Source organism: Apus apus, chromosome 7, assembly GCF_020740795.1.
Source record: "Apus apus isolate bApuApu2 chromosome 7, bApuApu2.pri.cur, whole genome shotgun sequence".
Taxonomy (NCBI): domain Eukaryota; kingdom Metazoa; phylum Chordata; class Aves; order Apodiformes; family Apodidae; genus Apus; species Apus apus.
Window position 1 is genome coordinate 4,739,659 of NC_067288.1, and position 278,139 is coordinate 5,017,797.

The 278,139-nt window shown below is 50.6% G+C and overlaps 11 protein-coding genes and 3 long non-coding RNA genes across 37 annotated transcripts; 6 read left to right on the plus strand and 8 right to left on the minus strand.

Annotated features, from left to right (window-relative positions):
* Positions 1–31,268: 31,268 nt before the first annotated feature.
* On the plus strand, positions 31,269–34,300 carry ZNF648 (zinc finger protein 648). The gene is made up of 2 exons (XM_051624715.1): positions 31,269–32,050; positions 32,311–34,300. Exon 2 carries the CDS (start codon positions 32,351–32,353, stop codon positions 33,563–33,565), a length of 1,215 nt encoding a protein of 404 aa, XP_051480675.1. The 5' UTR covers positions 31,269–32,050; positions 32,311–32,350; the 3' UTR covers positions 33,566–34,300.
* Positions 34,301–61,590: 27,290 nt separating this feature from the next.
* On the plus strand, positions 61,591–75,328 carry LOC127386956 (uncharacterized). The gene is made up of 3 exons (XR_007890020.1): positions 61,591–62,058; positions 62,600–62,855; positions 75,103–75,328. It is a non-coding gene; the product is annotated as an uncharacterized LOC127386956 (long non-coding RNA).
* On the minus strand, positions 67,443–69,327 carry LOC127386958 (uncharacterized). Its single transcript, XR_007890022.1, has 2 exons — positions 69,134–69,327; positions 67,443–68,617 (listed from the first exon to the last, which is right to left on the minus strand). It is a non-coding gene; the product is annotated as an uncharacterized LOC127386958 (long non-coding RNA).
* An 11,456-nt stretch (positions 75,329–86,784) lies between the features above and the next one.
* LOC127386957 (uncharacterized) lies at positions 86,785–88,470 on the plus strand. The gene is made up of 3 exons (XR_007890021.1): positions 86,785–87,139; positions 87,983–88,044; positions 88,241–88,470. It is a non-coding gene; the product is annotated as an uncharacterized LOC127386957 (long non-coding RNA).
* Positions 88,471–96,797: 8,327 nt separating this feature from the next.
* GLUL (glutamate-ammonia ligase) lies at positions 96,798–108,143 on the minus strand. Of its 2 annotated transcripts, XM_051624713.1 has the most exons (8): positions 108,054–108,143; positions 107,415–107,625; positions 102,166–102,356; positions 100,740–100,901; positions 100,319–100,465; positions 99,703–99,830; positions 99,325–99,524; positions 96,798–98,554 (listed from the first exon to the last, which is right to left on the minus strand). In XM_051624713.1, exons 2-8 carry the CDS (start codon positions 107,537–107,539, stop codon positions 98,236–98,238), a joined length of 1,272 nt encoding a protein of 423 aa, XP_051480673.1. In that variant the 5' UTR covers positions 107,540–107,625; positions 108,054–108,143; the 3' UTR covers positions 96,798–98,235. The 2 variants fall into 2 exon arrangements, with proteins under 2 accessions (XP_051480673.1, XP_051480674.1); XM_051624714.1 differs by lacking the exons at positions 107,415–107,625; positions 108,054–108,143 and adding an exon at positions 103,381–103,466.
* Positions 108,144–109,199: 1,056 nt separating this feature from the next.
* Positions 109,200–139,890, plus strand: RGSL1 (regulator of G protein signaling like 1). Its single transcript, XM_051625147.1, has 22 exons — positions 109,200–109,227; positions 111,989–112,071; positions 112,332–112,406; positions 113,117–113,246; positions 114,206–114,310; positions 114,537–114,698; positions 114,889–115,832; positions 116,352–116,414; positions 118,116–118,347; positions 118,997–119,083; positions 120,435–120,573; positions 120,884–121,077; positions 121,535–121,652; positions 122,160–122,256; positions 122,962–123,091; positions 124,203–124,356; positions 124,994–125,132; positions 125,683–125,807; positions 125,978–126,087; positions 128,060–128,159; positions 138,111–138,166; positions 139,640–139,890. The coding sequence occupies exons 1-22, from the start codon at positions 109,200–109,202 to the stop codon at positions 139,888–139,890; spliced, it is 3,522 nt and encodes a 1,173-aa protein (XP_051481107.1).
* Positions 131,711–138,781, minus strand: RNASEL (ribonuclease L). 6 transcript variants are annotated; one of them, XM_051624699.1, is made up of 8 exons: positions 138,736–138,781; positions 138,399–138,531; positions 135,623–137,250; positions 135,077–135,165; positions 134,340–134,530; positions 134,115–134,235; positions 133,683–133,804; positions 131,711–132,944 (listed from the first exon to the last, which is right to left on the minus strand). In XM_051624699.1, the coding sequence occupies exons 3-8, from the start codon at positions 137,073–137,075 to the stop codon at positions 132,809–132,811; spliced, it is 2,112 nt and encodes a 703-aa protein (XP_051480659.1). In that variant the 5' UTR covers positions 137,076–137,250; positions 138,399–138,531; positions 138,736–138,781; the 3' UTR covers positions 131,711–132,808. The 6 variants fall into 6 exon arrangements, 5 of the variants coding, with proteins under 5 accessions (XP_051480659.1, XP_051480660.1, XP_051480661.1 ...); XR_007890019.1 differs by lacking the exons at positions 138,399–138,531; positions 138,736–138,781 and having other exon boundaries at positions 131,711–131,780; positions 132,716–132,944; positions 135,623–138,317; XM_051624700.1 differs by lacking the exon at positions 138,736–138,781 and having other exon boundaries at positions 138,399–138,543.
* Positions 139,891–143,672: 3,782 nt separating the features above from the next.
* RGS16 (regulator of G protein signaling 16) lies at positions 143,673–149,592 on the minus strand. 2 transcript variants are annotated; one of them, XM_051624726.1, is made up of 5 exons: positions 149,472–149,592; positions 148,158–148,259; positions 147,451–147,512; positions 145,993–146,159; positions 143,673–145,751 (listed from the first exon to the last, which is right to left on the minus strand). In XM_051624726.1, the coding sequence occupies exons 1-5, from the start codon at positions 149,549–149,551 to the stop codon at positions 145,551–145,553; spliced, it is 612 nt and encodes a 203-aa protein (XP_051480686.1). In that variant the 5' UTR covers positions 149,552–149,592; the 3' UTR covers positions 143,673–145,550. The 2 variants fall into 2 exon arrangements, with proteins under 2 accessions (XP_051480686.1, XP_051480687.1); XM_051624727.1 differs by lacking the exons at positions 148,158–148,259; positions 149,472–149,592 and adding an exon at positions 147,669–147,947.
* A 7,102-nt stretch (positions 149,593–156,694) lies between these two features.
* Positions 156,695–184,643, minus strand: RGS8 (regulator of G protein signaling 8). Of its 8 annotated transcripts, none has more exons than XM_051624719.1 (7): positions 184,578–184,643; positions 183,102–183,309; positions 176,425–176,504; positions 172,364–172,465; positions 171,368–171,432; positions 163,591–163,757; positions 156,695–161,914 (listed from the first exon to the last, which is right to left on the minus strand). In XM_051624719.1, the coding sequence occupies exons 2-7, from the start codon at positions 183,204–183,206 to the stop codon at positions 161,732–161,734; spliced, it is 702 nt and encodes a 233-aa protein (XP_051480679.1). In that variant the 5' UTR covers positions 183,207–183,309; positions 184,578–184,643; the 3' UTR covers positions 156,695–161,731. The 8 variants fall into 8 exon arrangements, with proteins under 8 accessions (XP_051480679.1, XP_051480680.1, XP_051480684.1 ...); XM_051624720.1 differs by having other exon boundaries at positions 183,102–183,284; positions 184,578–184,641; XM_051624724.1 differs by lacking the exon at positions 183,102–183,309 and adding an exon at positions 174,379–174,934 and having other exon boundaries at positions 176,425–176,483; positions 184,578–184,596.
* Positions 184,644–198,624: 13,981 nt separating this feature from the next.
* Positions 198,625–212,150, minus strand: DARS2 (aspartyl-tRNA synthetase 2, mitochondrial). 3 transcript variants are annotated; one of them, XM_051624710.1, is made up of 18 exons: positions 211,936–212,139; positions 210,833–210,932; positions 209,395–209,461; positions 209,051–209,152; positions 207,703–207,798; positions 207,459–207,582; positions 206,662–206,708; positions 205,661–205,767; positions 204,822–204,891; positions 204,089–204,268; positions 203,326–203,433; positions 202,360–202,422; positions 202,028–202,180; positions 200,991–201,209; positions 200,406–200,516; positions 200,136–200,211; positions 199,276–199,502; positions 198,625–198,980 (listed from the first exon to the last, which is right to left on the minus strand). In XM_051624710.1, the coding sequence occupies exons 1-17, from the start codon at positions 212,015–212,017 to the stop codon at positions 199,291–199,293; spliced, it is 1,917 nt and encodes a 638-aa protein (XP_051480670.1). In that variant the 5' UTR covers positions 212,018–212,139; the 3' UTR covers positions 198,625–198,980; positions 199,276–199,290. The 3 variants fall into 3 exon arrangements, with proteins under 3 accessions (XP_051480670.1, XP_051480671.1, XP_051480672.1); XM_051624711.1 differs by having other exon boundaries at positions 198,625–199,502; positions 211,936–212,150; XM_051624712.1 differs by lacking the exons at positions 198,625–198,980; positions 199,276–199,502; positions 200,136–200,211; positions 200,406–200,516 and having other exon boundaries at positions 201,095–201,209; positions 202,002–202,180.
* Positions 212,151–212,606: 456 nt separating this feature from the next.
* Positions 212,607–216,696, plus strand: CENPL (centromere protein L). The gene is made up of 4 exons (XM_051624717.1): positions 212,607–212,771; positions 212,878–213,129; positions 213,833–214,375; positions 215,715–216,696. The coding sequence occupies exons 1-4, from the start codon at positions 212,619–212,621 to the stop codon at positions 215,784–215,786; spliced, it is 1,020 nt and encodes a 339-aa protein (XP_051480677.1). The 5' UTR covers positions 212,607–212,618; the 3' UTR covers positions 215,787–216,696.
* KLHL20 (kelch like family member 20) lies at positions 215,339–243,527 on the minus strand. Of its 6 annotated transcripts, XM_051624705.1 has the most exons (13): positions 243,448–243,527; positions 241,438–241,498; positions 233,522–234,095; positions 229,159–229,317; positions 227,890–227,984; positions 226,466–226,581; positions 225,948–226,131; positions 224,637–224,780; positions 224,376–224,509; positions 223,536–223,744; positions 221,806–221,912; positions 219,683–219,763; positions 215,339–215,453 (listed from the first exon to the last, which is right to left on the minus strand). In XM_051624705.1, the coding sequence occupies exons 2-13, from the start codon at positions 241,458–241,460 to the stop codon at positions 215,345–215,347; spliced, it is 1,935 nt and encodes a 644-aa protein (XP_051480665.1). In that variant the 5' UTR covers positions 241,461–241,498; positions 243,448–243,527; the 3' UTR covers positions 215,339–215,344. The 6 variants fall into 6 exon arrangements, with proteins under 6 accessions (XP_051480665.1, XP_051480664.1, XP_051480668.1 ...); XM_051624708.1 differs by lacking the exon at positions 215,339–215,453 and having other exon boundaries at positions 217,820–219,763; XM_051624704.1 differs by lacking the exons at positions 241,438–241,498; positions 243,448–243,527 and having other exon boundaries at positions 233,522–234,127.
* Positions 243,528–243,575: 48 nt separating this feature from the next.
* On the plus strand, positions 243,576–251,130 carry LOC127387383 (uncharacterized). Of its 3 annotated transcripts, XM_051625647.1 has the most exons (3): positions 243,576–244,281; positions 244,408–244,742; positions 245,105–246,026. In XM_051625647.1, the coding sequence occupies exons 1-3, from the start codon at positions 243,717–243,719 to the stop codon at positions 245,285–245,287; spliced, it is 1,083 nt and encodes a 360-aa protein (XP_051481607.1). In that variant the 5' UTR covers positions 243,576–243,716; the 3' UTR covers positions 245,288–246,026. The 3 variants fall into 3 exon arrangements, with proteins under 3 accessions (XP_051481607.1, XP_051481604.1, XP_051481603.1); XM_051625644.1 differs by lacking the exon at positions 245,105–246,026 and adding an exon at positions 250,159–251,130 and having other exon boundaries at positions 243,576–244,742; XM_051625643.1 differs by having other exon boundaries at positions 243,576–244,742.
* A 3,976-nt stretch (positions 251,131–255,106) lies between these two features.
* UCK2 (uridine-cytidine kinase 2) lies at positions 255,107–274,187 on the minus strand. The gene is made up of 7 exons (XM_051625388.1): positions 274,044–274,187; positions 263,810–263,969; positions 262,789–262,885; positions 261,840–261,982; positions 257,816–257,913; positions 256,081–256,129; positions 255,107–255,526 (listed from the first exon to the last, which is right to left on the minus strand). Exons 1-7 carry the CDS (start codon positions 274,140–274,142, stop codon positions 255,387–255,389), a joined length of 786 nt encoding a protein of 261 aa, XP_051481348.1. The 5' UTR covers positions 274,143–274,187; the 3' UTR covers positions 255,107–255,386.
* Positions 274,188–278,139: the final 3,952 nt, after the last annotated feature.

The following is a 278,139-nucleotide window of genomic DNA, read 5'->3' on the forward strand; positions in this document are numbered from 1 at the left end:
GATTCACCAGTGGTACCTGTGCTCCTTGGGGTGCAAGAGAGAGGGAATAGGGATAAGGGTTGAGGATGTGGTGTTGTTTGATAAAGCCAGGCCTAAGCTAGGCTTTCTCTCCTTCCCACACACCTTCCCCTAGGACTCACTCGGTCAATTTATGGAGCAATCTGCCATAGATGATGTGGTTTTTCAGACTGAATTTCACAGATCTGCATCATGAAAGATGGGAGGATTTTTTTCCTTTCCAAGAGGGGAGGAGCAGAGGAACGAGAGAAATCTGAGAGCTCTATTTCCCAGTGGAGTCGAATCCTATGGTATCCAGGTAAATATGGGGGCTTGGGGCCATGACATTACACTTCTGAGTCCTCTGACTGAAGCATGGAGTGTGCAGGACCATCAGCCACTGCCTCAGCTTCCAGCTGTCTCTTCTTTTGGCCTCCAAAGTACTGACAGGGGCTTGCAAATGGCCTCATCACTTCATTGTTAATTTACTTGCGGGGGGGAGCACAGTCAAGCTTTTCTTTGCCCCCTTTTTTTTAAGGCCCTGCCCCAGCTTGAGCCTGTGCTCCTCCAGCATGTGATACTGTGCTGTATCAGCAAGTCTCACCCCCCTTAGCAGCTAGGAGTGCAGGAGGAAGGCAGCGGGAGCTGTGTGAAGGAGCTGTGAATTAGCAAAGCCTCGTCTTACACCTCCCAGCCCGAGTTGCTACAGCTGCTTTCTGCAGCAGGAGTGAGAGCAGAGGGGGTGTAATGGGGGGGGAATGGGGACAGGCCATGAGTCTTTGAATCCTTGAAAGGACACAGCCTTGGACACAGCCACAGACCAGGCTACCCATCCTGGGAGCAGAGGCTTTGCTGTGGTTCCCATGTCCCCTAATGCCCAGCTGTGCCTGTCTCTTGGTGATGGGCCACCCTGCTGCAAGGACAAACGTCCTCGTTGCCAGGTCTCAGCAAACACTTAGAGGCAGGAGATGCCCCCATGGGTCAGGCAGCAGGGAAGGGAAGCAAAGAGGGTGCAAGCCAGGCTGAGAAAACCACCCATGCCCACCCGCTCCTCTTGGCTGCTTGGGGACGTTCTGAGACAACTTCACAGCTTTGCCTGATGCTGGCTGGGGAAAAGGGACCTCTGTCCCATCCTGCTCTGAGTGGATGGGTGCTGTGGAAGAACCAGCTTGTTCTTCCATGCCTGTGACACCTCGGCAGCAGGGGTGAGGATGGAGGCTGACAGCAAACCAGGCAGGTGGGACTACCTGTCACATGTGCCATCACTCTCTTCTTGTTTTAGCCGCTGGTTTCCCTGCCTTAGCCCCTCCAGGGGGGTTTTAGCCAGGGCCAGCAACAGGGCTTTGATGCTTGCCACAATCAGCTTCTCCCTGCTGTCTGCCAGAGGCTGGGGGGGTGTTTAAACACGCCCGACGGGACGTGTCTGAGCGAGGCTGGAGCATCCCGGCAGGAAAGCCTCCCTGTGTGCAGGAGAGCCCACAGCTCGAAGGGGAAAGGCCTTTGCAGCTTCCTTTGCCTGCTCACCCCCAGGTTTCTGCTGCCCTAGGTGCAGCCCACCACCACCTGCACGACAGAAGGAGGCTGACCTGCTAATTGCCTTTGCTAATTTTTCTCCTTCCCTGCGTGGCTCTCTTGGCTCCAGCGTTCAGTGATCCTCACCCCGGGAAGAGATCAGAAAATTCCCCCCGGTGATGGCAGCTAATGGCTGGGGTGTCATCTGAGCCACCCCAGGCAGTTTTGGATAGACCTCCTTCTCCTTGGTGGGTGCTCCCGAGCACGCCTGTCCCGGGAAACGGTGCTGCTGGCTCAGCCGCCAGCTCGGGGTGCTGCACCCCGATTCACACCAGCACTGGGGTGGGTCTAGGGTTTCTCATCACCTCACCCTGCTGCCCTCTGAACCTCCAGCACACCCCCAGGCCAGAGGGACCCCTCCGAAATCCTCAGCCAAAGCAAGGATGGAGGCAGGCTGGAGGCAACCGCAGCGGGAGGAGGTTTTGCAAACGCAACCCGCAGCCCCCGCTGCGATGGGCTGTTCCCAGCCCCTGCTGGTGGCAGCTGCTGAGAGCACAGACTTTCTGGACAACAGTCACACCACAGAAAGGCTGGTGGAGTCTGGAGACAGAGGCCCAGGGTTTCCCGTGAGGGCTTGGTGCCAGCTCCGAGCTTGGAGGCCTGTTCCCAGCTGGGCAGGGGGAAGATGCTGCAGACCCCAGGTGTGTCCTATGAGTGGCCTCTTAAATAGTGGTGCTCGGGGTGAGGGCCTCTCCCTGCCCTTTTTCTGGGGGAGTTGCAGCTGGTCACTGTAGTGATGGGTCTTTCTTGTGTCCAGTCCTCCTCACAGGTGGGGAAACTGAGGCAGGAGATCACAGGGCTGAGAGCAGCACTTCCTAGTGCTGCCTTGGCAGGAGCTGGTGCTCACAGCTCGGATGCTTTAGTCATATTTCTTCATGTTTCCCCCTTGTAGAAACCCCTTTTTACTCTTCTCTCTAGGGTTACCTGGTGGAGGATCAAGAGGCTTTCAGCCAGGGCTGTGCTTGTTGGGACTGACCTGATGTTGCTACCAGGGCTCTAACTTTGGACCAGCCTCTGCACCCAGGGAAAAAGGTTAAGCCATATTTTTGGACACAAATGACTACAGCTCCAGTGAATTAACTCAGAGATGTTATTACAGGCTGTGAGAACGGGTCAGGTTTCAGTTCAGGAAGGAAGCGGGTAAGTGATGGTCTACAATTGTCTGCTGGCTGAAAACACTAGGAAAAAAGGCTTTTATTCCCTACTCTGCCCTTTCCCTTGGCTCATGGTGTAGGGGGATAGCTCTGCCACCCCTGTGGGGGATGGGCTGGGAGGACACTGTCCCATAAACAGGCTGGGGCAGGGGAGAAGCTCCAGCAGGGCAGGGAGGGAGTCTGGCTCTTCTCCCAGCAGCAAAAACTTATTTTAGCTGAGAAAAACTGGAGGTCGGGAAGGCTAGGCAGACCTCCCAGGCTGAATTTCACAGCCATGAGTGGAACAAGTTGTTGATTTTGCCAGCACTGCCATAAGGAGACATGTTGCAGACAGAGAACGTTGTATCCTCTGTTCCTGACAAACGCCTGTCATGATAGCTTGAATATAAAGCAGGGGCTTAGGCAGAGGGAGCTTAATGAAGTGTTGGTATTTTTCCACAGATTCACGTTTCTTTGTAGGTCATGAGAACCTGCAGAAGCCCCAAGGAAAGCCAGGGCTCCCCCGTGCACAACAGCAATGCCAGAGCCAGCCCCGTGACCCTCAGGCTGGGTCCTGCAGAGGAGGAAGCCGAGCGATGGTTGCCAGCACCCTTGGCATGCAGAGGCAGGTAGGATGGCAGCAGTATTCCCAGGAGGTACCTGGACTGGGTGGGCCTGGTGTTGCCCTGTCCTGCAGCACAGAGGCTTGTCTTGATGGCATAAAGCCTAGAGGCCACGTAGTGGCCAAGTCACTTGCTGGTGGCCAAGTCACCAACCTCCCCACCCTGGTGTCAATGCCAAGGGCCCCTGCCAGGATGTGCTGTGGGGAGCAGGATGGGCTTTTTTTTCTTTTTGCCAGGCTCACCCAGGGTGGCCCTCCTTGGCATCCTCCTCCTGCTCAGCCCCCTTGGTCCTCACCATTTGTTCCAGCAGCTCCCCTACGCTCCCAGAGAAAGTACTTACTCTGAACAGGGTTGTTCCCTGACAGCATCCACCACCCCACCTCAGTCCTGGCAGTCAGAGGAGACAGATGACAGTAGAAGCAAGGGGACAGCTGAGAGGTGAGTGGTAAAACTGCAGATAGATTTATTTCAGGATGCAGCTGGAATTCTACCTTATGTCTGTCCCTGTGCTTTGTGTCTGACACTGCAGCGTGTGGGGACAGATGTAAAATGTGGCTCTGTTTAGAGCCTGGGAATAGCAGGATCTCCCTTGAACAGCCATGTTTTAATTTGCATTTCTAGGGCTCTCCAGAAGTCTGGGTCCTGTGGTGTACTCAGCAGCAGATGCCATGAGTTTCTACACTGTTGACCTGCTGGGGCAATCTGGGCAGCTGGCAGACCTGGTAGCTCTCCTGGGGTTAATGCAGTAGGGCTGGTCACAAGCAGTGGCTTGGGAACTGGGCAGTGGACCAGCTGGTAGGATTTTTTAATGAAGTTTTGGTCTATTAATCCATACCTCAGCTTGGCTTGACTTCTTCAGTGCTGCTGGTGGAACAGGCTGCCAGACAGGATTAAATGTCACTGTGCAATCAAAGGGGCAACGGCTGGAGAAAGGAAGGGAGAGCAAAAGCAGGATGGAGGGGGCAGGGAGCAGCAGGGCTGGAGGAGTCCCATGCAGACCCTGTCCTAAGAAACACGATCCCCAGTAACCTGAAGATGAATTGCTCCTAGAGAAGATAAAAGGAAGGAGCTGCAACCTCCTTCACACTCCTCAATAGAGCTGTGATGCTCGTGTGTAAGGCTCGTGTGGCCGCGGTGGCAGATGCCTGCTAGGTGCTGTCACCTTTGCACCAAAAGGTGTCTCAGTGCTCCTGCAGTGCTGTGGAGAAGCCACAGCCTCACTGCTGCCCTGTGCTGCAGTAACAGCCTGCCTCTCAGCAGAGATGGGGCTCCTGGGGTTGGTGCCATCTGGACAAGCAGGAGGACGCAGGCCTTGCTCCCTGAAACGCGTCCGCTCAGGGTGGGAGAAGCAAATCCTATTTTATGGAGACACAAATGCCTTCGTTAATGGAAGGAGACATTGTTAGATGTGGTTATCAAGTCCTGGTTTCAAGCATACCTGATGATATGAGGTCTTGGTGGTGGAGAGAGCAGAGTGTGCCTTTGGAGAGAGCAGCTGCTCGCGGGCAGCTTGCCTGCTCGCTGCACAGGCAGTGGTTGCCTGCCCGTTGCAGACTGAGCTGGTCTGGCACGAGGCTGGTTCCCTGGTTGTTTGCATGCCTGCTTGGCTGCCTGGGCCTCATGTTGGCTGGTGTGATGCTCCCCAGGGCAAGATAATTGTGATGAAACATTAAAAATCTTTCCACAGCTCATCAAAGTGCACCCAAGCAATCTGCCCACGCTCTGTGACTTGGTCGTATCTAGGGCATCAGAGGGTTCTGCATCTCAGGAGATGCAGGCACCATGTCCCAGTCAGAAAAGCCCAGTGTGGCTCTTTTGTCACATGGAAGCTTGAGTGCCTTCCCCAGGCAACAAAAGAGGCTGCATGGCAATGGCTTTGCAGCTGCAGCTGAACAAGAGGACTCAGGGATGCTCCATGAGGCTCCAGCAGCCCTGTGAGCTCACCTGGTGGGGGCTTCGTGGAGCAGCAGGGCAAGGTTCCTCTGCAAAAGGGGATTCTGGCTTTTTTTTTTTTTAAGCTCTCCAGCAGCAGCCACGGGCAGGAGCGTCTCCTAACAGCTTCTCCAGCACTGATCTTCCAGCTCTGAGTCAGAGAGAGGAGCTCTGCGGGCTGAATCACAGCAGCCATCGCAGCGTGTGCCTGACAACCTGCTCACCCAGGTGTGGGTCCCACTGGGCTTTGGTCACTTCAACCAAACCATTCAAGTGAACCCAGTGTCTGTGTTTTCTAAATGAAACCTGCTGCTTCTTCCCTTCAGTCCACAGCACTTCCAGCTGTCCCCACCTGTCTGCTGAGTGCAAGGACTGTCACGGGCGGGAGCTCCTGACTCGTGGCTCTCATCCCCTGGGAGTACCAGCTGCTGTTTGGATGACCAAGTGGCCTGAGTTCCTGGTCGGCTCCCTGTGATGCCACCTCTGTCTTGTGTGGGGATGAGCAGAGCAGCTTGTCCTCACCCTTTCTGCAGTGATGCTCTATCACTCTGCAGGTATCACTTGCTGTGTCTACTCGGGTGCTGATCTTGCAGACCCAGCCAAGGATGGATTCACTTCTTTCTTTTCAAACAGAGACTCTGCAGAGGCAGCTGCGTGGCCCTGCCAGTGGAGACCATCTCTTGTTTTGCAGGAATTCAAAAGCCAGATGATTTCTCAATGTGCCCAGCCAAGATAATACCAAATAATCTTGTTTGCATGTTAATTTCCTAGGCCTGTTGGGAAAAGCTGATACACCAGTGTTCTCCCCCTCTGTGGGCGGTGTGTGCCTGCAAACATGCTCATTGGAGGGTAGCACTAGCAGCAGTTGGGCTTACCCTGCCTGCCACTCTGTCTGCCAGAAGCAGTGGGATCAAAGGCACATCAAGGGTTCCAGGGACAACTCCAGGGTGGCTGGGACAGTGTTGGTGCTGTGACTGTGAAGGTTGACCCACCAGCTGGAAGGCGCAGCAGGACACTTGGCTTGTCATCTTGGTGTCCCTCGCAGAGGCTGGGTAAGAGTGTGGCTGCTTCCTGCCCTCTCCCTGGAGAGGCTTTCCTGTGTTGAGAAAGTGCCCAGCTCTTGTCTGGTTGTTTTTCCCAGCTGGTGGAGCTGAGTCATTGCTGTTCTTCAAGGAGAAGGTTCGTTTGCCCCTGAACGGTCTCTCTTCCGGTGTGGTGAAGCCTGTGTCCCTCTCGAGACTGCTGTAATTTTCTTCCTGTGAATCTGTGGGTTTCTTTAGCTGAGGAATTCATTTGCCATTCATGGATCCCTGTTCCATAAAAACGGCCATTTCTCTCCATGGATATGCTGTTGGGAGGCTGTTATACCTTTGCTTATGGATCAGTCTGGAACATGTGTGAGAGACTCCATGCAGCTGAGTGTGGCAATAAACCCCACCTTGGCTTCCCTGCCAGAGAAACAGACACTCCTCGAGGCCTCAAGTCACCCCATGGGCTCCCCAAAGTTCAGGCTACGTGCAGAGGAAGCATCTCTGCTTTTAGAGGAGCAGGGCAACAGGTAAAAGCAGTGTAGAGTGTGACCCCATCCCAGCACGAGCACACCAGCCACATTCCTCAGCAATCCTGCTTTGCTAGCTGGGTGCAAGCATCCCTGTGCCTGACCTGGCAATGCTCTGGGATTTTATTTGTCTTTCATGCCACGGTCTGAGAAAGCCTCTCATCTATTGAATTCCTTGCTTGCATCCCCATATGTACTTTACCAAATGTCTGGGGCCAGCATGTCTCTCCACCCCTCTACCTGGTGAGGGGAACAGCTACTTCGTACCAGCTTGAGCCAGTGTCACCCACTGGTGGCTGGCTCTGGTGCAGGATCCTACAAGTGTGCCCCTGCCAGCTTCTCTTTTCTCCACCCTGCCTGCCTTTCTTGGATCTCCTTCCTTACTCTGGAAAGCTGTGGAAATAATCAAGTGTTTACAACAATTTTCTGCAGAGCCTGTTTCCTCCGAGAGCTGATTAAAGAGGGATAGGAAAGAATCTAATTGCATCCATGCTTTTATCTCCTACCCAGGCATCATGTTTTGCCTGGAGAACAAGAAAATCCTGAAGTCTGTGAGGGTTAAAGAAACTCCTCTAATCTCCTGGGTTAAACAGCAGCTCTCACTGTGTTGATAGCACCATTGGTGTCAGGAGAGTTGTACCAGGGGTGAATGTGGCCTGGCTTGTGTCAAGCAGGTGAGGAGTGATGGGCAAGGCTCTGGTCAGCAGCCACCAGTGAAGGCACTGAGAGAGATGGGGGTGTCACCATGCACCCACAATCAGCCCCACCCAGGAGATTGGAGGCTGCTGAACGCCCCAGGTGGGTGAGATGTCTCCTGTGATGCACAAGGACAAGCCCTTGTGTTTTCCTCACTAACTTCTGTCTTTGTCTCCTCTATTTTCTAAGCAAGTCTCTATGGAAACGGGTACTGTTTGTGCTAAAGCCTCTGTTTTGCACTTTGCTGCTATCGAGGAAGAAGGGGGGGAAGAGATCTGCAAAGGGCAGATCAGGTTTAGGCAAGGAGAGACATTTCAGCTGTCTTGGCCCTTGGCACAGACAGGAGCTGCCTCAGTGTCCCTTGGTCCTGCCTTAGCTGATGAGAGATGGAGCCTGAGACCAACCAGACTCCTTGGCAGGCTGAATTTTGATAAGGACTCCACACCTGGCTTACACAGCCCTCCCTCCTGTCTCAGCTGGGTGGAGGGGAGCACTCTGGTGTTGAATGGGAGGGAAATAACTCTTGTCCAGAGGTAATACCCTGGATTTCATGTCTCCCCATTGAGCTACCAGCCCTTCAGCACCCTGGCTCTTCTTGACGGTCACCCAGAGCTCGTCCTGACAGCACCCGCCGTGCCACTGCTGTGGGCTCCACGTGAGCCACCTCCACGCTAGCTGAGGTGTGTGGGGGGGGTGGGGGGAGCAGGAAATGTGGGGGGTGATGTTGAAGGGGCTGGAAACCACCATGAGACAGAAGGATGCACAAGCCCCTGCCTTCGTGGGACGCGGCAGCCTCGTCATCCCGCAGAGCTTCCTGCCCGCGCGCCCCTTCCTTCCCAGGCTCCTGAGCTTTCTGACTTGTTTGTTTATTTTGGGGAGGGAGGGGGATGTTTTAAGAGCTGAGATAAGAATGTTTTAAAGGAAGGAATTCAGTGCCAGATTGGCATCCTCGGCATCAGACCGGAGTGGCTCAGAGCTGAGGGAGGGAGCTGGGTTTGTCAGCTCCTTCTGCTGCAAGTCACCCTTGATATTCAGCAACCCTGGGCCTTTCGAGGGGCTGTGCTGGCTCCTCACTCAATCCAAAGCAACCTGCAGTTGGTTAATACTCAGATCCTGGGTTTTTTTAGGACACTCTAAGGCGTGTCTGTTTTCCAGCTGGCCAGAGTGAACTGATTCCTGAATCAGATGCCCTTTCACACAAGGATGAGTGGCATCTGGCCCTCTGGGTCTAGAAGGAGGGTCTTCCACCCTGACCAGGAGTTGGTGTCTTCTCTCTACAGGTCTTGCTGCCCATCACATTGTGCAGAGGCTCCTTGGCCCACAGAGGATTGAAGGATGTGCTGTAAGAGCTCTCTCTCCCCACCCATGCTTTTCTTTGTGTTCCACCAAAACCAGCCATGTGTACCCACCCTGCAGGTAGGGCTTGCACTGGGTAAAATCCACCTTGCCTGTTCCCCCACCTGCTCTGTCAGGAGGCACAGCCCAGGGGCTGCTCTGCTGAAGCTGTCAGGACTGATGATTGGAAATGGCAAGCTCCAGTTCTCCAAGGGCAGGAAGCATGGAAAAACACCCCTTCCCACTGCTGTTTCTGGGAGAATATCTGGGAGAATTGCTTTAAGAACAGGGACTCAGACTGTAATGCTAATGGTGCTTCTTTCCAAAAGGAGTCAATATTACAGAGTCTTTGTGGTTCTGCTAGAATTACAATGCATGATTACTGGGGTTGAAACACTGGTTAATTACCTAGTCATTTGTTGTAATGCTCCCAATTAGCTTGTGAAAGCCTAGCAAATGCATTCCTTCACACCTGTTTTTAATGTCTTATACAAGGCTATTCATAGATAGTAGAAGATAAACAGTGGTGCATGTGATATTAGGGTGGCACAGCACTTTCCCTGCTTCCTTGGGTGTCCTTTCTTGGCCTGGGGAAGACAAGAATTCACACAGTGAGGTGAGGTAAGCAGCTTGAGGTGATTCATTTCATATCCTAGCTGATCACCTCAGATGCAATTCAGTCAAGGATAACTTCTGTGGGAGGCACAGGAGCAGGTCAAACCCCCTGGCAATGCCAGCGAGGCGGGATGCTTCATCCCGCTGGGTAACTGCTGGAAAGGAGGTCCTGTAGCACCACCCACTTTTCCAAGCCTTGTTGAGCTAAGTTATGCTGGCCTCTTGGTGTCAGGGAGTAGAGGAAGGGTTTTCATGCCTTCAACCCAGCCCTGCTTCTCCTGGTGCTCTGCCTGCTTCCGTGCCCACAAGAAGGCGCGCGGCGAGGCAGTGTTTGCCCATACGAGTGCCTGTTTGCCCACACAACACATTTGTACATCTGGCTTGGCAGATTGGTGCACATGCAAAAATGGGCAAGAAACCACCAAGGCCCGGATGGCAAATTGGGTCTGCTTTTCTTTCCTTTCTTTTTTTTTTTTTTTTCTTTTTTATTGTGAAGGTGCTGCTCACAGTAAACCTGGTTACAGCTCTGTTGAAATGTGCCCTTCAGGAGAGCTTTGGCTCCCAGGTCTTGCACCCCAAGAGCCTTAATTTTTGTCTCTGCATTTGGTGTGCTAAAATATTTGTCAGCTTTTTACCCATAAGCCTTCCTAATGACCCTTTTTCTGAATCTGGTGTCACAAAGCATACCCCTCCTGCAAGGCCTTTAGTCCCCTCCCCATGCTGCCCCAAAGCAAGTTGCTCTGCCAGCACAAGACATAATGTTCACGTGATGATGCTCTAAGGGACAGTGATTTAAAGCAAGCTGCCCAGCCCAGGCTGGTTCAACTTGCCCTTACAGATGCCAGGAGGTAGCTTTTCAGCTGCCAGGAACTTGCTTGTGTGTCTGGACCCAAGATTATGTGTAAGAATTCAGTCAACAACAGAGCATCTTCTCACTGAGTGCCAATGGCTGCTGCTGTGTCCAGGGACAAAGCCCCAGCAGGGCCAGCCCTGGCTGAAAGATGTTTCCATACCTGGCTTTCTTGACTTACTCCATCTCACATTTCACCCTCCCTTAAGCAGAGGTTTGTGCTCAACTGTCTGCAATGGCTGAAACAACACATGGTTCTTTTGGTGCAGCTCCCTGTCCAATCTCCCTGCTTTAGCAAAGACACACGCCAGAAAGATTATCCCAGCACGGGTGATGGTTTTTTAACTACAATGGCCATGAAAGTCTCCATTATTTAACTCCAAGCTGCTTAGTGATAAAGTGGGTGGAGAAGGAAGCCACGTTTCCTGCTCCAAGAATGTGTGGGAAAACCTTTTCAAATGTTAATGTCTCATGTTTTACAAGAAGCTACCCAAAGGCACTGGTCCGAGAAGATGCTCAGGAGTCTGTGCATATTCAAACCAAGTAGGTTTTTAAAAGTTTGAGGATATTTGGAAGTGGGGGGGGAGGGAGGGAGGATAAGAAGGAGCTCCAGGAAATAAACCGCCACCGTTTCCCTCACTTCAAAGTTAAAATTAGATGTGCACATTTCCCTCTTCTCTGATGTACCTCTCTCCAGGGAAACAGGTGATGAGTGCAAAAGCCTGGAGGGAGCAGGATGAGCCAAGGGGTTCCCCTCCAGCAATGCTAATTAGCATCCCTGTCCCAAATCCTTCACCCCCTGGGCACCCACCAACAAACCAACTGGTACCCAGTAAAATCACCAGGCAGGGCTGGTTTCAGACAAGTGCCCAAGAGATGCATCCAGCTACACACCAGCCCTGCTGTTTTGCATCCAAGGAAATCTGGTTCCCCACTATTAAATAGTCCCACTGTCAAATTCATTGGCCTCAGGACTCTATTATGGATAAAAAAAAACCTTTCCACAGGAGTTGGCCAGGCAATATGCAGCTAATTGGCTGCTGTTAATACACATTCTTGGGTTTTCTGTTTGTAGCTTTTGCTTTAAAGGCAGGGGAGGAAAAAAAATATAAAAAATGGTGTGATTTTTAATGCAGATTTGAGAGAGAAGGGGAAAAAAACCACAACAATCTCTTGGGTCTGTATCCACCACAAGTTTTCAAGTGCAGAATCTGTGTCTGTTATTGAATAAGAAATGCATGCTGACTGCCAAATTTCAGCTTGCAAGCAGCCAGAAGCTAACTGGGGGGGGGGGCTGAAAAAAATGTTTTGCAAATACCTTTTGTAATTGTAAAAATGAAAAGCAAGCGAGGAAAAAAAAAAGGAGGAAAATAAATATATGAGGTCTTGTATAACTGGGAGCCCAGAAGTCACATCTAAGCTGAACGATCTCTTGCAAACATAAATTTTACAGTTTGCATCTTATTCCTCGTAGCCAGGCAGTTTTATAACCAGTATCTCTTCATCCCAAGTGCTCAAGCAAGAACAGAAAGTGCCTCAAGCCTGGCAGAAAATGTGGTGAGGAGATACGGATCCTGCTGTCACTGAGTACAAATTCCCCCACTTGTAAGGGCTTAGTTAACTCTCATTTGGGCCAGCCCTGGAACGTGAATGGCTTTTCTTGGTCCAAAAGTTGTCACCATTGAAAGGAGACATGCAGTTCCCAACAGGATCATCTGATGGTCTTTGCTTCCTTCTGGCTTTTCCCTTGGCCAAGCAACCTTGGGAAGAGATGAGGATGTTCAGTGAAACCCCTCTTTGTTCATTTCTCCACAGTAAAGAGGCTCAAGAAGAGGTTTTTCCCCTGAAGAAGAAGGAGCCTGCAGTAAATTGAAAGAAGATGGTGTTGCCTCAGCTGGACTGTGACCCTGATCTCTGCTGACAACCAGGTGAGCATCCTTTTGCAGCTCAGCGAGCCGACCTCCGTGGCAGGCAAGGTGGTTCAGGAGCTGCACAGCTCCCTCGTGGTCAACTGATGGTGTCCATGTGTGACAGCTCCTGAATTCAGAGTCAATAAAGGTAAGGACTCTGGGGTTCAGCAGGTGCACCTCCTCCCTGCCACAGCACCCTGGTGCTGATACCAGGGTGTACTCTCCTTGGGAGCCCCTCCTGGCTTTGTCATCCCCACCCTGCTCCTGAGCCACTTGGTGCACTCACACACAAAAAGTCTTCATGATGCACAAAGCAAAGGAAACCGTGGGGAAAAGCCCTTCAGAACACACTGTTTGTTTGGGTATTTTTACAGATCAAGAATGTACTGATCTAGTAGAACCAATCCTAGGACCAGGTGTTCATAATATTTGGTGCCTGGTTTGTATGACTGCTGCTAAGACCCCCAAAGAAATGCTTCCAGGACTAAACCCTGGGAAAGGAAAACACAAAGAAAGAGGGTGTCACGTGAAACGAGATGATTTGAGTGTTTGTTTTGTATTTCTAAACGCAAATTCTGCCTCTTGGGCTGTGTGATACGCTTCATCTAAAACCCTTTCAGTCTCTCACTAGGTACATATGAGTTTGCTTTCTGTCCTCATCCCATCCTTTCATCCTTCTTCAATAGCCAACCAAGAGGTACTTCTCCTCCTCCCTGGACAACCTCTGCATATTTTGCTGAGGATCTAGAGGTACAAAGTCTTACATTCCAGAAATAATTGCGATTTCATTCGATGTGATTAAACCCTGGAAATGTTCTCCTTGGGATATTTTTGCATAACAGCAACAATAAAACCCCATCAAGAAAAAACCAAACCAAACAACAAAACCTGTTGGCGTCATCAGAACCTAAAAATAGCAGGAAGATGACTGTTGGTGCCAGAATGCTACCAAAAAATCATCTATTACTGTATTAGCTTCTTTCCAATTGTTGTTCTTAGGAATATATTTCACTTTTCCCCTCAGGAGTTGTTTGGAGCCAAGGTATTCTGCCTGCCAGTGCCATCCCAGCACTCAAATTAACAAGAAGTGATGTCTCTTACAGTAAAAACCAATATCTATTAAAATATTGATGAAGGCAGAGAAACCAAGGAGTTTGTGGTGTCTGCTTTCCAGCTGGCAGTGGGGGGATAACTGTGAATGGAGGGGAGAGCTGCACAGCCTCACCCTGCTGCCACAGCCAGGATGAGTCTCCCATTCCCAAGGATGGACCTGATGCCCCAGGAGCAAGCAGGAGAATCCTGACTCCAGGTACTGATGTAGCCCATGGTTTGTCTGGAGCAGTGAGCCCTCTTTCCTCTCTGCTTTTCTTCCACTGCCAGATCAGCAGTAGCTGTTTTCCTTCTGGTGTGAGTTTAGAGGCCCTGCTTGCTGGGGTTTGCTGTCCATTCATTTAAAGGGTTTCATCTTTTATTTATTTCTCTATTTATTTCCCCCAGCTTATGCTCTAATTAAGCTCCTATCAAGCTCATTTCATTGTAGCTCAACATCCTGGCAACCATGGGAGCTGTGATGGAGAAGAGACTTCATCCAACAGGTCAGCTTTTAGAGCTTAATCTACACTTCTTTCCTGCTCTGGTATCTTAGCATCATTTTAAGGGTCTCCTGAAATCATCTGTTGCCACTCCCAGAGTATTTCTTGCTCACGGGTGTTGCTGCCCTGTCATTACAATTATCTTGACCAAGCAAAAATGAGCAGGTTGCTGATGTTGCAGTGAGGCCCTCTAGAAATGCAAGGCTGTGCTTTCATTAGCTTAGTGGCATGCACTGCATCTGCAGTGCTCCCCTTCATTTATCTAACCATGTCATCTCCTCCCGTGAGGGTTCCCTGACCATTATATCCATGCTTCTGGCATCCTCCTCCTCCCTGCCCTGGCTGCTGATTTTCTTACAGCCCAACATTTCAGGCCCTCCATCAGATTGGAGCTCACCCTTTCTACCTCTGCTGTCAGGAGTGGTCTTGGTCCTGCAGACATGGTGATGCTGAATGAGACCCACCACCAGGACCCTTAATGAGTCCTGATTTTGACCCAGGATCAGAAAAAACCCCACATATTACACAGACACATACTACATATTACACAGACTCATTTCTTGAGCTTTCCTGCATGGATGAGAGGCACATGAGATGACCAAAAGCTGGTAGAGTGCAGCCAGGGTGATCCCACCATTGGCATTAGCACCACTGACCTGCTTTACCCCAAGTACTTTTTCAACAGCTGGTGATCACATTGCTTGTGATGCCTTCAGCTCCCCCATCCAGACACACACCAGCACCAACCAGGCTGGAAGGAGCCATGTGTTTTCTTCTGTGTGCAGCTACTGCTGTGCTTCCAAACATGTCTCCCCTCTTCCCTTTTTTTTTGGAGGGGCAGTAATTTTGCACACACAAACACCAAACAGCAGCTGTTTGGCCAGAATTTTGAAAAGCAACTGGTCATTTCAGCTGCCTCAAGGTTGAAGCTAGAGTTTCCACTCCACACAGCAAATAAGGCTTCTTTTTCTTCTCCAGTAGCTGTAGATACTTCTACTCATTTCCTCTGTAAATGCAAACTGTGGAAACAGTCAGACCTTATCAGGCATGAGCATCTTCGAGGCTTCCCCTTGTGGAAAGAAAAATGTCACAATGCCTGTCAGAGCCAAGTTACTCAGGGCTTCTCCCACTTCAATTAAGCATGAGCAAACCTATAATGTGTCAAAGCCTACAATAGATAAGGACATGCTGGATCATTTTGGAGGTCACTTCAATGCTGGGCTTGAAAACTTCAGCAGGAAGCTGTGCTGAGAAGGTTTCTTGAAAAGTCTTTGGTTCCTACCTGAGCCTTTTCTGGTGGTTTGGCCTCTTTTGTCTCTGGCTGGCACCTGAATTGAGAAAGGACATATGCATTGTTTGGAAAAAAGGACTCAAGCCACAAGTCAGATCAATGGCTTTGAATCCTCCATAGTGGCCAAAGGAAGCCTGAAAAGTGCAGCTGAAGGGATTGGTTTTTAGGGCACAGATTTCATCCACGGTAGCTGAAAGGTCGCTTGTTAATAGTTTGGTTTTTCACCACGGGCCCAGAACGAACCTTTGAGCTCACAGGGCAGGGCTGCTGCTTTTCCAAGAAGAGGTGAAGAGCAGAAGGGAATCAAATTCAGCAGGTGTCCCCTGGGGATTGAACTAGGAGCATTTGGTGAACGAGGAGCTATTCACTGTGGGAAAAGCTACAGGATGTGCCCTCATTTAACCTGTTCATGGCACAAGAATAACACTGAGCTTCTTCACCTGGGATAGAAAGCATTAAAGTCCTATCTGCAGGACTGGAATTACTGCACCAAGTTAGCTGTGGGCAACCACAGCTCCCATAAAGAAGGTGTGGAAGAGGAGATAAGCCTGTGTACTTCCCAAGGTCAGGATAAAACCAAATATCCCACCCCAGAGCACCTTCCAAGGGTTTTGCTGATGCTCCAAAGCACCAAGGAGCGCTGTACTTGTCACCTTCCCACGCAGGGAGGCAGGAACAGTGGCTGTGATTTGTCTATAAATCCTGTTCACCACACACCAAGTCTTTTCTGTCTAATCCCCTCCTCTTCCACACGTGGCTGAATTATTTCACTGCAGCCAGGCAGCTGTCCCTGATAACAGGACAGGAGGCGATCACCCGAGCGGCTGATGTCAAACCTCAGGAAAATGCAGCTTTAAAGAGGTGTCACTGTTAATTTAGCCACTTCTACTCAAATTCGCCTTGCTAATCCTTGCTTCTCAAATACTGTCTTTTTCAGTGGGCTTGACTTCAGCAGTTGCCTGCCCTCTGTCACTGCTCTACAGGGACCAGCCGGGGCCAGCACCTGAAGGAGGGAATGTGAGTGAGGAGATGGGGTAACAGGCTGCACATTTGTAAAAGTCAGGCTCACCACACACAGGCTGGGTGGGAGAAGAAGCAGTGGGCTTCAACAATAGCAAAGCAGATGCAGTTTGAACAGGCCAGAGGAAGGAAAGCAGAGATGGTCGTGACAGGTATGGGATAAATGCTAGAGCAGATTGTGAGACAGATTGCACAGTCTGCACCTGAAAAGTTTGTGTGTGCAGCCTGTTAAAAACCTCTTGGAGTGGTTTTAGGTGCGGATAACCACGCCCTTGTGATAGAGACGTGAGCTGTTGGATCTCTGTGTTCACCTCTGCCCAATTTTTTAATGACTTTTGTTGTGTTGCTGTCGGAGGTCAGAAAGAAAACAGGGAAAGTCTGTCTTCTCTTATAAAACTGGAAGTAAATGCGTAACTCAGCTTAATTGAAATTACTGACTTCCCCAGATAAGCTGGGTGTAACGACATCAACAGTGATCTGGTTAATACAGAAAAATCACTTGAGATACCCAGTGCTCACAGATGAGAGCACTGAGGATGGAGTGGTGAGACTCTGACAGCAGATCTCTGGAGGGGAAGAAGACCATGTAGATTTGCTGCTGCTGCCACAGTAAGGATAACCTGAGCAAAAGCAAACCCCAGTAGTTCTACCCTACAGCAGGAAAAGGGAGGGATGAGGAACTGGTCTTAATAGCCCCATCCCTTGGGTTTTGTTTCTTTGTGGAGTTTCTTGAGCAGCTCCCTGCTGTTCTGAACCTCAGTTGAAGGTGTGGGCTCAGTATAATCTCTAGAGTTGCAGAAGAAATGAAGTCATTTCAGAATCGAATTGAAAACACAATCCATTAAGCTGACTGCTTTGTCCTTGAGTTCAGCTGGAAACTCTTAACATTTGAGGGCCATGCTAGAGGAAAAGAGGACTATTGAAGGAGCATCTGGTGAGATGGGCTTCAGATGCCCTTTTCCCTATTTATGCTTATTAGAGAAGAAATTGAAGTGCAGCATGATTAAATTATGCATATAAAGAAGAGCTTCCACAAACAAGAAAACATAAGCAATGTGGGAAGGAACAGAACTGCAAAGAGAACGAGAGAAGCAAAACCAAACAGGATGCCAAACTGCAAAAGACATTTCAACAGCACCTAATTAAAACCGTTCACATTTGCAACAGACAGAAGGTAAAGACATTGACTAGAACACAGAAGGGGGGGGGGGAACCAGTAAAAGGAGTGATTTCGTCAATCACAGGGGATTCTGGAAAGACAGCAAGTTTGAGGAAAGGCCAGTTGCAGAGCACAGGATCCATGTAGAGCTGGAGGTGTTATTTCCTTTGGTCTTACAGCAGAACTCAGAGGCTTCAGCTGGTGATAACGGAAAATCTCATGTGCAGCAGCCCCTGCCCACAGTGCCTGCAGCCCGTGGGGAGCTGGCACCACCAAGGCTTGTATTCATCTCCACGCAGGGATTTGAATAAGATCACATAGCAACCAGTCCAGGACTGAGAAATCAACCTAGTTTTTCCAGGTCCCACTCCAATATCTTAATCATAAGCTTATCTCCCAGCTTCTTCGGTTAATTAATGGATCTTCATCTTTTGGCTTCAGAAACCAGAGAGACAGCAGTAAAGGTGAGGCTGAAAATCCAGCATGATACTTTTGTTAGGAGGATGAACTAATAACACTTTTTCTCCCACGACACCTTTCAGAACCTGACATGTTCACCACTGGGTTCATCTGGTTTCGGATGTGTAGCAGAGCAGCACCAGCTTATTAGTGGAATAATCATGACAAATGAGTCCTTAGCCATCTTTCAAAGAGACCAAATCGCATCTTCACTTGTGTGACAAGAACACGGAAGATGAAAAAACAAGAAGAAACCACACTGTACTTTGCCTGTCTCTGTCTGAGTAAAATAATGTTAATAATTGGTGAACGTGGAATGAAATTTAGTGAATAATGTTTGAGAGGAAAAAGACTGTCATGTAGCACGTCTGAGAATGAAAAGGGGAAGGTATTTTGCCTTCTCATGGCAGAGCTGGTGAGGTAAAAACTGAGCTTTCTTGCTAGAGAGAGGCTGATTTATGTGTACACAAGAAATCTCAGTGTTCAGAGATAAGACACCTAAGTGCTCTGTTAATGATGAATGATGAAGTGGCAGCCAGACCTGTAGGAAGGAGCTCTTCATTAAGTAAATCAGGAGCTGTCAGAGGCCTTTGTTAACCCCCTCGTCTAGATGCTGCCTAGATCCAGCCACTGTCTCCTTGTCCACCCATGATGCTACAGAACAATGCCATAAATCACTTGCACGCTCCATGAAGAGCTACCATCAGATCAAAGGTGGTTGCTAAACAATCCCATGCTGGGGGGGGGGGGGAGCAGAGGGATGTTTGGTTTTCCCTTCTGCCTGGGCAGGTCTGAAATAATTAGCCCTGTATCAGTGGATGGCAGCCAGCAGGGACCTCTTATCCCACCTAACCCCCAGAGCAGGGGGTGCCCCAGGGGCTGGAAGGCTGGCTCTGGCCAGGCCAGGTTACTCTCTTGCTTTTGGTGTGGTTGTGGTTTGGCTGCCAGGACCAAGTGTTCCCAGCTCTGACATGGAGAAGCCAGAGAATGCCAGGTTGGAAGGGACCTCAAAGGTCATCTGGTCCAACCTTTCTAGGTATAGTTGATATGAGATGGCTCAGCACCCTGTCAGGCTGAGACTTAAAACTGTCCAATCTGGGGGAATCTACCCCTTCTCTTGGGAGACTGTTCCAATGTTTAACTGATTAAAATTGCTCCCCAGGAGCAACTCCTGCCAATTACCCCTTGTCTTTTCCACGTGACTCCTTGCAATTAGGGAATCTCCATCTTCTTGGTAGCTACCCTTTAGGTATTGGAACATGCTAATGAGGTCTCCTCAAAGCCTTCTTTTTTCAAGGCTGAACAAACCCAGTTTTCTCAGTCTCTCCTCATATGACAAGTCCTTCAGTCCTCTGATCATCCTTGTGGCCCTTCTCTGGACCCTCTCCAGCCTGTCTGCATCCTTTTTTTTTTTATTTTGGGGACAAAAAAAACAAAAGAGCAGTGCCAGAGAGAGACAAGTGGCCCAGACGTGCCTGTAGTCACTGTCCCCTCAATAACAGTGTTTTTGCAGGGGCAATGGGATGGGGAAGCACAGAATCCAACCCCCCTAGACTGCCTCCTTCTCAGGGAAGTGACTGATGAGCCTGGCAGCCTCTGAACAAATATTTCTGATGCAGAGAATTCACTTGTCAACTTGGAGGAGCCCCGGGAGGAAATTTCCAAAGCAGATCTGTTGGAGATCACTGCATGAGGAAGCCCTCCTTAGGAGGAACGTCTTCAGAAGATGTCATGTGTTTGAAAATATGATGCTTCTGTGTGTTCCTGTTGGGGAGTTAAAATTCAAGCAGCCGTGGTTGAATTTTTAATCTCTGAGCTGTAACAGATGAAGCACAAGGAGGCAATGATTCATTTTTTCCACATTCCCTGATGCTTCCTTGGTCAGTTAGACCTTGGTTGTTGGATTTGTTGGGTTTTCTTTCCAGATCAGAAACATCTCTTTAGCCTGAGATAAGTCACTGTTTCCTGCCTTGTCTGGATTACAAACCAGGGAATTTTCATGCATCTGGATGTTTGTGTAACTGCCTAACACTGTGAAACCCCATCTTGGCTAAAACCTGTTAGCTCCACTGTTAGCTAAAAAGCAATTAACAGTAACCATAACCAGAAACACTTTTAGTGTGAGGACAGGCAGAAAATGGCAAATAGATACATCAACACATCTGTTTTTTGCCTTGTACTCCTGTTTGCAGTCAATGGCTCATTCATTTTTGTACAGATATCACAAACTTAGAAGGAGTTTGGAAATCTTGAAGTTATTACCTTTGATTACATTGGCTGCTCTGAGTTGCCCGTGACCCTTTGGTTTCAAAGTCACCCAAAAAGGAGGCAGCAGCCAGAATCACACCCTGAGGCAGCCCTGGGGAGCCCAAGGCACCCAGGCTGCACCCTGGTCGCTCCTCACACTTGGAGGATCTCTCAGAGGTGTTTGTCCTGAAAACAGGGCTGGGTTTGTAAAGCCATTTCCCCTCTGATGGCTCATCAGCCTGCACACCTCACAGGTGGTGCTCAGCCAGCTCTGCTAAGTAGTGGTATTTTATCCTGTCAAATATGAAATTGGCTCAGGTCAGAAATCCTGTGCTGAGCCAGCCAGTCTTTGTTGTTTTCACTAATTAAATCTAGGACAGATGACCAAGAGATCCTTCAGCTGAACAAGAATAACTATTTTAACCTCTCTTTCCAGGTGTTTTCCAGGTGTTACATTTTTTGATTTATCAGCTCGAGTTTCAGTTCTCTGAGGGAAAAAACCATGCAGGACAACTCGTATTTTCCTTGGCAAGTTGATAGTTTTGGATAAAATCAGGTCTACTTTCTGTGCAAAGTTACAGAGGCACTTGTAGAGTATCTATGTGCAAAACGATGTGAGTAACATTAGCTGGATTCATGGAAGTGATGGTTTGGTTTTTTTTAATTTGAGTAACTGCAGCGTTTCCAAAAAAGCAAGATAGTCATGTCAAGAATGAGATTGCCTGAAATCACACTCTGCCCTGGAGCAGTGCTTCTGTTATCAGTTATTTTTAAGCTCTCTCTCCTGGTTTGTTTGGCATTAGCCTGTCTCCAGATAATCTATCAGCGATTACCTGGTTAGTTCTGTTACATTCTGTTCCCTTCTGCACTCGTTCAGGACTTCATTTGCTCCCATCTTGCAGGCAGTTTTAAATGTTAAGCTTGTTTTCCTACCAGATGGAGAACAGGAGCCTCTATTTCAGGTAAGTGTTTTGTGATACCTCCCTGGTGTAAAAAGCTGACACTGTGTTTGTCAGACTTTCAGGTCGGGAAGGCTGCTAAGTGCAAAGCAAGGCAGACCTTCTGTGCCTCGCAGGTTAGAGGGGTTTTGCTGGGATTTTTGTGTGTGTTGAATAGAAGTTGGGTGGCCTTCTCGTGCACTCAGTAGCTGTGGGCAGTGCGAGGGGGTTTTGCTGGAGCAGTTCAGCCTGGGAAGCTGGGATGTTGGCACCAACTTGCCACGGCCACCTTGTACACGTGGGACTGCACAGATTCAGCTCCTTGCCAGAGAAAGGCTCTCAGAGTGTTTGCAGGGCTGAAGGCAAAGCTTCTCTGCTGCCCTCAGCATGTCTAGTCCTGCGTGACCGTCTTCCCTCAAAGTTTCTCCTTCGTGGCAGATGACAAGACTGCAGTGGCTAAAAAATGGTCAGTCTGGGCAAGCGATGTTTATTTCTTGGCTCTTCCAGGGGATTACCACAAAGGAAACTAAAAAAGGAGGCAGGTGAAAATGCATTCATACAACTGAGCAGAGATGGACACCTTGGTCATCATCAGTCGTGACCAAAACTATTCAGGGCAGAGGGATTTTCTCCCACGAATGACACTGTCCCCAGCACAGTCCTGCTAGTGAGCTGAGCCCAGCAGAGACGTGAATCCTCTGGTGGGGAGGGACTGTCTCTACTAATCAAGCTGTGGCCCAATAATTCACCTAATGAGTTTGCACACACAGGGAGAGAAGGGAAAGCAGGTGTTTCTGCAGGTTTTCTATTGTGTTTTTTCTCCCTTGCTTCTCTTACAAAGGGTAAGTCTCTGCTGCAGGAGTTTCCCAGCAGCTGAGTGGAAGCAGACTGCCTGTCTTAGCTCCATTTGCCCCCTTCTGTGCAAACGTTTCAGTGACTTCCCTGCAAATGTATTCGTTTTTTTTCAGCCACTGATGGGCTCCTCTTCCCCTCTCTGCCGTTATCAGCTGATGTGCTGAGGTTTTAAGCACAATGTTTTGTCTTAAAGTCTGCAACATCCACATTTAAAAAAAAAAAAAAAGACAAAAAAAGACAGCTTCCTCCCCAAATTCTAATTATAGACACCTCTCTGGCAGAACTGTCAGTCAACAGAGGGTTTGGCTCTTTCCAGAGGCTGAAGCTTCAGAAAGATCTACTCAGGGTGGTGCATCCAGCTGGGAGATGTACCAGGTAGATGCTGGAGGTAAATGCTGAGAGGTTGGAAATGCAAACAGATTTGGGGGTCTGCCAGTCCCTTTCCTCCCCCAACACCTAGAACACTGCGTTGTTGGTTGGTCTTCAACTTCAAATCATCTACCTGTCAAGACACACGTGTTGTTTTCATAGAGTTGGCACCAGAAGTTTAGTTGGTTGTGGTTGGTTTGTTTGTTTTCCCAGCTCAGTTTCCAGAAGGGTAATAAATATTCTGGATTTGCTCTGAAGTTGTTACAGGGGACTTCTTGGAAGATGTATCAGGGTTACTCCTGCATTGAAGGTGAAGCTCTTCTGGCAGCATTTCAGCCTGATGATGTTTGTGGCTGCTAGGATGAGACCCCAGACTCAGTCCCCAGCACAACAGCAGGTTAAAATACATTTGTGAAGCCATTCCAGCACTGATTTTTATGAGGGAATCTTATTTATATGCTTCTTGCACAGGAAAGCTAGAGGCTTTTTTTTTTTTTTCCCTTCTTCTAATGCATTTTAGAGGCAATTTGACATTTTCTAATGGCTCTCAGGTATGTATAATTCAGCCTGTTCCATGTCTGCCTTTTCCAAAATAACACTGGAAAAATTATCTGGGTTCCTGCTTTTTTTTTTTTTTTTTTTCTTTTGGACCATCATTACTCTCACATTTTTTCCAGGTTGACCTATAAATGTCCATATGCTGCAGGATTTTCACAGTAGGTGTAGGTTCCTCTGGAGACAGTCTTGTGTGGGAGACAATATGACAGCTCATCTGCATAGCACAGGCATCATCTCCCTGACTTGATTTAGCAGAGAGTCCTGGATCTGGAGGCTTCTCCCAGATAGCCTGTATCTTTAGGGGGTTGCTCACATGCACCGTGCACTCAGGCTGGCTCGTGCAGTCATTTCTGCATGAGCTGTGGGTATCTCAGCTGCTTTGGGAGGAAATGACAGCGTGCAGCAGGCATGACAGACCCCAGCTTGGGGTCCACGCTGTGTCCAGCCATCCCAGCTTGTTCAAAACTGTGGGTCAGCTGGAAGATTCTATGTGAAAAACGTCGTGTGTGGCAGCAGTGATGGAGGTTGTGCTGTGGAATGGGTGGAACTGATGCCCCCAGGAGAGTGTTCAGTCTTCCAAGGGCTGTGACTTTCGATGAGGAACAAGTTGTCCCTAGAACTGTTGTACCTCTGTAAGGCTCTTGGGAGGGGGAAAAAAAACAAACAAACATCTTCAGAAGGCAGGGTGCAGGTTATCAGCATGAAATTGGGATGAGGTGCAGGAAAAGGAGTTGTCTTACACCCCCCCTCAGCAGCCCCAACCTCCTTACAGTCGCACATCAATTATTTTCCCCCAGAAGCTACAGAATCTGTAGGCATGGAAGTGTTTATTTTAAAGACCTCCAGCAGACAAATATCCTTCCTGCCTGATGGGTGTGTTTTGGAAAAGGATTGAGCAGGTGGGTTTGAACACGTAACAGAGATCGGGCACTGCTATTTGTTTTGGGGTCCTTTATGCTCTGACAAGGTGTTTTCCATGGTGCCACCCTACAGAACCGCCTGTTCCTCCTTTGAGCATGGTGGCAAGGTCTCCTGTTGTGTTCTTGGCAAGACCCCTGCGAGCAGAGGCTGTTCCCTGGCTTCTTCCACAGATGGATGTGGGCTGGGCTTGGCTGTGCGAGGAGAGGGGACATCATGACCATGAGGGGCTGTGCCAGGTGACTGATTCCCATCAGGGATACTAGGGGGACTGGAAGCCCTGCTGATACCGTTTGCCATCAAGTGTTCTGGGCCTGAGCACAGGGTGGCAATGGGGTGGCTGTCCTGGGTGTCAGTCAGACTGCACCTGTGGAAAGGTGCACCAGTCTCCAGGTGTGCCAGACACACCGCGGGGCTGTGGCAGGGGCTGGACTCTGGCTGTGTCAGGTGTACTGGGGGGGTAGCAAGGGCTGATCTCTGAGGGACAATCTCATCAAGGGTGTTTATGTCAGCATCGTGGGGCGTGTGTCGTGTCTGGGGACAGGGGTGGTCTCAGAGTGTCAGTCACGTTGGAGGTTGGAGCAGGGGTGGGTCTCTGGCTGTGTCAGTCACACAGGTGGGTGTGTGTGTGGCAGTGGGACGGTCTCAGAGTCTCAGTCACACTGGGAGACTGATGATGCTGGTTCTTGCCGAGTGTGTGATAGGGTGGTCCCTACCAGTGTCAGTCACACTGGGAGTGTGACAGCAGCTGGTCTCCAGAAGGCAATCATACTGGGGGTGTGGTGAGGGGTGGATCTGGCTGTACCAGTCACACTGGGGGAACGCCAGGGGCTGGTCTGACTGTGTCCATCCCACTGGAGGTGTGACAGAGGAGGTCCCTGGTGTTGTCAGTCATACTGGAGGTGTGACAGAGGAGGTCCCTGGTGATGTCAGTCACACTGGAGGTGTGACAGAGGAGGTCCCTGGTGATGTCAGTCATACTGAGGTGTTACAGGGGAGGACCCTCGTGGTGTCAGTCACATTGAAGGTGTGACAGGGGAGGTTCCTGGCCGTGTTAGTCACACTGCACGTGTGACAGAGGCAGTCCCTGGCTGTGTCATTCCCATGGGAGGTGTGACAGAGGAGGTCCCTGGGGGTGTCAGTCACAGTGGGGAGGTCTTACAGAGGAGGTCCTTGGCAGTGTGACTCTCCCTGGGGATGTGACAGGAGAATGTCACTCACACAAAGCCTTGTGAGGGGAGCTCACAAAATAATAAAAAAAAAGGAACTCCTGAGGAGTGTATCTTTTCCTGGGGCAGCACTACTTTATGTCTCACACCTAACCAGGTGCTCCAGCGAAAAGCCTTGATGCTGAGTGTGTATTTGAATAGATGATCACCTGCTTTTCTGAGTCAACCTGTTAATCCGAAGAGTTACACTAAAAAACGGTGAGTGCAGAGTAAGGGTATTGAGAGAACTGTTCAGGAGGTGGAGATTTCTTCTTTAACAACCTGGCGTGTGCTTTCTGGGGGGTTTCAAAGCTAAGTGTGTGTGATGTACACGTGCAGATAAGGGATACATCTCTCCCACGGCAGCCGGTCACTGCAGGAAGCCGCAGGGCGTGGATGTTCTTGTGTGTGTGCACCTTCTCTCCTGCTCTAGAAGGGACAGGTTATTGCTCTGCAGACTCCTTGAAACAGTCTTGCACGTCCAGCACTGGGATTGAGCTGCCAGAGTTGGGCTTGGGGATCTTAGAACAAGTCACACAAGAGTTCTGCACAGAGATTTGTTGGCAGTCTAGACCGATTTGCACAAGGGGAAATGCAAGTCTGAGAAGCAAAAGCACGCCAGGAAGTCATGACTTGGCTGACGTGCTTTTTGCATTCCTTACCTAGTTCTTCCTTCTATTAGTTGTACCATGATCTCTACAGCATGACTCCAGATTTTGTAACTGTATCTGACTTTCCCTGTAGTTAGGCCTTGTCTTCTTAACGGGTTAGTTTCTTCCCAAGGCCTTGTTGATGAGCTGCCAGTTGACTGGGACCCAAAGACCTAGAAGATCCTGGCAAGCTTCACAGGGAAAACAACACATTATGATAAAAGGCTGGAGCTGGCTAGAGATAGTGGAACAATTCCTTGAGAGAGGACAGCATCAGAGACCCTGAACCTTCTTTTCATCACACTCTTAGGCTGCTGCTGGAGTGTTGGCTCTTCCTCTCTGGCCCTAGCACGTGGCACATGGTGCAATCAGCTTTAGTAGGAGAGCACTTGCTACTGGGTGCTGTGATGGTGCTCTTGCAAAATCCAGTATCTCTGACACTAACCAGCTGTTGCTAGTCTTTCACCAGCTTTGGGTGTGCTAAAAGGAGCCCATCTTTCCCCTGGGGAGTTAAAAAGTTAAACTTTCAGCTGAGTATCAGTTAAGCCTCTCTGAATTCAGTTTCTAGTTAGAAGAAAACTTGGCTAGTTTTTTGTTTTTAATGTTGGAAGACTCTGAAGCTCCCAGATTTTTACTGTGTCTGTGGCAGTCCTAAAACAAAATAGTCAGGGGATAAATCTATATGGTCAATAAAAGCTCAAACTTAATGGGATGTGATTTAAAACCATTGGTAAAATACATTAAGCTCCCATTGTGAGAGCAAGCAAGTTTGTACTTTTTAGCAAGTTCAACACAAACATGGGAGTGGAGAGTCTAATCTTTAAAACAAAATTGAAAACTGACTCCCAAGCAGATGAAACCAACAGGTTACAGATAGATACTCATCTGTCCTGACAGAATCTTCAGATTTAAAATACATAAATGTGAGGTAGCATAAATAAAAAGGACTTGGCATCCATATATGTGTGTTGGGAATATAAATATAGGATGGGAACAAAGCACCAATATTGTAATTTTAATAGGAATTACATATTTTAAAGAGAGAGGTGTTTCACTTGTTTTTTCTGCCTTCTCCTCGAGGCTTACAGCAAAGTTTTTGTGTGTGCTGGAATAACTCATCAAGGCTGATGGGAAAGGTTTCGAATCCAGAACTGAATGAACTCGTGTGCTTGTAAATGCAACACAGGAATAGGTATGTTTTTATGTTTGAAATCCCTCAGTATTAGGAGGACAAATTAAAATACCTAGAACTTGATAGAGCAAAGTGTGTTTGTCTAAAGACCAATGTGCATGAGGTAAGATCTCTGAATTTTGTTTTTCTTTTATGTTGAAAGGAAAGCATTAGTAGAGCGACCTGTTCTTAATTGCTGAAAGCAAGAGGCTCATTTTGGGACTGTGCTCATGAATTTTATGAGTGTGTTGACGCTTTTGTCAGCCTAATTGTTGGGATGTGTGCATGCTGGTTTTATTACCTTGCCATAGAAGCCCATTTGGACCAACAACAGAAGACACAGTGCACTGAACAGAGTTGTCCTGGGTCCTTGGTCTAACCCACGAGACACCATTTGGAGTGTTCTGCATTATTTATTCCCAGTAAAGTGTTTTCAATTAAACTGACATCTGAAATGCTAACTTTGCCTGGCAGATGATGAAATTCTTGTTTCTTTTTCAAGGAAGCTGACGTGAAAGAAGCCAACTGTGCCAGGTCACAGGAATTTGTACTGCCTGTCTGCACAGTTACTAACAAGCACTATGTGATACCATAAGGTGGAGGTGGACTTGGGTTTCTGTTAATGACAGTTGTCACACAGGTGAGGAACACTCGGGTAATTCCAGACTAGCCTCAGGCAGGGTGGGCTGCAGAGCCAGCCTGTAGCTGGAGGTGGAGGAAGATTACTCACCACCTTCTAGTCCTGGATGCATCAAGCTAGACATTCAGTCCAACAAGAAATGCACACAGAACTGTAGCATGAAGAGGAGGAGACCCTTGAAACTTACTACCAGAAGTGTCATTCCACCAACCCACCAACTGTGACCTGCAGTGTGAAAATGAAGGTTTAAAATGCTTTTCCTCTGAATACCCTGAGGAACCTCAAGCAAGGCTAAGGGAGGATAATCAAAGCATCATTCTTATTGATGCTTTTGAGGAGGAGGACCTGGAGCCCATCTCCAGAGATGCTGTGATCATTTCCTCCATCATCCCTATGAGGAGGACCATTATTTGCTGGCATTAGGCCATTCCTTGGCAGCTGCAAGAGGAAATGCTGCCATTGGATCAGGTTGTAGTCTACAGAGATGTGCAGTTTGGGGTATGATCAGGACTAGCTGGACTCAACTGGGCACCTATGAGTGTAAGTCTGATGTGTTAAATTAGGGCTCTTGTGCTGATATATTCCTGGAGTTTTCCCTACAAGAACTGATGAATGAGGGGAGGGTTGTGTGCTTGTCTTCCATAAGGGACGTGGGAGGGGTACATGATTCCATGTATCTTGGGTCTAGGGAAAACCCAGTAAGAAACATCTAAGAATTTTCCATCCAGAAGAAAATATGATAAAAATAATGAAATTCTTCAGAGGGTTTTTTTTCCCTCATTTGTAAGACTTGTACTGATGGTTCTTTCTCTGCAAGGTTCACCATGCTAAGCAGAATGTGGGCTTCTCATGGATTCAAGGACTGTCATTAAAGGAGTGTTGCTAATTTATTTTTTAACGGCCTCATCTGAACTGCTACTTACTGTGCTCTCAACAGGAGCTGTCCTTCCTGTGTGAAGGGAGCAGGTCCATTGCTCTTCCTCACCCTCAACTTCCAGCAGCAGCAGTTTCTCGTTTCATGTTTATTTTCAGAGAGATGGGTGAGATCACAAAAAAGCAGAACTCTGAGCACTGTCATATACCACGTTTGCCTGCTAGTAATGGGCACTCCTGTGCCTTTTTAATTTCAATTCTGTATTTGCTGTTCATTGTAGAAGCCTGTTACCAAAAGTGAAGAGTTTTGTTTAGCTGTCCAGCGTGGAAAGGAGGAGGCATCTCTGAGAGATGATGCTGGAGAAGAATTTTGACTGCACATAAGTGGTCAGTATGGCAACAGGGGGACACATGTAGAGTGCTGAGGGGACTGGCTTGGGGACCACTGGTTGCAGGTGAACACAAGCTCTTGGGAGGTTCCCACCAATGCTCCTGGGGCTTTGGACCTTGGCTGGCTCCTGCTGAACAGTTATGGGAATGTAAAAATGGACACGTGAGAGTAAAATGTGCTGAGGGGGAGTATCAACAGGAGGGAGGGCTGCATGGAAGAATGAGAAGAGCCATGGAAGAATGAGAAGTCTTCCAAAAATGGGGGTAGAGAAATGGTGAAAAATTCTGCTTCAGATTGGTGAGTTACCAGCACTAAGAGATGGAGGGAAGGAGGCTGAGGATGCCTGTGGGTGGGAGTGTCCCGTGGCTATGAAAAAGGCAAACAGGATCCTAGGACGTGTTGGAGAGAGGGCTTCCTCTGGGAATTCATGCTGCTGTGGAAGGCCCTGGTGGGATTTTGCTGAAGATACCGAGTGCTGTTCTGGGCACTTGGGGTGAAGGAATACTCATTCGTGGTGGAAGTGAGCCACTGCAGCTGGTGATGTGGACAGAGCTGTCCTTAAGAGGGGGAGTCTGTTTCTTCCAACAGAGCAGAGCTTGAAATCGTTTGGGTTGGGAAAGACTCTTAGGATCACCAAGTCCAGCCATTAACCCAGCACTGCCAAGTCCACCACTACGTCATGTCCCCCAGCACCATGGCTTATAAATCTCTCCAGGGATGGTGGCTCCAACAGTGTCCTGGGCAACCTGTTTCAGGGCCAGACAACCCTTTGGGTGAAGAAACTCTTCCCAATACCCAATCTAAACCTCCCCTGGCACAACTTGAGGCCATTTCCTCTGGCTCTGTCGCTTGTTATTAGGGAGAAGAGACCAATCCCCACCTGGCTACACCCTCCTGTCAGGTAGCTGTAGAGAGCAAGAAGATCATAGAATCATTAAGGTTGGAAGGGATCTTAAAGATCATCAAGTTCCAACCCCCCTACCATAAGCAGGGAACCCAGTCACTAGATCAGGTTGCACAAAACCTTGTCCAACCTGCTCTTAAAAACCTCCAGGGATGGGGCATCAACAGCTTCCTTGGGCAGCCCATTCCAGTTCCTCACCACCCTGAGAGTGAAGAATTTCCTCCTAATATCTCACCTCAATCTCCCCTCTCTCAGTTTAAAGCCATCACCCCTTGTCCTATCACTGTCTTCTCTGATGCAAAGCCCCTCCCCAGCTTTCCTGGAGCCCCTTTCAAGCACTGGAAGGTGCTCTAAGGTCTCCTTGGAGCCTTCTCTTCTCCAGGCTGAACAGCCCCAATTCTTTCAGGCTTGCTTTCAGGAGCAGAGCTGCTCCAGGACTTTGATCCTCTTGGTGGCCCTTCTCTGGACCCTCCCCAACAGGTCTGTATCTTTCTCGTGCTGAGGGCACCAGCGCTGTGCACAGTAGGTCTCCCCTCAGCCTCCCACCAAACTTCTGCGGGAAGACTCATTGCCAGGGGGGAGGAAGAAGGAAAAAAACCACACAAACCCAAACCAAACCACAACCGTGAATCCCCGGAGAAGACGCGGGGGGTTGGGGGGGTCCAGGTCAGCGCTGGGAAGGTCCTCATCCCCAGGGATGTGTTCCCTTGGCTCCGGGGGGGTGGGGAGGGTGGGTGGGAAAGGGGGGAGCATCCCGGCCAGCGCGGAGGGGCTGCGCGGGTCCCGCCTCGCTGCGATTGCGCCGCCGCCGCCACCGGGAGCTGCGCGGGGGCTGCGCGGGGGCTGCGCGGGGGCTGCGCGGCCGGGGGAGCCGCAGGTAGGGCGGGGGGATGGCGGGGTCCTGCGGAGGGGCCGTGGGGAAAGGCTGGGGGTTCCGGGATGGAGAACGTCAGGGTTTTCTATGTAGGTATGTATGTGTGTGTGGCGCGGGGGGGGGGGGGGGGGGGGTGTGTGGGGTGTGTTTATTAGTATTTTTTTAATTATTATGATTTTTAAAATGAGCTGATTGTTAATGATTACTGTCATTATGCAGCCTCCCGTCGTGATTTAAAGATTCCCGCCCTGTGGAAATCCGGACGGTCCCGCCTCGGGGAGTTTTCCTAAAGCCAAGAAGCGCCCTGAAAAGTTCGGGTTGTTTTTTTGGGTTTGTGTCGGGTTTTAATTTTTTGTTCGGTTTGTTGGTTTGTTGTTGTTGTTTTTTTTTTCCTTTTCTCTGGTTCTTTTTGTTTTGTTTGCTTGTTTGTCGTTTTGTATTGTGTGTGTGGGGGGGGGGGGTTTGGATTATTTTTTTGTTGTTGTTTGTGGGGTTTCTTTGTTTGTTTGGGGGTGTTTGTGTTTGTTTCTTGCCGGGGTGGTGCTGCAGGGGCTCAGCCCCTGGCAGGAGGTGTGAGGGGTATCTCCCCTGCCTGTGTATTAATGGTGAAATGGATGGGAATGGTGGAAGCTGGGGGGGGGGGGGGGGGGCTTGAACCATTCTGTCCCAGGCAGTGACTAATGAAGACTAATCGAGGCTTGTTTTCTGGATCGCCGCAGAAGAAAGCACAGCTTGTGTCTCCACTGAAGCCAGCCTGTCTAGAGATCTGAATAAGACCTTTCACTTAATGCACGTTGCTATAGTGCCTTTATAACTACTTAAACTTGCTGGAACTCAGCACACAAGCTTCACGTGCAGAGGGAAATGCAGAAACGTGTGCTTCTTCACCTACGTGTGGCTTTACGCGTCTGTGTCCTTGCACTTGGTGAAGTCTTTTAAGAGAGAAGTTAAGGGGGTGTGAAGGAGGAGGTGGAGGTTGGAGGAGCAGCCAAGGTACCCAGCAAGATGGGAGAAATGCCATTCTGTGTGACTGCAGGTTTAAAGCAGGTGAGTGAAAGCTTCTTGTCCACAGAGGCTGCTGGGAACAATCTAGAAAACCTCTCGTCAACCCCTTCTTTGGCGTGGCTTGAATGAAAGCACCTTCTTCGTGAGGAAGTTTGTTACTTGGAGGGATATTTCTGACCCACTACCATTGCTCGTATTTTCTGCAGGCAAGGGTGGTCTGCAGAGGGAGTTTAACCCAGAGAATTTGCAGCTGTTTCAGTGGGCCAGCTCTGCAGGATTACTAGCAGTGCTTTGAAGGGTGATTAGGAAGCTTTCCGGGCAGCTCTTTCGTGCCTTTCCTTGTATATTTCTCCTTTGCATGGTACTAGCTGGCAGTGGCTCAGGGGATTGTAAATAGCCTCAAGACAGTTACAATAATGCTGGTCAGGGTGGGAGGCCAAAGGTGCTCCCGGGCTCTCCAGACCCCACTTCCATACGTTAATTCTGGGTTTGGCTGTTTGACACGGTTTCTGGGTCTCGTTGCATTCTCTTAAGTAGCTCCTGAAGGACAACACCTTGTGACTGGTGCTCCTACTTCAAAATCAGCAAGGTAAATACAAGGGTCAAGCGTGAATCCTAGGAAGAAGACCTGTGGTGGGGGCAGCTATGGTGTAGGACTTTGCCTGAAGTGTTTGCACCCCAGATTTCTGAAGACTTCTCATCTTTAGGTGAATTTAAACTGGAAATTATTTCTCAGTTTATATTTGTAGTGAAGGCTGGATTATGACAGAGGATTGAACTCCCTTAAATGTTGTCTATCTATATTTTGTATGATCAATTCTACATGTGTGATAGTAGATGATTCTGGTTCTCCTACTGCATAACTAATATTCGTCCCACTCTCTTAATCAGAAAAAAAATCTTCACTGGGAAAACTTTATGTTAATATCAGAAAAATCACTGATGAAGCAGGTGTTTTATTTTCTAGGGAGAACTGGGAAGAGAGCTGAGAATGAGATGGACTCACCATGAAAGACCTGAAGCTGTTGGTATGCACATCATCAGTGAGCTGCAGATGGATGCAGCGTCCACCTCAGAGGACAGATGTCAGTGTGGCCTGGGACTCTGAGAATAACATTTGCGACACAGGTGAGGAGCATTCCAATTATTGCAGAAAGACCCCTCAGCAGGTGGGCCACACATCCAGCCTCCAGGAGGTAGCCATGAATTACTCGCAGAGGTGCAATCCTCCTTGTAACTCTGCTGGACCTTCGGGTAAGCAGGAGCTTCCTGCAGGGTTGCAGCGTGAAGACAAAGAAACCTGTGAGACAAAGAACCGAGGTGAGAGTGCAGCTGTCCCGTCCAGTACCAACTTCCACCTGCAGTGTGAAGGTGAAGGTTTAGAGCACTGTTCCTCTGAGGGCTCCAGGAAGCCACGGAGAAGACTACGTGATGGTAACGAAAACACCGTTCATGTGTTTGATGAGGACCTGGAGCCCATCTCTAGGGAGCCTTTGCCACATCAGTGCAAGAAGTGTGGTTCCTCCTTCCAGGAGGTGAGCGAGCTGCAGAAACACGAGCGAACGCACCTGGTGGAGAACTCGTACCGGTGTCCCACCTGCTCCAAAGAGTTCTTCCGGGCGGCGAATCTGCGAATGCACAAGCTCATCCATTCTAGTGACAGGCCACACAAGTGTCCCGAGTGTGACAAGGGTTTCATCCGCACGGCCGATGTCTGGAGGCACCTGCGCAACGTGCACAAGATCGAGCGCTCCATGGTGATCCTGGGGAACGGGGTGGCCAGGAACCCGTGGTCGGTAGTGCGCCGTGCCCAGCGCCCTGTGGAGCACCCTGACCAGCCTTGCGTGGAAGACCAGAAGCCTGAGGAGGATGACTGCAAGCCTCACGCCTGTCCCACCTGCGGCAAAAGCTTCGAGAAGCCCAACCTGCTTTCCAAACACAAGGTGGTCCACCGGCGAGGCAAGCCCTACAAGTGTGAGGAGTGTGGCCTGGCCTTCGTCCAGCTGCTCAGGCTGAGAAGGCACCAGCAGACTCACTCTGGGGAGCGGCCTTTCTATTGCGAGGAGTGCGGCGGGACCTTCACCCGGCTGGCGTCGCTCCAGCGCCATCACCGCATCCACACCGGAGAGAAGCCCTACTCCTGCAAACACTGCGGTCACTCCTTCGCGGAGTCGGGCACCCTGCGGCGCCACGAGCGCACGCACGAGCTGGGCAGATCTTAATTCCTGAGCTCCCTTGCGGTCGTGGTCTCCTCACTTGCTTCTTACCTGCAGGAGGCCTGCAGAGCTGGGCTGGAGAAAGCACTTTGCTGCGTATTCTCTGGGCCTGTTTCCCAGCAGGAGCTGATAGGGAGCAATAAGTCGTGGGGATCTCGGGCACTTGTACTGGTAGAGGTTGCACTCGCTCGCTTTAAACTGGCCTCGTAGGACAAAAATAACCTGATTACCACTGAGGAACAAAATGTGAGACTTTGGAAGACTTGAAATCGCTCACCGTTGCTTCAGGTCGCTGAACTGAGGATGCATCAGCTTGAGCTTGAGGGTGCACGAGTTGTGAGACCTCTCTGCAGTCTTGGTCACTGCATGAATTGGCCTGGTCACCTTCTGGAGTGTGGTGGCTCTTTGGCGCTGGGTTTGGATATCTGTTCTTGCAGGTCTTTGCTTGTGTCCCTCTCCCTTCTGTCCTTGCATTTTGCCCGGTTTTTCTTTCTGTTAACGTTTGGTTTTTTTAATCGGGAGGGGAAGTACCAAGTTGGTTATTTAAAAAAAAAACAAACCACCCCAAACCACAAAACGGTTCCTTAATAAACTCAACAGTTTCATGAATGTTTCTATCGAAGGGAGTATCAGTCCTGTTGTGTGTTGAGTTGAATATCTGTTAAGAATGGAAAGAGAGTTTTATTTTCACTATGACAGGGCATGTTGTTGGGATAAGGGATCTGAATGCATTTGTGTCTGATGGAGCTGTGCTCTCTAAATCTGTCCAGCTGACTATTACAGTACCCAGTGTTTGAGAACATGAAATTCAAAGAGCAGGAAAAACACCACATTGAAGCCCCCTTTGCTACTCACTGCAGAGGAGTCTTCTTCATCTAAACATTTTCACACGTAAGGAAACTTCTCATATCAAGACTGTTTTCTGTGACATGTCTGAGGCCCACCCAGAGTGTCTGCTGGACTCTTCGCTGTGATTTGCATTCAAATGGTTCATGAAGAAGTATTTCTTTAAAAAGTGCAGATGCAGGCAAGTGCTACCAAACTTCCAAAGAGGTGTGTGCTGCTTCAGTGGGGTTTTTAAACTCTGAAACTGAATCATGACACTTCATCTGCTGTGGTAGAAGCATCCAGCTTGTCCTGAAGTTGCAGCCCTAATTTCCTTTCCGTGTCACAAAGCTTTGCTTCCTTTCCCCTGCCAGCTGCCATCATCTCCTTAATTTTTCTGATGCATTCTGCCTTTTCAGTGGGAAGTTGGGCAGCAGAGGGAAAGTAGAGCTTCAGGGTAATGTACTTTTGCATTTCCTACCAGGCTATTTCATGTAAAGCATGGATTGAGCCTCCTTATGGTTTTTTTTTGCTTATTTCACAGAGTAAGAGATGCCTGTTGTGTTCCCTTGGATTTCTGTACAGTTATGAAGCCCAAGCTTCACATCTCACAGCTTGGGATCAATGTGATGCTGTTTGTGGGTGATGGCAACAGCTGTTTTCCAGTTGTGGGTATGGTAGAGTTTGATGTGAGGGCCTGGGATCAGCTCAAGCTGAACCACTGCTCTTCAGGCAACACTTCAGCTGGGTTGGGATTGGGAGATGAATTCTCCCGGCCTCACTAACGGGTCATTTTATTTTCATTCCTCAAAGAAGTCTCCAGATTAAGGAATTGATCAGCAGCCCACTTCTTAGGGATGTGTTATGTTGTCTCTGCTGGGATGGCTCTGGACCCTGCACTACTGCTGTGAGTGAGACTTCTCCAAGCCCCCCTCTGCAGGTAGTTCCAGTACAGTTTTAGGTTTCTGAAGGGCTTTTGATGGGCCCCTTAGCAGAGGGTCAGTCTTACCCGAGGGCTTCTTAGCCTCTGTAAGAGGAAAGATCTTTGCATGGAAAAAACCCTGTCTGAAAGGAGACTGTGTGTAAATGATCTGCAGAGAGAGGTCGCCAGTGCTGTTCTGTGGGGACTGTGCTCTTCAACACCATCTGAAATGACCTGAAGAGAGGGCAGATAGCAAGGTGACAAAGCCATTCCAGAAGCTATCATGCATTAAGCTTCCATCTTCACCTTCTAAACCCATTTTGAAGTTGTCAGCTACTGTCTCCCCTTTTCAGCATCTTGCTTCTCCCCTGGGTATATATTGTGCTCTTGCTATAGAGGGTCTTAATATCCAATTAAACTGCACCACTACGTGCACCTTTATGTTGTGTGACTGTTCTGCTTAGACAGTTGCAGTAATTGGGAACCTCTAGTTACTCTGCTTTTTGGTGTTAGTAGTTCCTGGAATTTGTACCTGTAGGAGCATAATGGTGAAAGTGTTTTGAAGAAAGGTCTGTTTAATGGGAGGAGTAAATGGTTGATGAAATTAAAACTACTAGGCTTAACTAAAAGGTTATTAAAAATATACTTTCCTGGAAGGCTGACTTGCATATGAAGTGCTTGGATGTGTGAAAGGAGTAATTAAAATGTGTGATGGTTTCTCAGAGAAGTGTGTTGAACCCCCTTCAAAGAAACTTGGGCTCACTCCTGTGCAAGCTACAGGAAAACCCTTGGAGCTTAATTTAACCCAGAGATCGTCACTTCTGCTTTTTACATTTTTAATATAAAGGTTTGGAAATCTCTCCCAAGCCCTGACACTCTCACAATATCAACCTGAGTTGCTGGTAGCCTACAGCAGACATAGCCAGTCGTGATATCTAGCTGAAACAGAGTGAGCAAATACACCTGCTCTACAGCATTGTTTCATTGGAGAGATTTTGAAGTGTGTGGTTTCAGCAGAAGTAATTTTTCTTTGTTCAGAGTGGCCAGTTTATCTGTTAGCTCATTTGCATCTGCAAAGGCCATGGAAGGACCTGTTCTTGTTGATGCTGTCCTGTGCAGGGGACTCACACCATTGGGATTGGCAGCCCAGCTCAGATCTCCAACCCTGTGCCCAAGTGATGCCCTGGGCTCAGGGCCATGCACAGGTCACAGGAAGGGAACCTCCCCACCTGCTTGCCATTTAACAGCAGTTCCCTGTTAACTCCCCGGCATGTCTGAGAAAGAAACATCTTCCTTGAGGCAAGGATGTTCTTTGTTGAGTGTGCTAAGTTTTACTTCAGAAGAGTCAGCATGTTTTGCTTCTTGCCCAGCCTCTGTTGTCCTGCTTTGACAGAGGTTGTGCTCATTTTCTTTTTCCTCAATACTTTGACCATTGTTTCTGCTAGAAATCCTGCTGGTGTGGTTGGCAGGGCTGGTTTAGTGACCTCAGGGGCTTCTTCTGGATGGCCTGGTGGACTGACAGCAATTTAGAAAGGGGAGTTACTGAAATCTGAAGCGTCAGCAGTTGTGGAAGAATTTGGTCTGAAGGCTTTTGCTTGGTTAAGTGGTATGTGATGGATGACTTGTTTTCATTGTTTGGGACAGGGAACTGGGAGAAGGTACAGTACAGCCATTCAGTCTTCCAAACCCCAAGACTATAGTGGGATCTAACTGACCTTCCTTGTGTGACCTCTTGGAAAACTTGCTTGCATGGATGTCTGAATACTTGCATTTCAGAAGCTCTGGGAGCAGCTGTTAGCTACATTTCATATTTATACCTTACTTGCTTAGAAGAAAATTAAGTCCTTTGTAAAAGTCTGCTGGCTGTGCAAAATGGTTTGCCCCAAGAGCCTGAAAGAAAAAAAATGACTTTTGCATTAAAAAGAGTCCATACTCTCAGTGGAAGTGTTTCTGCTGGTACAGTTATATCTGCTGGATGAAAGCTGACCTTGCCAGAGAACGTGGCTGTGTTGGAGTACTGTGGGAAACTGGACACTTCAAGCCCACTGCCTTGAGTACTGGCACCAAATCCGGCAGACTGGGGATGCTTTTCACCTGGTGCAGTGTGCTTTGGGAGGGGATTCCTTCCCAGAGGGGCTGTGTTTCCTGGGTACAAGGAGTGGCACACACCCGCTACAGTCCTGGGCTTCATCCCTCACCTGCTCACCTTGTGGTGGAAGGGGATGCTCCTCCTAAAATGATGCAGAAAGCCCTCTGCTCCCTTCCACAAGGTGGGTGCTAAACACTAGGGTTTACTCAGCCTCCCTCTGTGTGAGAGAGGCTAAAATCCAGGGATATTCCACCTGGGGAAACATCAGAATCTTGGCCATGCTGGTGTTGTCTCCTGTGAATGAACCTGGCGTTGGGCTGGTATAGCAGGAGGGGTGGAAGGGAGGGCCAGAGTCAGGGCTGCCCTTGGGTGATGGGCTGAAGTGTCAGCCAGGCATGGCTGCTGGAGGTAATGATGAGGGCAAGGATGACTTGGGGTTGTGTCAAGGAGCATGAGGTTCACGTCAAGAGCCCTCTGGGACTCGGATCCTGACCAGACTGGCATCTGGTGAGCAGGCTGTTATTAAATATCACTCTTTTCTCTTAGCTAATGAGAAAGGTGGAAGGAGCTTTTTGTTTTCTTACCCATGCCAGGGCACTTGCTGCAATGATGAGGTCAGCAGGGCACATCTGCTGTGTCCCCTGGCCATTCCTTGTCTTCCATGCTCTCCTCTAGTCCCATGGGACACTCAAGTGAAGGGTGAACCTTCCTTCCCAAGCACTGCATTCATGGAGTTGCGACAAACTGCTGAGAAGTCCCTTTCCAGGGGTGGCCAGCAGAGATCTTGGGAGGAGCTGGTGAGCACTATGTGCATGAGGATGCTCCAAGGTGGGCTCCCCTCCAGAGAACCACTTTCCCTGCTTGAGAGGCTCAGATGCAGCTGGTACACCAGTGTAACACATGTGGAAGCAAATTATGCTGGACAGTCAAAGACAGCAAAGGATGAGGCTTCATCATGGAGCCTTTCCCAGGCAGTTGCTGGAAGGACCTTTCAGGCAAGTGCTATGAACCAGAAAATGAAGCTCTGAGCCCTTTGAATAAATTAAGCAGAAGATCTGGCTGGCAAAATGTTGTCACCAGGTGAGGCTGGGTAAACCAGGTACTGACCACCAAATCTGTTGTTGTTTTTTGGAAAACCCTTGGGTTCTAGCATTTAGGGACAGCTAACAATTAATTATCAAGACAGAAAGAAAGAAAAGAAGCAAAAAATGCTTCTTGCCCTTTTGTTCTTCACAACAGACGGGTGAAAACAGGATGTTCCCAGCAGTAACTCTTAATTATTTCACCACTGCACATCTCTTATACTGCAAGTGAGGAATGTCAGTTTAATTTTCTTTTAATTGCCTCAGCTATCAGGTACCTGAGAAAAGCCATTATTGCCAACTGTCTAGTCCCTGTTCTTGGTCTCAGAAAGTAGCTCATTGCTGTAGAAACACTCGGTGCACTTGTGCTTTGGGAAGAGGAGGGTGAGGGTGCAAATATTTTCCCTGCAATTACTGTACCTGGTGTACTCCACGTGGAAGAGCTGTGGTTTGCAGTGCTCATCTCATCGGCAGCACAGGAGGGCTCGGGCTTGGTTTTCCTTGCCCATTTCCATGTGGAGTTTAAACCTGGTGTGTATTTGCTTAACCCTGGGGAGTGCTGGGGTTCTCACCATCCCACTCACCTGTGTGCAGCGTCTGGTGCTTGAAGAGGCAGGAGGATGAAGGCTTCACCATCAGCCTCAGCTTCCTGGCCACGCCTTTAGTGTTGATGAGGAGGAAGGTTTTGTAGAAGACCTCGCCTCCCTGGCACAGTGGGTTCCCAGGCACGTCCTCCCTTGGGTCATTTCCTAAACCACTGTGGTTGCTCCCCTTCTCTTCCTCCATAGCAGCGTTGCTGTCACCCTCCTCGTCTCCAGGCAGTGCACAATGGACCCCTTCCCTTCCTCCAGGCTGCCACAGGGGTACTTCCAAAGCACTTTGGGCTGGCTGTGCTCCTGCTCTGTGTCAGGCATGGATGCCTCTAATTCTCCTCCACCCCTGGGGCTGTTCCTGTAGGGAATCTGGATTCTGGAGCTGGAGGGGACGACAGGCACGAGGAGCAAAAAGCAACCAGCCAGCTGTTTCTTAGCATACCTGCTTTTGTCTTTGCTTACATGGATTTATGCTTAGATCCAATGCCCTTTTTTCCTTCTAGTGGCTACAGTGTTGATTTGAAAGAACAGATTTTTATTTTCTGCACTTGATTAACTGTTTTCCCGCTTTTTAAAATACAGAACCACCAGGAAACAAAATGCAGATGTTATTCATTAGAGAGGCCCTGATGCTCTGCCAGGTTTCAGATCCAGTAGCTGTTGTCTTGATGGTGAAGGAGCTCCCATGTTACAGAGCCAGGCAAGCAGGAGCTGCTGCTTCCATTCGTGGAGGGCACAGCAGAGAGAAGAGCTCCATGCTCGTGCAGAGTCATGCAGTGTAGGAAAAAAGATGGTCTTCAGAAAGGTCACCTGGCTACACAGAGCATTGCCAGGGAAATAAAAATAGCAAGAGGGTGAAAAAACCGAGGATGACATCTTGGAGCTGGGATGGTGGGGGTGGGAAAGCTGCCTGACAGTCCACTAGGTTGGCTCAGTGGAGCAGATGTCCTGCGTGCTGCTGGCAGCAGCCATGGGCAAGCCAAGCTGCCTCCTGCCCCTTGGCATGGAAGCAGCAGTGCAGCCACGTTTCTTTTCCCCTCTTTTAGGCAGAGCATTGCAAGAGAATTAAAATCAGACCCTGACCAGGGGCCAGATGCAGCCAGCAACCAGTGGGTTTGGTGGTGGTGGGACAGGCAGTGCTGAGGAGGGGAGGTTTGGCCCGTGACAGTTTGATTTTCACCAGTGCTCTTTGCAGGTTTGCAGGCGGGTCAGAGGTCTCAGCCCTGCTCTTGGAGGCATGTGTAAAATGGCCCGAGGAGCTCATGCTGCGTGGGGAGTCTGAAGCATCCAGCTGCTCCTAGTGCTGCTGCAAGGCTGGGGATGTGTCGAGAGGAGGGCATGGGAGCAACCACTTCTTCAGGAAGGCAAAACAGGTTGCAAACCCCAGCAGAGAAAGGGAGAAGCCCCCATTCCTACTGACAAGAGGGGCTGTGAATTCCTCTTTGGATGCTAATGTACTAGTATCCCCTCAGCCCTCTTGTTCAGGGGCTGCTAGGCAGTTTGAAGGCAGTTGGCTGAGCCTGGGCAAGCCTGTTGCTGCCAGAGAACACGCTGGGGAGCACTGGGAAATGCTGTATCGAATTCCTTGCTTCCCAAGGGGAAAGCTATGGATAGTGGTGTACGGCTGGTCCAGCCTGCTTCAGCCCACTGCTGCAGGGAGGTGGGAGAGCACCTACAGGACAGCCACCTGCATGTACCTCAGAGGGCAAACCTGTTTCCCCAAAGCAGCTTTCACATAATCCACCCTCAGTCTGCAAAGGGATGCCCGGGGTGATTGGAGGTCTCATTGCAGAAGAGGACTGAGCCCAGTGGCCTTTTGCCTCTGCCCTCTCTGGGCTCCCAGAGCGTGCTTCCCATCACCCCGTGTTGCTTCCCATCACCTGCAGCCCTGCCTGTCCCCAGCTCCGGCTGGCACAGCCTTCCCTCGGTGGGTGAGCACGGGTGGGCAGCCCTTCAAGCCCTTCGTCTTCAAGATGCGTTTGTCGCCATCTGGTTGTTCCTTGGCCACCGTGCAAGCAGCTTCTCCCTCCCCACAAGTCCAGGGTGTGTGTTTCTGTCTATCCCGGGTGTGGGAGCTTTCCTGCGGGGATGTGTCCTCCCCACTTCTCTTGCTGCTTGTCTCACACACTGCTGAGCTCTCTCTGTCTCCTCTCTGGCACCAGAGACAAGCTTTTCCCCCTTGTTTTGAGCGGACTCGTTTTGTCTGCAATCCCAGCATCAAGAACTCTGCCCGTGGTAGTTTTATTTGGGATTGGTGGGAGCAGGCAGGCTCTGCTGCCCGTGTCTGGAGAGAGAGCAGCCTCTCCCATCAGCCCAGCCAAGGGCAGCAAATTGCAGAGTAGGGATGGGAGAAGTTGGGGGGGAGGGAGAAGATGAGACTGGTTCAAGCCCATCTCCCCACCTTGCATCATGAGACAGACAGCTGCCCCCCAGGCCCCTGCTGCCATGGCTTTTGCAGCTGATTTTCTTTCATCCTGTGTGTGGGATCCTAACAGAGCATTCCCTCGGATCCCAAAGGCAGCCACAAAGACCAGATGGGCCTGGCAATGAGGAAAACCCCCAAAAAGTCCTGGCAAGAGGTAATATTTCAACAAAACCACTCCAGAGCAGCCTTGAGTCCTGCATTGCTGAGCAGGGCGTTGCATGGGCTAATAAGGGAATATGATGCTGCTTTCAGGTTCTGGGGGAGCACGTGGGAAGGGGTGGCTTCCCCTGGCCTGTGCTTGGAGCATCTTGGGGATGTTCCAGAGCACGGTACCACTCACCAGGTGGATGAGTGACAAAGCCATCACCATCCCATTTCCTGATGTTCCCTGGGTGCTCATCTCCTCTGCTTTTCCTCTCCTGCATGCAGGAAGTGAGAACCTGTGTCTAGGAGATGGCTCTAGATCCAGGAAGGAATTAAACTTGTGGGGCCTGTGGGAAACCAGAGGCATTTCTCTATGGAGCTGGGGCCAACTGGACCCTAAGGTCACTGCTGAGTGATGGCACAGGTCATAGGTAAGCACCCATGGGCAGGCTGCTTCAGCAGGGCTGTTCTCCTAGGGGCTGGAACCAATATTTACTGCAGGAGTGGGATATAAATGAACTGGATTCCCAAACAGCATTCTCCATCCTTTAGCAGCCCTGCTCCTGGCAGTCTGAAATCCTCCTCCCAAGAGCTTTATTCCCACACTCCTTCCCATGTAGCCTCCTGTTGCACTGGAGCAAACCACACTGTGGCAGTGAAAAGCACTTGCTGGGTCTTGGCAGCGTCTCTGGTGAAGAGTGGCAGGACTTGAACCTGTGGGGAAGCTGTCACTGAGCACAAGCTGGGGGATGGTTTAACAACCAGAGGGCAGGAGAAAGTCAAGGGCAGAGATCTGTGGAGGTTGGAAGCAGGTTCAGCTCATTAGAGCAAGAGCAGCAGCATCACTGGGGCCAGCTGAAGCCTGTTTGGATGCTACAAAAAGAGCAGGGGTTGAGGCTGGGGCTTTCTCTCTACCACAGGTTGCCAAAAGTGGTGCTAGGCTGGCACAATCCTATGGTGACCCTGGCATTGCTAGTCCTCCTTCAGCCACCCCGAGTGTTTTGGGGTGTCTGGGGTGGTCCCTCCCCATGCACAACTACCCCAGGGCAGGCACACTGCTGTGACCAGCCTGAAGAATAGAAACACTGTAGAAGAAAAAGAGGATTCTGATGAATATCACCCTGCACTTCAGACTCCTGAAATGGGGGATAAATTTTGTCAGGGAATAATACAACAAATTGTCCTCCCTGCTCAGGTCTGTGTGTAGCATGTTCTCCTGGGCTGATTTTTATGTGTGCTGAAGATTCAGCCAAGAAAAAGCCTTATGAGATGCCATATTTTAAGAAAGTACAAAGCCACGTGACCTGGGTGAGAAAAAGGTGATTTAAGAAGACAAAGATGTCACAAAATCTACAGCACACAGGTAAGTGCATTTTTTTTAAAATTTGTTTTTCTTTATAAAGTCCTCCCTTTTTTCTTGCGGTCCCTGGGCTGATCTGAGATCTTCCCAGTATTTTCCCTGGTCAGGAATGCCAGGTTATGGGATAAATGCTGCATTGCACACCCACAGGGGAGCAGTGGTGGAGCCCAAATAATATCCTGTCCAAGCAGCTCTGAGGCCTGTTGCAGGAGCCACCAGAGGCATAAAGGCAGATAGGAACTCAAATTACAGCCCCAGAGGAGGGGACATTCTGGGGCTGTTTCAGGAGACCCCAACCCTGTGGTCAATGTAGCTGGAGCAGCTCTCCTGAGCTCTTTTGATATCCCTTCTTTTTGGGGATGTCCAAGGCCAGCTTCTGGGGGTCTGTGTCACAGCTTCACTGGGGAGACTGTGGCATGTCCAGGTGTCAGCAACTGGGGAGACTGGGGCAGTGTCTGAGGCCAGCTGGGTGGAAAATGTAGGAATTAATGGCACAGCAAATTTCAGAACCTGATGAGAAGGGAAGGTGATTTTGCTCTCAGACAAGCACAAGTCTTCTGAGGAGCTGCTGCTTCCTTCTGAAGCCCTGCTGTGTTTGTGAGGTCATGTCAGAAGCCATCTAGACCCCTCCAGAGCTCCAACTGTGTGATGATGCCTCTTGTTGACTTTCAGTCAGGCTTTTGGGATAGTCCCCACCATTATGTAAGCAACTGGGAAGGGGGATCCACATGACTCCTTTGGCTTTTGCCTGTGGTGACTTCCAACAACGTGTTACCATGACCTTGTCCCTCACAGAGATGGGGGCAATTTGTCAGCCTAAGTCTGTGTTGGTGACCTATAAACCCAGCCCTGCTTCTGAAAATCTCCTGTCTCGGGTGGGTAATTTCAATTCTGTATAGCTGGAAACCCAATTCCTTCTCTGAAGGTTGAACTTCTGGAGATAATTCCAGCTCTTCTCCTCCCTTTGATGGCATCTTTTATCTTAAGCTGTAGAAACAATATGTAGGTGCTTTGAAGTTTTCAAAATCCGTTTAATGCCCCTTGGTGTGGCTGTTAACAACAACAATTAAAAAAAGCATCTTGGTGTTTCCAGATGATGGACCTAAGGTGGGAAGAGCTGGAGGTGGGTTCCCATTCCACATGTCAGTCACCAGCAGAGCTGCAGGGTCCTGCTCCGGAGCAGTTCAGAGCAGGGAGGGCACAGCAGGGGACACAGCTGGGACACTGCTCTGCCTTCCCCGGGCTGCTGGGTGTGTTAATTAGCTGCTAATGAGCAGCCACCTAAGCAGCCCTTCCATAGTGTAGCCCGGGAGGTGGGACAGAAGCAGGGCTGCCCTGTCCTTCTTGTTGCTGGGTTGGAGCTGCCAAGCCAGTGCTGCCCACAGGGTCTGGTGCTGGGGGAGAGGAGGGAGTTTAGAATCACAGACTGGTTTGGGTTTGGAAGGGACCTTAAAGATCATTTCGATCCAACCCTCCTAGCGTGGGCGGCAGGGACCAGGTTGCTCCGAGCCCCATCCAAGCGGGTATCGAAGGCTGGAGGGATCTGTATGTGGGGGGGGCTGGCACTGGGGGAGGGAGGAAGGAAGGAAGGAAGGGAGGGAGGGAGGAAGGAAAGGAGGGAGGGAGGGAGGGAGGAAGGAAAGGAGGGAGGGAGGAAGGGAGGGAGGGAGGAAGGAAGGAAAGGAGGGAGGGAGGAAGGAAAGGAGGGAGGGAGGAAGGAAGGAAAGGAGGGAGGGAGGAAGGAAAGGAGGGAGGGAGGAAGGAAGGAAAGGAGGGAGGGAGGAAGGGAGGGAGGAAGGGAGGGAGGGAGGAAGGAAGGGAGGGAGGGAGGAAGGAAAGGAGGGAGGGAGGAAGGAAGGAAAGGAGGAAGGGAGGGAGGAAGGAAGGAAAGGAGGAAGGGAGGGAGGAAGGAAGGAAAGGAGGGAGGAAGGGAGGGAGGAAGGAAGGGAGGGAGGAAGGAAGGGAGGGAGGAAGGAAGGAAGGAAAGGAGGGAGGAAGGAAGGAAAGGAGGAAGGAAGGAAAGGAGGGAGGGAGGAAGGAAGGAAAGGAGGAAGGAAGGAAGGAAAGGAGGGAGGAAGGAAGGAAGGAAGGAAAGGAGGGAGGGAGGAAGGAAGGAAAGGAGGAAGGAAGGAAGGAAAGGAGGGAGGAAGGAAGGAAGGAAGGAAAGGAGGGAGGGAGGAGGGAAGGGAGGGAAGCCAGGGCTGGTGGCAGCGACAGGCAGCAGGTGGCAATGTCGCGCTGCGGCAGGAGCTGTGCTGGCTGCTTGGGGACAAGGAGACAAAGTGACCCCCCCTTGGGCAGCGGGTTCAGCTACTTTAGAGTTTCAAGCGGCGTTGGGTGCCTGGTGGAGATGCTCCTTGGCCCCGCGTGAGCTCGGCTCCCTGCTCCCCGTGGCCAGGCAGGCAGAAGGAGGGAGCAGGGACAGGCAGGGGGGTCCCTTTCTGCCTGCTGCCCTCCCCCCTCTGCCTGGCAGAGGCTGCTGTGGGGCTGCCCATGCCGGGCTGGTCACAGGCTGAGTAGCCCCAAGATGTTAACTAGCCCAGATTGGCTCTTGCCAGGATTTGGAGGGGACTGTATGATCTTCACAACTGGGGAAACTGAGGCAGGGGGAGTGCCTGGGAGTGGGCACTGGGGTCACTATGGAGCTGGTGGGCTGTTGGTTTTAGCAGTGGGGTGAAACTGTTCCCACAGCTGAGCTTTGGTACAACTGGGTGTGGGCAGGACACGAGGTCTGGCAGGATGGCCTTCCTGCCTCCTCTCCCTGACTCGCCCTGGTGCCAATGTGTGCTTTTGGAGTGCAGCAGGCTGGGGTGGCTGCACCTCCTCCCTGTGCTCAGGACCTGCTGCCGTGGCCCCGAGAGCCCCAGCAGGATGGAAAGCTGGGCTGTTCCCTGCAGCCATCAGTGCCTGGCTTGGCCGTGCCCCAGGGCCAGAGGGCTGTCCCAGAGTGGTACCTCGGGGACTTTGTGCAGCCCTGATCTATCTGATGGGAACAGAGCCAGTGCTCAAAGTGTTTTCTCCTTTCCTCTGAGCTGTTCTGTACTGTCCTTTATGAGGCCTGGCTGCTGAGCTCAGGGAAACAGGAGCTGTTGGACTGCTTGGGGCAGGGTCCCCAGGGCTGGCTGTGGGTTCTGTTGGCTTCCCCAGGGTAACAACGTGCTGGTGACTGCATCAGGGGCACAGAAACCAGGGTGTCAGCACTGGGTGCAGGCAGGAGCTCCTGAAACTATCATCAGCAACCAAGGCACCTCATCACTGGCCTGTTAAAGAGATGCTAGGAGATGCTGAGACATAATTTGGAGATGCCAGGAGGTGTATTGTGGGTCCCCCTGGGCTCCCCATTGCCTGGCTCCAGCACATGTCATCTTGGTTTTGGACTCATCTGTCCTCTGGGGAGCAGGGCACTGAACCACACTTACCAGGGCCGTCATCAGGAGTGGCAATTGGAATTGGCACAGGGCCATGCCACTGCTAAAAAGCAAATGAATTTCTTCCAGCTGAGTGCTCCTGATTCAGCATTTCTTCTGCCAGCACTTTACAACGGGTGTGAGATAACAAGAAGATACAAGTGCTCAGAGGGGTGGCAGGTTGTCCCAGCTGGGTGTCTCCTGATTAGGTGCAATACAGAGATACTGGCTGTGCACTTTCAGCATGCCAGGGCCAGAGGTGAGGCTTGACAAGAGGGTATGTGGGTCGTGGAAACAGAGGTGGGTCCTCATGATCCCCCTGTCACCAACTCTCAGCTGTATACACAGCTCTGTGCTAAAGGATGGGATGTGGGCACCTTGGAAGGTGCTGGGTTTGGAATGCTCCTTAGGAAAATGAGGGCTTTATGCCAGAAGGCATCAAGTCTGTGTGGTCTGAGCATTTACCTAAAGTGTGGCATGGTTGTCACCCCTTAGACAGTGGCCAGGCATGGTTGTCACCCCTTAGACAGTGGCCAGGCTTTGTTGCAGCAGCAGGGGGGAAGATGTATCATAGAATCACAGAATGGCTTGTGTTGGAAGGCACCTTAAAGATCATCTAGTTCCAACCCTCTGCACGGGCTTCCTTCCACTAGAGCAGGTTGCTTGAAGTCCCATCCAACCTTGCACATCCATGGAATATCCCAAATGGTGCTCGTGGGAGAGAGATCAGACTGAATGAGAGGTCCTGAGAGAGGCGTGTGGCTTTGTGTGCTCCTCCCCTCTGAACTTATGCTTTGGTTCACAGGAGAAACTTGACTTTTCACATTAGCCCTTAACTGAGATGCTTGTCTCAGCTGGAGGAGCAGTGAGGAGATGGAGGCACAGCACAGAGGTGCAGAGGTCTTTTCTGTCCAAGAGGATGGTGTGATGTGTAACAAGTGGGGACCGGTGGCAGTGGGAGGGCACGGGTACCCAGAGAAGAGAATGCTAGGAAAGCTCTGGCTAGAATGGAAGGGGAAGGAAACCTGCCTTGGAATCAGGATCAAAATTGAGTCCGATTCCACTAGATCCACCTAGTCTGATCTAGGTGTGCCAGTCACCTAGAATTCCTGGAAAAAATGAACAGAGAGGGGAAAGCAATCAAAACTGGAGTGCGTTGCATGTTAGTGGTGACCTTCCCCTGCAGCAGAGATAAGGAATATGCAGCCTTTGCAGTCAGGGGAAGGAGCCAGTTTCAGTCCAGGAGCAGAAGATGACTATCTACTGGACATTGCCTGTGCCACGTAAATCTGCTGGGGGTCAGATTGCTGCCAGCATTGTAAGCCTCTGTAATTCTCCAGAGGCCAATAGGCCTTATCTCTTAAAGTGAATCTTATTAACTGGTGGACTTTGCTGCCCCTGTTGTGGCCTTTAAAGCTCACTGGAGGTTCTTCACTCTCAAATTAATTGGAGAGGGTTTGACAAGAAAAACAAAGTGGTTTCTTTCAGTGTGAGCTGCCCTGAGCTGTGGGTGTCCTGCTGGGCCCCCTGGCTGTGTGCTGCTTCAGGAGCTCCTTTTCACACCCGATCATGCAGCTCCTGATAAGGCTCTGACAGTTTAGACCACCAGCCTGCCCTCCCCGTGTGAGTGTCTCCCTTCAGGATTTCAAAAGAAAGCAGCACATTTCTCTTGGGAAAGGGAAAAGAGAACATTATCTTGTCACCCGTGTGGGCTGCTTCTCCCTCGACGCTCTGCCCATCCTGCCAGGCTGTTCCCTCCCCGTGGCGTGGGGAAGCAAAGGGTTGCTCAAGCCTGGTGGGTGGGACTGCAGAGGGTAGTGAAGGTGTCCTGGTTTCTTTAAGGTAGCTATGGCCTGCAGGTGTGGAGCTGGCTGGTGGGACAGCCTGAGCCTCTTCTGCCAGTTCGGCTTCTCAGCCAGCTGCTCCGAGATCTAAGATGAATGGCAGCTTGTCAGCAGAGCCAAATGTACCAGCCCAGCCTTGGCAGCACAGAGCTAGCAGGGAGGCTGAAGGGTTGCAAAGCTGCCGAGCCCTTCGTGCTGCTCCTCCTGCATCTCCCTCGGGGGAGAGCTCAGCAGAGGGCACTGCATGTCCATGCTGGATCCACCTGGGCAGGCAGGGAAGGTCCTTTCCACCTCTCCAGGGCCAAAAGGAGGCATGGCCCAGCAGCGGTTACTCTCTGACCACCAGACCTCTCCCCCAGCTCCCTGCCAAAGAGCCCCAGGCTGCGGGGCCACCTCCCTGATGGAAAGATCGAGGCTGATGAAGGAAACCAGGAGGCACTCGGTGAAGCGACGGTCACGTTGAGATGAAACGGCAGGAAACCCTCTCGCTGGCAGCGCAGAAGAGCCACGCTGGGGAAAGCTCTGCTCCAGAACGGGGTCATCCAAGACAAACACACGGAGCTGCCTTCTGGGGTGGACTGGCAGAGCAAGCAGCAGGATGGGCGAGAGCCGGGGATCTGGGCAGGCCAAGGCTGCAAAAGCAGTCTGGCTTTTTGTGCTCCGCTGCAGCCACCGCAGGCGGCCAGGGAGGAGCTCCCACCCTGCCCCACAGCCTGCAGGATGGGACCTCCAGCCCATGCAGGGAGCAGGAGGAGCCTTTCCCACCACAGCCTGAGGCAGTCTGATGGATTTATTTTTTGTGTTGTTTTTTTTTTTCCCCTCAGAACAGGCTATTTAGCAGCATGCTGAGTGGCCCCAGCATGGCCCCAGCTGGGGTTTGGTGCAGACCGTGTCCTCCTTGGTGAGGTGGGCTGGAGGGGGGGACAGGCAGTGTTTGGAGACACGCTTTGGGCTCTTCCAATGAGAATATTTGTGTGCAAACATAGAGATAAATGTCCCAAAGGGGATGTTCCCATGATGCCCATAGAAGCAGCTGCTTGCTGGAGTGAGCAGGGAGCCCGATGCCACCTCTTGCATTGCTGTAGCACTGCAGGTTTTGATGCTGTAGTGACTTCTCAGTGGAAGTCTCTTTGGCTGAAGAGACAGCAGCAAAGATTAAAGGCTGGTGGACTTCCTTGGATAGCATGTCCTGCTGTCTTTCATGGGGCAGGAAGGAAAAGCGATTGAATTGTGGAGTGTTTCCTCTCCAGTTTCTTCACTGGCTGAAATCTGGGCTTGTTTGAGAGCTCTCGCCCTTGGGTAGTGATTTGGCACCACATAAACCCCACCTGTCTGGCTGGTTTCTGCAGGACAGAAGTTGCAGCTGAAGCAGGTATGAACATCAACAGGAGAGCAGGCTTGTGCATCTCCAAGCTCTGCTTCTAGTTCCTGGCCAGGTGATTGTTCCCTAGGAACCTGACTTGGAGTTCATTTGATCAAAGAAACCTTTATCAAGAGAGTGAAGGTGATTTTTTGCAGGCTTGTTGATGTCCTCGGGAGATAGCTTGCTTGGAGGCTTTCCAAAACACTGCAATCTCAGCTATTGCCCTTTGACAGCAGCAAAGATAAAGACTCGTGAACCTGCTGCTCAAGGAAGCTCCCTCCTCCTCTTGCACCCCTTTCTTGAGATTAGCATGGACTCTGCTGCTTCACGGCTCTGACCTCTGGAGAAGCAACTGGAGTTTCACACACAGCCCTAATCACCTATGAAAGTACTCTCTGACTTGTTCTTCCTCACCCACTGGGAGCAAAGGCTTGTGTGGAGGTGTCTGAGCTCCACACGAGTGCCGGAAAGCGTTGGGGTGGAGCTGGCTGATCTCTAACCCTGCAAGCAAGAAGGATGGATCTCGTCTTGTTTAGGCTACCTAAACAAGTAGCTGTTGCTCAGGAGAGATGAGAGAGCTGAGCTAAAACCATGTTCCCTGGCACGATAAGGGCTGAAACAGCAGTGTGTTTATGTAGCACTGAAAAGGAGCCAGGAAATGCTGCCAGCCTAGCTGTGAATGTCCTGCTGAACCTCCTGGAGCCCACAGCCATGGTCTCGGCTCACTTTCCCTCTGGCAAGCACGAGACCAGAGGTCTGTAAGTGGGACCAGCTTGGGAGCTCGAGGCCGCACCGACCTGACACGAGAAGGACCTGTGGTAGTGCAGCAAAGGTGGAAGGGGAGGTGAGCTCCAAGGAGCTCTGGACCAAGTGCATCCTGCAGGCTCTCTCCACCATCATCCACCACAGCCCCTTCTGGGACAGGGAGCTAGGCTTGCCAGCTTGCCACCGGAATGCAGCTTCAGAGGCTTTCCTCAGATGAAGTGTTGGGAAGAGTCCTGGACTGTTGAGCTTAGAGTCCTTGGGCAGATCAATGCAGATGAGACCTCTGCTCACCACAGGCAACCCGCTGGTACAAGTGTTTCCAGAAATCTGTTGTGCTTTGTCTTGGAAACAGGTTGGGCTTGGGTGCTTTTGTGTCCCCTTAGGAGACTGCCTTGGGGACCTCCCCTCTCAATGGTTAGGAACCTTCTACAGATTTCCAGCACAAATGTATCTGTGGCTGGCTTTTTGCTCATCTGCTCCTGAGCCAGAAGACAGTGCTGGCACAAACAGCTCTTCTCCCTGCCTGTGCTCTTCAATGTTGATTTGAAATAGGCTTTCTTTGGCCTTGGGTTTCAGAGGGATGCGTTTCAAAACCAGACATAAATGGGCTTGAAATATTTCCCATAATTTTGCAAGATCTTGACCCTCTGATAGCAAGATTAGAAGAAAGTTAACAACAAAATTAGCATTCAGACTGGGACCACTATTGTTAAATAGACAACATTGTAAAGCCAATGCTTCTTGTTTACAATTGAACTCATGAATTTTTAGATATTAATGTATGAGGGATTGGGTAAACAACCATTGTGCCTCTAAGGAATGAGTCCCAGGCTGTCCTGAGCTGGAATACTTTGTACTTTCCTGATTGCCTTCCAAGAATTTCAAATTACTTTGTAACAGAAAAACAAGCCTGCTTCACGAGATGTTTGTGAGGTTCCTGGGACAGTCTTAGTTCCTCCACACTCTGATGGGGCTGGTTTTGGGGCAGAACTCTGCAGCTGGGTACCTAGGGATGCTGAGCCTGTAGGTGTTCACCGAGAGGTGGGGACTACTCGTGAAGAACAAAGAACTTGGTCAGGAGAATCAGCATGGATGTGTTAAAACCCTCCTGTAGCACACAGGTCTGCAACTAGTGTGTAGTCCTGTCAGTCCCTGTTCCCAGTTTGGTGGGCATGGAGACATCATGGGTGCTGGTCCAGCAATCCTGTGACTGCCGTGGAGAAGGAGAGATAAAGAGACTGGTGGGAGGTCACACAGCAGGTCAGGGTGAGAGCCAGCAAGAAAGGACTCTGCTTGTCTAGCCCACAAGCCTTTCAGGAGCAGCTAAGATGCTCTCGGGCTTGGGTCCTTGGGAACAGCTCCAAGGACTAAGTACCCCTGTGTCCTGGAGAAACCATGTCATGCTCTCCAGGGAAGCTGTGGACCAAGTTATATACTTATGGGCTCTGCAGGCTTACCAGAGTGTTTTTCAGCATGGTGGCCCTGACACTGTGGGCTGTGGTGAGCTTGCAAATTTTCCCTTATTTCTTGCTGTCCTATGCTGAGTGGGTGCTCTTCAGGAGCAGCCAGCCCATTGCCTAGAGCCCCTCCCACCAAAAATAACACCTGGGGCTGGAGAACAGCTTGTTTCATGTCCCTGCCATCCTTGGGCTGCCCAAGTGCCATTTGGATAGTTTTTGAGCTGAGGCCACCAGAAACAGAGACAACTTTCTGCTCGTTGCTGGGGATTGCAGGCAGAACATGCAAGAGGCAGCTGAGGGCCTGGCAGCCTTCAGGTGTCCCTCTGGCTGTCCTGCCTTGGGCATCATGGCCAACACTTTGCTAAAGCAGGCAGGATGGGTCCCTTGCTACCTGGGTCATTCTTGGGTTTGGTTTCCAAGCCAGCAGCCTGGAGCTGTGGAAAGAGTCATGAATTTGAGTTACCAAACCCATCTGCTGGCTGCATTTTAAAAAGCAATTACAGTAAAATTGTTTCCAGCCCTTCTGTTTGCAAGATGTAGTCTAAAGAGAGATAACCAAGCCAGCATTTGCCTGATCCTGCCACAGCTCCAAGTATGAGTTAATTTGATCTAATCTCTCCACTATGCACCCTGGAAGGTGAGGAGTTCCTTGCTGAGGGCTCGGGGAGCAGGCAGGTGAACAGGGCTGCCAGGCTGTTAGGTTTGAATGATGAGGAAACCCAGGGAAGTGGCCTTTTGAGACTTTTTTTTTTTTTTTAAATTGTTCTTTATCAGAAATTATTAAACAGAGCTTAAAAAAAAAAGTGTAGGAAGTTGTAGTTTGGAATGGTACAGGGTGATGGCACGTTGCCCAAGGCTGATGGATGGCAGATCTAGGTGGTGTTGGATGGAGCTGCTGAAGTGGTGGTTTTGGGAGCTCTTCCCAGGGTATCCCAGAGGATGAGGAGGGACTGGTGTGGGGGCAGAGGGCCCTTGAGAGCCACTTCTGTTCACACAGGGGCTCCCAGTGACCTCTCAAAGCATGAACATTTGTTTTCTTCCTTTTCCTGCAGTGAAAAACATGCAAAGAGAGCAAAACAGGCGTAGGGATAAAAAGAGGAGGTAGGGTGACATCCATCCTTCTTGGTCCTCCTTTGGCAGCTGTCACCTTGCCAGAGAATAACCTTGCATTGGAGGGGAAGGGGAGGCCATGCCTGATGTTGACAGGCATATACCTAGAGGATTTAATATTCTTTCCTGGTTGTTTTTGTGTCCACAGGGTTTTTATTCCTGTCCTGCTTAGAGTTCATGCCCAGGGGAGATGGAAAATGAGTCCTCATAACCCATGTGGGGCCTGTGTGTGGGGACACCCATATGCCTGGGGATTGTGTGACAGCCAAAGCTGGCAGGATCAAGATGCCCTTAGAGACAGCAGGAACAGGTTGTCCTGGTGCTCCAGGCTGTGTTTGGTGGAGAGGACTTACACCCACGGCCAGTGGTGCCACACCTCTTTGTGACTGTCCCCGTGATGTTCTGGGTGCGAAGCAGAGAGAGGTGGGGTCTGATGTTAAGGAGCTCAGATTTGGGCTGAAGCATCTCCTTTTTCCAGCAGGAGAAGGTAGCTGGGTCTTGAAGAGGATGAGATGAGATGAGATGAGATGAGATGAGATGAGATGAGATGGTGGCGGTGGCAGCTCATGATGTTGCGTTGAGTCCGGGGGCTGCAGGATGCCGTGGGGACAACCTGGCTTGGCTGTCACCCCACCACACAGGCCCTACCATGCCAAGGCCCAGCTGAACAAAGCCTGGTTGTGGACTGAGGGGCTGCCCAGGTCTCACATCTTCTTTGACGGGGAGGAAAACCAACAGGCTGGCAGGGTGGCAGGAGAGGGGTCTTGCAGGATGAGCGCGGGGTGCAGGGCAGCTGGAGGGTCCCGGAGAGGCTCTGCTGGGGCAGCTGCTTGGTTTACAAGAAGAAGGCCCCAAGCTCAGTGCAGGCTGGGCCAGCAGCTTATGTAAAAGCTGGCAGCAGGGCTGGCGGTGCGGAAACCCAGCGGGGTGCAATCGCCTTTGATTTTTTTTCCTCCTGTTTGCTCAGCAGCTTTTCAGGCGGCGGGGGAGCGGGGTGCGGGCACGAGATTCCTGCACACTGAACTCCTCTGTTCCTCTCGGCAGGATAAACAGGACAGAAAACAAAGCCCCGAGCCAGCCCTCAGCTCCGAGGCAGCCAAACCCTCCCCGTAGGGAGCTGCCGTCCCATCCGGGGTGCAGCAGCCTGGGAGGTTGGGGGGGGCCCACCCATGGGGAGCTTTCTGGGTGCTGCAGGCATTTGCACGGGCAGGTTGTCCCATGGTGCTCGTGAGGAGCAAGCAGGGAAAAGGGGGGAAAGCTCCATGGCAAGGATCAGGCAGCAAGTCCCACAGCCTCCGAGAGCTGAGGATGGGTGCTCCAGAAATAATTCCGGGCTGGACACTGCATGGAATCCAGCTGGACTGGGTGTACCCTGCGAGGGTTTTGCTTTGACCTGGCTGAGCCACAAGGCACAGTCCCAGGCAGTGGGGCTGAGCCCCATCTGACACGCCGTGGGATGCAGTAGGACAAGGAGAGGGTTGAATGCTGGTCCTCTCTCTGCCCACAGGCTCTGTGCATGGGTTTTCACTGATCCCTTAAAGCTGAGCTGCTTTATTTATAACTTCCCCTAAGGAGTAATTTCCTGGCTCTCTTGCCCCCATGCTAGAGAGCTGTAAGTGACAGAGGGTGATGGGGCTGACCTCAGCCCTTTCCCAACAGGGTATTAGCCAAGCTGGCTCCCCAGAGACTTGCCAGCCCCAAGCTCATGCATTCCCCTCAATTTCCAAAAAGCCATGGTTTCCCCACTGACAGCCATGGGGCAAGGTGAGAAGGCAGGGAGCAAACACTCACTGCTGGGTTTTGAAACATTTCCAAGAGTTTCAAGTGGGGTTTGCACTGGAGCAAAGTGTCCTGCAACCACCTTGAAGTCATTTGGTTGTGGAAAAGCTTTGCCCAAGGGCGAGGCTGCAGCAAAACTCCTAGGAAGTGCTGCAGCAGTATGAAGGGAGGATGGTTTGGTGCTGTAGCTCTGTCCTTGCTGTCTCACCTGGCTGTGGTGGGTGATGAGGTCCCCTCTCCTCTGAGGTGCTACCAGTGAGTTATCCTGACCTGTCCTGCACCAGCCCTACCACACTCCTGTGCTGCTGCATGCAATGGCATTGCCAACTTCTGCTCCTAAAGGAAGAACTTCAGCAGGAAAAAAGCCACCTGGACAGAAAGCTTTTTCCCAGGCTGGGATCTAGGAGCTCTGCATTGCATGCAGAAAGACCCATTGAAAAGGTAGGAGAGGCAGGTGCTGCCTGCTGCAGCACTGAGCCTGGTAAGCTGGGTTGGGGTGGCTTTAGGGTCCCTTCCCTGTGCCCAGATGGGAAGAACAAGCTGGTGGCTGCAGCCCTAGGAGGGCTGGGGTGGGTGAAGGCTTGGGGGGAGGTGTGTGGGGCTGCTCCCTGTGCAGCAGCACCAGCCTTGGGCAGGGCAGGCTGGAGGAGCAGGATGCCCTGGTGCCTGCTCCGGGTGCCCGTTTGTGGGTGCTGAGCTGTGCTCCTCCGAGACCACCAGGATCTTATTGGGGTTGGGATGCAAACCCTGGGGCCTCTTACCCAAATCTCTCGGCCTGGGGTTTTGTAAGAGCTGGCTATCTCACAGGATTCCCACTCTGGGCTCGATGGGTTGGAAATACTGCAAGAGCAGCCCTTTTCCTGTCATGTTTCTTTTTTTGTTATGGTCTTTTTTTCTTGTTTTTTCCACTCCCCCCAACCCCCCCCCCCCCTCTGATGTTTGTGTCTTTCCACTTCCGTCCCTGGCCAAGGCGAGCAGTGCCAAGGCACAAGGGCCAGGCACACCCAGAAGGAGGGGGAAGCAAAGCACCCTCAGCCCACAGGAGAACGGGGACAGAAAGCAAACACAGCAGCCAGGAGGAGGATTTTGCTCCACGGCTGAGGGACGGGGCTCTTCTCAGGGACCTCCATGTACTCCAGGCAGGAATTGTGGCTCCCATTCAGCGCCCTGTCCTCTGCTCCTGCCCTGGTGCTGGGAGAGGTGAGGAGAGGCTGCACGTGGGGTGCACACAGGGTTTGACACCCTCTCCGTGGTCCCATCTCCCTGGCCCTGCTCTGAGCAGCGATGTAGGCTCAAGCTCTCAAAAAGCAGCACAGGCTCAAAACTTCCTTAAACACTCGGGGCATCTGGCCCAGGAGGTTTTGTTCCGACTATTTATAGCAGTTGGGGCCAAGCGAGTTCAGAGTTGGAGGCAAAGTTTTCCAAAGCTGGGGGCCATTTGGATTAGGGAAGGGAGCTCAGCCAGGCCCATTTCCAGCAAATGTTGACTCCTTCCCTTAGGTATGTGTTGCTATCCATGACACACTAACAACAGCTCTGCACAGAAGTGCCTGGCTGGGGCTGTAAAGACTGAAGCAAAGAAATGTGAATTGGCTGGAAAGGAGAACATGAAACAGAGAAAGTTTCCAAACAGCAAAGCTGTACCATTTGGAAGTGAAAACTTTGCTCACCAGCTTGTTTTTTGTCCTCTGGTCAGTATCCTTCAATTACAAATACACTCATGTTGTTCTCCAGGGGAAAGCTGGTGATGATTGGAGGGCAGAAAGACCAAGACAGGGCTTCCTGAAGCAGATTTCATTATTAGAAATGGATAGAAGAGGCCTCCTTATCTTCAAGGTGATTTTTTTTTTCTTGGTGCTGTCACTAAAGAACGTGTCATTTTTCTGTGCTACCCCCTGTAGGCAAAACCAGGCTTAAACTCTGAGCGAGGAAACTAACCATGAAACCCTTGAAGCTGTGTCCCATTTGAAGCTCTAGACCCAGCAGGGCTGGGGTTTTCCTGTCTGCCAAGTGAATGGTGCTACTTATGGTGTTGCCTGGTGAGAAGCAGGAGCAGCAGGCTTTAGATACACACCCCAGCTCTGCACACCTAGAGCCTCTCTCTTGATTGAAGGTACTCAGTGCAGGTTATAAAAATATCTCCCTAATTACCAGTAGCTTCCCAGCTCAGTGCCAGTTCTCTGACGCTCTGTAGGAACTGCATCTCAGAGCTTACTTCTCCCTAAAGGAAAGGGTGCAATTATGGTGGCAGGTAATTATAGTCAGCCTCATGAGGGGATGGCTGGATGGAGGTGGGTTTGGCAGGTGGGTGGTGTCCAGCCCAGGTGGGTTGTTTGGGGTGTTACTTTCCTGGCAAGGGTGGTGTGGGTTTCCCTGGAGGCTGCTCTGGGTGCTGCATCAACAGTCACCGAGTCTACCACCTGTGTGCCTCGGGTTGTTTTCAGGGAGAGAAATGCCATAGCTGGAAGTTTTCCTTTTATCTCCTGTGTCCCCACCAAAGCCTCTCCTGCCATGCACAGGATGCCTGGCCTTGCTGCGGATGGTGGGACTGCCCTGGGGAAGCCAGATAGTTTTCCTTCAGGGAAGACCTACAGTGGATTTTGGAGAAAGAAATTACCTGTGTGTGGTCGGAGGGTGGGATGAAGGTAGGTCTGGCCTGAGGACACATCAGGTGGCCATGGCTGGTGTGTTGCAAGGGGAAATGTCAAGCAGAAGGGGAGGTCTCCTCTGGAGCTCTCCAGGCCTTTCTTGTTTTGTATTTCTGGGAATTACCCAAAACAAGTAGCAGAGCAGTGCTGATGTGGATGAGGCAGAGCTGAGGCTGGTCAGAGGTACAGAGGAGGTTACAGGTGGTGTTAAAAGAGAATTAAATGACCTGGAAGAGAGCAGCACCAACACCAATACAAAGCTCAGCAGTATAAACCACAAGGTCTTTCAGATTGAGGAGCAACAACAAATGGTAAGATAGGACTTACTGTTTTCTGGAGGTGTCAGAAAAGGGCTTTGGACCCTCCACTGATCTGAGCCACTGCCTGAAGGCTGTCGTGCAAAAGGCAGATGCACCATCCCTAGAGGATTCTCATGACAAAGCCTGTCCATTGACATGAAACACTCAGGACAAGAGCCACCAAGACCTCCACTGGAACAGTGAGTACCTTACCCCAGAAAAAGCTAGAGTGGAGAAGAGGGCAAAGCAAATCCACTGTCCTGGTTCCTCCAAGAGTGAAGTAGGCGTGAGGGTGAGACATGGTCCTTCCTTCTCCCATCTTGTTTGTTCAACAGGCTCTAAGCCCAGTTTCCACCTCTACCCAGCAGAAGAAAATGTTCTTGTTTTTGCCTCCTAATGATGATGATGACCATTCACCTCTTGTTTTGTATGTGTCCTTGCTATGAAAGACCATTCTTGTGCTCAGTGCTAATGTTCCCAGCTCCTGGCTTTGAAGGGGTACCCTGGCCAACTGGACAGTCATTTGGTTTGCTGAGAGGCTGCCTGTTCTGCAATTAACAGACAAAATGCCCACCACTGTGGTTGGAAAGGAGTTTTAATTAAAATCCCTTGGTATTGGCCTGAGCCAGACAGTGGAGTGAATGGGAAGAGGGCAGAAGGCCCAGGTCAGTGTCTTGGGTCACCCTAGGAGAGTGTCCACTGAGCTGAGGCTAAACACAAGGAAGGACCTGGTTTATAATTGCATGGGCTTTTCTTTTTCTCTTCTCAAGTGACCTGCCCAGTGGACAATTGCAAACTGGTAGGAGTGCAGATACTGCCAGCCAGAAGTTGGGATAGGTCCATAGGTCGTTTGGTCCTAATGAGGCACCATGAATAGGGGCTCACACCACACAAGGGAAAACCACCTCCACTCTCTTCTCTAATGAGCGTGGCTGTCCAAATGCTTTTGTCTTGGGCTTTGCTTGGCTTTCAGAGGTGCCCAGGGCTGCATCTTCCAAGCTGACCTCCAGGCTGCTGTCACCTACCCCATCTTCTCTCTGATGGCTGCTGGGAAGGTGTCTCACTCTGCCACAGAGGACATGCAGTGGCCCTGCACGTTTACAGTGGTGGCATGGGTAAGCAAAGACCTTGGAGGGTGAGATACCCCCCTGGAGGGATGTGGTGGGCCCTAGTTGGTCTCCTCTGGGTGGAAGTTTCCCTCTGTGTGCTTGCCTGTGATGTGCTGGGCTCTGGACAAGCAGGCACATTGTTTGATGTGAGATGTTCCCCACCAGTGCTGTAACTGCAGGTGCTGCTCTGATGAAGGAGTGTCAGCTCTTCCTGATGTCACAGCCCATTAATTAATGCAGAAGTCACGTCATAAGTGCCAGCAAAATGCAACCATGATGGGTTCCCCTCTCACTGGCATGGAGCAAGTCCTGCTTGCTTCCATGGTGTCAGGTCCGTGGGCCTGCTTATATTCCCTCTGTTCAGGATGGGGTGATGGACTTTGATTTGCACGCTCCAAAATCAAGAGATAAAAAAAGCTGCATGGGTGCCAGCCCCACAACTTGTCACTTGAAGGCCAACGTAAGGGTCCTACCAGACCACATTACCCCTTGACACAGCATCAGGGCCCTGAAGCCACCTAGATGCTTTTCAAAATGTGACTCCAAAATCTCTTACATTTTTTTCCAAAATTGTTCAGGTAACTTGGGGGGAGCAAAAGTCCTCCTTGATTCCACGCACCCAACCTTGACTCCTGCATCCTTCCTTCAGCACAGACTTTGTCTGGAGGTATCCCAGATCCTGGCATGGAAGGACGGAGCAGGCATCTGGCATGGTGAGCTGGGAAAAGGATTTTACTCCTGCACCCAGGCTCTTTGGCTTGGCTGCACTGACACGTGGCTGGGATGGGTGCTGTACGTGTCCAGGGTGCCCCTGCCCAGCACCCATCTTGCAGGCATGGAAGGAGAGGGGCCGGTTTTGAGGGCTGGGAAATGGGGAGAGTCCCAGTGAGAAAGCATGGGGATGACTCCAGGGACTGGTGAGTGGTGGGACTTGTGGCCACAAGTACTTGGGTGAAACATCCCTGCTGGCTTCAGTTTAGCTCCCTGCAGGACCAGCCACCTGCACAAACGCAGCTTTGGGGGATGAATTAGCATTTGGGGGCAGTGGCAGGGCGAATATTTATTTATTTTTTTTGCTGTTTCCTGTGAAAAATGCCATTTCTAATGCCCAAGTGCAACAGACAAAGAGCTTGGCTGCGTTTTCCCCTTCCCTTTCAATCCCCTTTTCCGCACGGGGACATTTTCTACTTCCAAACCCTGTTTTTTGGTGGTTGTGGGGTTTGGGGTTTTGTTTTTGTGTTTTGTTTTGGTTTTTTTTTCCCTTCTTTTTGGTTTGTTGGTTGTTGTTGGTTTTTTTCCTTCTTTCTTTCCCCCCCCCCCCCCTTCCCGTTTCCCTCTCCCTCCCCCCCAGCATCTCCCTGGGAGCACAGCCCCTTTTCCCGGGTTGCCCCCCATCCTGGCAGGATGCCGGGGAGGTACCGAGGAGGATGGCAACGCTTCCTGTTCCCTCCCTTGGCAGCACAAAGGGGACATTCAGGCGGGCACGGCATAGCCCAGCACCAACCCAGAGCCAGAGGACACCCCCACACACACACACCCCCCCTCCCTTCCCTCCCCATCCCTGTCCCCCCTTTATCTCCCGAATCGCTGGCACCGAGAGCAGCTGCCGCCGTTATCCCGGCGGAGGCGAAACTGGAATCCAGCATCACAAAACGAGCCCTGTGCACCCTCCCCTCCTGACGCAGGCGCGCGTCTCTCTTCTCTGTGTATCCCCCTCCTTCCATCCCCCCTCCAAAATCTCCAAGTCTGCCCAGTAACACCAAGCTGGGCTCCCTTTTCCCAACCAGCCGGGCCAATCCGTGCCGTGCCAACAGGCCAGGGCCTCCGCTGCCGGCAGGCGAGGGGCAGGAGCTGGTGGAGTCATGGGGAACAGGGTGTTTTCCTGCTCCCCCTTCTACGTCCTCCTTGTTTTGGTTTGGTTTTGTTTTTAATTCGGGGAGGCAGGGGCCAGGGTGTGGAAGCAGCCCCTCGTCCTTTCCCAGGAACTCAGCCCACCCCCTAATAAAACCCAAATAAGGTTTCGTTGCTGCTCAGGGAAACCGTGGGTTTTAATCGCAGGCAGATCAGTGGGTTTTGTTGTGGTTTGGTTGGGTTTTTTTGTAGGAGAAAGGAGGGGGAGGGCAGAGCAAGGAAAGTAGGGCTTCATCCTCCCTGGGTCCAACCACAGCTTTTCAGGCTTTCCTGCCTGTTCCGAGGGTTTGGGTTTTTTTTTCTCTCCGCTTCGCTTTGTTGTTGTTCCTCGTCTCTTTTCCCGTGCGTGCAGCAGCTGCTGTGTTTGCAGAGCAGGAGGCTGGGCTGGTGGAAATCCTGGGGTGCTGGGGTGAGGGGGGGGGCGGGGGGGTTGGTGGGAGCTGCCAGTTGGGATTCATCCCGCTGCCCTTCCAGCCTCCCTGGGAAGCAGCTGGGGAAGGTGCAGGGATAAAAACAATCACCAAACACACTGGGTTCCACAGGGTGTAACTGAAGGACTTTGGTTGCCTTGCAGGGGAGCTGCTGGTCCATGTGCCTCCTCTGTGTATTTGGGGTTTTTTTTGCAGGTCCCTTGGGCTTAGCAACCCCACAACGACTGGGTACAAAATAATAATTAAGCACAATTCAGTCTTTCCTGGCTTGTGCATAGGGCTCGTGACTAGCATGCCAAGATGTAGCACCTAATGACAAGCTCACCAAGGTGGGCTTAAGAGCACAAGAAGTATTGGGGCTGTCTGTGATGCCAGTGCCCATCCTTGACATTAGGGATAGATGTTTAGACCTGGAACCAGCAGGACAGACAGGATAACATGTCCCATCTTGCCTGCTCAGCTGCACAGTTGTGCTGAGATGCAGCAGTGCCCGATGAGAGGTGGAGGAGCTCTGCTGCATGAAGGGCAGTGATGGCTCTGCTGATTTTCATCCTGCTGAAGCCTTGGCCCAGGAAGGTGTGTAGCGGCTGAACGCAACCAAATCCTCGTGGGATCTTGGTAAACTGAGGACTTGCTGCAAAGGGTGGAAAGCAGGAGGTCAGGTAACCTCACAGCTTATGACTTGCAGGGAAATTGCTGCCAGATGGGCTTGTCCTGACATCAGAACATTTTACAGCCACCTCCTGAGGGCTGCCATCCTCCCTTGGTCATTTTGGGTGTCGGGACACAGCATTGGCTGGAGGGAGGACGGGACAAACATTCTTCTGGCTCCAGGGGCCCCAAATGGCTGTGGAGAAAAGAGAGACTGCTGCAAGCTGGTGGCGAGGCTGCAGATGAAGGGCAGACAGGCTGGATCCTGCAGGTGCTGCGTGGGTAAGTGGCAGGACCAGAGCTTGTGCAGGACCACAGCCATCCCAGGGAACAACAGAGGAAATTGTGGGGTGGCTGGGAGAGGCTGGCGAGGGCAGCATGTCCCCCTCTGTGCTGATGGTGTTCCACCCTGGGAAGAGGCTGAACCCCAGGATTCTTGCACACACTGTGTAGGGTGAGGAAAGCTGGGCCCTGGAGGCACGGAGCAGGTCAGGACATCCCGTGGCAGCTCTCCCACAGCAGCTGCCAGAGCTGGGCAGGGACCACACTGCAGCTGCACCAGGAATTGCAGCTCCCAGGGGGAGAGGGCATTGCTGGGTGAGGGGGACAAGCACAGCCCTGCGGGATCTTCCCTCTGCAGGGATATGGGGCAGGCAACACTGGCTGATCTTGAAGGTCCTTTCCAACCTTGATGATTCTATGATTCTGTTAATAAACAGGTGTTATTTCTTAAAAGATACTTCAGGGGGTGTTTCTCCTGTGCACTGCAGCCCTCATCTGCTCCTCAGCATCTACCCTTCTCTTTGCTTCCACTGAATTATAGCAGGACACAGGATATCTGGCCTGAAAGGCACACACCTTGCATGGATAACCAGCACCACTGTTGCTCTGCACACCTCCAGCAGACAGCTAGAGGAGGGAGCTGGAAGTTTCAAAGCCATCAAAGACAGCTGGAAGGTTCAAAGACATGGACACCATCCTTGCAAGGGCACAGACGAGCAGCTGAGGCCCTGCCAGCACGGACAGGACAGAAGGCAGAGCTGGAATGATGGGTGGTGTCAGACAGATACAGCCTTCAGGTAAGCTTGCTCAGTGGCCAGCTAGAGCTGGTTCAGGATGTGGGTGGGCTGAGGGTCCCTCACCACAGGACAGCCCTGTGCCCATGAGGCACCCAGGGTAGAGACTGGCTGGGCTTGAGCTCAGCCCCTTATGCCAGGAAGATGGGAAAGGGTTGGTGGGGATGGGGAGAGGACCCAGCTTTGCCATCAGGGTTGTGGGAGGGATAAGATGTTCAGGAGGGTGTTAGCTGGGCATGGCCCCGGGGTGATGGCAATTCAGCCCACTGCCAATGGTGTGAGCTGTACCTGCTCCAGGGCAGCCACCTCGGGGCAGGGCACACCGTGCTGGTCCAGAGCCTTGACTGTCCCACTGAGTTTTAAATCCCAGAGGTTTCCCTGGTGGAGTGACTTGGTTTTTCTTGGAGTAAGGATAACCTGCCCCTCCTCCCCTGCTGCCGAATACTCTGGCATGGCACCCAAAAGCAAAGTCACCATGAAATACACACCCTCCTTTCCTCGGCCTCCTCTTCCCAGCCATCCTCCAGCAAAGAGGAGTGATAGAGCATCTGCCTTTCTAGCCACAGCCCATTTCCAGGGCTGGGTTCTTGTAGCTTTTCAGAGGTGGTGCCAAGAGCTTTGAAATCCATTCAAGGCATAAAGCAAGGCAGTGGCAAAGAGTGAGCAGCCTGTGTGGAGCCCTGCCTGCCCCTAGCACCCTGGGTGCCTCCAGTTTGCTCAGGCTTGTAAGGGACATTGCTGAGGCCACCACCACCCCACAGCGTGGTGCAACCTCAATGTTCAGTGCACCTGGGGAAAGGAGCTGCTCACATTCCTTTCCTTCTGATGTGGGAACAAATAAAGGTTGGAATAAGGATGTTGGCTCTGCCCCATTGGCCTGGTCACTGCTGTCCACAGCTACGATATCAAGTCTAATTTATGTACTAATTTGTGTAGAAGCTGATCAGCAGAAAGGGGTCCCATCAGTGTCTGACAGACAGTTTGCCCCCAGGACCTGGAAGCAAGATGGGATCAAAGGTGCGTGTGGTATCTAGAGCTTTTCATTGCACCAGGCTCTCGTCTCCATCCCAGTTCTCTTGCAAAGCAATTCAGAAGCTGGACAAGCAGCTCTCCCCATCCCCATCCCTGTGCCTTGCTGCAGTGACCTTCCTGGGGCCTTGCTCCCTGCTCCTCTTCAGTTAATGGCATGATAGACCCACCAGGATGACCCTGAAACAAGCTCCCATCTATTTAGTGCTGAGTGTGGAGAACATGGGGGGATGGACCCACCTTTCACAGAGGACAGCCTGGTTTGGCAGGGATGGGAAAAGCAGGGGATTTATTTAATCCTTTGGAAGAAAGATTTAGACACTGCAGGACGTGCCCAGTCAGAAGGGTATTATTTAGTGGTAGGCTGGAATTTTTTCCAGCTTTGGTATCTCATGCTGCCCATTTCTTTGCACTTCATTAAATTGCCCTTCCAGCCACCCCCTTGAATTCAGAACCACTGCAGGAGGAGCTGTAAATTACTGCTTTCTGTCCTATGATTCCCATGCCCTCCTGACTGCCATCTTTTGTCCTGGTCACTCGGACATGAGCCAACCTGGGTAGGGCAGGAGGATCAGAGAGGGAAGTAAGATCAACAGAGGGGAAACTTTGGGAATGACATGTTGGACAGGACTCCAGTTGGGCCTCTGGTAGTGGGGCAGGGTATATCCCAGAGGCCGGATACCATGTCTGGGTGCCAAAGTGTGAAGAGTTGAGAAGGTTGGCGCGGGGTGTGCATGCAAACATTATTTATTGCCTCTTCAGCATTGCCTTCCCTTCAAAATCCATGGTACAGCCTCTCTTCCAGCAGCTTTTCCAGGATCCAGTCCTTGTTCCTAGGGCTGCAAAGATGACTCTGGCACATGGCTTGCAGAGAGGTTCTCCCCAGCCCTTGCACCATTCTACTCGGGGTGAGGTTTTTTTGTTGGTGTGTGATCAGAGCTGTAGCTGTGCTGGGCAGCCCTGTCCCAGAGATGAATCTTTTCCAAACAAGCTTGTCTTAGAGGCAAGGGTGGCCAAAATGAATGGCCTGAAGGCTCAGGCTGTGCAAGGGCCAAGGCATAGACCCTGGTCCCACAAGCATGCGGAGCTTCTCTCCACGCTCTTGGGCTTTTGGGTGCTCCCTGAGTGCTGGGGAGGGAGATGCTCTGGGGTGACACTGGGGACTTTTGCTGTGGGCAATGCAAAAGAAAAAGTAGCTCTGTTCTCACTGTCTGGCTGCTTCGTGGTGGCAGGCAGAAGAGCAAAAGCACCTCCACCATTTGGAGAGCCATGGCATCCTCCAGCCAAGTGCATGGCAGGTCCCAACCCGCCCTGCAAGGCCACGACCCTGCCCTCCAGCCTGGAGATAGGCAGTCTCAAATCTGCTCTTTGGAAGTAATGAGGAACTCCAGCACATGCACTAAAAATAAGGAAACAGCAGGCAAAAAATAAATCACTTGCAGGAACCTCCAGCCAGGAGGCTCCTGAGCACCAGCACTGACTGAGCCCTGGTTTGTGGTCTGACCTCGGCCACGCTCATTGAACTCCTCAGGCTCTGGCTTGCCTGGCTGGAGAATCCAGCAGAATAAAAAGCAGGATGTCAAGGCTGAGCTTAGCTTTTCCTTCTGTAGATAAATCACTGGGAGATGAGGAAATTGGCTGGTTTTCTTTGCAAACAGCTCCTTTTTGTTGTGCCCAGCCTGCCTGAACAGGGCGGCTGTGCCGGATGGGTTGCGTGGCTGGGGTGGAAGGATGAGCTGCCCTTAGCCTGGTGGGATGGTCCTGGAGAGTTAGCCCAAAGAGCCAGTCTGCAGCAGCTCAGTGGTACCCAGGGAGAGGGAGGAAGGCATAAACCAGCCATGTGCAAAGGTGAAAGGGGAGGGACCCCCCATCTTCTGCTCTGGCATCATTTACACTGTGTCTTCAGCACCTGGGTTGCACCAACATGCTCTGTCACCGCTCTGTTCCTACCTGTCCCTAGAGGAACTGCATGAATCACCTAAAAAAAAAAAAGCCACAAGTGTTTTTATTCAAGAATTTTCTAATTGCTGGTGCAGGAGTTATGTTTTTCTTCTCCTTTCCGTGCAAGGAATCTTTTCCTTTGTGCTCCTGCACGTTGTGCCACCCCAGTCCGTGTTTCGGGGGAATGGGGTTGGTGTGTAGCAGCCTCCCTGATGCTTCCAGGCTGTTTGGGGTCTAGTGCTCTCTCAAAGGGCAAACGCTGCTTGCTTTCCTCTTTCCAGACAATAGGAAGTCAGGAAGGGTGATATATTTGAGCTGGTGAAGTGAAGCAGTCGTGGATATTCAGATCATGGCAAACATCTGTGCTTCCCGTGGAGGCACCTTTGCCATTTGGCACCTGTTACGTTTGATCTGGGGCATCTCAGTTATAAAGAGAGAAAGCCCAAGGGGACAGCGCAGTAGCTGCACCCAGCTTGTCCCCATTTTTCTTGTGGCTCCCAGCAGCAGGAGAGGAGTTGATTGTAGCTTCTATTCCCATCTCTTCTGGAGCTGAAGCCATAAAAACAAACGGAGGGTGATTACACCACGCACACGCGAGCACCGAGGAGGGGCACGGCTGTGAGGAGCAGAAGAAAAACTTGCTCATTTAGGGTTTTTTCTGAGTGCCTGCCAGGGCTGCATCTGCTCTTCAGCCGACGCAGTGCTGGCTATTAGATGGGAAGAATTTGAATCATTTTTGTCACGTGGAAGGAGGGGGAGCAGAGACCAACCGTGACCGCTTTTTCTGAGCTGAAAATTGATGCTTGTTTCTGTTGCTTGCTATGGAAAAGCTCCCAAGGTATGGATTCTTTTTATGATTTCTTTTAGAGAAGTGCTTTTTATAATTTGGATGATTTGAGAAGTTAACCAGCATGGCCATGCCAAGTCAGCACCAAGGCAAGTCCTTGATCTCCTGCTTCTTCTTTGCAAACGTGACCAGTTTGCTTTTTTTTTAATGGACAAAACACCTATGGACCAAACTGTCTGTGTCCAAGTGTTCAGACAGGCAGGAAAACATGAAGCTGTGCATAAAACCCCCCCTCACTATTTAACCCCTTCTCTAGGCAGGTATATGGAAGGCTTTGCATTGCAGTTTCCTGATGGGTTCTTCATGGTTTAAAGCAAAGCTCAAAAGGACTTTTGACCTGCAGGCAAGACACCTTCAAAAGCCTTTTAAAAGCCTGTAAGCTTGTGTTTAGTAGATCCTCTTGCCCATGGCATGAGATTAAATCAAATCCCCCCTGCTTCCCTCTCACCTACGTACCCCAAGCCCCTTTATTTCTTGCTTTTGTACCACCTGTGAAGATTTTTGTATGGATCAAGTATCCTCCTAAGTCAACTATTCTGAGTAGAGTCAAATAACAGGCAAAAATGGCTTGTTTTGGATGGGCCCACCTCCCTGACCTCAGCAAACCCTCTTGTGGAGGTAGGAAGGAAGGAATAGCCTGATCTTGGAGATACATTCATGGTGACATCAGGAGGCCCTCAGGACCCTCCAGTGGCTGAACTGGGAGAGCCTTCTGCTGCCCTTTCCCTCTCCTTTCTTTCCATCTCTCACCACCACCTCTTCAGAGAGCTGGGACCCGTTTACACCCGTTTATTTGAAGTCAGGGAGGGAGGAGGGAAGAGGAATATAATGAGCAGGTCAGAGATTTATCTCCTATGAGGTTTCCAGCACACAGCGTGTCTGCTGAAACAAAAGTCACCATTTGTCTAGCCCTGATAATTTCATAAACAGCTCCAGATCCAGGACTGAAATACTGCCATTCCCTAGGAAGGTACCTGCACTTTGATGGATGCTGCAGAGGGCTGCTCCATCAGGGATTTGCTCCAGTAAAAGACTCCAGCAGCTCCAAACACCCCTCAAAAATGGGTCCTTTCTTTTTATACCCATCCCAAGTGAAGGTGCTGAGAGGGAGCCCAGTGGAAGTGGTCCCCTTGGGACCTCAGCCTCTAATCCCAAGGGACACCCTGAGTGTGTTTGGAGGCTGGGAGGCAGAAAGACACGGGTCTCTGAGCTGGACCTTAATGTCCTGTGTTTTAAATTGCATGGAAAAATGTGTTGTATGAAAAATACAAATAGCATCTAATGAGGAGCATCCCAGGGCCTGCTCTGCACTGGTTTGGCCTGGGGTAGGGATGGGAGCTGGGAGCTGGAAGAGGGATATAACAAGCAGTAAATACATAATCCTGGGATTATGGGCAGCAGTTAGCACCGTGGGGCTGTTTGTGTTGCCCCACGCTCCCTGCCCACGGGTGTCAGGCTGTGGCACAGGGAGCAGAGGCTGTCTCCTGCCCCAGCTCACCCCATGCTTCAGGCCCCAGTTTGGGGTAAGGCAGGATGAGTCCCCCAGGCCTGCATCCTACGGGGCTGCTGCAACATGTTGGCATCACAGTTTCTTAGGAAAATTAGCACCAGCAAAGCCCAGAGGACTCCAGGGAGCACTGGCCTAGACCTGTGAGCTGGGGAGAGTTGGCAGCAGCAGGAGATGTGGAGGGATGTTCCAGGAGGGCAGGATGGAGCTGGGAGCTGTAGCCAAGGACAAGGATGAGCTTCCCTGAGTGCCAGGCACCCTGTGCCCACCAGCAGGGCTCAGCCCACCCTGGGTGGGAGCAGGTGGCACCAGGCACATCCCGGGCAGCTTTCCAGACCTGTGCCTCACAGCTGCAGATCCTATCCGAGATGGAGAGGGCAGCTGGAAGTTCACAAAATTACAGGCTGTGTCTGTTGGTTCCTGAGCTGGAAAATGATCCCCCTGGAGAAAAAAAAAAAAAGGGAATGGGAAATTCAGGGAGCTGCCAGTGCCCACTGGCCAAGGATGCAGCAAACTGTGCCTTTCCATGTCCCAGCTGTGCTTCCCATTACTGATCCCAGCCCTTCAGTAAACACAACACATGGGTTTAAAGCTGACTCTGGCATACTGTTTGCTTTGTTTGTAGGTAACACCATCAGCAATCAAAAAAATAAATCAAATGCCAGGCAAAACCAGCCAGAGTGGGACAGCTGTCCCCTTCCTGTAGCTCGCTGCCCCACTGTGCCAGCAGCACCCCATCTTTCCTGGGCAGCAGGGCTGGAAAACACCCCCAGTCTGGGTGGGGGGGTATGAAACCCAGCAGTGAACATGGATACACAAGTGCTGCAGGGAAGTGAGGGCTGTCCCTAGCTCAGGGTCACTGGCACACCCAAGGGTGATGCTGAACCCCTCCCTCCCATCCTGCCCCTGTGGCTGCATCCCACAGCCACGGGATTTCATCCCCAATGTGGTCCCTACCAAGCAGTTTGTGGGGCTCCTCCATGTGCCTTGCTCGCCCTCAGGGCTTCCCTGGGCTTCAGTCCTGGTTTGCAGGTGGCATTCCTTGATTTCCTTCTTGCTTTTCCAAAGAAGTGTGGCTCGCATCCTAAATCCAGCTTGAGATGCCAAGATCCTCTCCAGCCCAACAGGTCTGTGTGAGCTGCACACACATACACCCCACCTTCCCCCCCAAAAAAAACCCACAACAACACAACACCACACACACCCAATTTTGCATTTTTGGGGGGGAACATTTCTAAATTCAGGATATTTCCCAAAAGGAGCTGGTATCCAGGAGAGGGCAGGGTTAACTGCCACGCACTGTCACACAGCACCCACATTTCAGGGCACAGAGACCTGGCCACTGCCATTATTTCCAGCCCAGAGGGACTTTTGCCTCGTCCACAGCTCTTGCCTGGCCCCTGCCAGCCCCAGGCTGTCCCCACGGAGCTGGGGACCAGCAGGCACCTTGTTTACAGCCTGTTCCTGGTGCTGAGCCATAGCAGCTGCTCTTTCGAGAGGCACCATGTGCCCCAGCAGGGTGGAAAAAAATACCTTCCCTTAGTCGAGGGATTGGTTGCAAGAAGCACTGCCCTTCCAGGAAAAACAGGCAGCTGCAGTCACCCTTCCAGCCTGCAATGGGCTCTGCCCCATGGCGAGGATGCTGGAGTGGTCCTGAGGGCTTGGGGGGGGCAGCAGTGGAGCTGGCAGCCCCCCGAGAGGCTGAGCACCTTGGAAATGATCAGAGGGCTGGAGCAGCTCTGCTCTGGAGACATGCTGAGAGAGCTGGGGTGTTCAGCCTGGAGAAGAGAAGGGTCCAGGGAGACCTTAGAGCACCTTCCAGTGCCTGAAGGGGCTCTAGGAAAGCTGGGGAGGGGCCTGGGACACAGGCATGGAGTGGTAGGATAAGTGGTGATGGTTTCAAGCTGAAAGAGGGGAGATTTAGATGAGATTAGGAAGAAATTCTTCACTGTGAGGGTGGTGAGACCCTGGCCCAGGTTGCCCAGAGAAGCTGTAGCTGCCCCATCCCTGGAAGTATCCAAGGCCAGGCTGGATGGGGCTTGGAGCAACCTGGTCTGGTGGGAGGTGTCCCTGCCCACGCAGGGAGCTTGGAATGAGATGATATTTAAGATCTCTCCCAACCCAAACCATTGTGTGATTCTGTGCCGGAGAAAGCAGCTGAGGAGGATGATGGAAGAAGGGCTGGAGGAGCAGCCAGATGGATGAGGGTCACTGAGCAGGAGGACTCACTCCACTGAGTGGAGGGGGCTTTGTTAGTATGGATTTCTCCAGAAATAACATCCTTCCCCGAGCCACTTCTGAGACTCATCTGGCCTTGCACTGGCCCCAGCCTGTTAACGTTTAACCCACGGGACAGGGACAGCACTTTGGAGCCAACCTGAGGGAGGTGGTGTCAGCACCCAGGGGCAGTGGGTGGCTGGGCACACCCCAGGTCATCTCCCTGCACTCATGGGACCTGCATCTCCCAGTGCCACCACTGGCTTCTGTGGTGCTCCCAGGACTCAGCTGGGGTGGAGTGGCTTTGCTGGGGGGTAATACCAGTTCCCGTGGGGTGAAGCACAGCATGGACCTGGGGTGTTTGCACACATAAAGCCCCTTTTCCTCCAGGGCCATCATCCCCAGGAGCCTGAGCAGGGCCAGGGCTTCCAGGGGTGGTTGGTGCCGTGTTTCAGGGGTTGTTTGTGCTGTGGTTTAGGGGTGGTTGGCACCGTGGTTTTGGGCAAGGGCTGGTTTGTCTAATGAGGGTTTCCTTGTAAGCAAACAAAGCTTGACTTTATTGCCTTTAAAGCACAACTAGCACAAACAGTGGCAAAAGTGCAAACATTGATAATGCTCAGAACATTTTGAGCCGTGCAAACAAGCAGGAGGTGGAGGGGTGTGTTGAAATGAAGGGGTGAGGGGACTGGGGGGAGGAGAGCTGCTGACCCCCCTCCCAGCCACCCGAGCTGCCCAAGGCAGCTGAGTCTGGGTTGGGGCTGGCAGGGCTGAATGGGAGCCCTGCAGAGCACAAAACCCTCCCTGAGGTGAGATGCAGATGTTATGATGACATTGTTCACCCCAGCCCGAGGCTGTGCCCTGTCACAGCAGCTGGAAGAGCTCTGGAGCTGCACAGCAGAGACACCAGGAGCAGGCAGAGCCATGTGTCCCTTCCGACAGCCCACCATGGGGCATCCCACCAGCACCTCAGACCCCCTCAGGCTGCCCCTGCCTTGTTTTTCCCCTTCCTCCCCTACCCCACCTCCTCTTTCCTGGGTGGGCAGCCTCGTCGCACGTTTCTCACACTCTTGCAGCTTTTCTGTCCTGTTCTGCTCCCCAAAACCTCCTCCAGGTGATGATCCATCAGTGGCTGCTGTATGTTGCAGCCTGGCCCAACTGGCTCCTTGCCTGATGGCCACAAAACCCTGTTCCCCACTACCCTGTGCTCCTCAGGGAGTGGTTTTTTCCTGGATAAGGGAAGGAGACGCACAGGAGGCTCAGTCCTTGCAGATGTGAGGGCTTTACAGGGAGCCAGATCACCAGTGCTGGAGGCAGGGATTAAGGTCCAGCTCCTCAGGAGATGTTTGGGCATCTGCCTCCTATTACTTAGGACTACAAAGCAGGTTGGGAAAAGCAGAACTTGGCAAAGTGGGTCAGAAGAAGAAAGGGAGAGACCGTGGATTGATCACTGGAGAGTCAGGCAGGCAGCGGGGACCTCAGCCTTTATCTCAGCTCCTTCCTTCTGGATGCCAAGGCATCTCTCCAGGCTGTTTCTGGGAGGCAAAGGGATGCTCAGAGGCAGGGCAGCCCCATCCTGTAGGCACACCCCCCCTGAGGGCTCAGCACAGCCCTCCTCACCCTGTCACAAAGGGATTACCAAGTTTTGCATCTGGCTGACATACTCTTCCCTAATCCTAAAGCTTCCCTAAGCCTTGGAGGAGGGGGTAAAAATCTTTTATTATTAAATCCATAACCTTCCCCCATCTTGCACAGGGCATTCCAGATCTCTGCCCTTCCCATCCAGCCTCCCAGCTGAAGCACCTTCCCAGCTGCCCCATCCTCCAGCTGATGGGGGGGTCACCACCAGCCAGGAGTTTTTGGGAAAACGGGGACCCAACAAAGCCTTTCTCTCCCTGCAAGAGATCAGCCCAACCTCCAACGCTGGCACCTATTTTCCTGCAGCCGGAAAGACCTGAATATTGGGAAGGAATTAATGGCTTTGCCAGACCAACCCAAAACCAGCCAGTTCAGCGTGTTACTAAGGGAAGGGACAGGCAAACAGGGTGACGACACAGTGGCTTTTGTAAGGCTTGGGAAAACAGGCTGAAGTACAGTACATAAAGTAACAGAAATTAGACATACCAGGGTAAGTAAAGTTGCTTTGGGACGAAGTGATCTCTTTTTTTTGGTATTTTTTTAAAGCCAAAGCTTCCTTTACTTGTGCTCCTAATTCTGCCAAGTCTCTTCTGAGTGAGGATTTGGGGACTTTTCCCAGCTGGACTCCATTTTCTGGTAGGAGAGGCCAGGGCAGGAGTCCCTGCAGAGCCCAGACTTGGAGCAGAGAGGTGATGCACGTCGGACGTGACACCCGGGGTGGTTTTGGCCCAGTGTGGCTTGTTGATATGAGCAAGGCTGGAGGCCAAAGGCAATAAGGGATTAGAGTAAAATGGCTTGGACAAGCAAGCAAAGGGGTTTTCTCAGCAGTGTTTTGCTGGGTGATGCTCCCCCAAGAGCTGGAGCCAGGTGAGCAAACGTACAGCAACGGAGCCTGGAACACGTGTCTGTGGTGGACGTGTTGTCCAATGATGGTACCCGTGACATTCAAGAAAGAAGCCAGATGAAATTGGTGCTTGATGCAGTTGGGTTTTCAGAACCAGCTGTTATTCTCAAATGGGGTCTTTCTCCCCTGTTCCTCACCCCAGTCACTCGCCTCCCTTCCAAAAAGCACAACCAGCATCACTGGAGTTACTGAGCCCCACAAGCCCCATTTTCCCCCAGCCCTGCTCCATGCCAGGAGCAGCTTTAACCTCACCCACGGGGTGCTGGAAGCTGTCAAGCCTAAAAACTCACAGCTCCCTGGGGAGCAGAAAAGCTATTTTAGGGGCTTCAACATTGCAGCAGCTCAAATTATTTCCTGAAGCCTGCATTAAGTAACTCAGGCATCTGGCTGCGCAGGTATAAAGCAGCTCGCTCATAAAAATGCTGCTCCCTGCTAATTTTCTTGAGTTTTCCCACACTCATGGTCTCTCTCTGTGCTACCAGGATGTGGGAAAACAACCTTCACCTAGTGAGCTTGTTCAGGATGAGGATTTTGTGCGTGTGTGCACGCAGTCCTGTAAGAGGCAACGTTTGCCTAGGCATGGCTGGGAGGGCAGATGGTATTGAGGAGAGCCCTGGAAAGCAAAGCCACCAGGTCCCTGGAGGGCTCAGCCCATGGCAGCAAGCTTGGGTTTCCTCTGCAGGGCCCCAGGCAGAAGTGGGGTCCGTGCCCACCCCGTGTCCCAGCCCTTACGCCAGGGTCAGGCGCCCGCATCACGCGCCCGAAGCGTCGCCACCAGCTGGCACTTCACAGCTGCTTTGAGGTGCTGCCAGGGACTGCAGGTCACCACTGCCAACAAATTGGAACCATTGTGCTCCATCCCTCTCCTCCCTCCTTCTTTCTCCCCGTTAATAGCCCCTTTCTGTACCCAGGGAACGTGATGCTGCATCATCTAACCCCAGCTGGCTGCCTGTGCCCACCATGGACCATGTACCAGCACCTGAAGGGGCCTAGAAAAAAGCTGGGGAAGGACTTTTGATAAGGGCACGTAGTGACAGGACAAGGGAGAATAGTTTTAAATTGGAAGAGGGTGGATTTAGGTTAGACAATATGAGGGAATTATTTATTGTGAGGATGGGGAGACACTGGAACGTGTTGCCCAGAGAAGCTGTGGATGCCCCATCATCCCTGGAAGTGTTCAAGGCCAGGTTGGGCTGGGCTTGGAGCAACCTGGTCTAGCAGAAGATGTCCCTGACCATGCAGAGGGGTTGGAACTAGATGATCTTTAAGGTCCTTCCAACCCAAACCAATCTGTGATTCTATGATGTGATCCCATGATGTCCCAGCTGGGGCTGGCTTGCAGGAAGTGGCTGCACATCCAGCCCTGCAGCCCAGCCTCCCTAAACACCATTTTGATTTGATATCATGGTATGTGCACTGGGTTAGTGCATCTCTGTCACCACCTTCCCCCACAAACTGTTTTTATTCTCCTATGGCTGCAAAAAACCCAACAAAATAGGATCTCCCCTACTCACCCCATGGCTGATGTTTGGCACAGAGCAGTGGTGCACAGCAGTGGGCTGGAGCAGGCAGGGGGTCTGGAGCCCCTCCAGGAACACGAGCTACCTAGCCAAGCTGTTGTTCTCATTTTTAATTCAGTGCTGAGGAAATCTGCACCATTCTCCCATCAGCCTCCCCATCCCGGAGGATAATTGATGCTAACGTCACTTCATTTTGGTCCAGCTGCTGGGCTCAGGAACAGATGTTTTATTGTTCCAACTGAACACACACCAAAAAAACTCAACCCAAAAAGCAACAAAAAAAAAAAGAAGTCATTTGTGTTTGCAGTGAGGTTAGCCACAGCTTCCTCTCCCCAGAAATGTGAGGAGACAGAGCAGCAGCTCCAGGGAAGACTCGGGCCTCCAGCAAAGCTGAGATTTATATATCCAGCTAATAGGCTGCAACACTCTCCCTCAAAACCCTGCCATGTCCAACAGAGTCCCATTTCTCCTGATCCTGAGCTCTCACCTTCCAGTGTGATGGTAAAAACCTTCACTTCCACCCTGGGATTTGCAAGAGTAGCACTTGCTTCAGAGCACGGATGCATGACTCCTCCAGGGAGCAAGCAAAAATGTGCCAGTGACATGTGTGTCTGCAGGGCATGAGCAAATGATCTTACCCTCTTTTCCAGCTTGTAGGAAGCAGCCTGAACACTTGATGCTTCAGCATGAGAGGTGGACAACAATATCTGGAAGTCACAGGGCTGGACCAGCCAAGCACCTCACTGCATCCTTAAGCCTTCCCACGAAGCTTCCAGGCAAACCGTGGAGCAAGTGGGAAACACTTCCTTGTCTGCCAAAAAGAGAATTGTTAAAAAACAAACAAACTTGCTAAAAAGCCAAAAAAGAGCTCCTACAACCACCCAACCTAATAGGTGTTTAATATTAATTTTCTCTCTAGCAGTAATAATGCTATAGATAAGAGCAGCACTTCTCCCATGCAGAGGAACTGGGAAAACACTGGTTCTCCTGGCCTGGCCTGCAGAGGCACTTTTGCTGGAGGTGAGACCTGGCCCTAGAAATAAAGGGCCCTGAAACACCCACCACAAATTGCTGGGGTGATTTTCCCTAAACGGCCAGCACAGAAGGCACAGGCCTGCAAGGCCAACACCAGTGACTTTCGGCACCTCCCGGCGTGCGCCACGTGCTTGGCAGGATTTCTGGCAGCACGATGTGTTTGCTCCCTGTTCCACAGGAGGTGAATGGCAGGGATCCAGTCCTATGGGATTTAATCCTATATGCAGTGGAATGAAGTGCCCCAGTCCTTCTCAGGAGACCACGCTGGGCCTGGGAACCAGCACATGGTTTGAAATCCCTGGCAGGAGAATGATCACAGCGTGTCCTCCTGGCAGACCAACAGTGGGAGAAAACCACCAGCTTGGTGTGGTTCAAATAAAAGAGACCTCATCCATGCAGAGCCCTGGGCTCTGCAGTACCTGCCTTGTAAACCCAGCTGCCAAGACCTGCTAGGGATCAGCACCAGGTGTGACCGTCCCCTTGAGAAAGGCAGTGTTGGGGGAAGGAGTGTGTGAGGGTGAAACACAGCAGGAGCAGTAAGAAGCTGGAGTAGGAAAACACCTGTTGGATCATCTGCCTCTTCTCATTCAGCTGGGTGAGCAGCAAGGACAGAGAGTCAATCAGTGTCTCCTCCTTTGCCTGGTGACAAGTTGCTCCCAGTTCATAACGACCTCCCTGCATCCCACCTCTGGCCCAGGGATGCTTCACACCTGCATTGAGCCTGTCTGCAGCATCCCAGCACCCCAGGTGTGTTAATGCTCTGGGTGGCTGAGGGCATGTGGTGGGGGTATAATCCCAGCAGGCCAGCATGATTTGCTGTCTATGGGGAGCAGCACTGACCCATGAGCCACTGCATTTGACAGCAGAGCCATAGAATCACAGACTGGTTTGGGTTGGAAGGGACCTTCAACTGGTTCCAAGCCCCTTGCATGGACAGGGACACCCCCCACCAGACCAGGTTGCTCCAAGCCCCATCCAACCTGCCCTTCAACACTTCAGGGACGGGGCAGCCACAGCTTCTCTGGGCAACCTGTTGAGGGTCTCACCACCCTCACACTAAATAATCCCTGGAGAGTGATCCAGGAAGGTGGCTGAAGCATTCATGTTATTAATTTGCAGTGACATTAAATGGGGACATGGAGGAAGCAAGGAAAGGCCAGAATACAGCCCTGTTCCCTGTCCCAGCAGAGCTCAGGCTGGCTACAAACCCAGAGCTGGGTCAGCTATAGGTACAGAGCCTGAAAAGAGATGTCAGAAGGAGATGTCATGGAAAATATTTACTCCATGAGGTCAGTGCACCCTTGGCTTGCTTTTGGAAGGGACTTTGAACACAGAAGGGCAGACATTTCCCTCACTCTTCTGCAGGCGAGAGGCTGGGGAAAGCAGGAGCTTCCCTTGGCTGGGAAGATGAAAAGCACAAGTGGAAAGTTCCGTGCACAAGGGAAAGCAAGTGAGGCTTCAGCTGCTGGTGGCTGGGCACTTGCTATTCAGGAGAGCAGCCTGCTTTGGGGAAAAACAGATGGATCTCTGAGGAGAAGGTCTGGGAAAAGAAAACAAAGCCAGGGGATGCCCCAGGGCAGAGGGACAGGCTGGCAGGGTGACACCTGGGAGCAGCAGACATGCACTGGGTTGTGTAGTACAGGGAAGAAATCATCCCCAAATGGTGGTACATTGGGGGCACGGTATGGGCACGGGGATGAGGGCAGCATGGAGGGGCAGCAAAGGCTCAGCACCCCCGTGGGACACCCCTCACCCACGTGCACAACAGGGCATCCCATTCCCTGATCCGAGCCCACAAAGCGCCACGTAGAAGCCCTGGCAGCCCGAAGCAATAACAACAGCACTTTGCATCTCCTTCTCCTGGGGTTGGGATCCCTCACGTCTGAGGTCCAATCCATCCTCTGAACGTTGGTCCCACAGGCTCCCATGAGCCTGTGTGAGTTTGGATGGGAGCAACAGGCCCCCACGTGTGTGATCACTGCTGAGGGCTTGGGCCAGCCTGAAGGGGGTGATGCCAGAGGTTCTGGCAGCTCAAGCAGAGGGAAAAAAAAAACACCTCCTGGAAGTTCATCAGAAAAAGCAGAGGAAGATCTTTTGTACTTCTTGAGGAGCAGCTCTCAAACTATGACTCCCAGAATGTCTCAGCTGTCTTAATTGCTTGGCAAATTACTTGCCTTCAAGCCAGGACCTGACACTTTCTGCTCATCCCGGGAGCAGCTCTGACTACACTCTCTGGTTGGGTCAGCAACCCAGGGGACAGTTTCTCTCTCTTTTTCAGGTTCAGCTGGGAAAATGTCAGGGTTTTTTTCCTCGCAGCCGCTCCCGTGGGGGCTGTGACTCCGTCACCCCCCACAAGCGGGAAGCGGGCAGGGGTTGCTGCTGGTGCTGAGGCTGCAGCTGGGGGGCTGCCAGCAGTGACTCAGGAGGTGGGACTTGCCCCCCCCCCCCGCCTGACTCACTGCCCAGCCCGAGGGTGCTTCCCTTGCATCACTTGTTGGAGACGAAGGAGGGACCCAAGGTCTGCTCTCAGGGAGATGTGCTGTGCCATTTTAAGCCCCCACATGTTCCCCCCCCCCCCTTCCTCAGCTTTTGACTTAACTCGTTGCCAGCTCATCCCTCCATTGAGCAAGCACAGTAGACCCTGGCCTCCTCCCCAGTGCATCTGAGCTCCCCACCCCTTCCCAGTTTGCCCAGTCTCATCTCAGCATCCCCAGCTCCTTCGTGGCAAAGCACCCATCAACCATAGAACCACGGCCTGGTTTGGGTTGGAAAGGACCTCAAAGATCATCTCGTTCCAACCCCTCTGCCATGTGCCATGGGCAGGGACACCTCCCACCAGCCCAGGCTGCTCCAAGCCCCATCCAACCTGCCCTTCAACACTGCCAGGGATGGGGCAGCCACAGCTTCCCTGGGCAACCTGGGCCAGGCTCTCACCACCCTCACAGGGAAGAATTTCTTCCAATATCTTGTCTAAATCTCCCCTCTTCCAGCTTAAAACAATTATGCCTTGTCCTATCACTCCATACCCTTGTAAAAAGTCCTTCCCCAGCTTTCCTGTAGCCTTTTCAGGTACTGGAAGGCTGCTCTAAGGTCTCCTAAGGTCACCCTGCCAAAGGAATCCCCTGCTGAAATCCCTTTCGATGAAGAAGCCCTAGGGCACCCTGTGCTCCCCACCCCAGGATGGCATCTCCAGCACAGCACAAGCAGACCCTCACTCCCAGGGCCCTTTCATGGAGAGAAAAGAGCAGGATGAAGGTCCCTTCTGCCCACCACCTCACTGTCCCCCAGCTCTCCCACCCACAACCCCAGCACCCACCCAGCCAGCTGCCCCCAGCCCCTCGCCTCGGCCAGGCAACCACAGGGACACTTGAGCCCTGGCTCAGCTGTTGACTCCAGCCTGTCCCTGAGGAGCAGGATGGGGACAGGGAGCTGCTCCGGGGTGGAATTTCACTCACTTCAGTGACCTCGTGCCTGTGGCACGCTCTAAAAATACAAATAAACCAGCGGGCAGCACAAAACCCACCCCGTTTCCAGCAGAGGGCTGCTCAGCCAGGCTCTGCCTCCCCTGGCCACCTCCTGCTTTGTGAAAGAAATGAAGCTGAGGGCTAAAAAAAATTTTTAAAAAAATATTATCAGTTCCTGTTTTTCCCCCCATCTCAGCTGAAGAATATATTTAGAAACTGACAGGGGCCAGATTGCAGAAGACCTGGGCATGGGGTTGGGAGGGGGAGGCTCTGTGTGTCCTCCACGCTCACCAGCCAAGCTCTTCCCACCCCCCCCTCTGGGTTATCCCAATCCTTCTGACCACCCTGTTGCCCTCCTCACCCAAACCCATCTGCTGCAGGTGGGCCAGGCTGAGCAGAGGTGCGTGGTGTGCCACGGGGAGTCTGTCCCCACCCGTTGTCCTTGTCCCCAGGCACCTCCTCCTCTTCTGCCACTTCAGACAAGCCCCACAGTGCCAGCAGGAGCTGCCCCCTCCTCACCTGTGGGGCTTTTATGCTCCATATGAACAAACCTCACCCCCATTCCTACCTCCCCAGGTCTCACACGTGAGCTCATCAACACTCAAGCCCCTGTTAGATGAGGTTGTTGGCAGAAACCATCCATAAGCCCAACACTGCTCTAGTGAATATCACTTGTGATTGTGACATCTCCTTCCCACCCCCCCCTCCTCTCCCATCCAGGGACACAGTGAAACCAGGACCCAGGTACCCTGCCCTGCCTTCACCCCCACACAGGGGAGGGTGTCCCCTTGAGTGTCCCCTTCACTTGTCCCCAGCCACGGGCATCCCAGCTGGGGACAGGGAGCCAAAGGGGACGGCAGGGTCATGGTTTCCCTGCACCCAGCAATAAACAAGCTCTCCCGAGCAGCCAGGGAGGGGGGACAAAAAGCCCCAGAGAGGTGTATTTTTGTGAGCAGGCAGATGAGGAGCAGCTCAGGGTGTGCTGGCAGCTGGTGCTATCTGTGAATGGGGGCAGGCTGTCACCCGAAGGGGACCTCGGGGCGGGGAGATGTTTGTTCCTGGGCCAAGGGGCTATTTCTGACTCCGGGAGCCTGTGGCTGAGGGTTTGCAAAGCAGCAGCTGGACCCAGGCTGCACCCCAGGAATATCCAACCCCCCCCCGGGCTGGAGAAGCTGCCCCTCAAGTGCAAACTTTCCACCCTCCTTCCCATCACTCCTGACCCCCTGTGCCCCGGGACGGGCCATCCCGTGCCCCGACACCCCGAGGAGCCAGGGGGCTAGTGAGGTCCCCGGGCAAGGAGCAGCTCACACACGGAGCCAAAGGAGTTACAGGCCAGCAGTTGTCTCATGTTTACCAGCTCCCTCAACGCACATCCCGTGCTGGGAGGATTCCTGGAAGCAGGAGCTGATTTCACACCCCTCCCCATGCCCCACAAACACACGGGCTGTGCCAAAAGCAGATCTCGGCACGTGACTGCTGTGCCACCCCCTTCCTCCCTCTCCTCCTCCTCTCCAGGCCTCAAACTTCCCATCCCAGGGCTGGCCCCATCCCTTTTTTCCTTCTTTTTTCCCCTCCTCTTAACTCTGTTTAAATCTTACCATCTCTTAATTTAAAGCAGAGGTGATGGCACTGCCAGAGATGCCGTGGGTCTCCAAACCTTTGCTGGGATCATTAAATCCCGGGTTTCCTCTGCCCTGTGCCATCAGGCTGCTCAGGTGACACCAAACCCCTGCCAGCCACTATGGGATGCATAAAGTCCTGCAGTTCAGGCTCTTGAAGTGATATATGAACCCTTTAGCTGCACAGGGAAACAGCATGTGAGGCAGGGGCAGACCCTGAGCATCACTTGCAAACCCAGGACAGTGGGGTTCAGAGCCAGGACTTTGTAGGGCAGAGGATGCTGCAAGGCCAGCTGGCAGACAGGGATGGAGGAAGAAGGAGAAGCAGGAAGTTTTTCCTCCCTCCCCTGGGCCATGCAGGGACACGCTGCACAACCCTGACACCTCAACCCTGAAGTCCAGCCAGGAAATCATCCCTGCAGGGCACCTGAAAGCATCCTCCTGGCTGGAGAAGAGGCTGTTCCTGCAGCCTGACCAACACATCTCTTTTCCCCATCAGCACATTTTGGGGTGGCAGTTGATGAGTCAGTAGGTCCTGCCTCTGTTTTTCTTTCCTATCTGGACCAGCCAACTCAGAGAGATGGCAAAATGCCCCAGGGCTACCACTTGTCTCTTGGTGATAACACTTTGCAAGGAGTCTTCTTCTTACTGGTGTGCCACTGTAGGGGGGTGGGATGCTGGGCAGAAGGGCTGGGACTGGGCAGATACATCACTGCTGGGGAGCCTGGCAAAAGCAGCCACTCGAATTTCTTACAGCCAGCGTCTCCTGCATCTCTATTAACATCCCATCAACACCTCTGAGATACAGGAAAGGTTGGCCCACCTGGGATCTGTTCCTGTTTTGAGATAACAGCTCCTCCAGCCTCAGCACACAGAGGACACAGCTTGCCACCCCAAGACCCTCTGTGCCCCCAGTCCCAGCGGTGCAGGGCAGAGGGAGACAAGTGCTTACAGGTGCTGGTGCAGATGTGAGCACTTCTGGATGGGGATCATGTTCCAGCACCAAGCAATGAGCAGCTCCATGGTCAGGAGGACAGCCTTGGTACTTCACAACCTGGTATAAAACATGTCCTTTCCCTCCCTTGTTGGAACAGCATCACCCATAGCAAGGCTCTACCTGGAGTTTCACCCAAATTACCCTCATTTACATGACATCTCCCAGTATGAGCTTTTGGAGGTCCAGCAACTCCACAGAGCTCCTGCTACCACTCACTGCTTTGCTTCAACTACAGCCCCTCTTAAGACAGGTTGGGTTTGTGTGTCTAAACCTTTCTATTTTTATTCCAGATTTCTTTTTGAGATAGGCTGGAAAGGCTCCTGAGTTGCCACCAGGGCAAAGGTTTCCCTTGGATATATTCACACGTTGGGGAGGACAAACTACAAGATCTAACCTTGCAAAGACTCATGCACATCTTGGACTGGAGACACCTGCAACGTTCCTTCAGGGCAAGGGAAACAGCTTCAAGCTGAAAGTTAACCTACACCTCCTGTTTTGGTTTGGGTTGTGTTTTTTTTTTTTCTGGTGTGTATTTTTCTCTTGCAAGCAAAGAGCCAAACAAAGCACCTTGAATTCAATTTGGGGGGAAAAAAAAGCAAAAAAAAAAACAACCCAAAAAGCTTAAGACATAAGTGGTCAGCACAGTATCCACCCCAACTGGGCAGGCTCTGGAACCATGGGTGGTGAGTGCTGCTGTATAAAAACAGGGGGGAAAGAGAAAGGGAAGGGAAGGATGGGAAGAGGAAGAGCAGAGAGCTTCTGAAGGGCTGCCTTGATCACTCTGAAATTTCAGGTGGCCTCTCCCAGTGCCCAGCACTGTTGCCACATGGGGATGGATCAGTTCTGACCACGCGGGGCCTGGATCTCCGTCCCACACACAAGAACACCCTGTCCCCAGCCTCCCTGACAATCTGGGAGGGAACTCACTCTGATGCCATGGATATGAGTCATCTTGACGCTGACTTTTAACGTCAGCATCCCTTCCTGCAGCCTCCTCTGAGAGCCTCAGCCCTGCTGCAAGCTCAGCCTCTCCCATCACATCTGTATCTTGTTGTCCCCTTCCTCCACCAAACCCCCTCCCACCTTCCTCTGATTATAAATATCATGTAAGCCCATGCAATGAGCAGCCAGGCTCCTGTCAGCACCTATTATCTCCCTGCCTTAGCTGTGTCCTCAGGGAAGGGCTTAAAAATAAAGGCAGAAGGACGTTGCCCATGGGCAGGAATTTTCCATAGGGTGGGGATGGCCAAACCTGGTCATGCAAAGCAGGGCTCTGTCCTGCATCACCCACCAGCCCTGGAAGAGGCATCTGTGGCCACGAGCAGCCCCCTCCTGTGCTGCCTGAATCCCTCTGCCTGGGACACTGCCCAAAAAAGGTACCTTTCGTAGGCCAGTCAAACCGAAAACATCCCTGACCTCATCCCAGGGGGACAGGCTGCAATCTCCCACTTCATCCCACCAGGGCTGTTAGCTCACCTGGGACTCACTCAGCATGACCTTGGCATGGAGCTTCATCCATGAGAGGGTTTCTCATGGACACCTGTCTCTGGGACACGAGCAGAGGGGTGTGTCACTTGGTGATGGGTCTTCGTCCCATCAAGTTGCCTGCAGGGCTTTTAAGAGTCCAGTTTCACTGCTGTTCCTCAGGAGGAAGAGATGGGGACTGAGGGCTCTTCCAGAAGCAGAAGATGGGGATCAAGAGCTGTTTGAGATACATCTGAGAGACAAGACATCCTAACCTTTGCTGGGGGGACACTTCCTCACTGCAGCACGGGAGGAGCCAGCTCGAGCTGACGCAAACCAGCTGAAGAGCTGGCAGGGCAGCCCAAACCACTTCCCCCTGCCATGAGCAGCCAGATCCAGAGGGTTTCCAGAGGCAAAATGCACTGCCTGTTCCCCAGCCCTCTTCCCAGGTGGTAGCTGGCTGCCTCCAGCTCCCTGCCACTCCACATCTGGAAAGGAAGCATCCAGAGGAGACATGCTGGGCACTTCCCTCCTGCACATCTGGGAATCAAGAGCACTGCTTCATTGTGCTGGGACAGGGAGGGTTTTGCTGGGGGTTATTCCAAGCTGGCCTGGAGTCCAGGGAAAACAAAAGCTTTTTCCTTGCCAAAGGGAGGGTTGGCTAGAGGCAGGCACTAGAGACAAGGGCCAGGCTATTCTCTGGGCTTTCAAACGCTACCTTTTGGGGGTTAAATTTAGCCCTAGATTGGAATTTTGCAGCCATGGGGCCTTCTGGTGAGCCAGCATCATCACGGGCTCCAGCCAAGGTGCAGGCAGAGCAAACACCCTGCCTGTCCCACGGACTCAGCCCTGAGCCTCCAGCCCCAGCAGCAGTGTCCTTCCTGGGAAGACCTTTGGCTGAAACCACCCAGACGTGCTCTGGAGAGCAGCAAAGGCTGGGCAAGCCAGTCTGGTTGGAATAACAAGGTTTTTTGGCCATCCAGTCTGCACTGGGACAAAGGAAGGTGCTTGTAAATTTTTCTCACCTCTTCAGGAAGACGACCAGCTTGGCTGCAGAGGACTTTCCAGAAGCAATGGAGATGTCAGGTGTTGAGAGCTCTGACCATGTCCTGTGTCACTTCCTGAGGCAGCAGAAAGTCATCATGGCTTTTGGCCTCTTGTACTCCAGCCCTTGGGCTTTAGGATGCCTGGGAAAGGAGCCAATTTCCATTATTGAACCATTCTTGAAAAGAACTTTCCATTTTTTTCAACCATTATTGAAATCCGTTTCCCCCACCTGAACCCCCAGAGCATGGTAATGAAGAAGTAAAAAAAAAAGCCTTATTTGCAGGTCTCCCCTCTACATTTAGACCCCCAGGTGCAATAGCCAAGCTTTTTTGTTTGCTTTTCCTCCCAAAATACAGGAAAATACAGGGCCCTGTCACCCCCCTGCTGCCCAGCTCTGTGGCCTCTGCTTGAGTTGGCCACCAGAGTGAAAGCAGACAAATAAAAAATCAGGGGGGACTGCCTTTTTCTGCTGGAGTTCTGCAAACAATTAATAGGGCCTTGTCCTTTGGATGAACCTGGTTTGATAAAGATCCTATTCGTATTCCAGTGGTTCCTTGAGAACAGAATGTTGAATGCAAGCGAGCAAGCCAGCCCTACTCCTGCAAAGGGAATGTGCCAGCAGGGCTTGTACAGCTGGGAAAAGAGGGATGTTCCCAGCTTTCAAGGTTTTGCTGCACAAATCCAGTGGTGCATGGGAAGGACCCTATAAATAGAGGTGGGAGGGACAGGGAATGGTGGGATATTGCTTGGCTAGAATGTGACACATGGTGATTTCATACAGCAGCTCTCCTTGCAACTGCTTTCCTCAAAAAGCTATTCCAGCCCCAAATCCAGAGCTCTGGATTTCTTCAGAGCTGCTGGACGTGACCACTGGCTGATAAGCACTGGAGCAGGATGCAGCTGAGGAGCCAACCTTACCTGCAATCACACCTAAGAACAGGAGCACCACAACAGATCTTCTTTCCAACGAATGGACTAAAAAAATTGCAAATCTCTTTATACACAAATGAGAGAATAATGCAAGCAGCCAAACACACAATTCATTGGCTTATTAAAACCCAGGGAAAGCTGATCCTCTCTGCACCCAGCTCCCTAGGGATGAACTGAGTCCCACTGTCGCAAGGTTCAAATGCTGCAGGGATGCACAGAAACCTTGTTGAGCACAGCAGGTCTCCAGAAAACACAAAGATAGCTTTGTCTGGAGTACACCCACCTTCTTTTTTTTAAATATTAATTCTGGCTCCAAGATAAATACATCACGGACACGGAAATAGGTGCTTCTCTCTAGTAAAGGAACAGTAAACACACACTGCCATGCACAGGCTAGGAAGAGCAGCAACCTGGCCAGCTTCACATTGAAAAACTTGTCCTGTGACAAAAGGGAACCCCGTGCCAGTGTAAGGAGAATTAAATGGATTCAAGGATTTGCTTCAGCGTATGGTTTGCTAAGCTTGGGGCTCATCAAGGACAAAGCTGCCTGCTGCAGCAGAGCTGTAACAGATGTAATCTGCTGCAGCTAAACTGATCCTGAAGACCTGGGGGAATACAGGTTAGCTCTATTTAAATCAGCTCAGTTGCTCTTACAGTCCCCACCTCTTCCCTAGCAAGTGCTTTTTGCTTTTAACAACTTTTATTGCTTCCTTTCCACGGCTGAGTCCTTGCCACAACAGATTCAGCACTGTCAGAGGTGCTCACATCTCGTGTGAGTCTGTTCCAAAGAGCAGCTGTGGAGGTGCTGCAGGTGATCTGATTCCACTGACCTGCAGAAACCAGCCCACTGCTGAATCAAGTGCTACCGAGAAGTAAGAGGTGGTTGCTCAGAAAACCCCTGGGGAGCAGATCCAAGCTTCACTGAGTCTTTTTCCCCACAGAGCCCCCCTGATGGTGCCCTAGGGTGGGCTTCTCTTGGAGATGGACTTGCTGGTGGAAGCACAGTACTAAATCCAAAAGGAGAACTAGCAAACTACAGGCAGAACAAGAACATTCTGCAGTTTTTATTGTCCCCAAGTCCTGTCTTTGCTTTCAGTTTGCAGGAATCCTTGGTATTTTTGCAAAGGCTCCTTTGACCTTGGTAAAAGGGAAGTTTTTTTCTGGCCACAAAGCACCACCCCCTCTCACTTCTACATGGTTATACACGTACATGCAGCAACTCTCCGGGTTTTTACCTCCCCATTAATTCCTAGAGATGGGAGAACAGCCCTTCCTGGATGCCATCTGGTTCCACAAGAACTTTTTAAACCCGGGAGAGGGGGGGGAAAAAAAAAAACCCACTTGAAACGAGCAATCAGCCGGGAAACACAACCAAAAACCAACACGAAACGCGCGACACCCAGAAAGAAAACAACACCCAAAACAAAACCACAGCCACAGATGCCTTGAGCTCATCCCGTGGCTGAGGGGAAGAGGAGGCAGAGAGCCAAGCCAGGCCTCTGACACAGGCTGCATCCCCTGGGTGAGGATGGTGGTTGGGAGAGCAGCCCAGCTCAGCTCCCTGCCTCCAATCACGCCGCCAGCAGCTCGAGTTGCTATGGCCCTCAGGTCTGAACCTTTGGAAATTAGGTAAAAGGTCTGAACACGAAGCTTTGGTGTTTTGTGGGGTTGGTTGGTTTTTTTGTGTGTGTGTTTTGTATTTTTTCCTCCTCCCCCTCGGCAGCGGTGCCCCTTGCCTAGCACAATCCTTCTTCCTGCTGAGCTCTAGGAGGAAAAGCAGCTGGGATGAAGAATTAACTCTCCCGGCCCCAGGGGCTTTCCAAAACACCAACAGCATGGTGGGGGTGCAGGAGCAGATCCTGCTTCCCCCCCTGCCCTGTGGTGATCCACCAGAGAAAACAGACGTGCATCAGGATGGATGCATTCTCTCCTACCCCCCCCCCCCAAAAAAAAAGGGGATGGATTTTGAATAGGTTTCATGCTGGTGGAACAAGCTCCTTGGAAATCCCAGGAGATGGGATTTTTTTTTCCACCCCTTGGGGTAGCATTTGGCATTTCTAGAAGTGCATCCTACCCCCGGAGGGATTCCTCCCGTTCCAGAGCAGAGGGTACAGTCCTGACACCCATGCAGGTGGGTCCCCCCGAGCGTGGCTCTGGGTGGGGGAGGTTGGTTTGGTACAGGCTGCAACAAGGGCACCTCTGGTCATGGTCAGAGCCATGGGTGCTCGTCCTGCTCCCAGAGGCACCCTGCTTGTGCCCACTTGCTCTGCACCACACAGACATGCCTGCAGCCCCCTGCCCACCAGGACCACACCAGACACCTCACTGATGTACCTCAAGAGGCCACTGTCCTGCTGGCTATAAACCTCTCCCAGGAGGGCTGGGAAGGAAGGTGCTGATCCCATCGGCAGGTTCAGGGGTTGCCCCATCTGAGCCTTGTTATGCTGCAGCTGTGAGCGAGGCTGCATCTGCAGGGGAGAGAGCAGCTACCACTGAGTTTGGGCTGGGGGAAGCTCGTGGCTGCTCAGCCAGCCTCACCCAAACCTCTCATCTGGGTAGCGAGCCAGGGATCTCACTGGCCCGGGGCCAGGCAGCTCTGCAGGGCAGGGGAACTGCCACAAAGGCATCTTTGTTTCTCCTGCCTGCTTGCTGCTTCACCCCGGCCCTGGTGTGACACCTATGAGATGGAGTCATCTTTCCACCAAAACCCCTCAGCAGCATTTCCTGGATGCAGAGTCACCGCGGCAGGGTCAGGTTCATCCCTCCCTTCCCCCAGGCACCAACCCAGGATCACAACTGGGAACCATCAAGGCAGGATACAGCTGCTTTTTGCTCAACCTGCTTTTTGCATTAATCCTTCCTGGAGCAACTCCCACCCCAACCTGTCTCCCTAAGAGCCAGGCTCACCTCCCACCCTGCATCTTGGGGTGAGAAGCTCTGGAAATCACTCTGTATTTTATCTTATCTCTTTCAGCCTTGTTTACATAGAAAAGTGAAGATGGATAAACTACAGGTGTCAAGTCCTGAAAGTTTGAGGTAAAGAAATTATCTTCTCATAAGACAGCTAGGAAAACCCCAAAGAGATGCTGGCCCAAACCCATCTTAGGTCTGAGATGGAGCAAGAGATCTTCACACCAAAGCCAGAGAAGGAGCAGAGCTAGCCTACTGTACCTACTTTGAAGCTGGCCACATCTCTGCTTACATATTTCTTGTTTTCCTTCCCTTGTGCCAGGGGGTTGCCTGGTTTTCCTCCAGCAACCCAGGATGCCCAACACAAGTGTTACCTGTCCTGACAAACGCTGCCCTGCCCGTGGCCTGAAACCAGCCCAGCAGCCACAACAATGCTACTGCTGCTCAGAAAGCACAGCCTGCCTTCCTGCAGATGATCTCATTCAGAAATAAATCTCTGTTCCACACAAGGGCTAGATTTAGCTACAGCAAAACATGACCACTTTTAGAATATCTTTGTGTTCTTTGTTGGCGCCCTCAACTCCCTGCTTAGGAGAAGCCCACCCTGGAAAAGAAATAATGCCCTTGGATATCAAACATCTGCAGCTCCTATCAAACATCAGCTGGGGGCATTGAATAGGAAAGCAGATGCCCATCAGTGGAGGACTTTGCTGCCTGAGTATTGCTTGGCTGCTCTCAGCAGCTGAGCTGAGTCAGGATGGAAGCTCATACCTCCCCCACCAGAATGAGCTCCTGAGGCAGCCAGCTCCTGGCTGTCCCCATCTCTGTCCCAAGCCCAGGAGAGCAGCAGGAGCCAAGCTGGAGCCCAGCAGGATTGTGCACCATCCAGCTGTTCCAATCCCAGGCTGCTCTGGCACTCTGGGAGGTAGCAATAAACATAATATTCCTTGCAAACTGCCTTTGATCTCAATATAGTTGGAATGCTAAAAACACATCTTTACGCCTCGCTTCTAAGCACAGAGCTGCTTTGCAGAGCAGTGTCCTGCTATGCCACCTGCAAAATTGTACCATACTGAAAAAAAAACCCAAACCCCAAAAACCCCTAAGCAAGGGCTGAACACTGTGTGCTGGCATGGAGCAAACCACAGGCACTGGTTCCTGCAGTGGGGGAGAAGCTCCTTCCACGCGGCCACGCTCCGCTGACCTCCCCGCCAAGTTAATAATTTCGGGGCTCCTGCTGACAGCAGGCTGCAGAATCCCTTTGCCTGGCCTTATTCCTCAGCAGTCCCTGGTCCTCAACCTCTGGGAACACCTCCCCCCCCCATCCTGTGTCTTGCCACCCCCATGGGAATCCACAGCCAGCTGGGGCTGGGACCACCGGGCTGGCCCCTCCGCGAGCATCCTGCAAACCACAGGACCACAGGCAGGCAGGAGGTTGAACTGGGAGCCTGTTCAGAAGCCTGGTTAGATGGCTCTGGTGGCCCTGCCCTAGCAAAGTCAGGAACAGGAGCCAGGGCTCTCTGTGACCAACAAGGATGACTCAGCTGCTCAGGGCAGTAATCCAGGCAGCAAGGAGGGATGCACCTTGCCTGAATCCCACTCCAGTCAGAGCAGTGGCCTCAACTCAGGCCAGGCTGTAATTCTGGATGCATCATCCTGCCTGAAGTCTCACACAGGGATGGCCAAGCACAGCATCCTTTAGCTCCTGGTTCCAACAGCCCTGCTACGTGGTGGCAGGCAATTAAATAGCATCTCATTTCCCCCTAGGCCAAGCAAAACAATATTCCTCCCCATCACTGCAAGAAAGAAGAGATGGGAAAGATGCAGGGTGGAGCAAAAAGTAATGAGGTGCCTTCCCCTCCTTCAATTCTCTCTTGCCACATAGGGTTTAATGGTTGGAAAGCAATCTGAGATCAGCAGATGTCAACAGCACTGGAGAAGCTCACCCGTGCAAGTGGGACATGAGCCCAGCACATCCAACCAACCCCAGAAGATGGAGCAGAGATGTGCACTGCAACAAACCCTGCACAGCTCCTAGTAAAGAGAAACCAAGCCAGGCAGAAAAAGCCCTCCAGGGCCATGATTTATTCATATTTATCCACTGCTCCCATCACTGCCATTTCCACTAGCTGCTGTGTTGAGGGCACATCCACCCTGCTCTAGAGGAGCAACCACAGTCCCCACGAGTGGCAAGGCTGGGACAGAGACATTTGTTGTTTCAACGAGGGGCAGAAGGAAGTGCAAAGCAGAGGAAAATCTCTGATGGTAGCAGAACACAGTAGAGACAGTGCCTCTGACAGTCAAAGGTCCCTTCAGTTCCTCAGAACTATGATCCAAATCTCTGCACATAACAGAAAAGGGCTCTGACGAGGAGCTGGGTGCAACAAAGCAAAGCAAAACAAAACAATATTGGGTTTTTTTTTTAATGGAGAAAGGTTGGATGTTTTCTCATTACCCGAATATAACAAATGGCCCAAAGGAAAACACAAATGAACAAACAAAAAAACCCAACAAAACCAAAACAGAACAAAACCCCAAACCAACAAACCCCATCTCTCATCTGAAGACGCTCCTTCCCCTCCAACTCCTCTCAACCTTCTCCACTCCCTTCTCCCCCACATCCTTCTTGACCCACTGGGCAGAGAGAGCAGAGGGACAGGAGGGTTGGCTGAGAGCACGAGGCAGGGCTGGTACGAGGGAGTCCAGCATGTCCTGGGGGGCAGGAGCACAGAGCTGCTGTGCCAGAAGAACATGAGGACATCCCTGCCAGTGCCAGGGATGGGTCAGTGGTGCCCACGGGCACAGCCGCTCCTGCTTTCTCTGCTTTCCACACCACTGACATTCCAAACAAGCTGTTCCCAAGCCCAGAGGAAGGGCTTGTGCCTGCCCCACAGAACCTGGCAGAGAGAAGCACAGTGTATCTCTCAGGACAAGCACATGGTGCTGTGGAGGCTCCTCAGAAGGGCTGGATGTTTTGGCAGGGCTGGTGCTGTTGCAGCATGTCCAGGCAGAGCCGAGCAGCACACACGTGCTCCAGCCACAGAAGAGTCTCTTTTTTGTTTTGTTTACTGGTTTTTTCCCCCCATGCTTTGGAAGAGGAAGTAACCAACTCCAAGTGCTCAGAGACTTCCTCACAAAAGCAAAATCCCATTGGGCAGCAGCTGCTGCCTAACTGGGCAGCCGAGCTCCTCATCCTCCAGCTCCAACAGACACTACTAACCCCACAGGTGACTACTGTGTCTCTACAAAGAGCACTTCTCCTCCCCCCAAAACCCCCAAAGGCTCGGCCTGGGAGCCCAGTTCAAAGCTGGCATAAAGCAGATCAGTGCTGAGGTCAAACAGAACGACACCAATCTCCACCAGCCACAGATCTGGCCCGACTTCGCTAAGAGCACTTGATCTCCTCCCAGGATGCTGCCAGCTGTTTGAAATACAGCTGCTGCCCCTCAACAGTGCAAGAAAAAAGGCCTGACATGATTCATAAGGACAAGTATTGCAGCCTTTGCTTTAGATTTCATGGGAGCAGTGGCCACAGGCTGGATAGGAGTGGGAATCTCTGGGTGTTTCAGCTAAACTGTCACCAGCTCTCACCCAAGATGTCCCGTGACACCAGTGCTCTGCAGAGCCCACCTGGCATCACCATCTTCCCCCACCTCAACTTTGCACAGAGATTTCTAGAAGTTTCACCGAGACCAGATCTTCTAGCAGAAGCTCCTACCCACCAGCTTCAGGACCTTCTCCAGCACAAGGGCCCCCAGCAAACCCAGGCTGCCTCTTTACAAGACACAGCGTGGAGATGCACTGTCTTTTGTTTTTGTTGACTCCTGCCTACCCACACACAGGCTCAAATTTATCTGAGTTATATTCTACTCTACCCTGGGCAGAGAAGCTGGTGGGAGTAGGGTTTGCCATCCATGAGCTCTACAGCTCACACTTTGAGAGTACAACAGCACTGCTGCCAACTCTCTTCCATGAAAAGAGAGACTCAATGACCCAGATGAAATATCCCAGGTGTTCAGGACAATAACCAGGACGTTTCCATGGCACAGGCTGCTAGCAAGACACAAACCTTTAGGATGCTCTTTGGTCCCAAACCACCACCCGTGGAACCTTCCTGGCTCCTGATCTGGTACATGGGGCACATCCACAAACCAGTGCCAGAGACCACCTCCTTCCCCAGCCAGCTTCAAGAGCAGCTTTCTTTATCCTAGAAAGATTACAGATATAAAAGCTTGCATGCCACAGCCATCTCTTAATGAAAAGCTTCCTCACAGGTCCACTGCCCATGGTGACAGTGTCACCCGTTGATCACTGGCAGGGTTATTTGCCAGAAGGGAAGGCATCTGTGTTAGAGTGAAAGGATTTTAAAGAGTGGATGGAGATCACAAAGAAAGGTGGAAAAAAAAATGGAGCCAGTTAATCACCCTGCATATGTCTGGGTGGAAAATTATCTGTATTTCAGAGCAGGCACATAGTTTTCAGTGATTCAGCCAGCTGAAACCCTGGCATCCAAGTTTCAGAGGCAGGCTAAGCCCATCTCTAAAGCTCAGCTGCTCCTGGGCAGCTTCCTAAATGGAAACAGCATCCAGACAACACATCTCTGGGCATGGCTGTTCCCACCTCGAGCTTGGTGCCTTTCTCAGGATCCTCTGAACCTGGAGAGGGGTTGAGCAGATTGTTTCTTATGATCAAAACAAATTCAGTCCTTGTAATTTACCAAATACCTGCTGGCCAGGATGCTCTCCAGAATCCCACAGGTTCAGCTCAGTGGGGGAGGAGGATCCTATTCACTTGGTTTTCTGGTATTTTAGGCATTTTGGGCAAGCTCTGGCTCAGGACAGAAGCAGCTGGGCAATTCAGCCAGCCTCTCAGCATCTCCTTGACCCATATGGATGGGCTTGAGCCACCCAGCTTTGTGATGAGAAAAAAACAGCCCAAACCTATACCCATTTAATAATTCTTATTTTAGCAGCATCTGTGGCACTGGGGAAAGCTGCCAGCAAAAACTGTGGAGTCTAGTGCCTCATCCACCCACAGAATGTGAAAACACACAGCGAGACATTCCTGCTGTCAGCTTCACCTCAAACCCAAGTGGAGGAAGAGGAGCTTCCCTTCTGAACCTGTGTGGTCCATGCTCAGCCAAATGGGATCCTGAAGATCACCAATTCTGAGCACAGGGGCTGAAGGCAACTTACTCAGGCTGCTGGGGAGCCAACAAACACCCTGCCAACCACTCGGGGTGGTGCCACAGGATCTCCAGAGCTTCCCCAGGTCCTTGGTGGGATGTCCTGCAGACACAGCATCCTGGGAGGGCAGTCAGGTGGGACAGACAGAGAAGCTGTTGGCACCACCGTGGTCTTCCTCAGGCTCTGCAACCTCCCTGCTTTCCACGCCAGCCAGGCAACCCACCTTTGCTAGGCTTTTTGGGCTAGAACTGCAGAAGTCTGCACTTCCATTTTCTTCTCCCCCCAGCCTTTCTGAGCCAGTACAGCCCAAGCCACAGGGCATGGAGAATTCAACAACAAGGGGAGAAGAGGAAGGTCCCGAGGTCTGGTGGTGCATGTCTGGGCCAAGGAAAGGGCTTGCTAAGAGGAGTCGGGGGCACAACCTGTTGCTGAAGGCAAAGAAGGGCTCTGGCACAAACAAGCTGGCTCCACCTGGGGCAAGGGATTAGAAACCTCAGCACGGCCCTCCTCCCATTCCACCCAGCAAACCAACTGTGGCTGGAGGCAGGGATTAAACCCAGCAGCAGAGGAATGCGGATCCCTCCAGAGTCCAAGTTGGCACCACATCCCCACTCAAGACACTCTTTACATAATGCAGGTTACGAAAGCAGAAGAGCCAAGTCGTGCCAGCCCGTGGCCAGGACAGAGAGGGGGGGAAAAAGAACATTTTTGGCTGAGGTGAAGCCTGAGCTGCTCCCCCCAACCCCCCAGTGCAGCAGCCTGGCAGCATCTCACCAGGGAAGGGAGGAAAGCAGCAGTGGTGGAGAAGGCTTAGGAGAGGCAAAGGCCCCAGGCCTCCTACAAGGCTGTTAAAAACTGCAGTCCTGGTGCTCATTCTGGAGACACAATGTGGATTTCCTCCCCCAGGCCCCCCTCTGCCCACTGGGTCTCTCCCCATCCAGGCAGGTTCCTGCCGAGATCAACCCATGCAGGCTCCATGTGCAAGGTCACAGCAGGTTTTGGGGGTTAATCCACAGAAGAACCCAGCACCACATATCATTCCTTCCAAACACAGGCCAGACACCTCCAGGAGCAGCTATGAGAGGCTCTGGTCCACAGCATCTCCCACTGGGAATGGAGACCCTGGAGGTGCTTCAGTGCAGGGAACGACAGGGCTGGGGGTGCCCAGAGTCCTTCTCTGCATGTTCTCATCAAAGGCCATTGCATAATAGAGGGGGGGACATTCCCAAAACACCCAGCACTGGATCAGATCAGAGTCACAAGGAGCAAACTGAGATCACCATTTCTTCATGAAGCAAGTGATATCTTTGTTCATCCAGATGTGTTATAACTCAATGACTGATGTTCCACAAGATACTCATCTCTCCAGGCCACAAATCCTGCAGATGGCCTGGCCCCTTCATTAGCAAGCAAAGAGTCAGGACTCAATGTAGAAGCCACAAGAGCCAGCACAGTAAAACCAGGTACTGCACGTAGGTGGTCAGTGCCAGCTGAAGAGCCAGGAGAACTGCTGGTGAGGGAAAGACCCACTTGGGAGCCACCCCAAGTCTGACCCTGCATCCAGCTGGCTGAGGAAGCCAGGCAGACCTAAGGAGACCTCCCCTTCCAAGATCTCCCACTTGTTTCCTAAGCAGCTGTCCTCAGTTTAATCAGGAACTGAACAAGTGGGATGAAATCCCAGCTCAGCTGAAGCTGAAATAGTGACGTCTGTGATGGCAGGATTCCCCTCCTGGCTCCACCAACTCTTTCACCTGGGTCACAGGAAGCTACCAACCAGCCACACTAGACCTGTTCCCAGCAGACTAGGCTCCAACACTTTTCCAGAGCATGCCCTGGCCTCCTTCAAGAGGGCAAAGGACCTCCATCCCCACTCCTGCAACTCTGCACCAGCTCACACCACAACCAATGAACGTCAAGTCTAGATCTCAGCTGGGATGTCCTGAACACCACACTGGAGGAGCTGCTGGACCTCCAGGAGGCATTTCAAGAGAGCAAAGCAGGGCTGCTCTGATGACATGAGGTTCAAACACAAACAGAGGCTCTTGCAGAGCTCTGCAAATCACCCCCTCTACAGCCTGCATCTGGCTGCATCTCAGACCACCCCTTCCCATCCTCCACAGGCAGAAGGAGACACAGGGCAGTCACAGGGGCCAACATCAACATCCCAGGAAAAGGGAAAAACACACTCTCCGAGAAATAAAAACAACTTTGCCTAGAGACAAGAAGTGCTGCTCACACCCCTCCCCATCCCCCAGGTAATGGCATCCAACAGAGAGCTCAGCAGAACCTTACTCACCTAAGACTGGCTGATTTCTCTTCCAGAAGCTGTGGTCCAAGTAGGGCTGGAGGCTGTGAAAAGATGCAAAGGCTGACCTGCCAAAAAGGGTCATCTAGGAAGATCAGATAGTGTTAAAACACACACACACAGAGTATGGTATCTGGATACTGGAGCAGCATCAGGGCAGTCTGAATGAGTAGAAGAAACCCAACCACACACCCCCGATCCATCAGGCTTTTCAGGAAGAGAAAAGCCTTGGTGTCCTCACAGGAATTAGGCTGGCACAGCCCATTGTTAAGAGCTGCTGCAAGTGTTATCTTGAGTAGCTCATCTGCTGCAGGCTCTGTTTGAAGGGATCTGTGGCTCATCTTATTTTGATTGCCTTAAAATTCAGTTATGGGGAAAAGCCTGACGTGTGAGTAGATATATTAATTGGTTTGGAGCAGCCTTGTCTCCCAAGCTGATGCTTGATTAAAAGGGAGAGAAACCAACAGGCACTTCAAAAAGCTGGTGCTATTTTTGACTGCCTGGTTAAGAGTGGTTCCTGATGCTCTGATGTGTCTGGCAAACACTTTGGGACCCATAAATTGCATTTTCTTGCATTCAGTGAATATTTCTATATCATTTCTTATGCTTTAAGGGTGTGTGACTAAGCAAAGAGATCTGCTTCCTCCTGAAAGGCTAAGATTAAAAGTAAAAATGTTTTCTAGAAAGACAGAAGCAGTAAATTCAGCTGCTGAAGATTTTGGGCTCGATTTGCAAGAGTTCCACAGCCTTGAAGTGAGGCCTCTCTACCTGCATGGTTGGGAAATGGTGTTTAGGTTACATCAAAGGAGGCTTTAGGGGAAAAGTCAGAAAACAATGTCTAAAGGAAAAGAGGGATTTTTTTTTTCCTCTTCTAATTCATGATAATATTTTTACATACATTTTTAATAACCACCCACCTTGCTTACTTTTCTAAATGCCTGGTTTTCTATCAAAGGTGAATGAGCAGCATTTTCTCCCCAGGGAGAGAGGAAGGAAGGGACCTCTTCCACAAAGCCCATTTTTTTGCATGAAGTCTGCTGGAGTTTTATTTTCTGTGGGACTTCTCCATCCTGTAGGACTTGTGTGGAGGAGGCTGAGGACAAACACCCGTGCTCACCCCTTAATCCTCCCTGTGGACACTTTGCAAGTCCCCTTCCCATACCAAGAGAACCCACTCCAGACACAGCTGGACCATCACTCACCAGAGCATCCACAACCACCTACAAAACCCCGTTTTCTGAAGAGCACACATGGATTGCAAGGTCCCTGCCCCACAAACAAAAAGCCAAATCCTACCCCCTCTCAGGGTTTCTCTTCAATTGCTGAAGGCAACACACCTAGAAGAGAAGCTGCCAGGATCAATCACAGAGAAGAGGCAGAAGTCAGAATTAAGGTTTTGTTCTTTTTCTCTTTTTTTTTTTTTTTATTACAAAAAAAGGATCTATTTGGAAGAAGTCCAAACGCAACGGAATAAAACTGGCACCATCCAAGATACCCAAGTATAAAATCCTGGAACCCCCTAGCATCACCTGGGAGGTGTCAGGGCTAGCCAGGAAGGACGGGGTGACCTTTCCCTTCTCCTAGCTCCCCCTCACAGCCAGGTGACAGGCAACCCGAGAGTCAGGACACAACAGTGACATCAACAGTCTCTGCAGAACCATTCCGTTTTAGAAACTAAGAACATTATGGAAAAAAGTCATCTAAAACTTCTTCTCTGTTTTTTTGCCTTTATCAAAAGCCCTGCTTTAGTGACACGCTAGCCCTGCTGCAAAGGTAACACACCCACAGCTCTGTCCAGAACACAGTTGACCCGTCAACTTCTAGTCCAGGACACCTTCCTCCTGTTGATCTACATGCTCGTGAGCACCTTGCAGCTGCTCGAGTTACAGTGAGAAATGCTTCTCTGGGCCTCCCAGGGCTGGGAACCACCTCCTGCAAACTGCACTCTGCACTGAAACAAATCTCATCCCAGTCTCCTCCACAGAGCCCTCCCAGCTCCCCCCTCAGTCCCACCTGGAAGCCCTCCAACAGCATCTTCAAGAGCTCTGCCTGCTCTAGCCAGGTGAGTCATTGGAACCTCATCTCTTTTTGTTTTAAAAAAACAAAAAAAAAAACAAAAAACAAAAAAATGACTTTCATATATAACTTTTTTTGTTTGTTTTTATATTTAAATAGAAAAATACTACTTCACTCTGTGTTATGAACCAGAGACCAGCTGACTTCCAGTGACAGAACCAGGAGTTCTCCTCAATGCTCCTGCACTGAGCTCAATGCCAGAAGATTCCCACAACCTCAGAGTGGCCAGAGGGTGAAGATCTCCCCATCACACCACCCAGGCAGGAGCTTGCAGGGCTCCACCACGGCTCCCATCTTCCCTTCTCCACAGAAAGGCACCAACCTTCAGAGAACCACGAGTCTGCAGAGAACCAGCAGCGGGGCTAACACCCCCAATTTTACTCTTGGGGAAGTCAGCTCTAGTTTTAAGCTTGCCACTCGCCTTCTGGCTTTTTGTGTGCCGTCTGTCCCTGGAAGCCACTGGGTCCCACCAGGTGTACGCATGAATTAGACAAAAAAAAAAAAATAAACAAGTGGTTAAAAGTTCTCTAACACCCTCTCCTCCTCTCGTCTTCCGAAGAGTCAATGACAAACAGACATGGATAAAACTAAATCCGCCTTCCTCCCCACCTCAAGACAACAAGAGTTACTGGGACACAAAATGTGTTATCTTGTACCCTCGGGATTACATCTAGAAGGGAAGTTTAGGGGTGCGGGGAGCACGGTGGGGGTGGGGGGGTGGGGAAGGCGGCGTCTGTGGGCACAGTCTGCTTAGTTCTTGTACTCGAAGGGCTCGTCCCCGGTTTCGTTGAGGAGACACGTGCGAACCAGGGCCTCTGTCACAGCGTAGGGGTCACAGTTGGCGGAGGGCCGGCGGTCCTCAAAGTAGCCTCTCTTCTCGTGGCCCACGTTCCTGGGAATGCGGATGCTGGCGCCGCGGTTGGCCACGCCGGCGGAGAACTCGTTGATGTTGGACGTCTCGTGGAAGCCCGTCAGGCGCCTGGCATTGTCCAGCCCCCCTTTGGGGTCGTAGGCACGGATGTGGTACTGGTGCCGTTTGCTCAGCTTCTCGATGGCCTCTTCGATGTGCCTGCAAAAAGGCAGCGAGGAAGGGGGGAAGAGGCGGTGAGCGCCTGACGGGTGTGGCACCAGCATCCAAGTGGCAGCAGCTCCGTGGGGAAGCCGATGCCCTAACCACCCACTTTTCTGCTCATGTCATCACAAGAGCTTCTCTCCACTCCTGACCCAGGCTGATTCTTGGAAAAAGATCCTCGTGGCCTCCAAAGATCCCTCTCAAGAGTGCTGTGTATGGGACACCCCCCCACTTGACCCATAGCCAAAGCCCACAGACACGTCTGCCTGGGGGACCTGCTCTCAGAAGGAAGGTACTTTAACACACAAGTTGCTATTTGGGAAGCTCACATGGTCACGGGTTGGCTCATTATCTCAGGGCATCGCCAAGATGAAGGCCAGAAGAAAAAAAAACAGCTGCCAGGATGAATCCCTTCACAGAGCTGCACTGCAACAGCCTTCCCTGCCTGCACTCAGCACATCGGTCTCATTTGGGCTTTACATCTCCAGGATCTTCCAAGAAAACATGACATTTTCTTCCACTGACTGGCCTAGCAAGTGGTCTTTCGTCATGGTTATAAAAAAATTAAATGAAAGGCCTATGCAGGCTTTGTCTGCTGCACTGGTAGATCAAGAAAGGCTCAGGACACAAAACCAAGCACTAGAGTGGTATCTCCCATGTCATCAAAAGCTCTGCAAAAAGCTTCCTGCTACCAACCAAGTCCAACCTGCTGCTTAGCAAAGAGATAGTCTATGAAAAAAAAAAAAACAAACAACAAACCAACTTACTTAAGACCTCCTTCTTCCCTCATGCTCTTGGTGCTGAAGTTGGTGTGGCAGCCAGCACCGTTCCAGTTCCCAGGGATGGGTTTGGGATCGAAGGACACAATGACACCAAAGTCTTCACACACCCGATGGAGAATGAAGCGTGCAATCCAGAGGTGGTCCCCCATCTCAATCCCTTCGCATGGTCCCACCTGGAACTCCCACTACAAGGAGGAGGAGTCAGTGGCTCAGTGACACTCAAGAGCAAGACACCTCCCACCCGCTTACGCTCCAGTTGTTCATAAAACGACTTGGCTCAGAGCCAAGAAGGTCCCCCTGCCTGGGATTATTTTTTTTTTCCCTGTACTCTCTTGTTCCACAAGGCACCTAAAACCAATTTACCTGGGCTGGCATCACTTCTGCATTGGTTCCTCCAATTTTCACACCAGCATAAAGGCACGCTCGGTAATGGGCCTCCACGATGTCCCTGCCATAGGCTTTGTCTGCCCCGACCCCACAGTAGTAAGGACCTGCAATGGCACAGGTGGAGAACATGGGGAACGTTAGTTTCCAGCAGGAAAAAGTTTGAATTCAGCAAAGACTGAGCACACACACACACACAGAAGAACTCTCTGAAGGCCTGGGATGTGTGGAAAAGCCCCAAAGTCTGTTTTTCAGGGAAGCACTAGCAGAGCAGAGCACTGACACAAAGCAAGTCCCTCTGAGCTTGTGCTCTGTCATGCTGGGCAAAACCTTAAATCATTTGCAGACCAAAAAAAACAAACACACAGCAAAATTTAAGATGTGGCAAATCCTCATCTTAGCCTTTCTATAACCATCTTGGTTTCATGGGATGTTTTTTGCCAATATCCCACTTGCTACTGTCCACCTTCAGCTCTAGAAACACCTCGAATCACTCATCTTGCCTGAAGCACTTAGGCTGCATCATAGGGATTATAGTTCAAACATGGCATTAAGGACTCCTGACTTGGTCCAGCACAGACTCCCGAGAGGTTACCTTGGGGTCCAGGGAAGCCATTGGAAGGCCAGCCAAATGGATGTCCATCTGTCCCCAGAAGAGTGTACTCTTGCTCCATCCCAAACCAGGGGTGCTGGTTGGACACCATATCCATAATCCGCCTGCAAGTGTATCGGAGATTTGACTCTAGAACAGAAAATCAACACGAGGTTTATTAGCATCTCCACCTCCATTCCCCATCTGCATTTTTATTGAGAGTTTGTGTCCAAGAAGCACTAGTGAAGAACCCCAGGACCAGCCCTTTCTCCCCCACCAGCACTTTGTTTGCCTTTTACTTTCAGGGCAGGGATTATTTCAGTGTCATGCACGACACCAAGGGCACGAAGAGCATTATATAGCTCTTCCTTTCCTCTCCCCAGAAACACCACCTCCACCAGGAGGAGGGAGAAGGTCCATTCACCTGCAGACTGGCGGTTGTACTTGAAGACCTCACAGAGAACTAGTTTGTTGGGATCCTTGCGAAAAGGGTCCCGGAACATGGCAGCAGGTCGCAGGTACATGTCACTGTTGGAGCCTTCAGACTGGTAAGTGCTGGAGCCATCAAAATTCCACTCTGGGAGATCTGGAGCAAGAGGGAGGAACAAGCCACAGTCACCGAGGGTCCCTGGTCACCTGGAGAATGGGGTCTGCCCTCCAGTATTACAGAAATATATAGAAAACAGGCCTACACGAGGTTTAATCCCAGCTCGGCAGATTTTGTTCCAAATGGGAGAAACAGAAGAAAAGAAAAAACACACCAAAAAAAACCCCAGCAAACAAGCCACAAAACAAGCAAAAAACAGGGGAGTGTAACTCCCCAGCCACCCTGGACAACACAAGGAGCTGGGCTGCTGGCCAAGGCAGCAAGCAAACCAAGCAGCACTGAGGATGTTTCCCATGTCGCAACAACCGCCAGGACAAGCAGAGCACCCAGTCCCCTCGCAGGGGTGGGCTAGGCAGGCTGGGGGGAGGCACAGCAGGAGGGATCTTCAGCCTGCAGGAAGAAGGGGAGCCACGAAACGCCCTCACGGCAGCAGCAGGGCCCGGAGAAGGTGGGAAAGCAAATCGTATAGAGGTGGAGTCTCCAAGGGAGAAGTACGGCCAGCTTGGCCCCCCTCGTGCACTGCCCCCCAGGTCAAAGCACAGCAGGATCAGTGGTGAACTCCACCCAGGCAGTGTTATCTCCTCCATAGCCTGGGGGGAAAAGCAGGAGGATGGGAAGCAGAAAAACTGAGAAGGAGCTGTGCCAACCATTCCCTCCTTAGAGGGGAAAGGAGAGAAGGAAAAAAAAAAAGGAAGAAAAAAAAAAAAAAAAGGAGAGATAATTCTGCTCAGTCACACACAGTATTTTCATTTCATAACTGTCTCCAGCCAGCACCATGGCAACCTGGGGAAAATCCTAATGCTATTATTGTGTAAGCTGGGACTGTTTGTTCTGAGGGACACAAGCTCTTAATTACACCGGATAGCTCCATTCTTCCCCCTCCACTTTCTTCTGCCAAACTACTTCCGGCCAAAACGAGGACTCGAGAGTGGATGGATCGCCGAGACCCTGCCAACAGCCCCCAGCCCCTGCCAACAGCCCCCTCCACAGCAGGGCAGTGCCAAGGACCTGCTCCCAACCCCATGCATCTCACTGGAAGTCCACGTCTGCAGAGCTGGGAACATCCCCCCCCCACCCAGGGTTTCTAGGGAAGGATGAGGAGGGGGTGACTAGCAGTGTCTTCTCCCAGATACCATCCTTCTGCCACGGAAAGGGAGAAGTTGGACCCTTCCTCCAGCACCGCCAAGCACAGCTGCTTCCTCCACCCAGCAAGGGGTTGGGAATCCCGCATCGACCCTCTCACCTTCAATGCTCTTGGGCTCGTGGTCCAGCGTGCGGGTTTTGCAGCGGAGGTGCTCCCCGGTCCCATCGATCCATATGTACATAGCCTGGACCTTCTCCCCCTGGGGCAGCTTCATGTACATGTGCTTGATAGCTTTGCTCAGGTGGGAGCTCGCCGAGGTGGCCATGGCTGCAGACCGGACGAAGGGGTTCCTGCAGGGAGAACACAAACCCCAACCCCAACTGTCAGTCCTTTCCCTGGTCTCCCAGATTTTTCAACCCCCCCCGCCCCCCAGCCTCGCAGGAGCAGGAGACAGCTCGGCCATGGGGTTGGCTGCCACCTCCAGCAGTCCCGTGCTGGTCTGCCGGCAGAAAACACAGCAGCTCCAGCAGATGCAGGAAAGCCCTGCTCCACAAGCAATGCCTTCCAAGTGTCCCACGGACACCTCAATTCCTAGCCACACTCTGCCAATAAACTAGGTCTTACCCACCAAGTAACAGCCTTCAACAAAGTGCTCCTCAGCCTAGCTGTGAACTTTTCACCTCCAGGCTCGCCACAGCTCCCGAGCCAGGCCAGCGCGCAAGGAGAAGCTCAGCTGGGGCTTCCTTAATATCCTTGCTCCAGGGAAGTGGGGTTCAGCCTTTCTCAGACCAGCTGAAGCCACACAAGCCTTGCTCAGGATACAAGGCAGCCCAAGCAACCCCGGCAGCGATGTCGGGGCTGGTCTCGGACGGTCAGAGAGCATCCCCAGCCAGCCCGGAGCCAAGCTCCCGGGAAGGAGGAATCCTAGCCGGGTCCCACACGCCTTTAGAGGAGCTTGGAAATCTGAAGTGACACGGAAAGTCACTCCAGCTCCCACCTCCCCCCAGCTCTGCCCGGACCCCACGTCGGGGGGGGCTGCTCCCCGCTTCCCCGCCGAGCGAGGAGGAAAAGCAGCGGCTGCAACACCCCGGTGAGGAACAACAAACGCGAGAAGCATCGTGCTTCCCGGAGAAAACACGGGCTGCCTTTCCGTCTCCCGAGAAAGAAAAGAAAAAAAAAAAAAAAACAACCCGACAAAACAGAGCAGGATTTTTTCCCCCTTAGAAGCTCTGCCCGCTCCGGCAGCCAGCGGGGAGCGCACGGCGGAGCTGCTCCCCCCCTCCCCAGCCCCGCGGGGCTCCGGGCGGGGGAAAGGTGCGGGGCAAAAGGTGCGGGGATAGCCCCTCAGCCCCGGGGGAAGGGCTCCCCGGTTACCTGGGCTCGGCGCAGGCTGCGGGCGGGCGCGGGGCTCCCACGCTCGGCTCCGGGGGCCGCGCCCGCCGCCATTTTATGGCCCCGCAGCGCCGGCCCCGCCGCACCGATTGGGCAGGACAGGGCCGGGAGCGGGGCTGGGGGGGGGACACGGGGCCACCGCTCCTCCTCCCTCCTCCTCCTCCGGCAGCGAGGCCGGCCTGCCCCGTCTTTCCTCCACACCCCCCCCCCCCGCATCACCTCCCAATTCTCCCGAGAACGGGAGGGAAACCCCCCCCCCCCCCGCTTCGCCCCGCATCGAAGGAGGGTGAAGGGGGTCGTGAAGGTTTCTTCAGGTCTTTTTGTTGTGTTTTTTTTTTCGCAACTCTCCCGGCTCCCCCTCTCGCCCCCCCCCCCCCCCCCCAAAAAAAAAGAAAAATGAACCCTCCTCTTGGCACAGCTCTGGGCAAGCGGCGTCGGGAGCTGATCCAGGGCTTTCCGCGGGCGTTTACATTAGCGGCTGCCTTTGCATAACTCGAGGGGATGGAAATCAGCCGCCCCAGGGTAAACAGGGCAGCGGGGAGAGAGGAACAGGAGCCCCCCCAGTCCCCCAACCCAAGCCCTGTGCTCTGGCTTGGCGCACATGGGGGTGTTGTGGTTTTTTTTTTGGGGGGGGCGGAACAGGCAGTGCCTCTACAGTGCCCCGGTTTGCCCCTCAGAACAGGTAACAGCCCCCAGCAGCACCTGGATTCGGAGCCAAGACCCCCCAGGCCAGGGCACAGGATCAGGCAGTGCCACAGGAGGGAGGAAGGCTCCCCCAGCCCCACCGTGGGAGCAGGGAGCACCCCCTTCGGAGGCAGCCGGGGTGGCAAGGGGCACCCAGTAAAAGCGCAGGCACTGGCCAGTATTTTTCCACCCCAGCAGCTCGCTGGTTGTCCCGTCCCCTCTGCTCAGCCCTCTGCACCTCCCAGCCCGGCCCCGAGGGGTGGGAGAGCGATGCCAGCACCAGCAGCAAGACCTGCACACGCTTGTGGGCACGCACAGGTAGCAGGCCAAGCACACACCATCCACATGCCTGCCTGGGGGGGACAGGAGCCTGGGCTGCCCCATGCCAGCCTCCAGCTGGGGAGAAAGTGGCCAGGGAGAGCTCGATCCTCAGCTGGGAGAAGGTGGAAGTGCTGGCTCAGGCCTTACCTTGATTTATTGCCCCATCTCAAGAGCCAGGTCCCCACCCTTCTCTCCAGGTTCAACCCAGCTCATTCTTTACCAGCCACAAGTGGGGGTTAATCCCCCGAGGCTGTCCAGGACACGGTGCTTTTCACCTCCTTGAATTGCTTGGGTAAGGCAGAGCCACCAAGCAAGACAAACAGAAACTGCCTTCCCCCACTATCCCAGTTCCTGCACTTTCTAGAGCAAAGGTTTCCAGGCAGAACCACTGTGTTTTACCTATAGAAATTAGCTCAGGATCTTATATTCAAACCAAGTTCAGTTGAGGTCACCTGAATCTTAACAGTTCAGCCGAAGCAAAAGGAGGCAGGAGCCAGTGCCGAGACCCAGTCAGGCCAGGAGAGACCCAAAATAGCTCCAATAAAGGGGATCTGTCAAGCTGCAGGACACGTAAAGCTGCGTCCAACCCTTTTCCCTAAGTTTGCAGAGTGGGTTTGTTGAATCGGGACACGGACAGCTCCAAATTCTTGGAAATGTCCTTGGTCCCTGCAAATTTCCTAGTAACTTCTGGGCCACCAGAGCTGCCTGCAAACCAGCCCAGAGCATTTCTGGGTGGAAGTCCCTGTGGTGTGACCCTTGCCCCACCCGAGCAGCTCCGCTTTTCACCTGCTGAGCTCCGAAGAACCCTGAAGGGAAGTAGGGACCAAAGGCAGCTTGCAATGGGAACACCCCCTCCCTGTCCCACACTGGCTATCGACACCCCCCCCCCCGGGGAGAGACCCCCACCGTGGGCAAGAGTTTCATGCCTGGAGTGAGAAGATGTCATTCCCCTACCCTACGGGAAGTTTGGAGGCAATCTCATGCCCTCACCCTGCCCCGGCTTATCCTGCACAACATGTTTACGAGCCAGCAGAGAAGCGCCGGGCGCTGCAGCCGCGGGGCCGGCGCCCTCTCCCGGGAAGCTGGGGGGGGGGAAGAGAGGTGGGAAGCGGCCCTTCCCCGGCTCGTAGGGCTCAGAGCAGCTTGTTTACCGCCTGCCCTTCCCCTCCTCCCCTTGCAGGCTGCCGGGTGTGTTTTTTTGGGAAGCACAGCCCAGGCGGTGCCTTCGCCCAGCTGCGTGCTCCAGTGACCCTTATTGTCCCCACTTCAACCAGACAAAAAAAAAAAAAACACCTCATCGGGGAGCGATGCCAACAGGTGACACCTCCCAGGAGTGGATTTAACTCAGCCTTCAAAGGGACCCGGCCCGAAAAGCCCAGCACGCTGGCCAGAGACAATGCCCCGCTCCAGGGGCGAGTCCCAGCTGGCACGTTTTTCTTTTTTTCCCTCCTGTTAATTCGTGGGAACACCTTTATTTGCCTGCCCCAGCACTTCCCGCCGCCACGGTTTATACCCTGCAAGAATCGCCAGGGTTGGGAAGCTGGGACAGTCAGTCAGGGCTGGACTTTGCAGCCTTCTGCTTCCAAGGAAGCGATGCCAACCGGGCAGGGACAGCACACAGCGAGGTTCCTGGTCCCCTCCCAGGAGAGGTCTGGGGACAGGGCAGTCGAGGCTCTGACAGGTAGCCTGAGACGTGCCCTTTTTTATGTGTGCCCAGCCTGATCCCACCCTGGCACTTTTTTTTTCTGATCCCAGCCAAGAGGCAGCAACGAGGGGCCATGACTTCCCTCCCCACCAGGCCTTGCTGGGGCTGCTGCAACCCATCCCTGTTCATATGCCCCCCTCATTCCTGTCCTGGTGTCCTCTCCATCCCAATCCTCATGTCTTTCCCAACCCTGTCCCTGTGTCCCCCTAATCCCTGGCATCATGTCCCACTTAGGTGCCCCTGGGCAGCTTGCTCTTAGCACAGGGCTAAGAGCCAGCCCACCTGGCTGCTGGGACCCCCTGAAAGTACAGACTCATAAATTTGGGAATGCCTTAAAAAGCAGAATTGTCACTCCACAGGGAAATTTTAAAAAAAGAGAGGTAACTCGAGGGTTAAAAAGGCAGGATATGAAACTTCCCTGGGGCAGCTGGTCACTGGCTTTGCTGTGGGCTCTTTCCCAGCACCTCGGGGCCATCTCAAAGGGTGCAGACCCTGCAGCTGCAGAGCTGGCCACCCCCAGGGTTCTCAACCCCAAAAGACTGCTGACCTGGTCTGTTCAGCCCAGGTTACCCATTTGCCTTTCACCAACACTGGGAGAATAAAAATAAAAAATACCTTACATAGAAATTAATGGTTTCTTTTTTAAACAGAGTTGTGACATGGGGAGGAGGAATGATCCATTAACAAAGTGGACTTCTCAGATCCCAGGAGAAGGCCTGATGAACCCAAAATGCTCCAGCCCCTAGCAATGGCACAGTTGGGAGGGAGAAGGGATGAGCAGAGAGAGAATCATGGAACCATAGAATGGTTTGGGTTGGAAGGGAGACCTTTAAAATTCCTTGAGTCCAACCCCTCTGCAGTGAGCAGGAACATCTTCAGCATCTCTCCTCTTCCTGTACCCAACGGTTAAGACATTCCCAAATCCAGATATGCCATTTTCAGACCCATCCAGGAAAGCACTTTGGGTTGCAAAGCCCCACCTGAGTAACTGAAGCACACCCAGGTGAGAACAGACACGGGCTGGGTGTCCTGCTGGTGCGTGGCCTCCACTGCTGGGCCCAGCTGCCTTGGCTTGGACCCACCATGGCCTGCCCACCACCCCCAGGAACCTGGGCTGTGGAGGGACTCACACAGTGGATGTGCAGCCCCTTCTACCCCTGATTAGCAAGGGCTGGAAAACGAACTGAACGCCTTCGGCAAGGCGAGCGAGCGCTTCACTAACGAGTTGCCCTGATGAGACTCAAATGGCCAGCTGAGGATGGGGAGCTTGTTGCTGTCTGTGCTGGCAGGGGTGGGGGACACTGACCTTGTGCAAGCAGCGGTGGCCGACCGGTCTCCCCGGGGGAGGCTGACGAAACCCCCCAAGGCAGGGAGGCGGTAGCTGCTGGCCCGATACGTGAGCAAACATTGCAGGCTCCGCAGCAAGCCCATGCTCCCTTTGAAGATGCTGCCAGGGTCAAGGGTAGCCAAGGGCTGGTGGCCAGAGGGACTTTTGGAGGCAGAGCAGATCAGCTGGGCTGCACAGAAGGGCAATTTAGGAAAGCAAATGAATAAATAAAAACGTGCAGAGGCTCACGCAGAGGGGTGGGGGAAGCTCCCTCCCCACGCAGCTCAGCTGCAATGCTCACCCCTGATGCATTTTGGTGAAGAGGGGCCTTGAGAACACAGCAGCCAGGAAAGCACACACCCCCACCCCAACATTATGGTGCAACACCATCCCAACCCCCAGGCTGGCTGCTCTCACCTCCCTCTCCATTCCTTCTCACAACCACCTTCGTGCCCAATGCCCACCTTGGCACCCCTCTCAGGCAAACCATGGCATTGCTTTGCCCTCCCAGCAGCCCCCCCCACACACACACACCGAGGGGGGCTCTTTGCAGCGGGGGCCATCCCCACCACCAGGCTCAGGGCTGTTGGGGCAGCAACCCCAGCAGGCAGCACTTACCTCTCGCCGCCTCTGCCCCAGACCTTGCACGGAGGGCCAAGCGCCTTCAGCTGAGTGGGGGCCACCACCGAGGAGCACGTGCTCGCCTTCAAAAGCCGCCCGGGGAAGCTGGAAGATGAGAACGTCAGGGGCAGGCGGGATTTGAGACCTAGAAATTGCTTGGCTCAGTTTGCTCTGTACAAGGGTGGAGAATATCCCCGGGAACGCTCAGCGCATGCCTTTCCCTGCAGTTGGAAATCGGTCACAGTGTGCACTGGCAGGATGGTTTTTTTTTGTTATTTGTGTGTGTCTTTTTTTATTAGCAATGTTCATGCTGCTCAATGCACTCCCAGCTGGGTCAGGGCTGTGTTAGCTGTGGCTGGCAGATTCATTTCAGCTTCATCCATACACTCCATAGCCCCGTCAGCGAGAGCGCAGACATCCCCAAAGCGCTGCCCGAGCGGATTCGGGCCTGACACTGTAAATCATAAAAGGTAACTAGCAAAGGGCTGTTGTCGGTCTCCTTTCCCTGTGGCTGAATTAGGTCCCTGTCCTGCTACGGCCAAGACTTAACCAGGACTGGTGAAGTCAACACACGTCTAAGGTTACACGAGCCATTTTGCTCGGGCTGGAGAAGAGGCAAGTGACCGCTGAGCTGGCTGCAGGGGCTGTCAGGTGTAACGGGTCAGAGCCCAGCCTCCACCATAAATCCCCAGCAAGGAAACCCCTGACAGATGGCAATAGGCTCCAAGAATACCCCTAATCGATGTCAGGAAATGCCAGAGATGTCCCCACTGAACAAACCAGTCCTACGCACCCAGGAGACAGAGCATAAAAATCACATTCAATAATCCTAATGTATTCAAAAAAGGAATGAATGTTTAAAGCTGAACTGCCATACCTGAGACCTCAGACAATCCTACTTTCAAGTGGGCCCAAAAAGATCAAACCTATTGCTGATGCAGTCTTTGAGGTGTCCTAAACTATTTCTGGGGGCAGTATGTGGGGGTGGGGAGGAAACACAGTCTTGTCCCAAAAGCTCCTTCTGAGAGCAGGTTTGTGCAGCAAGGTGCTTCCACCCCTCCCTCCTGCTGGAGTTTCCCAGCTTGCAGGGGCCATAGACCATCACCTGAGACCAAAAGCGACACAAAGGTGTTTGAGGCTGCCATGGGCCAGTGGGTACCTACTGCAGCTGGTGGGGGGGGGGTAGAACCTCACCCTCTCCACGGCATCAAAATGGGCAGGTTGTGCTGCCAGAGGAGGCTGCGAGCAGCCAGTGGCCGAGCCTGACCCGGCAGGCAGCCTTGGACTTTGCCACTGCAGTGAGCCATGCCAGGTTATGTTGGGCAAGGAGGAGAAACCCACCCCAGAAGAGCCAGGTTCTGGTGGAGGCAGGTCTGCTCCTCGTGCTGGGGGGACAGGAGACACGAGTAATTTTGGCTGGGACAGAGGGGGAGCGAAGCCTTTCTGACATGTTTGGTGTTGCAACCCTGCTCTTATCTTTGTACAAAGAGTCTGGCCACTTTGTGCTCCTCTCTGAGCCCCCTTCTAAATATGGGCAGTGCTTATGCATCCTTCTATGTTTTTAAAGCCTTTTTTTCCCCCCTTCAGTAACCACAGATCTCACCTGAGCTCCTCTTGCCAGGAGCTGTTGTGGCAAGATAAACAGGGCAGACCTGCCCGTGCATGCCCTGAGCAAACCCTGGGAAGCTGCAGCCAGGCTGAGCAGGGCTCCCCTGACAAACCTCTTGGGGTCTCCTCCTGGGGACAGACTCCATGGAAATGGCACTGTGCCCTCTCACAGTGACCGTGTTGGCCTGTTCCTGCCCACAACCTTGGTCCTTCCCTGGCACAATCCCACTGAGGTCAGCCCAGAGTCAGACACCAGCAGAGCTACATCAGCCTCTGAGGACCTCACTGGGCATCTGCTCAGTTACCAACTGCAAAATACGTTCTTTTAACAGTTGCAACCTTTCCTGGAGGACTTTTGAGCCTTTCCTGGGTGAGACAGCCAACACACCAGCTCATCCCTAACTCCTCCTCTTGTCTCTTGGCCTCTGCAGCACAAATGCTTACGGATTTGGAACCAGAGTCTCTCCTTCCTAGGGGACATGGACCGTCGTGCACAGACAGTTCAGGTGTGATCTCTAACACGCCTTCACGAGTCCCCAGTGTGCCCCAGTATAGCACCAGTTATCCTCCTCGCACAGGGCAGGAACTGAGCTCACTTGCTCAGGGTGACAGAGCGAGCCAGTGCCTGTCACCCTGGGGTCTTCATCACCCTCACACACAATTAACGAGGAGTCTGCCCTGTACTAATTGCGGCGGCGAAGGGACAAGCCCATCGCTGAGATGCAGAGCCAGCCCTGCTGCTGCTGCTGCTGCTGCTGCTGCTTGAGGACAGCTTCACATTCCTGATGTGACAGCGCCACCTCCTGAGGTGTCCCCGCTCCTGGCCGCCCCCCCGGGGGTGCAGGCAGCCCTCCTGCCCGCCCCTGCCTGCACCAGCTCTGCACCCCATCACCTCAGGAGGCTGCCCACCCTTACACCTGCCCGCGCCCACGCAGGTGACAGCCCCAGGGACCACAGCGACAGAACGGGATGTGACACTCAACACAAGTGTTAACCAGAACATGAAAGCTCAGGGCTCCTTAGGAACACAAAGTTGGCAGAGTCTGTCCTGCACACACACACACACCTCCCCACCACCACCCCAGGCAAGCACAGAAGAGATGTCCAGTGCAGGAGAGGCCACAAAACCTCTCCTCCACCCGTATCCACAGGCCACCAAACCCTTGTTCTGTCCCAGACAGCCCTAGCAAGGCATCCTGTGAGGTTTCCATCACTACCTGAGTGGACATGCTGCCAGCAACCACACACAGTGCCAAGGTGCTACCAGGAGCCTGGCTTGAAGGCAGGAAGTTTGCCCAAGTCGGGAGAGGGGAAGGATTTTGTTTCAGAACTGCCCAAGTGGTGATTTAAAAAAAGTCATGCTGCCCTGAAGGACAGCAAAGAGGGAGGTGCTGAGAGCCCTGTGGGTCCCCAAGAGCCCTGCAGCCCCCAAGCCAGACAAGTATGTCACAAGAACACACTCCAGAACACACCCCTTGGACAATGCAGCATGACGGCCACCGGTGAGTTACCTTTGCTGGAGGCTAAGTCCCTCTAAGAACACCCCAAAGGGGACACTGGGGGAAAAAGCAGCCTTAGGCTTCTGAAACATGGGTTCAACCAGTGCCTTCACACAAATGGACATTGCCAAGGGCATCCAGCCATCAGTGGGCTGATGCCAGCCCACCCCCTTGCATCCAGATCTTCCAGACATTAACAGAACTTCACAGGAGAGTGCAAGGTGTTGAGCACAAGCCCACTCACTGCCTTGGTGTCCTGAGTGGGTGGGGGGCCTGCAGTGACTGTCCCTCTACCCAGAGCAAAACCTGCTCCCAGCCTGACAGTACCTGCAAATTTGGGGGAATTCGCTACCAGAATCTTAGCAAGAGGACTCAGAGGGCATCAGGCTAGTGGGGCTGGAGCAGTGGCAGTGAAGCACAGCACACGGTTCCTGCAGGATTATGCTCTCTGGGTAAGGTGGAAGAACACAGCCCGTCCCCTCTAGCCGCAGCACCTCCTTTCTCCTGCCCCATGGATGCCACCACATTTGTGCCCAGCCTCCTCAGACCATGTACCTTTGCTATTTAGGAAGCTGCCCTTCAAACTTTGCAGGCTCTGCATGAAGTTGAACCTGATGCTTTCCAAACACCCCGTGCCACCCGCCCAGAGCACATGAGTGGACTGGGCACCCACATTTCATGGACTGTCCCAGGTCCAAATTCTCCCATGTCTGCACAGGACAAGCATGCTGAGAGCTGTCCCTCTCAAAACTCCTCCTTTTGTTCACATTTATACCACACTTAGCTACACAAAGCCCAGGTAACTTTCTCTTCTTCCCCTTGCAGCAACCATTGCCTCCACAGAAATGGGGCTTCTCCTGAGAGATGATGTTTTTGTTGACTTTTTCAACACGTTTCTGAGTCTTCCTGTAAGTCCACTCTGCACCATAAAGCCTGGGACCTTTCTGAGATCTCCTCAAATGAACTTTCAGCCTCTGTGGCCCCAGGAGAACTGGGAACACACCACACTCAGGTTGGAAAAATGAGGGAAACCTGACGACCTCAGCTTGGAGATAGAGGTCTGAAAGGGAAGACCTTCACCATAGTGAGGACTAACTAGAACAGCTGGGCTCTGGGCTCTGCTGCCACTCTCCACCTCTTTCAGCTCTCTCCTTTCCTTTCAATACAGGTTTTTGGCCAGACACCCTTTTACATCAGCAGCATGGGCCGGTGGGACCTCTGGCCAGAGCTGCCAAGCTGCCTGGTGAGAAAATGCCTCTTTCAAGAAGGGTGAGGAGGGAGGAAGGGCAGCAGGCAGGGCAGGGAAGGAACTGGTTTCTTATTGCTAAGGCCACCCTCTGGCTGTCCTGTTTGTGCAGCCAGGGGATTATTTCATTTTGGTTTTAAGCCCTGGGAGGAGCACAAGCCATTTGAAGTCCTGATGCAGCTTATGGGGTCTACCCAGCCCTCAGTAAACATCATTAGATGGAGTTAAGGGGAGCACTTGTGGTGGCAGGGAAGGACGACACAAACATCAGCCCCTTGTGCCCTGCAGTCCCAAATTCACCAGGAGTGCAATCCTGTTGATCATCAAACAGGCTCAGCCCTCCCCACAGATGTCCCCCTTCCACACAGCTCAAATCCCAAAGCAAGACAAGCTGCTCCTCTCACTAGTGCTGGAAAGCTGCCATGCCTTCCTACCGCTGCTCCAGGAGAGCAGGCAGGCTGCGAGGAGAAGCAGGTCTCCCAGGATTGCAGGCAGAGCTCAGAGGGACACGGGAAGGGGCTATGGCTTCAGTCTCCCCCTTCTTTCTCAGCACAGGGATGGCTGGCATCACTGTCCAGCAACAGGGCATCATCCCCTACCTCCTTCCCCCATAGCAGGGCCCGTTACTCACCCTAATCCCTCGGCGAGAGGCAGCTCCTTGCTCGCAGCCTAATAATCCTCTCCCTCCTTGGGCACGGGGATTCCAGGATTCCAGCCCCACAGCTCTCCTGGCGTGGCTGGAAAAGCACCGCCTGCCACACTTCTGCAAATCAAGCCTGTGCCTCCACCTCGTCCTCTGCCAGAAGCTCCTGGGTTTCATTCGGTCGGGGGAAGCAGGTGAGTCATCACGGCAGGGAGGAAATGGGAGCAGCTTTGCTGCCACCACTGCCACTGCAAGGCTTCCTCTGGCCGGGGCTGTCACTGCCTGGTGCCTTCCCAGCCGGTTCTGCCTCTTGCTCCGAGCTAAAAAGGCATTGCAGGTCCCATGTTTAGGGGTGCAGCAGATCCCACGGGACGAGCGGGGCTTTACCCCGCAGCCCCACAGGCTTGTTGCCTCCACGGAGTTGAGCTGAAATAGCTGCTTGGCAGCCTTTTCCACGCCTTGCAGGGCTGGAGAGCATCCTCAGGCATTGGAAAGTGGGGCCCTGATGTTTCAGGTTTGCTGCTATGCAGGGTGCCCTGAGCTCTTCCACTGTATTGCAATATACTGCTCATCTAATGCATCCTTACTGGGAGAACAGGCCTATACTGGGCGCTGTCCTGTGAGCAGCAAGTCTGGATTGTGCTTGTTCTACCCCTAAAAATGAGGCTTCTCAGCCCAGCTGGCTGCTTTGTCCACCTGTGTGTCAACACGAGGGAGGGCCACTGCAAAAGAGAGCTCTGGCAGCAGGGATGCTGATTTTCATTTCAGAAAAATAAGCAGTTTGTCAGGAACTGCTCCAGGGCCATTTCTGAACGCATCGCTGCTCCTTCTCCAGTTGGGTTTAGCCTCAAGCTGAAGGAGGCAGAAGAACTGGCAAAAAAAAAAGATGGAGGTTTGCAAGGGGAAGAGGCAGGACAGCTGGGCAGACTGTCAACAACATGAATGGGCTGCATCCTTGCAAACATCACACACACATCCCACAATTCTGTCCCAAACTCCCATTTTGGTGTGATCTGCCTGGTCTCCTGGCTTCCAGCACTGTTGTCCTCCAGCAGGAAGGCTGGGGGGGGATGCTGGTGGGATCTGGAGGGCTTCCCTGGGGAATATTCCTGCCCACACCCCGTGATGCTGTGCTCTCTGCTCCCTCTGACAGCAAAAGTGCTGAACTGGCAAAGCGCTGACCGGTGGCTGCTGGAGAAGTGCATCCGCGGGAGCCACGGCATGTGGCGTTTCCGGGCCTTCGTCCAAGGAATGGCAGGTGGGCACGGGGCAATCTGCAGGAGACACTGCCATCCCAGAGATGGCTTCAGAAGGTCAGCCAGCAGCAGAGCCCCAGCATGGGTGCTGCACAGCCTTGGCTCTTCTTTAAGACTTCCCTCGGTTCCTCCAGGCGATCTTTCCCACTTCCTCTTTTAAAAGAGGCTGCTCATCAGTGGGGCTCTCAGGGACACCCTCCAACTCCCGTCCCTTGTCTTGATCCATAGGGGAAGAATTGACAGACTTCTGGCTCACCACCGAAAGGCTCCTGGGGCTCAACGAGTCGGATACAAGGCAAAGGGACCTCTACCTGTCCTTGGTCCACAAGCTGAAAGCCACTCACCTGCGCGAAGGCTCCAGCGTTGTCACCCTCTGCAGGAGCACTGCTGGTAAGAAACATGGAAGCTGGGGATGAGCAGTGCTCTTCCAGCAAGGTGGACTTTCCTGGAAGTGAACTTCCCTCCCAGGAAGATGGGATACCATCACCAACTTTGCTTGCCTGGCACAAACAGGTCTGGATGGAGCCAGTGTTCTCCCCCCCCCCCCCCCCCCCATCATAATCCCCTGCATCCGTTTCAGGGCGGCGGCGAAAATCCAGGCACATTCAGTCCATCAGCACCAGGAGGGAGATGCTAAGCAAGATGCAGGAAAAGGCCTTGTTTATGATTCAGAGTTACTGGCTCCCTAAATTTTTCATCCACTGCAAGTTGGGCATGGAAGAAGAGAAATCATGCCAGCCTCTGCTGCAGGAATATCGGGAACGTTTATTACAGGACAACCTGCAGGAGCCCTTAGACTTTTCAGAGAACCTCTTGACAATGCATGTTAAAAGGAGTCAGGGTTTGTCAGTGCCCTACTGCAGCCTAAAGGCCAAAGAGAGGATCTGGACTGTGGTCAAGCCCAGAAGAGACAGCCAAGAAGTGGAGATACCCAGTTTTCCAGCGCAAGCAGAAGGGCAGCTGCGGCCAGCTGGGAGCACAAAGGATAAGAACGCTTTGGGATCGATTCCTCAGCAGTCAGAGCGTTCTGTAAACGCTGCCTTTGGAGGCAAAGGACAAGAAACCTCTCCCGAAAGACCTACACCCAAGGCAGGGCAGGTCCATCATCTGGAAGACCTCTGTGAAGAGGAAGTCCTCTCTGACCTGAGTTCCTCTGCCTCTGGCGTCCAGCTGAAGAAGCCAGTCCAGACTTTGAGTTTCCTTCCCTGGGCCCTTAGTGCTGAGACCTGTGCGGGACGGCCCTTCAGGGACTTCTTGGAGTGCCACAACCGGTCTATGGAGGCTCATCTCCTGGACCTGTGGAATGACCTGGAGGAATTTCTGCCAGTGGTGCTGGATTCCAGCAGAGAAAACAGTTTCTTCCTGCGTCATTTGATCGGGGAAAAGATATGCAAGACCTACCTGGAGGAGGACACCATCCGGCAGCTTCCTTTGCAGACCAAGACTCTCAGGAGCTTGAGGATCCATCTGATGTCTGCAGAATTCTCCCCCTGGATATACACAGCCCAGAAGGAGATTTGCAAGGTAGAAAGCAGTGCTGGCAATGGTTCTGCTGGGAGGTACAGCTGGCATTGGCACCCCTGGGCTGGTGTGCGGGCTGTGGGCAGGTCTAAGAGAGGTAGTTGGAAAATGAAGACAACAAGATATTAGGAAGGGAAAAAACTTCCAGTCATAAGCCACCTTGCACTGGAACCACTGGACCAAGATGCACCAGGCCAGTGGAAAGGAGCATGGTCACTGGTTTGCTGGGTGGTGGAGCAGAGGTGAGTGGTCATTTAGCAGCTAGTGGCCCTGGTTGTTAGATGCACATGCAGGGTCAAGGGATGGCAGGGCAGTGGCCATCCTTTCACATCTGAGTCCTTCTGGGCATCCTCTGAGCAGCCCAGTGGACCAACCTGAGTGTATAGCTTCTGGCAGAGCTTCTCCTGGACTTCTCAGTGAGGTGTCACCTGCCCTCAGCAACCTCAGGGCATGGTGGGACTGTGGGGTGGTGGTTGCTGCTGGAGCACTTGCTGAAGACAACCCACCTTTGCTTCTCCTCAGGTGCTCTGCTGCGTGTACCAGGAGTTTCTGGCTGATGATGACAGGACCTTCCTCCAGTTTATGGTAAAGGGGGTGGACAGAGGACACGGGGTGGTGTGCAGGCACCAGCAGGGATGTGAAAAGTTGGGGAGAGGGAGGGAGGAGAAGCCCAGCCTTATCTGCAGTGGTCCAGCATCCCACGGTGTACCCTGGCCAGTGCTGCCGCAGGACAATATAGCAGAGCCTGCCCTGCTCCAGCTGCTACCACAGCATCCCATAAATCAGCAGTACTTCAGACATGTCCTGCAAGAGCTTCCCTGAGATGGGCCATGAACCGGCCCAAAAACAGGGAGAAAGTTGAACACAGTCTTCCAGGGTCTGTGGGAATGAGACCAGCAGGCAAAGTGCTGGGTAGTGGCCTCACAGTTGCCCACTTCTGGGAATTAGCTCTCCCCATTTTTTTTCCTTGCCCACAGCAAATATTGCTGTTGATGTGACTCATGTGCAGACACACACGTGTCCCTGCCCCAGCACCAGCAGCTGGTCACCACAAACCCTTTTAACCTATGATTCAACCACACTCAAGTTTTCCATGTGTTTTTTCCACTGTGTAAAGGGATGATTCAAGGAAGCAGAGTCATACAAGCTCTCATCTTCCTGGTCTGTTATCCCTCCTGGCAGTAAAAATCCCACTAGTACCTCCTGTTTATCAACCCCCTAGATGCCAGCTTTACACCTTGAAACCTCCCCACAGGCCAAACCCCCTGAGCATCCCACCTGCACTCCAGCACAACCTCTGCAGGCAATTTTCCTCATTGCAGGCAAGGTTCTTCAAACCAACCCTTAAGCTTTTCCCCAAACTGCCACGTACAATCAACAGCTGATCCTGGAAGTGGTAAGGGAGGCCTTCAGGGCTAGTGTCCCCAGAGACTTGGCTCACAGGGACTGCCAGCATCTCTGGAAAAGTCAGCTGCCAGCTCCTGACCCTGACTCATTAAATGCTCTTGGTTGTAAGGTAATTAGTTGCCTGGGTTCTTTAAGCATCTCTTGTCAAGGAAATTACACCTCAGGCACAGAGCTGGGCTGGCAGTGCAATTAGCAGCTCAGCAGGTGATGAGGCTGTGCTCCCAGCAGGCACCATCCCCTGAGCCAGAGTCACCCCAGCTCTCCCTGCACCGGTGCCAGGGGAAGTGCTTGGGGGCTTGGCAGGGTTATTTTTTGGAGCTCGTTTTTAGAAACCAGCCACTGCCCTGGCTGCTTGGAGAGGGTCATGCAAGCTGCTGGTGGTGGGGAGAGCCAAACCGTGCAGGAAGGGTCTCAGTGGGGGGACAAGGGTGGCACACCTAGGGCACCTGTCACAGCCAGTCCCAAGGAGAGCAGCCAAGAATGGGCACACAGGGTCACCTGTCTGCCAGGGACCCCTTCAGGGTTGTTTTTGGCCCTCCTGAGTGCACGCTGACCTCTTCAGAAAGCAGCTGCCTTTGCAGACGAGCTCTTTTCTGTCCTACCTGGGGACCTGCTGCATGTCTCCAGCACATCCCAGCTGCAGGCAGACGTGCACCAGCTCTGAGCAGCTGCACAAGTGGGTTGAAGGTCTATGCTGAGCTTCATGATCACATGAGCTTCTTCCAGGCAGTTTAAAGCTAAAGCAGATTTGTAACTCGAGGAGGTTTTTACTCCCAGGCACAGCAGAAGGTGGAGCTAGCCTGTCAGACCCAGTGCAGGAGGGACTCCTCGGGTGGAGGATGTGCTCTGTGTGATCACCCTCTGCTCTTCTCGCTGTAGTCTCTGCAGGGTGAGGTCCCCATGCTCAAGGTGCAAGGCCAAGCTGTTCAGAAACATGAACGTTTCCTCCCCTCCCAGCGGATGAACGAGTCCTTGAAGCTGAGCCAGGCCTTGCATGGCACGAGGAACTTTGAAAGTCTCTCCTCCAAGCACTGGAAGTTAATTGGCAAGCAGGACCTCTGGAATGAAGACTTCACCCAGGCAGATGTGAAACATCTCCCACGCAGCACTGGTAAGAGGAAGCTCTGAACTTCTGCTGTGGCTTATGTTGATAAAGCTTATCTTGTGCCCACGTGGTGCCCAGTGCCCCCAGCACAGGGATGCATTCCTGTCAGGGCATGGGCATGATGGAGCAGGCTGGGACTGAGCATCTGGGAGCCATCCACTCTAATCCAAACTTTGGCAGTCACCTATGGGCCATATTCCCTCCTGCCAGTACCAGGGGCCAAATGCCACATCCCTGCACCTGCCTGGGTCACCAGAGCCAATGGCAGCTGCAGCAAAGTGACTGAAACCCAAAGCCAGCGACTGCCACTGTCCCCCCTCTTCCACACCTTGACCTTCTCCTGTGGATGCAGGGACTGGCTATGCTGATGTACCACCTCAGCTTTGTCTTCTCACATCATCTTTTGAGAATGACAGCAAGCTTCTGGGCACCTGCTGGTGCACTGAGTGACAGCAGTCACCTGCAGCAACCCCTGGGTAGCTTGTGGGGCCTCAGCCATACCTCAGAAAGGCAGTGTCACAGGTAGATCCTGGGAACAGGACAGAGAAGGGGGAAGGAAAGGTAAGCAACAAGCACAATATGGCAAGTGCTGAAGGGCTGTTGCAGCCAGAAGGAATGAACACAGGATCTGTAACCTCTTCTTTGTCTGATGCAGACTCCCAGAAGAGGATGAAAAATGAGCTGGCTCTGAGTCGCCAACACAAGAAAAATGAGCTTCTGCATCTCAAAAGCCCATCATTTGGTGAGTGCAGTCTGAGCAGGCTTGAAGCAGGGTGGGCTCCCAATCATCACACCCTTGCAGGTGCTCCAGTATACCCAGAGGGGACTGGACAAGCAGGGGTCTTCCCTGCTTGCATCCTATCATCTAGTAGAACACCTCCAGAAGGAGAGAGGGGTTTAGCCACCCTAGAAAGGCATGTGTTTCAGGTGTTAATCCAGCCTGAGAGGGTGGGAGTGGGAGGGCTTCTCTGAAACAGACACCAAGGTTGTCAAACCACACAGAGGTGAAGAATTCCCACAGCACCCAGTGTCTCCTGAGCCAGGCTCACCATGCAGACATCAGCATGGTGCCCTTTGCCTGGCAGACAGCTGTGAGTGGGCTCTGGCTGTCACCTGAGGAAAGGGCAAACCCTGTTCAGTCCCCACAGATTATGCACCCAGGAACAGAAGGAAGACTGTTGCTGTAACAAAAACCTCATCAAGCACTACAAAGACCACCACTGATGCAGTAGAGAAGCCATCTGGAAGACCCAGGTACCTTGCAGCACAGGGTGGCCACTTCCACTCCTTCAAGAGGCAGGTTTCTCCCAGTGCTTCCCTGTAGGGCCACTGCTCCTTGCTTCAGCCTCTCAGGTGGAGGCAAGGGTGACCTGTGAGGCTCAAAAGAAGAGTTACCAGGAATAAAGAAAGATGATTTAACAATCCCATAGTTCAGATTTACTCCTTACTTCACCCTCAGTCACTCCCTGGCCTGTCACCTGTACTAAAGCTGGCCAGCCCTCAAATTCTCATAAAAATAACTAAAAATCACCCTGTGACCACATGTAAATCTCTGTACTTGCTGACCATGTGAATGTCCATGTGACTCATGTCTCGCCTCTTGGGAATACTCCAGGTACGAGTCCTCACAACTCCACATTGGGATATAAATGGTAACCAGGACACAGATCCTAGGTAGGAGCAGCTCTTGCTGTTTATTGTGAAAGTCAGTCTCAGGAGCCACGCTTAGACCAAGAAAATATCTGACCCAATCCACTCGTCTTCAAATAAGGGTTTGATAACCTCATCAATGACCCCAAATCCCAGTCTAATCCCAGCTCTGGTTTTCAATCCCAAAGCTCTGCTGACTCTTTTCGAGTAGCTGTCCTCTGGCTTTACATCTGTGGATAATCTCCTGATCTACCAATTGCAAGTGGCAAGGGCTTTCCACTCCAGAACACCCTCTCCATGCCCAAAGCCATGAAGCCCTCCACCATCCAGTGGTGAAGTATTGTTCATTCTCAGCTAGTGCCAGAGGGGAGCACAACCTCATCCTCCCACCAGGCCTTCCAGGTGCCACATCCTTACCTGCCTCCCTCCTCTGGTCTCTGCAGGGCTGCCCAATCCATTTGCAGATTCTGCAGTCTCCATCACAGACCTTCTCCTTGGCTATTCCTTGGCTTCCTGGGTGAAGCCTCCTCTTGAGGCTGAGACCAGTTCCTTTGGATACATGGCAGCAAAGCTGTCAGGCAGGTGCACCTATGGCAGAATAGAAACAGCTTGTCAAGAGGATCCTCCCTTGGATTCTCAATGGCTTGGTGGATGATGATCCTAAAGGTTTTTTCCAGCCTGGACAACTCTGTGGGCAAAATGGACAAGGGAGGCTGTGCTCCACCAGTCCCTTTACTGGCCCATCTGCTTCACAGATCCCACTCATCCCCATCTTTCTAGCTCTTCTTCAGGTGTCTCCCTCCTGTTGAAGAAGCAAGCAGAGAGGTTCTGGCTGTTTTCCAGGTCACTGGTGGCACAGAGATGACATCTCTGGGTGTCGTTTCCTCCACAGGCACTTTGTGAAAGTACTGCACAACCCTTCCCACCTGCAGTTCTTCAAGCAGTTCCTCAAGGAGCGCAACGCAGACGAACCACTGCATTTCTGGGTGGAGGTGGAGAAGTTAGCCAAAGAGACCAACCCCAAGTTGAAGAACTTCCTCGTTGACAGCATTGTCAGGAAGTATTTCCATGCCAAAATCCCAGCTGGTAGGCACTCTCCCACCCTGCACTTTACTCCATTCATGGGGAAAGCCTCCTTTCCCTGAGCTGGATGCTGGTTGCACGTTTTCTATCCTCTTGCAGGAACTTGCCAACTCTCCCTTGCCATCCAGAGGAGCATTTATTTGCTGAGGCCACGTATATTTATAGGAAGGTGGCCTACTTCTTTGGCAGGGTCTACTGACCAATTCCTGCAGTGACAGAAAAAGTTCTTCCCTGTCTTTGTCTCCTTTAGATACTCTAGGAGTCACAGCTTCCCTCCCCAGGTGTGCCACTAGCACAGTGTAGAAAGGAAAAGGGATGAGACAACCAAATCCTGCAAACAGCAGGCAGGGCAGGCAGAGGTGGGACAGGGGGCCACTTGCAGGTGTGAGGGTGGGAAGAGGTGGCACAGTGGACAGGGGGTGGCTGGCAGGGGCAGGCAGTGATGGTATTTCTCTTCCAGAACAGCAGCTGGACTGCCACTCTTCTATCATCAAAGAAATAAAGGAGGCCAAAGTAGTCAGCCCGCTCATGTTGATGACAGCACAGATCTTGGTCCAGAAAGAAATGGAAAAACGATGGTGAGGACCCAGGTCGAGCTGGTTCCTAAGCCTGGTGGTTACACAAACACATCCTTCCCATGGGAACCCCAAGGTGACAGACAGCAACTGCTACAGACACGTTTCCCTGTGACCTGCCAGCCAGTGCGTTGAAATCCTGGCCCCGACCCTCACCCTAGCAAAGCTGCTGTTGCAGCTGCTGATGCATCTACCTGTGCAAGGTCCCCGTGGGGACCAAATCCCTACTGGGCTGGCAGGGTGCTGGGCTGGAGGAGCAAACATGCTTCAGGTAAGCAGGGTGGACACTCCCAAGCCTGCTCCATGCCAGGCCAGAGCCCAGGAGAGGACACACAGCCCTCTACCCCTTCCTCCAACCTCCTTCAGTAGCCGAAGTCCCATGGGCCCCTAACCCCAGGGCTATCCCCAGCAGCTGCTCCCCCTGCTTGGTCACCCTCCCACCAAACCACTGCCCTACTCATGCATCTGGCTGCCCTTGATGCTCTCTCTCTCTGGTCTCCCATCCGGCAGGTTTAAAGAGTACCAGGACCTGTTCCCCCCTGGAGATACAACTAACTCTAACCTCCTTTTGCGGCGTGGGATGGGGCACTTCATGACAGGCAAGATGGTAAGGAAAGACCTTCTCCTCTGGCTGGATGGGGGTGTTGCCTAGGCAAGAAAGCAAAGAGATGCTGTGGATCAAGTGGTGCTCACATCAGTGGGGTGAGAGCGTCAGATCAGGAGAGCTGCAAAAAGGCAACTGAAAGGTGAAGCCTCACTCCTCCAGGCTCTGGAGTCCTGCTCCATGCAGGTTCTACCAGGTTTGGTGAGGACTGGCCAAGCAATTCACACTATCACCTCTAGCCACCAGTGAAACCCAGAAATAGCAGAAAGCAAAGGTGATGGTAACCAGGACACAGATCCTAGGTAGGAGCAGCTCTTGCTGTTTATTGTGAAAGTCAGTCTCAGGAGCCACGCTTAGACCAAGAAAATATCTGACCCAATCCACTCGTCTTCAAATAAGGGTTTGATAACCTCATCAATGACCCCAAATCCCAGTCTAATCCCAGCTCTGGTTTTCAATCCCAAAGCTCTGCTGACTCTTTTCGAGTAGCTGTCCTCTGGCTTTACATCTGTGGATAATCTCCTGATCTACCAATTGCAAGTGGCAAGGGCTTTCCACTCCAGAACACCCTCTGGGGTCAGAGATCCCACTGCCAAGGCCGGGCTCTGCAGCTCCACCACACAGTGGTGGGTCCAAACAGGAGGACTCTGGGAACAAGCCCTATTGCTGCAGCCGTGGGCTGATGCTGACTGTGCTCTGTCTCCACAGAGGTGGGCCTGGTATGCCATTCAGGGCATCATCAGGAGCATCTCCAAGTTCCGGAGGGAGATGGACAATCAGAAACGCCGTGTGGAGTTCGAGGACTTTCTCTGGCGGGAACTGCGAAACGAGGAGGAAAGTATGGCTAGACTCCTGGCATCCCCCCTCCTCCCTCCTCAAGGCAGTCCTGGTTTTAGGCAGAGAAGTCAACAGAGGAAACCTGGGGCTGGTCTCCCATCCCTGTTTCCTGACTTCGTTTTCTCTGCTGGAGGCATCTAAGGAGCCAGGAATGTGGGTGTCTCAGGATGCCAGATACTGCTGGGCAGAAATCTGCACACTTAAGTGCTGGAGCTGGTAGAGGAGGTCCAGAATTTTGCACAGGCAAAATGGCACACGTGCAGATCCACACAATAGCTGGCTTTCTGATGTGGGTGCCCCATGGTGCTTCTGCATCTCAAGCAATTCCATATAGGCAAGCTTACATCCCTTAAAAAAACCCCAAACAAACACCAAAAAACCCAAAATAAACCCAAAAAAACCACCACACCAAAAAAAAACCCAAACAAATAAAAAACGAGGCATTAAATGAAGCTAAGGTGGCACAGGCCAAAAATAAATAAATGGGGATGGTTTTCTGTGCAACAGGGACCTGACCTACTTTGCCAAAGGATGTAGATCCTGAAAGTTTAAAGCAGATCAAGAGGAGAAAGTTTAGAGGATCCAGATCCAGATTCAAGAGGAGGCTGGAAAAGCTGTTAGAAAATTAATCTACTGAAATTGCTGAATATACAGAACCTCCATCTAGATCAAGAAATTCCCACAAATGCCAATATTTGGAAGCTGGAGAATGTTGTGTATGGGGGAAGTAAGAGAGATGTTTTACCTTTCCTTCTCCCTAGTTATCTTCTCGTATGCCCTTGTCAGAGACAGGATAATGCCTAGAGAGGTAGACTTTTGACCCACTGTGGCCATCCCCTATGAAAACATAAACACTCCATAGGTGCAAAGAGCAGGGTGGATGGAGGAGGTTACTAAGCTAGGAGGAAGGTTGCCCACTGGATAGGTCTGAATTCCCTGGAGAGCCTCACTGCAGGAAACTTGTAGAAGGACCCTCAGCAAATAACATGCATGCAGGAAAAGCAAGCACAGGCGAGGTGAAGGAGCAGGGTACAGCTCAGCATCAGATGCCCAGCTGGCCTCAAACCCAGTGCTGGGAGAAGCAGGGCACAACAGCTCTTCTCCTCTCTCAGACTTGCCTATCAGCTCGATGTGCAGGGACACAGCCTCTGCCAGCACCTCAGCAAACAAGGAGAAGGGCCTAGTGAAACGTCACCTCTTTAACAGCCAGCTCATCATCGTCAACTTCCTCGTCAACGACCTCCACTTTTATCTGGAGATCGACAAGTAAGTTCCCTTTCCACCAGGTGCTCAGGTACTAACCAGTCTCCCATCCTCTGGGTAGTGCCCACCTCTCAAGCAGGGGATAAAGCCTGGACCATGGATTCATGAGCACACACCGAGGTGTGTGCTGCCACCCCTAAACTCCCGACAGCTCCTCTGTGCAGGGCTGGACATCATACTGCAGCAAAGGAGAGAACCAAAGCCTCACCCTGTAGCCATCTACATCTAATCTGCTCATGGTTTCCTGCCTCTGGAGCCCCAAAACCCCTCCATTTCAGCCAGAAAGAGTCCCCAGCTCAGGGTTCCTGTTTAGGTATCCTAGAAGTGCTTTTTGTTGGATAGTCCCAAGCAGTTGAGCATTTTGCCCACACTTTTCTTAACAAGCCAGTGTGGCATTTCTCTGTTGACTTTATCCTGTTCCCTGTCAAACCCATAAGATCAAAGCCATGGCCTATGCACAACAGCCCCACAGCCAGCACACCCCTAAATGTGCAAGACCAGATAGAAAAAGGAAGTGGCTTTTCATCCCACTGTCCCACTCCTTGTGGATTCCTTTATCTGGCCCAGTAAACACAGAGCTAAGCAAGAACATGACTCTTCTAGGCCAGGAGTCAGAGCAAGACCCCACATGCCTTTGCAGGTTCTCCAGGCTGGCTGATTCGGTTGAGGCTCTGGCAGAGTGCAGGATGCCATCAGATAAGGAAGTTGCCTTCCTCAAAAAGAAAGCTGCCATCATCAGCAAACTCTTCCTGAACTCTGATATCCCCCCCAAATTGCGGGTAAGATGTTGAGATCCACCCAGGAAGGCTGAAGGCTCCTGTTGGCTCGTTGCTCAAGAGCACTGCCTGACAGCTGCAAGTGGTTTTGGGGGGAAGGGGAACCAGGCAGAGGTTTGGATCTGCTCCAGACAAGTAAGCTGTGAAGCTTCTGAGCATGCCCTGGAGCTTGGGACCTCCACTTGGGCTCTATGGGGTGGGAACTGATCCATCATCAGACCCTCTCTAGAACTTGACCCAGATGGATTGAGAACAAGAGTGTGGACAAGGAGATGGCGAAACCCCCTACCTGCTAGAGAAATTCCAGGGCTGAAACATGAAGATGGGTGCTGCACTCTGTCTTCCCTTTGGAAAGTGCAGCATAGTGCCTTCCACAGAAATCCAGGGGTCATCCCATCCCTGTACCTGGAACAATCAGCCAGCATGTAACTAGTAGCACTCTTCTTAGTGACAGCTGAAATGCCAGGTGGGGTCAGGGAGAGAAACATGCCTCTGGGACCCATCAGAAGTACCACAAACTGCTTTGGTTAATCCAGGTCTCTTCTTTGGCCAGGTAAACATCACTGAAGAAGAGAGAGATTTAATCTGGAGTTTATCTTCCAAGGGGCTACTGAGTCGTGCCCTTTACCATAGGGCCAAGATCATCATCTTCCCTATTGTGATACACTTCTGGAGAAGGTACCTATCCCTCCCCTCTCTCCCATGGTGGGGGAGGCTCTGTGGATGCTTGCCCCTTTCTCCAGCCATCTGCTCCTCTGACGTGATGAAAATGCAGATGAGACACTCCCCACGAGTTCAGCTGGAGGTGTTTGCTTGGAGGTTTGCTGTCTTCAATATTTCTCATGCAGGTTCTGCACTTGGAAGGTGATGAGGACCTTTCCAGTCTTCAAGAAGAAGAGAGCACCAATCTCTACACCCAGTAGGAAACCCTCTGAACCACATGAACTCTACAGTTCAAGTAAGAATAGTGCCTGTCCCCCTGCTCCACACCGGCCCTCAGGCTTGTTCTTCCAATACAGAGATGTCCAGACCTGGGTTCTTTAGTGTCCCAGGAGGCTTCCCTTAAAAGAGCCAAGCTCCTTCCCTCACACAGCTTTGAGGATGTAAGTGGTGCAGGACTACTAGAACAAGATGCATCTTGGAAACCATTCCTTCCTGTCACATTCACTTAAAACTGCCCAGCTTTACTTCTCTTGGGAACAGAGAAGTGGGTGCAGAGACGTCACAAGTTGCACAACTCTTGTCTACTTCAACCATCAAGTTAAAAATACTCTTGCACACACCCTAAAACAGAACTATAGCACCTAACCTCTGCAGTTACAAGTCAGATGGGAGCAGGAAAAGGAGAAGAACCATGCAGCCAAACACCAGGCTCAGTGACATTACCTGGAGGATGCTTTTAGCATCTGGAATGGAGAATAAGCTTCATCGGGATTTGAGGTGACAATCACAAGGACATCTGAGGAAAAGGATTTTTTTTCCCCCTTTTGTTTAGTTTCAATACACTGAATAACTCTAAACTGAAAGCTGCAAAGAAAAGGGTGCCAAGTGCTGTCAGTCTGCCTGACAACCTGGCTCCCTGGCTGAATATTCATTTGGTAATTGTCTAATTGATTTTTGATTAAAGGGGAAACCAAAATAGATACATTCTAATCTTGCTTTGATGGTTGAGTGGGTGTCAGCAAGCTGGTGTTCTGCTCTCTGTCATTTATCATTGACAAGTTCTGGTTAAAAATCAGCAGAGTTGCAAAATTTTGATAGCTACAGGCAGGTGCTCGAGGCTGGGGTAACGAAACCCCAGGCTGGTGTGCTCCAAGGCTGCCATGCCATGTAGAAAAAAAGACTGTGATCTTTCTCCCATGGACATGAATCCTGCTGTGAATGTCCCTGGGACAACCATCCCCCCAAGCCACAGCTCCATGTAGCAGCCTGCAGGGATGAATAACCAGAGCCACGCAGCATAAAATCCCTCAGCTCGGGTGGTGTAAGGGATATGTGATGATCCCTCATACCTGTCTGGTTTCTCCTGCCCTAGCCTGCCTGGCTGGCACATCCAACCTGGCTGAGGAGGACAGGCAGAGCTTCACACATCAGGTGTGGAGCAAGCTGGCTCCAGCTCTCCATTGCCTGCCAACCCACCAGAAGCCCTGGCTGTCAGGGAGGAGCAAACCAAATCAGCATGCAGCCCCAAAATAGCTCTTTCTGACTGCCCTAACACTGGTGCCACCTTTGACTTGGGACACGTTTCTGCCCCCCATCACACTTTTCACCAGCGTCGTTTACCTGAAGAGCTCACTTTCCTGACCTCCACATAAAGATCTTGCTTTTCAGCTGGGGAAAAAAACCCGAAACTGGTTATGTTGTCTTTAAAAGGCACTAAAATCGGCTGGGGAAAACAGCTGTGGTTGCAGAGATGCCCTTTTGTCACCCACCTCTTGCTTCTCTCTGGGTTTGAGGGTTGCTGCTGGGTGCAGGCATGGTGGGAGCGTGGCTGGGAAGGTGCCAGGAATAGCTCCATCTGCCAGCACCAGGCGTCACTGTGGTTCTGTCACTGTGGTTCTGCTTTTGGACAGAGCAGAGAGTCCTGCTGCTGCCGGACACCCTGCCTGCACCTCACCCCGTGGGCATCAACGCGGAGCTGCTCCTGGGAGGTGCCACTCAGGGGGGACACAAAGCCAGGAGCTTGTCTGTGCGTGGGGGGGGACAAGCCTGTCCCCTCCAAATGTCATTTCCTCACACACCTCTCATCTGCCAGCCAGGACCCTACAGCAGAGTCAGGGTGGGACATGTCGCCCCTGCCCTGCAGCCCCCCCCCCCCCCAAACAGCTTTGGGGATCTGGGTAACTCGTGTCCTTGCTCAGCCACCCTTCCTCAACCTCCGTGGGATTCAACAGACACACAGCACTGCTCCCCCTCTTCTCACTCACCAGGCAATCACACCATCATTGTCTTCACACTCTTGAAAGGTGTCCAGGTCCTGCTGCCACGGTCCAACAAGAAAATGAACCCACTGGAGGAAAAAAAAGGTGAGCCAGGGCAGGAGGAAAGGGGGAGCTGCAGCTGCCAGGCTGGGAGCTGGGCCTTCAGTCCCTGGTGAGAAGTCTGAGCACGTTGTTCTCCTCAGAGACAGATAAAGGTCTGGAGAAAAGGAGGTCACCCAGCAGGGCAGCCTCTCACCCCATGGAGCAGGTAGGTGGTCATGGAGGCAGTGTGGCCCCCCCAAAGACCACACCAGCCCCTGGAGCAGCAGAGCTATGACTCCCCTCCTCCATGCCCAAAGGCCAGCTGGGTGGGTCTCTGTGCAAGATGCTGGTCACCCCTACCACCTCCAGTAACGTGCACAGAAAATCCACAGTTGCTGCCCCTCTCCACACCCTAAACAACCCCCTTGGAGCTGTGGTGTTCGCCTTCCGTCACCTGCACCGCTGATGCAACATCTCTCCTTTCCCTGCAGGGACCAAGGGAATGCCAGGCCTCCAAGGAAAAACCCACCTTCTAATGCACCTTCCACACCGAGCAGGACAGGGGTGTGCTCCAAGGAAGATGAACAGCTTGGACATGCTGAAGTTTGCACTCAATCAGCAGTAAAGACCTAAAAATAAAGCAACTCACAAGCGTCCCCCAGCTTGCCTGGTAACATAGCCCAGCTTGCATCTCTGCAACTATTGCAGGGATGTGCCCCAAGAGGTGTTTCCACTCAAGGAGGTAACCCTTGTCCTCACCACAGTCTCCTTCCTCACATCTATCTGAAAAAGCCTGCAAGCTTTGCCTGAGGAAGGGGCTCCTTAAAGCCCACCCAACCTTGGGAGCTGCTCCAACCGTGCTGCACAGGGAGCAGCACCCCTCCCTGAGAGCCAGGATTGCTTCCACCTGCTTGGTGGGGCTCACAGCCTGGGAGCTGCTCCTCAGCCTTCACCACAAATTAAACACCTCCTGGGGATGCCAAGGCTAAGGGAGCCCACCCAGTTTACTCTCCCTGCATGGTGAGATGGTGCCTGTTCTGCCAGAGCCTCTCACGTTCCCATCAAAATCAGCTCGATGCTGACTCGGGGCCTCAGCATGTTTTGTTGGGTTTGCTTTTAAAGCCAGTACGTTTGCAAAGCACTAACCAAATAATCTCAAAGACCTTCATTTTCCACAGGTGAACCCGAGTCAGAGTGGCTTTGCCACATCACCAGGAAGCTGCAGAAACTCCCAGTGTTCTTTGGACCTCATGAAGAAAAGGCCGTGGCCTTTATCACACCTCGCTGCTGACAGCTCCCCCAACAAGCTCTCACCTTTGGGATTTTGAGCTGGTTTTACCTACTTCTTAACCCTCAGCTAGATCCTAGAGGGCTGCATCCTGGGAATAACATAGGTACATGAAAGGCAGACAACAACATGTTTCACGTGTGTCAGTTCTGGTCCCTTCCAACCCAACCCACTCTATGACAGCAACACTTTTCTTCTGAAGGATCAAAACACTAAACAAGCTCAAAGTCCACGAACATTTCTATAAATTAAGGACCTAAGAAGTTGATGCCACTCCTGCCCTCTAAGCTGTGACCAGCTCCTCAGAATTGCCCTTGTGCTGCAGCTTGATTTTGCCCCAAACACTTCCAGCCCCCAAAGCTGGCTGCATTTCTGTGTGCTCTGCACAGACACTTCAGGCTCTGCAGCCTGAGCCCAGTCCTTAGAAGGCTTCACTGATGCACCTGAGGCTCATCACAGCAAAACTGCAGCTAAGAGGGATCTTCACACCACTGCTTCTGTGGACTTAAGTTTTTTTTCACTCCAGTGCAGCAGATGAGAGACACTGACCCTGGGGCCATCCCTATGCATACAGCCATCTCCTCAGCACATAAAGGATGGGGAGTACCTGATCCCATCAGGTCAGGTTGAGCCAGCTGCTCCTGGGGTCAGCCAGCAGGAGCAGAGGAAAAAGGCAGAGGCACAGCAGATACAGAATGTACAGGCATGACAGCAGGGGAGTGAAGTGTGGAGGCACAATCAGCCTGCCCTCGGGCACCAGCCATGGTCTGCTGCCTGCACTAACGAGGCAAAGGCTCATACAGGTTCAGATGGTTTCTGGAAAGGCTTCCAGATGGGCTCTGATGCTGGGATCCATTAGCACATCAGGCAGCACTAACTCTGCAGCTGGGTCTGCCCCTGGCTGCCTAGAATCTTCTCACCCCCAGGTTGTGACAGAAGGCACTGCCATACCCACCCAGCTGCTGTACTGTCCAGCTGTCTTTGCCACTGTTTTTTTTTTGTCCTCCTAAGCACTCATCCATCCTCCTCAACCCTGCAAGGAGGATAGGCAGCCCAGTCCCATAGTCCAACTCTTCTGGTCCCAGTCCTGCAGTCCCACCTTTTCCTGGGGCCTGATGCTCCATGAACAATAAGCTGTGCAGATGCTGTGCATGGATCACGTTTCTCCTCTGATACCAACCTGCTGGCACCTCTGGCTTTTCAGAAAGCAGGACATGGCTCTGCAGACCACATGAGCCTTCCTTGGAAATGCTTCCCAGCAGCCTGATTGCCCCAGAGAGACAAGCCACAGCCTCCATGGGTTTAATCATTGCTCTGCTTTTCGGATAGCCTTGAGTGCCCTCTGTTTGAGGAAGGCCTTTCCACAGCCTTTTAAGGCTGCCAAGTCACTGCACCAGAGTGGAGCAATGCAAGAAGATGCAAAGGTCAAAGCAAGCTGGAAACGTGGTGTTTTATATGAGGCTGAAGGAGCCCAGCCCATGGTCTCACCTCTCCTTGTGCAGGAGCAGAAAGATGCTGCTGCAGCACAGAGCCACTGTGCTCCCCACTGCACCCCTGCTACATGTGTCCTCCTGCTTTCTGGGCATGAGAAAGAGCACACAAAAAAAAACCCCAAAACCACAAGGAGGAAAGGAAAAAAATAAAAGTATGACACAAGAGGAGCTGACATTCTTCTGTGAGTGTTCTCTCTAATGGCACCTCATCAACAGCTGCACACTCTTGCAGTTACATTTCTGCAACTCCAAAGCTTCCCAAGACCACCTGCTGTGAGCCAGGAGCATTGGACAGGCTGGCACAAGAACCTCATGAGCCCCCAGCACATGCATGGCCATTTGCAGCCCAACTCATGCACAGCAAGGCCTGCAGGAACCTACACCTAGAAGCACATACAGCCAAACAGTCGTGTGGGCCCCACTGATGTGTCCTGGCAGGCCAAACACAGCCTGCCCCAGAGCTTTACCTTCACATCAACATGCACCTGCAAACAATGCTGCTCATCTTCACACCTGAAGTCACCCACTAAATCCTCACCCTCACAAAAACAATGCAAATCCCCCCCAGATTTAGCCCATTACTTCACAGGAGACTCCTTGCTTCCAAGGACAGGAAGCTTTTCAGTGCTCCTCAAAATCTTTTTCCATCAGTCACCCACATGGGCCAGAAGCAATTCATCTGAGCAGTGCCAAACCCCCCACTACCTTCCCTAAACAACCAAGAACCACTTCCACAGGTAGGACAAAAATGGCAGCCTTTTGGGTATTTGATAGTGCCACAGACTCTCTCTTTGCATACAGAGGGGATGGAGGAAGCTCATTTATAAATAGCAAGAGTCAGCTTTCCAGGCAAGTTTATTCCAAGTTTGGTTCTCTGTAGGCTAATTGAAAGAATAACAATCTCCATCTGAAAAAAAAAAATTAAAGATCCTTTCAGCAGCTTGAAAAATATTTCTGTAAGCAACATATAGTCAGTGTGCAAATCGGAGCCTTAGCCAAGAAACAAACCAGCCCTTGGACAATCAGATGCACGTTCATTGCACACCGGGGGATTTTGGAAAATAGGTTTGTGCTGCCCAAGCACCTAATCTCAAAGCTCTGAGCTGGCTGGGTGCTTCCAGCTCCGTGCCAGGGAGGTAAGCCTGGCAGGAGGACAGTGATGCTCCACTGGCAGCACTGCTTTGGAGAGAGGGAATGCTTGTGGGTAGCCTTGTAGACCCAGCCTGCAATGGCAGAGGTTGTACTTTCCAAGAGGAACCAGTGCCTGCAGTCCCTTTTTCAGGTCAGTCAGTACTGCTCACAGCAGCAGAGTGGTGTGGGATTGTGATCCTTACATCCATTCCTTATGGAAAGGTCTCCTGCATCCCCCAGCTGAAGTTCTTCAGGTCCCAGCAGACCATTGCTAAAGCATCTCATCTCCTGGCTGCTGTGTTTCAAAAAGACTGAAGAGAGAGAACCCACGTCTTTCTTGGGGCAGATGAGCAGCTCATCAGCGCAAGCTGTAGGAAATGTTTGCCCTAGCAAGGATCTCAAACTCCTTTATCAAGAGAGTCTCCAGTTGTCTGGCCATTGCTGAACTCTTCTCCTGCCTCCCCGATGTGTTGAATATGTGAGGACTGTCCCACATCTCCCTGCTCTCTGTAAGGATCAGGGTCTTGATCTCCACAGAGATAGGTAAGCCCAGAAGGACAGATGTAGTCAAGGGGGACCCGGGCTGGCACTCAGCATGGCTCCTCTCCAAAGCTTGTGGTTGTTACACCCAACACTTCTGAAGCATCTTTCATTTCTTAGTCTACATCCCCCGTGCTCTGTCCCTGCAGGTGGTCTCTCCCATCTCCTTACCCACTTGCTTCAACTCTTCTGCAGATGAAGAAATAGGGAACAAAAAGAGGCAGGGATGGTGGCTTCAGACGTGGGGTACGAGGCAATGAGGTCCTACAGAGAAGGGTCCTGGATGTCTGCAAGGTGACAGTATTTGGGATTCTGGCGTAAACTCTTGTGGACGTAAATGGTAAGTTCTGGAAAAGTCGTCAAGAAATACTCAGCGTAGTCTCCTATTTTCTTGCTGATTCTGAAAGAGAACAAAACCAAAATGGATTTCTAAAGCTTGCCCAAGGATTCAAGAGTCCAGAATGCCCTGGTTCCTTCCCTTGCAGAGAAAAACCCCATTGCAGAGGCTTTCTGATAACACAGGAATGTTTCCCAAGAAATCTTTGAGCTGCAACTTTTCTATACCTTCCCTAAACTCCTCAATTTTTTTTCACTATTCCCCCAGCACTTCCATCTGCCTGATCATAACCTGTATCTTCACTGAAGAGAGCAGTGCTGGCCACCAGCCTCAGTGGAACCACCACTAGGAGTTAACATCACCCCTAGCCTCACATGTAAGTGGCCATGACTGTAGAGGGCTGGGAAATCTGGAAGCTTTTATTGAGTCAAGACCTCCTAACAGGATCTTCTAACAGGACCAGTGCTTCCTGATCCGTATCTCAAAGCACTTCAGCCCAGGAAACATCAGCACTTTGGAATTATTAGCCTGGTAGGTAAGAAGGCTTTTCATCAGCATAAAGGATGATTAGAATATTTGGGTCATATAAAAACCTTCCTCAACCTATGGCAGCAAAAAAACAAAACACAACAGCCTAGAAGGACACATTCATGATGTCCTCTTCTGTAGAGCACATGGTTGTGTTTACCCTTCTGGAAAACCATCTGAAGAAGATCCTGCTCTCAAACACACAGACACTTGCAGATACCCAGATGGTCCCTGCAATGCAGCTGTGGCAGGGGTGAGGAAGTGAACGTGTACCTCTCATTTGGGTGTTCATCCAGGTTTCTTATGAGCCTCAGTAGGTCAATGATCCTGTTTTTATATGTGAATGGTTTTCCTTTCTCGGGATTTTTCATGACCTTCAGAACATCTTGATCAATCTGAAAAAAAGCACGTAGATTATTCTCTGCCATTCACACACCAGGAAAGAAACACCTTTGAAGATTTGCCAGCTACTTCTGTAACAACCATCCCCTACTACCACCCCTGTCAGCAGAAGCTTCCTTTAGCATCCATGTCTTCAGTCTGGTGTGACTACTTGGCTTAGATGTAATTGTTTCCCCCAGTTATCTCTATTTGTGTGGGGCTCCTTTTCCAGTTACCAGTTGAGATAGGGCCTGTGAAACACTCAGGAAAAGCTTCTGCCTGGAAGTCTACCTCAAGCTTCACATCCAAAGAGAAGAGGATTACCTTCTTGGTCCATGCGTAAGGAAAACGTGCAGCAGAATTAGAAGCATCAAATAAAGCAATTTTGTCTTCCCATTTGTAATCTTTGATTTTATTCCATATACTCTTCAGGAAGTTGAACCTGCTGTGGGATGAGGAGCTTCATTAGCTGCAAAAGGACCTGACTGTTCCCAGCACTGCAGGCAAATCCTGTTCCAAAAGTTTTCCCTTTGGACACCCAGCACTTACATCTGCTTGCTCCAGAAATAGGGATGTTTACTCAAGCCTTCCAAGCCTTGCTCATCATGAGACCTCAGGCTTTCTACAAGGTCCAGGGCCTCCCAGTAATCTGGGGAATTAGCATCCAAATCCTCGGTACTGACTTGCTGAAAGGGTTTCCTACCCCCTGTTAAAACATACAGCACGAGCTCGCTGAGGGCCTGCAAAGAGACACATCACTGCTCAGGGGCCTGGAGAAGGAGACTTCTTCCAAAAAGGAAGAGGACTAGCATGCCAGCATAAGCAGACAGAGGAGACAGGGACCACAGTCAGGTTCCCAAGGGATCTGTGGGCCTCCCAACACCAGCCACAGCCTTGCACCCTAAGCACCATCATTCTTATGATGTTAGGAATAAATTCTTAGCTGGGAGGGTGGTGAGACCCTGGCACAGGTTGCTCAGAGAAGCTGTGGATGCCCCATCCCTGGAAGGGTTCACGGAGGGGGTTTGGAGCAGCCTGGTCTTGCGGGAGGTGTCCATGGAATTGGGGTTGGAGCTAGTTGATCTTTAAGGTCTCCTCCAACCCCAAACCATTCTATGATTCTATGCTTCTTATGCAGTACCTATTGCTATATGGGCTTTCCCAAAAAAATCCACAACTTTTCCAGTTGAGGATGCAGAAAGGCTTCCCCCTAGGATTCACAGCAACAGAAAAGATCAGGAAGTGCCTGAAATTTCAAACCATATGTTGATTTGCAGGGAAGTTACCTCTACATCTGAGTTGACAAGTTCTTTTTCACCTTCAATCAACCTTCTTTTATTATCCAAGTCTGCCAAGTAAATTTTGCCACCTAAATCTGAGGAAATAAGATAAATTGTTAACAAATAATGGTGGAAAAACTTGATAGAGTCTGCCTTTGGCTTCTGGATGGGCCCTTGTTTAGAAAACAGTTCTCTGAAGAGATCTGCTGTGGGTTGATCTGTCTGCAGAGCCCTGGAAAAGAGGGCAGATCTAATGAGATGCCTAAAGCTGTTCTGTTCACTCCTCTGAGGCTGGCTGTGAAAACATCTGTATTATTCAGAGAGGAAAGCTAATGCCACAGACACCTCATTCTGCATGAGGGCAACTGCAGTGAGGTTTTTTGGGTTGGTTTTTTTTGTTGCTTGGTTGTTGTTTGTTGGATTTTGGTTGTTGTGTTTGGTTGTTTTTTGTTTTGTTTTTTTTTTTACAGACAGCTAAGGAGCATTTTCCTCTTTAAACTACAGGCAACAGGAAAGCAAAATGAAAGAAAGAGTGTGAAAACAGAAATTAACCTATGAGGAAGTTACTGGGATGCAGATCCTGGTAAGCATATCCAAGGGAGTGCAGCTCTCTCACTGCCTTGAAGATCATCCCCAGAGCATCTCTGTAATCCATTTGGTCTTCTGATTCCTGCAGATGTTCTTCAAGGTTTTTCTCCCAGAGGGGAAAGCACAAGTACATGCAGCCTCTTGCCTTCTCAGCCTGGAAGAGCTTCAGTAGATGCTCACAGCCACGACATCGTTCGAGGAAGGTTCTCTCTTTGTCACCCTCTGTCCTTTGGATTATTTTCACTGCTACCTCCGTCCCACCGTGGAGCCCCAGGTAGATGCCACCCTGGGAAGTGCTTTGAATTCTCTGCTGGATGTACTGAAATACCTTCAGTTTGCCAATCATAGGGCGATACATTTTGTAAAGATTCTTCAGCTGGTCCCTCCAGCGCTTGCTGTCCGGCTCCCAGGCTTCAAGGGTTTCTTGAACAACCTGGGCTTTATACTGTTGGAGAAGACACGCCATGTCAGGAGCACGCTTCCTGTTTGCAACAGCAATCAGGTTCCCAACGTCAGTCCTGGCTCCTTTTTCACACAGGAACTTGGCTATCTTGTGATCATTTTTCTCCACAGCCACCATCAGTGCTGTGTTGCCTTCCTCGTCTGCATCATCAATATCTATTTCACCCTTCTCCAGTAAGGCCTTCACCAAATCCAGGCTCCGCAATTCAACAGCCAGGATGAGGGCAGTTCTCCCACCTTCGTCTTTGCTGTTCACATCCATGCCCTGGTCCAGCAGGAAATGGCCTATGGAGATGGAGACAGATGACTCCTTCTCCTTCTCGTGATCCTCCTTCAGGGCATGGATCAAGGCGTTCCTGTCGCTGTTGTCACAAAGGTTCACGTCAGCCCCCATCTCTTGGACAAGAATCTGGACAACTGAGAAGTGGCCCTTCTTACAGGCATCCATCAATGCTGTCTCACCTCCTTTATGCAGTTTCACCTTCTCCTCACTAACTTCCCTCCTCAGATTCACAGCTGCTCCTCTGCTGTACAGGAATTTCAAGGCTTCCTCCTTCCCATACCATGCAGCCTCCATGAAAGCTGTGAAGCCGTTGTTGTCATGGTCATCAATATCTAGCCCATAATGAAGGAGGAGCTTCAGTATATCCACGTTTCCCACCATTGCTGCCTCAGTAAATGCAGTGCCACCATTGTCCTTCCTGGCACGTGGACAAGCACCCTTGTCCAGCAGAAGCTGGACCATCTCCAGATTGTTAGCTTGCACAGCACTCTGCAGTGGTGTCCAGCCAAAATCCGCTTTTGAGTTCACATCTGCTCCTTTCTCCAGCAGCTCCTGCACATTTTCACTATTCCTGGTTCTCACAGCAGTGTGTAACTTGAGGGCAAGGTGTTCTGCTGTCTCCACGCTGGAAGGGGTAGATGCCTCCTGCTGGCTGTGAGCTGTGGGCTCCATGGTGTTCAGAAGAGGGCTCTGTATCTCTGATGTTCCTCACCTGAGCCCAGGGATCTCACCAAAGGAATGAAGAGGTGCAACGCTCAGTGCCTTTGTTGTGAGGGATGCTCTGGGTTTGGCTGATGAAACATGCTGGGAAGGTAGGCTGCTATATTCAGGGCTTTGTGGTCTTCACCTAATTAATAAACAGAACATCTTGTTTTCTTAGGCTGTGAAACCTTGCCATTTAGACATTTGATGTCCTGCAGTTCTGTGTGAGAAGGAACTAAGGACAGCTGAGATCTAAGGCCTGGCCAGAAACACGAGTTCAGCCCTCACCCAGACACACATACCCACCACATTTGCTTGCCTGGTCTCAGCACTATTCACAGGGGTCCCCTGGGGCATCTGGGTGAGGGGATGGGGGAGAGCCCAGCGTGTTCTTGCTATATATGTTGTCTCAGACTTATTAGATGTTACCTAATTAGTGAGCTCCTGGTGGTGTTTTCAGGCAGAGAAGCCAGCAGACAGGCAGAGATGGGTATTCCAGTTTTGGAGGGCAGCAACACACATGGTCCTGGAAAGTTCCTGACCCCATACCCAGAATGGGACAGAAAGCTCACCTTCATCCCTCCTGTCTCCATGGGTAATTATGAAACGCTACCAGGCCACAAGCCTTTCCTAAGCTTTTCAAGACAGCACAAAGTCAATCAGGTAGGCCCTGATCTATCTATAACTCCCCACCCTCACGAGAAGCTGGAACTCCAGCACCCGGTCTCCTGACTCCAAGGTGGGTTCAAATGACCAGTGCTTTCTTTCTGACAAGCCAAACTGGAGATAAATTACCTAAGCAAATCAGAAAAGGGGCAGAGAAGTCTGAAGGCATAAAGCCAAAGTATAAAACTGCACGAATTTGCCCTCGTTTCGGTCCATTTTATGGATGGTTTCTACACACACACACACTCACCCCACCCAGCAGGAAATGAGTATCTTATTTCATTCGTTTAGATGCATTTCATTTCCGTGTAGTAACCTCTATACCTTAAATAGTAATAGAAGTAGAAGTAGTAGTAGAAGTAGTAGTAGAAGTAGTAGTAGAAGTAGTAATAGAAGTAGTAATAGAAGTAGTAATAGAAGTAGTAATAGAAGTAGTAATAGAAGTAGTAATAGAAGTAGTAATAGAAGTAGTAATAGAAGTAGTAATAGAAGTAGTAATAGAAGTAGTAATAGAAGTAGTAATAGAAGTAGTAATAGAAGTAGTAATAGAAGTAGTAATAATAGTAACAATAATGATGATTATAATAATAAATAATAAAAATAAATAATAATAATAAATAATGTTACTTTCCTGGCTGGAAAAAGCAGCACTGCCTCATCCCCTGGACATGGTGGGTCTCCAATTGGTGGGCCCCGTGGGGCAGACAGAAGCTCAGCACTTCCTTCCTGCTCCCAGCAAGTGAGTCACCAGTGCCCGCCCCTAGGAAATGTCTTTTTCACCTCTGTGCTGCCCCTCTGGCTTTGGGCCAGGAGCTGCTCGGTGATCTTGCAAAGAGCCGCAGCCCTGCCCGGTGCCAGCCAGCGTGGGAAGGTGGGGAAGGGGCCCCTCTGCCCAGCCACAAGCCCAGCTGCTGCCCAAAGCCCCTGCCCAAAGCCTGGGAGCAGCTTCTCACCCCCCCATCACCTCTCAGCCGGTGTTCCCAGCCAGCCTTTGCTTCCCGAATCTTCAGGGTACCCTGTCCCCGCCCAGGAAGGAGCAGCCCTGGGAGTGTTTTATGGGGGACACTGGGATTATTGCCCTTTTTTTTTGGGGGGTGGTATTTGGCAGCTTGTTTTTCAGCAGGCAGCAGAGAGGCTGTGAGCAAAGCGCTGTCCTGGTGAGGTCCCAGGCACCCAGACCCTCTTCACCATCTCACACTCTCAGGAGTGGTTCAGGAGCTGAGTCCTGGGGTCTTCAGAGGTGGAGGGGTTTGGGGTGGGGTCTTTTTTTTTTTTTTTCCAGAGGGTGGGAGTTTGGGTTGGGGTGTTTTTTAGTTGTTTTGTGTTTGGTTTGGTTTTGGTTTCATTTTAAGCTTTTCCTCACCCTTTGGTAAATCCGTCCTCCCAAGGAGACCAGCCGTGCTGCCCAACTTCACACCCAGGGATCCACTGAGCTCCTGGTCCATTTCCAGCATCTTCCTGACCCCAAACCCCAGGCAGCAGCTTCCCTGGGGGCAGCTGGCTGCAAACAGCATGTGCAGGAGACACATGAAGGAGCCCAGGCTGTGACATGCCACCCAGTTTCCCCCACACACCCCGTGCACGGGCTCCCCAGCATGCAGAGCCCCTGAAACCTCCACCCAGCCCTGAGACTCAGATCACACTTGAAAGGGGGCTAAAAGTGCATCAAGGAACTCACATCTGGCTTTCCACACTGTGTTGGGATGTGCAAAAACTGGGCACCTGTAAGAGGGAGACACAAAGGCACGAACACAGGAAAGGGATGTGTGGATGCAGTCCCGTTCACATCCATACCCAAACCCCTAGGTATTCCTGTGCTGCTTGCTCACCTCTGCACACCAGCTTTCACAAAAGCTTTGCCTGTGCAGGACTCGTGTCTCCGTACCCGACCACCACGTTGAACATCCTGCTTCCCACAGCAGGTGATGCCACCTCTGGATGCAGTTTCACAGAGTTTGTGTTGCTTCAGGAGACCTTCACTTGGCCCCATGGGGAGAAAGACCATGAAAATCCAGGGAACAATCTCAAGCCACTCTCAAGGTCCCGTTTTCATTCACAGAAATCCCCAGAGCTGGGGCTGCTGGTGTTAACCACCATTTTCAAGCTGGAGAAGAGATGAGCCAGCTCAGCAGGGACATGTCACAGGCTCAGAGCTAACAATAAAGACATTTTTTTTAAAAGTCAGTAGTACAATCTAACCACCCGAGTCCAAAAGCCTTCAGCTGGCTGATTTAATTAGAGCAGCTCATTATCTTAGGGTGGGAAGATGAAACCCCAGGACAGTGAAACCCAAACCCTAGGGACAAGGTGTGGCAGAAGTGTATGTGTCCACCCCCAGACAAGGATTTCCTAATAATGCTTTTCCTACCTTGCATCCCTGATCCAAATTGCTTTCCACGGTCCTACATTTAAACTCTCAGCTGCTGCAGCAAGCAATTTATGGGGAATACAAGGGCCTCAAAGGTCTTCTGAAGCATGGGAGGCACAGTTCTCCTCTCCACAACCATTCCTGTAGCCTCCGGGCGGTACTTGTACTTTGGCAGAGTCCTTATTTGCCCCCTAGCACACAGGAATTCAGGACATGGCCTGCTGAGACACAGTCAGCAGGGAAATCAAGGGCACAATGAAGCAAATTTTCCTCTCCCTCCATCCTGATGGACCTACACCCATTTTGCAACCCTTTCCCTGAGATACCCTTTCCAAGCATCCACACCCTGGCCACCAGCCACAAATAAACATGAGCTAAAACACAGCAACAAAAACTGCCTGCAAAAGTCAAAACCATTTTAAAAGTGGCTATGAATAGTAGGATTCCTTCTTATATTTCCAAATGGGAATATCCCAGGGTTTATATGCTTGGCCACTCTGATATGACCTTTCGTGCTGGAACACAGCCCTGGAAAATAGTCCACAAAAGGATGTGGTTGAAACACAGACAGGTGATGCTACCCATGCCAGAGCTTTCACTTTGCCACGAGGTGTTTTTACATTTTTTACCTGCATTTCCCAGCCTCTAGGCTTGCAGGAGCAGGCTGGGAAAAAGAGGTGGGGGCACCAGTGCAGTAGAGACCTCACCAAGCAGAGCATCATGTCCTGGGCAGGGAGAAGAAAGCACATCCATCAAAAGCATCCCAGATCAGCCAAACAGATCAAGCAAGGAGCCAGGCTGAGGACCTGAGCTTAAATAGATTTCCTCAGCCCTGGAGGCAGTTCCTTAGCAGGATTTCTCCCAGCTGCCCCTCATCCCCTGCTTTTCCCCAGGAGCTCAGCCCAGGCTGCAGCTGTACCAGATCAGAGCTGAGATCCAGCACCTGCAGCCCAGCCCTGGGGGTGGGACAGGAGGGTTGCAGAGTCTCACATGGAACCATGGACTGGCTTAGATTGGAAGGGACTTTAAAAGTCATGTCGTTCCAACCCCCCTACGTGGGCAGGGACAACTTCCACTAGACCAGGTTGCTTCAAGCCCCATCCAACCTGGCCTTGAACACTTAAAAGCATGAACATTATAATTAATTTTCTCTTGGTTCCTGAGGCACCCTGAGGATGAAAATCCCTGCATGCATCTGGATTGGCTTGGCAACCTTGGCATTTAGCCACACACAGAGTGAGAGGGACACGAGCTGTATGGAAACATATCACACGTGATTTCTGGAGCTTTGCTGGAGCCAAAGCCACGAAGATGAAAGCTGCAGAGCAGAAAACTGTGCAGCACAGCTGCTCCCTCCCTGCCAGCTGGCCCAGGGGCTGGCAGAGCCCTGCAGAACCCTGGGCAAGGCATTTGCAGTATTTGCAATGGCTCAGGGCAGCCCCTTTGCCCGTGAGCTGCCTGCAAAAAAACCACATTTCAACTAGATTTTGCAGCATGTGTTAGCAGACTGTCTTAGAGTAAAAATTTAAAATCTCAAACCATGGATGTACACACGTGCAAAGACATATGGCTTGGCCTGCACGTGTCTGTTGTTCTGCACGTGCACCCGTTGCAGTGAGGGAGCTCAGCATCTGTACCCCTTCTACGTGCACATCCACCTGCCCAAATATGTGCCCTCCTGGGGCCACCCATGCACATATCCACATGCCTGAGGCTGCTTGGTCCTGCCAGACTGGGCGCTGGAGGAGATGGGGCATTGCCCCCCCATTGAGCTGCTGCTGGGAACACGCCAGGTCCCAGGGCAGAGGGAAACAGGGGGGGTTGTTTTTCCACCAAATAAATCCACCTCCCATCCCAGCTCATGGAAACCTGGCCCTGGAGCAAGTATGTGTTACACCCTGGGGGCGTGGGGGGGGCACAGCCAGCACCAGCCCCCACATTTGCTCCTCAGAGCTCAGATCTTCTCTGCTGCTTCCAAATTCACAACCTCCACCCTGGGAAACTTTGGTCGTGGTTGATTGGAAGCAACCACAGCCGTGTCCAAGGGGAAGCACCAGTTCCTCTTTCTCAACATGCTTTGGTGTGTTGGGGTTTTTTTATCCCCCCCCCCCCCCCCAAGGCTTTAAAGGTTTTATTATACGACCACTGGGCTTTGCCAGCAATCATGGAGGACAAATCACTGGATGCAAACATGGTTTTATTGACCAAGTTTCCCCTTTGGGAAGCATCTTAGCCTCATGGAGATGAAACTGGGCCATCCATTTCCAAGCATGGTGCATCAAGGGTGGACAAAGTCCTGAATTTCTTTCTAAAGAAAGCTCAAAAAATATTTTCATTCTAATTTTTTCTTACTTTTTTTTCTTGGTCGATCAAAATATTTTTACTGAAATATCCATTTTTAATTAACTTCAAGGTATGCAGGATAAAATCTTCTTTTTTATTTCTCAGTTAGAAGCTGCAGTTTAAAAAAACCCACAACCGTGTTGGGTTGGTTGGTTGTTGGTTTTTTTTCTAGTTGCTTCTAGATTGTTTTACTGCTCAACCTTTTTCTGGACAGGTAATTGAAATGCTTCCTGGACACCTTTCAGCTCCCTTCTTCCCTCTGATTTGCACTAAGATCAGGTACACACCCCAACTGCTGCCATTCTGAACTGCCTGTCTTGTAAAACAAGGCCACACTTAATTAAAGAGATAATGAAAGATAAGGGGGAATTTAAACTGCCTTCTTCTGGTTAGGTGGGTGGCAACTGTATGGAACATGGATGAAGAAAAGCTGGTGTATTTAATTAAGAACACTTAGAGTTTGTTTTTGCTTTGAGGCATTACCATGTCTGAGCTACACCTGGATGCTCCCATGGGGAGGGATCCTCCCTCTACACCAAGGATGCTCCCTGGGGGTGCAGACACCATCCACCCCTCCCCAGATCATCCTGTGGGGACACAGGGGGATTGGTCAGACCTCACAGACAGCACAGAGGGAGGATGTTTCCTAACACTCCCTTCTAATGCCGGATACTTCCCCCTCTCCCCCTTGTAAAATAATCCAATCATCAGCTGAGCCATGGATAAAAATCAAATATTATTTATGGCACTGACCCAAAAGCAGTTTTTGCAAACAGCCCTCACTGGAATCCTCTCCTGCTTCTGAGACAACGTTGTCTTACTGATATTAAAAAGGTATTGGGAGCCCCAATCCTGCAAAGTGCTCAGCAAATGGTGAGCAGTACAAACAGAACTGAACACTCTGACCACAAATATACCCAGAACTTAAGGTCTGTTTTCATTCTTGCTGTGAACTGTTCAGTTCTCTTCGATACCACCAAGCAGCTTTATTCTGCACTAGTCTTCCCCTTCCTTTCCCTTTTCTGAGATGGCAGCTTTCAAAGTGACTCTAAATGCCCCTCGAGCCATCCAACACAAGCAGCTTGCTTTAATGTGCTCTGCAAGTCAACCAACATCAGGATGTAAACATTCACTGAAAAGCCCCCAACCCCCAGAAAAAAAACCCCACGTAGCCACAGTCTTTTCCTCTTTATGTTTTATTTTATGATGACAATATTGTGCTGGGAATGAGAACGGTTCACTGTGCATCATTCACTTCAGTAACACAACAAAGGTGGTTCCAGTTGTAAAAATAAATAATAAATAAGAAAACAGCTAAAAACCTTCCTGTAAATGCAGCCAGGACCCACCGAGGCTCAGAGGCAGAACCAGGGTGGGGAGAGTGGAAGAAGACTCAGAATGAGGTCCCCAAGCTGGTCCTCAGCCCCTTGCTCTGCTCAAACAGCCACAAAAAGCCCAACAAATCCTCTTCTCCAGCCAGGGCTGGGGTGGGATAAAAGATGGTTCCCACAGCAAGGAGTGAGCACCAGTGGGATAAGGTCCCCCAGGTTTGGTCTTTAGGGATAAGCTACACATGGCAGCCCCAGTGGGAAACAAAGCTGGGGGCACGTGGCCCAAGGGCCAGCACAGGACAGCCAGGATCTCCCCCTTGCCCACCCACCCAGCTGCTGGCACCAGTGCTGCCAGATGGGACTCGCAGCTCTCTGGGGTGGCTGCAGGACCCAGATATCCCTGCCCAGAGGGGCTTTTCCACAGAGCTGGCCCCACAAGACTGAGCTGATGGAAGGTCCTGCCACCCCCCAGGACACTGAATTCCAGGCACACGTGGATGGTCGCTTGGCTCCCCAGGCTCCTGGTGAAGTGTCGTGGCTACAGAGGGGTTGTGCCAGCCAAGGGCACAACACACCAAACCCAGCCTTAAACCAGGTGGAAATCCCCAGGTTTTCTCTCCCACAGCTTTCAAAAAGAAGCTTCGGCAGGATCCCTCACCAAAGCACAGGTTTCACCTCACTGTTCTCTGTCTAGGACGAGGCAGGAGGCTGCGTGCCAAGATGATGTCCACAAAACTCTGTTTTGGGGGAAAAAGGAACCAGCGTGGGCCACAAAACAGCCTTTTGCTGCCATCAGCCATTCTCCCAGCTCACGGGAAACCAGCTGCCTCCAGCAGCCCTGCAGGGCTGCAGCTCTTGCTGCTCCCAGACCCACGCTCACGTTGCAGATCCATCCACTCCTCTCTCCTATGTTATCAGACAGAAAAAGGGGGGACACATGCTAGGGGCTACAATATCTAAAATGATTTCATTTACAAGCTCCTCGGAGCAAGGGGCATGTGTATGCTCTCAGCAGTGCTCTCCTAATAAATATATATATATATAAAATAATAATGATAAAATAAATAACAATGAAGTATTAAAAAGTTGTGCACGTGACCTAAGATTAGGTGCAATCTAAAGGTCGAGTAGTTTAAGCAAGGGATAAAAACGTCACTGAGAGGGACGTGCTGAGCTGGGAGAAGGTGCCAAGCTTTGCTGCAGAGTGTGTGTGTGTGTGGGAAGGGTGGAAGCAGGATCTTGGGATCAGGAGAAGGCAGGCACAGGGTCCCTCCAGCTGAAAATGCCTTGTAGTCTTTGAACTCTTATTCTGGACGTTGCTTCATAGCAAAAGCCCTGCAGCAGGTCTGGGGGGGTTTCCCTGCTCTGAGGGAGCTCCAGAGCCTGATGCTGCAGGTCAGGGGCAGGAGCTCCCTGGTTACAGAGGCTCAGGGGAATCCAGTCTCTTTTTCCAGGGATGGCAACGCAAATCCCACTTCTTTCTGTCCCTGTGGTGGTGCTGCTCTCCAGCCGTGCTCCCAGGGGATGCGTCGGGTTCCCACCTGCTCTGCTCTCCCAGGGAAGGAGGACCTCTCATCCCAGCAGCTCGGTGGGAAGCAGGAAGCAGCTGAGCTTCTGGGGATCCCTCTACAATGCCAGGACTTCAGCCGAAACCCCACGGCGTGGACCTCAGCCCTTGCAAACTGTCTCCCTGCCTGGTCCCCCAGCTCGTCCCCCCACAGCGAATTGGAGCTGGGGTCAGGTATGGGACCGCTTGCTGATGCCACGGCTGGTGGCCTGCTTGGTCATGTCCTGGTAGGAGGCAGACTTGAGGAACCGGGGGTAGGAGTCCTTCTCCATCAGGGTGCGGGTCTTGGCTTGGGCTTCGTTGAAGCAGGCGGAGGTGGCTCCCGTCAGGTTCTTCCGGGTGAGCTCCCTGGTTTCGTGGTCTATGTTCACCTGTAAGGAAGCAGCATCCACAAACATTAACAACTCCCCCGGGGGCAGGGAAACTGTTTTCTCCACCTTCAGATGAGGGTGAAGATGGCCGCAAGCATTTCTGTCCCTTCATGCTGGTAGACCACGTGAGGTTAGAAAGGAAAGCTCTCATGACCACCCTCCCACTCTAATAAAACCCACCAGGACATCTTATTCCTTTCCCACCCTGTTCGGTGCCATTCAAGGCAGAAAATGCTCTCACCTCCCTGGGTGCCTCGTTTTGGACAAACTCCTCAAAGATCCTGTTGGCCTTGGAGGCCAGCTTGGTTTTTGACCTGGTTTTTTTGAAGTCCTCGCAGGCCAGCCAGAAGTCCAGGTTCTCCTCACTGAACTCTGTCTTCAAGAAGGTGTGGAAGGCGGTCACCCCACCTGGGGAGGAGAGAGAAGAGCCACTTAGGGGGCAGAAAGAGGGGAGGAAGAGGAGGATGGCTGCCAAAAGCTGCCTGCAAACATTGCCCTGGGAGCTCAGACCATGACATCTGCAGATTTCCTTTCCCTCTGGGCAAATTCCACTCTTTGAGACTGCTAATTGGCCTCTAGACTCCAATAAAATCCTTTCCCACAGACAAGTAATCCTCTGGTTTTATTTATCTGACCTTTCTGTAATGAGGCTCCAGAGTATTTTCTTTACAGCTTCGGAAAAGAGCTAATTCTGACTAAGGAGAAATACATGGAGGTATCGCTAGGCCTGCAGGAACTGAGCAGCAACAGCTCTCATTTTATGTCTCAGCTGAGATCTAGGGGAAAACAAGATGCTGAGGAGTATGGGAGAGTAATTGCAGCAAGGATTTCAGAGCCAGGCTGGGGGAATATATTAAGTGACAAAGCTGGAGCTGCTCGTCAGCCGTCACAGCGCGTGAGGCAAAAAATACCAGCCCCAAAGCAGAGCTATGGGAGGGCTTTCTCTGGCCACTGAACAGCTGTTAAGGTAGACAACTATTTTTATATTAAAATTTGGCACTCCTACTGATCAGTACCTGCTGTAAAGTCCCAGTGTAAGGAAGGGATTAAGTGTAGGACTTGAAAAGGGATCCCCTCTCTGGGTCCGGAGGTACTGGGGAGGGAGACAACAGGGAACCCTGCACATCACCACAGGTACAGCAAATTTTGGAGGGGAAAATGGCTACAGGTAACTCAGTAAAAGCAGCTGAATTCCTTCTCCGCGGGGAAGAGCCAACCCCGGAGGCACAGGACGTACAGACAGAGGGCAGCAACGCAGTTTTCTGAGCAACAAACGCCTGCGAGGAGGTGGCTGTGCTGCTGTGCAAGGAGAGGAGGAAATGGAGAGTGGGCACCCTGCCTTCTCCTGACCACTGTGGTGTGATGGTCTCCCCGATGGACTGCTCCACATGGGTTGCCCTCCACAATGTCCATGTCCCGAGGAAGCAGGGAGCCTTTGCAAGACAGCAGTTATACTCCCCTCCTCAGAAGAAAAGGTCAGAAGAAAAGGGTGCAGCTTCCCAAGCCAAGCAATTAACCCGGTGCATGCACCCTAGTGGGCAGGAGAGGGGCTTCTTCCTAATTCCTAAACCATCTAATCTGAGGAGGAGACAAGGTTTCCTCACTCCCTGGCTCCAGGCAGACAGCCACCCTCTTGCTCGCTAGGACTGTGCTTGTCCCACGCTCCACCAGCAAGGGAAGAAAACAAGGTCCTACTCACTTTTACTCTTGAGGAGCTGGTCGAAGGACTCCCTCCATTCCAGTACCTCTCGTGAGGAGTCTCTGGAAAAAGACAAATGGATGTAAGGCTTGGTGTCCCACCAGCAGCACCTCTCCTGCTCCACAGCATCTCAGTCAAGCAGCCCCGTTGATGGGAGACAGAGCAAGAAGGGCAGCAGCTTTGGCAGGAAACCCAAGCCAGACCCCAGCAGCCATTACCTGTGGGCTCTCTTTCCTTTCTCCCTTTCTTTGGCCTTCCCCGATGCCTCGCCAGACCTCAGCTCCATAGTGCAGCTTCTCCAGAGGATACTCAGAGGAGCCCTTCTCCACTGGTACAAGCCCAGCAGAGCTTCCTCCTCAAGGAGACACCCCGCCTCCAGGAGCAACGTTTAGTATCTTGCTTTTAATGCTGCCTCATTCCCCAGAGGTCCCAGCCAGTGGCTGGAGACACCACGACTTGCTGGAGCCCTCCAGGTTGCTTGCTAAGGCCCTGCTCTGTTGTGCCTTAATGCCAGAGCACCCGTTCCCCAGTCTGATTTTTTAACTGGTGGAGCTGGGAAGTGATCCGCCTTCCCTGCCTGCCGGGGTGGGACCACGGGGAGGATGAGCTGTGGCTCTGTCCTCCCTGCTGCGCAGATGTGCAGGAGCATCCCGGTCCAGGGGGAGCTGTCCTGGGATGAGCCTGGGATGGGGCACCACCCGCCTTACCTCCTCCTGGAACCCAGCTGCAACTTGCTGGAGGTCCCGATCTTGTGTCTCAGCTCTGGGGTACGAAGCAGGATCCCTAAGCGGGTCTTCAGATCCTTGGCTCTGGAAAGGAGTGAGAGGAGGGGGGGGGGTGTGACTGAGGGGTTGCTGCAGCCACCCCTCTCCCTCGCAGGGGCTGCACCCCTCAGACCAGGCACAGCCCTCGCTCCACAGCTTCCCTGCTTTCCTTGCCTTCTCATGCAGGAAATAAACGCTCCCTCGATGATTTTTCCTGCTCCCTGGCAACCAAGCTCAGCAGCGCATTAAGCCCAGGGGGGGCATTTCCTCCCCCTCGCTTCCCAGGTAGCACAGCACGCAGTTGAAAAATATTCTTTTCCCTCTGGGGCAGGTAGCAGAGCAGCTGCTGAGTGCTAGACCCCCCCCACCATCACCCCCCTGGCTTCCCTAGCTCCTTTTCCCGTTCCTCTCTCCTGGCAGTCCTCTGAAAAAAAAAACAACCCACAATTGCTGAGTAGGAGCATCTATCTCCCTGCTGCCAGGCAGCTGCTGCGGGGCTGATGCTCCCCTGCTTCTTGGGTGGTTTTTCCTTCTGGGGGGGTGGGGGGGGAATGTCCCATGTCCCTGAGCCACTGGGAACCTGTGACCACCTACCCCATGGCTCCGAGCCCCACTTCTTGTGCCCAGAGCCAGGGACATGGCTGCCCATCACCGTGGCTCTGCAGCAGTGGCACCAGGCACCTCCCTGCCAGCAGGAGCTCAAGAGAAAGGGGTTCCTGTCCCCAGGGTGTCCCCCCCCCCCACTTTGGCAGCACGTGGTCTCGCTGCTGCAGCTCCTTCGGGCATCTCATAAAAATCCGTGTTTAAATGCCAAGCCGGCTCTGGAGCCACGTTTGGCAGGAAGAGCAACGTGTCGCTGAACATCTCAACCGTGTCGACAAAAAATAGTCCCGCCGCTGTCAACCTGGAGCAGAGTTCTGCCCAGACGGAGCCAGAGGAACAACCCTGGGGCGTGTGTCCGCCCAGACAGGGGCAGGGCAGCCCCCTCCTCTCCCCGGGCAGGTTGTACCTCTGTGCTCCCCTCCCGGGGGAGGCAGCAAAACCCGCATCCCCCGGGTCACCCTTCGCCGTGCCTGTCCTGGCGGTCTTGCACCCCGATTTCTACCGAACCATCACAACCACGGCAGCAGAGGCTGGGCCAGCCGCTCCGAAAGTCAAAGGTGCACCTTTTGGTTTGTTTTTTTTTTTTGTTTTCTTTTGTTTTGTTTTCCCCCTCTGCCATCCCAGAGCTGAGACGTGGCGATGATGCCCCCTTACCTTTCCAGGCAAGTGATGGGGAGCGTGGCTAAGCCCCGGCACATGCTGAGAGCCGGGCACCCAGGCACCCAGCAACTCATCGGGTCCTTAGGGTGGCAGCAGGAGGGTGCAACAGGCAGGGCTGTGCTGTGGGCTGGCTGAGCGGCGAGGAGACGGGCTTTATAAGGGGTGGAAGGTGGGAGGGGGGAGCAGGCACCGCTCCAGCCTCCAGCCAACCACAAGCTGCTCCCGGCGAAGATAACAGCTTAGGTAGGTTTGTTTTCTGCTGTTACGGGTGGTGGGGGCGGGGGGGGGGGAGTGGGAGGCTCAAGCTTGTCCTTGAGCATCACAGTCGTAACTGCGTCCTCGATAACAGGAAAAAACAGGCTCGTTTCCACCGACGTGCGGAGCCTGCTGAGTAACCGGCGGGTGGGGACGCAGATGGGGAGAGAGAGGGACGGGACAGACGCCGGAATCCCAGGCAGTTCGTCAGCTCCGTCCTGCTGCTCGAGGACTTCCAACCCTCCCCGCACTGCGAGGGCTGGTGTGGAGGCATCACACAGCGGGACACTTCTCCCTCGGGTGGTTTAAGCAGGGGATGCCCGTCCCCGTCAGAGCCAGGCTCTTCTGCAGCGTCACAGGAGCAGGTGCAGAGCCTGGGAACAACACCTTGTGAGCCCCAGGGCAAAGCAACACACCCATCTTGCACTGCAGGTAGAGCAGAGGGGTCTGGTGTTTCCACATCCCCCCCTCCCAAATCACACTGCCAGAAAAAAGAAGGGCTGATGTCTGACCCCACAAGCTGGCAGAAGTTGCACTTCATCACAATTTCTCTGCTGGGTCAATGGTGGGAGAAGAGAAGGGGAGATGTGCATCAAAGTCTGAGCAAAGGGTGGGCAAGCATCTGGTAAAGGTGGAACAAAAGGGGGAAAGAAGAGACTAAAAGCAGGGGAGAGGCTGGAAACTGGAGGGGAATGGTTGAACCAGCAAAGCAGAAGGATAAAGAGAAAGAATTAAGCCAGTGTCAGACACCACATGCCAGCAAACCAGGTCTGGTGCAACAAACAGAGAGGTCTGGGACAGCCAACAGGTCCCCAGTGCCAAGCAAGGTCAGAATCACACAGGGTCCTGAGACCTGCCCTCCCTCCTATTTCCTTGTCAGTGGCTTTGGGATCAAGCTCACCAGGGTGGGGGGAGCAACCCTAAAAACCCCTGTCTGTGACCACCCCAGGGCAAAGGTAAGAGCTGCCATCTCTGCTCCTCATCCTCTTCCTTCCCCCCCACTAATTTCTTGCTATTACTAGCTCCACAGCCAACACAGGCATTTTTCCAAAGCCCAGGTTGTCTCCTACCCTCACTGCCTGCATCAATCACATCCAGGACACTGATGGAGTGTCTCAGCATGGGAGATGAGCCGTGCTGGTGGAGCAGCAGCACGTGCAGCCACCTCGGCTGTGTGCTAGGGAGAAAGGCTCCTCTTGGGCAGAAGCACAAGGATTTCAGGCTGGGGCCTTTGGAGGAGCACCAGGCACCTCAGCTCCCTTGAACTGTAATAGGGACTCTTGTATCTCTCCCACCATTTCAAAAAAGTGTCTTGCCCTTGGCTACCCAGCAAAGATGCATCAGGGCTAAACACCAAACACATTTTTAGCTCCTGTCTCAGCTTTAATGACGCAAGCAGCCACTTTCCCAACAGGTCTGTTTCCTTTCCCTTGAACAAATATGTTTAAGGCTTGTCAGCAGATATTCAGCTACAGACATGTCTGCAGATACGGAAAGCCCTTGTTCATATCTGTGCCTTTAAAACCATTATTAGAGCTGTGATCCTTGCTGTGGGTTTAGAGGCAAGAAGAGGAAGAGGAAGGCGAGCACCTGGCCACATCAGACTGGTGACACAGTGCAGGACCATGCTGACATGGGGATGGGCTCTTGTTACCCACAGGAGAGGGATGGCCAGTGTTAAGCAGGGCTTCATCTGTCTTTTTTTCCCCTTTAAAGCTGTGCTTCCTCTCTGCAGACCATTCTCCCACCTGCAGGGATGCAGTGATAGGATGCTCTGGTGACACTCCCAGTGCTTCAGGCATCCCCCAAGCAGGTTGTGCCAAGAGGAAGAACTCCAGGAGGCTGGGCACGTGTTACAGACACAGAGCTGGACAGATGACTTCTGGCAGCAAGACCACAGTCCCCAAGACCAGCTGCTGTGCTGGGAGCCACGTGCTGCTTGAGGCAGCCAGGAAAACGAAACTGGGTGGCAAAAACAAAGCTGGGTTGGCAGGAACATGGCTGGGATGGGGAAAACAGAGCCACAGCCCACAGGAGAGGAGCACAGGAGATGTGAGCCAGAGGGGAGAAACACTGCACAGACCCTGCAGCCCCCACAAGGGGAAGAGATCCCTATAAAACCTCAGTGGGAGGGAAAGGGTCAATCAAAGGCTGTATCGTCTCGGGCACCACAGTCTCTCAGCAAGAAGATGCACAAAGCCACAGAAAAACCCACCTGAGCCCCTGCCAATGTGTCCCACACTTGGGTGTTTGAACCAGTGCACGGTGCTGGGACACAGCTCAGTGCCATGTGTCCAGATCTGAGCCCAGGAACAGAACTGGGCTGTTCCAGCAACAGCCACTGCCAAGATGGACCCTCTGCCACAGCCACCAGCTCCCTGCACAAGCTCTGCTCCCCTTGGGGCTGCTTCTGTGACTCTCCCCGTCATAGAAGCACAGAATCATTTTCCTTGGAAAAGACCCTTAGGATCATCAAATCCAACTGTTAACCCAGCCCTGCCAAGGCCACCACTAAACCCTGTCCCTCAGCACCACATCTCCATGGTTTTTCAATCCCTCCAGGGATGGTGACTCCACCACTGCCCTGGGCAGCCTGTGCCAGGGCCCGACAACCCTTTGGGTGAAGAAATTGCTCCTCATATCCAACTTAAACATTCCCTGGCACAACCTGAGGCCATTTCCTCTGGTTCTGTCACTTGCTACTTGGGAGAAAAGAACAACCCCCACCATATCAGTGGGGCAGGAGATGCTGTGCAAGGGTGGGCAGCTCAGCAGCACGGGATGCAGGAGGTGCAATATTTTATAACACAGAGCTCTTCAGTGGGGTTGTGCAATAGCCCCTGAGCCCAACACCATGTGTGTACTCAGATGTCTTTATGCTGCTCTCTATCTAACTTAATTACGTGCTTCCTGCCTCATTTAGCTTAGCAGCCTCCTGCAGCTCCAGCTCACTTGCCTGGATTATCAGTCCTTGTTTTGGAACACACAAAAAAACCTCCTCTGTGTCACAAGGCCCAGGGCCAGGCTCTCTTTCCCCTCCACAGCCTTGCCAGCACGAAGCCCACCTCCCATCCATGGGGATCAGCTTCAACGGGGTTCACATTTCCACCAGGGAGGTCCCAGCAACCCTGCCCTGGTGTTTGCAGGGGAACAGCTCCCAGATTCCCCAGCAGAAGCCAAACCAAATCTCTCAGCCCCAGGTACCACCGCTGTAGGTTCTGGGTTAGCATTGGTGAAGTGGCAGCGACCTTGCAAAGTAGGAAAACAAAGTTCCTATCCCCCAAAGCACACAAATAATGTGGGGAATGGGGTGCCAGAGCACAGCCAGGCTCTGAGGAGTCTCTGGTACTGTGTATTTTTTACATATTTAGTGCTTCAATAAGGGGAGGATGCAAAAATGGACTGGAAGGGAAGGCAAGGAAGGAGAGAAGACGTGGGCCAGGCAGGATCACTGAGGAGCCTGACACCTGATTTTTCCTAAACTGGTGGGGACCTGCAGAGGTGGCCATCAGGAATGGTAAAACCTGAAGACAGCACCTTGTGCCCTCTGCACTGCTTCAGCAGAGACTGCTGATGAGCCTCCTGGAGCTGTCTGCATGAAATCAAGGAGATGCTACATGCAGAGGAGTAGAAGGGAGAGGCTTGAAGGCCCTGCTGGTGTTGCACAGCCCCCTCCTCCTGCTGCCAAGCTCTGGGGGCATTTAAGGACAAAGGAGATGAGGAAAGGGGTGCTGGCAGAGGGTCACCCATGGAAGGATGCTGCTGGGCAGGCAGGAGTGTGGCATCACCAGGAGGCTGGCCGTGGTGCCAGGGAAGCCACCGAGGCTGCAACAGCAGCGGGGACACATCGAGGGGTCCCCAAGGAGCCACAGCACAGCTGGGTCTTGGCCATGGGCACTGCTGATGGGGCAGGGGTGGCCAGGGGCTGCTGGGGGATGCCATGTCCGTGGGGTTGCAGGTGAGCCTCACTCCACCCATGCCTCCTTCCAGTGGCACTTGTCCCTTTGGGTGCCACAACAGGGCCCCACCCCCCCAGCCCTCACCCACCGGGTGCTTTTATTTGACACTCAACAAAAGCACAGGCTGCATTCACCTGGGGCACGAGAGGAAATAGCTGCTCTGGAAATCTGTAGCAGTGCGGAAAGAGATTATTGAAATAGCAATAAAAGAATTATCATTACAAATGAGCTCGAGGGGCAGCTGTTACCCACCCTGCTCACATGCTCGCTTTGCAGCACATCTGCGTGGGGAGAGGGAACTGGCAGCAGGTATTTTTAATCTTTGCTTCTCTTCCTGGCACCTGCTCTTTAAAGCCACTGAACAGCCAAAAAAAAAAAACCCTCAAAAAACCACCACCAAAGGCAATGGCTAAATATATCCTGAGTAAGAGGAGAGGCAGAGCAGCACGAATGGCAGATCCTGCCTTGGTTGCATGCAGCTCAGTTTGGCTCAGAGACAGGCTTAGAGGGAAGCAGCAGCAGATGAAAAGCAAAAACAATAAAAGAAGGGAATTCAGGGGGAAAAAAGGAGGATAGAAAGAAGACAGAGGGACTGATAAATTACACTACACCGATTCCCAGAGAAAAACAAGCTCATTTAGTGGTTGTTTTTAAATGCAACCCTGCACAGACCACATAGCAAACACTCACCTTCTGGCAGGGACAATGGGTTGTGCACCAGGTGAGAAGTGCCCTCTGTGTACCCAGGGCCAGGCCAGACTCAGGTCACCACTGCTCTTCCCCTCCTCCTAGAGCTGCTCAGGAGATACTCTGCTTGGCCTCAGCCCTTCCCTGTTGAACCCTTTTCTCCAGGCAAGCTCCAGCCCCCATGGTGTTGCTGCAGCCCCACTCTGCAGCAGATCTCCCACCACTCAACCTTCTGCTGACACCCAGACACCTCCCCAGCTGCCCTCATTCTGGTCACTGTCCCTGGCAACACCTTCCCTTGCCCCTTTAGTACCTGGGATTGCCCTCAGCTGCTGCCTGACCCTTCCCCAGCAAGCCCAGGCTCCTCCTGACTCCCTAAACTGGTCCTTGGGGCTGGCCAAGTCACTCTGACTTCTCCGGCTCTTGCTGCCCATCTTTTGCTGCCCATCTCTAGCTCATGCATGCCCAGATGTGCCTTCCCTGCCTGTCAAGCCATCCCTTGCCTTTCCCTTGCCTTTTTTGTGTTGACAGTTAGACTCTGACCTCAGAGGTCCTTTCCAACCACGATGACTCTGTGATTAGTAATTCACCCCAGTCCCCACTGCCAGCTCTCACCCTGGGCTTTGCCAGGGCAGCTTTGCTGCAGCCTTCTCCAAGGATGACTGCTCCTGACCCTGCTTGTTCTCAGGTTTTGAGATGGGCAATCCATCACAGGCAGCAGCAGGGTGTACCTGGCACAGGACAGCAGTGTGCTGGTGGAAAGCTCTTCAGCTTTACCTTCCTTGCAGTCTCCTAGATCCTACTGACAGCATTTCTGACTCATCTCCCCAGTCCAGGCCTCCAGGGAGACTGGATCTAAACTGCTTTAACAGCAGAGACTTACTGCTTAGCGTTCACACATCCCTTCTCTGCTACCCCATCCAGGATGTCTGCCCCACTGAAACCAGCTCACAGAAGGATGAGGGCAGGGTCCAAGAAGGCACAAACTTCTCCCATACATTTCCTCCTCGGCAGTCCTGCTAAAAGACACCTGTCCCATCCCCAGGCCCACAAATCCCACTTTCCATGCAGGGAAACAGGCTTGCCTAGCACCTTTTCAGACACTCAGACACAGAGCAAGTACCCTCAGGCTGTTTATTACATACAGTCTCTGTACAGCAGATGTGAGTAACACTTTACAATGCAGAGTGTGACACGGTTCGGCGGGGATATCATCGATGGTTGGACACCTACTCTGGCTGAGGAGCTTCTCCAGCCTCGTTAGGGGAAGGTGAACCTAGGAAACGAGGAGCTAACACAAAGAGAAGGACACACAGAACCCAAGCCCATGTCCTCCCCTGGATGGGAAGGAATCAGACTGAGCAGCCCTGCCCAAACAGCCCTTGCTGTTATCTACCAACACCAACAGCCCCCAGACACTGCAGAGGCAGTTACAGCATCAAGGCCTAATTACAATTAAAAAGTGGATTGGGAAGGTTTAAAAAGTGCTGATCTCTCTATCCAGGGACCTGGTGTCTCAGTTCTGAGTTCACTTGATACATGAACACCCTCCTAAATCTCTTCTGAGCCACTGCAGTCGTGTTTCACAAGGAACGAGGACATCTTAAACTGCACCTTGTTTGGGGACGGTGGTTGGGTTTGGGGTCAGGTCCTGCAGGCCCCTTTCTGCCGGTGGGACACAGCCATCCCACCAAAGGTGGAGGTGCCAGAAAGCTAAAGGAAAAACCTAAATTCTTGCATGTCTGATTCGGTTTGCCTGCAGAGGAGAGGCTATGGGAGGGTGAGATGGTTTTTAAGGGATGGGGACCTGCTCTCCTCAGCACCGCCATCCCACAGAGGGCTGTGTGACACAACACAGCACGTGATGCTTCCTTCCCTTCCCTGCTTTTTGTCTGGTCACCATGGGCACTGATGGAGCCACAGGAAGGCATTTCTCTCAGGGTAACACCGTTACCTGTGCTGTGAGTGCAAACTCAAGCAGCTCCTTGCCTGTCCTGTTTTCCATCCAGCCTGTACCGCACGGTGAACGGTGCGAACTGGGAGCTGTGACTGGAGACAAGTGATTCACACCACAGCTGCTCCTCCTTCCCTCCTGGTATGCCAGGTCCCTCCAGAAACATACACACTGCTTCTGTGCCTTTTTTTTTTTCAGAATTATTTGGGTTTGATGGGTTTTTTTTTCCCAGTAAAAGATCATCCCCTTTTGCCACCTCCCTCCCATGCTCTTGGTTCCCTGAACTCCAGTTGAGTTCACAACAGTCTCAAATTAGAGAGACATCCCTCCAGTAAAACCAAGAAGAGACACAGACAACTGGCTTTAATAAGCAAATACAACACACACACCTTTATTTACACTCCATATATATATATATAAATATATATATATATATTTTCCAGGAAGCCAAGAGGAAGCACAGCTGTGACCCTCCCCGCAGCCCCACTGCCCTCTCACTTCACCAGCCCCTGCCACAAGTGCAGCACATGGAGCATGGGTGCAGGAAGACAACACAATGCTGGGGACAAGGTGAGCCTCTGCAAAGCCCAAGGGCTGTAGGGTGGAGAAAAGCCTTCCAGTCTAGCAGCAAAATGTGCTTTAATTCCAGTTCTGGGATATAACGTTTTGCTGCCGGGGTACTAAGGAAGAAGACAACTGCAACAGCCCCAGGAATGAAAGATAATGCAGGGATTACGTGAAGCCTTTTCTCCTTAGATAACAGGGAAGAAATAGCTACTAGGAGCTTTAAAGAAACAGTAGGAGGTACCTAAGAGAGAGATGGCAAGACCAGAGGGAAGTAAAAGGCAAAGAAGAGAGGAGCGGTAGATGGGGATGGAGGGCATGAGAAGAGGTTACATGGGACCAAGGCTCAGATATATGGGGACAAGCAGTGCTGCTGGTGGAAAAGAAGGTTGGCATGGACAGGAGTGCACCAGGAAGGAAACCCTAAAGGAGGAGGAGGAGGAGGAGGGGGGAAGTCCACAAGGACAGGACTGAAAGAGAGAGTGGTTTGGAGGGAGAAGCAAGAAGTCCTTAGGGAGGGGAGAGCTTGCACTGAGGAGGAGAGGCACTCCAGGACTGGCATGAGGTATGCTTTGCTATTGCTCTGAATGCTGTAAACATTTTGGTTTTGTGTCTATCAGTGAACATTCAGTTCAGTTTGATACATGTGCTCTTATGGGTAACTGGAAGCCTAGCAGAGTTTTACATCTCTTACTACTAGTCAAACTTACACATGAGGCAAACACAACACTGGCTAAAAAAAAAAACAACTCATTTTATGCCATTTATGCCTAATTCTCCTATTTTAACATGCACATCTATGTCTCAGAAAAGCTTCTCTAGTCGGAGAGACACTAATTAACATACACTTGGATTCACATGCACTCTAAGCCACCCACACCCTCAGACACACACCCCTGTTTCCCTCCCTTTGAAGGACTTTGCCCTTCACACCTCCCCACCAAAGACAGCAGGGACACCCCAGTACATTAACAAGTCCAGTAAAAGTGATGGAAATCATCCCAAACCGGGAGAAAGAAACTCAAAGCAGATTTGGGTGGTGCATCTGCTTCTCGAGTTACCATCTGAAGCTCAGAGAAAAGGGAAAGGCAATTTGTAAATTCCTCTTCCCCTTTTGCTGCCAAAGGGCTTGGGAGCTGACAGGATACGTGGCAGCAAGCACAGAACAAAAAAGCTGAGCAAAACAATTTTTCCCCCCCCCTCTCTTCATGTGACGTCGCTCTGACACTGCTTGAAACAGGAGGAAAATTTGGAAGGTGTGTGCCCATGGAGAGGGGAAATGGGGTTTGTAAGTTGTGAGTACCCCTTTCACATCAGGAAGAGATGAATGAAGGATAGGATACTTGTCCTTGATAGGAATTAGTCATCATCACCCAGTGCTTTCCAAAGCTTTGGCTCAGTCATTATTTCCTTAATCAGCCCGTGGTTTAAAGGGAAGAGCTAGAAACCACCTATTTTAATTCACTTCAAGACTGACATTCAGCATGAAAGAAGCAGCTGGTGCCAATTTCTTGTTTCAAAAAAAATAAACATGACTTCAAATCCCTAGTCTGCTCTCCTGCAAGGGGGGCAAACTGTAAGAGCAGCAACAAAAAGTAACTGTGATAGACTCACATGCCTCAGACAATACTTTTTCTCCACTCTGTGCTTGAGGATGTTTCCCGTGGAGGACAGTATCTGGCCCCAATTTAATGGGCAAAGCACTTGTCCTGCATCAGCCTGCATGAACACAGTTCCTGTCACCAGTGCAGCAATTCCATCTCTGAGTGTGCCTGCTCAAAGCTGTTCCCCAGGCTGATGGAGGAGAGAGGGAAGCTTGGTTTCTGCAGAGGGCTGGAAGTTTGTCCCTGTGACTTGGCATGAACTGAAAGGATGCCAGCACTGATGCTGGAGGAGTTTGCTGGGAGATGTGCAATCCTGGGCTTTCTGGAGTCACATTCAGGACAGGACCGGCCTTTGTAGCCACCAGGGAAGCTTAGGAAGTCTCCTCACTTCTCAATTTCTGTTCCTTGACAAAAACATCTTAGTTCTGCTGTTTCTTCGTCATCTGGTTGTCTCTGTGACCCTTCCAGCCACGGGTGCCTGCTGAAAAGCCTTGACTGGGATGCATCAGCTGGCACCAGAGCTCAGCACCACCCCAGCCCGCTCCCAAAAGTGTGCTGGTGGCTTTAGGAGAAATACCCCAAGGCAGTTAACATGGCCTTCTGTCTTCTCTTTAAAAGCAGTGACTGCATAAGCCACCTGCTGCTGTTTCTGGTATCCAGAGCAGCACTGGGATGGGCAGTCGAGGGGAGGCTGAAGCAGAGGAAGGCAGGACAGGACAAGGTGACCTCCCTGCACCTCTTGAAACACGGCTTGTTTGACTCCATGGCCAAGCTGTGCTGGGAAGCTGAGCTGTCAGGCTGCAGCAGCTGGATCACTGGTCCCTCTGCCGTTTTGCAGTTGCAGTGACACTGGGAACAACTGGCACCACGGGCCATCATCTCAAGGGGAACTATTTCAGCCAAAGCAAATGGTGCCCCTGAGAGATCCCAGTCGTCCATCCAGTGTTATGCAGGTGTAGCAGACATCGTGTTTCTTGGGAAGGAAAAGTTCTCCCAGCCCCTCCTCACAGGCAGTGGCTGCGCATCCTCCCTCACAGGGCGAGCGTTGAGAGCGTCTCACAGCAACATGGGGTGATTTGCCCTCCTCCTTCCCTTTCACCTATTGCAGGAGGGGGCCATAGAGGTGATGGAACTCTGTTCCACTCGATGTAGCCCAGATACCACCAGGGACAGCCACTGGATGCATGACTCTCTCCTTTGCTTCTGTCTTTGACTCCTTCCAGAGCACTGCACAAGTTTCCCCAGCGACCTGCCCCACTAGACCTTCTTTGCCATAAAGCCACGGGCCCATGGTTGAACCACCACATGGTGTAAATCCCCTGGGTGAATCTGAGACACTTGCTAGTGCACACCTTTCGCTGACCTTGCCCTACAAAAGAACTGGAGAATTCTAGAGCCCAACAAGCAGGTGCAACAAGTTTTCCTACTGAACATACATTTTGTATTTGCACCATACTTAGACTTCAGAGTCTCAGAGACCACAGCAACACACCTCCAGAATAAACCAAACATGCTCACCATCCCTATTTTGATCCTAAAGTTACTTGTCTGATGTCCTGCACAGCATCCTTACACAGCTTTAGAGTTCAGGGTACCTGCTTTACACCACATTACACTAAATAATTACCACCAGCTTTCTGACGTATCAAACCTACCCACCACCCTAAGCTAGGGCAGGGTTTTACAGCCTCTGCTCTGAGGGTGAGGGAAGGGAAAAAAAAAATCCGTAGGGTCATTTTTGAGGCCTTCATAAAACCAGGAAAATAGACCTCTGGTCTGTAGGCTCAAATCCACGGACAGGCTGTCTGCTTCTCCACTGGAAAATATTGCAGGAATCTGACAGCTGATAAGCTGGAATGCCATAGAAACAGGGGCTGCAGATGTTCAGTACTACTGCACAGCACGGAGGAGGTGCTGCTACACAAGTGACATTTGCAGAGAGTCTTCTCCTGCAGCTGCCTACCCAGGCTATGGGAACAGGGCCAAAGGACACTCCAGACACCAGTTCATGCCCGGACGCTCCTCCTGCTCCCTGCATGCTCCCCAGGGTCCTATTTTTAAGCAAGCACCATGCAGCAAGGGCTGTGTCCTCAGTAGCTCTTCCCATGGCATCAGACCCACAGTGGACAATCGGTAGGTAACAGCAACAGTCGACAAATCAGTTAATAACAAACCTGTAATTGTGATTTTTCATGTTGTCCCTCCCTGCCTTGCCCTGGTCAGGTAGGACATGAAAAACACTACCTGCCATAGCAGGCAGGTCTTGTGCTCTTCTTACCTCTCAGCATGGGGCAGATGGGATATTCCTTCTTTCTGTTCTTTCCTGACAGTTGGCAGGTCATTCCCTAGAAGCCACCAAGCCTGTTAATAACTCTGGCTGCCAAGAGCCTCTTTGTGTTAGGTTTTGGTGCAGTGCTGAGCACAAGGAAGCCTGAATGATGACTGGGATCCTGAGACTGAACTACAGTACAAATAAATAGTATTAATGAAAAACACCCATTCTCACTAGAAGACTTGCCTGACAAGGTCCAGCAAGAGCTTTTGGGATTACCTTCCTCATGAGAAAAACTCAGCTCCTTGACATTCGTATGGAAAACAACACTTAGTCTCCATGCCTGGAAGATAAGCACGTCAGAGGTGTGGAGGGGCTGGTGTCATAAGGTGTACAACTGAAATGGAAAGGTGAGCTGAGTTCACTGATGGTTTCAGCTCCAGGAAGAAGCATGAATCATGGGGCTTTTCCTTCTCTCTCCCTCCTCTAGGTCTCTGGATCCAGACCCCAGCAGCCAGTGTGGGAGACAATGCTTCGGACTGGACTTGGCTTCACAGGTTTCAGAACTGCCCCTTAGGGCCCCTCCAAACACAGGGGAGAGGTGAGAGCCAAGGAGACGTCTGGAAGGATGGAAAGGTGCAGTGATGTTATTTACACACAAACCAACATAGCAATTTTAGAGGAAACCTGCCTGCCCACGAGATGTCCCCGTGACTAGAGAGGGTTATGGGTTTGTGCTAGAGAGAGGCAACAACTGCAAGATGCTACTGTTAACTGAAGAAAGCACAGAAACTCACAGAGTCCTAATGCCACATCCGGGTCACTCTCTGGAAGCCTCCTCTTCCCCTTCTACCTCTTTTCTCATTCCCACCACTTTTAACACCAACAAAGTTTCACATTTAGACATGAGGTTTGGCTGTTGAGGAAAGCGTGTGGTTTCTGATGGCCCCACTGCTGCTCTAGCTGAGCCTCCTCTGGGTTTGAGACAGCAGGTCTGTGTAAATCTTGGACCTCAGGAACCTGGGGTAAGAGTCTTTCTCCATCAGGCTGTGCACCTTCCCCTGAGCTTGGTCAAAGCAAGAGAGGGAGGGCTCCTGCATATTTCTTCTTGTCAGCTCCCGTGTCTGGAAGTCTATGTTCACCTGGGAAAAGTAGCAGAAGAGAGTTTGGTTCTGAGAGACCAGGTCACCTGCTTCAAACAGTATCTTACATCTCAGTCATGGCCATAAAAGCAGCAGCAGAACCAAGGTCCTACACTTGCCCATGCCTCAACAGCCCCCCCAAAAACTCTGTGGGGTTTAGCAATCCAGTGTTACGAATCCTGCCCCAATTGTTTTGAAACTTGAACTAGATTTATATTGATACGAGCACTTCTGAAATCAAATTACTTCTGTTCAGGCTCTTAAGCACAGGTTTATGTAGCACATCTTCTAAAAATGCTGACTCGGCCTGACCTCCCTCCTGCTGACCAAGACTTCTCTACTCATTTTACTCTTCACTACACGCCCAACAAAGGGTGAATGAGCTTTTAGCTGGGTTTCAACTCTTAGTATATTCTTCTTAGATGTTTTTACATTCTGTTTTATAAAACAAACGGTTTGATTTTTCCCACAACAGCTTTGTGTTACATTATCTAGAGGAGGGACGTGAAGAAATAAACCACCCTGATGTTATGACTGCAGTTTGTTTGCAAGACCAACAACCTGAGTTTTCTTGTTTCCTTTCCCTAGCAAAGCAATCCACGTTTCTTGGGGGTTTTGTTTAAAACCTGGCTGAAAAGTTGTTATTTCTTGCTATTAACTCAGTTGTCCAAACTTGGAGGCGTCTGTCTTAACCCAGACGACAACAATACAGATCATCTCTCTGTCATTTAAGGGTCATTTCACATTCTAGCATGCCAAAATGATGACAACAGGACCACATTTTAGGGGGAAAAAACAACCAAACAAACTGTGCTTATGTTTCTAATCCAGATTCAGCCCTGCAGCCCTGAAAAATCTTACCCAGCTTCCTGAACCACAGCAGGAAGATGCTTGCTGGGCTTCGAAGCGTGGCCTGAGATGCCCCCACCACTTGGTATCAATCTGGGTGCTTCTCTGTGGCCTCACAGCAGCCTTTCTAGCTCAAAGGTGGGGTGAAGAGAGCCCTTTTTTGGGGGGGCTATCTCACGGGAGGCCTGCCACGGGAGAGCAGGTGTACTAAGTGCCCCCCTGGTTGAGTTGTGGCTACAACAGCACAACCCAACACCACAACGCAGGATCTGACAGTTGCCTCAGCCCGTCAGGACTTGAAGGAGGAGTTAACAATTCCAGGCTTTGGGATGTGACTGCCCTTTTTCTCTGAGCTATTGCTTTTAGGAGGTCTGGTTGGGTTGGGAGCTAGTCAGCAAATAAACACTCTCCTCCCTGGAGAGTCAACAAATTAGTCACTCATGAGATGCTCTTATACAAAATGTCCTGGGAGAAATGAGCCCAAATGAGTCTGCCTGTGGATTGATAGTAAACGAGAGGAGCAAGGTGAAATATTCCTAGGAAGCTCGTAGAGGTTTAGAAATGCAGGTTGCAGTTGCCCGTGAACTCACTGACTGTGACTAATTCAGTATCATCAAAGTCGTTGCCCTCCCCAGGGGATGAGTCACCACAAGCAGAGGCAGCCCTAAGCAGGCTGGGTGGCATTCCCAGCCTCCTCACCATCACCCCCAGAAGGGAAGGGAGGAATCCCTGACCCCCCAGCACCCCACAGGCCCCAGCTGGAGGAGGTGAACCTGCTCCCTGTGCCACAGAGATGCTCCTCCTGCTCAGGGTGCTGGCTCACCCACCTCTCGAGGAGCCTGCACGTCGATGAACTCATCAAAGATCCTCTGAGCCTTGGAGGCCAGCTTGGCTGTCGAGCGGGTCTTCTTGAAGTCCTCACAGGCCAGCCAGAACTCCAGGTTCTCCTCGCTGAACTCTGTCTTCAGGAAAGCACGGAAAGCGGCCAGCCCATCTGCAAGGGAGATGTGGGGAGTTAAAATAGGAAGAGAAAGAGAAGTCTCTCTATTAATAGACATCCCTCCATCCACCCCTGCCTGCCAAAGACCACTTGATTTTTCTCCTAAGTTCTCTGATCCCAGGACACGTCCATAACTTCAACTATTACATCAGCTGGATCCTTCTGAGCTACCACAAAGCAAAACACCACTTGCCGTTGTTCTGAAGAATCATTTTACCAGCTAACACGGCAAAAGGCTTTTTTTGGGGGGGCTTGGGGCACCAAACCTTTGAGAAGTCCCTCTTGAAAGCATCGAGCTCCGATGACACAACCCCTTTGTCACAGCACGTCGCGCGTGTTAAGGCAGCACTTTGTGATGTCCTTTCTGTCATCGAGACAAGCCTTTCCTAAAACACAGCGCCCGTGGACTTGTCTCCTGTGTTTTCTGTCACCTTGCTTTATTGCCTTGTGACACATTTTTACTTCTTATTCAGACAGAGGAAGGATCTTGGAGCTCCGAAGCACTACAGCTCCAATAAAGGGGAGAGGGAAAGGACGCGGCGTAATTACTACTTGTCTGGTTGGTGACACGAGTGTTCTTATCGCTCGTTAGTGCTGAGCAATTCTGACATTTCAGCAATGCAATCTGAGTCAGCTGGGGCAGATTTGAAATCTGGAGAAATTTATTAGGCAATCTGTGTCCTCTTAAAGCCCTGCCTTGAGTGTATTTACGGACACAGCTGTTGTTTTTATTTCCTTTCCCTAAACGGCACCAGCAGAGCTGAATTAGCTAAAGGTTTCACACGTGCCCTTTTCCTCCTGCCTTTAGCCTAGGAATAAATTTGGTTCCTAATTTTTCTTGCTCTGGGAACACGTTTCTAACTTTTCCTGGTTTTTTTCTATGTGCTCTGAATATTCGTAGTTCATGACTGGAAACCTCCTGGATCAGCACTGACTACTTCCAAGCAAGGGTCTAAAAATATGGATGGAACTGGGAATGCACTTGGCAAGGTCAGACTCCCTGAAAGGATGAGAGGAACAAGTGCATGTGTGCCTGGCAGAGAGAGACAAAGACTAGTGAGGATTTGTAGGACCTGAACTCCCACAGTGCTGTAGGTTGGAGGCTCGTTCTCCCCACTTTCTGCTGTAGGAGATCTCAGCAGTGCTGCTTTCCCTCCCTCCTCCTGTCACAGGGGGCATGGGAGCTGGGATGGAGCCCAAGGGGCGATGCCCAGTACTTGGTGCGGGTCATTTTCACACATCCACAGGAAGCCCTGGCCCAAGAGAAGGCTCCAGAGAGACCTTAGAGCACCTTTCAGTACCTAAAGGGGCTACAGAAAAGCTGGGGAGGGACTTTTTGCAAGGGCATGGAGTGACAGGACAAGGGGGGAATGGTTTTAAGCTGAAAGAGGGGAGATTTAGATAAGACATTAGGAAGAAATTATTTCCTGTGAGGTGGCCAGACACTGGCCCAGGTTGCCCAGAGAAGCTGTGGCTGCCCCATCCCTGGAAGTGTTCAAGGCCAGGTTGGATGCAGCTTGGAGCAACCTGGTCTAGTGGAAGGTGTCCCTGCCTATGCAAGGGGGTTGGAACTCGATGATCCTTAAGGTCCATTCCAACCCAAACCAGTCTATGTCACAGGATCCATCACAAACTCCCTTACCTCTTTGTCCTTGGTTTCTTGCCTGCGCCAGGTACGTAGGGAGAAGCAGCAACGTAACACTGCCCTTTTTCTCCCTAATATTATTCCTGCTTCTCATTTCCAGTAATGACTTGGAACACGGAGATATTTTTCGGTTCTAGGTCCTGGGCTTCAAAACCTAAGAAATGACCCCAGGTGCTTGAACAGCAACTAAGAATCCTACTTCTGGCTGCGCGCAAGTCGGTGGAGATGTCTGACAGCCCAGAGTCTCAAAGGGAAAAGCAGAAAAGATTTGAAGTCAAACAGGACCAAACTATAGGCTAAACCTCTCCTCCGTGTTTCTCAAAGCTCCTCCACGGACTCTGCACTGAAGCTGCACCAGCATCTGCACTGCAAAGAGCCCAGCAACTGGCAAGTCAAACAGGTACGTCCCATCTTGGCTACACTTGCTTCCTCAGCCAGCCCTGGGAGGGCAAGAAATAGCTGCATCATATCAACTGGCCCTGCCACTTCTTGATCCATGCACTTTGAGGAGAAGATCAGGGTTTCAGACTGCTGCTGGTGGATAAAACCCGGGCCCTTGCCCGTGAGCACTGCAGAGCAATTAACAGTGCAAATTGCCTATAGAATTCACAGAGCCTGTGTGGGAGCATGTGGAGGACTCGAGAGCAGAGCAGGGAGTCTTTGCAGGAGGAAAAGGAGAGGACATAGCAGCAGGCTGACAGATTTCAGAAAGAAGAAAGTACCAAAGGGAGAAAGCAGCAGTTCCCTGAGCTGTATGTCATTTTATATATCATCAGCTCCTAGGATGTTAAATATTCCAGCACCCAAGCACGCTGCTATCACTATACAGTCTCTGCTCTGTGTCCTCACAGATGTCTTGCTCCCTTTTCTCTGCCCTGGTCTTTTTTATCCCCTCCTTTCCTCTCCAACAGTCCCAGAGCCCAAGCACTGACAGAGGATCACTTGCAGAAATAGCAGCTTTCTGTGTCAAATATCATATTTGCAAAATATAATATCTGCTAAAAGAAGGGGGTGTCATGATTGATGAGGTGAGAAAGGCATTTGCTTCAGCCCTGCCCCAGAAAGAAGCTGCAGCAGGTTCCTCCTGGGACCAGAGGGTTTCCATATGCTCTGCCTCCTGCTCTCATGTCAATCAGCTCCTTTTTATCTTGAATTAAGCTTAGACAGCAGATAGATAAATAGTAGTGTCTGGCTGTTCTCCACTTCTTTATATATTCCTCTCATGCCCTCCTCACATGCCTTCGAGGAGCTAGAAATCATGAGGCTGGACCTGAAGGACCTTGCAGAGGTGGCCTCAGATGCAGGAGAGGTCACCCTTGGCTCGAGGCTGCCTGACTCTCCAGAATTCATCTCCAGCCTCTGACTGCCTGCCAGCACATACAGCTGTGCCTGGCAGCCACAGTTCAGAGATGGGAGCCCAGATGACTGCACAGGAGTAAACCCCTGCCCACAAGTTTACCATGGAACGATGATAAATCTAATTGAAAGGGCAGGATGACAATTAGGCATAGGGACTGTCACCATCTGAGCTGGAATTTGACCTGGGTGTTGACTTTAATCTCCTCCTGCACATCAAGGCTATCAAGGAAGCATCGCTCATGAACGAGCAGTGTTTCAAAGCTCATCCCACCCAACTGGACAGACATTTTGCTGGGGCAACCACCACTGGATCGCAGTGTGATGTGTTTGGGAGAGCATCACCTCCCGAGTCAGCCTCCTGAAATATCCTGGAAGACAGAGTGCAATTCCAAAGGGATGCTTTACCAAAACAGCACAGAAATGAAAAGCAGGATTAGAAGTCTACAGATGCAGCAGCACAAGATACCCATCAAATGCACATCCTAAAGGCACAGCCACTCAAGAAGACAGAGATCTCCTGGTATAGATGCTACTACACGAGGATGGGGCTTCAGATGCTCCTGACACCCCATTGAAATGTTGTCCTCCAGGCCATGGAGAGTGGATCCTTTCCAGCAAGAAAGGCTGTGGAAGGAAGGACTGAACTGCCAGGCACAAACCACAGCAAACAGGTCCTAACTACGGCTTCAGCATGGCAAGGAAGAGCTGAGATTAGTGGCTTAAATCATTCAAGCAGACAGCTTAATAACCAAGCATCAGCCACTGTCAGAGTAAGAAAGCAATCAACAATCATGTACTTAATGCACGTGTTTCAGACCATCAGGGCAATGAGCACTTCATGGAGGTTAAATAAAGGCAGAGTCCTTATGGCTGGCAGATGAAGGGATTAGCTGTATGGAGAATGTTTGGTCCAGGGCTGAAGAGGCAAGGCCACGATGCTCAGTATAGCATATCTATAAGCTCTCACTGCTGCTCAGCATTGCTTTGGTGAGCACTGGCTGCCTGTCACCAGCACAGTGCTAAGGCTAATGTTCTGAGTTAGAAAGAACCAGGAGTAGGTTGCAATATTCCTGAGCTGTGTAGGAAGAGGAGCAACGTGTAGACAACAGAAGGACAATAAAGTTTGTGCAGAAGAGCAAAGAGACCACTAAACATGGGGGTAGGGGGGCTAATCTCCCTTGAGATGAAAGTGGAAATTCAGCACAAAGGTTTTCTCTGTCGGATGCTTCGTTGAAAAGTGACTAAGGGCTGAGGACAGACTGTCCTGCTGGAATCTGGGCAAATGACAAGCCATGTGTCCAGCCCTGTGAGGGATGCAGAACATGTCATTGCTTGTATTTCCCTCCAGCAGCCTGTCAAAAGAGATCTCCATCTGCCTGACCAGCCTGTACCTCCTGGGCATGGGTGCAGAGCAGGGATTACTCCTCTGCTACTCACATGCATCCACGCTGAGGACCACACTGAGCTCCACTTCCCTGGGAGCCATATCTAACCAGCACTGGCTCAAAATGGGAAAAGATGCCAAAAGCTAGCATGCTAAAACCACTGCTTTTGCTCCCCGAGCACCCAAGGAAGCATGCTAAGTATGATCTGTCTCTTGCTCCCAAGTAGGATCAAAGCCCTCTCTCCTGTTGCTTGCCACACTCTGAAGCCCTGACCCAAGGGAACACTGCAGCTCTGTGCTTGTGCCTCTTGCAGTGAGCTCAGACAAGGCTCTTGCTATAAAAGGGGGATCAACTGGCTGTCCCTAAGGTTTTGAGTTTATTTGCTTCACCCATTAGCAAGACCAAGTAGGACCTCATGGCACTGACCTGTTCATCTGGGGCTATCAGTGAAGCAGAGTGGAGCTGCATCCTGCCATTCCACGTTGGTCACCCTAAGAGGGCTAGGCTGAGGGGTGCTGGAGTCCCAAAAGGAAGGTGGGGGTGTGAGACAGAGAGCCTTTCTGCCTTTCCTACTCACAAGCTCTTGCCAATGTCAACACAAATCGCTGTTCCAATGGCCAGGGAATTCATCCAACCAGACCACTCCATACAGAGGGGCATTGCCCAGCCCCAGGAATGTCTGGAGACCTGCAACTGCTCCAAAACCCAGGGATTTTGAATCCTCCACTCAAGATGCTGCCAGAAGCAGCATATCAGGATCAAACATTACCTAGAGAGGTCATTCATTAAAACAATCAGGGAAGAGGGAAGGAAGGGGCTTCACAGGGCCAGCACTCTTCAAGGGATATTTGACAAAAATTAGGAGAAAGACACTCTCCATGGAGTCTGTATGAAGTGTAACACCTGTGCAGGGGGAGACTTACAAACATAGGAAGCAGAAGAGTACAGGATGTTTGCCTTTCCCACAAGGAGTACTGCAGCCCTGCAAGCCTCCTCTGCATGCAAGGGCAGCCTGCTCACCTTGGCACTTCAGAGAGTCTTTTAAGGAGCTCTGATCCATTTCCTTGCTCCTTGTAGCTCTTTTTGCACCTGTACAAGCCCTTGCAATACTACCCACAGAAATTGCCCCATCGCCAGCTGCTGTGTCCACCTCCTAAGTCCTACTTGAGCACTCTGTTGGGTTTTTTTTTTCCCCCCAAAGATCAGGTTGACTGGAAGGGACCCAAAACCAGCGTAACATCTGACTGCAGCAGCCAGTGCCCCTCAGCCCCCTGAAACTGGCATCACGATTTCCCTTCCCAAAGAAATGAACTGTCCATCTAGCAAAGAAAGAGTTTATGTGCAGATGTGTCAAGTAAAAATGATCTACCTGCTGATGCTGTAAACCTCAGGGGAAATTCCCCCAAGCCCAGCTGATGCTTAGCCTGTGCCCCCAGGCATCAATTCAGATTTTCACTGGCTAATAATTTTCACCTGGGCAGTCACAGAGAGTTAGACTGAGGCAGTTCTGTCCTTCTGCTGGCATTAGGAACAGAATATTAGCTGGCAGCTTCACTACAGACAGATGCAGGCAGGCCAGGCACTGCTTTTCTTACTCTGAAATTTGGGTCAGATAAGGCACAAGACTCCCTTACCTGTCTAACCTCAACCCATGTTTCTAGCAGCATAAATGGAAATCTCTTTTGTTCCATTTTCAGAACAGAATGCAAGCGAAACCACAACCATCTGACAAGACTATTCCTTTTGCAGATATTCTCCTCTTTAAACCAGTGTAACAGAAACAACACTTCTGTTTCAGCAGAGCTTTTTGTATTTGCATCATTACAGCCCTAGGCTGCCAGGCTGGCAATTCCAGAAACTTCAGGCACAGAGCAGCTGTAATATATTCCTTTAGAAAGTAGTTTATTAAACAACAATTGTTATTTTTTTTTTTTCACTGATCACCAGGCAGTGTCACCATGACTGCTGATAAAAAAAGATTGATTTAAATTTGAAAGATTGCCTCCTGTTGCTATTAGGAACTGAATATTTTTCGTTAGGTGCCAGAGAGTTATCAGGGTTTACTTTCCATTCTAGAGACAGGAATAAAATCCTGAGAATTCGTTTTTTCACTCTATAAGGCTAATTTATTAATAAAAACAGACACTCTTGTGGAGTCTGTTGGATGAAATAATTGAACCAGGGTCTGATTTCATGTTCACAGCAGTCAGCTGAAGAGGAAACAGTCTATAATGTCAGTACATAAATGCATCAATTCTCTGGCTTTTGTAACCAAAGCACTTGTGCTGCAGCCTGTACCTAATGATGAAAACTTTGACTTTTGCACTGGTGAAGGAGGAACAAGGGCTCAAGTAGAGAATTGTAACACTGATGTGAATGGTCTGTCCCCTCCCCAGGTAACCTATAAAGTCTCTTTGGTGCGTTTTTCCCTTCGTGTTTTGAATTTTGACAAGAGAAATGTTCCCTTTTAGCTCTACCCAGCTACACTTTTTTTATTTCTTTGTATTATTTTTTTTTCTACTGGCTGCAAAAGCAATGATCTCAACAATATACTGTTGCTAAAATTACATCTTGCTTTTTCTGCCTTGGACAGCCAGACTGTATAAAGCTGTCACTTAATTCACTGCCAAAACTGTTGTCATCTCAGTAGAAATCCAGCAAAACTACACTTTCTTTATAATAATAATAATGATACAATTCTACTCTTTTAAAATCTAAGTGCAGAAAAAACCCTGACTCTCTAAGAAAGGCAGACAGCTCCTAATTGCAGGAAAATAGTTCACTGCCCACTTTGACTTCTCCCCAGCTCTGACTTGCTCTTGTTTGATTCTCCAACAGGAACACATGAATGAACCTGCCCTGTGAACTTCGCCGTCCTGTTCATCATTTCTCAGCATGAAGATGCTGGTGAAGCAGAACCTTAATTTCTGAACAGAACTGATAGGGATGATCTATTGAACGGAGCCAGGTGAGCTGGTTATGTTTGCATAAGGTTTTTGGATGTGTAACTTCCAGGTCTGCATTGGTAACTGTGGATCAGATCCTGCTACGGGCACCTGTGCTTGATTTCTCTGCTGCAGAGCAAGTTGTCCAAGGTCCCCACCCCAGGGACTATTCCTGTGCTGTGCAATGCACACTTTGTTTGCCACAGCCACCATTAAGGGTAGGAAAGGGGAAAAAAAAAAAAAAAAAGGTAGGATTGGATCTCTACTCACATTTATGGGACAAAAGGACATCAAAAGAGTCTGCCCATCTTGTTGCTTCTTCTGTTGACAGTCTCCTGTAAAAGGAAGAGGCACGTTACAGACAACCCCTGGCCACTGCTCCCCTCTGGGGCTGCTTGAAATGGACACCAAGGAAGGCTGGATTCTGCTCATCTAACTTTGGAGGTCTACAATGTAGAGGTCTCCAGGTGAGCATGTCACCCTGCGTGCCCTTTAGGAGATACCAAGGGCCACGCAGGGACTTGAGTCTCTTCACCTCACACCCCCAGGTAGGCAGGTAAAATAGGCCAGATGAATCACACCCAAAAAGGGACCAATTTTTCCTCATTGACTCTAAGCAGAGGCTCAGGGAACAAGTTCAGAGGTGGACATTTACATTGTAAATGCCAAAAGTTTAGTGAAAGGAAGCCCACCCCTGCAGAAGTGTTTTTGTCTCTCCTGACTTTAAGAGGAAGGTTAGACTCTTAGCTTAGAAATCAGCAGTGACTTGTGGTCAGATGAATCCCAGGCCACTCATCTCAAATCAGGACTCTGGACTGTCTGAAGCATCTTCCTTAAGTGTTGTGCAAACTAACAAAGGATTTTTGGTAGTGTTATTAGCCAAGCTTAGATAAGGCTGAAGACTGTGACCTCAGATTGCTGGTCACCTCTTATACAGAGCCAACAGCTCAGACTTTGTTTTGTGATGACAGATATCTTCAAATGTGTGCAGACATGTCCCACGTGCAGCAGCAGGGACCACCTGTGTGTCCTGTCTCGTGGGAGAGAACTCATATCAACGATCCAGGTGTTTTCTGAGGCTGCTCCTGCTGTATCGGTGCTGGTTGGTTGTCCTCCTTCCCTTGTGGCTAAAAGAATTGGTCAAAGCTTATACAAAGTGCAATAAAAGGAAGATGACACTCGAAGGGGTGGTGGGCAGGGAGGAGGAGAAGGACAGAAAGGGGGTGGGGTGGGATGGGGGGGGTGGGATGCTGCAGCTATACTCACTTCAAAGCCCGGTTGGGCTTGTCCGGAAGAATAGCTGTGAAATCATTATATGAGTCTGATTTGTGAGCCAGGCAGCCCAGGCGAGTCCTCATCCCTCTGTTCCTGTGGTCGATGTGAGGGAGCAGAGGTGTGAGCAGGGGAAAACCAAAGAAGATGATGGTTATTTTAAATTTAGCAGAGAAAAAAAACCCAATCGACCAAAACAAAACAAAACCAAACCAAAAACAAACCACCTCAGTGGCTTTGTGCCTCATCAAACCTGTGTCCTTGGTTCCCTCAGCAGTGGGAGGGACCCTGAAACATCTCCAGGAAGACGCCAAGCAGAGGCTAAGGATGGACACAGCAGCAGAGCAGCTGGAGGCTCACCCCCAGCAGTCATTCAGCTGCCCTGGCTGGCAAAAAGGCTTTTCCAGGCTGAGCTTTCGGATGGTTTCTTGGAAAGAGCTGCTCTGCTTAGGTGTGGGAGGAGAGAAAAGGGCAGCAACACCAGGTATCTGTTTGCCACAATCCACCAGCACCAGAAAAAGCACAAATACCAGGGCTTGGGGGCAGGAAGGGGCTGGAGGAAGCTGAGAGGGAGCAAGGCACTTGCAGGGTAAGCCCATGCTGCAGAGCCATGAGACCCAGCCAGGATCTCAGGCAACTTCTTTAGACTCAGGGTTACATAAGCAGACTAGAACTGCCTCTTCCCCAACAGGCTTATTCAGGCAGAAAATGGCTTTATTGCTTTTTTCCTCTAAATTTCAAACCAGCCCTGGAGCCTTTGCTCCTCCTCCAGCCCCTCACATCCCTGCCAGCCCCTTCCTGGGATGGCCAGTGTGTCCACAGCATCCTTCATTGCATAACCTGGGATGGGGAGGAACACAAAGGGAGAGGGAAACATGACACACAAGGCATTATATGGGACTGGCATTGTCTCCTCTCAAAAATAGATAGGTGGCCATTAATGGTTTTAATGGGCACCTAGAAGGGGAGAGCCTGTGATTTGCCTCTCCTGCCCAAGGGCATCTTTTCCACTAGATCCACCAGATGTCAAATGAGGCCCTTCCTCTCCCCCAGACCATGACAGGAGGATATACTGACCCCAGTCTCCTCTTCTCAGCTCCTGGACACACTTGGAGAAAGCCCTTCTCCAAGCCCTGCTGCCAAACAGATGTCAAACACTTTCTGTGACTGCAGAGAGGAGCAGAGTATTTCTCCCTTCCATGTGTAATTCTGGCAGAACACTTCAGCCCCAGCAGCCGAGCCCATCTGTAGCACGCCTGCTTCCCCCTTCTCCTCCCTCCCTTTGGAGAGTTTCTATTATTGCACATTTTAATATCATCTTAAAGCAAATGAAATTTTAATTAAATGCAAGGAGTGTCTCCCTGGCGCAGCACAGGCAGTTTGCAGCATCTAACAGGCACAAAAGCCTGGAGATCTCCAGTGGCAGAAATTGTTGCACAGCCTCAAAGCACAGACCCACGACCAGTGGTCTCAGGATGCCCTGCAAGATAAACCTCCAACATCAAAGCCAAAATACAGCTTACAAAGTGTCATGTTCCTGGCTGAGCATGCTGCACCTGCTGTGCTCAAGCACTGAGCCCACAAGAGGATCTTTCTGGTACCTTTCCTGATACCTCCTGCCCCCAACCTTTATCTTCCCTGCACTGTTTGTTCTAGCAAGCTCACAAATTTCTCAGCAAGAGGTGTGACATGCATTACTGCAATGCTGCTCAGATTTCTCTCTGATGTGTGAGATCAAGGGACTGCAAGCAAGGGATCAGAGTATGGGGGACAGAGATGCTGTGCCATCAGCAAGGGGCTTGTCTCTCATGGAACACCAATCTCTAGGTGAGGACTTCCCAGACAGGACACAGGAGAAAGGGAAAGAAACCGGGTCTGTAGGAGGTGGAGAGGCAAGGGAAGGGCAGGAGGGAGGAGGGGACATTGCAGTGAGCTGTAAGTCTCACTGGACATGGTAGACAGTGACAGGATGGGCAGGGGTGAGGGAGACATCATCTCTTTTCAGTTACCTCCGTGGGATCAGTAAGGCAGCCATTCAGGCATCCAGTTATGGTTACCCCTTGAACTGGCTGGCTTGGATAGCAGTCAGGACTGTTTGCAGGAGGCAGGAGTGCAGAAGGGAGAGGTTTACTGTTTCATGTCCTGGCACTTAAAAGTGTGTCAAAGATTCCTCTGTAGAAAATAATTTAAAAAAAAAAAAAAAAAGGAGGGATGGTTGTTCTCAACCCATCTGATCCTTGCCCCCTGGCTTGGAAGGTCGATTTTTCAACAGCAGGTGTTCAGAGCTGAGGGTTGATCACAGAGGAGAGCCAGCATTTCCTTCTAAGACCAGGACTGCAGGTGAAGTCCAGCTTCAGGTCTAAAGTGATTTGAGTTTGGCGTCACAGCTCACCAGGGAGCAGCAGGAGTTGGCATTACCACACTCATCAGTCAACACCTCTGATGGTCTCTCCTCAACGGGCAGAGCTCCAGGCTGACCTCGCTAAGAAGACCAAACTACCTCTTGTCCCTGTCCCTCCAGGTCATGGCTGATGTTACTGGCCAGGCATCATGGAAAAGCTGGCACTGCAAATAAAACAACAGGACTTCATGTGTCTGCAGATGCTGGTCCTCTCACCATCACAGGCTCAATCACGCACACAAAAGTAACTCAAAGAAAGCATCTCCTCTTCAGGGTGGTGGGAGCCTGGGGGGGGGAGCCACCAAGAAGATGCACAGTCTGCCAAGGGGAGGGAAGGAAGGAGGCACAGAGGGGATGGCACGGTCCCCGTGAGCGTGGCACGTGGGCAGCTGGTTGAATGAATCTCACATCAGAGAGTGAAGGGAAGGTCCACTAGGCAAGAGACTGATGGGACAGAGAGCAGGACTGAATAGTGAGCAAAGGTTGCTTATTTGCTAGGACAGGGCCAACCCCCAGGTAACCTCCATGTCCTCTTGCCCAGAGGGAACAACTGAGGAGGAGACAAAGGAACTGAGGACAGCAGGGACTGTGTGCAAAGGAGCCAGGACCCTGCTCGTCTGGGGCCTGGGGAGATCCCAGAGCTTGGGCTGCCCGACACAACATCCCTTTTAAAACCTGATTACATTAAAAACGCACAAAGCCTCTTCCGAACCAACTTAATGGAACTGGAATTGCACTGCATGCCAGGGAGTGCATGTCCTTAATCCCTGCCCTGACCGGCTGCTTCCGTGTGCTTTAACTGAAATCAGTCCTTGTCATTCCTTAAGCCCCTTTCAATTTCCTCATTAACGGCCTCAGCACATGATTTCCTAGAGTCCAGCAGTCCCTACTCATCTGTCCCACTGCTTCTCCAAAGTGATACTGGAAGCAGAGCTGGTGCCCTCTCCTTCACAGCCTCCTCTAGCAGCCTGATTTTTGGGGTGCTGTTACAAAACAACCTTCTGCTCGCCCCCCCTCCCAGCCCTGCAGCCACAACCTGTGCAGCTGAGCAGCACCAAACTTCCTTCCCTGGGATCCCAAACTCCGTCTGACTTCAGGGATGCAGAGACCTCCATTTCCCACCAGGGCAATCCCACTGCCAGGCTGACATTCCCCACAGATATTTCCTCTGGTTGCAAATCAAGTCACTCAGGTATGACTTTAGAAATACAATCTGTGGCATCTGGCAAAGGCATCCTGGTAAAGGTCCATGGTGAGGGGTTTTTTCTGCCTTCTGCTCCATAGCTCATCCTACCTCCCCCTCCTATGAAAGGACCCCAGTGGTCAAGGAGAATTGCCAGTCTCATCATGGATGGGGTTTGGGGGGTTTCTCCTTGGGAGACAGAAAGGGAGGGGTGTGATGATGACATCCAGGTTATCAAACCACCCCAGGGGATCACCTGAGCAGAGATAAAGGAGCCATCCCAATCGGAAAAAAAAATAGCAGCACAAAGGTTGAGAAAAAAAAAAACAACAACAACAAAAACAAACCGAGAGATCTCCGGGGCTTCAAGAGATCAAGACCATCCACTCACATGCAGAGAAAGCCAGAAAAGAAAAACAAACCAAGAGAGAGGCACTGCAGACAGGCTGACACAGAGGAAAAGATACTCACTGCCTTTCCCCTGCCCTCTCCGGCGGCGGGTCTGCGCTGAGAGTGCGGTCAGAGAGGCTCTGGGGAGAGAGCAGAGCGGTCTTCTTCAGAGACAACCCCCTGCACGGGGCGAAAGTCACACTTGGACAGCCCTGCCCTCCTCCCCTCCCCAGCAGCAGCAGCAGCAGCAGCAGCAGCAGCAGCAGCAGCAGCAGCAGCAGCAGCAGCAGCAGCAGCGCGGAGCGGGTCGCTCCCGCACGCAGCGGAACCGCACGGCAGGCTCAGCCCGGCTGCGCAGCTCCCGCCGCCCCTGCTTCCACCTGATCATCCCTCCTCACCGCATCCCCTCCTCACCGCACCCCTCCTCACCGCATCCCTCCTCTCCGCATCCCCTCCTCACCCAACCGCCTGGCCAAGCCGCCCGCTCCTCCCCGCTGGGAGATGCGGCTTCGCTCCGCAGCCGCGGCGGGTGCCCAGGGCTGGCAGGGAGCAGCAGGGCCGGGGGGGAGAAGGGGGTGGCTGCGAGAGCCCCCCGCTGCTGTCACCCTGGTGAGGCTGGAGGAAAGCATCCGCCTGGTAAGCGGCCCCTCTGAGGTTTAGAGAAGGTGGCTGCCCTCGGATCACAGACCAGCTGGAAGTCACGGCGGACAGAAGGGATGGGAAGAGCTGAAAGAGCCCCAGCGAGGCGAAACGCAGCCGCGGGCAGGCGAGGGAGCACCTCACTGCAGGGGACGGGATGGCAGGAGGGGAAAAAAAAAAAAAACAACCCTCCACCCAAGAGATCAGTGCTGTGCCCGAGCCCTTCGGCCGCCCCCTCCCCTCAGCCGGTGTGTGCAGGGCCCCTCTCGCCCCCTGCCTCGCAGCCTCACCCCGCGGGGCAGGCTCCCATTCCTTTCCTGCACCCACATCTCCATCCCCCGGGGATGGGGTGCCCAGTGCACCCCGCTCACCCACAGCACCTCCACATGGGGGGCTGCAGCACAGCCCCCAGCTCGGGGCTCAGCCCAGTCAGCAGTAGCCACACCCGGATCTCCGTGGCTTTTTTCACCCCAAGAAAGCTGATTGATTAAATATATATCCATTAGAGTAACACAAATAACTCCTCTGCAGTTAAACAAGTCTTTGCCTTTTTTTCCCAGAAGCTCGTAGTCCCCTGACTCTCCTCTGCTAAGACACTGCTGGGCTCAGCATCCCGGTGCTGCTAGCAGGAAGAATGTCTGGATATAGCACATTGTCACCAGGCAACACCCCTGGGGAGAGACAGAGTCCTGCAAAACTTGCTCAAAAAGCCCAGGGATTAGTAGCACTGCAGCATGGATCCCAGCTCTCCATCATCTTGGGACCCCTCCTTCACAGCTCAATTAGGCAAGGAAACGTTTGCCTTGTTCTCATCCTCCCATCACAAGGCCCAGGTCCTCCTGAGTCAGATTAAACATGTCTCCAGTTATCAAAGATAAGCACTGAAAACAAATAAATACCACAGCTGATTCAATCTCCTCTCAGCCAAGGTCAAAAGTTAAGGTTCATCTTACACCTCTGGTACGACAGGCTGGTTTGTTCAGGTTAAATAACAGTCAGATTCAGCCCTTGCCCCAAAATCCCAAGCCAAATTTAATACATCACCAAAGGTTTAACTTCTAACATGCAATTTTTGTTTCCATGTGTTTCCACACTTCCAGGTTCTCTCTGGACATCTGCAGGACATCACAAGGGACATTTTCATAATACTTCCAGGACATCCCTCAGGTGTCATTTACACACACACAGACATGTTGGGAGTGGGGGAGAGGAACAAAATCTTCACTCAACAAAGCTCCAGATAATCCTGATCCATTATTCAGCTCCCTGGACTTTGCTGCAGTCTCAAGCAGATCAAAAATTCTGATCCATTAACTCTGGGTGTGATAGACCAGAGGACCACGGGAGCACTCCCACTTCTCCTCCTGCTTTTATGCCAGTTTGATATATTGTCATTTCACAGCCATCACCAGTATGGACAGAGACTCCAGTTCCTATTTCTCCAGTATGGCAGTGCAACCTTTTTGTGACCTCAGAGAGACCCTGGAGCAACCCACAAACACCTCTGAGCATCAACAGCTTTTTCTTCTAGTTTCCTGGGCCGGGTGTTAGTTAATAGAGAACAAAAACAAGTGAACTGAGTTGACACAGGCACTGTGGGAAGTGTGATTAAATTGCAGCTTAAGAGAATCATTTTTTACTTGGTAATATTTTAGAAAGCTTCTGTTTGGTAGAAGAGGTTTATGGCATATTCCTTCTAAAACAGCTCTCCTGTTTCTGACTACCCTGTCGCTTCTATTTAAAAGCTTTTAATCAAATATCTCATTTTGATATTAGGTTTGAATCCCATCCAAAAGTTTAAATCTCTCCAAGAAATACTTTAAAGCAATTCCCTCCTGACCTGCCAACAGCAGACACACAAGCAGGGAACACGTGCAGCGTTGGGAGTGTTGGAAGGGAATTTCCCAGCCTCTTCTCTGAACATTGATCTTCTCTCCACCATCTCCAGGGTCTTTTTCACCCTCCCTATTATTTTAAATACCTCCCTGCCTGTGCCACGTGTTTTGTCCATCGATCATCATTCGAGTGCTTTTTACCCAGCAGCAACTTTTGGACCAGACACCTCCACCCCTTCACTTGGTCCTATTTTCTGCCTCCCAGCTGCTGGTTAATGCAATTCCATGGCCTTGAATTGCATGTTCCTTCCAGTACAGCTGCTCTCCCATGTCCACCCATTAGGAAGGCAGCTCTGGCTGGAAGCTGTGTGGCTTTAACCTCTCCAGGTACAGGGCTGGCAGCTGCTCACCCTTCTCAGTTTGGAGCTGGAAGACAGGAGGATGCCTACACTGACTAGCTCCTTTGCTTGGCTGACATGCCCAGTGCGTTTGCCTTAAATAAGCTCCTTCACCTTGACATTTAAGCAGATTTCTCCCTATCTTCTCACTCCTGCTCTCTTTCCTGGAGGGCCTGCTGCCACTCTGGAATTCCATTATTTGATGCTCACCGAGCCGTCCTGCTGAGCCTGCTGCCACCGCTTCCACTCCTCAGTTCTGACTGCATGGCCTTGTCATACTTACAGTGAGCCCTGCCACAGGGGCTTTGAACTTCTTTGGGGCTGTGTTCACTCTTACTTTGCAACGTTTCCTGGGTCTGTGCCAGCTTCTCTCTTTTCTAGCACCGTGCTGCCAGGAGCTTACTGAAGGGTGTGCTTCACGACTTGCTAGTCCAAGAGCTTTTTCCCTAGTGCTTCTTCAGGCTGCTGTGATGTTTGGCAGTGACATCCCCACAGGTATAGTCACTCGTTGATGTGTTTTCATGAGATCCTGGTGCCTCTGTGATGTCTCTGGAAGATGCTCAGTGATGTAGACTCAGTGACTGCAAAACACCAACGACACGTGGCCGGCTGCCTCCTGTAGTAGCTCCTGCTTTGGGAATTCAGGTGACCTGCAGGCTGCAAAGTCTGCCTTTGGCTCAACCACAAGCCTTCATCCACTGTCCACTTCTGCTGTCACTCAGGGAGACTTTGTTTTTTTGCTGAAGGAGCAACCCTCCCTTGACCTGGAATAACAACCCTAGCAAAGCTCTCATGACACAAAGCGTCGTTTGATCTCCTCCAACACACGGTCAATCAAAATTTATCCAGAATCCAGACAGGTACCTACATGGACACAACCCCAAGGTAATTCAAATCAGTCATTAAGTTATCTCCAGAGCTTGCTGTTCTCTGTCTCGGGTTGCAATTAAAGCTGGAAGAAAGTTGTGAGTAACTGACATCTGATGGGCAATGCTCTGCTCACCCTGCCAGGCTGCCCGTCTGGTGGGTTGGAGGGTCCAGGGGAAAACACACTTGGTCCAGCACAAGGTGACTGTCTTGGCAGGATAGAATTCTGACTGACATGGAAAGCTTCCTAAACTGCAAAACAAATCACAGACTTGTATTAACTTGTGAAGGGAGCCAGGAGAATAGCTCCCCCTTCTTAAAAAGGAGCTCCTTGAACATCAGGAAACATCCACAGATGTAGCTCCGAATGTTTTTAGGGGGTTAATTTCTCTATTCATCTTAAACCTCAAATGATTTTACACATCAGCCCAGGCAATCCTGAAAGGTGAAACAAGGAAAGCTTGAGTTTCAGGGGTACACGAGGAAACCAAGCAGCGGATATGCTGGTTGAGAGGTTGATAAAAGAAGCCACTTCACATGTGCTCACAAGGCAGGGCAGGCAATAGGAGACACCCGCTGAGCTGAACCCCCCTTGGAAATAAAAGCCTGGGTTTAAAAATAAAAATGAGTTACATAAGGCATGATCCATGGTTCTATCTATGGCTTAGCTCGAGAGCACGGCAGCTATTTAAATTCTCCCATGTCATTGATAAAAGTGTCTCCTGGACATGTTTGTGGCTCTCGGGCACCGAGATCGCTGCAGCAGAACAGATGCCTCTGCTGCGAGATGGCTCCTGGCCCCAGCCTGCACGATCCCACCTCCCTCCCCAAGTCCTCCAGGCAGGTAGGACACAAAACACTGCTGCTGAGCAGTGTGGGAGGCTCCTGGCTGAGAGGGCCAGCACAGGAGACAGGAATCAAGGGGAAGAACTGCCCCTTTCAAGCATTTTATTACCATTTCAGAGAATCACGCTCGCAACACCCAGGAGCGGTTGCACATCAAGAAGTGTGTCGGTGCCTTTGCACGTGCCTTGGAGAGGATGCTGTGAGTGTGGAGCAGGGAGGCAGAAAGGATTGGAGTTGACACGGAGCTGTTCTGTGCAGCCTTGGAGCCCTCCCAGCTTTTCAGCATCACGGCTGTTGCCAATATGGCAGTGTCTGTAATGTAGTCAGTGTCAGTGGCTGGGAAGCCACGACAGATCCAGCCCAGCAGACAGAGCTCCTCAAAGATCCCTTCCCGCAAATGCTCCATCCCTTGTAGGTTTTGATGGAGACCTCATGCTTGCCAGGGAATGAGTCTTGCTGACAGATGGGGTTAATTTTCTGCTGAGATATCACTTAAGGTGCTTGCAAGCAGCTTGTATTTTGAGTGCAGAACGCTGCAAACTAGTCATTTATTGAATGCTAGAAATCAGCCCCAAGATCTCAGGGCTGCAGTCACAAATCCATTTATGACAGACAAGGTCTGTGCTTTCCTCACTGCTATTTCAAAGACTTGGGCATCCAGATCCCAGAGCAAGGATTTATTTGGGCTATTAATGGCTATACAGATACCCAGCGTGGCACTGGGACATCATTCCCACTGCAGCAGAACATCTGAGCACGTGCTTAACTTTAAACATGTGAGCAGTTGAGTGGATATTGACAACGAAACACAGAGTTAACTGCACAGGTGAGCTGGGATTTCACTTTCATCTCTGGAGGCTGCTGCTGTAGCCTTAATTAAAACATAAATGAAGCAAGTTGGATGGGTTCACCCTCTTTCTCCAGTAGATGGTGGTTCTTTCATAAAAAAAGTCTGCTGCACCCAGCACCAATCTCACCTGCAATCATCACTCGTGTCCTGCTAGAGATACTCCCCAAGCTCTGCCAACTCCTGCACCACTCCAGCCCTCAGGACTGGGCAGTATCTCCAGAGCCAGGTGGAAGGACTGCAGGGCAAGAGGCCAGAGCTGTCCTGCCAGCCCAGACAATTCTGCTTTGGAGGAACCTGGGGCTGCAGGAACAAGTGAGTCTCAGAGGAGGGGAGCACAACAGGACAGCGATAGCACAGCAGCCCCCTATGCTCCCCAGATGGAGGAATGCAACTGCATTCCCCTGGGAGCGGGTGCAGTGCTAATCAGCCACAAAGAGAAGATGCTGGCACAACGAGTCCCTTGTCTTTCTTTGCTGTGCCAAATTACCAGCTTATTCCCCATCGAGTGGCAAAGAGGTGGCCCTTGCTGCTGCAGGGGTCTCCAGGAGTCACAGCAGCCCTGCAGCTCAGGCTGCAGGAAAACCAGCCCCCTCAGGTTAGCCCCAAAAAGCATCCATGCTCCTGCCATCTGCAAGGTTTTGCTCCTGCCATCTGCAAGGTTTTGCTCCAGCCTCTGCTCGATGTGCTTCTCTCGCCTCCATCACGTTCTCCTTTCGCTCCAATTAGTCTCATTTTTAACTAGCTCAGCCCCAGAGCCCAGCCCAGCCCCTAGCCACGATGGCACGGGAAGCCAAACGCTCAAAGGAAAATAAAACCCACCGTTTTAAAATAACAACAATAGCTATGGGGGGGGGGGGGGGGGGGGATAATGAAAAGCTGGTGAAGATCTCAGAGCTGCAGGCGTCAGCACAGCCTGATGTTCTCTCCCAGCATCAAAGGCCCGTGGCTAATCCCATTGAAACGGAGATCACCCCAGAACCAGCCCTGCTCCTCTTATCACCCCAGCAAGGGGCTGGGGTTAACGTAAGCAATATGCTGCTTTTGCCCCACCTAATCATTAGAAGCCCTGCCTGTGTCCCTTTGACCATTCGTAAGATGCCACAGGAAGATGAATGCAGTGGGAGAAGAGCTGCCACGACCTGAACAGGGGTCACCTCTGAGCAGCACCCCTCCCTTCCCCTCCTGCTGTGCCTGCAGAGCCATCCTTCCCCCCCAGAAAAACTGGGGCAGGAGGAAGTAAAAAAATCCCTCCCCCGGGCACCTGTAACCAAGAGAAGAACCACAGGGCCTTTCCTCACCCACCAAGGCCCTCCTAGCTCTTACCTGTGTTGCAGCTGGCAGCAGGGTGGTGGCTACGTGGCTTTTGGTGCTTGATGGACACGGCCGGTTGGGACCCTGAGGAACAGTGTCTGCAGGCTCCCGGTGCATCGGGGAGGGTGAAGGACCCAGCCACGGTTATCTCTGGAGGAGCAGCAGCACTGTGCCACTTTTCCTGGCTCCCTAGCCCTGCATCTCGTGGAAAGAACAAGGGCTGGTGGAAGGAGGGGGGTTACAAAAGAGAGGGAAGGGAGAGAAGGGCGAGCGGGAGCGCGCGCTCTCGCAGATGCACACAGGCAGAGCAGACAGAGGCTTGCATAGGATGGCACTGCCTGGCTTGCTCTCATTAGTGCTGCAGGTTTGCCTGCTGCCCCTGGGGAGCTGGCTGGGGACAGGGTAGGGAAAAAGGGACAGGGAAGAGATTAGGGCCTCATGGACCATCAGAGAAAACAAACAAACTAACTAAAAAAGCACACAACAAAAAAACACCTGCCTGAGCACCGGGGGCTTTATTGTCTTGGTTGAGTTTGCTTTTACCTGGAAGGAGAAGGGCCATACTAGAGGGCAGGAGGGGACTGTAGCAAGAGAGTTTCTCCTTGTTTGAACATAAAAAAATATCCCCAATCCCAGTCCTCCCCAGCTGCTCTGAGAGATGGTGGAGGGTGAGCCCGGCCAAGAGCTTTTAATGATGGCTTTGCATTGAGGCAGGCAGAACACGGGCTGCACACACCCAAAGCACCAGCACCATGTAAAGCTCAGCCTTCCCCCATCATTCCCAATATCTGGGCCGTGCCAATACAGGTCCAAAGGCCTGGCAGGGCTGGTGGAGTGTGTGGAAACACACTCCAGCCATAACACCTTCCCTTCGCACGCTGCACAAAGCTGTGTGCAGAGCTGCCCGCAGTCCCTGACACTCTGCTGATCTGCTGCAATGACAGACCCAAACCACCAGGATTTCAGAGATCTAGCTGTAATCCTCCCCAAAGGGGCACCAGTTCCTCACTCCATGGATTTTTACAATGTGCTTTTCTAAAGCATCACATGCTTAGAAGCGCGTGCCCCTTGGGAAGGAAGTGAAAGCTTTGTGCCTCAGCCTCTGCCAGCTTTTGGAAAGATCCCACCCCTCTTCCCCTCTTCTGCCCCAGTGGCTTAACCTTCCGAGGGGCTGGATCTCACCTGAGGTGCTCAGTTTCATCAGAAGGATTAAAACTAAAGCCAAGTCAGATGCTTCAGGTATTCTACCCTCCCCTAAAGACCTTAGACACCCATTTACCACAGCTCCCTGCTCTAAGGTTTCCCACTGATGATTTCAGAGACACATGGGTATCTGGCCACAAGGCTGCTGCTGTTAATAAAAACCTTTGGGTGAAATGCACTGAATTACAGAAAGTCTCCAAGTCAGTGCCCTCTACAGTAGTTAACATCACATTGCCAGGTCCATCTCTAAGTAACTACGCTCAATAACACACCTTCAAGACTCACCTGAGCTCACACACACGTCTACAGCAGAGCAGGAGAGGATCCCATCCTACTGAGTGCTAATCTGGCAGCCCAACTGCCTGCTCAGCTCAGCTGGCCTCAGGACGCTGGTGCCCAGCTCCAGGAAACATCTCACTCACAGGTCACTCTGCCAGGAGCTGTCAGAACATATTTCAAGTCACAGCATGCCATCAGCCCTGGAATAGAAAAGGTCTCACTGTGGATCCGTAGCTTCAGTTGGCTTCTCTGACTGCAGAGGCAGCCACACTGGCTCGAGGGGATGATCATTTCGGGACCTACAACCAGGTCTCCTTATTCCCACCACAGGAGGAGCAAGAAGCTGAGACTTGATGGTATGTCAAGATCCTGACCACTTTCCCACCACAGAGAGACCCCAGCAGGATCCCTTTATGCTGCTGAAGTAGGGAGTAATATCACTGCCAGGGGGGCTGTGGGCACCTTTTTTCCAGCCCTACGCATCTGTACCACTTCTATCACTAATAAAGCCACCCCAGAGCCTTAGTGGATGCACCTTTCTTACACCCCAGGGCTGGGAGATTTCCAAATGACATCCATTCTCTACAGGGCTCTTCGTAACACAGATATTCTGCAGTGCAACCTCCCGGAACATCTTGGGGGGGGGGTGAACCATTGTTGGGGAAAAGAATGCCCACATTTGTGTCTTCTGAGGAGTGAGGAGCCATCTGCTCTGTGCCCCAAAGCAGCCAGGCAACCACCCATGCTTCAGGGTGCTGTGCAGCCTGCCAGGGATGCAGACCCTCTGGCAGCTGGTGTCCAACCTTCACAGGAGTGTGTGGGGGGGAAAGGACAAGGCACCTCAGATGATTTGCAGTGTGGTGTCCAGGACTTTGCAGAGTCATGCTCCTCTCAAGGAGACACTGGCAGCAGCACCACTGCCTCTCACCACAGTGAAGGCTTTTTATGGGCAGGGATGGCTTCTCCCTGGGTGAGCCAGGATTTCCAGCTGCGTGTGAAAAATCAGAGGGCTTGTTCTCTATGTGTGCAAAAGCCTAAACTTAGCAAGCAAGATGCTAATTTGTGAGAGGAAAATAGGCCATATTTACGTAACTGGGAAAAGCTGCAGTGAAGGCTACGGATCCAGCAGGAGAGGAGCCTGTGTACAGGGCTAACAACAAATGCTGCTATTCACTCGGCTTTGTCAGGAGCTCCAGGAGCTGCATATTCATCACCCAACACCCCAGAGAACCAGCTTTGAGGCTAAGAATAGAGGTCTTGTTGTGTTTGCTGCTCCACAGACCCGAGTTTTGTCTGGGATCAGAGGCACCGGGGTGTGGAAGCCTGGCTGAAGGAGCACTGCAAATGGGAGCATCCATGGAGCCCCGTGAGCAGAGCAGGGCTCTCAGCTCAGCAAGGGCCAAGGACGCTGAATAAAGGCTGAATTCATTCACAGCCACACAGGATGGCATTAGTGCTGGCCCTCTGCTCACAGAGACATCCCCCGTGGTGGATGGTACGCTCACAAAACACCACTCCCTTGTGCATAACAAAACCCCAGCAATCTTTCAAAGCAGGCAGCCAGGGCAGTGCCATTGCTGAAATCAGCAGCTTGTCTGGTGGCTCAGATCCACCTCAGGATCCCTGGTCTCTGCAGGGGCAGGCGGCTTCACCAGCAGCCCATCTGCAAGTGACATTTCTTTTCCCTTCCCCTTGCACACAAACGTTCTGCCCTGCTTAAACCGAGTCGTTAATCCAGCCTTGGAAATATAAACCCCAGGGCTCTTGGGTGTTTTTCAAGTGCCCCACACCCTAAGAGGTCTTTTAGCTCCAGAAACCATCACGGGGCAAGCACTGGCACTGGTGGGAAGCAGCAAGATAACACTACTCACCTGTCTTTGAATTTATGACCCTGGGGCTCTGGGAAAGCCCTTTATTGGCTCAACTGGGCTTGCAAATGGCAGAAAAGGCAAATTTACTCCCTTGGGGAAACCAAGAGAAATTCCAAGCATGGAATTTCAGAAGTGTGTGTAACCTCTGCTCCTACTAATCCCTGATCCTGTGGCCAAGTTCCTGGATACCTATGTGAAAGCAAAGGGGAAGAAACTTCCAGAAAGGATGGTGACCCAGGGCTTTGAGTGTCTTTAAGCAGAGCCCAAGCCAGGGGCAGGGCTGAACAAAGGCACTGACTGCAGACGTGGGGCTGTTGTAACTTTTGTGTGAATGAAGTCCAGCCTGAGAGGTAAGAGAGACACGTTCCCCCCCCCCAACTCATGGGGGACCAACAGACCTGGGACTACCACTGATGTTAAGTGTTGCTCTCACACAAACGAAGACAGAAATATATACATATATGTATTAATGTACAAGAAAAAACTACAAAACAGATTCATCTCCTGAGGCAAAGATTAGTCTGCAGAGAAGGTTTTTCTTGCTAAAACATCACATAACAGAGAACTCTTTTGGGGAAGGACTTCTGAGATAACCTCTTTCTTCTAAAGCAAATGCCCCTCAGAGCAACTCACTCAGTAAAGTGGTTTTGGATGAAAAAAAAGAGTCTTAAAAGCCCCATACTGCTAATTCTGCATTTACCCTTGCTGCAGCAGCCACACACAGAGCTCAGAGGTGAGCCATCATCCTCCAGTGCTCCTTCCTGGTCACAGCTGAGAAGGCTATAACAACATTCCTGCTGCTCTCTCATTCCCTTCGCCTGCAGCTCACCCCTCACTCAAACCAACCCGCTGTGAGCAGTGACTCTGCAAAATGTGTTTTGGAGGCATATTCTGGCTTTGTGGTGCACAACAACAGGGGACTTCCCATCTGTTGCTGGTTGCTAAGCCCTTGCATTGCTAAGCTAACATCTGGGGAAGCTGCTGAGCCTCTGTTTAAAGAGCGGTGCACTTGGAGAGGAGACGTGTGTCTTTTACCCTCTGTGGAAGATGGTGTGGACCTGGGTGAACTCTGGCAAAGAACAAGAGGCCCAGGAACTAAGTCATCCCTCTCCAGTGCCCAGGCTGTTGCGTTTAGATGTTCTTATGACACTAGCCAAGGTACCTAAATGCAGTCCAGCCATCTTGACCCTGAGAACTGGCTTACACGCCTGGAACACCACACGTCAGCTCTACGTACCTGCAGGTTAACTCCTCTTGGATTTCTATCACTGCAGCCCAGCAAAACTTAGAGCCATGCTGTGAGGCAGCAGATAGTCTCTTCTGCTGAGTTGGGAAGGTCTGTCTTCTAGGAAGGCAGGTAATGCAACCTCCAGAATAAATACTTGTGGTGAGATAGGGCTGACTCTGGTGCTTGAGGGTAACTCTTACCCTCATCCCTCACTGCCAGTCTGACCCATCACTTGCCTGACATTGACACTGCTGCCTGCTGAGCCTTCACCAACACTGAGTCCAAGACTGGGAATAATGTAATCCTCTCTCTCTAAACCTTCTACCTCCTCTCCAAAGGGTCTGGCAGCATCCAAAGGCTCAATATCTAACGTCAATGCAGCCCAGCCCCCTAAAACAGGCAGAAAAAAATTGCTAAGAAGTAAAAAAAAAACCAGAGAGAAAACAGAGCTATGGCAGATAAGACAAAGTCACAGGATGGGAAGTCAGTAGCTCAAAGATTCAAGGGGAAAAACATCAATATTGAAATGGGAAATACTCACAGATGCAGAAGGCAGCAACAGAGCACCATCAAGGATCTGCTGCAGGGAGCACAACCCTTCTGCTCCTGGCAGTGCCTCTAGGGCCAGCAAAGACTCTTTGGATGTCTTCAGGAGAGGAGGGTAGAAGCACCTGGCCTAGGAGCTTGTTAAAACCTGCCTGTCTTCACTGGGTGCTAAAGCCATAATGCTGCATTTATTAGCCAAGCTGTACATAACCTGCTTGAAGTCTCCTTTGGGCATGACCAAAGATGCCCAAACAGGGTGACCCACAAGTGAGAAAAGGTTATCTTTCAGGATTTTTCATCATCTGCCTTTGCAAAGACACGATTTTTCTGACACCAGGCAGGCGAGATGCTCCCGAGTCGCCCCCTGGTTGATGCAGACCCAGAAGATCTTGAGCTCAGATTGTCTACAAAAGCAGTGTTGATGCAAGTTCCAGGAGTCCCATGGACTTCAGGCAGCACCCAGCATCTGCAGCAAAGGCAGGATGTAAACAGGCTCTCTGCTCTTAACAAAATCCAGTATTGGGAACATGATCATCTGCTGGGTCTGTAAGGCTAAAGCTAAGGACTATGCAATGAGATTAAGTGAAAAATACAAGAATGGACTTTCACAACTACCTGAATATCAGGATCTCTCCCTCTTGGAAAGTATCAACACCTACTAAACAAGATGGAGCAGTCAAACGTAGTCGTCAAACTATCAAAGCACAGCAGCGCTACAGGTCAGCTCTGCATGGGCCAGGAATCAAGCTTTAGGACAACACCAAAAAGAGAACCCCATTCCTTCACCCAGCCTGCTCCCACATCAGTCTGTGCCTTCCCTGCTGGCAGACAGGAGGAAGCAGCCCTGCTGTCTCCAAGAGAATCACTCAGCAGCCAAGGCAGGAGGCAGCTGCGCGGGTGCAGAGGGATCAGAGCAGCGCGCAGGGGCTCCCCGAGGGCACAGCTCCAAACCCCAGAATCAGGTCTTCCAGCTCAGCAGAACGAGGAGGCAGCGAGGCTGTCTGCCTGGCTGTTTACACCCCAGCGTGGTATTTGCTTTGTCACAACAAGACGAGTTTTTGACTCATATTTAGCTCTGACCCACTATAAACACCAGCAGTTGCTGCTGTCAGAACAGCCGGTGGCTGCTGCCGCCTGCACAGCCTTTCCCCCCCCCACCCCACCTCTGAATTCAGCAACCTGCATTCGTCTTCATTGCATGGCATCCTAGTTTTCCCATGACCATTCCTTCATTTTTCAAGGTTTGAATCCCAGCCACATCCTTCTCCCAACAGCCCATTGATTCTCCAAATCTGTACTGGTTCCTTAAAACTCACACGTAACTACATTTTCTGCTCACCATCCAGGACTGAAAGAAACTACCCTGGGACAAGCACCTGAAATTACACATTTCATTATTTTTTGTTTTCCCCTGGGAAGCATCATCCAACCATTTTGTATCCAATTTCACCTAAAGTCATATTATGCATGACTGTGCCAAAGAGACTTGGTACATTGTCACGTTCTGCCTCTCCCCCAGCAATGAGACCTTTTGATCTTGTCACAGGATGATACTACTCTGGTTTGAGATTATTTTTCCTCCAAAAAACCCCATATGGTTTACTTGTCCAACACCTGCTCTTGTTTCATATTTTTTCTTCTGTAAAAGAAAATCAAACTGATCTGCAATTATCCAGGTTCTCTCTCTTTTCCCTCCAGGGGCAGGTACTGCACAACTTTTACAGCAGTCAGGAGCCTCAAGTATCCACCATAATTTGTTAAAAATCACCATGTATTATTCTTAAATCACTTCAGTCAGCATTTTAGTAAGATTCCTGACACCCAGACAGCTTGAGACCCCCTGATTTCCCAAGAGCCTCCTCAAACCTATTTTTTTCCCCTCTATTCAAAGCAGAGATCTCACCATTTATAATTAGCAGCAGCAGTGCTAGTCAGCATTTCCTTCTCTTGAACTTTCTAACAACTTTCTAGCATGAAAAAAGCATTAAACATTTTAGCCTTCTTAACATTTTTTTCAACAGGTCTTCCTGTTCCCATGATTATCCCACATGTACATTAATAGCATGAGAAGGACAAAGGAAAGAGCTGACCTGCTCATTTGTCATGCTAGTCACCAGGACTGGGAAGAAAAGGCTGTCACAGCCACAACAAGTCTTCCTTACATTAAGGGACCATGAAGAAGCAAAAAGCATCTGTCCTGCAGGCTTAGAGATACAAACCAATCCCATGTTTACAAAGGGAGAAGTGTGGTTATTCATTTAGTAGTGGCACTTCAGGTCACTGCCACCAAAGGCTTGCTGAGGAGGCAAGCTCTGACTCAGACAGCCTGGAAGAAACCAAACTGTAATGCTGGAATAGAAACCTGGAATAAAAAAAAAACTAAGTCTCACTCGGTCATGCAAGCTACAAAGTGCAGTCCAGTGCCCCATCTATCAAAAAGTACATTAAATGTTAAAAAGGACAAATGCCAACAGTGGTAACCACTTGTATCATCTCAGAGTGCCCTGAAAATGATGTGGGTAAGACATTGGAGCTGCCAGGAGGCACTGGCTCCTGAAGTCCCTGCCTCTGCCTGCAACAAGGACAGCACCGACTCAGGGAATTGGAGGGAGTCATCCACAGAGAAACTGGAGACATTAGCATGAGCAACCCCAGCTCCAAGCAGGGGGTGGGAACCAACCCAACCAAAACAAACCTGCAGCAGTTCAAGAACAAGGTCAAGCGAAACGCAAGAGCTGCCAAAGGGGTCATAGAAGTTTCACGCTCGATTAGAAACATCCTACTGCTCAGTAGCATCATGTTCAAGCCCTGACTGCTGACAGCAAGGAGAGTGAAGCAACTCACCCTCCTCCTGACTTACCTTCCTCACTACTTCTTCTACAACACTGGGGTGGGCACAGCCTTCAGCAGACTTTGGTGAGACTTCTCCATTTTACTTGTCCTCCGGGTATACTTAATAAATAAATGAACACTGTAAACCCACTTTCACATTAAATGCCATTTTCTGTGTATTCATTTGTTAACATGTATAAAAATGTCTATAATTGCACATGACGTGATGTCTGTTGTCCATAATAAAATGTACAGTATCAGAGAAGATAAATATACTGCACACCTCCAGCTTTTAGCTCACTGTGAAAGGTTAAGGGATAAAATGGCAACCTGCTTCATGATTTCAAAGGGAATAGTAACCCCTCAGAAAACATCTAAAAATCTTCTGTCTGTGCCACTGGCTATTTACAGAACAGCTTCAGTATTTCCTGCTGTTGCACAATAGATTCTGATTATTTGGACACTTCTCCATGTTGTAAAATGGTTCAGAGCAGGAAGCACAGGATGGCAGCACCAATTAACTGCACATCATTTTTCTTCAGAGTCAGCTTCAGCAGTCCTCACTCCTGCCTTCCCCAAGGCTCAGCCACTTTTTCCTACTCCCCATCTGAGCTGCAGCAGCTGTTTATGAGGCCATGCAGTGTGCTGGATCCAAAAACTGGTGCTGGTTGAAATCATGAAGTGCTGCTCATCAGGCATCCCTCGAACACTTTGGTTGATGCTGCCAAGGGAGCAGCGAGGAGGAGAAAGGAAGGATGGAAGGAAATGACCTCAAAAAGGTCTCCAGACTCACAGCTTAAACAGAAAGTTGTTCAAGTAACATTAACAAAATAATAAATTCCCTGACATTGCCTTTCAGAGAGTATCATTCCAGCTGAACATCATCCTGACTACAAAGTACCTCCTTGTATATTATCAGAGTCAGCATCGTTATTTCACTGGCGAGTCCACATTTAATGGGTGTTTATAGTAATTACTATTTATCTCATCTTCCCCAAATGAAACCAGTAACAGCATGCCAGATATTTTCTTCATGTGGCTCCTGCAGAACTGCATTAAAACCAGCAAGTTATCTCCAAAGGCAACTGTGGGTAGAGGTTGGTCCTGTCTATTTCTGTGGCAGGTGTGTTAAAATGATGCTCCTCTCATTCAAAGAACCATTTCCCCTCCCCTCAAACACTTGCCAGGGATTTGCTGGGCCTGTCCTTCACTATACAATATTAAGAGTGGAAATATCAAATGAGAATGGATGGCTTTATATGCCTTCACTTTAAATTCTATTTAAAACATTATTTGGATTTTTACAAGACATACTAAGCATGCAAATCAAGCTCTTGCCTTCCATAATTGCTTTTTATAAATTTTACTATCACACAGAACATATTTAAACTGCAGCATTTTACTTCCTTCTAAAGAAGTATGGGAGGCTAGGGATTAGCCAGCTTCCTATGGGAGCTGTTACAGCATTCCTGGGATGCTCCCTCTGGGACAATACCCTGTGTGTCCTTGAGCTAGTCAGCCTGTCACCCACCCACCTCTCCTGCTTGTTCTCAGATGTGCTTGTACAGAGCCACAGAAAATGACATTCTACAATTACTGGGGGCTGTATCCCCCAGGAGAAATGTCACATCCCATTTTGCTCTGGACACCACTTTGCCACTCATGATACTGTTTGAAAGGATGAGAGTCCCTGGGTACCACCCTACTCAGAACCCTGGAGCTGTAATTGCTGTCAAATTAGTTCTGTTCGTGCTACCAAAAAAAAACCAACAAACCCAAACGCACCACATTGAAAGCTTTGCTTTTACAAAACGGTACTAGATGTCTTCTCCTTTATGTATAAAGATGTAATGACAAGAAAAACTGAACAGATGACAAACGAGGAGCCTGCATTTCCAGGGACACCACCAAATAGCTGAAGCCTTCATCTACAATTCTCCTCAAATTGCTAAGCAAACAAGTACAATTCTCAGGACTGAGTGTTTTAAATCAATCGCTCTCTAAATAGGGGATAAGACACAAAAAAAACCCAATAGCACAGTGATTGTTGTTCCAGAGAAAACTGCCACTACATGCCCCTTGTACTAACTGTTCCCAGAAATGTTTTTGTATCACTCACTTTGGTAGCCACCTGTTACTAGGGAAAGCATAAGGTGTTGCCAAAGCTTGTTGCTTTCTTCTTCAGGTACTTTGTGATCTACCTGATAATTTATGTCTTTTTAAATAGTAATTGAAGTACATGGTTAATGCTAGTCATTGCACCCCAAAAATATTATGTAGTATCCCTGCACAGTACAGAGCAGAAATTGAAGGTTTCTAAGGACAAACAGTTAACACAGGGAAGGGAAGGCTGCAACCAAACTACAAGAGCATCAGCTTTTGGCCCCTTCAGCTGTTGGTGGGTGTACAGCATGTCACAGGAGGCATGGAGGGACCTCCCCAGGAAGGCAGGTGAAATCATCTACAACCCTACAGCTTAAAATTGATGTTATGGAAAAAATCAGAAGAAAGGAGTCAGTGAAATGATGAGCAAAAGAGAAAATATGGAGGGGATTGATTATTAATTCCTTCTATAACCTAAATGGGAAGGCACCTCAGATAACAGATTTACTTAAGGAAGTACTTCATAGAGTAACACATAATTTAGCAGCAGAACTCTTGGCTACAGAAATACAAATATATTTAAAATATGACCAGATTAATGGGAGAAGTGTCCACAGCACTTTTCAACAACTCTGCATTAGCACTACAGGAAACAAACAGGCTACCAAAGTATAACAAGAAAGCTGGAGCCTGATGGATTATTAGAGGCAAATGTGACCACTGCAGGCTGAATGTACCTGTCACAGGGCTCTGTTTGCTGTAAAATTCTGGCTGGCACAGCTGGTGGCTCCATGTAATCAACATTTTTAATTACATAAAACAACGCCCTGAAAAAACAACAACAAACCAGAACACAAGTCTAAAATAAGAACTCAAACCTTGAGAGGTGAAGTCACCTGAAGCTTACAGGGGGGATTTCCACCTGGTACCCTTCAGGTGGCTGTCAGTTGTCCAGGCTTGTTCTGCTGCTGTTAACACACAGGCCAAAGCGTGTAGAGAACATCCCCACGAGGTGGTTGGTCACACACCCTGACAGCAGCAAGCAAGAGTGGTCAAAACAAACCATTGTGCAAGCAGCTAGAGGTACAAAGTAAGCAGAGGTACAAAGTAAGCAGAGGAAAAATAGGAAGCCTGACACTTGAGAGCATGAGCTCTCCTTATCCTTCTGCTCCTACCATCATAGCCTCTTGATCCGAGGCTGCCTGTGGTCACCAGTTGCTGCCCACCAGCAGCACCCAGTGCCATACCTGCTCCATTCCTCCCAGGGGAAAGGTGCTGGTGTGAGGACTCATTTTTTTCTGGGGCTGAAGATTCATCACTCCAGTTTGCAAAGCACCATCTTCTGCTCACGAGCAGCAGCACATGATCCAGCTCCAGGAACACTTTTGTAGCCCCCAAGGAACATCCTCTGGCCTCCACAGTGCTGAGCATCCTTACAGCAGGTCTGAGCTGAGAGCCCTGTGCTCTCCAAGACAAAGAATATGACACACAAATGTCCCTCTGTCAGACTCAGGCTACAGGAGAGAGATGGTGCCAGAGCAGTAGCTCTCCCCCACTTCCTCCATGGGGTAAAAACAGTGGGCACAAATCCAGCTGCAAACAGCTGAGGCCATTCTTTGAAAACTTGTGCTGACTTGTTCCAGACGACGGGGTTTTTGAACAGCTGTGGTCTGTTTTCAACAGAATTGGAAATCAATCAGTGCCCTGAACCTCTGGGTACTTACAGCATGGGATTGCACCAAGCTGCTGGGAAGTTCTGTTGTAATTCAGCTAACTCAAGAGAGACCAGCACAATGCAAGATTAAACTCCAGTTCGAGTCCTCAAAACAGCTCCTGTCTTTATGGCAGTTTGCACAAAACCCTTGCAGCCAAGCTCACCCAAGCCATGTGGAGTGCTGGAATCAGGTGCTACCATCTCTCCACAGCTTGGCCCAATCTGAAATATTCTGCATAGGCTTGGAAACTTAAAAAAAAAACAAAACAAACAACAAAAACCAAACCAAAACACACCACATTTTTGTTCTGGAGGGGGAAAAAAACACTGAAACACACCAGAAACTTACCTCTGATGTTACAAAAGGGTGGAATAAACTTATTAGAAGGTTTTCCAGTCAGATCTATTGAAACATGCAGAGCCAGGTCCTCTACAGGTGAGGAATCAACTGTCTCTCCATTTTATTAATGTTTTGTCCAGATTCAACAGAAGAAATCAGGAAGCTAGAAGGCTTGAAGAAGTAGAGAGGCCTTACATACAATTCTGGCTCCTGCAGGAACGTTCCTTGAACAATCCTATCAGCCACCCTGATGTTAACATCCCATGCTAGTCACTGAAGATCTCTGGAGCAGAAACACCCAACAAGTTGATCCATACCAGGAAAGACCCAAACCAAATCCTCAGTCAGCACCTGTGCCCAGCTGCTGATTCTATTCCCAACAAAGCCAGTTGCTCCAGGTAGAGAAGCCAGAGGCTGGATAATTCTTTTGTTCATCACACACACACACACTGAAAAGAGGTTGAAGAAAGAGCAGAGTCATGATGACATGTGAAAATCACTGCAGGAATCCAGAGACAGTAACAATATGGGGTTTGTTATGTGCATATCTAGAACAGCCTCCCATGCTAGTGTGTGCCAGGGAGGGGTTTCTGCTAAGTCTCATTGGTAACTCCAACACAGGGAGGAGTCTACACATCCCAGCTGTATTACTGCTTGCTCTTTGGACAGAAAGGAATAAAGGCACCCTTAAGAACTTTGGACTCTCATTGAGCTGATGAACTGGTTTACACTGGCAGTGTGGCTGAGGCCTGGAGAGCTCAGCAGCACTGGGAAGGAAAATAAACCAAACCTATCAACACAAACCATGCAGCAAAAGATTCACCAGCCTTTCCTTACACACCACCCCTCTAATGGAAGGTTACTTAAAGGTTAGCTCATAACAGAGGAGTCCAGGACTTCCCATCTTCCAGTGTAGCTGGATTTGTGTAGCAACATTGCTGGGTAGGTTTGTCTCATACAGAAGAAAGGAAGATGGATGCAATGAGAGCTCTGTGAAAACTTGCAGTTATGCTGTTGTTATTTTCAGCAGTTGCTTCTGATGGACATCATGCTGAAGTATTGGGTTTAAAACCTATTTTCAGGATCACAGCCCAGCAGCTTTTCTTCAGCAAACTTGAGTTATCAGTCTGCAAAATGACTGCCCCTTATTTCCATGCATTACATCGTAACATCTTGTCTACTCTTGCTTCTACCAAAACATGCAGCTAAGTTTGCCAACTAGATTGTGGTTTAAAAGTAAATTCCTGTAGATGAGGTGTACAGAAGCTCAAGTGAAACCTCAGCCAATGCTCTAAAACAAACAAAACAAATGTCTTCCCTGTGGCAACACTCATACAAGCACTGGCAAATTCACACATTACAAACCACCTTCATTCACAAATCCAAGCACAGATGGCTTCCCTAAATTTGGAACACATCTTTTCCACTGGCCTAATTGTGGCTGGACTGTAACAACTCAGATGACATGTTTTGTTGCCTTTTTTTTTTTTCCATGTTAGCTAATCATAGCTGTGTCACACACTTAACTGCAGGGAGCCCTTAATATAGCAGTGGGCAAACAAACATCACACCAGCTTTGCAGAAGAAAGGGATGTGTAGGCCTTGGAGACAGGTTGCTCACAGGGTTTAACCAGTGCTCTCCAGAACTGTTCCAGGCAGTGCTACATTTCTGCCTAAGCCTCTTAGAGCATCAGTTGCCCTTTGAATGCTTAAGGATAATCCTAATTTAAAGAACTGAGACTCTTCAGAGGGAAATAGCATTTACCTTTGCAAACAGTTACTAACCAAATATCAACACCCCTTGTTTCACATTTCTTTTTGAAAAAAAAGTTCAGCACACTATGTTTACAGATACGATAAATACCAGTCTGGGGAGAGCAAAGAACTTCTCAGAGGAACTATTATTTTCTGTGATTCCATCTCTTCAAACAAGCCTCCAAAATCCCTGTTCTGGGAACAGAGAAGATTCTCAAGCAAATTTCATGCACATCTGAATCTCACTACCAGTAAAGAAACCAAATCTAGCACCTTCCTTAAAAAAATAAAAAAAAGAGCAGCAGTCTGAATACAATACTTGGCCTCCTAGCAGCAATATTCCATACAATATTCCATAACACCCCTTGTAAGTTAAGAGAACAAAAGTGTCTGTTATAACCCCCACAAGGTGACCTGCCTCCTGTAAAAACAGCAACAACCCCAACATTCTTTTGACTTTTTCTTTAACATGGATCTGCTTAGGGATCCAAATTTCAGCTCAGCTTCTCTCTGACAACTGATCCTCACTCCATTACTGGCAGCTTCTACTCCAGTGAAAACAAATAGAAGTAAACCAAAGGTGAAATAATTTCAAGATAAGAATTAACTGCTCATGCAAGGGGAAAAAAAATTAAGGAATTCATAGTGTTTGGGTACAATGAATGTTAACACAGTCCAGGAATGTGTTGGTTGTTGGTTTTGTGTTTCTAATTAGGATTTAGCCATGCTCCAAGACTGATTATTATAATCATAACATGGGATATGAAAGGATTTGTTTTCATTGTACACACATAACTCCATCACCTCATAAACTGCAAAGTAGCAGCAAGCCAGCTCTGCTGTTACTTGTCTGTGGATGGTACTTGTAGCACAGAGCACTCAAAAAAAAAAAAAACCCCAAACAAACCACCTCAAGGAGAACCACCTCTCTCACTGTTTCTCATCAGGGCAGCCCAGTATTTACAAACACCAACACTGTGCACCACCATGTCATGTATCCCACAGTGTGGAGACTGAATTAGCTGATAACCCTTGGAGCAGCCCAGAATCTGTTCGAATCTGCCAGAATCTGCAAGATTGGATCTCCTGTACAGGGCTGGAGCTCAGGATCAGCTGAGCCAAGAACTGCAGCCTTCTTTCTGACCTCATGCACTTCCTCTGGCAGATGCCTCCTGCTATCCTTCCTGGCTGGGACACAGCAGCTCTCCCTTTTCTTCCTTTACACCATGTTCCTAGTTCAGGTCACTTCTTTCTTCTCCCTTCCTCAGCTCCTTCACCACCTTCCTCCTTTCCTGCCACCAATTCTCTGCTTTCTCCAACCTGAACACAGAGCTGAAGACCTACAGAAGTGCCTTTGCAGAGGGCTTGCATACACTACAGAGCAGAGCCCAGTGCCTTGGTCTGGCAAGATGCTGCCAGAGCCCATGCTCTGCCAGGGTTGAGTTGCTCCTGCACTGTGGCTGTTCCGGTGTGGGACAGGGATGGACAGTTGTTTGCAAAGAATGTTTGCTGCTGCAGGTTTGCAGGACCAGGCAGAATTCCCAGAAGACTAGCAATCCTGCTATGCTGTCACAGATTTCTCTCACCTCCTGAAGGGTTCAGAGGTCATAAAAACTGGCAGCTTGATCTTGTAGAGAAAGCCCAAAGCCAAGCTCAGTCAAAACCACTTTGCCAGATAAACTTTATTTACAAACACACAAACTTTAGACTTAGTGTGCTGAAAAGCACCAGGACCACAAGCCCCAAAGACAGATCATCACCTCTTTGATGAGCATTATGAGCACAACTGTTTCAAATTACAAAAACACTTCTCTTCCCCTCTTTAAAGCCCCCATGGCAAGTTCTGGATAATATTGTATCCTCCAACATGCTACAAGCTGCTGGTTGCATGAAGTGTTGCTGTGAAGCATCCAGAGACCTTGGCCCTGCACAGCACTGCCCTTCTGTAACAGTCCGCAGCTAGAAGTTTCAATGATCATCAGGAATACAAACCATCTGCCAGGGAAGCTCATACTAACTCCTGGAAATGGGAGGAGAAATAATTTACAAAGGGCATGGAAAAAAAATGAGATCCCATCGCCAGTCCAGCATGACACCCCGAAGCCAACATTCTAAATATCCTAGGCTAAAATTATGTTCTTTCCTTTTGCTTCTCTACTCCTCCTTTCCATTACCAATCCAAAGGTGAATTTCTCTTGGGGAGTCCATTCAGTCCTGAAGCTGCCACAGCACAGTGGTGCTGCAGTGTCCCCCACCCTCTCATAACAGCTGATGTTTCCTGAACTGAATTCTTCTACTTAAGAGGCTGTAACTACCTCTGGTTAAACAGATCAGCAGACATCACTGGCTTTAAGACAGTTTTGTTTTGCCTCTTTTTCTGCAAGTGGCCAGGAAACCTGGATGTGATATGGCTCTAGTTCTTCTGGAGTGACATAGTCTGGAGCATTGCCCATCAGGTCCCGTCCCCTGAAGGATTTAGGAAAGGCAATGACATCTCGGATACTCGGAGCGTCAACGATGAGAGAGATCAGCCTGTCAAGTCCTAGAAAACAAATTGGTGAACCATTTGAGTTATGGCCCTATATTACTTCCTCTGAGTCAGAAAAATCAGAAAGATGGAGTAGGTAATATTACTGAGCTTGAAGAATAAAAACTGAAGCAAGTAAGCGGGGGAAAAATGAACCCTGAGCAGTAGCAGAGAAACAGAATTGCCTCAAGAGCAGAAAAGCCAAGGAAAAATAAGCTTTTCAATGTTAGCAAAAAATTCTGCAGCACACCAAGGACTGTAAGACAGAGTGTCTTTGCCAAGACAGTATAACAAGCCAGGGCAGTTGAGTCACAGGAACACTGCCAGGGCTCTGCTGATCTGCTCAAACAAAGCTCTTGGTCAGCCCCTTCTGAAGGATTACAAGAAGTAGGAGGAATTAAAAAAAGAACAAAAGTCTCTGGGTGAATGGATGGAGGGAAATCACACTGGAAGACCACAGGTTAAAATGCTAGCTTTGGTTTCTGGGGGAGGTTTTTTTGGTGGGGTTTTGTTGTTTGGTTGGCTTTTTTTAAACCACAAACTTGCAAGGTTCTAGAAAAAAAAGTCTGACATTCCTGGGACCTAATATGCCAAGAAAAGAAAAAAGTCCCATGACACCTGCATCCTGGAGAGCTACAGGGCACTTACCTAAAGCGATTCCTCCATGAGGTGGAGCTCCAAACTCCAAAGCCTCAAGCAGGTGGGAAAGCACCTCAGAATCCTCCTGCAAAATGACATAAGTGTCACTGGAGAAACAAGGCTCTTCCTACTAGTAATGCAAGATGAAGGGATGATGACTCAGGGCTAGGAGTTATATTTCTCTAAGAAGCACACGGGTGTCTCTGACAGAATCTGAAGTGGCTATTTAAGTCAAATAGCCATCTCCAAGAGGATGTTAGAGACATCCACAGGTGTTACCTTCAGCACATTCTCCAGCACAAAACGCTGCAGTTCTGCACTATGAATTCTGATGGAGCCACCTCCAACTTCACTGCCATTCAGCACAAGGTCATAGTGTTGGCTACGGGCCTGCAGAAAGAAATTAAGCACCTTGGCATGACTGGGGCACAGCTGCATCTAACACCAGCCTGCACAGACAGCAAAAACACTGGGAATGAAGCCATGACATACTACAACACTGCTCTTTCAGTTGCAGTACAGGTACCTGTCCTTTGGGGGTCACAGACTGCTGCTGACAGAGGTGGGAACAGTACAAAACCTTTTACAAAGTTGATCAAAAAGCTGAAGCAACACAGGATGGGTCAGAATAACTCCTCTCCTTCAGCAACTGTTTCCTATAAGCCCCTCTTGTCAGGGGCACACAGGGATATTTGCCACTCACAGTAACCTGGAAGCCATCTCTTCCAAGCAGACTTGTACAATACACAGTCAGTTCCATGATCCTTAAAACCTTTTTTCACACTAAGAACAGCTCCTCCCTGCCCAGTTTTCCATGACACAAAGCTATAAAAAAGCCAGTCTGGCAGGCATGAAGTCAGTTACCTTTGCAGGATCTGAATAGAGGAGGCTGGTATCTGAAGGATGAGGGGCAGTGAAGGGGTGATGAGCAGATTCCAGTTGAGTGGGATTTTCTTCCCTTGGAAGGAAAAGGGGGAAATCCACCACCCACAGGAAGTGAAAAGCTGCAGGATCACGAAGTACCAGCCCAGCTGCCTCAAGGAGATCAGCACTCTCCAACCTCAGGCTTCCTAAAGCAGAGCACTGCAGGAGAGAAGGGAAAGAACCAGACAGGGCAAATTTTACTGTCAGGGAAGTCACTCAAACACCAACCAGGGAAAAGTGTTTCCTAAAGGTAGTATCACAGACAGCATCAGCTGTCATGCATTGCTGCCTTAAACACTTTTACTTTCTCTCCCAACAGACAGTCCCTTCCTGCTGAGGCAGCTCCAGGGTTTGACAAAGAAAGGCAAGGAAGGAGCTGGAAAGCTCATTTTCTTGCTAATTTTCCATCTTCACAGAACTGTCCCAGACTAACCTCAAGGTCTACACAAATGTGGATTGACTGGGGAAGCATAGGTAAAATCTGCACTTTGCAGACAGGGAAATTAAGGCACAGAAAGAGAATATGACCAAATTTTGGCTATCAAGCAAAGCATGACACCTTGTCATACAGCAACACTTGGAAGGCATCGTCTGCTGGCAAGAACAAGAGAAGGGCAGGGACAGAATCTCTTGTCACTGCTGCTAATTAGCTTCACTCATCTGCTTATGGGAGACAAAATGACCTAGTTGACCTTGTTTTCCAATCTCTAGAGGTACAATACTTGAAAAGTTAAGGTGAGAGAAAAGGAGGCACTGATTCTTTCCTGGTTTATATTCCAGCCTTCATTTCAGTTACAAGTGATCCCCAGAATCTGACTGGGGGAAATATGCTGTTGCTCTAGCTTCAGCTCTAGAGAAACACAGAATTAGATTATGACCTATTTTATTAATAAGAAGAATCAGACTGAGGTCAGATAACATCAAAGCCATCATCAGCAACATTCAACTCACACAGCCACCCAGTAAATGCTTCCTACCACTTGCTTGTGTTCACCAGCTGCCAGCAGCACCACATCATCCACCTGCATGTTCAGTGCTTGGATGAGCTCAGACTGCTGCTTCTCACCAAGAAACTTTGTAAGCAGAGACTTCAAGCTTCCATCAGGTCTGCAGGTAATTTCCATGATTTCCTAAAGAAAGGGAAGACTCTGTTCAGCTCAGTGCTGCCCTCTCGTGTCTTGAAGCATCACAGGTGCAGGCACTGACCCAGCTATTAGAAACTGCTCTTCTACCCTCCTCTGCCTGCAACTGCCTGCATACACACTTTGTCATTCACCATTTCCAAGCTACAGCAGTGTTTCTGTCTCACCTGGTTAAACTGGGATTTTGCAGACTCCTTTAAGGACTCCAAATCTTTATTTTTAAGATATCTCTGGAGAAAAAGTAAGGGAAGGCACATTAAACATCAGCAAAATATATGGAAAGGTTGACTCTCGTGCAAAGAAATGCAGTAGATGTGAGGACCTGCCTCAAATCTTTATTTCTTTTCAGCTACTCTGATGTTAGAGGGGGTCAAGAATCCACTTCTGCTTTGCTGAAATTCACACCTTAGTGCCCTCTCTCCCGTGGGAAGCCAGTAACTTGCACTTTGTGTCAGAATTAACAATCCCAAGAGAAACCATGGTCAGAGAGTTCCATTTCCCAAATCAAACTCAGTGTTTAGTGGATTTTTTTTCCCATACTGCCCAAACTGCAAAGACACCCAGAGCCAGAATTAAATCTGCTTCCCTGCCAAAACAGATGGCTACTTCAAATCATCTTCTACATCAATTGTCAGCCTTGGCTTTGGTCTGTGACGTTCTCATCACGAGACCCAAGTTGTGCCCACAAATGCAGCAAAAGCAAACATGAGAAGGGCACTGTAGACACCTGACCTTTCTCTCACTGATCCAGAACAGAGCTGTGCCATAACTGGCTATATTTCAACCTCTCATCACAGGGTACAATTTATTATTGAGATGCACATCAGAAGCCATCCTTGACAAAAGCAGGCTGAAACCCCAAGAAGCTTCCCTAGCCTCAAAGGGTTTGCAGCTCTGTTTTCTGCCTCCTCTTCCTGAGAAAAATATATTCTTCCTGTCACTTGACTGTCTCCATTCCCCTCTTCTAACACCACCCAGCCCAACCTGATGTCAATCACAACCCATCCCAAGTTCCCTGAAAGGCATTACTCCCCCAGGAAAAGCAAGGAACATTTCCCTACTAACAAAGAAATTCAAATTGGTATTTCATTATCTCACATAAACCATAAGCAGTGTGTAAAAGCATCACTTACCACTCCCTGAGGGATACAAAAGGCCTTGACAGCACCACGTGGGTAACTGAGTGCCTTCTGCACAAACTGGATGTCTGACCTTCTTAGCAAGTCACCAATATCCACTATCTGAGAAAGAGGAGACCACAGGAAAAAGCAACAGTGGTAGGAACATGAAGCAAAAATCCTGCACCTGTATCTTAACACCTTGAACACCATTCCCTAGGATATAATTTCTTTGCTCAGAGAAACCAGATTGTTCACAGGAAGAAGCAAATGGGCCCAAGCTGCAATAACCATTGGGAAGCTCAACACTGCAGGAACAGAAGTGCAAGACAGCCAGGAAAACCTGAGATAGTGACATCCCACCACAGTGAAGAGAAATGTATGCTGACAAAGAGACCCCCAAAATTAATTCCTGGGGAAATGCAAGATGCTTTCTTGCTTTTCTATACTGTTCCTCTTAATAGATAACACCACTGATCTGTGGATGCCTTAGGGGCTTCTGTTCTTAAGACAGTCAAGAGATATTGCTTCCTAACGCTTCATTAATTTTAAAATAAAATGTTGTAAAAACATACATTTTCCCACAACCAAATAATCAAACCCTCCCTTCTCCAAGAGAGGATTATCTGTACAAAGCAGCAATGATGGGATAGACACCTTGGGTAAGATACAGCATAAAGAACTCCAGCCAAACACGTACACATGATTGAAACAAAAGTTATTCTTCAAACATCACCAGAAAGGAGAAGCTACAAAATTCCAATGGGCAAACTCTCACCTTCATCCCAAAACGAGTGTCTGGTTTATCACTCCCATACTCAGCCAGTGCCTCCTCATATGTCATGGAAGGGAAGGGAGTTGTAATAGAGCCTCTTCCCTCAGGCCACGAATATTGCAGGAGGCCCTCTATGAGTCTCTGGATCCCACCTTGATCTACAAATGACATCTCTATATCTATCTTAAAACAGAAAACAGAGGGGATTCTGTATTATCTACGGGTTTTTACACTGCTACTTGCAGAAGCTCTTGACTAGAAAGAAACAATACACCACATGAAATCACAGCATGACTGCATTAAACTGAGGATGTGCTTATGACCTCAGTACAGCCTGATGACTCAGGCAACAATCTCCTCAGAGAAGTGAACGAGGTAATGATGACAAGGACAGAGCAAGAAACCTTGGATGAGCCAGGCTAACTCTGCCTGGGATCTCAAGGCTGAGGAAGAGGATGCCTGACCCAGAAGGACAGGACAAGATTGCATCACCAAGCACAATGACTGCTGCAGCACAGTTCCCACACCTACAGCACCTGGGACTGTGCAGCCAGCCATGGACAGTAACCCCTCTGTACACCTCCCACACTGACTTCAAGGGCCTGTGTTTGGGAAACACACAGCAAACAACATGGTGGCCCCAAGCAGCAAAAGAGCCTGCAGAAAACAGGGAGCCAGAAGAGAAAACAAGCTGTCTGGGGTGAGGAGAAGGGGAAAGGCAGAGTGAGCTGGTTACCTGGGTGAATTCAGGCTGCCTGTCAGGCCGGGAACCTTCATCTCGGTAGCAGCGAGCAACCTGGAAGTACCTGCAAGAGTATTTTTACTTAGAAAACACTTTAAAGTAACAAGTTAAATCGTGGGTAAAGAAGTGATCACACAAAAAATTAAAAAGAAAAAAAAAAAAAGAAAAAGGGAGGTCTGTTCCCTTTGCAACAGTTGATCATATCCTTGATTGTTCCCATCCCCTCAGAAGCAACTGAATCCATCTCCAGCCAGACCTCCGGAGGCTGTGGAGGCTCCCAGGTGAGCTGTGTCCCAGCAGGGACATACTCAACCCCCCTCCCACCTTCTGCTCCAAACCTGGACCCTGCTAAGGGCCATGCTAAACTCGGTCACAATCAAGACCTGGCCTGCAGATCACTGCATGAGCAACTGTCTCCCTCTCCTTCAGTTTAATTTGGAGGCACAAGCCCAGTAAAAAAAGCTGTGCACTCATGCACCCTGAGAACATGTTTTCCTTGTCTCAGTCCTGCTGAGCTGCCCAGACTCATCACAAATAGTTCTACAGGTTACTCTTGGAAAGGCTCTTCAGGAAGCCTGCTTCAGATCAGGTTTCCATTTAAAACCACAGTGAAGATTTCAACCTCCAAAGAGGATGCATTTCCTCTTACAGGCATTATTGCTGAGGGGAAAAGGGTCTGGCTTTCCTGGAAAGTCTCAAGTATTTAAAGATCCCTCTTCAAAACACAAAAGCCATGACAGTAAGTTTTCGGGGAAGTATCCAAAACCTCACAAATTGAAGCAAGTAAACCCTGGACATGACAGGCAGAGAACAAGAGTCCAAAAAACTCTTACCTGTCCAGGCCTCCAACCATGAGGAGCTGCTTGAACTGCTGAGGACTCTGAGGCAGAGAGTAGAACTTGCCTGTTTCCCTCGAGGGCACAAGGAATTCTTTTGCTCCCTGGCATCAAAAGGAAGAGAGAAGCTTACAGGACTCAGCAAATAAGTGGCCTCAATTCCTTCCATTACAGGCCTTAGGAACTTCTTGTTTTCCAAAGCTTTGGAAATGACAAAGGGATTTATATTTTTGAGAAGGGCAATGGGATTGCTGCCTTATTTTCACAGTCAGCCAAGCTAAATACAATAAAATTCAGTAGCTGGTGTTTCCATGGAGAAACTTTTTTAAAAAGAATTGAGAATTTCTAAGCACTCATCTCAAAGTAAAAAGAAAAGTGACAAGACAAATTAAAACAACATCAGTGAGTGTGTTTCCTAACCTATGAGTCAGTTTTTCACACCTCTGCTATAGACCTTCTTTCCATTCACCCAGAAGACTGAAACACTGAACTTCTGAGCAAGAGATGCCAGCACAGCAATTAAATCTATGTCAATCAAGTGGTAATAAAATGCACAGTCCTCTCAGAATTCTCTAGGAATTGCAGCACAGGGTGCCCTTTCCAAGGTAGTTACAGTTTTCAATGGATTTTGCAGAACTCCTTCCCTCCCCATCTTTTGCTCCCACCAGAGACATATCCCTACCATTGAGCTCTGCTCAACTATTGAATCAAAACTAGTGCCAACATCACAGATTCTTTTGCAGCAATAAGGTTAAACATACACAGGACTAAAGCCTCACACTGCATTCTAGTGCAGAAACAGGGTGGATCATTACTGGGAGATTGGACTCTGCAATGGGCAATCACACAGCTTCAGACACAGCTATTTTGCAGAAGCAAATGTGGAATTGTAAGCTAACAACCCAGCCTAGAAGTGCACCAGGAAAGGACCAATTATTCAACCATGAACTGCCTATGCAATCACAGGAGCTAAAAGGCATTACTAAGAGAACACGTACCCCTGGGGTTCTCTTGAAGAGGGTGGGAGTTTCCACATCCACAAACCCTGAGGAACAAACACATCCTTCAGATAGGGAATATGCTGACAGCAAGGATGACTAGTATAACACAAAGTAGGCTAGACTACAGTTACTCTGCACAACAGGTAGTCCAGCACACCACGTAGCCCCTCAAAATCTACAGATTTCTGTTCTGTTTCACACTCTCAAAAAGTCTAGGACAGCCTCATTTCTTTCCCTCTTCCCTTTACCATCTGCTCTAAGAGTCATACTTTAAAACCCTGTGCACTGGAATCTACAGATTTTGATGCTTCTAGAAGTAACGTGTAATGACAGATTTAAAGGCTCTGAGCTAATCATCCTCCCAGAACTGTTGATGACAGAGGACTCCATAGAGGCTGAAAAACTGTTAATTCTCCACCCATTGTGAACCAAGCTTTATTTTTCCAGAACAGACTTCCCAATTTTAAGGTAAGCACAAGGCCTAGAAGAAATCCACCCCCTTGACATGCCACAAGTTGGGTGACCAAAAGAGGGAAACTACCAGCCAAAGGCCTTTTCTCACTGGATACAGCTTATATGAAACAATTGATTTGTAGCCTGCTAAGAGATTTCAACACACTTTGCTCTTCAGGCCCCCTCTAAAGTGCCCACTGCCAGCAGATCTGTCCTCACTAAGTGGGACCAGTTTGGAGTAGCAAATTGATTGGCAATCCCTCCCAGCAACAGGAAACAGAAGAAGGGAGGGCTGAAATGTTGTTTGCTGCACTCGTTTGCTCTTCAAGCATGTTTCTTACCATGGAGGTTACACAGATATTCCCTCATCCTCATCACCATCTGTGACCTCAGCCTCAGGTTGTGCTGCAGCTGGAAGCTTCTCAAGTCCAAGTAGCGATACTGCATCCGTAAGGCCTCTGATTTCTGGAGACAGAGGGGGATTTCAGGATTAAGAGACAAAATTCAGATTGCACGTCCAGTGAAGCTGCTCCTGAAGTCGCAGGACAAAAGGGGGAAGGGGGGAAAAAGGAAAAACACAGACACCTTGATAAAATCCTTGATTTCAAAAGGTAGCTTCTTGCAAGAGTTTAGGATCTCTGCAGTCTCTGCCTTCACTTCAATATCCCCTGTAGGCATTTTCTGGAGCAAAGAGGCAAGAAAGAAAATTAATATTCAAAACTCAGGGAAAATTGGACACAGGTATTTTACATACAGTCAGGAGGAAAAAAGAAAGCCCTGTGATTATCCTCCCTGCCTTCAAGCACAGCATAACACAGAGAGCTTCTCTCAAGGGTGGGTTTCTCCTGCATTTGCCTTCTGCTCAGAAAAATAGAAGTCACCTCATGAAAGACAAAGTTCTTTCCCAGTAGGATACTGATGATCTCTGTGAGATGTAGAACTACTTTTCATTTACCTTTTCCTTGAAGGACATGCTGAGCACAGAGGAGCAGCCAGGCACAGACCTTTCTAAGGCACACGTACTTGCACAAAATACTGGTTCCATTATCTTCAGTGAAACCATGCACTATACATTTTAGTGTGCATCAGCAGCATCAGAACATTATAAGAACCATCAGTTCTTAACACTACCCAAAACAGGCAACTTGTTAGGAACTTCTCAGAACTTCCAGTTCTGAACACCAGTTCTCAGAACTAGCTTCCTTTTTCCCAGATCCCCAGGGAGAACAGACAGCTTCCCCCACTCAGCACTGGGCCACACCAAGGTTTGTTCAATCCTACAGAATTCCTTCTGTTTACCAGGGAAAAGCATCTACAAACTTCCAACAAAATGATAAATTATTAAAAGAAACAAAGGCATGGCTTGAAGCCTGCATTATTTATGGAAATCTGTAAGTGGTCAGAACAATAAAAATCATGGCCAGAGCAAAGAAACAAAACAAAAAAAAATCATGGTTATAAATCCAAGCTCTCTTTTTAAGCCTGTCAATGATGGGATACACACAATCCTGACAGATTAATCTATGGCTGATGACAGTGAGAGCTGAGGAATGCACAACATAAAAATAATAATAATTATTTGACCTCTGTTTCCTATACAATGAGAACAGCAAAAACTGTTACTAGTGAGAAAAAGGTCATCACATGCTGTGGGATTTGTGATGACATTTCTTCTCAAGAAAAAGAAATTATCTCAGCCACACTTTGAAAGCCTGAAAAATCTGGCCATTATCCTTTCAAAGGGCTAGGATACAATTTAATTGGTGGGTGTTCAATGTGCTTTGAGGTTCTCTAAGTTACATGTCATAGCTATTTTTCCTCACATTATCCAAGGATAGGCACCCAGAGACCACGGCAAAGATAAGACACAAAACCTACCATAATCCTACTGTTCACAAGGAATAAAAGCCCTGAGAGACCCCAACATTCTCACCGGATTCTCCTGCCCTGGGGGCCGAGGGGACACAACTCCAGTCACTCGCACAACGGACTCCACTGGGGCATTAGACAAGAGCTTCTTCACATGGGAATGTGCCTGCAAGAAGATGCCAATGGTTCAAAGAACAGGACAACTGCACCATGCTCAAAGGACTAATGGCCCAGGATCACTCCTCAGAACGCAGAGGAAACTGCATTAATGTTTCTACTGCTGTGTCAGATCCATGCTCTCACAATGTCTACTTGTGAGTCAGTCTGACAAAGTGCCTCTGCTGGACCCAAGGTGCCAAAGGGAAAAAGCCAAAAACAACAGAGACTCAATATTTTGGTAGCACTTACCTCATCCTGGGGAATGATGATCTGGGTCAGTCCCTGGAAATCCCTCAAAACCAGGAACAGGCCTTGTCTGATTCACGAAAAACACAAAGGGAAAACGTTGATTTGTTTTTTTTCAAGCATTCTGTAGTCTTCTGCTTTTTAAGCCAAAGCAACCAGCTGCTTTCTGTACCTTGGGGCTAATCTCAAAGCACTCCCAAGCAATGTATGTACAGATACTTTTCCCATATCTGAACAAATTCAGGTTCTGCCCAGCCACAGACAAACAATGCTCAAATAACCAGGAGTGGCAGGATTTTAATTTAAACATTAATCCACGTCAAGCAGGGATTCTGAAGATGTGCAATCTCCTGCTGTGAAACATGGTTCAGAGAAATACATTGAGATGAGCAATAAAACTAAAGTTGACATGGATAGAAAACAAACATCCAACCACATAACAAGGAGAACACTAGTCCAATACAAATTTTCACATGAAAAACCAACACTCCTCGACCTAGTCATAAATCTTGATCACCTCAGCTGCAGCAGACCCAGCTACCACTGCACTTAATCCATCCAGAAGCAGTCAAACAGAACACACTCCAGCTGCCTTTAAAAGCAAGACCACCACCACCTCATTGCCATAGCACTGTTTCCTGGAGCTCCAACAGGGACTGTTCAAAAATAAGATGCTCAGGACCTTCTGAAAACAAACCCACACAGACCATCACTGCAGGACAATGCTGGGTAAAGAACAGCCTCTCTGAACCAGACAATGCATAAGGCGACTTTTGGCACAAACCAGTGTCACCAAAGCCACAGGAACTATCTTCATTTTACAAGCACATCCCCCAGAATATTTTGGAGCACCATCCATGCTCTATGTAGACATGTTTTTCACCCTACGTTTACAGAACGTTCGACTCCCTTAGGAATGATGACATCCCGCCACCTACAGCCAACTCTTGGAATTAACATTTCATTCTCTGCTTACTACTTTTTCTGAGTGCTTCTATTCAAAACAAAGAAAAAGCTTTAATACTTTAAATATGCATCACTAGGTGCTTGCAGTTGAAGATACAAACAAGATCATTTGCTTAAAATTTAAGGACCCCATATAAAAGAAATCACTTGCTCACAGCTATTAAGAGTTGCTATAAATATGCCACTACTTGTTTTCTCTTCTATACAACAAGGGCAATGATATTTAACAGCTCTACAGTGTTGCTTGAGGCTCAATTAACATTTGGATGAAACTCTGAAACGTTAAATACTCATCTGGCACAGTTGTCAACTGTTTTACTTCAGAAGTGGCAACTGCAGGATATGATAAAGATAACCTGAAGTTATCTGAAAAAACCTGAAGTCAACCTGAAAAAAAGTGTTGGAATCCAGGTCTAAAGCATATATTGGATCTGCAAAAGAAGTTATCTCCATTTTCACTTTGTTTTGCACTTACCTTTGATACTGAATCCATCCATACAGTGTGACCTCTTGCCCCACATGAGCAGAACGCAGCTCCCCACAAGTGTTGGTCCGAGTGACAAAGCTGTTGAAGTCTTGGATAAAAACAGCAAATAACTTTATGGCTTTTACAGACAAGCAAGACAAAACAGAGTTGCCCCCCAGCACCAATCTAATTTAGACATATGCAGAGAAATTACTTCATAGCTCCCCACTACAACTGCTATGACCTTAGGATATAAATGCAACACGAGATTATTCTGAGTGATTTTTAAGAGGAATTATTTCTGTCTCTCAGCCAAACTTGCAGACAGAAATCTGAACACAGGCCTGATGCAAACTACTGCCCTGCAGACTTCAGGGGCAAGAGAAGGAGAAGCTCAGTCCCAAGGCACACCAACAATTCCACTCTTGAACTTAGGAGACACGGGAAAAAGAAAGCCTAACAAGGCAAGACTGAAACACACTGACACCCACCAGGGGGGTGTAAATTGAATGGTTCCCTGCCTTCAACTGCTGGTAAAAGGCCTGAACCATGATTACAGAAGATTTTTCCCAGACCCCAGAGTGCCTGGCACCCTGACTTAAGTTACAAAACGAAGCACAACATTTACAGAGTGTGCTAGAGCTGCAGCTTGCAAGGGTAAATCTGAAGGATGCTATCACTTAGATGTATCTACAAATATGATTATACGAACTAGTTTCCCTTGCTACCCTCCTCACAGCCTAAAGGCTGCATAAAAAGGGGAAGGAGGGTTTTTTTCCTATTAGGCCACCCTTGTTGTTTATAGACTGTGTGCTGCAGAAGGGGGGGGAGGAGGAAAGGAAGACGAAAGCTCAAAGAAAGGCAACCAAATCGCTTTTGACGTATTTTAAACGACGATTCGCTGCGAGATGCCAAAAAAAGTCAAACAAAACCAACATTTAGAGATGGTAGTTACAATTAGCCAGGGGGGAAAAAACTATTTATCACGAGGGCGCCCTGAGACGGCTCTGCAGGCTGCCGGGACTTAGTTACCCCCCAAAAAAAATCAAAAGCAAAGCAAACCACACAGCCCCGAAGAGGCGGCGGGGATAAGATGAAGGTTTGGTCCTCACCTGGAGCTGCCGGTGCCGCCCGGTGCAGGGCCCGGGGCAGGGCCCGGGGCAGGAGTCGGGGCAGGAGCCGGGGCAGGGCCATAGGACTGAGGGGGGAGAGACTGAGGGGGGAGAGAGAGACTGAGGGGGGAGAGAGAGACTGAGGGGGGAGAGAGAGACTGAGGGGGGAGAGACCTGAGGGGGAAGACCTGAGGGGGAGAGAGAGACTGAGAGGGGAGAGAGAGACTGAGGGGGGAGAGAGAGACTGAGGGGGAAGACCTGAGGGGGAGAGAGAGACTGAGAGGGGAAGAGAATGAGGGGGAAGAGAATGAGGGGGAGAGAGAGACTGAGGGGGAGAGAGAGACTGAGGGGGAAGAGACTGAGGGGGAAGAGACTGAGGGGGAAGAGACTGAGGGGGAGACAGGAGGGGGAAGAGACTGAGGGGGGAGACCTGAGGGGAGCCCTGAGGGGGAGCCAGGAGGGGGAAGAGACTGAGGGGAGCCCTGAGGGGAGCCCTGAGGGGGAGACAGGAGGGGGAAGAGACTGAGGGGAGCCCTGAGGGGAGCCCTGAGGGGGAGCCAGGAGGACCCGGGGGAGCCAGGAGGACCCGGCGCAGCCGCCCCCGCCGCCAAGATGGCGCCGCCCCGCCCCGCGGCGCGGGGGCTGACGGGAGGGCGGTTGGGCGGGCGCGGCGCGGGCCCGGGATGGCGGGCGGGGAGGCGGCGGGGCGGCCCAGCCTGGGGCGGCCCAGCCTGGGGCGGCTCTCCCGGGGGCCGCCGTTCGGCAGGACGCACAGCCGCTTCGGGCTCAGCCTCAGCCCCAGCGACCGGCTGCTCCCGCCGGCGTCGCGCTCGCAGGTAGGGCGGGGTTGGGGCGGTGAGGCCTGCTCGGGCCCCCTCCGCCGGGCCTTGGCCCAGCGCGCTCGCCTCAGGGCCCGTCCTGATTGTTGTGTTTTACTCGAAGGAAATCCTAGATCCTCAGAGAACGGCGTTTCTGCTGCGGAAGAAGTGGACGTTATACAGCGTGACCCCCCTGTACAGGTTCTGTGAGGGCCGGCTGAAGGAGTATTCCCGCCTGCTCGGGGCTTTCATCGCCGCCGAGAGGCAGAAGGGCCTGGCGGTGGAAGTGGGGGTGGAACCGGACATCAAGGTGGTCCTGTCCAGCCTGCCAGACCTGAAAGGCAGCGAGAAAGACCAGGCTGCCATTCTCGTGCAGGTAAGGAGCCCTCCTGGCAGTTCTGAGAATTGTAACTTGAGATTTACAAGCGGCTTTTCCTATCATTAAACTCTTAAACGAAACACCCGAACAGCCTAAATCCTAGCTGTGTGGAATAACTGCAGTATCTGTTGAGGTTTCAGGAAAAGTGTCTTTCACTGGAACAGAACATCTCATAAAGAATGCATATGTTTAATTGCATTTTTTAGTTCATCTGTCTGGCAAGACCAGGGTTAAGACTATAAGGAGCAATCCTCTCTGTTCTAGCTCACCAGTCAGTTTACTGCAAGAAGTTGGGCGTGTTAATTTCCTGGATCAAGTTGGTATAATCCTACCTCCTGGCCAGAACTCAGGTCTAACTAATATTTCTGAAATGCTGTGTCTCAAGTGGAAGATGCCACTGAAATGCCACGTTCAGTATGGTAATGGTTATATGATGCAGCACATAGGGTTGCTCTTTTTAAGCAGTGTAAACTCCTCTTTCAGGACTGTTCTTAGTGAAGTGCTTTTCCTGGTGTTTCCAGCAGAATTGCAGATATCTTTGTGATAGAATGGACAGGCTGAATAACTGTATGAGCTTTACAGGAAAGAATGTTGCATGCAAGGTCTTGAGAAAAACCTTCTACCCAACAGCCGAAGGCGTCAACAAAAAAAAACCCAAACTTGCTCTGTAGCATTCAAGTATTTATTTTCTCTGTCCCAGCTTTCTACCAGATCAGCAGCTTCCAAAAAAAATTCAGAGGAGAAACTGCTGTGGTCGGGCTGGTTCTGCTGTGTGGCTGGAGATGAGCTTTCTGAGCACCTGCCAGGGGACTTCACTTGTTTGCCTCTGTTCCTTGTCAGCGGGGCCGAGTGTTACACCTCCATTGTTGGAACCTGGTTTCAGAAGACTTTTGACTGCTGCTTTCGTCGTTTAGCCATCAGCCCTCTCAACCTCAGCTGGATGGCAGCTATGTGGACTGGATGCAAAGTGGACAAAGCTTCATCTGCCATGGAACTTGTTTTCTCTGTCCCCCGTCTGTCCCAGCCTCTGGATATCTCGTACGCCATTCACCCCGAGGATGCAAAAGCTCTGTGGGACACGGTCCAGAAAACTCCAGGAGAGATCACTCAGGAAGAGGTGGATGTCTTCATGGACTGCCTTTACTCTCACTTCCACAGGCACTTTAAGATCCACTTGTCAGCTACAAAACTGGTGAAAGTTTCTACAGCAATTGCCTCGGCACATTGTGATGGCGTCATTAAGGTGAGGTCTTAGGTAGTATGTTTTCCTAATTAATGCTAGCTAAAAATAGCTGTACCTGTCTAGAAATGCCATCTATTTAAAAACTAACATTTCCTGTTTCTTATACATCAGTTTCTGCAAAAAATTGTTTAACTCTCAGCTTTTTCTTTAATTTGTTCTGGGGTTGGGGCAGCTATAAATTCTACTGTTGTATGGCAGCAGAAGATATTAACCCTAGTCTTGGGTCAGAAATAGGTGGATTAGCTGTGGTATGAACAGGAAGGTTTCTTTGTCCATTGGCCAAAACTTAAGACTTTAAAATATCCCAAACTTAAGGAAAAAAATCTTAAAATTCATTAATAACTGCAATACTAGAAAGTAAGACAGACAAATCTAATGAATCTACTATATGGAAATAACTGGTGTGCAGGTGAGCTAAGAAATGGATGATCTTAAGAGTCAAAACACCTTCCTTAAAACTACTTCACCTGTAATCCTTTCCATAAAGGTACTGCTTTCTCTGAAGAGATGTCTGTAATATGCTTTAAAACCATGGATTAATCCTTCCTGAAGTTTCTTCAAGGAATACAGTTAAAGAACACTGTGTAAATGCAATGGCTTAAATTTAGTCCATCCATGTGCTGACTTCATTGTTCTGTGTACAGAGGGAACGTTGGAGGCTGTAACTGGGACTCCACTCATCCATGTTTTTCCTGGAGCAGGAGTCCCTCAAATACAAGGCAATCAGCTTTGCTGGGATTTCTTAACAATTTTGGCCTTTGGTAGGACAACTGCAAAGCATAAGTGTCAGTGTTACATTGCCTTTTTTATCTGGAGCAGTTAAAAAGTGGCTTGAAACAACTTCTTACACTGCAGGTGTGTCAACACAAGATACTCAACTGATCAGGCTTTCTGCAGAAGGGTTCTCTTCAACACACCCATGTGTTGTGTCAACTCAGTTGTGGCCCTTCCATCGTGGGGATAATGAGTTCAAGTCAGACATACATTCAGCACAGGAAAATAGGAGTATACAAGGAAACTGGTATAGTCTCCTTCAGCCAAAGGAGCAGAAGTTCTAGGATTCTCACCTTCTGAAAAGCTGGAATAGAAGCAGGGTGTTTCTTGGGTACCTTGCTTCATGTGGGACAGAAGCAGAAGTCAGAGGGCTCTAAAAGCAGCATGTGGCATGTATGTGTTCTCCCTATCCGGGCTCAAAAGAGTAACAAAGCTACCTTGCAAACAACAATAGAGAAGCTGACTGATCAGTTGGAATATTTAGTAGTTGGTTTTCAACCATTTAAGGGCTTGGAAATCTGCAGTTTTTGTTTTGACATGTCTTTTTTTTTTTCCCCCCCTGCAGTTTCTTCGAAGCCAGTACCTAACTGGAGTGCTGATGCTACTGACAGAACTAGCCATCTCTCAGATACAGTGAGAGACACTCCAGCAAATCTCCATGCTAAAAACACTTGTTGGAAGATGATGTATGTTGAGAAGCTGGCTGGAAAAACACTCCAGCAGCATCTTCTTTCCTTTCATGATGGCTGCCCAAAGTTGGACTCAACACCTGCATTCAACACCATATCTAGCTGTAGTTCAATGCCATGCACAGCAAAGACAAGCAGATGTTTGGCCCTATAGAAAGGGCTACAACCTCTAATAGTTTCTTAAGCACCTTTGTTATATCATAGTTGCTCTGTTCATTGATGCAGACTCTTGGATGCAACTTATTGACAAGTTTTTCTATTGTTTTGAATAGCAAATTGCTTTTCACTTAACTAGACAGCCCAAGCTGTACAGACCTTAGCCTGAGCTAACCTGTGACTCCTCCTGGGCCAGGCCAAATGCAAAGTCAAGCACACCTAAAAAAGGCTACATGCTGTACAACCCAGAGCAGAAAAAACCAGGTCTCTGACTTCCTTTACAGCTGGCTAAGGATGGTTGGTAACAGTAATGAAGTGTCCACCTACAGCCCAGCTGGGCTAAGGTGAACAGCATGAGACTGACAACTGCCTTGTGTGTCCAGCTTGTTGGTCCTCTCAAACAAGTTAATGCATAGGAAAGGGAGGTCTGTGTGTAAGCTAGACATATTTATCATATTTTGCCTGATGTTTGTTGTCTTGGATGTAATCTTGTAGGCCAGAGACCTTTGGGGGTTGGAGCTGTGGGTGATGGAATTTTGTACCAGATCTCTCCCTTCTACAGCAGGCAGGAGTGCAGAGAACTAGTGCACAGTGCCTGGCTCTAGCTTAAATGAGGAGAAAGGATTTAGAATAAGTGCATGCTAAATGTTATGATATTCATATTATAGTACTAAATAAAAGTTGCCATTTTTTGCCAATAGATTGGTCCTGAGTCAAGTGTGGTGCTTACTTCCAACTATAGCTTACCTGACTAAAATAAGAATTACTACCTACTACATATTCTTTGAGCAGCAAAAGGGAAGGTCTAGTTCCCTACACAATACACTTGTAGTGGCTTCACACTCGTGCTGCATCTCTAGGGTCTGATGAGTTTGTGCTGTGACCTTCCCCCTAAGTAGGGCTGCAAGTTTTCCCTTCTTTGCCCATCCATGTTTTAAGGATTTATTACTGATTATTGGCTATGCCTAAAAACACTTCATTCTTCTCCCCAGCAACATAACATGTAACTTCTTCACATGACATAACTGCACGCCTAGTTCCTAACCTACTTTTAATAATCTATTTCCAGAATTAGCCAAAGAAACATGCACTTGGTTTCAGGTTTTGTTACTAGTTGAAGACAGATTATTTTTGCATGTAAAGGTTGCAGTGAAGTGATAACTCCTACCCTGGCAGAAGCAGCTAAGCAATGTTCTGAAGGCCTTGACAGGCCTGCAGCTATTTAAACCACCACTTGTGATGCTCTGGTTTCTTTTAATGCAACCCCTTAGGCAAAGTTTGCTATCTCAATTTAGAGGAACACTGGGTAAAGCAGGAGTAGGAGGTCTGACATAACTGGCATCTGTACTTGATTTGACAATAGGTCTGTTCCACCCACAGCTTAGTTTTCATTCTAATGCCCAGCTCTTTCCAACTAATTTGTATAAATAATGTCTAAAAAAATAAATTCTGTATAGCCTCTTTTAACCTCTTCCTTGCCTTAAGAACACAGACTAATAGCATGTGACCCTCCAATGCACTAAATGAACTACAGCCATATTCAGCTTTCAAGAGTGATGCTTTCACACAAGAAAAGCTACTTCCTTTCCTTCTCTTTTTCACCTGCAGTTAAGTCAACAGAGCTAGATTTACCCAGCCAGGCCAGATGCTTTCTTGCAGAGAAAGCTGGCTCTGAATGATGTGCTTCTAAGCAATAGAAGGTAATGCTAACCAGCAGTTTAAAGCCTTTTTTTAAAAAAAATTATACCTAAAACAAGCAACATCTGTGTCCAAACAACCTATACAAAAGCACAGCCCACTGCTTTCACTCAAACAACAAACAAAGAACAGCGTAGAAGAAATTTATTAAGATAGCACTATTTATACAAGTTACTCATGCTAGAAAAAAGCATAAATGATACATGTAAACATCTGTTTACAGAATACTTGTTTTCCTTGTAAAGGTGCAAATGATCTTTGTTATGTAAACACAAGAATACCGACCTTTAGGGGAAAAGGGGCTTTTAAAAAAGTTTCAATGACCTATTTATTACTGTATTGTAATTTTTACTATATTCAAGCACATTAAAATCTGAGTTACATGAATCAAAGTATGAAGTTAAAGAATTTAAGATGTCAGCACTGCCTTTTTCATCTCCAGAATTTACAAGTCTTTTACTCTTTTAAAAACAGACATAATAAGGTCCAACATTGTATCAGGTGCAAAAGGTCATTCTTTCACACTAGATAGAAATTACAGTACAAACATAACAGAACCTTTGAGTTTAGAGTTCATCTTTCTTCTCCCCCCACCCCTGGGTGTCCCCACAACCACTGAGACATGCCAGTTTCTCACAGTGCCAGCAAACAGTCCTTCCCCTCCAAACTGTTTCATGAGTCTCACACCTTTCCCAGCCCATAACAAACACAGGCAAAGTGCATAAAAATCATTAAAAGGGAGGGCACCACCTCATCAAGGTCAATGTTTTACAGTGGGAATTCTACAGACACAGGCAGGAGGGCAGCTCAGGTGGTGCTGGTCTAAGCTTTTCTCAGCAAGAGCTGACTGGGGGTTTGCTCTTCTAGCAAGAACCTGAGACATGTTGATCTAGGCTGGTCAGAATTAGCGGATGAAACTGCATCCCAGCTTCAGACAAGAACTGATGTCTAGCAGGCAACGTGAGAAAAAGGTTTTCGTAAGTAGGCAACAACTAGTTGTTTCTAGGTTCACGTACAGGGGAGGGGAGAGACAAGAGCTGAACTTTTGTACCATACACTGTACAGTAAAAAGGCATCATTTGTAATCCTTTTCACTCTCACCCTTTTTTGGGCACTTCACTGATTCAGTCGATAGATGAGAGTTCCAGTTCTACCTTCTTGCGTCCACAGCAAGACTGAAAAGATAATCAGGGCACCCATCCTCACAGCTTTCCTGTACTCTTAAGAGACCCTAAAACATACCACAAGGGTTGGAACCACAATAGCTGGCAGGACATAGCCCTGCCCTAACTACCAGCTTGTCAAAACTCAATTCACACACGCACATATACATATATATATATATATAAAAACATATATATATATGCAGACATACATATGTATATAAAAAGCTGGAATTATTGTTGAGGGATTCAACAAAAAAACATGATACAAATTAAATGAAAAAATAAATATACTCTGTGCACAGAAAAAAAAGCTCCTGTGCAAAGGTGGCACCTTGCAGGTCAAGTACTTTTTTTTTGAAGCTCTCTGTAAATAAGGCAAAAGCAATGTTTTCTGTGTCACTCTCCTCTTTCACCCACCACACAGCTGCCACATCCACTGCTCACACAGCAGGAGGGAAAGCAGGAAACCTCCCTCCTTACCAGACTCCCAGTATAGCACGTAGTCTCTACATTGTTTATGCTACAGTAACTTTTACAGTTTGGTTTGTTCAAAAAACGTAGATTATTTAGAAAAAATACGGACATAAGCATCACTTCTACTTTTGTCCAGTGGTTCCCTGGAAGTCTGACAACGTGGTTTCCTATTGGGCACACACTCTCACAGAAGTTTTTTTGTTATAATTCCATAGGAGGAGTCACCAGCAAAGAGTTACATTGGATCTAGACCGTGCATACTAGAGCTGCAAAGAGGTCCAGTGTCAACAAGTCTCTTCAGTTTTTCTAGGAATGAGAACCAAGGGGTGTCCCTCCCTCTGGGTGCTTACCATATATGGGATTCACAGTGTGTCATTTTGATAACCCCTACTCCTCCTCCCAGCCGCCGATAGTTCATCCCACCATACAACCTGCAAAAGACAAGGTTTCAGTGGTCACACTGGTTCATCCTTCATGGGAAAGGTTGAACCCTCAACCCTTGTAAGCACAATGACACCATTTTTAAATGAAGTGGACCATGACAAGTAAGTTGGTAGCAGCTGTTTTATACACTTCCAAGGTAAACAGCTGTATTTGATCATGCGTTTCTCAAACCAGAAACTGATGCTCCTTTTGACACCTCTCTTTTCTGTTACTTGAGTAATCATTTGCTTTCTCCCTGTCTGGTAAGGTGCAAGGCAGAAAAGAACTTTGCAGGCTGTAGTTGACCTTGGGCTACATTTTGGGTAACACAAGAGCAAGGACAGGTTTGCTACTTACAATACAACTAATTTATTTTCTATTTCTAACACCCTAAATTCAGCTGATCCAACCAAGATGTAAGACAACCCAAGCACCATCTGTTTCTCAAAAATGTGTTTCTGAAATGGTGCCTGTACTTCACATGGAAATTTCATCCCTCTAGACTCCAGCATCCTACTCACTTGAGCTGCATATTCCCCTCTGTGCCACTGAAGTCTGCTGGCAGAAGCAGGAGAAGCAAGTTCTTCAAACAACTCCTAGCAATGCAATCTGTTCAATCTGAATTGTGTCAGAAGCATTTTTTGGTCAGGCTACACAAGTAAAAAAATACCTTTCACAGAGCAAGAAGTTGAGCAAACACTAAAGGCAAGACTACAGATGATGATCATCTGTATTGAATGCAGTGGAAGAAAAAAAACCCAGAAGCTAGGTACTTTGAACAACCTCCTAACTTCTGTGAATGTCCAGGCAGTAACTCCTAACTCTAGACATCTCATTACTGTCACTGGAAATAGCTGAAACCATCCAGCTAAGGAATATGAAGAAGTAGGTATCACTCTCTACTCAACTGTTTTTCTCAGCTGTTCAAAAGGCATTGTCCATAACTCACCATAACATAGGGAAGTTCCTCCACTGCTTTTTATGACCACTCATCTCACAGGGAAAGGGTTCATCTACTAGTGTTAGTAGACTGGAAGGGATAAGGACATTAATTTCCTTCTGTTCCCCACCACTGCCAGATTACTAAAGCAGCAAGATTATAGATAGGAGGTTGAAATGTAACACTAAATAGATTTGGGAATACATACACAGGCAATTGCTTTCAAGTGTATTTATGAATAGAAAAGAAAGAGGAAAAGTGGCCTTTCTGCTCAGTATGTGGTTTTGGTCAGCAGTTTTGTATTACTTCCCTCAGCTTTAAAATCAAATGGAATTCTTCTAACTGCTGTCTTGCTGTCTTGAAAGAACATCATATGGTCCAAGTGTTCTCTTTCAGCTCCTCCAAAAGGATGTGGAAATCAGAGCCTCAGCTTGAAAGCAAAAAATGAGTAGGCTGAATTCCACATCATGACTGTTAGCTCCTTCTGCTAAGGGCAAGGTTAGTTTTATTGGGAAGCAGAAGAGACTCAGCCCAAGATAAACAGAAGGGAGAACTCTCTCTCAGTGGGGTCCATTTTTGTTATGTTCAAAAGCAGCACTTCAAAATCAAACCAGGTTTTGGTATGACCTTTTGCTTGCTACCCAACAAGCCTGCTAAATCTTTTATTTTCTCTGGATCTCAATTATCTACCTTATACACCATCTTCCTACCTGCAAAAGTTGCAGTAAAGACTTTATTCATTAAGTGCTGGTTAAATCTCTTGGGATCCTTAGATGGGAAAAACCACAGAAAACTAATTCCTAATATGGAGTTGATGGCTGGAATTCAAGCAGAAATCTGCAAGACAATGTTTCTCAACTGCTAAAGTCATAGATATGGGGATGCTGGAGGTAAATGGCATATTGGGTAATTTTTCAAAACATGATTCTCCTTCTTGCACCTTTCCTGCAGGCTGACACACCCCAGTGAACATTATATGCTGACTACCACACCAGAGATCTTCACTCTGGTGTTTATGACATTTCTAACTTGGCTGGGACAGCCCCAGCTGGGTGACAGCAGCTGCAGCCAGAGATGGCTACTTGACTGTTCCACAGACTTAACAGTTACCTCCACGTGTTGGCATCTGGATCAAACACCTCAATGGTCTTCAAGTACGTTGTGCCATCAAAACCCCCCACTGCCATCAGCTGCCCGTTCACCACTGCCAGGCCAACCTGCAAAACACCACAGATAGTGGTTATTTAGCTGGGATGTCCTGAAAAGAAGGGTTAAAATGCAAATATTAATAAAAGGATTTATAACCATGTTTGGTGAAAGGCAGTCTGCAGTAGAGGTTTTCTTTTTTTGGGGGGGGGATGACAAATAAAACAACCTAAAAAATAGAGACAAGAAATATCTCCAATATACATCTCAAAACAGAGAAACTCTTTAAAGAAATAGCAATGGCTTCCCCTCATTACCAGCTACAAGAACTAGAACTGCTTGAATCATTAGTAGATCCATGAAAACCTAAGCCTTTATGAGCCAAAATGTATTATGTCCAGGACTGAAGTGTGACATGTATGCACCAGGTTATCTACCAGCCTGCAGCCTGGAATGCTTACTTAAACTAGAACCATATGTAAGCCCCTGGCCTGCTCCTCTTGGGCTGGGGTTTGGACCATCTAAAAGCACCTGGGCCTCCAGCCTATTTTGTCCTTCTGCTAAAGCACAAAATCACTGAAATGTTAAAACAGTTCTGTGGTTTAGGAAGGTCACATTCAGTGAAAATGTCTTGTGGCATAAGAGGAAAAAAGACTGCAAGAACACAGTGTGAAATGGTTCTTGCTCTGGCTTTGAGGAAGTTAAAAAAACTCAGGAGGGGCTGCAGATACAGATGCATCTGTGAAGAGGTTTCTACTGCAAGCAAATACAGAAGCAGCTCATGAAAAGTCAATGCCTAATCAGTAACTAAAAAGGATAGTGTTGGACAGTGTATGACAGGCTTTGAGGATGGAAAAAAATGTATTCAAAACCAGTAGATTCTCAAATTATGATTCATCCTTGCCTCACCAGACACTGAAATACTAACATACAGACAGAATTAATCTACTCTTTTTATATATATATATATATAACCCAGTATCCAGTGATAAATATTCATAACATTTGCATCTGCCCAAACAGGATGACTATTTAAAACACTATGTTCATCTTTTGTTCACATGTCTACAGAAAGGGGGAAGATGAAAACATGTTGTCACTCCCCACACTCACAGGATTTGCTGAAGAAAGATAACATACTAAGTGAAACCCCAGAAACCCCGTTCCCACATCTGAAGGCAAGGAAAAAACAAACTTAGCTGGAAGTTTGTATCTAAATAATAATGCTTGCCCAGTCTCCCAGCTTGCTCTTCTGTGCAAGGAGGTAGGTTCACTTAATTCATGCAAAGTGCACTGCAGGATGAGACCCAGGTACTAATTTTGATATTGTACTCTAATAGTATCTCACACCAGGTATGGCTACTTCACCAAGTAAAAAAAAAAAACTAAAGAATTCCTGTTTCAGGCCTGATTATTTGACTCCATATAAGAGATCAAAACTATCTAAAAAAGACCCTCAAATTACTCAGTCTCCCCACCTGCAGGAATTTAACAGCTGTCAATAGTGCAACACAAGCACCACTTCTTTCTCTAGTCTTGCTGAAGAGGCTTGACTTTCTGCAAGCCTTTCCCTTCAGAGAGATTGAGGTGAAGGTACAGAGGAAGCAAGAGAGAAACCTCACAAGATGACACTGCCCTCTGCTCTCACCACCTGCTTACACGTAGTATGGACAAGCCAACCAAACCAAACTCACTCCACTCCGGCGGGATGTCATGGCCACAACAGGAGACCACTGGTTGGTTCGAGGGTTGTATCTCTCAGCACTACTGAGCTCTGTGGTGTCATCTCTGCCTCCCACAGCATAGATCATGTCTTGGTACACTGCACAGCCCAGGTGCTTCCTCCTCGTCCCCATGGGTGCAATCGTGTGCCAGCGGTTCTCCTGGGGGTTGTAGCGTTCCACTGGAGGGGAAACGACACATCTTGGGACAACAGGGTTGGCAGGCAGTGGGGATAAGCACTTTTGAGCCTGCATCCAAAGTATTGCTCAATCTGCAAGGACACTGCAATTTCCACACACCAAAAATACAAGGAACCAGGTTGTTACCTCTTGCTCTAATGCTTTTCTTCTACAGACCACTTGGTGTTATCTCTCCTGCCTCCAGTCCTATGCAGTCAGTCCCACTCAGCATCTCAAGAGTGAGCTGGCAATGCTACAAAACTGACCTGCATTACCATCTTGCAGTAGTTTTACCTTTGGCACCTTCTTTCCTACAGCAGAAAAGGGCTACTGCAGGGGAAAAAAAAGAGATGTCCTTGCAACTTTGATGCAAAGGATCAAAGTACTGTACTCAGGACACACTGCCAAATGCAGCATCAAGAAAGAGGAAAAAAAAAAAACACAACAAACCCACACAACCAGGTAATAGGGGCTCACAAGAAAGCAAATCATTGTATGGCAAAACAATCCTATTTCAAGATGAAAAATCACAGCAAACTGATCACTGAGAAATTCAGCAGCTATCTGGGGCCACAAAGGACAAACAGGAGCATTACAGGTGCTGACTGCAATAAGGAACAGGAAAAGACATACCAGTATTGAGAGGAGATGTCCCATCAGAGCCTCCCACAGCATAGAGGAAGCCCCCCAGCACAGCCACCGCAACCCCCAGGCGCCTGGTGCTCATGGAAGCCACTCGAGTCCATTTGTTTTCTTTGGGATCATACCTGGCAAAAGAACAAACTTAGTGAAGTGTTGACATCTTCACAGATGGGTAGGAAAACTGACCTTATTCTCTCCAAACAAAAGAATCCTGTGCCCTATTTTTTCTAGTTTTTGTAAATTAAAAAGTACCTTTCCACAATGTTGAGACAAGAGACACCATCCTGGCCACCAACTGCATAGAGGTAGCCCCCAAGAACTGCTACTCCAACACTGGTCCTGCAGGTACTGGTGGGGGCCACATCACTGCTCCACTGATTTGTCTTTGGATCGTACCTAGAAAAACACACCAAACAGCACAAATTCCTTGTCTAAGTATACTTCACACTCTCCCATGCCTGGGATCTACTAAGGAGATGAAACTTTCCTATCTGGAGCTTAAACTGCAACACAGCTATTTGTAAGCTGGAAAAAAACCCTGAAGTGATGATGTAATGCATCCATGTTATTCCAGAGGTGTTCAAACTTGAGAAGACTCCAAATGCAGATCAAAGGTTCAGGTTCTTATGAGAGCAGGTTACCAGGGACTGGCTGACATGTGGAGACTTGCATCTATGCAAAGAACAGCTGCCAGAGTTATTCTGCTCTGTGTTCTCTGCACTTCACACAAGAACTCAAGACAGCACCAAGACCTCTCCTTCAGGATAAAAAGATGAGGAAACCAGACTGACTTGGGAATTCAGAGACAAGGAAGCATGGCTCATAGCAGGCAAAGTGCAGGACATGGGAGATGTAAGGCTAGGATCTTGATTTGGGAAGCTGGAGTGTGTAAGGAGGTAAGTGGGTAGCAGGGCAGGATCAAGCAGAAAGGAGATACTTGTCTAGCTCATGGGATTTGTTACAGAGCTGAGATTTAGAGTATCAGGAGTGTTTGAGTAATGTGGTTTTTAAGCATGGGAATTGCCATATGCTGCTCCCAGAAACAGCAAGTTTGGCAAAGCTTGTTTGACTTAAGCTTTTCATAGGTCTAAAACTGACCTATTTTCCTTCTTCTGCATAAGCGCCAGGGTTCCTTAATTCTCTAGTTACCAGTCCACAATAAAAGTCCAGGATCTTTACCTCAACATCCAAGAAATGCTTACTGTAACCTCACCTTCCTCAACAATGCTAAAAACAAACCAGCAATTGCTAAGAAGGTTAACCAGGATCATAACTCCTCCCTTCAATTACACCCAGACCCTTTTCTTACATCCGCCTTGTCTCATTAAGCAGGCGATAGCGTGACACAAGCTGTTGTGCCTGAAGTCCTAGTTCAGCAGCAACCAACACAATACTGAACGAGCATGAAAGGGAGGAGGAAATAGCAGGTAATGTGCAATATAAATTTCAGGGTTTCAGCAGAGTAAGAACACAGCTGGCAAAACAAACTCATTTTTAAGAGGCAGCACCCGGTTTTAAACATTCAGAACAAACATCTTGCACACTGGCCTTATGGAGACCTACCTTTCCACGCTGTTAAGGTAAGAGGAACCATCATGGCCTCCCACAGCATAGAGGAGGTCATCCAGGACACTGACTCCCACACCACAGCGTCTTTTGCTCATGGAAGCCACCATCCTCCACTCGTTGGTCTGAGGGTCGTAGCGCTCCACACTGGAAATGGCGTCCCCGCTACACCAGCCCCCCACTGCAGGAGCCAAACAAGAAATAATGTCATCATAACGCACTGAGCTCACAGACTGCATGTGTGCCTGGTGCAAACACTCCCTCTGGACTCCCAGATCCACCCCAGTAGCCCCATCTCCCAGTCATTCACTCTAGAGGTGTAAGTTTGGAAGTATTCTGGCGTTCATGGCACCAAGGAAATTACACAAGAAAAAGTGTCAGTTAACACAAATCTCCAAATATTAACAGACAGGTCACACCAGAAATATAGTGCAACCACTAGCCTGACAGAAGGACTGTGACCAGAAAACCCAGACTTGAATCTCCTGACCTGAACCAGGAGGAGCTCTACAAACCTGCAAAGAGCACCTCTCCACAGCGGATGGGTTTGCGCGGTCTGGTTCTTGGTCCTTGCATCAGTGGCCGCTCTTGGGGCAACAGCAGGTAATTTTTAGCTTCATCCACTAGATCCCTGTGCAAGACAGGAAAATATGAATTCCCCCAAATGCACCTGACACTGGTCTCAGAAGGTACTAATCAAAACTAACAGCAAAAGCAGCCACCAGTCATCATGCACTTCAGGAATTCACCAATCACATAAGTGCATGAGTAGCTTTGGTGTGAAACATACACTGTCACCTAAATACTCAGCAGCTGTTTACAAGTCATTTGCACAGTGACAGCAAGTAGACCAGCAACAACATATGGCCAGAGTTAATAATAGATATTGCTTGCCATAAAGCCTGATAAAAAACTGTGACAAGAGATTTGTCAGGCTTCCTGCGCAGAAAAGAGAAACCCAGGTTGCCTCAAGCTAAATCTTAATAATCATTTGTTTTGCCTAAGAACAAAACAGGAGTTGAAAAGCACACAAATACATAATACACACACGACCAACAGATGGAGATAGTACCCTTCTGATGAATATTTTCTCCATCAGCTCTGGCCAGCTCACACTGTCCATCCATTCATGACTTGCCACCTGGACTAATCCTAATATTCCAAACCCTTGAATAAAACAAAACAAAAAGAAAAAAAAAAGTCCTCCTTCCCTCTGCATTCCCTCACCATGAATGCTTATTCAGGGAGAGAACAGTTTAGCTTATTCCCTGAGCTATTTTACATTAAGCACAAGAAAAATTGTGTGCTTTAGAGATAATACAGAAGTCTGCAGAACTAGAAAGGTGAGACTCATACCCTAAGAGGAGGGAATGACAGTGTCCCTGCACTAGCCATGTGGAGAATAGCAGGCTCTAACCCCAGAGTCCAATCCAGTTATCATCAAAGTGCAGATTTTTACATGGAAAAACTACTTGAAGTCCTAATGAGATCATGAATGCCATCCAAGTGATAAGCTGTAATGAAAGCACCACAGGTAGTCATGGTGCTTCGGGAGATGGTTTAGTGGTCACGGGGGTGTGGGGCCGATGGTTGGATTTGATGATCTTCAAGGTCTTTTCCAACCTAATGATTCTGCCATTCTGTAAAGGCCATGAGTAGAAAAAAGTGAAGTGGAAAACAATACACTGAAGGGTACTGGACCAACAGTCAAACTGCACTCAAAGATTACTAAAGATCTAAACCACTTCTAGGGCACACAACTATTACACAAATAATAAACACATTTCCTTGCATCTCTTCTACTCCCAGTTGTGTAAGAGGAAATCGTGAGGTACCACCCATTTGCCACTGACAAATCAGCCCAGCTTCAGAGAACAGAAGCCAAGAAAGCACCCAAACACAACAAAATCCAATTCTGTAGGTCAGCAAGGAGAATTACCGGCATTCCTCATCACTCTTAATAAGTGGATCAGATCCCACTGTACCCACAAGAAACTTGGGACTCAGCAGCGGCAGCCGGACGTGCTGCAGGACCTAAAACACAGAACAGAACTGTGGGTGGGAAACCACACCCCCCCAGGGATGCAAGAAGCCAAATGGAAAACAATACTGGCTAACAAATTTTGATAAAGAGTTAATCATTCCTCTGGCAAACATGCACAGTCACTTAGACACCCAAACCCTGGCATTTTAGCTAAATGCAGCTCATCTAGCAGCACCTTTGCCTTTTCAATACACCAGTTTAGATACTCAATAGAAAAGCAGTCTTTTCCAAGGGGACAATCCCTTTCAATCTATTAAATCTATTAAAAATCTATTTATTAAATGGATACATATTAAAGCTGAAAACAAGGTCACATTTAAAAACCTTTACAAATTACAGATGTCAATACATCTGCCTGGAACACTGGTTTTGTTACAAGTTTTCTCTTTCTTAAACATGACTGGTATTGTGCAGCATGCCTTTCACAAGGGTTGAGAATTTAGAGGAGCAAGCAGGTATAGACAGAGGGACCTAAAAAGGCACACAGTTATGAGAGCATTAAGAAATACTTTGAGAACAGCAGGTTTTTCTGGTTTGGTTTGTTTACTTAAAATAATTTTCAAAAGCTTTCCACTAAATAAAAGTTGAATTTAACATCTATTTCCAAAACAAAAACACTGAGGCAGGCAGACTCTCACCTCTTTTGATCACAAAGCCTGAGACTTCAGAGGCTTTCCAGCTGACAGCTTTGTCAGAATGGGTGCTTCTCTGTGAAATGGCTTGGCTCAGATGAAGCATCATATTCCAACAAAACCATTCTGACAAGCTCCAGTATAAGATCATGAGGGCTGAGGCATAAATCAAACAGCAGAGCTTAAAGATACAGCTCAAATGAAGACAAGCTTTTTCTTATCCATTATTTTTTTTTCTACAACACTCAAGGCACTGCAGGCAGGTTTGTCTCCACAGACTACAGGAGTGATCTAGCTTGGCAAATCCTACCTGGAAACAATTAGACAAAGACCCTGTTGAAGGCTCTAGCCACTTCACCTTCCACCTTACAGGAAGGGAACGTGCAAGCCACCTAACACAGGTGGCAGTCAGAGAATCACTGTGGCTTTGCATGTGTTCAGAACAGCCACACGGTCATGGCACCACTGTATCAGCCCTCATTTCTATTCCCCTGGATAAAGAGGTCTCAAATGTCACTGTGCTCAAGATTACCTGTGGCAGCTGGGGTCTTCTTTCCTGAATGCTGTACTTCACCCAGGCCATCACTGCATTGAACACCTGCTCTTCACTGCGAACATTTAACTCATCACTGGAGATAATGTCTATGAGCTGGTTGGCAGGAAGCAGCATGAACTCCTCACTCTCCATTACCTGGTTAAATGGAAAGGGAAAAAAAAGAAAGTAAGGAGAGTGGCCAAAGCACCACTCCAGCACTTCAGTGCAACTCTAAAGTGGATACAGTCCACTTGAACTTGAGTCTAATGGACTGATCCAGTAAAGTGTCAAATACCCATCACTGTTATGACGTGAACACATGTGAAGGGTTTGCTGCACAGAGCAGAAGGCAGTCACTAGCAACAAAACAGACACCTTTAGATGTAAGTGAAAGGGAATTTTCACACAAAGCTTTTTTTGTAGAACACTTTTAAAGGGTTAAGCCACAGAACACACTGATCAGGTTTCAAAGTTTGGGAAAAACACAGCCTTTATTTAAAATTTAGTCTATTTGTTTCCCGTGACTAATACGTAAAGCAAATATAAAAATGTGACTGAAAAGTGGTGTTGGAATAGAGAGGCTCTATTCACAAGAAATTCAAACCAGAGCACAAAAATAAAATCTTAGAAAAAGAAGTTACCAGAGGCATTGCAGAGAATGTGAAAAGTCTTGCTGAATGCCCATTTGTGGAAGAACAGAAATATTTCAGGAGAGGGTGAAGGACTCATTTTATCCTGCCTCTTTCGTTTGCTCTAAGTATATCCACAGAGCATGCACAACTCCAAACACACACTGAGGGGGAATCAGAGCCTCCTAAGGCCATTAAGGACTGACCTATTCTGAAATTCAAGCCACCAACAATCTTCAAAAACGTTCACTCCTTCAGTGCTCAACATTGTGACCAAGTTTCTCAGGAGGTTTTAGCTGCTTACACAAGCAACAAACCTCAGAGCACATGGGAGTGATTTGTGAACACCTTGAGAGGTTACAGAGCTCCCACCACAGCCACATCTTCTGCACTGATGCCAGGTAGATAGGAAAGATGCAAGAATTGAAATAAAGGCAACTGCAGAAATTGTTTGACTGGTTAACTGCCAGTTTGGCTTCCCTAAAGCACTCCCAGTCTGTAGACTGTCACCTGAGAAGCTCAGTGACAGAAAAATAACTGAGCATCAGCTTGACCTTATCATTTGCAACCACATTAAAAATCCAGGACTTGTTTTATGATTTGCAGCATAAATGAAAGAAAAACAGTGTTTGACATGATCATCTCAACAGCAGTCAGCTGTGCAGTCCTTTTAATTACCTAAAGAAATTAATTAAGAGCACTGAACGAATGTACAAAAACTGCCAAGTATTGACAACAGCAAATATAGTTAAGAACAGAAAGGGCAGTGAGATCAATTACCAGACTTTGGTTTAAGATCAAATGGGCTTTCAGGGGCAGCAAGTACCATATCTAGGTTAGTCCACAAATTTCTGCCTTAGAGTAAGAACTCCAGCGCCTGGTCATTCCAGATTTTATTCAGCATTTTTCTAGATGGACTAGCTTATGTCTAAACTTCTCCCTGACCATTTGTAAGGGCAGCCTCAGACTCCAGAAAACAGAGGCTCTGGAAATCTTTGAGTTAAGGATTGTCATGAAGACTCTTCCGCCCTCAGAAAACCCAGCTACACTGATGGCAAACCCAATTTATTACTACTGTGCAACTTGCTAGTTTACATAGTAAAACAAATAATTATTTTAAAATGCTTTAGTTTAGTTTGGCTTAATTATATCAGGACTAACAATTATCTGACTAATACTAATGGCCTATTTGTCTGACTTGCTTATTAAACAAGAATTGGATGGGCTTTGCTTCCCCTGCAGCATTCATGTACTTTACTGGATTTACAGACAGAATAAATGTCAGAGTATGAAATAAGAAGTGCCATTTTTGTCTGTCGATATAAAGTACAAGTTGTTCATCCTTAAGTATATTTTCTTCCTTTCACACAGATGACAGAGACCAAACAAAAACACGAAGGCGGTTCCTGTACAGCAGAGTTGTTAATAGAACCATTTCATGTTACATGCACAAGATTCACTAGGGGTCTTAGGCAACAAATTGAATTGAGGGGGATGGAAAACTTGGAAAAACATTTTTCCAAGAAGTTAATGATGTAATGCAGCAATATACATAAAAATTAATGGAACTAGAGTTTAGCACCGCAGAGGACGTGAAGCAATTCAGGCTGCATTCAGAGAAACTGCATGGCTTGGCCTGGTGCCTAGTGCTTAATATTTTACACTGTCTTTCAGGAAATTCTCATCTCACATTTCTTTGTGCCAGCTGGGAGGAACCATGACCATACAGCCTCTGCAGAGCAGGGCACGTTTTTTATCAATTCTCAGCCTCCACAGCAGAAGATGATTCAGTGGCCGAGTCAGTGGCTTCCTAAGCCACTCTCAGGATGGAAAAAAAATGGCAGAGCAGAGTAGGAGCCCAACACATTAAGCACCATTAAGATTTGTCTGCAGAGAGGCAGTGGAAGTGAAAGAAGTGATCATGAACAATAAAGAGCTGCAAAAACTCCTGGGCACTGCAAGGGGCACCAAAACCTTCCCAAACCAAATAAATAGTGCTCTCATCTAAGCAATTGTTTTCCACAGGCCATGATTCAGTTAGGTCAATTATCACTTGCTTCATCTTTGAGGAGGAGAGTGTTTTCTCAAGTCCAAGTCTTTTGCCTTTGTGTGCTCTAACAGGAGTAAGGAAGGTGAGAAGCTGTCTTTGGGGGACTGTAAAAGAAAAGAACCTCATAGCAGGCAGCTCTTATCAGCCAGCTGCATGTATTAATGCTAAAACATTTAAAACCAAAATTGTTATGCTGTTAACAAGTTATTTAGAGGCTTGTAAGCATGCCCTATCCATGTAATAATGAGAAGAGCACAGATCTAACCATTAAAACAACCAAGCACTGAAAATAAACAACCATCTGGTTACCATTCTGCTCCCCCCCAAAAAAAAATGAAGAAATGCAGAGCAAGCAGAGAGTACACGAAATGGCCAGCTAAAAGGTAGGGCTTTTGGGAAATCACCAAGTTCTACAAAAAACAAGCTCTTATCTTACACAGCAACTTCTATTTTCTAACCTTCATGGTTAGGAAAGACATATTTAATTGCAACCTTTAGAGTAAACTGATGTCATGTGCCTACAGTTAAATACCAAGTATTATCTTCAATGTGTCCAACAGTCAAGTTCAATTCTGATTGCTTCTGCTCATAATTTTCTTAAATACTACCTGACTGAAATTAATACAATTCCAATCTACTTCTTACGGGGGGGTGGGGGAAGTCAGCAAGCTGCAATCAATCATGGCACTTACATACTGTCACTCCCCTGGGGAAACTAAATTAGCATCAGGAGTTGATACTGGAGTTACTTCCCTCAGAAAGGCTCTACCTGTGAAGCAGGTGGAAAGAGGAGATTTCTCTGCAGAAGGCTACCTGTTCCAAGGCATGGAAAAATGCAGTTTCTGGAAAAACCAAGAGACAAACCTCTAGCAGGGGAACAGACCTTCATGCTGGGCACATTATGCAAATTCTTGCCCTTCCAACCAGGGCTCAGGAAAGACACCATCTAACAGTGTTAGGCTCCTTTCTGCACCTAGGTGTAACAGTTAAGACCCACTCTTCTCAGGCTATTGATCACAGAATCCTTAATTATTATGCTAGTCCATCTCTGAACCAGTTGCTGGCAGGTTTTTTTTCCTCCAAAATCACCTAGGCAGAATTGCCAAAGGAAGAGAGACTTGGGTTTATGAAGGTCAGCTACAAAATTAAACATCTGAACTACTTTCAAACAATCTACTGAATAATAGATGAAAACCCCTAGTTCTGTCACAGCAAAGGAGTTGAAGACTCCACTGAGGCAGCAGCTTGGCTCCCCCATACACCCGTATTTCCAAACCCTAAACTCAAAACCATTTTTTTTTTTATTGATGTATTGTCCTTATTTGAACACCCATCTCGCCTCCAATCCTGTAGGACCCAGATCATTTCTGGAAGGGGAGCAGAACGTGACTTTATCATGCAGCCACGTCAGACATTGTACCAAACAAGTGCCTTGCGCTTGGCACTCACCACACAACCCTGAGAGAAGAAATGCTGCAGATCATACACAAACCACCAGTGGAAAGCTGTCCTGTAAGGACCTCTTCCCTCCTCCTTCCCCAGCTAACGGCTGGCACCCATGGCTCTTGGGGCACACAGCAGATGTAAAGACAGGATTTGGGAGGAAGCACAAAATTAAAGAGTTGTCCAGACTCTGACAGAACGCTTTTTACACCACAGTTCCAGCACAGCTGCTTCTTACCTCCTGGAAGTTATGCTGCGTGAACTTGTCAGCAATCCTCAGCAGTTCACGGCACGAGTGAGTGTCAGCAAAGGCTCGGATCCCCAGGCAATTGGAAGGGTCCAGCTGTCTCTTAAGGAACTCACAGCAAGCCTCCTGGATCTCAGCCAGCTGGAGAAGACAAGCCGCCGGCAACAAGGTCTGGACATTTCCCTCTTCCACAGTGATCTGAGAGGTGTATGCAAAGTCAATCAGCAGTTCCATGGCCCTTTCGTCGATGTCTCTGATCACCACTTCCGTCTGCCGACTCTCTGCCAGCTCCCCGGTGAACATGGCTCGGAAGTAAGGGCTGCAGGCCGACAGGATCACCCTGTGGGCGTAGATCTTCTTAGCACCCACTACCAGCACCACATCGCACAACTCCCGGTGCTTCCGGAGGAGATTAATGACTTCCAGAGTTTGTCGAGGGTGCTTGTCAGAGATGTAGGGCATGCGAGCAGGCTGCGGCACCCCTTCTGGCAGCTTGTTGGGATCTCCGAGCGTGCAGCGGCTGGTCACGTCCATTCCGGTCTCTCCTGGCCGAGCACTGGTACACCTGGAGCGGAGGAAGCCATAGGACAGGATCATGGTCAGCTCATCTACCACCACCTGCCAGCCGAGGCTCTGGGGCTCACACCGACTACAAGCACAAAACCAGCACTGGGATGTGGAAACAAGCATGTGGTCACGTGGGAGAGGACTCTGCCTCACACCAAAGTGTACCTAGAAGTAAACAAGTGACGGCGTGCAACAGGCTTATATTTATACCTATTTTTATATGCTTTCTATGACACACTGCTGTAATACCCAGCTACACATACATATTCATTAACTGAACCTCATAATAGCCTTGTGTGGTCGAGAAGTATGATCAAGTATGATCCCCATTTCATAGAGAGTGACTCAAAGCAGAGAAGATTAGCTGACTTGCCAACTGTCACTTGGGTTTTCTTTTGTGGAGCTGGAGATGGATTTCCACTGCAAAGATTTCCAGATGCATGATTTAACCAAACCAGTCTGCTCCTCTATCTATGTTTTTGACAGGGTCACTCATCACCATGATAGCTGAACACATTAAACTGTCACACAGACTTCAGTAACTGAAAACGGCCTGCAGCTTACCACAGGTGTCTTTCAGGTTCACAGAATACCCATTTTATCATCATCTCTTCAGATATTTTTAAATGATGGAGGCTTCTGACTCAATCCACCTTCTCTGACACGTTTCAAAAGAAGGTTAATCTTTCCCAAGAATGGCAGACTAAAAACTGCAGAAGGCAGCTGGGATTACCCAACCAATAAGGAAAACATCAAAACAACTGAAGTATCTATGACTACTGGCCTACCAAAAAAGGAAGAAAATAAAGTCAAGATTCTAACTTGAGATGAGGAACCACTAAGAATAGATAAACCAAGTTTCTGGCACAGAATAGGAAAAGCACACCATCTTCCCAGCTCCACCTGCAATGTTCTAGCTATGTGATGTCATTCTTTACAGAAATCCAGGTACCTTTCCCTTATCCCTCACATTTCAGAGCAGATGCCACCTCTGCCATGGCTCAAGTGCAAGACTCCTCTGCACAGCAGCACGACAATGCTGACAGATCATGCTGTGCACCATGTATGCTACGAAGTCCAGAGAATGAGAACGCAGTATTGCCCCAACCCCTTCTGCTGAACTGAGATGACATCTCATACCTCACTTTGTAGAGACGTCTGCCTGCACCCCAAGCTTCACTGTCACATTATGTCTGAAATCACTGCTGAACAAGAAGAATTCTACCCAACTCCATTTGCAGCAACCAGACTAAATAAGCAGAACTGAGATGCCATTTTGCATGTTTTGAACATATGTGAGTTTCTGCCACACATCATATGCACAATTATTTTAAAAGACATATCAGTACCAGTGACATATCAATCCCGAGGAAAACAAAGTACAGGAAACCACTCCTTCTTCCAGGGAAAACCATTACTTGAAGCAATTAAAGCATACTATGCAAAATATCAGAATACTGATGGTTATAAAGTATCCATTAATACACTGGCTGTTAGAGACATACTAAAAGACCCAAAACTTCTCCTCCATTACCAGCTTCTCTGGTACACTGGCATTTACGAGCTGCTACAACTTAACTTCCTTCATACTGACAGGTAAAAAGAAATCTAACTACTGCTCAATGTATTTTTCAGCATGCTTGAAGGTAAGAATCAAATAACTTCCATCTTTTTCCTCTCGTTATGATGTCAAATGCACTTTCTAACCACAGGGATACCAGTCTCTTTGCAGCAGCTTCAAATTATTCACTTGCATCTCAGCCTGTTTTCCCATTCTCCCCTCGCTCTCTCCTTGATCATCATATTCAGATGTTTCAGACCATTAACTCTTCCTCCTATCTTAGTCACACAGATGCAGCTGGGCCTCCCCTCTGGGCTTTGCTGCTTGCTCCTGGTTCAGCCTCTGCACCTTAAATGCCTTGTTTTTTTTTTATCTTTGCTCCCCTTCTTTTTAGATCCATCACCGTTCTCCTTCTCTGACATCTCTGAGAAAACCTTCTGCTGTTACACTCACTCTCCTCCACCCACTCTTGTCCCTCACAACCCAAATTCACTTTGTGGGGTTTGGCAACTGTTTTAAAAGCTCTGCAAAGTTCCTCACCAACAGTGCAGCTCACTGCAGCCTACGCAGCCTAAGTTGAATGGTAACACTACAAAAACCCCAAGAAACCTTGGCTAAAGATTAATTTACCTAATTGGCATTCTTTCATAGTCCTAAAAGCTAGAGGGTAAGTAATTTAATCCCTCTACCATGAGATGGAGGAAGATGGTGACAGAAACCCCCCTGTAGAGCCTAGCTCTTGCTAAGCAAGCCAAATGGATTTCATTGTGCATTAGAGCTTTCAAGCCCTGTCAAACCAACATCTGGGAGAAAAAAGAAAAAACAAGAGCTCTATTATGACACATGCTACTGTAATAATTTGGAACACTTTGTCTTGACCAGGCTTTCAGTCAAAGCATCTAGGCATCAAACAAGAGTTATTCGAATAAAAAGCCATTTCACTAAATACAGATCATAAGAGATGGCCTACGTCCAGGACTGGACCTCCTTTTGGAGAGCAGAACCCCTCTGTTACACCTGTAGGCCTTCCTCAAAGACAACCCTCACTAAAATCAGTCCTAAGGCAGATCTGAGAGCTTTTTAATGTGACACAGAATTTAAGTACAAAAGGATTAGATTATGGCCATGCCACAACAGGGAATACCACCTTGCCAATCCCACCTCCCAAGACTCTCTGCTGACACCGAGCAATGGGGTGGACCATCTTACACCATGTGATTAGTTGGCCAGATTTACACAGTAGTCCTGGTCTTTCCTAGTCAGGACAAAATAGGATTTTTCTGCCCAAATGAGACTCTACTGAACAAAACTTTAAATTAACTAACTGAAAAGGAGTCTGGTGAGTAAAAGCTGGAGGCATTCCTGCATTGTTCCCATCAGCACTGATCTGAGTGCCTGCATTGTATCCAGCCTCCTCCCTCCAGGAGTGAAAGTGCTGGTTAATTATTAAAGAAAATTGAATGGATGGGGGGAGGGGGAAAAAAAAAAAAATGTAATAATAAAATCAGCACCCTTGACTCATCCCTAACTTTTTTCAAGGTAATGCAGAAGCTAATGATCAATGGGCTTAGGAATTTCCATGCTGGATCAAACCAGATGCTTGATGTTAAGCACTGTGGGTTGCTGCTATACACAAGCACAGAGGTGTGAATTAAAAGGACAATGTCTGATGGCATGTGTCTCCAGTAGGACAATAATTGAACTGCATTATGTGTGCATTATGAGTGTATTATGCATATATATGCATAGAGAATGAAATGATGAGTCAGCAGCTTAAGAGGTGTGGAAGACAGAAGGCAGCACTTGATTCTCACATGGCAGCCTAGCTGTTTCCCCACAGACAGCTGCAAAGCCAAGAGCTGCTCCTGAATACTCAGGGTGATTAAGAAGGGTTGAGGATCAGAGAGTAACTGTGTATGCAAGGATAAAAGATTCACACTCAGCTATGCAGATATTCTGGGATTAGCTTCCATCAAAATGCAGGTCTGGGGAAATCAGCAAATACAATGGCATTAAAAAAGGGCTGACAAAGCATAAGTTTTTGTAACACACTGCTGAAAAGGACAAATGGAAACACAGGCAGTCTGCAACATTAAGTCAGCTAAATACATATGCTGCTCTGCCTCCATTTTATTCAGCTATGCCAGTTCCCAAAACTTGATTCATTAACACAGACATCCACGAGACATCCACCTTTAGAGCTCATAGCAGCTTCTCCTCAGGTTCAAAAAGATATCTAGTGACACATATCTAGGAAAAATTCTCTCCAATACTGTCACAGAGCTCCTTAACCTTCAAGAGAGAGTGGCCTGCATTTTTTTTTTTTTGTTAAGATAACATATGTTTTACTACGAGATAACAAGAAAGCTTTAACACAGTCCAGTAGGAAACAACAGGCTGACCTAAGGGCTGTGGAAAAGTCCTCATCTCAGGCTGAAAACATCCACTGAAATCCAAAATCGTACGCCAGTGAATTTCAGTAGCAAAGGATTCTACTGGCAAATGAAGATAACAAACAAAACCAGAAGTGATTTCTGTGAATGCCTTGCTTTGAATTTAATGCACACAGAAAGAAAACATTTCCTGTACTCATTACAGAACTGCTAGGAGAAAGATCTTTGATTTGGCCCAGCCAAAGGCAGTACCTTCAGCAACAGAAGTGACCATCCCATCACTGCCAAGTAAGTAATGGCAATGTTTTACTGTGGCAACCAATACCCCAGGAAATAGTTAGCTAAAAGTGTAATTATTAGTAAAAATACCACTGATTCCTTTTCATACCCAGCCAGCAAGGTTTAGGCATACATTCCCAATGAGGCCAAGTTACACAAACCAGCAGATAAACCTGACTGCAATATTGTTTTACACAGCAAGGATCTGGTGTGTGTGTGTCTCAATTTACTTTTTTTAGTTTCATTTTCACTGACCAAGCCCAGAAAACTCAGTTTCACCAAGAATGAGGATGTCTGTATGCAGAAATATGAAGTCATTAATGGAGTCCTCCACAACCTCCCTAAGACTTTTGCAGTTTGTCTTAGGCAGGTGCTATAGCCAAGCAATTGTTACGTCCCAGAGTACATGTTAGGGCCCCAAGTGCACCACTGGGATTCTGCAGCCTCTCCCACTCAACAGGGTCTGGCTGCCTGTGCTCCAGCCAGCTCCAGCACAGCACTACTGTAACCTGGGATGGGGCTGCCAGAGAAGAGTTGGGTGAGAAAGAGCTGGTAGGGCCTCCCTGCTTTGCTTGGTAGCTGCTCAAGCCCTCATATGTATGGCCTGAGCTATGTTAAGGGCATATTTGCACCTGACTGTGTTATCTCACTGATACTGGGCTGCTGGTGCTGGTTCCTGGCTTGACCTCAGCCCTTCCTCATCACTACAGACTTGCCTCATGACTGCTGGGCTCTCGACTGACCCCAGTCATCAGATCTGCTCTGCCCTTCTTGCTCAGGTACAGTGGGTCTATCCTCTCCACTTGAGAGGTCCTCTCAGTCTTGCTTTTATCTTCAGCAAAGCCATGTTCTCTTGCTGCTCCCTGACAGTGAGAAAGAATAGCCTGCCTCAACTATCACTTCATTTCTAATGCAAGATAAATCCTGTTTCAACATCAATGCACTTTCCCTCCTATAATCTTGGCAGGAACAGCTGCAATGCCTTTTTATTTCAACTCATACTTCCCATCCTCTGAGTGCTGCACACATTTGATACCAACTCACCATGATTACTAACACAGCACTGACCAAGTCTCACTCCCCTGGTCTTCCAGTACCTAAAAGGACTCACACATGCTATTAAATGTCTGCAGAGCCCCGAGTAAAAGGATAAAAGCAAGTGCTCCACCATCTGCTCAGCTGGACTTCACAGGAAGATCTGGGAGCTTGAAATCCAATTGGCAACCTTTTATCATTTTCTGCTAAGACAGGCAGCAGAATAACAACCAGAAATCTTAACAATCCACACAGAAGCCCTTGAAACATGCAAGCATATTCAAGAACTGAAGTCCACAGCTCACAACAGAGCCGTGCTTGTCAGGCTAGACTGCAGCAGGATGACACAGCCAGGGCACACAGATCAGCTGAAAGGTTAGTTCAAAAGTAAGGCCATGTAAACATGTCAAATGTGTTATCCATGCTCTACCCTGGCTTGTCAGAGAGGGAAGGAAAAAAAAAGGTCTGGTCTGCATCCATTATCCAAATAATATTTAAAAAAAAAAAAAAAAGCCTGAAGTGCCAGGATCAGCATCACAACAGAATACCTCTACTTCTTCAGCCCCACTGCAGTTGCCCACCACTTAAACCACACCATCTGAGTGGCAGGCAGAACTTCCATGATAGCAAGTCCAAGGCCACAAACCCACAAAAGACACACCAGCTTCAGCACTTTAATTCTCTGCCTCAGTGCAACATGCAGAAAATAGCAAAGTCAGAACCTCAATTTTTCCATTAGGAAAAAAATCAAGGAGAAAGAAAACAAAAACACAAACCAAGCCGGTCACCAATTTGATGTCATTTTGCAAAACCATTCTGATAAATGCAGTACCACACAAGAACCTGGAAAGCTGTGGGTTTACATTGGTTAAGATTTAAATAGTCTCCACTGAGGATTAAGATGGAAGAGAGCTTGTCCGCTACTTTATCCATCTTGGAGAAAAAGGAACTCACTGTAAAAGTCACAGAAAGCCCCTCATTGCCTAAACCATGTTTCTTATCTTGGCAGAAATAGTGAACAATACACAGGCCCAGTGGTGCCCATATCATGTCCCAGGGTTTATTCATTAGCTTAACTGAAGCAGAGACACTGTCTTTCTCCTTTGTGCTTGAGTTAAGTAACTCCATTTTTCATTGAGTTAAAACAACATAGTGTCACTCTTCGAGGGTTTAAAGTACTATTTCTTTCTTACCTCCTTACACAGAACCCAGGCTAATGGTTTCAGCAAATGCTGTAGCTAGAAATGCTCTACATGTTCATCTACCGTTAACATTCCTGGCCTTCTCCTCTAATAAAGTTTCCCTACTTTCAACATCCTAAAGAGTGCAGACAGATGAAACAATTTGCATGAGTTCTCTTTATTTCACTTAGAGGTGCAGAACTTCAGGAAACTTTGCTTCCACATGGCCTGTACCACATACAGAGATACATCTGTTGTCACATTTTGCCATGGGATTGCTGTTGGGTGGTGAAAAGCAGCTAGAGCTAGCAGACAGTCCTGTTGGCCAACCTGTAATCGTGCTGATTTAGTGTGACAATTTTTACTCTATGTAACAGAAAATGGTTCTGACATAACCACAGGAAGAACTTACCGGAATTAAACTTCAGCTGCATCTTCAGCTCATTAGAACTGAGGCAGCTGGCATCCCTAATTAGAAGAGAAAATCTCCTTTTCACCCAAGACCTCCACCTATCAAAGGGACTAAACGCCTTTAGTTAAGAGAAAAAGAATGCTCCTTAGAACTCTCCAGGCTGTTTTTTCACACCATTTGAATACCTAAATAAATACCAAATATTAACTATGATGGTAAAGGGAGGAAGTAGGGAGAGGGGTGGAGAATTATGATCACTTGTATTCCATACTGTTCCTAGCAGCACATGCATTTAAAGACATCTGGTCTTGTAAATATCAAAAGGACTAAAGATGAACGTTTTAGTTTTACATTCTAATTCTCCTAGCCCATCTTACAGAAGACAACAACAACAGCAAAACTGTTATGGTCTAGGCACTTATGAAATCAACATTATTTCTCATCTCTGGATAAGAGACATCTTTTTTTCCATCTCTTACCTGCGCATTGGCTTTCCGTCCATGCACCGTGAAGAGAAACCTTCACCCTACGCTTCAAGACCTGACACAAAGGGAAAAAAAACAACAAACAAGAATCAGGGTGATACTCTGAAGCAAGAGGACCTCCTCTCCTCATTTCAGTCTGGCTGTAGGACAACAGAACTGACCACATCCATGCACTCATTGGCGTTCAAGCCCTTATCCAGCTATACTATTCAAAGCCTAGATGAACAAGGTCTGAATTGCAGAGAATAAAGCAGAAGAAAATATAATAATCATTTAAAGTAATTTCACTACAGGTGCATAGTGATTCTTTGGGAAAACAGAACACAAACACCATGGAGTCAGGGAACTGTGCCTCTCTGAATCCTTAACATTGCTCTTCCAAAGGAAAACATATCTCAAGTAACCAGGTGCTCACGGGCAGGAGGTGTTTCTCCCTCATACATTTACCAAAGATTTAAGGCAGGCTGGCAAACTCTAACAGCACAGCCCTGCTCAACAGTTACACTGCAGAGCCAAAAAACCACACAGGATGAAACTCGTGTCTGGAACTGCAGATAACTCTGTGCCCCCGAGGTAAGGGGGATGCTAATAAAGGTACTACACCTGTAAAGATTAACGATGCTGCCCGATGCTCACTCAACTTCCACTCAAAATACTCATTTTCTCAGAGGAAAAACAGTTGCAAATTCCACAGCCCTTCCACATTCAGCCACTAGCTTCTAATTCTAATGTAGATTAACCCTTTCTAGAAGAGCAGTGCCCATCTTGATTTCATTGTTAACAAACGCTCAGTTAGGAATTCATTTCATTCAATCATTATTTCAAGCAGCAAGATTAACTTTGTGTCATGGACTGAAAGAACAGAAGGGTGCTCTGCTTCTGGACTGATATTCAGATTTCTTCCCATCCAGAAATGGGGTGAGAAGTGGAAAAGCAGTGAAACCAGGGGAAAAAGCAAGGACAGAATGAGACCGAATAACTTTTAAAAGAAACAGAAGTAGCATTTAAAACAGAACTTAAATTTAGGAATAAGAAAACCAGTTTTGCAAGACTGAGAGTGTCAAGATTGGAGCCGGCACCCAACAAGGACAACAACAAAATCTTTCTGGCACCATTTAAATTAAACTATTTGGCCTTTTATTTGCAACATTCTCCAGGCACATTATCACAGCAACACCAACAGAGCAGGCTGCCAGCGACTGAAGCAGCAGCTTGGACTTGCTGTCTCCCACAGTTGCCAAGTGCTCAGGCTGATACTTCCCTGCAAAGCAAGGCAGTTCCTCCCAGTCACAGCACCGGATCCCAGCGGAACGGCGAGCTGGGACTGCCCAGCCTCTGCCCCATCACCCTGCTCCTCTCGCCAGCACCCAGGGGCTGCCTGGAGCAGAGGCAGGGCGGGGAAGGGGAACACGGGCTGCCCCGCGGACAAGCAGCATCTCCACACCTGCCCGGCTGCAGGAGCACAGGCAGAAGCCGCTCAGAGCGCTCGGCACACGCCGGGAAACGCGGACGATGCTATTCTTAGATCCCTGGTTGCATCAGATTTAATCCCCTTAAAACCCACGTTCAGAGTGCGGGGAAGGGAGCAAGGGGGGGGGGATGGAAAAGACAGTTTGCTGCGGGGTCCTCGATGCAGCGCTCTCCGCGGGGCAGCAAAGGGGGGCCAGGCGGGCTTTCCCAGCCCAGGGTGGCTCTGCCTTTCCGGCAGGCGGGATCCAGGGGCTCCGAGGAGAGCGGCTGCTCCTGCGGGACGAACCCCCGCTCCCTCTTGCCCCTTCAGGACCCCCCCCCCCACAGCGACCGGGCAGCAAGCCAGGGCCGAGCCGAGGGGCCAGACACGCTCCCCCAGCCCCGCGTCTCCTCCCAAGCCCCGCAGGGCCCAGGCCGCGCCCCGGCGGGGCAGACGAGGAACCGCGTTGCCCCCCGCACGGCAGCCCGGAGAAACCCCCGTCCCGTCCTCCCCCACCCCCCCCCGCGTCCTCCCGACAGCGCAGAGCGACTCACGCCGGGCGCGGGATCGGCCGCGGCCCCGCAGCACCGAAGCCAGCCCCGCACACGCAGCCCCTCCGCAGCCGCAGGAAACCACCGGCCCCGCGCCCGCCCCTTCCGTCCCCGCCTCCGCCCGCCCCGCCCGGGCGGTCCCCGGGCAGGCTGGGGCTGCTGGGGGACCCGGGAAGTGACCCCGTCCCACGGGGGGACCTGCAGAGGGTCTCGGTGTCCCGGGGACGTGTCTCTGCGGCCAGGACCCCGTGGGTCACGCCTGCCCAGCAGTCATGCCAGGCTCATCACGCTCCTCGCTCTCAGCGGTTCCCATGTTGGTCCAACCAAGGGTCGAGATTTCCTCTGCACAGGACCCGGCCGGGCTCAGGCAACACACGAGTCCCCCTGAACTCAGGAAGCCGTTTCCATGGCAGCTGCCCCTGGCTGTGAGCAGCACCCAGCCTGGGGACCGGGCTGGTGACACCACAAAGCCCCGCGTGACATCAGCCCTGGACTTGTCCCCTCGGCCACCCTTGCTGAGCACAGACCCACGAGGCGGCCGCTCGGTGCTGGTCGTCTCGGTCTGCTCTCTGCTCCGGGTGACAGCCCAAGCACAGAGACTTCCTGTGAGCACCATGGAGTTCAAGACACTTTTACCCATCCTGGTGTGCTTCTCCATGGGCTTTCTGAAGCCCACCGGCATTGAAGAATCCAGCACCCCCGACTGGGCCACGGCGGAGAGGAAAGACCTTTATGAAGGCCCAGAGCAGCTGCCCACTGGTGCGGAGAGCCTGTTCGGGGAGTGGCTGGGGAGCTCCAGGCCTGACAGCCCCAAGAGCTGGGTCAGGGTCAGGGCAGGTGTCGATCCTGAAGCCCCAGAGCAGCTTCCCGGTGGCACAGAGGGGATGGCCTCGTCACTGCCCTACTCTCTGGACCAGTTTTGGGCCTTCCTAGCCCAAGAGTATGACACCCAGGGCAGGGCAGGTGTCCATCCTGAAGCCTCAGAGCAGCTTCCTGGTGGCACAGAGGCCAAGGCTTCATCCCTGCCCTACCCTCTGGACCAGCTTTGGGCCTTCCTAGCCCAAGAGGATCAACCCCAGGTCACGGCGGGTGTTGCACCTGGAGGCCCAAAGCAGCTGCCCGGTGGCACAGAGGCCAAGGCCTGGTCCCTGCCCTTCCCTCTAGACCAACTTTGGGCCTACCTTACCCAGCCCTACACAACAACATGGCTCCCTGTTATCTGCGAAACCATGTTTCTGCACTGCCTGGCTGGGATCGCCCGTTACATCTGGAGGAGGGTGAAGAAACCCCAGGGACAGGTGAGCATTCGAGAACAGTCAGGCAGCAGGGACCGGCATGTGGGGGGAGCAGGGAACCACCCCAGCCTCGGCCAAGAAAGCTTGTAATAAAAGAACAAGCCCCAGCGTTGGCAGAAAAGCCTCAGCAGCCCCCAGGGCTCCTCTGGCTCCTCCCCAGGGACACGCCAAGCCCCAGGCTGAGACCCTGGCCGAGCCCCCAGCACAAGACCGCGCCTGCCCCAGGTTTCCTCAGCCCAGCCTGCTGCCTGGAGCAGTCCTGCAGGGCTGCGTTCTCCCCGAGGAAGCCAAGCCCCGCACCACACTTCTTGCCCCCCACCCAAGGCACTGCCCGCTTCATTGTGCCCTGGCCCTGTCTTTTCCAGAGAAGGGGACGGACGGCCACATCTCCTGCACGGACAGGCCGCCGGCAACGAGGCGCCGTCAGCCGAGACCATCTGGAATTGCTCCGCCGGCTGGAAATCAACACTGCCCTCATGATCAGGCACGAGAGGCTTCGCTACCGCAGGCACCTGGAAGAGCTCTGGCGTCAGCTCTCCAGGGACTAGACGTTAGAAATGAAATGCACTGTTGGTTTTGCATCCTAGTGTTAGAATATAGTGTTAGGTTTAGTGCTGTTTTCACATTTTAGTGTAAGAGTGTAGTGTTAGGTTTAGTGCTGTTTTCACATCCTAGTGTTAGAGCATAGTGTTAGGTTTAGTGCTGTTTTCACATTTTAGTGTTAGAGCATAGTGTTGGGTTTAGTGCTGTTTTCACATCCTAGTGTTAGAGCATAGTGTTGGGTTAAGTGCTGTTTCTGCATCCTAGTGTTAGAAGCACATTGTGGAGGGGTTTTTATATATATACCCCTAGTGTAAGAGAAGTGAGATACCTGCACGTTCCAATGACACCTGGAGTGGCTTACAGTCCAAGAAACTGGGGGACTGAATTGGGCTCCATCTCGGAGATCCGAACATGGAGCAGGATTTATGGCCAAGATCAGACCCAACAAAGCCACTACTATCTTGCTCCTCGAAGCAGGACGACACCAGCAGGTACAGATCATTTTGGTGTTTGGGAAGGCAGCCGAGGGGGCAAGAAAGGTCAGAATTATACCTTAAAAGGTAGAAAGTAACTAGCTAAAATGAAATGTGTGAACAGGGGCGGGAAACTTAGAGGATCATTAGACACTTCGGAGAGGCTGTAAACCCTGGAGTACCCAGCCAGTGGGGAAACAGGGGAGGGAACTTTGCGTCAGGAATAGGGAACAGAAACCGTTCTTCACCTGGCTGTGGGTGTGCCTGCTTGTTTAGGTCACCCATTCTGGCAAGAGTGTCAATAAACTGTGCTTCACTGAAGGATCTGTTTGAGCCTGTTCCTTGGCGCCACAAACGTTTCTCCCACCAGGCACGACCAAAAGCCAGGAAGAAGAGAGCCTTCTCCAGCTCCCTGTTCATGTCCCGCTGGTCCCATCGAGAAAGTGTTTGGTTCCTGGAGCTCTTGTCCTTTCAGTACCAAGGGGATCCAAGGAAGAGGCCACACGAAAGGCAGAGGTGCAGCCAGGCTGCTGTCTGGGGGCGTGCGCTGGTTTGGCTCCTTGGGTTTTTGGCAGCGGTCGAGGTGACCCAGGGGTGGCTTCGCCCAGCCGTTAGGGACACCATCGATGCGCCTCTGCGCATTCGAAAGAGCTGCTGTAAGCCTTGAGAGCAGAGCAGAGGGGGAGGAAGGGCCGAGCCGGAGAGCAGAGGCGAGAGCTGAGGCGGCGCTGAAGTTCGGAGGGTCGGTGAGGCAGGCGGCGGAGCAGGGGCAGCAGCAGCAGTTCCCCCGCACCCCGTGGCGGGACGGCAGGCTGTTCCCTGCAGCCCGTGGAGGAGCCTGGCGGTGCGTTCCCTGGAGGAGCACGCCGAGGCAGATGCAGACCTGCAGCCCGGGGACCTGCACCTGCAGCCGTGGAGGATCCCGCGCCAGGAGAGGGGCCTGTTCCCGGGGCCCTGCTGGAAGCCCGCGCTGGAGCAGCCTGCTCCCGAGGGACTGCGAGACCTGGGAAGGGCTTGTGCCGGAGACGTTCCAGAAGGACTCTCTGCCGTGGGAGGGACCCCGTGGGGAAGGAGGGGAGGATTGTGAGGAATCTGTCTCCCTGAGGAGGAAGGAGTGGCAGAAAAGGACAGGTTGTGAACTGACTCTAAGCCCCATCCCCCTGTGCCGCTGAGGGGAAGGAGGCAGGACCATCTGGAACCAAGTCAATTGGGCCCGGGAAGAAGGGAGGGGTGGAGCCAACTATTTAAGCATTTTTCTTTGTTGTCTTTGTCCTGTGTGGGTCCAATTAATGAGAACATATATTTTCCCCAAGCTGAGTCTGTTTTGTCCATGACCATAATCAGTGAGTGAACCCTCCTTGCCCGTGTCTCAACCCACGAGCTTCTCACTGGCTTTTGTCCTCCCCATCCCACTACAGCCAGCAGCCAGCTGACCATGGGAGAAAACCAGCCTGGTAAGGAAGCTGAGGATGCTCTGAAGCCGACCTGATCTGCAGCATGCAGGGGGTTTACCCAGGCAGGGAAACTTCAGGGCAGTGCAGACACCTGCCAGGAGCCAGCAGCTCTTGGGGGAGCCACTGAGGAAGTCTGGGTGTTGCTTTCCAACCCAAACCATTTTGCGATTCCATGAAAGCTGCTTTCCAGATGGTTGGCCCTCAGTATGTCCTGGTGCATGGGATTGTTCTTCCTCAAGTGCAGGACTCTGCACTTCCCTTTGTTGCATATAAGAAGGAGGGTCACGCCTGCCCAGCAGTCATGCCAGGCTCATCACGCTCCTCGCTCTCAGCGGTTCCCATGTTGGTCCAACCAAGGGTCGAGATTTCCTCTGCACAGGACCCGGCCGGGCTCAGGCAACACACGAGTCCCCCTGAACTCAGGAAGCCGTTTCCATGGCAGCTGCCCCTGGCTGTGAGCAGCACCCAGCCTGGGGACCGGGCTGGTGACACCACAAAGCCCCGCGTGACATCAGCCCTGGACTTGTCCCCTCGGCCACCCTTGCTGAGCACAGACCCACGAGGCGGCCGCTCGGTGCTGGTCGTCTCGGTCTGCTCTCTGCTCCGGGTGACAGCCCAAGCACAGAGACTTCCTGTGAGCACCATGAAGTTCAAGACACTTTTACCCATCCTGGTGTGCTTCTCCATGGGCCTTCTGAAGCCCACCGGCATTGAAGAATCCAGCACCGCTGACTGGGCCACGGCGGAGAGGAAAGACCTTTATGAAGGCCCAGAGCAGCTGCCCACTGGTGCGGAGAGCCTGTTCGGGGAGTGGCTGGGGAGCTCCAGGCCTGACAGCCCCAAGAGCTGGGTCAGGGTCAGGGCAGGTGTCGATCCTGAAGCCCCAGAGCAGCTTCCCAGTGGCACAGAGGCCAAGGCTTCATCCCTGCCCTACCCTCTAGACCAGCTTTGGGCCTTCCTAGCCCAAAAAGATCAAGCCCAGGTCACGGCGGCTGTTGATCCGAAGGCCCCAGAGCAGCTTCCCGGTGGCACAGAGGGGATGGCCTCGTCACTGCCCTACCCTCTAGACCAGCTTTGGGCCTTCCTAGCCCAAGAGTATGACACCCAGGGCAGGGCAGGTGTCCATCCTGAAGCCCCAGAGCAGCTTCCTGGTGGCACAGAGGCCAAGGCTTCATCCCTGCCCTACCCTCTAGACCAGCTTTGGGCCTTCCTAGCCCAAGAGTATGACACCCAGGGCAGGGCAGGTGTCCATCCTGAAGCCCCAGAGCAGCTTCCCGGTGGCACAGAGGCCAAGGCTTCATCCCTGCCCTACCCTCTAGACCAGCTTTGGGCCTTCCTAGCCCAAAAGGATCAGCCCCAGGTCACGGCGGGTGTTGATCCGAAGGCCCCAGAGCAGCTGCCTGTTGGCAAAGAGGGGATGGCCTCGTCACTGCCCTACCCTCTGGACCAGCTTTGGGCCTTCCTAGCCCAAGAGTATGACACCCAGGGCAGGGCAGGTGTCCATCCTGAAGCCCCAGAGCAGCTTCCCGCTAGCACAGAGGCCAAGGCTTCATCCCTGCCCTACCCTCTAGACCAGCTTTGGGCCTTCCTAGCCCGAAAAGATCAAGCCCAGGTCACGGCGGGTGTTGATCCGAAGGCCCCAGAGCAGCTGCCTGTTGGCACAGAGGGGATGGCCTCGTCACTGCCCTACCCTCTAGACCAGCTTTGGGCCTTCCTAACCCAGAAGGATCAGCCCCAGGTCACAGTGGCTGTTGATCCGAAGGCCCCAGAGCACCTGCCTGTTGGCACAGAGGGGATGGCCTCGTCACTGCCCTACCCTCTGGACCAGCTTTGGGCCTTCCTAGCCCAAGAGTATGACACCCAGGGCAGGGCAGGTGTCCATCCTGAAGCCCCAGAGCAGCTTCCCGGTGGCACAGAGGCCAAGGCTTCATCCCTGCCCTACCCTCTAGACCAGCTTTGGGCCTTCCTAGCCCAAAAGGATCAGCCCCAGGTCACGGCGGGTGTTGATCCGAAGGCCCCAGAGCAGCTGCCTGTTGGCACAGAGGGGATGGCCTCGTCACTGCCCTACCCTCTAGACCAGCTTTGGGCCTTCCTAACCCAGAAGGATCAGCCCCAGGTCACAGCGGCTGTTGATCCGAAGGACCCAGAGCAGCTGCCTGTTGGCACAGAGGGGATGGCCTCGTCACTGCCCTACCCTCTGGACCAGCTTTGGGCCTTCCTAGCCCAAGAGTATGACACCCAGGGCAGGGCAGGTGTCCATCCTGAAGCCCCAGAGCAGCTTCCCGCTAGCACAGAGGCCAAGGCTTCATCCCTGCCCTACCCTCTAGACCAGCTTTGGGCCTTCCTAGCCTAAAAAGATCAAGCCCAGGTCACGGCGGCTGTTGATCCGAAGGCCCCAGAGCAGCTGCCTGTTGGCACAGAGGGGATGGCCTCGTCACTGCCCTACCCTCTAGACCAACTTTGGGCCTACCTTACCCAGCCCTACACAACAACATGCCTCTCTGTTATCTGCGAAACCATGTTTCTGCACTGCCTGGCTGGGATCGCCCGTTACATCTGGAGGAGGGTGAAGAAACCCCAGGGACAGGTGAGCATTCGAGAACAGTCAGGCAGCAGGGACCGGCATGTGGGGGGAGCAGGGAACCACCCCAGCCTCGGCCAAGAAAGCTTGTAATAAAAGAACAAGCCCCAGCGTTGGCAGAAAAGCCTCAGCAGCCCCCAGGGCTCCTCTGGCTCCTCCCCAGGGACACGCCAAGCCCCAGGCTGAGACCCTGGCCGAGCCCCCAGCACAAGACCGCGCCTGCCCCAGGTTTCCTCAGCCCAGCCTGCTGCCTGGAGCAGTCCTGCAGGGCTGCGTTCTCCCCGAGGAAGCCAAGCCCCGCACCACACTTCTTGCCCCCCACCCAAGGCACTGCCCGCTTCATTGTGCCCTGGCCCTGTCTTTTCCAGAGAAGGGGACGGACGGCCACATCTCCTGCACGGACAGGCCGCCGGCAACGAGGCGCCGTCAGCCGAGACCATCTGGAATTGCTCCGCCGGCTGGAAATCAACACTGCCCTCATGATCAGGCACGAGAGGCTTCGCTACCGCAGGCACCTGGAAGAGCTCTGGCGTCAGCTCTCCAGGGACTAGACGTTAGAAATGAAATGCACTGTTGGTTTTGCATCCTAGTGTTAGAATATAGTGTTAGGTTTAGTGCTGTTTTCACATTTTAGTGTAAGAGCATAGTGTTGGGTTAAGTGCTGTTTTCACATCCTAGTGTTAGAGTATAGTGTTCGGTTAAGTGCTGTTTTCACATCCTAGTGTTAGAGCATAGTGTTGGGTTTAGTGCTGTTTTCACATTTTAGTGTTAGAGCATAGTGTTGGGTTAAGTGCTGTTTCTGCATCCTAGTGTTAGAAGCACATTGTTGAGGGGTTTTTATATCTATACCCCTAGTGTAAGAGAAGCGAGATACCTGCACGTTCCAATCACACCTGGAGTGGCTTACAGTCCAAGAAACTGGGGGACTGAATTGGGCTCCATCTAGGAGATCCGAACATGGAGCAGGATTTATGGCCAAGATCAGACCCAACAAAGCCACTACTATCTTGCTCCTCGAAGCAGGACGACACCAGCAGGTATAGATCATTTTGGTGTTTGGGAAGGCAGCCAAGGGGGCAAGAAAGGTCAGAATTATACCTTAAAAGGTAGAAAGTAACTAGCTAGAATGAAATGTGTGAACAGGGGCGGGAAACTTAGAGGCTCATTAGACACGTCGGAGAGGCTGTAAACCCTGGAGTACCCAGCCAGTGGGGAAACAGGGGAGGGAACTTTGCGTCGGGAATAGGGAACAGAAACCGTTCTTCACCTGACTCTGGGTGTGCCTGCTTGTTTAGGTCACCCATTCTGGCAAGAGTGTCAATAAACTGTGCTTCACTGAAGGATCTGTTTGAGCCTGTTCCTTGGCGCCACAAACGTTTCTCCCACCAGGCACGACCAAAAGCCAGGAAGAAGAGAGCCTTCTCCAGCTCCCTGTTCATGTCCCGCTGGTCCCATCGAGAAAGTGTTTGGTTCCTGGAGCTCTTGTCCTTTCAGTACCCAGGGGATCCAAGGAAGAGGCCACACGAAAGGCAGAGGTGCAGCCAGGCTGCTGTCTGGGGGCGTGCGCTGGTTTGGCTCCTTGGGTTTTTGGCAGCGGTCGAGGTGACCCAGGGGTGGCTTCGCCCAGCCGTTAGGGACACCATCGATGCGCCTCTGCGCATTCGAAAGAGCTGCTGTAAGCCTTGAGAGCAGAGCAGAGGGGGAGGAAGGGCCGAGCCGGAGAGCAGAGGCGAGAGCTGAGGCGGCGCTGAAGTTCGGAGGGTCGGTGAGGCAGGCGGCGGAGCAGGGGCAGCAGCAGCAGTTCCCCCGCACCCCGTGGCGGGACGGCAGGCTGTTCCCTGCAGCCCGTGGAGGAGCCTGGCGGTGCGTTCCCTGGAGGAGCACGCCGAGGCAGATGCAGACCTGCAGCCCGGGGACCTGCACCTGCAGCCGTGGAGGATCCCGCGCCAGGAGAGGGGCCTGTTCCCGGGGCCCTGCTGGAAGCCCGCGCTGGAGCAGCCTGCTCCCGAGGGACTGCGAGACCTGGGAAGGGCTTGTGCCGGAGACGTTCCAGAAGGACTCTCTGCCGTGGGAGGGACCCCGTGGGGAAGGAGGGGAGGATTGTGAGGAATCTGTCTCCCTGAGGAGGAAGGAGTGGCAGAAAAGGACAGGTTGTGAACTGACTCTAAGCCCCATCCCCCTGTGCCGCTGAGGGGAAGGAGGCAGGACCATCTGGAACCAAGTCAATTGGGCCCGGGAAGAAGGGAGGGGTGGAGCCAACTATTTAAGCATTTTTCTTTGTTGTCTTTGTCCTGTGTGGATCCAATTAATGAGAACATATATTTTCCCTAAGCTGAGTCTGTTTTGTCCATGACCATAATCAGTGAGTGAACCCTCCTTGCCCGTGTCTCAACCCACGAGCTTCTCACTGGCTTTTGTCCTCCCCATCCCACTACAGCCAGCAGCCAGCTGACCATGGGAGAAAACCAGCCTGGTAAGGAAGCTGAGGATGCTCTGAAGCCGACCTGATCTGCAGCATGCAGGGGGTTTACCCAGGCAGGGAAACTTCAGGGCAGTGCAGACACCCGCCAGGAGCCAGCAGCTCTTGGGGGAGCCACTGAGGAAGTCTGGGTGTTGCTTTCCAACCCAAACCATTTTGCGATTCCATGAAAGCTGCTTTCCAGATGGTTGGCCCTCAGTATGTCCTGGTGCATGGGATTGTTCTTCCTCAAGTGCAGGACTCTGCACTTCCCTTTGTTGCATATAGGAAGGTTTTTGTCAGGCCCTTTCTCTAGCCTGTCAGGGTCCCTCTGGATGGCAGCAGAAGCCTCTGGGGTACCCGCTACTCCTCCCAGTTTTGTCTCATCCTCAACAGACTTGCTGAGGATACACTCTGCCCCATCAGCCACATATTATATGAAGATGCTGAACAGGATTGGACCTGGTATTGACCCCTGGGCTACACCACTAGTGACTGGTCTTCAATCAGATTTCATACCACTGTTCACTCTCAGGCCCAGCCATTCAGCCAGTTTTCAGTCTGTCCCACTGGCTGCTCATCCAGCCCATGCCTCATCAGCTTCATTATCAGGATCTTAGGGGAGACTGTATCAAAAGCCTGACAGAAGTTAAGGTAGGCAACACGGCCTGCTCTTCCCTCATCTGCCATGCCAGTCATTTCCTCAGAGGCATTTATTTATATATGATTATTTAGCATGTCTTCCCCTTCGTCGATCCGTGCTGACACAGCAACGATGTGCCTCAAAGCAATTGTCCCTTTTGCTAAAAGCAGTCTCAGCCTTGCCTGATACCCTCCTGGGGTCAATGCCACTCTGCCTGTAAGGCTGGTTGAAGACATTCACTTGACTGTCGTTTGTTTCAGAGACTTTTTGGGAAGGAGTGAACATGTCCATTTCTCTGCTGTCCTGAGAGCACAGAGGGTTTCACAAACGCCCCACAAGCCATGCCTGCACCAGGACTTGCTGAGAGCTGGCTAGTCAGCCAAAAGGCACAGCTCCTTGCCTTCAGCACCTCCTTCTTCACCAAAGCAGTCTGTGCCAGGTCTGACCTTGCCTTGCAGGACTGAAACAGTGTTGGCCAAGTCTGCTTCTACACTGGGACCGCGGCCAGCAACATGCAGCACCAGACAGGAGACAAGAAACACCAGCATCCATTTCTCTGTCTTTATGTACGGGGGAGAGGCCAGTATTGCATCTTGAGAGCTATCCTGGCCACTTCAGCCCGGAGAAGTGTCACCACTTCTGCAGGGCTTTGGTCCCTCTTACCTGGAATTAGCCAGTGCCAGCTCTCGGTTTTGGTAAAGCTGACGTGCCTCGGGGAGTGTCTGCAGCCAGGGAGGGGCATAAAGGGCTGCCATCTGCCCCCACCACTGATTAAGAGGTCATGAGTTTGCCCCAGCAGTTGTCCCCGGGGGAGGTGTTTCCTTTCTTGTTCTGTTTGTTAAAAACCAAAGCTTGCCTCAGCTCACAGGGGGCTGGAAAGCAGTGGAACATTGAGTGTCGAAAGGTCTTAAACTTGTGACTGTGCAGAGCAAACTAGTGCTCTGGAAAGACTGCAAAATCTTCAGGAGCAAGGCTTAGGGTCCCTGCTCCAGGCTTTATAGGATGCCTAGGAAAGTTTGTTTTCTGTCGGGCAAGTCAGTCCCAGCCAAAGGATCTTTCCTGGCTTTCATCCCACCACGTCCCCATCCCTGGCTCCCACCAAGCCCTTGTTCCAGCCCAGCTGCCCCACCTTGGTCTCCAGGAATCACCAAATCTGCAGTGCAGCCTTACCAGGCTCTCCTGCCACGTGACTGTTACAGCACTACCACGTTAGGGGAGACTAATTCTCACCCTGGACAAGGGAGAACACTCCCTGGGCAGCCCTGGGAATGACGTACTGCAGGGACACAGTGTTCTCCACCAAGAGGCAATGAAAGGGACACAGGGCAGGCAAGAGCATGCTTTGAAAAAGAGGAGCAGATGACTCCTGAGCATGGAGTTTCACACAACACAGCTGAGGCCTGTGGATGTCCTCTGTGGAGATGCTAGGCAGCCCAGGCACCACAACACACTGCTGCTCAGCAGACAGATCAGCAGCTGCCTGTCTTCAGCCATTGTCCCCTTCTTTCAGAAGAGGCCGATTCTCCCTTATCTAACAGATGCAAAATCCCTCATCCAAGAGCAAAACCATTCCAAATGAGGAATGATAGACACACCTCTGACCTTCTGCAAGTCAACTTCCAGGCACAGGGTTAAGCCCAGGCTTGGCTACGAGTCCCACCACACAAACATGGCCACCAAGCTCCAGGGAGGCTGAAGGTCTCCACATGCCATCCCCAACCAGGCCAAGTAGTGAGACTGACAGAAGGACCCAGCATCCCTACCAGGTGCTTGCTGGAGGCTGTGACGGCAGGCTCACACCTGGGGTGAGACGAGGTGTCAGATACAGACAGGGATGCTGCTGAGGGACTGAGACCTGGAGGTGCAGAGACAGTATGGGGAGCTATCATACATCATCCTGCCAACTCCCACTAGCGTGGTGCAGTGGCTGCCAGCCAGATCCAGGCTGCTCAGACCTGAACAGCAACGGCAGGAGGAGGCAACCTCAGCCCAATTGTGAAATCCAAGCCACACTCAAACTGCCACCACAGCCCATCCCTTCCCTTCCCCGGGATGGAGACCCCTCCGATACTAAGGCCGTTGCAGAACGCTCTCCTTTTCTTACTGCCTTTGAGGTGAAGATCCTGACCCCGACACCTCCCAGGACCCTCTTTTTCCCCAGCAACACTGAGCCTGGCAAATTACCTTACGGCAAGTAATTTCACGTTATTCTGCATTTACACAAAAATAGAGCAATTCTATATTTATAGAGATTTATAGCCGGTTCCGTGCTGGAGGAGTTACTGAGCAAGGCCAGGAGCTGTGGGCGGTCCAGGCTCCCGAGCAGCCGGCTGCTGCTTCTCATCCGGCATCTCCAACATCCAAAATTAAAGGCATTGGTCTCCATCTGGTTTCTTAAATAGATAAAGGGGGGGAATGAACGGACAGTATGTACAGAGGGGCAGCGGGAGGGCCCCAGTGCCCTCTGCCCCCAGCCCCACGCCTGCCCCCCGGGGTCAGTGAGGCCTGCTGCTGGACTCTGAGGGCTGCCGCTGGCGGGGAGGAGTGTAGCCGTTCAGGTAGCCGTTGCTCTGGCGTTTGCTGAGTCCTCCGTTAAGAATGTCCTGGATGTGCTGCACGATCAGGTTGATGGCCACTGTGAGCGCAAAGGGAGGGAAAAGACACGGGGGAGAGGTCGCGTTAGGGGGGCTGCGAAACGAAGCGGAGCCCAGCTAGAGATGAGGTGGCAGCTGGGGTCCCTCCTCCTGTCCCCTCCTGGCACACAGTGGGGAGCTGCAACCCTGAGAGAAGGAGCTGCCTGGCTGGAACTTCATCCCTCTGCCCCCAGCTGAGTTCAGAATTCAAGCCAGTCTGTCAGGCTGATTCCAGCCAGGTGGAGACTTGGCTGTCCCAGCTGCACACCTGACCTTGGAGAAGCCCATTTCCCTTTGTGTGGGATGAAACAGGAGCTCACTGCACACAGATGAGCTCCCAGGACCGATCAGAGGAGCACAAATTCCCAGCCACTAATGCTCCAGGCAGGAGCAAAGGGGAGAGGCTCATCTCAGCACACATGTGGTGACTCTTGATTAGCAGGGGCCTGAGTCACCTCTGTGGCAGGTCCTGCTGCCTCCTCCCCAACGCCACCACAACACCAACAGCCCAAAGCCAGCTGCAAAGGACCTTACAGCAGGGGCTGGGTTCACTCACCTTCATTATCTGCTCCTCTGGGAATGATCACGTCAGCATACTTCTTGGTCTGGGAGGAGAGAGAGCACTGTGTTACAGAGAAAGTGGAGAGCCACCAGGCTGAGACACTGTCCCTGCTTCCTGGGCCAGTCCTTCCCCTTCCCTTGCCAAACCCCCTGGGAGGTACGTCATGGCTGATCATTTAGATGCTCTTGTCTTTTGCCCAGTGTTTTGAGGCCACTGCTTTGCAGCTTAAATACATTTTCATGAGCTCATACAGAGTCCAATAAGGGGCACACATAACACAACCTGAAACTGAAAAGCCTCACCATTGCAAGACCCCAGCAGCTGATGCTTTTGGGAGCAACCTCCTCCCTGAATCCAGCCAGACTGAGTACAAGAACAAGAGCTGGCATGCCTGGGCTGCGTGGGCATGTGGGGCACAGCCATATGATATGGTTGGGATGCAGGAAGAATTTTCTGCCAGCACTGCTGCAAAAAAAAAAGGTCTGATTCAGGGCATCAGTGCTGGCCTATTTTCACCTGCAGGTGCCAGTTTCAGTTCCACCCCTTCTCTGTGTCAGCTTTTGCAGCTGATCAGCTTCCTGACAGCCAAGATCTACCACCAGTTAACAAAGCTAGCCTGATGAGCAGAGGGTGTCATCTGACACCTACAGGTGCTTCCAAACTGTATCAGAAATCACCAGGACATGCTGGACCATTTCAGTGCTGGATGCCTGGCCCAGAGCTGGCTTAGGAGTCGAGTAACAGCAACAGTGGGTGCTGAGCCTGCTCAACATCCAAACGAGCCCACCATCAAGTTGGAAGTGGGAGCAGACCACTGCAAAGCTGCTGGGCAGGGACAAAGCAGTGATTTTCTACCCTCCTTGATTCACATTTTCTCCTCCTACAGACTCTTCAACAGAAGAGACTGATGCAGCATCTGCTGCTTCACAAAGCTGCTGATTTACCTTGCTAAGGACTTGGGAGGCACCAAGCTGCACCTGCCTCTCAGGAAACCCTTCCTGGGAGTACACTGGACTTGGACTTTGGTTCCAAGAGCCACATCTGAGCCAGGCAAAAGGGTGCTGCCCAGGAGCCACAGAAAAGAACTTGCAGCACACAAAAGAATCAGCCCTCTGATGTGTAGTTATATGAGAAATTTCTTCTGATTTTGGAGAAACTGAGCCAGAGGAGGCCGGCAACCTGGGAACTGCTGGCCAGCAGCACAGGCAGGAATTGAACCTGTGCTTCTAGCCTCAGACCCTGGCCACAAAAACATCTCTGTGCCTGTCTGTGTGGCCAGCATCCAGCCAGCAAGAAGCCAGCAGCACTGCAGGAGTGAAAAGGGCAGGCAGGACAGCCCAAAATAGGAGGAAGATACAGCAGACACTGCCTGGGGACAGGGATTTCCCCATCCTCAGCTAGATGCAGCCAAGGATTTTCCCTCCCAGGCTGGCATCTGCTGAGCTGCCTTGTGTTGAGTTTGTCAGACCCTGTGCAGTGAGGAGTTTCTCTGGCCATCTTGACATTTCCATAGGGAGGGTGATCTCACCAGGAAGGCAGTGGCTGTATAAACAGTCCCCCATCTCACCCTGCCCCAGCCAGCACTGGCATCCCCATTTTTGCTGCTGCCTGCAGGGAGGGAGCAAGATGAGGCAAGCTAACCTGAGCTCTACGGCACAAAATGCTCCTGTCTAAGGAGCTGGGCAGGTGTTTTTGTCAGACTCCCATGGGTGTCACTCCCCTTACTTACTGGCAAACAGAACTCCTCAAAGGCAGGCTTGACGAAGGTGATGTACTGAGATAAGATCTGCTCGAGGTCCCTGCCTCGCTCGCTGATGTCTCGAAGAACTGCAGGGAAGATGAAAGGCACAGTCAGGAGCTGAGACATCAATCACTCCATCCTGCTTCTCTTCAGTGCAGCCCCTGGCCAACTACCAGGGTATTTTGCCTGAGGTCTCTTTTTCTGGAAGCTGCTACCTCCACGTCCAAGCTACAGGCTTTAACCTGCTTCCAACCCTTTCCAGGAACCTGACCTGACCAAAGCTGTGATTTTAGCAACATGATTTAAGCACTGAATGGGTAAATTAGGTTATGGTAGGGGGATTTAGGTTATGGTTGAACTTTATGATCTTCAAGGTTCCTTCCAACCAGGATGATTCTATGATTCCAAGGGCTTTTCTTGTCCTCTCTCCCTTCTCAGCTTTGCAGGCACATTCCACCTGTAACCAGTGCCACTCCAGTCCTGACTGTTCCCAGCTTTAGTCCTTGTATCTCTCCTGTCGCTCTGCCCTGCCATGGGCCTCAGGATGGGGCATTCTCCCAGTCGTCCCAGTGCACAGGTGCCCAAAGAGTTAGAAAGCAGTAGAGTTCACCTATACACACATTAAGATGTAATTTAACTTGCAGAGGCAAGGAGAGTAAAATTTGCCCACCTTTCCAGCTCTGCCAGGTTCCTTGTGCTGTCCCCAGCTGAGTCAGATGGGAAGGCTAAGGAGGCTGCCACAGCCAGAGCCTGGGGGTGGTGCTTGGAGGAGATCAGCTCAGAAGGAAGCCAGGAAGCAGAAGAGCAAGCCAGGCCTCCTGCCATTTGGGCCTTACACCCTCTTTGCACAAGGTATTTGGGCCATTGCCATCTCCAGTCTGAAGCCACTTCAGTGAGGACAAATGCCCCAGTTCAGCAGGAATTCAATCTGTGGGTAAGAGCCAAACCAGCCCTGTGGCTGAGCAGATGGCTCTCAGCTGTCCCCAAGGGGCTGTCTGGCTTCTCCCCAGCATCCTAGCACCTGGCACTGTGTCTGGAGCAGGCCTTCTCCATGTGCCAAGAAGAGCCAAGCAGCAGCACTGCCAGCCTGCCTGACCCTGTGTGCTTGCAGGGCCAGGACAGTGCTGCTCTCCCAGTGCCAGTTTGGCACCATCCCCACGGCTCTGTTTGTCCTTGACCAGCAGCTCTGCAGTGTGCCCTTCCACAGCCCAGCCCTGGGGAGGTGATGGGGGAAAGCAAGGGCTGGCAGCAGGATGTGTGCCAGCTCCCTGCCTGCTCCAGGAGTGGCTCAGCTTGCCCCAGCCAGCCTTTTGTCTTCTCCAGAGAGCGGGAGCAAGCCCCAGCTCAAACAATACAGGAAAAAAAAAAAAAAAAGGCAAGGAAAACAAACAAAACAAAAGGTGAGACAGAGAGACTTTTGTTTCTCAGGTCCCACACCCCGTTTGTTGGCCACTCTGGGGTGGGGAAGGAGCACAGGGAGGGTGTATGTGCAGCACGCCCGGGCTGGGACGGCGTGTGGTGGACACGCTCACCCTGTGAGCAGCACAGGGTGAGTGTCCAGGCTGCAGGGGCTGGTCCTGATGTGGCAAAACTCTTCTGCCCACTCCCAGGGCAGACCACAGCAGGGCAACCACCCCACACGCCAACAGCAGTCTTGCACTTGGCCCCAGAGCATTGGGTCCCAGAAATCCGGGCTAAGACCGTGCATCCTACCTGGAGGTGTCACCCTCGAGTCCCAAGGACAGCTCAGCACCCAGGCAGAGCCAGCAGGCACACATCACTCCAGGCAGGCCTGAAACACGCACGGGACGCCTGACCTGGTCTTTGTGTCATGGAAGGTGGCCGAGGACAACACATCGAGGGACCTCGGCCAGGATCAGCCCTGCAGAGATCAGGCTGTTTCAGGCACCTGACAGACCTTGCCCCTTGTGCTCTGGTAGCAGCATTTCTCTCGGGAAAGGAGCTGAGATGAAGACAGGGCGAGTTGCAAGTACAAAAGCCAGTGCTACTGATTAACTGAGCTGTCAGCTGCATTTCCAGGAACCTCACCTCCCACTGCTGCCCAGCTGAAAAGCCCATTGCTGCAACTCTTCAGGACTTCTGAGAGAGCAAGATGACTCAGAGCCATGTTGCAACGCAAGATCCCGACTTTTGGTATAAGCCGCCTCCAGCTACATTTCAGGGACATGATTATACCTTCAGCACCTCACGTGCAGGCTTTCCCTTCCCAGAAATGACACGGAGACATACAGTAAACAGACTTGCTGCTGCAGTGGTCCTGCCAACTGCTGACAGCAGGCCAGGAGGCTGCCAAACGGTCAGTTCCCTATCAGGAGGCCGATGAGTTGCCCTAACTAGGAAGCAGCAGCACCTCAACCAGCCTAGCTGCCCCTTCACAAGGCTTTATTGATTGGTGGGTGGGAGAAAGACCCCAGGAATGGCCTGGGCCCATGTGGCTCAGGACTCTGTCCAACAGCTGCAGCACAACAGGGTTTTTAGCTCTGTCCTGTGGTCAGCAGCTGGATGGTCTCAGCTCTTAGTCAGTGGGATCTCAACCAGTTCTCAAGCCCTGAGCTCACAGCTTGATATCACATCCAAAGTGACTTGAACCACACACCCCAGAGTGTGAGCGAGCCATGTAGCACTGCAAACACACAAGGAAACATCTTGCCTTCAGAGAGCTGATACAGAGCACTGCCAAACCTGTGTGCTGCCCCCAGCTGGGTGCAAACCAGAGTTCCTGCACAGCACGGTCTGCTTAAGGGACAAGGGACACATTGTGGGACCTGGCAAATGCAGATCTGTGACCTGCTGAGACATCCCTGCAATGACTCTGCTGTCACGTCCCTGGGTGAGTCATGCAAGAACAGTGGGCAGGGTCAAGAAGGATAAGTAGAAAGGAGGTTGTAATCAGCACTGATGACATCCCAAGAGGGAAAGAGGTTGCGTATCTGTCTGACAGCAGGAGAGCAGGCAAGACCAGTCCAGTGGCAGAGTGCATCAGTCCCATGCACACAAGCAGTCCCAGCTAACACACAGAGACACTCTCCTCTCATCACAGCACACAGCTTTGGACAGGACCTCTCCTCCATCATCTTCTGCATTCCCAGACACCCTGTAGAGGCTGTAGGAGCCAGGCACGGGCTGGGACAGTTTAGGCCAAACTGAATTCTGCTCCAAGAGTCCCCAAATGTTTTCTTAGTCATCCAGAAGACTCAGGAGCTACTTCAGTGCCCCCACTCCTAAAGGCTGCTTTGAAATTAATGGCATCTCAAGCCATGCAGAGCTGCACCCTGAAGAGCTGGAGTCCCTCCTCTGTCAGCTGGCAACCCATAGCAAAGCCAGCTGGACATGGGGAGTCCTAGAAAGAGATATTCTGGCTTCTAGTGCTATTTGCACCTCAAAGTCATCACCCCAGTGACAAGTAACACAAAGAGGTCTCATTCTGTGCTGGCTGTGCTTGCACAAACCAAGATGTAAAACCAAACTCCCTATCTGCATCACCCACGATGGACACCCTCACACCCAAAGGCCACCCTCAGAGCACACCCACTCCCCAGCTCCTCAGCAGATCCATCCATCAGGCACTTCTGATCGAGCTGTTGAGCTGCTTTGCTGCACCCATTGCACCCTTCCTGGCTAGTACCTGCTGACTGGCAGCAGCAGCTGTTCTGCTGATGGCACAGGGCTGGTGCCAAAGGGCCATGTGAGGACACAGCATGCTCAGTAGTCACACTGCTGCATGTATCAAAGGAGGAATCCCAGAAAGGGCAGAAAAAAGCCACTGCATCCAAACAGACATGGAGCAAGGTGCTCCCCACTGCCATTAAGTTGCCCTGCGTGATGTTCTGCACCGGGGAGGAAAAGTTCCCTGGCTCTTTGCTAGCCAGCAGCACAGCTTTCTGTCAACTCCAGTTCTGCTCTTGTCACCTTCCTCCGCAACCAGCCACCCACAGCAGCTCAGTGACACTTCTGTCCCTGCACAAGGCACAACAGTTGGACCTGACCTCACCTCTGCGGGACAGCCGGGTGTCCGCATCCGTGTCCACAAAGAGCTTCATGCGGAACAGATCCCGCACCTCCTGGCTGTAGAAGGCCAGGATGCCCTCAAAAAGCACCACGTCGGCGGGGTAGACAGTCACCGTCTCCTCTTTCCTAGCAGAGGGGAGGAGAGTCAAAATATGAGGGTGGGGAGAAACAAGCCAAGAGAGGCGGGGGGAAACAGCAGTGCTCCTAGGTGCTGCTCCAAGCCCAGGACATCCCTGCTGCACCAGGGGGGCAGCCAAGTAGAGGGCAGACCTTCCCCACTGCCATGAAGGGAATCCAAGGCATACGTAGGCTTCCTAGAAGGATAAATGGCAGGGCAGGAAGCAGCCCTTCTCCCCCCCCACCTCAGCCAGCTGCTGCTTGCATGTGTTGTATGTGCCAAGCTGTAAAACCCAGAAAGCCTGTGCATGAGGCTTGACCCATGGGAATCTGCAAGGGCCAGCTCTGCTCCCCTAGGAATGGGGCAGCAAGCTCCAGCACCACAGTGATTTTGCAGGAATGGGGCAGGGTCACATCCACAACCAGCACAGGCATGCAAAAACAAGCTGACCACATGCAAGGGAAGAGTTACAAGAGCAAGAACTGTCCTCCTTTCATGGCAGTGCCACACTGTTTGAGCCTGGAATACTTGTTAAAGCTGCAAACACAGAGTTTATGGGGAAAGGAAGTGTGGATGGGGCAAGAAAAGGGGGACCATAACCCCCCTGCACTGATGCCTGCATGTTGCTGGATGCAACTGTGGGTCTGAGAAGCTTTCCAGACCCTCAGACTGTGCCTGTATCTGCCCTGGATCCTCTAACTAAGGGGTCTGGAGCAGGGACAAGGGAAGGGGTGGGGGTTTGGGGCTGGCAAGGCTGTGTGCTGCACGGCAGGGAGCTTGCAGAGGCACAGCAAGGCAGGGGCAGCTGTTAGACCTGGAGTGGGAGACAAAGTCATAGACAGGAATCTGGACCGTCTTCCCTTCCGTGATCTCTTTGAGCGTTTTCACGATCAGCTCGTTGTCAAAGGCATCTGAGGAGAGAGGAAACGTTACCCGAGGCAGCTTCGCAACTTCTCCCACCCACCAGATGCTGAGCTCAGCCTAACCAGAGCCACTGGCACCTCGCACTGGGGACAGACAGACACACAGGCTCGGAAGGAAAACCCTGCACATCCCCGTGGGTGTAGCAAGGCCCAGCTCTCCCAGAGCCCTTGGGGCTTCCCTGTTTTGCAGCAGCCTGGAATCTGGCCCACAGAGATCAATACCATCCTTGTACAGCAGTGCTGACAGCCCGGGCTTGGGAAGGCATCTCCTCCAGGGCTCCAGCCCTCAGAGAGACTGGAGCAGTGTTTCAGCCTCGAGCTGCTGGACAGACAGGGCTCTGTTTACTCTGTGCTCGCTGTCTCTGGCCATTGTCCTCGTGGGACGAAGGGACAGCAGCTCTGAAATTTCCCCACTGAGCCCAGAAATGGTTCAAAGATCTCCTGGTGTAGCAACAGAGCACGGCCCCCTGGGTGGAGGGGTCTGCAGAGCAGCTGCACAAGATGGTTCCCTCCTTGAAGGAGGGACATGGAGCTGTTGGGTCCAGGGGGCTGTGCCAGGGCAGATCTCCCTGGTCCTGACCCAGCTGCACCAGAAAGGTTTTCCAACTGGTGGATGTTTTTTTTTTTTGCAGGGAGAAGAGGAGCACCTTAAGGAGTCTGAGGGTTCACAACATGCCCTTTCTCCTCCCAAACCCTCGACCCCAGAGGCAGATTCTTTCCCATGAGAGACAGAGGTGCACAAGACACAGGTCCCAGCCACCCTGCCAGGGATGTGCCCAGCTCCAGAAAAGCTTAACTCCTCCTGCCCCATGTGGAGGCAGAGTCCCAGTGTCCATGTAAGGAGCAGGGGGTCCTGCTCCAGCACTCTCCCCCCACTGCGAGGCAGAGCCCCCGGTGCTGTTCTCCATTCACCTGGGTGGTCAAAATTGAACTGCCCTTTGAGAGCTTTGGATTTCTGCTCCGAGGTGAGCACCCGGTAGAAGCTGTCTTGGCTCACGATCACCACCTGCTTCTGGCGATAATCCACCTCGTTCTGGCCCAGCAGCTGGACGATCTTGGAGCATACTGAGGACTGGGAAAAGAACAGCAAAGGAGGCAAGTCAGTGGCAAGCGGTGTCTGAGCCATGCAGGGAGGAGCATGTCCCCAGGTAACCACCACTCCGGGGTGCATGGGGTGCTGTTTGCTGGACTTCTAGCCGAGTTCAGGGTGCCCTGAAAGGTACAGCCCAAAGCCCCTGAGGGAAAAGTGCACCAGGGGTGTGCTGCAGTGTGAAAGCAGCACCAAGTTTGCTCCCTGCCTCTCTCTCCTGCCTCCCTATGGGCTGCCCACAGCTCCTATTCTGGGCACAAACTGCAGCAGGAAGCCAGCTGGCTGCTGCCTGGGTTCCACTGCAGCCCCAGGGCCCCCACAGCCAGCTCCAGCCGGCCCAGCAGCTCCTCAGGGAGCAGAGCTGTGTGTGGCACCAGGGCTGAGCCGACTCCCCGGGAAGTAGCTTCAGTGCCTTGGTTTCCCCAGCCCTGGTCCAGCCCAAAAACTCCACCACTGCATGGGCAGGGAGGGAGAGAGCCCTCAGAGAGGGGGAGCCAGGTTGTTTTCATACCCTAAATAAAGCCCAAGATGAAAAGACACCAGGAGGAGAGCTCTGGGACTTTATCAGAGATCTCTACCACAGCTGCCAGGGCTGGGAGGAGCAGCTGTGAGCATATCCTGGTGCCTCTTGGCATAGCAAGGCTAAGGGCACTGCAGAGCCAGCAGCTGAAGAGCCACGTGGCTCTGGCTGCTGGTGCAAGGTCCCCACGGGCCCTGCTGGCACCAGAACCAGCACCTGGCAGCGGGTACGGAGCGGGCTGGGCACCGGTGGCCGCGTCGGCTCTGCTGGCACCACAGCAGGCACCGGGGGCTGGGGGACACATCCCAAAACCTGCTCCAGTCCCTCGGCCACTGCAACCCCGCGGTGCTAACTGCACTGGGAGCTGGCAGCCAGCACAGCTGTCCCCACCAGGCAGAGCCCAGGTCAGGCCGGCAGGGAGTGCTCAGCTGCCTGCGGGAACCCCGCGCAGCTCCGGCCCCACAGCCTGGTGGGGGAGAAGTGGGTGCTCCTGGTGCCAAACCCAGCTGCTTCACCCCCTGTGAATCACGCTTGCTGCAGATGCCCAGCTGAGCCGCTCCTGGCCGTGGTTACCACAAATACTCTCTGCTGAGCATTCTGCTTAGCAAAGAGAGGTTTGCTTGCCCCAGCCTGCCTCTCCCAGCCTGGCCATGGCTCTTTCTGTGCTCTCACTTCCCTGCTGGCTCAACCATCTGCTCCATACCTGGCTGGCAACCTCCAGATGCAGAGCTGAAGACAGCAGTGGCGAGTGGGAACAGGGAGGGGAAGGCATTTCTGGCAGAGGAGGTCACCCCAGCAGGCAGAGGACAAGGCTGTTTGCCTGAGAAGCTGGAAGATTTGACGGCACTCCTGTCCCCAGAGACCAGCTCTTCCCCTCCAGGCCAGGCTGACCTGACTTGGCTGTCACTGCTGTGCCATGAGTCAGCCCCAGCCCGGCTGGAGAGGCTCCACACACAGCCCTGCTGCAGAGCCAACCAGCTCAGGCTGCCCCACAGCGGGCCCCGGGGAACAAGCTTGGGCTTTGGGTCAGAAATAGGGTCTCCTCGAGCATCCCACCTTCTTCTCCTGCCTCTCATGGCTGGCAAGTCGTGCTTCCCAAGCCACGCTGGCAGCCTTGCCCTGCAGCAAAGCTGCTACCACCCAGAACAAAGCACTGCAAGTCCGTGCCGGTTCCTCGCCCTTCGCACACGCAGATGCAAAGCTGGAGCTCATTCTCCATTCCCTGTTTTCTCACTCCCCACATCCCTCTCCAGCCTGCGTCAGCCCTATTGCTTATCCAGCTGTATCTCACAGGGTTTGCAAAAACAGGGCGTGCACGGAGCCTCTCCTCTGCTTTTCCTCCCTGCTCTCTCCCCCGCACGCTGCTGCCTTCCTGTGCTGCCCATGCAGCAAGGAGATGCAGGGCTGCAGGGTTCAGCCTTGGCCACAGCTGCCAAGGACACCAAAGTTCCCAGGCCCTTTGCAATTGGGAGTAAACCACCTTTCAGCACACCCAGGCAGATCCCCAGCCTGGGTGTGTCAGCAGGTTCCATACAGATCTCCACCAGAAATTGCTTTCCCCAGGCCAAGGGAGGCAGCAGGGCTCCTTTGGATCAGTGAAAGCAAGACACCAGTGGCACTTACACTCTCCCCCTGGACCTCAGCATGTGGATGGACAATATAATCATTTGAGACCACCAGACAGCTCCTGCCAGTGTGTTTTCTGCTTTATGCGTGCTAATCTCTGGTCTACTGATCCTGGGAAGTGGAGAAAAGAGTCCTCATCAGCTCTGAAAATCACCCTCCTGCTCCATACCCCACAACTCAAGACACCCAACGGTTAGAAAAACCCAAGGAGAAAGTAGCCCTTAGCAGCTAGAGACAGGAACACATCCTCCCACCAGGGCCCAGGATGAGGATGGGAATGTGTCCTGGCTGCATTTACCATCCGAGTGCCTGGGGTAGCAAGTGCCTCTTGCAAAAGCATCCAGGAAGATGCCACAGACCCTTCCCTTTCTCCGGTGGGCTTTGGAGAGCTATGAGAAGCCATGGAGAAAGATGATCCCAAGGACATCCTGCCCTCAGGACCAAGCTCAGGTTCAGTGTACTGTGAGTTGTCACCTCTGGACTCTGGGAAGAGGCACATGTGTCACCTTGGTCCTGCAGAATTTGTGGGCCAGGGCACTGCTCACACATGATACCAGTGTAAGCACAGTGGGACACAGGGACAGCGGGGGAGGTGGCAGGTTCCTCCAGCCAGAGGGTCACACTCAGCTTCACCTCAGCAAGGCAGCAAACCTCGGTGAGGTCTACGTGCAGAAGGTTCTTCGTTTCCTCACCATCACTTGTGGAAACAAAACTGGTTCATGAGAGGCATTCCCTGATGCCAGTCTGAACACCTCCTACAGCTGGACAGGCAGTTTTTTCCCATGGTCGATAAAACACCCTATGTCAAGGAGGATGAAAACCCAGAAACACAGATGTTACAAATTCCCCTGCGCAGTGGGAACTGAAACTCCCAGCCTCGGGAAGCGTCCCTCCAAATAAATGACACATGTGCCCCACGTAAAGCCCCTTCTCCCAAACCAGCACTGCACACGTAGGTGTGAGAAGTGTGAAAAGTCCACTGCTAACTGGAAATGCCAGCAGTTAGCCTCTGGGGAGACCAGCAGATGCCCACAAAGACCAAGGCCAAGGCATGACTGCAAAGCACTGCAGCGAGGTGCAACCAGCCTGGGTGCACGGTACCCCAGGGGACATGAGGTGCTGACATGTGCACTCAGCACCCAGCTGCAGGGACAATCTGGGCCCAGATTCCTTCCTTTGCCAATCCCTAAGCACTTCTCCCAGGGGACGAGATGACAATTGTTTCTTCTCTGAGCACCCAGAACTGCAGAGGCAAACAGATGACTTGAGAAAGATGACATGATGCTATAGATGAATCCCAACACAGAAACTCTGGGATTTGAGCCCCATCCCTAGCTCTGCCCCACACGACACATCTCATCTGCAGGAAGATGAGGCAGGACAGGACTCCTTGCCTCCGTTCAGCCCCTTCCCCAGATCTACATTGTCTGTGCACACCTCACAACAACCCAAAGCAAACACTGATGGTGATTCAGCTGCAGGGCACTCCCAGCAACAGGATGCTTTCTCAAGCAAAAGCCTTCCCCTCCTCCAGAACTTGTTTAAAACTAAATATACACAGGACACAGCAGCCTCTAAGCCTCTGTGGTTGCCAAGTAGACCTTTCCCATCTTAGCCACGTGAAACCAATGCAGGACTTCCCAAGCACACTGGCAGGGAGCCCTGGCCTCTCTGCCACCCTTATGCCTTTCCACAACCTGCAGCAAGAGGAACTCAGCTCCAGGTTCAAGCAAACTGGCTGCAACCCGCTGAGTTGCACTCCCCCAGGTTTTGTGCTTGAGCTGCTCCCTGGGAAAGCTGCACAAACCAACCCGCACCACACAGGGACGGTTGAGAGGGAGGTATCTGCACACCACAGCCCAAGAAAGGAGCTCAAAGAGATGATATTCCCACAGAGAAGCAGCTGCATCTCCCCTTGCAGGATTCCTCCACTGCACCAAGCACACAAATAAGCAGTGTTTAAGGAAGAAATACAGCTTTATACTACTGGGAGAGGGCACCTGGGGAAGGACTCCAGGGTGTTTTCCCAAAAGAAGAGAGGTGGTGCACTGGGGAAGAAACTCAACAGAGGGGTGTTCAGAGCCCTACTCCTGACATTTATTTAAAATATATTCATTACATTACGTATTAATTTATATTCACTTATGGCCTATAGCTGGCTGCTCAGATATTCTTCAGGAGTTGACTAATTCCCCAATATTATTAGGCAGATTATCCCATAATCCCTCTTGGATAGCTCTGCTCAGCCAGTAAATGATGACTTCAGATGGGCAGGAGAGAGAAAGCTGATGGACAGTTCTACAGTTCACCACCATGTGAAGGCACCAGGCAGGACACTGCTGATGCTTTCAGCCCCAGGCTTACTGCAGCAGACAGGGCACTACAGGTACTTCTGCCTTGGCTGGTAAGGCCAGTCCTGGGCTAGGAGGAGGACATAAGCCTTGTGCATGTGGATATGCCCAAAGCCACTTGCTCAGAACAGTCCCTCCATCCCTGGGGAGCCAATGCAGAGGGATGTCTATGCTGAGCTTGCTCACCAGGCTCCCAGTAGAGGACCTCCCATCCTCCCAAGGACTCCAGACACTTAAATTAAGGGACTTCTGCCAGATAAAGTTATTCCAGCCCTAAAGAAATGCTGAAGCTGCCAGATCCCTTCGGAGAGAGAGAAGGGCTGTGCTAGAAGAAAGACCTGCCAGGAAAGGCACATGCTGGGCTGCAGTGTGGAAGGAAGAGAGGCACAGAATCCTGCCACTGCTGCAGGTTGCTCACCCTAAGCTGAGACACTGCTCACCTGAAGGAACAGTCCTCTCCAGAAGAGCAATGCCCTTGGCCCACAACAAATGCTACAGCAAGGAACACGGGCAGACTGCAGGAGTCACACATCTCACCTCCCACCAAGGAGAGAAGCCCAGAGGTTATCTCTATGAACAACACTGCCATGACCCTCCTTTCCTGTAGGATCTGGATGTGAACAGTTTTGGCAGGGTCTGTTCATAAGTTTGCAACTGAAGGAGCCTGGCCAGGGTGTCCTCATTACATGCTTGTGGATAAAATAGCCTCTGGTTTTGGAATCTGGCAGGATTTTCCCAAATATCACACCAGTGACCACTAGGATGCTTCCTTCCCAACCATCACAGGGGACTTCTACTCAACTGAGTCCCTGAAATCAGGAGCCATGGTAATGCTATCCTTCTCTCCAGTTTATCTCCTGCAGCACATGAGTTATGGATGTTGCTCTGTTCTCATAAGGTGATGTTAATTATAGAGTATTAGGAAGTGCTTGGTGGTCAGGGGTAACACACAGAACAGATACAAAATTGGGAAAGGTCACTGAGCATCTATTAAATATCTGCCTGCAACTGCAGAGACCTAGTTCATGACCCACACAATCCTTTCCAGTCCTAATGTAGCACATCTCTACAGCAGCACTGGGTCTGGAAACTTGCTATTCTCGTCCCAAAAGCCTGACCCTCCACCCAGAGCTTTCCCGGGCAGGTTCACCATTCCTGCCTTTCCCTCTGTGAGCCACAGGCCAACCAGTTCAGGACTGGGATTGCCAGGTTTCTGTTCACTCACCCTGGGATGCTGCGCATGTGATCAGCAGTCCTGGGCTGGAGCATAAACAGGCACACACAAACACAGAGGATCTGAACACAGATTATGTGTGGGGAGGAAAACAACTCCCCTAACATAATCCTTCCCAATCCACTGGGTTTAGATGTGGGTCATTTTTCTCCATCCCCTGCTGCAAATGCCATAGCCTGGAGCTGGCTGAGCCCACAGGACTATGGTAAGCAGGCTCCATAATGAACTCACACATATTCAATCTGTAACAGGAAAGGGCTGACACATCAAAACGCCCTGTGTATCAGTCTGATCAGGGGCTGGCACAGAAAAACGTTCTACTAGAAAGTTTGATGAGTCTCTAGCACACGTTGACACCAGTGTTAAAACAAGTCAGACCTTGTGATTCAGGGCTCCTGCCAGCTATGGAATGAACGTCACCAGGAAATGGAGCTGAACTGACACAGGACTGCTGCAATCCCTGCTAGTCCCCCTCCCACAGCTCTCCCCTGGGTCACTACTGGGTCTCTCCTGGGCTTCTTTTCCTGGCATCCAGCTGGTGACATGGTGGCAATGACCCCCAGGTTGCTGTAGGGGGAACCTCAGCCCTTGTGAATGTGGGCGTCTGAGGTGTGTCATGCAAGAAGCTCCACCTGGAAAGGGAACTGCCTCATGGAAAGGGAACTGCCTCATGGAGAGATGTGCTGCAACTGCCGCCACCACTTCCCTGGGGACCAACGTGCTGGCTGTCCCACCCTGGCTGGGTGATACCAGCCTTCTTCAGCCTCCTGACTAGGTCACTCTTCTAGGCAGCCAGCTCAGCCTCAGACAGCGCTGTTGGTGTTTAAAGCAGAAGTGCCTAAAGGATTAAGAGTGAAGAATGCACCTGGCTGAACACACATGGCAACCTCGGTGCTCCGCAGTCTGGAAACTCGCAGGCTGCAGCTTCAAACAGACATTTCTGACTTTATGTGCTAACTCAAGACCCAAAAGGTGTCCCCGCTGGGCCACAGTGACACCTACATTCAGCCCTCACTAGTCAGAGGGCCGGGCAGCCAAGGAAAGGGTGCAACCCTTTGTAAATCTGTCTTTTCTTACAAGCTCCTGTTGGAAGGCAGCAATCAGCACCTTGCTTTGCAGCACTTGGGGACAAGCCATTAATGCTTCAGCCTGTTTGAAGAGCTCACCCCACCTCTGCAACCACCCCAGCACCAGATGCTTCCACTGCTGCTGGAAGTAAACCACTCCAGCTCTGCCAGCAGAGCTGCAGGGTTCTGAGCTGAAGCAAGGACACGGGAAGAGCTTAAGGAGGTATCCCAATGCTCTCCAGCTCATCCCTGTAGTCAGCTTGCTGAACTTCCCTCCAGCCTGCAGCCTGGCTGCCTGCCTTGCATCCTGCAGTCCTTGGTAGTCAGGAATCTCTCCCAGGAGAGAGGGAAGAAGCACAAAGCACAAAGACCATGGGTATAAGAAGGAAACGAGAGCTTTAGCAGAGCACTTGAAAGCACAAAGGGTGAAAGAAAATGCTGCAACCAGCCCTGGGAATCCCTCAGAGGAAGTGAAGTGGTTGCAGTCCTCTCTGGCTTTGGCACAGGAGGGAGTCTTAATGCCATGTCATCTCCTGCACTTCAGGTGATAGCAGCAAGCCTTGCCTGGGCTGCACAGTGCTTGGGTTTTGGGGGACAGTGGGAGAAATACTGGCTCCTGTTAAGCTTTTCTGAGGAGCCGGTCCCAGCTAAGCAGACACAAAGCAGCCACCACGCAACTGACACTGCCCTGGTAGAGGATGCAGCATCACAGCCTGACCAGGATCTCTGCAGCTCCCCAGTTTTCCTCCCAACACAGCCCAGATTTCTTTAAAGAGCCAAAAACAGGCGAGTCCTCAGGTTTCCACCTCCTATTTGAGTACCAAAAGTTGCACAAGCCTCTTTTGCTCACTAGGGAACAGCAGTCAGCCTTTGAATTTGAGTTCTCACCAATTTGCCTTTAAGAAATACCAGACAAACACTACCCCCAGCATTTTGGGGAAGGCTGGCCACTTCAGATGCCCTTCCCCAGGGCACCATGCAACAACAAGTTGAGGCAAGCTACAAACAGGAACCTTTCCTTCCCCAGCCTGACTGTGCTGGTACATCAAGAGGGATGGAGGGGACCCCGGAGCCTTTTTCCCCATCTTAGACTCAACAAAAGCAGCAGTGGGAGGAGCTGAAGGGGCCTTGCCAGGCAAATGCCCTCCGTTATCTTTGGGCTGGTGTGCTGCCAAAGGGGTGTGTTATGACAACACCCCTCAATTGGTGTGAGGGCGAGTCAGATGGATTTGCCGCTTCCCTGGTGGGAAAGGTGCCTGCTTCACTTTCCCTCCTAGGAGCACTTTGTTTTCAGCCAGAGCCAGCACACCAGGACAGCAGCCCCTGGGACGGATTTTAGCTGTGGGAAAGCCCTGAGCTGAGCAAACCACACCAGCCCCTGGTGCTGCTTTCCTAGAGCACACTGCGGCACTGTCACTACACACCTGGGGGACACCCCACTGCACCCCTGCCCTGTGAATTTGAGGGTCTGTTTGCACAAAACCCAGGCCCCTTTTTTGCTGTTGCTTCTCCTTGAACAAGCTTGTTGGTTTTTTGTTTTGTTTTGTTTTTTGGTTTTGGGGGTTTTTTTTAACAGTATATTTCTTGCAGCCTTTCCCCACAAACTTTGCACTGATCTGCTGGATTCCCTTCAACAGGCTGCACTGCACAGAGGTTTTTAGCAGCCACCAATCACTGGAGGGGGAGAAATCAAAGCTGAGAGACAGGAAAAGCCAGTTAGTATATCTCCCTTGCTAGAAAGAACCATTTCCCTATTTTCTTTTCGAAGGCAGCCAGCTGTTACTAAGCTTTCTCACTTTGAAGTTGAGAACTACCGTGGTGTACTGTACTGTGATCGCTGCTTTTACCTTGTGGGCCAGAGTCACAGTGTTCAGAGACATAACAGTTCAGCAGTGCCAGACACAATGTTCTTGGGACAGCTACAGAGAGGCATCAGACCCACGCATCAGAGATCAGACAAACCCAGTGTTTGAGTCACCAGGAGCTGTACTGCAGGAACAATCCAGCTTTGGCTCCCAGCGGAGAGAATTGCATCCTCTCTCACCATCCCGCCCCTGTGATAGCTGGATTTTTTTTTCCCCCTTGCAGCCCAAGAGTCAATAGGAGACACATTCTCAAAACACTATGAATATGGGCTGAGGTACAGCAGTTGGGTTATGCCATCCTTTCAGGGAGAAAGGCCCCCCCTCTTAACAGGGGTTAAGATACAAGGCTCTGTCTTCCCTCCTGTGACAGCCCACATTGTTTCCTTAGCACCAAGTATTTCAGAGGGATGGCTGCTACCAAATCTATTCGTGCCCTCTGAAATGCCTCTTAAAAATGCAGGTAGAAGGGCTGTGCTGCCCTGCACAGGAGGGATGATGGAGCTGTGGATCTGGTCTTAACTGCTCGTTTAAAAAAAAAATAGAAATGAATAATAAAATAAAATAAATAAAAAAATACACTGTATGAATTGGGGAGGGGGGAAATAGAAAGAAAAAGATAAAGAAGGAGCCGTAGGGTTGCCAGAGCAAGCCTCCAGATGAAAGGCCACATCACCCTAGTCCAGCACGGCCACCCCGCAGCCCCCGGCCCCGCAGCCCCCCGCCCCGCTCCCACCTGCCCAAGGACCATCCCCTCCCGGGCACGCAGCAAGGAGGTCGTTCTGCCGCTGTGAGTCAGCATTTACCGCAGGATTTTCCCTCCTGCTACCCCCCAGTTGGCCCGACAAGGGCAGCCCACCTCCCCCCGCCACCGTTCAAAATAAAATCATAATAATAATAATAATAAAAAAAAGCCAGCAATACGATTTGAAACCATTGCAGGGCACCCGGCGCCGGCTGCTGCTCCGCCGCGGGGCCGGCAGCCCTTGAGGACACTGCGGGGAAGGAAACGCTCCTTCAAGCCACGGGAGGGAGGATTTTGCGGGGCTGGGGGGGAAGGACACGCCGCCTCCATCCCGGTGGAGCCCGCAGCCCTGCCCGCCGGCAGCCCCCGGGGAGGCGGAGAGCAGCCGGGCCAGGGAATGAGGGGGGAGAGATGGGGCAAAGCCTTCACCCCCCCCACCCCAAAAAAAACCAAACCCGTGTCCGCCCCGCCGGGCTCCCGGGGCGAGGCCCGAGTGTCCCCGCTCGTCCCCCCCCGGCAGCACGTGGCGCCGCGGCCGCTCGGCCCCGCCATGTGGCCGGGAACCGGGGAGGGGAAGGACACAGGCTGCTCCTTGGGGCTCCCCGCAAACCCAGCCCGGCTTCCCCACAGCCCCCAACCCCCCCCCCGCACCTTGCCGCTGGCCGTGCCGCCGCTGACCCCGATGAGGAAGGGCTCCCCGCCGCTGGGCTGGCCCTGCTCCTCCAGCCGCTGCTCGCTGTCCCCCGCCATCCTCCCGCCCGCCCGCCCCGCCGCCACCAGCAGAGCCGCCTCCTCCTCCTCCTCCTCCTCCGCCTTCGCTCGCCGTGCGGGGCTGGATTTATCTGATGAGTCAAGGGCCTTCCTCCCCGCCTGGTTCACATCCCCGGCGCTGCGGCTCCCTGCCAGGTGCCTGCCGCAGCTGCACATGCTCCGCACCAGCCCGCCTCGGCACACGCGGGGGCCCCGCGCTCCGCCGCCGCCCTCCCGGGGACAAAGGCGATGCGCTGGGGTTTGTCCCCCTCTGCCCCTTCCCCCGACACCCTCCCTCCTGCTGCCCCACTCGCCGTCGGCCTCCAGCCAGCGCTGGTCATGTCAGCTCGTGGGACAGCACTGGGGCTCCCAGCAGGACCCCCATTCTATGGCCCCCCCACCCCACCAAGTCCTGTGAGCACTTAGGAGCGTTTATTCCACACCCTGCTCTGGCGGGGGGTAGGTTTGGACTAGATGATCTTTCAAGGTCCCCTCCAGCCCCTAAGATTCTGTGATTGACCCAAAAACCAGGAACAAAAGCTACACTGGGGTCTTTGTCCAACGGGGCTTGTTGGGGAAGAGCCCTGAGGGCTCCACAGGCCAGGATTCAAAGTCAGGATGCTCTTGACCAAAGGGAAAGGGGCTGGGCTGAGTGCAGGGTGTGGGCAAGTGCCAGGGGCTGTGCTTGGCCAGCAGCAATCATCCGTGAGAAGGCAAGATGGGAACCTGCTGGCTGGCCAGCCCTGCCACGGATCCGAGGGCAGCGGATCAAAGAGTCGATGCCATGCTGCTGGGGAGAAGGAAAACATCCCACTGGGACACGCAGGCATAGGCAGGATGCAGTAGGGAAGGTTCTGCTGGGCACTAGCACCACTGGGTACAGCGTTCCCAGGAAGATGAGACTGCAGTTGGGGGTCTTAGGGACAGCCTGGGGCCTGACTCTGCAGGAGGACTGCAGGAACCCTGCCTGCTGACCTCTGCAGGGACACACTATAACCTTTTCCAAATACATCAAAGGTGGCCACGGGAAGGGAATACATTTCTCTTACCCCTGAGGATCAGAACAAAATGTTGCCAGCTCAAATTGCGACTAGGGCCATTCAGCACAGGTATTTGGGGACATTTTCTAAGTGTGAGGATGGTTATGTCCTGAAATGGGCTGTTTAGGGGCAGTAAGGACTCTCCAGCGTCGAGGTTTTGGAAAAAAATAAAATGCACTTAGTCAAGCTCCTGTATAGAAAGTTTTTAGTAGAGTGGATCCTGTGCTGGGGCAGGGAGGGGTTGCCCTAAGGTTCCTCCCAGCCCTGTTCATAGGACCGTACATTTCAGGGAGGTTTTTAACTTCCCGCTCTCCACTAGAGTGAAACAGGTGTGGAAATGTTTGCTGGGTGGGTCCTAGCACCCTGGGCCTCTCTCTGAGCTCCCCTCCAGCCGTGCCCCCGTGGGCTGCAGCTGGTGGCACGGGAGCTCGGGGAGGAAGTGCTGTGTGCGTACCAGAACTTCCTGCGGGGAAGAATTCCAGCAGATTCCCACGGCACCATGCCAGCTTCCAAGGGCTGACCACGGGCACAGATCCTGTGCACGCCGCCAGGCCCCAGGAGCTGCTCACAGCTCTTCTTCCTCAGCTGCACATCCAGATCTGAAATGCAAAACCCCCTGGTTGCCTCCGGGTTATTTGGTTCTCCTGGCGCCTACGCTCGGTGCTGCCAGCCCCTCTGCTGCCCTGCCTGGGGACAGATCAAAGCCTTGGCTGTGCTGAAGCAGTTTCAGACTGTGCTGAAGCTGTTCCAGACTGGCATTTCACCTCCAGTTGCCCCTTTAAACCAGATGCTGGCTGGATACATGGCAAGACACACTTGCAGTGGGAAGGATGAATAAACGCCTCCTGATGGGCCCTCAAGGGGTACAAGCTGAGGATATCCAAGGCTTATTTATGCAGAACACAAGTTTAAATGGCTCTTTCCAAACCAGTAAACTGGAAGTGAATCAAATCCAAGCCCCAGTTAGGTTTAGATGGCATCTTTCCTCAGAACTTACCTGAGAATTCCACACACTCTTCTTCTGAGTCACCAGTCACTAACGTACTGTGCAAGGCAACTTCATCTTTTGTTCAGTTTAAGTTTGGATACTTCAGTATATGAAATCTACTTGGACATGTTGCTCTCTAATCTGGAGGCTACCTCCATAAATATCACCTCTGCTGTATCTATAAAGTTTGTAGATTGCCCCAAACTCATGCGTCTAGAGCTACATATTGTGCAAATGTTTCCCTTTTCCTCATATCCCAGGCTTGTTAGATTGAATATGACTGCACCCGACTCTTCATCTGTCCTTTACACATTGATCAAAGCCCAGAATGCTGTTTTAAAAAGGAAATGCCATTGAGGGCAATATACCTTCAGTTGTTTGTAAAAAACCTGCTGATAAGGATCCCGGAGTGATTCAAAAAAATGACAGGATGGAATTACAAAGAGCCCATGTCACCTCTGCCTCCAGTTCAAAGCACAGACACTAGTGAGGAAAGAGGTTCATGGCACTGACTGTCTCCTGCTGGCCTGCCTTCTGCTGCACAAGCCTTCTGTGAAAGACCACGCTCAGTACTGGGCAACTGACACCCTGTGGATCAGTTCCCACAGAGGTATGAGAGAAGCTATTTCCAAATATTGCCTTGATTCATACTGATGCCTCTGACAGCCAGGAAAGCCAGAGAGCTCTAAAGAGAGGGAGAGAGGGTGGAGGATGGCATACAGCAGAGCCAAGTGCATGAGGTGGCACATGGAAGGCCACAAAATATTACCACGGTCCTTCTGCATCATCGGCCACGAATACCTTCCTGCTGCTCACCCTAAACTGCTCTATCCACCCTTAAGTTCATTCCCATCCCCCTGACTCCCCACCAGACTCATGGCCAGGTTCTGCCCTCAGTTCTCCCCCAGTCTTGCAGAGGTGGTGACACCAGGACTTTCCCTGGGGCACAGAGGGTGCTGAGCTGCAGCTTTCAGCGAGGCCTGACTCACGGCGCAGCCACCTGCAAACATCTGGCTTTCACGCTTCCTTCTGTGCAAACGTCACCAGGCTCTGGAGAATTTCTTTGCTGTCTAATCTCACACCTTCACTTATCACTTGCGCTGCCCTCTCTGGATTGCAGCTTGGTCCCCATCTGTCTGAATGGGGTGCTTCATTCAAGGGCAGTGGCAGGGCCTTCCTTATTTTTCACACTGTCCCGGGCCTGTAGCCCCACATCTCTCCACTGATGGCAAACTCCTCAGTTACACAAGGACAGGCAGAAACCTGCCCTGCTTCCTTTTCTGTATTCCTCCTTTCTAGGTCTCCTTTAACCCCATTGCAGCTAGTGGATTTGGTCTAGTTCTGTTGCTCCAGCTGTGGCTCCCGGAGCCTCAATCAAAGTCAGTCTCTCTGCTAAATCCTTGCCAACATTTCACTGTCCTCATTAGTGTTCTTAGTCTCATCCCATCCACGAATATATCACATGTGCACAGCCCTGCTCAAGGCCCAGGTGAGAGGGACTTGGAGGGTGCTGGTGCTAGAAAACAGCTTGGACATTTAAATTGCTGTGATTATTTTGTGTAAGATGTACTCTGTGTGTGCATATATATATATATGTGTGTGTACCAGTTAAAGTTGCAGTCAGAGAGGCACACAATCACTACCACAAGCCAGCACTGAGCAAGGACATCCTGCAATAACCAGGCCCTGAAGAAAGCAATTAATCAAGAGGTTTAAAAGGTTAATCACCGACTTGGCTGAGGAGACTCGAGGTCTACCTGAGGAAGGCAGGAGGTGATAAAGAACCAAAATCAAGAAGACTGGCAGTGAAACCAGTCTCGGAGCTGTAGAGCTTGAGATGTTTTTGTCCCTTAGGCGAGCTCAGCTCATTATAATGTCATTATAATACTAAAAGTCACGTCCCCAGCTCACAAGGACCTTTCAGCTGCCCAGGTGAAGACCCTTCACCCAGGTGAAGAAGTAGCGACGT

Excerpts from the sequence above, each read along its gene's own strand:
- KLHL20 (XM_051624704.1), bottom strand. The coding sequence starts at position 234,127 with ATGATCCTGTCCTATGGCTTCCTCCGCTCCAGGTGTACCAGTGCTCGG. Across the intron at positions 226,132-226,465 it reads TGGAGAGGTGCTCTTTGCAG|TGGGGGGCTGGTGTAGCGGG; the intron begins GTTTGTAGAGCT and ends TGGCTCCTGCAG. Across the intron at positions 223,745-224,375 it reads GACATCTCCTCTCAATACTG|TGGAACGCTACAACCCCCAG; the intron begins GTATGTCTTTTC and ends TTTCCCCTCCAG.
- RGS16 (XM_051624726.1), bottom strand. The coding sequence starts at position 149,551 with ATGAGTTGCTGGGTGCCTGGGTGCCCGGCTCTCAGCATGTGCCGGGGC. Across the intron at positions 148,260-149,471 it reads CCCATCACTTGCCTGGAAAG|AGCCAAGGATCTGAAGACCC; the intron begins GTAAGGGGGCAT and ends ACTCCTTTCCAG. Across the intron at positions 145,752-145,992 it reads AAAACGAGGCACCCAGGGAG|GTGAACATAGACCACGAAAC; the intron begins GTGAGAGCATTT and ends GCTTCCTTACAG.
- RGSL1 (XM_051625147.1), top strand. The coding sequence starts at position 109,200 with ATGGGCCAGTGGGTACCTACTGCAGCTG. Across the intron at positions 120,574-120,883 it reads GCAGCAAAGCTGTCAGGCAG|GCACTTTGTGAAAGTACTGC; the intron begins GTGCACCTATGG and ends TTTCCTCCACAG. Across the intron at positions 124,357-124,993 it reads TTTTATCTGGAGATCGACAA|GTTCTCCAGGCTGGCTGATT; the intron begins GTAAGTTCCCTT and ends ATGCCTTTGCAG.
- CENPL (XM_051624717.1), top strand. The coding sequence starts at position 212,619 with ATGGCGGGCGGGGAGGCGGCGGGGCGGCCCAGCCTGGGGCGGCCCAGC. Across the intron at positions 212,772-212,877 it reads CGCCGGCGTCGCGCTCGCAG|GAAATCCTAGATCCTCAGAG; the intron begins GTAGGGCGGGGT and ends TTTTACTCGAAG. Across the intron at positions 214,376-215,714 it reads ATTGTGATGGCGTCATTAAG|TTTCTTCGAAGCCAGTACCT; the intron begins GTGAGGTCTTAG and ends CCCCCCCTGCAG.
- UCK2 (XM_051625388.1), bottom strand. The coding sequence starts at position 274,142 with ATGGCGGGGGACAGCGAGCAGCGGCTGGAGGAGCAGGGCCAGCCCAGC. Across the intron at positions 262,886-263,809 it reads GTTCAATTTTGACCACCCAG|ATGCCTTTGACAACGAGCTG; the intron begins GTGAATGGAGAA and ends CTCTCTCCTCAG. Across the intron at positions 257,914-261,839 it reads CACCCGGCTGTCCCGCAGAG|TTCTTCGAGACATCAGCGAG; the intron begins GTGAGGTCAGGT and ends TCTTCCCTGCAG.
- RNASEL (XM_051624699.1), bottom strand. The coding sequence starts at position 137,075 with ATGGAGCCCACAGCTCACAGCCAGCAGGAGGCATCTACCCCTTCCAGC. Across the intron at positions 133,805-134,114 it reads CTTACGCATGGACCAAGAAG|ATTGATCAAGATGTTCTGAA; the intron begins GTAATCCTCTTC and ends GCTTTTTTTCAG. Across the intron at positions 132,945-133,682 it reads GATGAACACCCAAATGAGAG|AATCAGCAAGAAAATAGGAG; the intron begins GTACACGTTCAC and ends GTTCTCTTTCAG.
- ZNF648 (XM_051624715.1), top strand. The coding sequence starts at position 32,351 with ATGAAAGACCTGAAGCTGTTGGTATGCACATCATCAGTGAGCTGCAGA.
- DARS2 (XM_051624711.1), bottom strand. The coding sequence starts at position 212,017 with ATGGCCCTGCCCCGGCTCCTGCCCCGACTCCTGCCCCGGGCCCTGCCC. Across the intron at positions 200,517-200,990 it reads TCTATTCAGATCCTGCAAAG|GCCCGTAGCCAACACTATGA; the intron begins GTAACTGACTTC and ends TTCTTTCTGCAG. Across the intron at positions 200,212-200,405 it reads TGCTGGAGAATGTGCTGAAG|GAGGATTCTGAGGTGCTTTC; the intron begins GTAACACCTGTG and ends GTCATTTTGCAG.
- GLUL (XM_051624713.1), bottom strand. The coding sequence starts at position 107,539 with ATGGGCTTGCTGCGGAGCCTGCAATGTTTGCTCACGTATCGGGCCAGC. Across the intron at positions 100,902-102,165 it reads CGAGCCCAAGAGCATTGAAG|ATCTCCCAGAGTGGAATTTT; the intron begins GTGAGAGGGTCG and ends CTCTTGCTCCAG. Across the intron at positions 98,555-99,324 it reads AGGGAAGAAGGAGGTCTTAA|GCACATCGAAGAGGCCATCG; the intron begins GTAAGTTGGTTT and ends GCCTTTTTGCAG.
- LOC127387383 (XM_051625644.1), top strand. The coding sequence starts at position 243,717 with ATGCCAGGCTCATCACGCTCCTCGCTCTCAGCGGTTCCCATGTTGGTC. Across the intron at positions 244,743-250,158 it reads TGAAGAAACCCCAGGGACAG|AGAAGGGGACGGACGGCCAC; the intron begins GTGAGCATTCGA and ends TGTCTTTTCCAG.
- RGS8 (XM_051624719.1), bottom strand. The coding sequence starts at position 183,206 with ATGCACCGGGAGCCTGCAGACACTGTTCCTCAGGGTCCCAACCGGCCG. Across the intron at positions 163,758-171,367 it reads TGTCCTTTTGTCCCATAAAT|ATGGGCTGGCCGCTTTCCGT; the intron begins GTGAGTAGAGAT and ends TCTCCCTTGCAG. Across the intron at positions 161,915-163,590 it reads ACGTGCAGGCTCCTCGAGAG|GTGAACATAGACTTCCAGAC; the intron begins GTGGGTGAGCCA and ends TACTTTTCCCAG.